We start from the raw sequence: 284,618 nt of genomic DNA, 5'->3' as shown, positions 1-284,618 counted from the left end.
TCACTGTTACAGACCAAAGGTAATTTCAGTCTCCCTGGGGCAGCCATGCTGTTCTTGAAGGGTTCAGTTTGGCTGCCAGTCGAATGAGTTGACACAATCCAATGTTAATATTAAAGTGTTTCTGTGCAAACTCATTTGTAACTTGTCTACTGGATCTTTAAACCTGGCAAATAACTTACATAGAACATAGAACATTACAGCGCAGTACAGGCCCTTCGGCCCTCGATGTTGCGCCGACCTGTGAAACCATCTAAAGCCCATCTACACTATTCCCTTATCGTCCATATGTCTATCCAATGACCATTCGAATGCCCTTAGTGTTGGCGAGTCCACTACTGTTGCAGGCAGGGCATTCCACGCCCTTACTACTCTCTGAGTAAAGAACCTACCTCTCACATCTGTCTTATATCTATCTCCCCTCAATTTAAAGCTATGTCCCCTCGTGCTAGACATCACCATCCGAGGAAAAAGGCTCTCACTGTCCACCCTATCCAATCCTCTGATCATCTTGTCTGCCTCTATTAAGTCACTTCTTAACCTTCTTCTCTCTAACGAAAACAGCTTCAAATCCCTCAGCCTTTCCTCATAAGATCTTCCCTCCATACCAGGCAACAGTCTGGCGAATCTCCTCTGCACCCTTTCCAATGCTTCCACATCCTTCCTATAATGCGGCGACAAGAATTGCACGCAATACTCCAAATGCGGCCGCACCAGAGTTTTGTACAGCTGCAACATGACCTCATGGCTCCGAAACTCAATCCCTCTACCAATAAAAGCTAACACACCGTACGCCTTCTTAACAACCCTCTCAACCTGGGTGGCAACTTTCAGGGATCTATGTACATGGACACCGAGATCCCTCTGCTCATCCACACTGCCAAGAATCTTACCGTTAGCCCAGTACTCTGTCTTCCTGTTATTCCTTCCAAAATGAATCACCTCACACTTTTCTGCATTAAACTCCATTTGCCACCTCTCAGCCCAGCGCTGCAGCTTATCTATGTCCCTCTGTAACTTGTAACATCCTTCCACACTGTCCACAACTCCACCGACTTTAGTGTCATCTGCAAATTTACTCACCCATCCTTCTACACCCTCCTCCAGGTCATTTATAAAAATGACAAACAGCAGTGGCCCCAAAACAGATCCTTGTGGGACACCACTGGTAACTGGACTCCAGTCTGAACATTTCCCATCAACCACCACCCTTTGTCTTCTTCCAGCTAGCCAATATCTGATCCAAACTGCTAAATCACCCTGAATCCCATGCCTCCGTATTTTCTGCAGTAGCCTACCGTGGGGAACCTTATCAAACGCTTTACTGAAATCCATATACATCACATCAACTGCTTTACCCTCATCCACCTGTTTGGTCACCTTCTCAAAGAACTCAATAAGGTTTGTGAGGCACGACCTACCCTTCACAAAACCGTGTTGCTATCTCTAATCAAATTATTCCTTTCCAGATGATTATACATCCGATCTCTTATAAACCTTTCCAAGATTTTGCCCACAACAGAAGTAAGGCTCACTGGTCTATAGTTACCGGGGTTGTCTCTACTCCCCTTCCTGAACAAGGGGACAACATTTGCTATCCTCCAGTCTTCTGGCACTATTCCTGTAGACAAAGATGACTTAAAGATCAAAGCCAAAGGCTCAGCAATCTCCTCCCTAGCTTCCCAGAGAATCCTAGGATAAATCCCATCCGGCCCAGGGGACTTATCTATTTTCACACTTTCCAGAATAGTTAACACCTCCTCCTTATGAACCTCAAGCCCTTCTAGTCTAGTAGCCTGAATCTCAGTATTCTCCTCGACAACATTGTCTTTTTCCTGTGTGAATACTGACGAAAAATATTCATTTAGCACCTCTCCTATCTCCTCGGACTCCAAGCACAACTTCCCACTACTGTCCTTGACTGGCCCTACTCTTACCCTAGTCATTCTTTTATTCCTGACATATCTATAGAAAGCTTTAGGGTTATCCTTGATCCTACCTGCCAAAGACTTCGCATGTCCCCTCCTGGCTCTTCTTAGCTCTCTCTTTAGGTCCTTCCTAGCTAACTTGTAACTCTCGAGCGCCCTAACTGAACCTTCATGTCTCATCTTTACATAAGCCTCCTTCTTCCTCTTGACAAGTGTTTCGACTGCCTTAGTAAATCACGGTTCCCTCACTCGACCACTTCCTCCGTGCCTGACAGGTACATACTTATCAAGGACACGCAGTAGCTGTTCCTTGAACAAGCTCCACATTTCCATTGTTCCCATCCCCTGCAGTTTTCCTCTCCATCTGACACATCCTAAGTCTTGCCTCATCGCATCATAATTGCCTTTCCCCCAGATATAACTCTTGCCCTGCGGTATATACCTATCCCTTTCCATCACTAAAGTAAATGTAATCGAATTAGAACAAGAACAAAGAAATGCACAGCCCGGGAACAGGCCCTTCGGCCCTCCAAGACCGTGCCGACCATGCTGCCCGACTAAACTACAATCTTCTACACTTCCTGGGTCTGTATCCCTCTATTCCCATCCTATTCATGTATTTGTCAAGATGCCCCTTAAATGTCACTATCGTCCCTGCTTCCACCACCTCCTCCGGTAGCGAGTTCCAGGCACCCACTACCCTCTGCGTAAAAAACTTGCCTCGTACATCTACTCTAAACCTTGCCCCTCTCACCTTAAACCTATGCCCCCTAGTGATTGACTCCTCTACCCCGGGGAAAAGCCTCTGACTATCCACTCTGTCTATGCCCCTCATAATTTTGTAGACCTCTATCAGGTCGCCCCTCAACCTCCTTCGTTCCAGTGAGAACAAACCGAGTTTATTCAACCGCTCCTCATAGCTAATGCCCTCCATACCAGGCAACATTCTGGTAAATCTCTTGTGCACCCTCTCTAAAGCCTCCACATCCTTCTGGTAGTGTGGCGACCAGAATTGAACACTATACTCCAAGTGTGGCCTAAGGTTCTATACAGCTGCAACATGACTTGCCAATTCTTATACTCAATGCCCCGGCCAATGAAGGCAAGCATGCCGTATGCCTTCCTGACTACCTTCTCCACCTGTGTTGCCCCTTTCAGTGACCTGTGGACATGTGGTCACTATCACCAAAGTGCTCACCTACCTCCAAATCTAACACCTGTCCTGGTTCATTACCCAGTACCAAATCCAATACGGCCTCGCCTCTCGTTGGCCTATCTACATACTGTGTCAGGAAACCCTCGTGCACACATTGGACAAAAACAGACCCATCTAAAGTACTCAAACTATAGCGTTTCCAGTCAACATTTGGAAAGTTAAAGTCCCCCATAACAACTACCCTGTTGCTTTCGCTCCTATCCAGAATCATCTTTGCAATCCTTTCCTCTACATCTCTGGAACTTTTCGGAGGCCTATAGAAAACCCCTAACAGGGTGACCTCTCCTTTCCTGTTTCTAATCTCAGCCCATACTACCTCAATCGACGAGTCCTCATCAAACGTCCTTTCTGCCACCGTAATACTGTCCTTGACTAACAATGCCACCCCTCCCCCTCTTTTACCACCTGCCCTGAGCTTACTGAAATATCTAAACCCCGGCACCGGCAACAACCATTCCTGTCCCTGCTCTATCCATGTCTCCGAAATGGCCACAACATCGAAGTCCCAGGTACCAACCCATGCCGCAAGTTCACCCACCTTATTCCGGATGCTCCTGGCATTGAAGAAGACATACTTTAAACCACCTTCCTGCCTGCCGGTACACTCCTGCAACTTTAAAACCTTACTCATGACCTCACTACTCTCAATCCCCTGTATACTGGAGCTACAATTCAGGTTCCCAAGCCCCTTCTGAACTAGTTTAAACCCTCCCGAAGAGCATTAGCAAATTTCCCCCCCAGGATATTGGTACCCCTCTGGTCCAGGTGTAGACCATCCCATTTGTAGAGGTCCCACCGACCCCAGAATGAGCCCCAATTATCCAGAAATCTGAAACCCTCCCTCCTGCACCATCCCTGTAGCCACGCGTTCAACTCCTCTCTTTCCCTGTTCCTCGTCTCGCTATCACGTGGCACGGGTAACAACCCAGAAATAATAACTCTGTTTGTCCTAGATCTAAGTTTCCACCCTAGCTCCCTGAATTCCTGCCTTACATCCCTATCCCTTTTCCTACCTATGTTGTTGGTACCTATGTGGACCACGACTTGGGGCTGCTCCCCCTCCCCCTTATGGATCCCGAAAACACAATCCGAGACATCATGCACCCTGGCACCTGGTCAACTTTGTCAATTTCCTTCCTATTCTTGCAAACTCTAAATCAAAATGGTAATTTTACTGAATTCTCACAAGTGGCAAGGACACACAGGATACATGTTACTGTAATAGGACAGGTGTGATGCGCTTTACTGAGTGCAATGACACGTGGGGCGCGATTTCATGAAAAAAAAAGAGTCCGTTCTGGGCAGGTTTCGAGCGGTTATTAAGTTCTGGGACCGACCCTGCTATCGAACGGGACTCTGTTAATTTGCCGGGCCTCAGTAGGGAACACCCCACCAAGGCCACACCCAGTCACAATCCGTGGACTGAGGAACTCCGCTGGTCAGTGCAGGAAGAGATTGGGGAGCCATTTCTCGTGGTCTCTTTACCCCCCCTCCCCCTCCCCCAACATGACCCCGCACCCCTCCAATGTCCCAACTCACCTGTCAGGCCATCCTCAAGCCCCTCCGCACACAACCCCATACAGACAAGGCACCCCCGGACCTGATCCCAAGCAAGTGCAAAATGTCAGTGCTAACTGGGCACCCTGGCAGTGTCAAACTGGCAATCGGATGGTACTGCAAGGGTGCCCTAGTGGCACTGCCAGAGTGACATTGGCAGAGCCAAGGTGCCATCCTGCCCCAAGGCCATCCTGCCAGTGGCCTACAATAGAATGGTCCCTGTTTGCTAAACGGCGCCCGGCTGGAGTCTACTCGTTGGGGAGCTGGTAGATCTGGCGTAGGCATAGTTAAGTGAGCAGGGCGGGGTCCAGATCATGACGTCTGAGGAGATCTTGTTTGATTTTGTGGCCATAAGGACCACAGGGAATCCTGGTAAGAGGCACCTCGCGGGATTTACCAGCTGAATTCAGTCCCGATTCCAGCGGGACACTGTAATGTTCTTGTCAGATGGCCTGATTTATTACAAGAACACTTGTAGCTAAAGCCAGTTCAGATATGATTTCCTCACTCTTTGGTATTTGGTAATGTCCTCTTTTGATAGCCTTGTTAAGATCTTTAGGATCCATGCATATGTGAATATCGCCATTCTTTTTCTTCACACAAACCAGGGAGTTTACCCAGTTGGTAGGTTCTTCTATCTTTCTGATTACTTTTAATTTTGTCACTCTGTCAAGCTGCTATTTGAGGTGCTCCCGAAGAGCTGCAGGTACTTTTCTGGGTGCCTGTGTCATAGGTTTTGCATCCGCTTTGAGTTGTATCTTGTCAGTGAATGGCAGTCTACTAAAATCAGTGAACACATCGCTGAATTTGCTGATAATATTCTCTGAATTGTTGGAGTGTTGATCCAATTCGTTGTGGATGCGAGATACCAACTGCACTAGACGTAATTCTTCACAGGACTGATCACCTAATAATGAATCCAAGCTCTTAGATACAATATAGAATGGGACGGAATAAACTATGTTCTTCACCACGGGCAGCACGGTAGCATTGTGGACAGCACAATTGCTTCACAGCTCCAGGGTCCCAGGTTCGATTCCCGGCTTGGGTCTCTGTCTGTGCGGAGTCTGCACATCCTCCCCGTGTGTGCGTGGGTTTCCTCCGGGTGCTCCGGTTTCCTCCCACAGTCCAAAGATGTGCGGGTTAGGTGGATTGGCCATGATAAATTGCCCTTAGTGTCCAAAATTGCCCTTAGTGTTGGGTGGGGTTGCTGGGTTATGGGGATAGGGTGGAGGTGTTGACCTTGGGTAGGGTGCTCTTTCCAAGAGCCGGTGCAGACTTGATGGGCCGAATGGCCTCCTTCTGCACTGCAAATTCTATGATCACACCCAGGTCACAAGCACCATCACATTTAATGCTCTAATATCTCTCAGAGATATTTTGTGATTTATTCTAATTGGCTGAATTTTTAGATTTTTTAAATCAGTCATGCTAATTAAATTGGCTTTAGCACCAGTGTCTAACTTATTGGACCACTGTACCGTTCACGTCAAGTGGTAGCAGCCATTTGTCCTCATCAACCACATTTATTGTAAATGGAGCATCAGTTTGCATTTTTTTAAGTGCCGGAGAATGTTTTGATGTCTCCAAACATTCTTCTTCTCTGTTAATACTCCAACAAGCAATGATGTTTTACACTGGAGGCTGTGTCTTCCACCGTGCTGACTGATCTGGGGTTGAGCTTAGAGTAACAATTCTGAGAAAAGTGATTTTTTTTCCTTTGCATCTGGAACAAAACTTGCCAAACGCTGGACACGGCCGTAATTTGTGCCTTTGACCACATCTTCTACACAGAGATACTTTGTCCCGATTTTAACCTGTTTGTTGGTGTGCGAGGAGCTGCAGGAACTTTCTCGCCTTTTGAAGCTTCCCGCGTTTTGGAAAAAGGGCAGCAACCAGAGTGCTTTCCTCCAAGAAGACGAATTACTGAGAAACATTTTAGAATGCTGTGCTGCTAGCTCGTGAGCCTGACAAATCTTAACTGTTTGTTCCAAAGACCGCTCTGATTCCCTCTGAAACCGTTCCCTCAGCTTATTTTCATTCATACCAAACACAATTTGGTCCTGAATCAGGGAAGCTTTGCAGAAAAATTACAGGTTTTAGATTTTAACTTTAAATCAGTGATGAACTGATCTGATGACTGTCTTGTCTTCTGTAAATGTGATCTCAACACATAGCGTTCATACATTTCACTCTGTCTGGGGCTGCAATGAGCATCACATCTCCAAATTACTGCATTAAAGTTTTTACTATCTTCATCGTTTGCAAATTTAAACGTATTAAACACAGCAATTGCTTCGGTCCCTGCCGCTGTTAGGAGCATCGCTACCTTACATGGATCTGCTTGATCTCCAAAATTTACTGGAGGAAGAAACAGGTTAAATTGTTGATTAAACACACGCCAGTTGTAGTCCACACTACCATGAAAGCTGAGACTCTTTGGTGGCTTCAATGACTCCATGCTGTTAATTGTGCAGTCTGGAAAATCTTCAGATTTCTACGGCAAGCTGATAGATTTGTTTTTGTGTTTAATGCCATCCAACCCTGGTACCATGTAATGTTCTTGTCGGGTGGCCTGATTTATTACAAGAACACTCAGCCAAAGCTATAAACAAACACTGTATTAACATTAACTGTGGGTAAACTATATTCAAGACAACAGATGAAAAACAGTAAAATCATGGCAAGCAACCTCTCGCTTCAACTCCCTCCAGCCAGTCTGAGGTCATCTCACTTTAACATTGACTTATACTACTGAGACTCCAGGCAGTCAGTCGGTAATTTACAACACAACCATGATATCACTACAGACGCAGCCGGAAAATTGCACCCGCAATGTTCCTTACAGTGTGTCAGCACACATGTGTGTAGTTTACAGGGTGTAAGCACACATGTGTGTAGTTTACAGTGTGTCAGCACACATGTGGTGTAGTTTACAGTGAGTAAGCACACATGTGTGTAGTTTCCAGTGAGTAAGCACACATGTGTGTAGTTTACAGGGTATCAACACACATGTGTGTAGTTTACAGGGTGTAAGCACACATGTGTGTAGTTTACAGGGTGTCAACACACATGTGTGTAGTTTACAGTGAGTAAGCACACATGTGTGTAGTTTACAGGGTATCAACACACATGTGTGTAGTTGACAGGGTGTAAGCATAAATGTGTGTAGTTTACAGGGTGTCAACACTCATGTGTGTAGTTTACAGGGTGTAAGCACACATGTGGTGTAGTTTACAGTGTGTAAGCACACATGTGTGTAGTTTACAGGGTGTAAGCACACATGTGTGTAGTTTACAGGGTGTCAACACACATGTGTGTAGTTTACAGTGAGTAAGCACACATGTGTGTAGTTTACAGGGTATCAACACACATGTGTGTAGTTGACAGGGTGTAAGCATAAATGTGTGTAGTTTACAGGGTGTCAACACTCATGTGTGTAGTTTACAGGGTGTAAGCACACATGTGGTGTAGTTTACAGTGTGTAAGCACACATGTGTGCAGTTTACAGTGTGTAAGCACATGTGTGTAGTTTACAGGGTGTCAACACACGTGTGTAGTTTACAGGGTGTAAGCACACATGTGTGTAGTTTACAGGGTGCCAGCACACATGTGTATAGTTTACAGGGTGTAAGCACACATGTGGTATAGTTTACAGTGTGTAAGCACACATGTGTGCAGTTTACAGTGTGTAAGCACACGTGTGTAGTGTACAGGGCGTCAACACACGTGTGTAGTTTACAGTGTGTAAGCACACATGTGGTGTAGTTTACAGTGTGTAAGCACACATGTGTGCAGTTTACAGTGTGTAAGCACACATGTGTGTAGTTTACAGGGTGTCAACACACATGTGTGTAGTTTACAGGGTGTAAGCACACATGTGTAGTTTACAGTGTGTCAACGCACATGTGCCTAGTTTACAGTGAGTAAGCACACATGTGTGTAGTTTACAGGGTGTCAACACACATGTGTGTAGTTTACAGGGTGTCAACACACGTGTGTAGTTTACAGTGTGTAGCTCGATAGAGTCGATTTCGGCGGGAGAACAGCTGGTGAGTCAGTTTCAGCGGGAGCAGTGCGGAAGTGGTTGCTGGGAGGCAAGTCTGTCCTTTAAAAGCACTTGTCTTTGCAGGGGCAGGCCAGTCGATTTCGGCGTGAGAGCAGCTGGTTAGTCAGTTTCAGCGGGAGCATTGCGGAAGGAGGTTGCTGGGAGGTAAGTCAACCTTTAAAAGCACTTGTCTTTGCAGGGGCAGGCCAGTCGATTTCGGCGGGAGTGGAGCTGGCTGGTTAGTCAATTTCAGCAGGAGCTGAGAATTTTTTTAAAACATTTTTTAAAAAAAAATTAGTGTTTTAGGCGGGAACAGGAAGTCGACCCGCGGACGTCTGGGAAGACCCTCACCAATAAATTCTGGTGGAGAGGAAACCCGAGACACTACACGTGTAGTGTCTCCCACCCACCCTCCTCCTCTAACCTAATAATAAAACCCATTGGTCTGAGGTAAGTACCATATTTTATTACATTATTATTATTTTTTATAAAAATTTAATTTAGTTGTTAGCCAGATCTTGGTAGAAAGTTAGAGGAATGGCAGGGAAGGGAGTGCAATGTTCCTCCTGCAGGATGTTTGAGGTGAGGGATGCCGTTAGTGTCCCTGCTGATTTTACCTGCAGGAAGTGCTGCCATCTCCAGCTCCTCCAAGACCGAGTTAGGGAACTGGAGCTGGAGTTGGAAGAACTTCGGATCATTCGGGAGGCAGAAGGGGTCATAGATAGCAGCTTCAGGGAATTAGTTACACCAAAGATTGGAGATAGATGGGTAACTGTAAGAGGGACTGGGAAAAAGCAGTCAGTGCAGGGATTCCCTGCGGTCGTTCCCCTGAGAAACAAGTATACCGCTTTGGATACTTGTGGGGGGGGGGACTTACCAGGGGTAAGCCATGGGGTACGGGCCTCTGGCACGGAGTCTGTCCCTGTTGCTCAGAAGGGAAGGGGGGAGAGGAGCAGAGCATTAGTAATTGGGGACTCGATAGTCAGAGGCACAGATAGGAGATTTTGTGGGAGCGTGAGAGACTCACGTTTGGTATGTTGCCTCCCAGGTGCAAGGGTACGTGATGTCTCGGATCGTGTTTTCCGGGTCCTTAGGGGGGAGGGGGAGCAGCCCCAAGTCGTGGTCCACATTGGCACTAACGACATAGGTAGGAAAGGGGACAAGGATGTCAGGCAGGCTTTCAGGGAGCTAGGATGGAAGCTCAGAACTAGAACAAACAGAGTTGTTATCTCTGGGTTGTTGCCCGTGCCACGTGATAGTGAGATGAGGAATAGGGAGAGAGAGCATTTAAACACGTGGCTACAGGATGGTGCAGGCGGGAGGGATTCAGATTTCTGGATAACTGGGGCTCTTTCTGGGGAAGGTGGGACCTCTACAGACAGGATGGTCTACATCTGAACCTGAGGGGCACAAATATCCTGGGGGGGAGATTTGTTAGTGCTCTTTGGGGGGGTTTAAACTAATGCAGCAGGGGCATGGGAACCTGGATTGTAGTTTTAGGGTAAGGGAGAATGAGAGTATAGAGGTCAGGAGCACAGATTTGACGTCGCAGGAGGGGGCCAGTGTTCAGGTAGGTGGTTTGAAGTGTGTCTACTTCAATGCCAGGAGTATACGAAACAAGGTAGGGGAACTGGCAGCATGGGTTGGTACCTGGGACTTCGATGTTGTGGCCATTTCGGAGACATGGATAGAGCAGGGACAGGAATGGATGTTGCAGGTTCCGGGGTTTAGGTGTTTTAGTAAGCTCAGAGAAGGGGGCAAAAGAGGGGGAGGTGTGGCGCTGCTAGTCAAAAGCAGTATTACGGTGGCGGAGAGGATGCTAGATGGGGACTCTTCTTCCGAGGTAGTATGGGCTGAAGTTAGAAACAGGAAAGGAGAGGTCACCCTGTTGGGAGTTTTTTTATAGGCCTCCTAATAGTTCTAGGGATGTAGAGGAAAGGATGGCGAAGATGATTCTGGATAAGAGCGAAAGTAACAGGGTAGTTATTATGGGAGACTTTAACTTTCCAAATATTGACTGGAAAAGATATAGTTCGAGTACGATAGATGGGTCATTTTTTGTACAGTGTGTGCAGGAGGGTTTCCTGAAACAATATGTTGACAGGCCAACAAGAGGCGAGGCCACGTTGGATTTGGTCTTGGGTAATGAACCAGGCCAGGTGTTGGATTTGGAGGTAGGAGAGCACTTTGGGGACAGTGACCACAATTCGGTGACGTTTACATTAATGATGGAAAGGGATAAGTATACACCGCAGGGCAAGAGTTATAGCTGGGGGAAGGGCAATTATGATGCCATTAGACATGACTTGGGGGGGATAAGGTGGAGAAGTAGGCTGCAAGTGTTGGGCACACTGGATAAGTGGGGCTTGTTCAAGGATCAGCAACTGCGTGTTCTTGATAAGTATGTACCGGTCAGGCAGGGAGGAAGGCGTCGAGCGAGGGAACCGTGGTTTACCAAGGAAGTGGAATCTCTTGTTAAGAGGAAGAAGGAGGCCTATGTGAAGATGAGGTGTGAAGTTTCAGTTGGGGCGATGGATAGTTACAAGGTAGCGAGGAAAGATCTAAAGAGAGAGCTAAGACGAGCAAGGAGGGGACATGAGAAGTATTTGGCAGGAAGGATCAAGGAAAACCCAAAAGCTTTCTATAGGTATGTCAGGAATAAGCGAATGACTAGGGAAAGAGTAGGACCAGTCAAGGACAGGGATGGGAAATTGTGTGTGGAGTCTGAAGAGATAGGCGAGATACTAAATGAATATTTTTTGTCAGTATTCACTCAGGAAAAAGATAATGTTGTGGAGGAGAATGCTGAGCCCCAGGCTAATAGAATAGATGGCATTGAGGTACGTAGGGAAGAGGTGTTGGCAATTCTGGACAGGCTGAAAATAGATAAGTCCCCGGGACCTGATGGGATTTATCCTAGGATTCTCTGGGAGGCCAGGGAAGAGATTGCTGGACCTTTGGCTTTGATTTTTATGTCATCATTGGCTACAGGAATAGTGCCAGAGGACTGGAAGGTAGCAAATGTGGTCCCTTTGTTCAAAAAGGGGAGCAGAGACAACCCCGACAACTATAGACCGGTGAGCCTCACGTCTGTAGTGGGTAAAGTCTTGGAGGGGATTATAAGAGACAAGATTTATAATCATCTTGATAGGAATAATATGATCAGGGATAGTCAGCATGGCTTTGTGAAGGGTAGGTCATGCCTCACAAACCTTATTGAGTTCTTTGAGAAGGTGACTGAACAGGTAGACGAGGGTAGAGCAGTTGATGTGGTGTATATGGATTTCAGCAAAGCGTTTGATAAGGTTCCCCACGGTAGGCTATTGCAGAAAATACGGAGGCTGGGGATTGAGGGTGATTTAGAGATGTGGATCAGAAATTGGCTAGCTGAAAGAAGACAGAGGGTGGTGGTTGATGGGAAATGTTCAGAATGGAGTACAGTCACAAGTGGAGTACCACAAGGATCTGTTCTGGGGCCGTTGCTGTTTGTCATTTTTATCAATGACCTAGAGGAAGGCGCAGAAGGGTGGGTGAGTAAATTTGCAGACGATACTAAAGTCGGTGGTGTTGCCGATAGTGTGGAAGGATGTAGCAGGTTACAGAGGGATATAGATAAGCTGCAGAGCTGGGCTGAGAGGTGGCAAAGGGAGTTTAATGTAGAGAAGTGTGAGGTGATTCACTTTGGAAGGAATAACAGGAATGCGGAATATTAGGCTAATGGTAAAGTTCTTGAAAGTGTGGATGAGCAGAGGGATCTAGGTGTCCATGTACATAGATCCCTGAAAGTTGCCACCCAGGTTGATAGGGTTGTGAAGAAGGCCTATGGAGTGTTGGCCTTTATTGGTAGAGGGATTGAGTTCCGGAGTCGGGAGGTCATGTTGCAGCTGTACAAAACTCTGGTACGGCCGCATTTGGAGTATTGCGTACAGTTCTGGTCACCGCATTATAGGAAGGACGTGGAGGCTTTGGAACGGGTGCAGAGGAGATTTACCAGGATGTTGCCTGGTATGGAGGGAAAATCTTATGAGGAAAGGCTGATGGACTTGAGGTTGTTTTCGTTGGAGAGAAGAAGGTTAAGAGGAGACTTAATAGAGGCATACAAAATGATCAGGGGGTTGGATAGGGTGGACAGTGAGAGCCTTCTCCCGCGGATGGATATGGCTGGCACGAGGGGACATAACTTTAAACTGAGGGGTAATAGATATAGGACAGAGGGCAGAGGTAGGTTCTTTACGCAAAGAGTAGTGAGGCCGTGGAATGCCCTACCTGCTACAGTAGTGAACTCGCCAACATTGAGGGCATTTAAAAGTTTATTGGATAAACATATGGATGATAATGGCATAGTGTAGGTTAGATGGCTTTTGTTTCGGTGCAACATCGTGGGCCGAAGGGCCTGTACTGCGCTGTATCGTTCTATGTTCTATGTGTGTAGTCTACAGTGAGTAAGCACACATGTGTGTAGTTTACAGGGTGTCAACACACATGTGTGTAGTTTACAGTGTGTAAGCACACATGTGTGCAGTTTACAGTGTGTAAGCACACATGTGTGTAGTTTACAGGGTGTCAACACACATGTGTGTAGTTTACAGTGTGTAAGCACACATGTGTGCAGTTTACAGGGTGTCAACACACGTGTGTAGTTTACAGGGTGTAAGCACACATGTGGTGTAGTTTACAGTGTTTAAGCACACATGTGTGTAGTTTACAGTGTGTAAGCACACATGTGTGCAGTTTACAGTGTGTAAGCACACATGTGTGCAGTTTACAATGTGTAAGCACACACGTGTGTAGTTTACAGGGTGTCAACACACATGTGTGTAGTTTACAGTGTGTAAGCACACGTGTGCAGTTTACAGTGTGCAAGCAGACACATGTGGTTTAGTTTACAGTGAGTAAGCACACATGTTTACAGATGTGTACACAAACAGTGGTTAGCACTGTTGCTTCACAGCTCCAGGGTCCCAGGTTCGATTCCCGGCTTGGGTCACTGTCTGTGCGGAGTCTGCACGTTCTCCCGTGTCTGCGTGGGTTTCCTCCGGGTGCTCCGGTTTCCTCCCACAGTCCAAAGATGTGCAGGTCAGGTGGATTGGTCGTGATAAATTGCCCTTAGTGTCCAAAATTGCCCTTAGTGTTGGGTGGGGTTACTGGGTTATGGGGACAGGGTGGCGGTGTGGACATTGGGTAGGGTGCTCTTTCCAAGAGTCGGTGCAGACTTGATGGGCCAGTAATCCAGAAGGGCAGCATGGTAGCACAGTGGTTAGCATTGTTGCTTCACAGCTCCAGGGTCCCAGGTTCGATTCCCGGCTGGGTCACTGTCTGTGTGGAGTCTGCACGTTCTCCCCGTGTCTGCGTGGGTTTCCTCCGGGTGCTCCGGTTTCCTCCCACAAGTCCCGAAAGACGTGCTGTTGGGTGAATTGGACATTCTGAATTCTCCCTCTGTGACCCGAACAGGTGCCGGAATGTGGCGACGAGGGGATTGTCACAGTAACTTCATTGCAGTGTTAATGTAAACCCACTTGTGACAACAAAGATTATTATAATACCACCCAACCCCCACACACGGGCCACTTGCATCGGGGTGTCCCACTGGGCTCAGGTGCGAGCTGGGTTTTTGCAGGTCTGAAGACATGGTGGGGCCTTTCCTGAGCATTTACGCCAGAAGTGGGGCTACGAACACTCAACTGACAAACAATATGTGAGCAACCGTAGGTTTTGGGACCACTTGTGATGTTGCTGCCGTCCAGGTGGCTTTGTGTGGCTCAGTTGCATGCTGGGAGTCGGCATGGAGGACCAGCCTATGCCTTCCGGAAACATCTTTAAGTAATCAAGCAGAGTGAGGCAGCCCTTCATCACATTCTCTTGCTGTTTCAGGATAGGACCTAATGTCCAATATATTTTACTTGCGTCCAAAAAGGCTTGTGTTAATTTAATGCATGTGGTGATTGGTGAATTGCTCAGAATGTTGAGCCAGCCTTTATCAGTTGTTGACATAAAAACCCTGTCAACAGACGGAAACACGCAGGGCTGTGGCTAAATGATTTGAACCCGACAGGAACTATAACAATGTTCTTTAGCTACAAATTCCTCAGGCTGTGCAGAAAGGCCCAGCTTTGCAAACCGACTTTCATTTGGATGTGGAAAATTTCCGATCAGGAAAGAGGTTGGAGTGATGGAGTTTACAAGGATAGGGAATGTCTGTGGTTTAGACTGTTAGCCAGAGATTTTACAGTAATGTTCCATCTACAAGCTGCAGCGGGCCACCCCCACAGGCACATCTATCAAACAAAAAAACCCACTGATTTTCCGAAAGAGGTGTAACCGGCCATCGATTCCTGATCCTCCTCCCGTCACACTTCGCCCTCCTCCTCTGGTCTGCTGCCGTCTTGAGGGGCTGACAGTTGCCCATGTGCCATTCCAGCCCAACCAGGGCCGCATCTCGGTGCCCTTCTGTGTCTTCGTGAGTGCCTGCCATTTACTGAACCGTGGTGAAGCTGGCATATATATGTGGTAAACCACTGTGTTCTGATATTAGAGGTTGTCCGGTAGAACCTGCACTACAGGTTCACCTGGGCCCCTGCATGCTCGCTCCGCCCAGGAGGCGGGGTATAAATATGCGTGGCCTCCAGCTCGCAGCCATTTTGTCAGCTGCTGTGGGAGGCCACACATCAGATACTAATAAAGCCTCAGTTTGGATTCAGAAGATGGACCTCCGGATTAAACCAGATCGCCTGCAGCTGGATCCACACGCAAGCGACGCCAGAAAGGACTTCCAGCGCTGGCTAGCTTGTTTTGAAGCGTATATCAACGCAGCACCGACCCCTGTTCCAGAGGCTCAGAAGATTCAAATATTGCCCTCCAGACTCAACTCTAAAATCTTCCCGCTGATCCAGGGTGCGCCCGATTACGCTGATGCCATGACTCGACTCAAAGAAAATTAAGAACAGAAGACGAACACGCTCTTCGCCAGACACGCGCTCGCAACGTGTACTCAGCTACCTGGTGAGTCAATCGAGGACTTCTGGAGGCCCTGATCCCACTAGTTCGGGACTGTGACTGCCAGGACGTTACAGCTAAGGAGCACTCAGATCTCCTTATGAGGGACGCTTTTGTAACTGGGATTGCGTCTGATGTTATCAGGCAGCGGCTCCTAGAAGGGACCTCGCAGAGACTAAAACACTAGCATTCTCCATGACGGTCATCCTGCGCAATGTCCAGTCCTACGCCCCCCACCGCGCGGCCCACTCCTCCTATGCTTCATGGGCCCCACAGGCAGCCGCCCCAGCGGGGGCGCTACCCACCCAGTACGCCTGCGCTACGCGCCAGCCGGTGATCTCCGGGGGCCCCCAATGCTATTTTTGTGGCCAGCAAAAACTCCCTCGCCAACGCTGCCCGGCCCGCGCTGCCCTTTGTAAGGCCTGCGGGAAGAAGGGCCACTTCGCTGCGGTGTGCCAGGCCCGCTCAGCAGCAGCGGTCGCCCCCACCCCCCCGCCAGTCACGGACAATGGCGCCGCTATCTTGCCCTCCTCCTCAGGCCATGTGCGACCAATGGGCGCTGCCATCTTCTCCCCCGCACAACACGTGTGTTCCATGGGCACCGCCATTGTGTGACCCCCAGGACCTCCGGGCGCCGCCATCTTCTCCCCCGCACAACACGTGTGTTTCATGGGCGCCGCCATCTTGCTCCACCCCCGCAACGTGCGTTCCATGGGCACCGCCATCTTGTCCACCCCGCAGCACATGGAGCCCAACGGCGTTTCAGGACCCCGACTCAGCAGCCGCCTCACTACCCGACGATCAACCACGACTCGCATCCATGGCAATCGACCAGTCCCGACCACACACTCTGACCAACGCATCCACCAGCGCGAAAGTCAACGGCCACGTGACCTCCTGCTTACTGGACTCCGGGAGAACCGAGAGCTTTGCACATCCAAATACGGTAAGGCGCTGCTCCCTTAAGGTACACCCTACCAATCAAAGTATCTCCCTGGCCTCCGGATCCCATCGCGTAGCGATCCGGGGGTACTGCACGGTCACGCTCACAGTCCAAGGCACAGAGTTGCACGGTTTTCGCCTCTACGGCCTCCCTAACCTCTGCCCTGCACTTATCCTGAGCCTGGACCTCCAGTGCAACCTCCAGAGCCTGACCCTTAAATTCGGCGGACCCTTACCACCCCTCACTGTGTGCGGCCTCGCGACCCTAAAGGTCGATCCTCCTTCCCTCTTTGCCAATCTAACTCCAGATTGCAAACCCGTCGCCACCAGGAGCAGACGGTACAGCACCCAGGATAAGGCCATCATCAGGTCCGAGGTCCAGCGGTTGCTTCGGGAGGGAGTCATCGAGGCCAGCAACAGCCCCTGGAGAGCTCAAGTGGTAGTGGTTAAATCTGGGGAGAAAAATCGAATGGTCGTGGACTACAGCCAGACCATCAACAGGTACACGCAGCTCGATGTGTACCCCCTCCCACGCATATCTGACATGGTTAACCAGATTGCACAGTACCGGGTCTTCTCAACGGTGGACCTGAAATCCGCCTACCACCAGCTCCCCATCCGTAAATCGGACCGGCCATACACCGCCTTCGAGGCAGACGGCCGGCTATATCACTTCCTTAGGGTCCCCTTCGGCGTCACCAATGGGGTTTCGGTCTTCCAAAGGGAGATGGACCGAATGGTCGACCGGTACGGCTTGCGGGCCACGTTTCCGTACCGAGACAATGTGACCATCTGCGGCCATGATCAGCAGGACCATGACGCCAACCTCGCTAAATTTCTCCGCACCGCCACTCTCCTCAACCTCACGTATAACAAGGAGAAGTGTGAGTTCCGCACAAACCGCTTAGCCATCCTCGGCTACGGGGTCCAGAACGGAGTTCTGCGGCCCGATCCCGACCGCATGCGCCCCCTCATGGAGCGCCCCCTCATGGAGCTCCCCCTCCCCCACTGCCCCCAGGCCCTCAAACGCTGCCTGGGGTTCTTCTCGTATTACGCTCAGTGGGTCCCAAACTATGCGGACAAGGCCCGCCCACTCATCCAGTCCACTCGCTTCCCCCTGACGGCAGAGGCCCAACAGGCCTTCGCCCGGATCAGAGCCAATATCGCCAAGGCCGGGATGCAGGCTGCAGACGAAACACTTCCTTTCCAAGTAGAAAGCGACGCATCGGACGTCGCCCTAGCCGCCACCCTCAACCAGGCAGACCCGTGGCATTCTTTTCCCACACCCTCTATGCCTCCGAAATTCGGCACTCATCCGTCGAAAAGGAGGCCCAGGCTATCGTTGAGGCTGTGCGACATTGGAGGCATTACCTGGCCGGCAGGAGATTCACTCTCCTCACTGACCAATGGTCGGTAGCCTTCATGTTCAACAACACACAGCGGGGCAAGATCAAAAATGATAAAATCTTGCGGTGGAGGATCGAGCTCTCCACCTATAACTACGAGATTAAGTATTGCCCTGGCAAACTCAGCGAGCCCCCAGACGCCCTATCCCGAGGTACATGTGCCAGCGCACAGGTAGACCGACTCCGGACCCTGCACGACAGCCTTTGTCACCCAGGGGTCACTCGGTTGTACCACTTCATTCAGGCACGAAATTTGACCCACTCCATCGAGGAAGTAAGGACGATCACCAAGGACTGGCAGGTCTCTGCGGAGTGCAAGCCGCACTTCTACCGGCCGGACCTGGTGAAGGCCTCCCGCCCCTTTGAACGCCTCAGCGTAGATTTCAAAGGCCCCCTCCCCTCCTCCGACCGATACATGTATTTCCTCAGTGTGATCGATGAATACTCCCGGTTCCCCTTCGCCATCCCATGCCCCGACATGACGCCTGCCACCGTCATTAAAGCCCTCGAATCGATCTTCGCTCTGTTCGGTTTCCCCGCCTACATCCACAGTGACAGGGGATCCTCATTCATGAGTGATGAGCTGCGTCAGTTCCTGCTCAGCAGGGGTATCGCCTCCAGCAGAATGACGAGCTTCAACCCCCGGGGAAACGGACAGGAAGAAAGGGACGGTATAGAGGGCCGTCCAGCTGGCCCTACGGTCCAGAGATCTCCCGGCCTCCTGCTGGCAAGAGGCCCTCCCTGCTGCACTACATTCCATTCGTTCATTACTCTGCAGTGCCGCACTGTCAGAGGGTCAGTACTGAGGGAGTGCTGCACTGTCAGAGGGTCAGTACTGAGGGAGTGCTGCACTGTCAGAGGGTCAGTACTGAGGGAGTGCTGCACTGTCAGAGGGTCAGTACTGAGGGAGTGCTGCACTGTCAGAGGGTCAGTACTGAGGGAGTGCTGCACTGTCAGAGGGTCAGTACTGAGGGAGTGCTGCACTGTCAGAGGGTCAGTACTGAGGGAGTGCTGCACTGTCAGAGGGTCAGTACTGAGGGAGTACTGCACTGTCAGAGGGTCAGTACTGAGGGAGTGCTGCACTGTCAGAGGGTCAGTACTGAGGGAGTGCCGCACTGTCAGAGGGTCAGTACTGAGGGAGTGCCGCACTGTCAGAGGGTCAGTACTGAGGGAGTGCTGCACTGTCAGAGGGTCAGTACTGAGGGAGTGCTGCACTGTCAGAGGGTCAGTACTGAGGGAGCGCCGCACTGTCAGAGGGTCAGTACTGAGGGAGTGCTGCACTGTCAGAGGGTCAGTACTGAGGGAGTGCTGTACTGTCAGAGGGTCAGCACTGAGGGAGTGCTGCACTGTCAGAGGGTCAGTACTGAGGGAGTGCTGCACTGTCAGAGGGTCAGTACTGAGGGAGTGCCGCACTGTCAGAGGGTCAGTACTGAGGGAGTGCTGCACTGTCAGAGGGTCAGTACTGAGGGAGCGCCGCACTGTCAGAGGGTCAGTACTGAGGGAGTGCTGCACTGTCAGAGGGTCAGTACTGAGGGAGTGCTGCACTGTCAGAGGGTCGGTACTGAGGGAGTGCTGCACTGTCAGAGGGTCAGTACTGAGGGAGTGCCGCACTGTCAGAGGGTCAGTACTGAGGGAGTGCTGCACTGTCAGAGGGTCAGTACTGAGGGAGCGCCGCACTGTCAGAGGGTCAGTACTGAGGGAGCGCCGCACTGTCAGAGGGTCAGTACTGAGGGAGTGCGGCACTGTCAGAGGGTCAGTACTGAGGGAGTGCTGCACTGTCAGAGGGTCAGTACTTAGGGAGTGCTGCACTGTCAGAGGGTCAGTACTGAGGGAGTGCCGCACTGTCAGAGGGTCAGTACTGAGGGAGTGCTGCACTGTCAGAGGGTCAGTACTGAGGGAGTGCCGCACTGTCAGAGGGTCAGTACTGAGGGAGTGCTGCACTGTCAGAGGGTCAGTACAGAGGGAGTGCTGCACTGTCAGAGGGTCAGTACAGAGGGAGTGCCGCACTGTCAGAGGGTCAGTACTGAGGGAGTGCCGCACTGTCAGAGGGTCAGTACTGAGGGAGCGCCGCACTGTCAGAGGGTCAGTACTGAGGGAGTGCTGCACTGTCAGAGGGTCAGTACTGAGGGAGCGCCGCACTGTCAGAGGGTCAGTACTGAGGGAGTGCTGCACTGTCAGAGGGTCAGTACTGAGGGAGTGCTGCACTGTCAGAGGGTCGGTACTGAGGGAGTGCTGCACTGTCAGAGGGTCAGTACTGAGGGAGTGCCGCACTGTCAGAGGGTCAGTACTGAGGGAGTGCTGCACTGTCAGAGGGTCAGTACTGAGGGAGTGCCGCACTGTCAGAGGGTCAGTACTGAGGGAGTGCTGCACTGTCAGAGGGTCAGTACTGAGGGAGCGCCGCACTGTCAGAGGGTCAGTACTGAGGGAGCGCCGCACTGTCAGAGGGTCAGTACTGAGGGAGTGCCGCACTGTCAGAGGGTCAGTACTGAGGGAGTGCTGCACTGTCAGAGGGTCAGTACTTAGGGAGTGCTGCACTGTCAGAGGGTCAGTACTGAGGGAGTGCCGCACTGTCAGAGGGTCAGTACTGAGGGAGTGCCGCACTGTCAGAGGGTCAGTACTGAGGGAGCGCTGCACTGTCAGAGGGTCAGTACTGAGGGAGTGCCGCACTGTCAGAGGGTCAGTACTGAGGGAGTGCTGCACTGTCAGAGGGTCAGTACAGAGGGAGTGCTGCACTGTCAGAGGGTCAGTACAGAGGGAGTGCCGCACTGTCAGAGGGTCAGTACTGAGGGAGTGCCGCACTGTCAGAGGGTCAGTACTGAGGGAGCGCCGCACTGTCAGAGGGTCAGTACAGAGGGAGTGCTGCACTGTCAGAGGGTCAGTACTGAGGGAGTGCTGCACTGTCAGAGGGTCAGTACTGAGGGAGTGTCGCACTGTCAGAGGGTCAGTACTGAGGGAGTGTCGCACTGTCAGAGGGTCAGTACTGAGGGAGTGCTGCACTGTCAGAGGGTCAGTACTGAGGGAGTGCTGCACTGTCAGAGGGACAGTACTGAGGGAGTGCTGCACTGTCAGAGGGTCAGTACTGAGGGAATGCTGCACTGTCAGAGGGTCAGTACTGAGTGAGTGCTGCACTGTCAGAGGGTCAGTACTGAGGGAGTGCTGCACTGTCAGAGGGTCAGTACTGAGGGAGTGCCGCACTGTCAGAGGGTCAGTACTGAGGGAGTGCCGCACTGTCAGAGGGTCAGTACTGAGGGAGTGCTGCACTGTCAGAGGGTCAGTACTGAGGGAATGCTGCACTGTCAGAGGGTCAGTACTGAGGGAGCGCTGCACTGTCAGAGGGTCAGTACTGAGGGAGTGCTGCACTGTCAGAGGGTCAGTACTGAGGGAGTGCCGCACTGTCAGAGGGTCAGTACTGAGGGAGTGCCGCACTGTCAGAGGGTCAGTACTGAGGGAGTGCTGCACTGTCAGAGGGTCAGTACTGAGGGAATGCTGCACTGTCAGAGGGTCAGTACTGAGGGAGCGCTGCACTGTCAGAGGGTCAGTACTGAGGGAGTGCCGCACTGTCAGAGGGTCAGTACTGAGGGAGTGCCGCACTGTCAGAGGGTCAGTACTGAGGGAGTGCCGCACTGTCAGAGGGTCAGTACTGAGGGAGTGCCGCACTGTCAGAGGGTCAGTACTGAGGGAGTGCTGCACTGTCAGAGGGTCAGTACTGAGGGAGTGCCGCACTGTCAGAGGGTCGGTACTGAGGGAGAGCCGCACTGTCAGATGGTCAGTACTGAGGGAGTGCCGCACTGTCAGAGGGTCAGTACTGAGGGAGTGCCGCACTGTCAGAGGGTCAGTACTGAGGGAGTGCCGCACTGTCAGAGAGTCAGTACTGAGGGAGTGCCGCACTGTCAGAGGGTCAGTACTGAAGGAGTGCTGCACTGTCAGAGGGTCAGTACTGAGGGAGTGCTGCACTGTCAGAGGGTCAGGACTGAGGGAGCGCTGCACTGTCAGAGGGTCAGTACTGAGGGAGTGCCGCACTGTCAGAGGGTCAGTACTGAGGGAGTGCCGCACTGTCAGAGGGTCAGTACTGAGGGAGTGTCGCACTGTCAGAGGGTCAGTACTGAGGGAGTGCTGCACTGTCAGAGGGTCAGTACTGAGGGAGTGCCGCACTGTCAGAGGGTCAGTACTGAGGGAGTGCCGCACTGTCAGAGGGTCAGTACTGTGGGAGTGCTGCACTGTCAGAGGGTCAGTACTGAGGGAGTGTCGCACTGTCAGAGGGTCAGTACTGAGGGAGTGCTGCACTGTCAGAGGATCAGTACTGAGGGAGTGCTGCACTATCAGAGGGTCAGTACTGGGGGAGTGCCGCACTGTCAGAGGGTCAGTACTGAGGGAGTGCCGCACTGTCAGAGGATCAGTACTGAGGGAGTGCTGCACTATCAGAGGGTCAGTACTGGGGGAGTGCCGCACTGTCAGAGGGTCAGTACTGAGGGAGTGCCGCACTGTCAGAGGGTCAGTACTGAGGGAGTGTCGCACTGTCAGAGGGTCAGTACTGAGGGAGTGTCGCACTGTCAGAGGATCAGTACTGAAGGAGCGCTGCACTGTCAGAGGGTTAGTACTGAGGGAGTGCCGCACTGTCAGAGAGTCTGTGCTGAGGGAGTGCTGCACTGTCAGAGGGTTAGTACAGAGGGAGTGCTGCACTGTCAGAGGGTCAGTACTGAGGGAGTGCTGCACTGTCAGAGGGTCAGTACTGAGGGAGTGCTGCACTGTCAGAGGGTCAGTACTGAGGGAGTGCCGCACTGACAGAGGGTCAGTACTGAGGGAGTGCTGCACTGTCAGAGGGTCAGTACTGAGGGAGTGCTGCACTGTCAGAGGGTCAGTACTGAGGGAGTGCCGCACTGTCAGAGGGTCAGTACTGAGGGAGCGCCGCACTGTCAGAGGGTCAGTACTGAGGGAGTGCCGCACTGTCAGAGGGTCAGTACTGAGGGAGTGCTGCACTGTCAGAGGGTCAGTACTGAGAGAGTGCCGCACTGTCAGAGGGTCAGTACTGAGGGAGTGCCGCACTGTCAGAGGATCAGTACTGAAGGAGTGCCGAACTGTCAGAGGGTCAGTACTGAGGGAGTGCCGCACTGTCAGAGGGTCAGTACTGAGGGAGTGCCGCACTGTCAGAGGGTCAGTACTGAGGGAGGGCTGCACTGTCAGAAGGTCAGTACTCAGGGAGTGCCGCACTGTCAGAGTGTCAGTACTGGGAGTGCTGCACTGTCAGAGGGTCAGTCCTGAGGGAGTGCCGCACTGTCAGAGGGTCAGTACTGAGGGAGTGCCGCACTGTCAGAGGGTCAGTACTGAGGGAGTGCCGCACTGTCTGAGGGTCAGTACTGAGGGAGTGCTGCACTGTCAGAGGGTTAGTACTGAGGGAGTGCCGCACTGTCAGAGGGTCAGTACTGAGGGAGTGCCGCACTGTCAGAGGGTCAGTACTGAGGGAGTGCCGCACTGTCAGAGAGTCTGTGCTGAGGGAGTGCTGCACTGTCAGAGGGTCAGTACTGAGGGAGTGCCGCACTGTCTGAGGGTCAGTACTGAGGGAGTGCTGCACTGTCAGAGGGTCAGTACTGAGGGAGTGCTGTACTGTCAGAGGGTCAGTACAGAGGGAGTGCTGCACTGTCAGAGGGTCAGTATTGAGGGAGTGCTGCACTGTCAGAGGGTCAGTACTGAGGGAGTGCCGCACTGTCAGAGGGTCAGTACTGAGGGAGTGCTGCACTGTCAGAGGGTCAGTACTGAGGGAGTGCGGCACTGTCAGAGGGTCAGTACTGAGGGAGTGCTGCACTGTCAGAGGGTCAGTACTGACGGAGTGCCGCACTGTCAGAGGGTCAGTACTGAGGGAGTGTCGCACTGTCAGAGGGTCAGTACTGAGGGAGTGCTGCACTGTCAGAGGGTCAAAACTGAGGGAGTGCCGCACTGTTAGAGGGTCAGTACTGAGGGAGTGCCGCACTGTCAGAGGGTCAGTACTGAGGGAGTGCTGCACTGTCAGAGGGTCAGTACTGAGAGAGTGCCGCACTGTCAGAGGGTCAGTACTGAGGGAGGGATGCAATGTCAGAAGGTCAGTACTCAGGGAGTGCCGCACTGTCAGAGTGTCAGTACTGAGGGAGTGCTGCACTGTCAGAAGGTCAGTACTGAGGGAGCGCCGCACTGTCAGAGGGTCAGTACTGAAGGAGCGCTGCACTGTCAGAGGGTCAGTCCTGAGGGAGTGCCGCACTGTCATAGGGTCAGTACTGAGGGAGTGCCGCACTGTCAGAGGGTCAGTCCTGAGGGAGTGCCGCACTGTCATAGGGTCAGTACTGAGGGAGTGCCGCACTGTCAGAGGGTCAGTACTGAGCGAGCGCTGCACTGTCAGAGGGTCAGTACTGAGGGAGCGCCGCACTGTCAGAGGGTCAGTACTGAAGGAGCGCTGCACTGTCAGAGGGTCAGTACTGAGGGAGTGCCGCACTGTCAGAGGGTCAGTACTGAGGGAGTGCCGCACTGTCAGAGGGTCAGTACTGAGGGAGTGCGCACTGTCAGAGGGTCAGTACTGAGGGAGTGCTGCACTGTCAGAGGGTCAGTACTGAGGGAGTGCCGCACTGTCAGAGGGTCAGTACTGAGGGAGTGCTGCGCTGTCAGAGGGTCAGTACTGAGGGAGTGCTGCACTGTCAGAGGGTCAGTACTGAGGGAGTGCCGCAATGTCAGAGGGTCAGTACTGAGGGAGTGCTGCACTGTCAGTGGGTCAGTACTGAGGGAGTGCCGCACTGTCAGAGGGTCAGTACTGAGAGAGTGCCGCGCTGTCAGAGGGTCAGTACTGAGGGAGGGATGCAATGTCAGAAGGTCAGTACTCAGGGAGTGCCGCACTGTCAGAGTGTCAGTACTGGGAGTGCTGCACTGTCAGAGGGTCAGTCCTGAGGGAGTGCCGCACTGTCATAGGGTCAGTACTGAGGGAGTGTCGCACTGTCAAAGGGTCAGTACTGAGGGAGTGCTGCACTGTCAGAGGGTCAGTACTGAGGGAGTGCTGCACTGTCATAGGGTCAGTACTGAGGGAGTGTCGCACTGTCAGAGGGTCAGTACTGAGGGAGTGCTGCACTGTCAGAGGGTCAGTACTGAGGGAGCGCCGCACTGTCAGAGGGTCTGTACTGAGGGAGTGCTGCACTGTCAGAGTGTCAGTACTGAGGGAGTGCTGCACTGTCAGAGGGTCAGTACTGAGCGAGCGCTGCACTGTCAGAGGGTCAGTACTGAGGGAGCGCCGCACTGTCAGAGGGTCAGTACTGAAGGAGCGCTGCACTGTCAGAGGGTCAGTACTGAGGGAGTGCCGCACTGTCAGAGGGTCAGTACTGAGGGAGTGCTGCACTGTCAGAGGGTCAGTACTGAGGGAGTGCCGCACTGTCAGAGGGTCAGTACTGAGGGAGTGCTGCGCTGTCAGAGGGTCAGTACTGAGGGAGTGCTGCACTGTCATAGCGTCAGTACTGAGGGAGTGCTGCACTGTCAGAGGGTCAGTACTGAGGGAGTGCCGCACTGTCAGAGGGCCAGTACTGAGGGAGTGACGCACTGTCAGCGGGTCAGTACTGAGGGAGTGCCGCAATGTCAGAGGGTCAGTACTGAGGGAGTGCTGCACTGTCAGTGGGTCAGTACTGAGGGAGTGCCGCACTGTCAGAGGGTCAGTACTGAGGGAGTGCCGCACTGACAGAGGGTCAGTACTGAGGCAGTGCCGCACTGTCAGAGGGTCAGTACTGAGGGAGTGCTGCACTGTCAGAGGGTCAGTACTGAGGGAGTGCCGCACTGTCAGAGGGTCAGTACTGAGGGAGTGCCGCACTGTCAGAGGGTCAGTACTGAGGGAGTGCCGCACTGTCAGAGGGCCAGTACTGAGGGAGTGACGCACTGTCAGCGGGTCAGTACTGAGGGAGTGCCGCAATGTCAGAGGGTCAGTACTGAGGGAGTGCTGCACTGTCAGTGGGTCAGTACTGAGGGAGTGCCGCACTGTCAGAGGGTCAGTACTGAGGGAGTGTCGCACTGTCAGAGGGTCAGTACTGAGGGAGTGTCGCACTGTCAGAGGATCAGTACTGAAGGAGCGCTGCACTGTCAGAGGGTTAGTACTGAGGGAGTGCCGCACTGTCAGAGGGTCAGTACTGAGGGAGTGCTGCACTGTCAGAGGGTCAGTACTGAGAGAGTGCCGCACTGTCAGAGGGTCAGTACTGAGGGAGTGCCGCACTGTCAGAGGATCAGTACTGAAGGAGTGCCGAACTGTCAGAGGGTCAGTACTGAGGGAGTGCCGCACTGTCAGAGGGTCAGTACTGAGGGAGTGCCGCACTGTCAGAGGGTCAGTACTGAGGGAGGGCTGCACTGTCAGAAGGTCAGTACTCAGGGAGTGCCGCACTGTCAGAGTGTCAGTACTGGGAGTGCTGCACTGTCAGAGGGTCAGTCCTGAGGGAGTGCCGCACTGTCAGAGGGTCAGTACTGAGGGAGTGCCGCTCTGTCAGAGGGTCAGTACTGAGGGAGTGCCGCACTGTCTGAGGGTCAGTACTGAGGGAGTGCTGCACTGTCAGAGGGTTAGTACTGAGGGAGTGCTGCACTGTCAGAGGGTCAGTACTGAGGGAGTGCCGCACTGTCAGAGGGTCAGTACTGAGTGAGTGCTGCACTGTCAGAGGGTCAGTACTGAGGGAGTGCCGCACTGTCAGAGGGTCAGTACTGAGGGAGTGCCGCACTGTCAGAGGGTCAGTACTGAGGGAGTGCCGCACTGTCAGAGAGTCTGTGCTGAGGGAGTGCTGCACTGTCAGAGGGTCAGTACTGAGGGAGTGCCGCACTGTCTGAGGGTCAGTACTGAGGGAGTGCTGCACTGTCAGAGGGTCAGTACTGAGGGAGTGCTGTACTGTCAGAGGGTCAGTACAGAGGGAGTGCTGCACTGTCAGAGGGTCAGTACTGAGGGAGTGCTGCACTGTCAGAGGGTCAGTACTGAGGGAGTGCCGCACTGTCAGAGGGTCAGTACTGAGGGAGTGCTGCACTGTCAGAGGGTCAGTACTGAGGGAGTGCGGCACTGTCAGAGGGTCAGTACTGAGGGAGTGCTGCACTGTCAGAGGGTCAGTACTGACGGAGTGCCGCACTGTCAGAGGGTCAGTACTGAGGGAGTGTCGCACTGTCAGAGGGTCAGTACTGAGGGAGTGCTGCACTGTCAGAGGGTCAAAACTGAGGGAGTGCCGCACTGTTAGAGGGTCAGTACTGAGGGAGTGCCGCACTGTCAGAGGGTCAGTACTGAGGGAGTGCTGCACTGTCAGAGGGTCAGTACTGAGAGAGTGCCGCACTGTCAGAGGGTCAGTACTGAGGGAGGGATGCAATGTCAGAAGGTCAGTACTCAGGGAGTGCCGCACTGTCAGAGTGTCAGTACTGAGGGAGTGCTGCACTGTCAGAAGGTCAGTACTCAGGGAGTGCTGCACTGTCAGAGGGTCAGTCCTGAGGGAGTGCCGCACTGTCATAGGGTCAGTACTGAGGGAGTGCCGCACTGTCAGAGGGTCAGTACTGAGCGAGCGCTGCACTGTCAGAGGGTCAGTACTGAGGGAGCGCCGCACTGTCAGAGGGTCAGTACTGAAGGAGCGCTGCACTGTCAGAGGGTCAGTACTGAGGGAGTGCCGCACTGTCAGAGGGTCAGTACTGAGGGAGTGCCGCACTGTCAGAGGGTCAGTACTGAGGGAGTGCGCACTGTCAGAGGGTCAGTACTGAGGGAGTGCTGCACTGTCAGAGGGTCAGTACTGAGGGAGTGCCGCACTGTCAGAGGGTCAGTACTGAGGGAGTGCTGCGCTGTCAGAGGGTCAGTACTGAGGGAGTGCTGCACTGTCAGAGGGTCAGTACTGAGGGAGTGCCGCAATGTCAGAGGGTCAGTACTGAGGGAGTGCTGCACTGTCAGTGGGTCAGTACTGAGGGAGTGCCGCACTGTCAGAGGGTCAGTACTGAGAGAGTGCCGCGCTGTCAGAGGGTCAGTACTGAGGGAGGGATGCAATGTCAGAAGGTCAGTACTCAGGGAGTGCCGCACTGTCAGAGTGTCAGTACTGGGAGTGCTGCACTGTCAGAGGGTCAGTCCTGAGGGAGTGCCGCACTGTCATAGGGTCAGTACTGAGGGAGTGTCGCACTGTCAAAGGGTCAGTACTGAGGGAGTGCTGCACTGTCAGAGTGTCAGTACTGAGGGAGTGCTGCACTGTCAGAGGGTCAGTACTGAGCGAGCGCTGCACTGTCAGAGGGTCAGTACTGAGGGAGCGCCGCACTGTCAGAGGGTCAGTACTGAAGGAGCGCTGCACTGTCAGAGGGTCAGTACTGAGGGAGTGCCGCACTGTCAGAGGGTCAGTACTGAGGGAGTGCTGCACTGTCAGAGGGTCAGTACTGAGGGAGTGCCGCACTGTCAGAGGGTCAGTACTGAGGGAGTGCTGCGCTGTCAGAGGGTCAGTACTGAGGGAGTGCTGCACTGTCATAGCGTCAGTACTGAGGGAGTGCTGCACTGTCAGAGGGTCAGTACTGAGGGAGTGCCGCACTGTCAGAGGGTCAGTACTGAGGGAGTGCCGCACTGTCAGAGGGCCAGTACTGAGGGAGTGCCGCACTGTCAGCGGGTCAGTACTGAGGGAGTGCCGCAATGTCAGAGGGTCAGTACTGAGGGAGTGCTGCACTGTCAGTGGGTCAGTACTGAGGGAGTGCCGCACTGTCAGAGGGTCAGTACTGAGGGAGTGTCGCACTGTCAGAGGGTCAGTACTGAGGGAGTGTCGCACTGTCAGAGGATCAGTACTGAAGGAGCGCTGCACTGTCAGAGGGTTAGTACTGAGGGAGTGCCGCACTGTCAGAGAGTCTGTGCTGAGGGAGTGCTGCACTGTCAGAGGGTCAGTACTGAGGGAGTGCTGTACTGTCAGAGGGTCAGTACAGAGGGAGTGCTGCACTGTCAGAGGGTCAGTACTGAGGGAGTGTTGCACTGTCAGAGGGTCAGTACTGAGGAGTTGCTGCACTGTCAGAGGGTCAGTACTGAGGGAGTGCTGCACTGTCAGAGGGTCAGTACTGAGGGAGTGCCGCACTGTCAGAGGGTCAGTACTGAGGGAGTGCCGCACTGTCAGAGGGTCAGTACTGAGGGAGTGCTGCACTGTCAGAGGGTCAGTACTGAGAGAGTGCCGCACTGTCAGAGGGTCAGTACTGAGGGAGTGCCGCACTGTCAGAGGGTCAAAACTGAGGGAGTGCCGCACTGTTAGTGGGTCAGTACTGAGGGAGTGCCGCACTGTCAGAGGGTCAGTACTGAGGGAGTGCTGCACTGTCAGAGGGTCAGTACTGAGAGAGTGCCGCACTGTCAGAGGGTCAGTACTGAGGGAGTGCCGCACTGTCAGAGGGTCAGTACTGAGGGAGGGATGCAATGTCAGAAGGTCAGTACTCAGGGAGTGCCGCACTGTCAGAGTGTCAGTACTGGGAGTGCTGCACTGTCAGAGGGTCAGTGCTGAGGGAGTGCCGCACTGTCAAAGGGTCAGTACTGAGGGAGTGCTGCACTGTCAGAGGGTCAGTACTGAGCGAGCGCTGCACTGTCAGAGGGTCAGTACTGAGGGAGCACCGCACTGTCAGTGGGTCAGTACTGAGGGAGCTCCGCACTGTCAGAGGGTCAGTACTGAGGGAGTGCCGCACTGTCAGAGGGTCAGTACTGAGGGAGTGCTGCACTGTCAGAGGGTCAGTACTGAGGGAGTGCTGCGCTGTCAGAGGGTCAGTACTGAGGGAGTGCCGCACTGTCAGAGGGTCAGTACTGAGGGAGTGCCGCACTGTCAGAGGGTCAGTACTGAGGGAGTGCTGCGCTGTCAGAGGGTCAGTACTGAGGGAGTGCTGCACTGTCATAGCGTCAGTACTGAGGGAGTGCTGCACTGTCAGAGGGTCAGTACTGAGGGAGTGCCGCAATGTCAGAGGGTCAGTACTGAGGGAGTGCTGCACTGTCAGTGGGTCAGTACTGAGGGAGCGCCGCAGTGTCAGAGGGTCAGTGCTGAGGGAGTGCTGCACTGTCAGAGGGTCAGTGCTGAGGGAGTGCCGCACTGTCAGAGGGTCAGTACTGAGGGAGTGCCGCACTGTCAGAGGGTCAGTACTGAGGGAGTGCCGCACTGTCAGAGGGTCAGTACTGAGGGAGTACTGCACTGTCAGAGGGTCAGTACTGAGGGAGCGCCGCACTGTCAGAGGGTCAGTACTGAGGGAGTGCTGCACTGTCAGAGGGTCAGTACGGAGGGAGTGCCGCAATGTCAGAGTACCAGTACTGAGGGAGCGCCGCACTGTCAGAGGGTCAGTGCTGAGGGAGCGCTGTACTGTCAGAGGGTCAGTGCTGAGGGAGTGCTGCACTGTCAGAGGGTCAGTACTGAGGGAGTGCCGCACTGTCAGAGGGTCAGTACTGAGGGAGCACCGCACTGTCAGAGGGTCAGTACTGAGGGACCGCCGCACTGTCAGAGGGTCAGTACTGAGGGAGTGCCGCACTGTCAGAGGGTCAGTACTGAGGGAGTGCAGCACTGTCAGAGGGTCAGTACTGAGGGAGCACCGCACTGTCAGAGGGTCAGTGCTGAGGGAGTGCTGTACTGTCAGAGGGTCAGTGCTGAGGGAGTGCTGCACTGTCAGAGGGTCAGTGCTGAGGGAGAGCAGCACTGTCAGAGGGTCAGTACTGAGGGAGTGCCGCACTGTCAGCGGGTCAGTACTGAGGGAGTGCCGCACTGTCAGAGGGTCAGTACTGAGGGAGTGCAGCACTGTGAGAGGGTCAGTACTGAGGGAGTGCCTCACTGTCAGAGGGTCAGTACTGAGGGAGTGCTGCACTGTCAGAGGGTCAGTACTGAGGGTGCCGCACTGTCAGAGTGTCAGTACTGAGGGAGTGCCGCACTGTTGGAGGGTCAGTACTGAGGGAGTGCCGCACTGTCAGAGGGTCAGTACTGAGGGAGTGCTGCACTGTCAGAGGGTCAGTACTGAGGGAGTGCAGCACTGTCAGAGGGTCAGTACTGAGGGAGTGCCGCACTGTCAGAGGGTCAGTACTGAGGGAGTGCCGCACTGTCAGAGGGTCAGTACTGAGGGAGTGCCGCACTGTCAGAGGGTCAGTACTGAGGGAGTGCCGCACTGTCAGAGGGTCAGTACTGAGGGAGTGCCGCACTGTCAGAGGGTCAGTACTGAGGGAATGCTGCACTGTCAGAGGGTCAGTACTGAGGGAGTGCCGCACTGTCAGAGGGTCAGTACTGAGGGAGTGCTGCACTGTCAGAGGATCAGTACTGAGGGAGTGCTGCACTGTCAGAGGGTTAGTACTGAGGTAGTGCCGCACTGTCAGAGAGTCAGTGCTGAGGGAGTGCTGCACTGTCAGAGGATCAGTACTGAGGGAGTGCTGCACTGTCAGAGGGTCAGTACTGAGGGAGTGCCGCACTGTCAGAGAGTCAGTGCTGAGGGAGTGCTGCACTGTCAGAGGGTCAGTACTGAGGGAGTGCTGTACTGTCAGAGGGTCAGTACAGAGGGAGTGCCGCACTGTCAGAGGGTCAGTACTGAGGGAGTGCCGCACTGTCAGAGGGTCAGCACTGAGGGAGGGCTGCACTGTCAGAGGGTCAGTACTGAGGGAGTGCTGCACTGTCAGAGGGTCAGTACTCAGGGAGTGTCGCACTGTCAGAGGGTCAGTACTGAGGGAGTGCTGCACTGTCAGAGGGTCAGTACTGAGGGAGTGCCGCATTGTCAGAGGGTCAGCACTGAGGGAGTGCTGCACTGTCAGAGGGTCAGTGCTGAGGGAGTGCCGCACTGTCAGAGGGTCAGTAATGAGGGAGTGCTGCACTGTCAGAGGTAGAGTACTGAGGGAGTGCCGCACTGTCAGAGGGTCAGTACTGAGGGAGTGCCGCACTGTCAGTGGGTCAGTACTGAGGGAGTGCCGCACTGTCAGAGGGTCAGTGCTGAGGGAGTGTTGCACTGTCAGAGGGTCAGTACTGAGGGAGTGCCGCACTGTCAGAGGGTCAGTACTGAGGGAGTGCTGCACTGTCAGAGGGTCAGTACTGAGGGAGTGCTGCACTGTCAGAGGGTCAGTACTGAGGGAGTGCCGCACTGTCAGAGGGTCAGTGCTGAGGGAGTGCCGCACTGTCAGAGGGTCAGTACTGAGGGAGTGCCGCACTGTCAGAGGGTCAGTACTGAGGGAGTGCTGCACTGTCAGAGGGTCAGTACTGAGGGAGTTCTGCACTGACAGAGGGTCAGTGCTGAGGGAGTGTTGCACTGTCAGAGGGTCAGTACTGAGGGAGTGCCGCACTGTCAGAGGGTCAGTACTGCGGGAGTGCTGCACTGTCAGAGGGTCAGTACTGAGGGAGTGCTGCACTGTCAGAGGGTCAGTACTGAGGGAGTGCTGCACTGTCAGAGGGTAAGTACTGAGGGAGCTCCGCACTGTCAGAGGGTCAATACTGAGGGAGTGCCGCACTGTCAGAGGGTCAGTGCTGAGGGAGTGCCGCACTGTCAGGAGGTCAGTACTGAGGGAGTGCCACACTGTCAGAGGATCAGTACTGAGGGAGTGCTGCACTGTCAGAGGGTCAGTACTGAGGGAGTGCCGCACTGTCAGAGAGTCAGTGCTGAGGGAGTGCTGCACTGTCAGAGGGTCAGTACTGAGGGAGTGCTGTACTGTCAGAGGGTCAGTACAGAGGGAGTGCTGCACTGTCAGAGGGTCAGTACTGAGGGAGCCCCGCACTGTCAGAGGGTCAGTACTGAGGGAGCGCTGCACTTTCAGAGTGTCAGTACTGAGGGAGTGCTGCACTGTCAGAGGGTCAGTACTGAGGGAGTGCCGCACTGTCAGAGAGTCAGTGCTGAGGGAGTGCTGCACTGTCAGAGGGTCAGTACTGAGGGAGTGCTGTACTGTCAGAGGGTCAGTACAGAGGGAGTGCTGCACTGTCAGAGGGTCAGTACTGAGGGAGCCCCGCACTGTCAGAGGGTCAGTACTGAGGGAGCGCTGCACTTTCAGAGTGTCAGTACTGAGGGAGAGCTGCACTGTCAGAGGGTCAGTACTGAGGGAGTGCCGCACTGTCAGAGGGTCAGTACTGAGGGAGTGCCGCACTGTCAGAGGGTCAGTACTGAGTGAGTGTCGCACTGTCAGAGGGTCAGTACTGAGGGAGTGCCGCAATGTCAGAGGGTCAGTACTGAGGGAGTGCTGCACTGTCAGAGGGTCAGTACTGAGGGAGCACCGCACTGTCAGAGGGTCAGTGCTGAGGGAGTGCTGCACTGTCAGAGGATCAGTACTGAGGGAGTGCTGCACTGTCAGAGGGTCAGTACTGAGGGAGTGCTGCACTGTCAGAGGGTCAGTACTGAGGGAGCGCCGCACTGTCAGAGGGTCAGTACTGAGGGAGTGCTGCACTGTCAGAGGGTCAGTACTGAGGGAGCACCGCACTGTCAGAGGGTCAGTACTGAGGGAGTGCTGCACTGTCAGAGGATCAGTACTGAGGGAGTGCCGCACTGTCAGAGGGTCAGTACTGAGGGAGCACCGCACTGTCAGAGGGTCAGTGCTGAGGGAGCGCTGTACTGTCAGAGGGTCAGTGCTGAGGGAGTGCTGCACTGTCAGAGGGTCAGTGCTGAGGGAGAGCAGCACTGTCAGAGGGTCAGTACTGAGGGAGTGCTGTACTGTCAGAGGGTCAGTACAGAGGGAGTGCCGCACTGTCAGAGGGTCAGTACTGAGGGAGTGCCGCACTGTCAGAGGGTCAGCACTGAGGGAGGGCTGCACTGTCAGAGGGTCAGTACTGAGGGAGTGCTGCACTGTCAGAGAGTCAGTACTGAGGGAGTGCTGCATTGTCAGAAGGTCAGTACTGAGGGAGTGCTGCACTGTCAGAGAGTCAGTACTGAGGGAGTGCTGCACTGTCAGAGGGTCAGTACTGAGGGAGTGCTGCACTGTCAGAGAGTCAGTACAGAGGGAGTGCTGCACTGTCAGAGGGTCAGTACTGAGGGAGTGCCGCACTGTCAGAGGGTCAGTACTGAGGGAGTGCCGCACTGTCAGAGGGTCAGTACTGAGGGAGTGCCGCACTGTCAGAGGGTCAGTACTGAGGGAGTGCTGCACTGTCAGAGGGTCAGTACTGAGGGAGTGCCGCATTGTCAGATGGTCAGTACTGAGGGAGTGCTGCACTGTCAGAGGGTCAGTGCTGAGGGAGTGCTGCACTGTCAGAGGGTCAGTACTCAGGGAGTGCTGCACTGTCAGAGGGTCAGTACTGAGGGAGTGCCGCATTGTCAGATGGTCAGTACTGAGGGAGTGCTGCACTGTCAGAGGGTCAGTAATGAGGGAGTGCTGCACTGTCAGAGGGTCAGTACTGAGGGAGTGCTGCACTGTCAGAGGGTCAGTACTGAGGGAGTGCTGCACTGTCAGAGGGTCAGTACTGAGGGAATGCTGCACTGTCAGAGGGTCAGTACTGAGGGAGTGCTGCACTGTCAGAGGGTCAGTACAGAGGGAGTGCCGCACTGTCAGAGGGTCAGTACTGAGGGAGTGCCGCACTGTGAGAGGGTCAGCACTGAGGGAGGGCTGCACTGTCAGAGGGTCAGTACTGAGGGAGTGCTGCACTGTCAGAGAGTCAGTGCTGAGGGAGTGCCGCACTGTCAGAGGGTCAGTACTGAGGGAATGCTGCACTGTCAGAGGGTCAGTACTGAGGGAGTGCTGCACTGTCAGAGGGTCAGTACTGAGGGAGTGCCGCACTGTCAGAGGGTCAGTACTGAGGGAATGCTGCACTGTCAGAGGGTCAGTACTGAGGGAGTGCTGCACTGTCAGAGGGTCAGTACAGAGGGAGTGCCGCACTGTCAGAGGGTCAGTACTGAGGGAGTGCCGCACTGTCAGAGGGTCAGCACTGAGGGAGGGCTGCACTGTCAGAGGGTCAGTACTGAGGGAGTGCTGCACTGTCAGAGAGTCAGTGCTGAGGGAGTGCCGCACTGTCAGAGGGTCAGTAATGAGGGAGTGCTGCACTGTCAGAGGTAGAGTACGGAGGGAGTGCCGCACTGTCAGAGGGTCAGTACTGAGGGAGTGCCGCACTGTCAGAGGGTCAGTACTGAGGGAGTGCCGCACTGTCAGAGGGTCAGTACTGAGGGAGTGCTGCACTGTCAGAGGGTCAGTGCTGAGGGAGTGCTGCACTGTCAGAGGGTCAGTACTGAGGGAGTGCTGCACTGTCAGAGGGTCAGTACTGAGGGAGTGCCGCACTGTCAGAGGGTCAGTACTGAGGGAGTGCTGCACTGTCAGAGTGTCAGTACTGAGGGAGTGTTGCACTGTCAGAGGGTCAGTACAGAGGGAGTGCTGCACTGTCAGAGGGTCAGTGCTGAGGGAGTGTTGCACTGTCAGAGGGTCAGTACAGAGGGAGTGCTGCACTGTCAGAGGGTCAGTACTGAGGGAGTTCTGCACTGACAGAGGGTCAGTACTGAGGGAGTGCCGCACTGTCAGAGGGTCAGTACTGCGGGAGTGCCGCACTGTCAGAGGGTTAGTACTGAGGGAGTGCTGCACTGTCAGAGGGTCAGTACTGAGGGAGTGCTGCACTGTCAGAGGGTCAGTACTGAGGGAGTGCCGCACTGTCAGAGGGTCAGTACAGAGGGAGTGCTGCACTGTCAGAGGGTCAGTACTGAGGGAGTGCTGCACTGTCAGAGGGTCAGTACTGAGGGAGTGCTGCACTGTCAGAGGGTCAGTACTGAGGGAGTGCTGCACTGTTAGAGGGTAAGTACTGAGGGAGCTCCGCACTGTCAGAGGGTCAATACTGAGGGAGTGCCGCACTGTCAGAGGGTCAGTACTGAGGGAGTGCCGCACTGTTAGAGGGTCAGTACTGAGGGAGTGCCGCACTTTCAGAGGGTCAGTACTGAGGGAGTGCTGCACTGTCAGAGGGTCAGTACTGAGGGAGTGCTGCACTGTCAGAGGATCAGTACTGAGGGAGTGGTGCACTGTCAGAGGGTTAGTACTGAGGTAGTGCCGCACTGTCAGAGAGTCAGTGCTGAGGGAGTGCTGCACTGTCAGAGGGTCAGTACTGAGGGAGTGCTGTACTGTCAGAGGGTCAGTACAGAGGGAGTGCTGCACTGTCAGAGGGTCAGTACTGAGGGAGCGCTGCACTGTCAGAGTGTCAGTACTGAGGGAGTGCTGCACTGTCAGAGGGTCAGTACTGAGGAGATGCTGCACTGTCAGAGGGTCAGTACTGAGGGAGTGTCGCACTGTCAGAGGGTCAGTACTGAGGGAGTGCCGCAATGTCAGAGGGTCAGTACTGAGGGAGTGCTGCACTGTCAGAGGGTCAGTACTGAGGGAGCACCGCACTGTCAGAGGGTCAGTGCTGAGGGAGTGCTGCACTGTCAGAGGGTCAGTACTGAGGGAGTGCTGCACTGTCAGAGGGTCAGTACTGAGGGAGCGCCGCACTGTCAGAGGGTCAGTACTGAGGGAGTGCTGCACTGTCAGAGGGTCAGTACGGAGGGAGTGCCGCAATGTCAGAGTACCAGTACTGAGGGAGCACCGCACTGTCAGAGGGTCAGTGCTGAGGGAGCGCTGTACTGTCAGAGGGTCAGTGCTGAGGGAGTGCTGCACTGTCAGAGGGTCAGTGCTGAGGGAGAGCAGCACTGTCAGAGGGTCAGTACTGAGGGAGTGCCGCACTGTCAGAGGGTCAGAACTGAGGGAGTGCCGCACTGTCAGAGGGTCAGTACTGAGGGAGTGCTGCACTGTCAGAGAGTCAGTACTGAGGGAGTGCCGCACTGTCAGAGGGTCAGTACTGAGGGAGCGCTGCACTGTCAGAGGGTCAGTACTGAGGGAGTGCTGCACTGTCAGAGAGTCAGTACTGAGGGAGTGCCGCACTGTCAGAGGGTCAGTACTGAGGGAGCGCTGCACTGTCAGAGGGTCAGTACTGAGGGTGTGCCGCACTGTCAGAGGGTCAGTACTGAGGGAGTGCCGCACTGTCAGAGGGTCAGTACTGAGGGAGTGCTGCACTGTCAGAGGGTCAGTACTGAGGGAGTGCTGCACTGTCAGAGGGTCAGTACTGAGGGAGTGCCGCACTGTCAGAGGGTCAGTACTGAGGGAGTGCCGCACTGTCAGAGGGTCAGTACTGAGGGAGTGCCGCACTGTCAGAGGGTCAGTACAGAGGGAGTGCCGCACTGTCAGAGGGTCAGTACTGAGGGAGTGCTGCACTGTCAGAGGGTCAGTACTGAGGGTGCCGCACTGTCAGAGGGTCAGTACTGAGGGAGTGCTGCACTGTCAGAGGGTCAGTACTGAGGGAGTGCTGCACTGTCAGAGGGTCAGTACTGAGGGAGTGCTGCACTGTCAGAGGGTCAGTACTGAGGGAGTGCTGCACTGTCAGAGTGTCAGTACTGAGGGAGTGCCGCACTGTTGGAGGGTCAGTACTGAGGGACTGCCGCACTGTCAGAGGGTCAGTACTGAGGGAGTGCTGCACTGTCAGAGGGTCAGTACTGAGGGAGTGCCGCACTGTCAGAGGGTCAGTACTGAGGGAGTGCTGCACTGTCAGAGGGTCAGTACTGAGGGAGTGCTGCACTGTCAGAGGGTCAGTACTGAGGGAGTGCCGCACTGTCAGAGGGTCAGTACTGAGGGAGTGCCCCACTGTCAGTGGGTCAGTACTGAGGGAGTGCCGCACTGTCAGAGGGTCAGTACTGAGGGAGTGCTGCACTGTCAGAGGGTCAGTGCTGAGGGAGTGCTGCACTGTCAGAGGGTCAGTGCTGAGGGAGTGTTGCACTGTCAGAGGGTCAGTACTGTGGGAGTGCTGCACTGTCAGAGGGTCAGTGCTGAGGGAGTGCTGCACTGTCAGAGGGTCAGTACTGAGGGAGTGCCGCACTGTCAGAGGGTCAGTACTGAGGGAGTGCCGCATTGTCAGAGGGTCAGTACTGAGGGAGTGCTGCACTGTCAGAGGGTCAGTGCTGAGGGAGTGTTGCACTGTCAGAGGGTCAGTACTGAGGGAGTGCTGCACTGTCAGAGGGTCAGTACTGAGGGAGTGCCGCACTGTCAGAGGGTCAGTACTGAGGGAATGTTGCACTGTCAGAGGGTCAGTACTGAGGGAGTGCTGCACTGTCAGAGGGTCAGTACTGAGGGAGTGCCGCACTGTCAGAGGGTCAGTACTGAGGGAGCGCTGCACTGTCAGAGGGTCAGTACTGAGGGAGTGTCGCACTGTCAGAGGGTCAGTACTGAGGGAGTGCCGCACTGTCAGAGGGTCAGTACTGAGGGAGTGCTGCACTGTCAGAGGGTCAGTACTGAGGAAGTGCTGCACTGTCAGAGGGTAAGTACTGAGGGAGCTCCGCACTGTCAGAGGGTCAATACTGAGGGAGTGCTGCACTGTCAGAGGGTCAGTGCTGAGGGAGTGCCGCACTGTCAGAGGGTTATTACTGAGGTAGTGCCGCACTGTCAGAGAGTCAGTGCTGAGGGAGTGCTGCACTGTCAGAGGGTCAGTACTGTGGGAGTGCCGCACTGTCAGAGGGTCAGTACTGAGGGAGTGCTGCACTGTCAGAGGGTCAGTACTGAGGTAGTGCCGCACTGTCAGAGAGTCAGTGCTGAGGGAGTGCTGCACTGTCAGAGGGTCAGTACTGAGGGAGTGCCGCACTGTCAGAGGGTCAGTACTGAGGGTGTGCTGCACTGTCAGAGGGTCAGTACTGAGGGAGTGCTGCACTGTCAGAGGGTCAGTACAGAGGGAGTGCTGCACTGTCAGAGGGTCAGTACAGAGGGAGTGCTGCACTGTCAGAGGGTCAGTACTGAGGGAGTGCCGCACTGACAGAGGGTCAGTACTGAGGGAATGCTGCACTGTCAGAGGGTCAGTACTGAGGGAGTGCTGCACTGTCAGAGGGTCAGTACTGAGGGAGTGCTGCACTGTCAGAGGGTCAGTACTGAGGGAGTGCTGCACTGTCAGAGGGTCAGTACTGAGGGAGTGCCGCACTCTCAGAGGGTCAGTACTGAGGGAGTGCCGCACTGTCAGAGGGTCAGTACTGAGGGAGTGCCGCACTGTGAGAGGGTCAGGACTGAGGGAGTGCCGCACTGTCAGAGGGTCAGGACTGAGGGAGTGCCGCACTGTCAGAGGGTCAGTACTGAGGGAGTGCTGCACTGTCAGAGGGTCAGTACTGAGGGAGTGCTGCACTGTCAGAGGGTCAGTACCGAGGGAGTGCCGCACTGTCAGAGAGTCAGTGCTGAGGGAGTGCTGCACTGTCAGAGGGTCAGTACTGAGGGAGTGCTGTACTGTCAGAGGGTCAGTACAGAGGGAGTGCTGCACTGTCAGAGGGTCAGTACTGAGGGAGTGCCGCACTGTCAGAGGGTCAGCACTGAGGGAGTGCCGCACTGTCAGAGGGTCAGTACTGAGGGAGTGCCGCACTGTCAGAGGGTCAGTACTGAGGGAGTGCTGCACTGTCAGAGGGTCAAAACTGAGGGAGTGCTGCACTGTCAGAGGGTCAGTACTGAGGGAGTGCCGCACTGTCAGAAGGTCAGTACTCAGGGAGTGCCGCACTGTCAGAGGGTCAGTACTGAGGGAGTGCTGCACTGTCAGAGGGTCAGTACTCAGGGAGTGCTGCACTGTCAGAGGGTCAGTACTGAGGGAGTGCCGCACTGTCAGAGGGTCGGTACTGAGGGAGTGCCGCACTGTCAGAGTGTCAGTACTGGGAGTGCTGCACTGTCAGAGGGTCAGTCCTGAGGGAGTGCCGCACTGTCAGAGGGTCAGTACTGAGGGAGTGCCGCACTGTCAGAGGGTCAGTACTGAGGGAGTGCTGCACTGTCAGAGGGTCAGTACTGAGGGAGTGCCGCACTGTCAGAGGGTCAGTACTGAGGGAGTGCCGCACTGTCAGAGGGTCAGTACTGAGTGAGTGCTGCACTGTCAGAGGGTCAGTACTGAGGGAGTGCTGCATTGTCAGAGGGTCAGTACTGAGCGAGCGCTGCACTGTCAGAGGGTCAGTACTGAGGGAGCACCGCACTGTCAGAGGGTCAGTACTGAAGGAGCGCTGCACTGTCAGAGGATCAGTACTGAGCGAGCGCTGCACTGTCAGAGGGTCAGTACTGAGGGAGCACCGCACTGTCAGAGGGTCAGTACTGAAGGAGTGCTGCACTGTCAGAGGGTCAGTACTGAGGGAGTGCTGCACTGTCAGAGGATCAGTACTGAGGGAGTGCCGCACTGTCAGAGGGTCAGTACTGAGGGAGTGCTGCACTGTCAGAGGATCAGTACTGAGGGAGTGCAGCACTGTCAGAGGGTCAGTACTGAGGGAATGCCGCACTGTCAGAGGGTCAGTACTGAGGGAGCGCCGCACTGTCAGCGGGTCAGTGCTGAGGGAGTGCCGCACTGTATGAGGATCAGTACTGAGTGAGTGCCGCACTGTCAGAGTACCAGTACTGAGGGAGTGCTGCACTGTCAGATGGTCAGTACTGAGTGAGTGCTGCACTGTCAGAGGGTCAGTACTGAGGGAGCGCCGCACTGTCAGAGGGTCAGTACTGAGGGAGTGCTGCACTGTCAGAGGGTCAGTACTGAGGGAGTGCAGCACTGTCAGAGGGTCAGTACTGAGGGAATGCCGCACTGTCAGAGGGTCAGTACTGAGGGAGCGCCGCACTGTCAGCGGGTCAGTGCTGAGGGAGTGCCGCACTGTATGAGGATCAGTACTGAGGGAGTGCAGCACTGTCAGAGGGTCAGTACTGAGGGAGTGCTGCACTGTCAGATGGTCAGTACTGAGTGAGTGCTGCACTGTCAGAGGGTCAGTACTGAGGGAGCGCCGCACTGTCAGAGGGTCAGTACTGAGGGAGTGCTGCACTGTCAGAGGGTCAGTACGGAAGGAGTGCCGCAATGTCAGAGTACCAGTACTGAGGGAGCACCGCACTGTCGGTGGGTCAGTGCTGAGGGAGCGCTGTACTGTCAGAGGGTCAGTGCTGAGGGAGAGCAGCACTGTCAGAGGGTCAGTACTGAGGGAGTGCCGCACTGTCAGAGGGTCAGAACTGAGGGAGTGCCGCACTGTCAGAGGGTCAGTACTGAGGGAGTGCTGCACTGTCAGAGGGTCAGTACTGAGAGAGTGCCGCACTGTCAGAGGGTCAGTACTGAGGCAGTGGCGCAGTGTCAGAGGGTCAGTGCTGAGGGAGTGCTGCACTGTCAGAGGGTCAGTACTGAGGGAGTGCCGCACTGTCAAAGGGTCAGTACTGAGGGAGTGCTGCATTGTCAGAGGGTCAGTACTGAGAGAGTGCCGCACTGTCAGAGGGTCAGTACTGAGGCAGTGGCGCAGTGTCAGAGGGTCAGTGCTGAGGGAGTGCTGCACTGTCAGAGGGTCAGTACTGAGGGAGTGCCGCACTGTCAAAGGGTCAGTACTGAGGGAGTGCCGCACTGTCAAAGGGTCAGTGCTGAGGGAATGCTGCACTGTCAGAGGGTCAGTACTGAGGGAGTGCCGCACTATCAGAGGGTCAGTACTGAGGGAGTGCTGCACTGTCAGAGGGTCAGTACTGAGGGAGTGCCGCACTGTCAGAGGGTCAGTACTGAGGGAGTGCTGCACTGTCAGAGGGTCAGTACTGAGGGAATGCCGCACTGTCAGAGGGTCAGTACTGAGGGAGTGCCGCACTGTCAGAGGGTCAGTGCTGAGTGAGTGCTGCACTGTCAGAGGGTCAGTGCTGAGGGAGTGCTGCACTGTCAGATGGTCAGTACTGAGGGAGTGCTGCACTGTCAGAGGGTCAGTACTGAGGGAGCGCCGCACTGTCAGAGGGTCAGTACTGAGGGAGTGCTGCACTGTCAGAGGGTCAGTACGGAGGGAGTGCCGCAATGTCAGAGTACCAGTACTGGGGGAGCACCGCACTGTCAGAGGGTCAGTACTGAGGGAGTGCTGCACTGTCAGAGGGTCAGTACTGAGGGAGTGCCGCACTGTCAGAGGGTCAGTACTGAGGGAGTGCCGCACTGTCAGAGGGTCAGTACTGAGTGAGTGCTGCACTGTCAGAGGGTCAGTACTGAGGGAGTGCTGCATTGTCAGAGGGTCAGTACTGAGCGAGCGCTGCACTGTCAGAGGGTCAGTACTGAGGGAGCACCGCACTGTCAGAGGGTCAGTACTGAAGGAGCGCTGCACTGTCAGAGGATCAGTACTGAGCGAGCGCTGCACTGTCAGAGGGTCAGTACTGAGGGAGCACCGCACTGTCAGAGGGTCAGTACTGAAGGAGTGCTGCACTGTCAGAGGGTCAGTACTGAGGGAGTGCTGCACTGTCAGAGGATCAGTACTGAGGGAGTGCCGCACTGTCAGAGGGTCAGTACTGAGGGAGTGCTGCACTGTCAGAGGATCAGTACTGAGGGAGTGCAGCACTGTCAGAGGGTCAGTACTGAGGGAATGCCGCACTGTCAGAGGGTCAGTACTGAGGGAGCGCCGCACTGTCAGCGGGTCAGTGCTGAGGGAGTGCCGCACTGTATGAGGATCAGTACTGAGTGAGTGCCGCACTGTCAGAGTACCAGTACTGAGGGAGCACCGCACTGTCAGAGGGTCAGTGCTGAGGGAGTGCTGCACTGTCAGAGGGTCAGTGCTGAGGGAGTGCTGCACTGTCAGATGGTCAGTACTGAGTGAGTGCTGCACTGTCAGAGGGTCAGTACTGAGGGAGCGCCGCACTGTCAGAGGGTCAGTACTGAGGGAGCACCGCACTGTCAGAGGGTCAGTACGGAAGGAGTGCCGCAATGTCAGAGTACCAGTACTGAGGGAGCACCGCACTGTCGGTGGGTCAGTGCTGAGGGAGCGCTGTACTGTCAGAGGGTCAGTGCTGAGGGAGAGCAGCACTGTCAGAGGGTCAGTACTGAGGGAGTGCCGCACTGTCAGAGGGTCAGAACTGAGGGAGTGCTGCACTGTCAGAGGGTCAGTACTGAGGGAGTGCAGCACTGTCAGAGGGTCAGTACTGAGGGAGTGCCGCACTGTCAGAGGGTCAGTACTGAGGCAGTGGCGCAGTGTCAGAGGGTCAGTGCTGAGGGAGTGCTGCACTGTCAGAGGGTCAGTACTGAGGGAGTGCTGCACTGTCAGAGGGTCAGTACTGAGGGAATGCTGCACTGTCAGAGGGTCAGTACTGAGAGAGTGCCGCACTGTCAGAGGGTCAGTACTGAGGCAGTGGCGCAGTGTCAGAGGGTCAGTGCTGAGGGAGTGCTGCACTGTCAGAGGGTCAGTACTGAGGGAGTGCCGCACTGTCAAAGGGTCAGTACTGAGGGAGTGCTGCATTGTCAGAGGGTCAGTACTGAGAGAGTGCCGCACTGTCGGGGTCAGTACTGAGGGAGTGCTGCACTGTCAGAGGGTCAGTACTGAGGGAGTGCCGCACTGTCAGAGGGTCAGTACTGAGGCAGTGGCGCAGTGTCAGAGGGTCAGTGCTGAGGGAGTGCTGCACTGTCAGAGGGTCAGTACTGAGGGAGTGCCGCACTGTCAAAGGGTCAGTACTGAGGGAGTGCCGCACTGTCAAAGGGTCAGTGCTGAGGGAATGCTGCACTGTCAGAGGGTCAGTACTGAGGGAGTGCCGCACTATCAGAGGGTCAGTACTGAGGGAGTGCTGCACTGTCAGAGGGTCAGTACTGAGGGAGTGCCGCACTGTCAGAGGGTCAGTACTGAGGGAGTGCTGCACTGTCAGAGGGTCAGTACTGAGGGAATGCCGCACTGTCAGAGGGTCAGTACTGAGGGAGTGCCGCACTGTCAGAGGGTCAGTGCTGAGTGAGTGCTGCACTGTCAGAGGGTCAGTGCTGAGGGAGTGCTGCACTGTCAGATGGTCAGTACTGAGGGAGTGCCGCACTGTCAGAGGGTCAGTACTGAGGGAGCGCCGCACTGTCAGAGGGTCAGTACTGAGGGAGTGCTGCACTGTCAGAGGGTCAGTACGGAGGGAGTGCCGCAATGTCAGAGTACCAGTACTGGGGGAGCACCGCACTGTCAGAGGGTCAGTGCTGAGGGAGCGCTGTACTGTCAGAGGGTCAGTGCTGAGGGAGTGCTGCACTGTCAGAGGATCAGTGCTGAGGGAGAGCAGCACTGTCAGAGGGTCAGTACTGAGGGAGTGCCGCACTGTCAGAGGGTCTGAACTGAGGGAGTGCCGCACTGTCAGAGGGTCAGTACTGAGGGAGTGCTGCACTGACAGAGGGTCAGTACTGAGAGAGTGCCGCACTGTCAGAGGGTCAGAACTGAGGCAGTGGCGCAGTGTCAGAGGGTCAGTACTGAGGGAGTGCCGCACTGTCAGAGGGTCAGTACTGAGGGAGCGCCGCACTGTCAGAGTGTCAGTACTGAGGGAGTGCCGCACTGTCAGAGGGTCAGTACTGAGAGAGTGCCGCACTGTCAGAGGGTCAGTACTGAGGGAGTGCTGCATTGTCAGAGAGTCAGTACTGAGGGAGTGCCGCACTATCAGAGGGTCAGTACTGAGGTAGTGCTGCACTGTCAGAGGGGCAGTACTGAGGGAGTGCCGCACTGTCAGAGGGTCAGTACAGAGGGAGTGCCGCACTGTCAGAGGGTCAGTACTGAGGGAGTGCTGCACTGTCAGAGGGCCAGTACTGAGGGAGTGCTGCACTGTCAGAGGGTCAGTACTGAGGGAGTGCTGCACTGTCAGAGGGTCAGTGCTGAGGGAGTGCCGCACTGTCAGAGGGTCAGTACTGAGAGAGTGCTGCACTGTCAGAGGGTCAGTACTGAGGGAGTGCCGCACTGTCAGAGGGTCAGTACTGAGGGAGTGCCGCACTGTCAGAGGGTCAGTACTGAGGGGGTGCCGCACTGTCAGTGGGTCAGTACTGAGGGAGTGCCGCACTGTCAGAGGGTCAGTACTGAGGGAATGCTGCACTGTCAGAGGGTCAGTACTGAGGGAGTGCTGCACTGTCAGAGGGTCAGTACTGAGGGAGTGCCGCACTGTCAGAGGGTCAGTACTGAGGGAGTGCTGCACTGTCAGAGGGTCAGTACTGAGGGAGTGCTGCACTGTCAGAGGGTCAGTACTGAGGGAGATGCCGCACTGTCAGAGGGTCAGTACTGAGGGAGTGCTGCACTGTCAGAGGGTCAGTACTGAGGGAGTGCCGCACTGTCAGAGGGTCAGTACTGAGGGAGTGCTGCACTGTCAGAGGGTCAGTACTGAGGGAGTGCCGCACTGCCAGAGTGTCATACTGAGGGAGTGCTGCACTGTCAGAGTGTCAGTACTGAGGTAGTGCCGCACTGTCAGAGAGTCAGTACTGAGGGAATGCTGCACTGTCAGAGGGTCAGTACTGAGGGAATGCTGCACTGTCAGAGGGTCAGTGCTGAGGGAGTGCCGCACTGTCAGAGGGTCAGTACTGAGGGAGTGCCGCACTGTCAGAGGGTCAGTACTGAGGGAATGCTGCTCTGTCAGAGGGTCAGTACTGAGGGAGTGCCGCACTGTCAGAGGGTCAGTACTGAGGGAGTGCTGCACTGTCAGAGGGTCAGTACTGAGGGAGTGCCGCACTGTCAGAGCGTCAGTACTGAGGGAGTGCTGCACTGTCGGAGGGTCAGTACTGAGGGAGTGCTGCACTGTCAGAGGGTCAGTACTGAGGGAGTGCCGCACTGTCAGAGGGTCAGTACTGAGGGAGTGCCACACTGTCAGAGGGTCAGTACTGAGGGAGTGCCGCACTGTCAGAGGGTCAGTGCTGAGGGAGTGCTGCACTGTCAGAGGGTCAGTACTGAGGGAGCGCCGCACTGTCAGAGGATCAGTACTGAGGGAGTGCCGCACTGTCAGAGGGTCAGTACTGAGGGAGTGCTGCACTGTCAGAGGGTCAGTACTGAGGGAGTGCCGCACTGTCAGAGGGTCAGTACTGAGGGACTGCCACACTGTCAGAGGGTCAGTACTGAGGGAGTGCCGCACTGTCAGAGGGTCAGTGCTGAGGGAGTGTTGCACTGTCAGAGGGTCAGTACTGTGGGAGTGCTGCATTGTCAGAGGGTCAGTGCTGAGGGAGTGTTGCACTGTCAGAGGTTCAGTACTGAGGGAGTGCTACACTGTCAGAGGGTCAGTACTGAGGAGTGTTGCACTGTCAGAGGGTCAGTACTGTGGGAGTGCTGCACTGTCAGAGGGTCAGTACTGAGGGAGTGCTGCACTGTCAGAGGGTCAGTACTGAGGGAGTTTTGCACTGTCAGAGGGTCAGTACTGAGGAGATGCTGCACTGTCAGAGGGTCAGTACTGAGGGAGTGCTGCACTGTCAGAGGGTCAGTACTGAGGGAGTGCCGCACTGTCAGAGGGTCAGTACTGAGGGAGTGCCGCACTATCAGAGGGTCAAAACTGAGGGAGTGTTGCACTGTCAGAGGGTCAGTACTGAGGGAGTGCCGCACTGTCAGAGGGTCAGTACTGAGGGAGTTCCGCACTGTCAGAGGGTCAGTACTGAGGGAGTGCCGCACTGTCAGAGGGTCAGTACTGAGGGAGTTCCGCACTGTCAGAGGGTCAGTACTGAGGGAGTGCTGCACTGTCAGAGGGTCAGTACTGAGGGAGTGCTGCACTGTCAGAGGGTCAGTACTGAGCGAGCGCTGCACTGTCAGAGGGTCAGTACTGAGGGAGCACCGCACTGTCAGAGGGTCAGTACTGAAGGAGCGCTGCACTGTCATAGGATCAGTACTGAGCGAGCGCTGCACTGTCAGAGGGTCAGTACTGAGGGAGCACCGCACTGTCAGAGGGTCAGTACTGAAGGAACGGTGCAGTGTCATAGGATCAGTACTGAGCGAGCGCTGCACTGTCAGAGGGTCAGTACTGAGGGAGCACCGCACTGTCAGAGGGTCAGTACTGAAGGAGTGCTGCACTGTCAGAGGGTCAGTACTGAGGGAGTGCTGCACTGTCAGAGGATCAGTACTGAGGGAGTGCCGCACTGTCAGAGGGTCAGTACTGAGGGAGTGCTGCACTGTCAGAGGATCAGTACTGAGAGAGTGCCGCACTGTCAGAGGGTCAGTACTGAGGGAATGCCGCACTGTCAGAGGGTCAGTACTGAGGGAGCGCCGCACTGTCAGCGGGTCAGTGCTGAGGGAGTGCCGCACTGTATGAGGATCAGTACTGAGTGAGTGCCGCACTGTCAGAGTACCAGTACAGAGGGAGCAACGCACTGTCAGAGGGTCAGTACTGAGGGAGTGCAGCACTGTCAGAGGGTCAGTACTGAGGGAGTGCCGCACTGTCAGAGGGTCAGTACTGAGGGAGCGCCGCACTGTCAGAGGGTCAGTGCTGAGGGAGTGCTGCACTGTCAGATGGTCAGTACTGAGGGAGTGCTGCACGGTCAGAGGGTCAGTACTGAGGGAGCGCCGCACTGTCAGAGGGTCAGTACTGAGGGAGTGCTGCACTGTCAGAGGGTCAGTACGGAAGGAGTGCCGCAATGTCAGAGTACCAGTACTGAGGGAGCACCGCACTGTCGGTGGGTCAGTGCTGAGGGAGCGCTGTACTGTCAGAGGGTCAGTGCTGAGGGAGAGCAGCACTGTCAGAGGGTCAGTACTGAGGGAGTGCCGCACTGTCAGAGGGTCAGAACTGAGGGAGTGCCGCACTGTCAGAGGGTCAGTACTGAGGGAGTGCTGCACTGTCAGAGGGTCAGTACTGAGAGAGTGCCGCACTGTCAGAGGGTCAGTACTGAGGCAGTGGCGCAGTGTCAGAGGGTCAGTACTGAGGGAGTGCCGCACTGTCAGAGGGTCAGTACTGAGGGAGTGCCGCACTGTCAGAGGGTCAGTACTGAGGGAGTGCTGCACTGTCAGAGGGTCAGTACTGAGGGAGTGCTGCACTGTCAGAGGGTCAGTACTGAGGGAGTGCCGCACTGTCAGAGGGTCAGTACTGAGGGAGTGCTGCACTGTCAGAGGGTCAGTACTGAGGGAATGCCGCACTGTCAGAGGGTCAGTACTGAGGGAGTGCCGCACTGTCAGAGGGTCAGTGCTGAGGGAGTGCTGCACTGTCAGAGGGTCAGTGCTGAGGGAGTGCTGCACTGTCAGATGGTCAGTACTGAGGGAGTGCTGCACTGTCAGAGGGTCAGTACTGAGGGAGCGCCGCACTATCAGAGGGTCAGTACTGAGGGAGTGCTGCACTGTCAGAGGGTCAGTGCTGAGGGAGTGCTGCACTGTCAGAGGATCAGTGCTGAGGGAGAGCAGCACTGTCAGAGGGTCAGTACTGAGGGAGTGCCGCACTGTCAGAGGATCAGTACTGAGGGAGTGCTGCACTGTCAGAGGGTCAGTACTGAGGGAATGCTGCACTGTCAGAGGGTCAGTACTGAGGGAGTGCCGCACTGTCAGAGGGTCAGTACTGAGGGAGTGCTGCACTGTCAGAGGGTCAGTACGGAGGGAGTGCCGCAATGTCAGAGTACCAGTACTGGGGGAGCACCGCACTGTCAGAGGGTCAGTACAGAGGGAGTGCTGCACTGTCAGAGGGTCAGTACAGAGGGAGTGCTGCACTGTCAGAGGGTCAGTACTGAGGGAGTGCCGCACTGACAGAGGGTCAGTACTGAGGGAATGCTGCACTGTCAGAGGGTTATTACTGAGGTAGTGCCGCACTGTCAGAGAGTCAGTGCTGAGGGAGTGCTGCACTGTCAGAGGGTCAGTACTGAGGGAGTGCTGCACTGTCAGAGGGTCAGTACTGAGGGAGTGCTGTACTGTCAGAGGGTCAGTACAGAGGGAGTGCTGCACTGTCAGAGGGTCAGTACTGAGGGAGTGCCGCACTGTCAGAGGGTCAGCACTGAGGGAGTGCTGCACTGTCAGAGGGTCAGTACTGAGGGAGTGCCGCACTGTCAGAGAGTCAGTGCTGAGGGAGTGCTGCACTGTCAGAGGGTCAGTACTGAGGGAGTGCTGTACTGTCAGAGGGTCAGTACAGAGGGAGTGCTGCACTGTCAGAGGGTCAGTACTGAGGGAGTGCCGCACTGTCAGAGGGTCAGCACTGAGGGAGTGCGGCACTGTCAGAGGGTCAGTACTGAGGGAGTGCCGCACTGTCAGAGGGTCAGTACTGAGGGAGTGCTGCACTGTCAGAGGGTCAGTACTGAGGGAGTGCCGCACTGTCAGAGGGTCGGTACTGAGGGAGTGCCGCACTGTCAGAGTGTCAGTACTGGGAGTGCTGCACTGTCCGAGGGTCAGTCCTGAGGGAGTGCCGCACTGTCAGAGGGTCAGTACTGAGGGAGTGCCGCACTGTCAGAGGGTCAGTACTGAGGGAGTGCTGCACTGTCAGAGGGTCAGTACTGAGGGAGTGCCGCACTGTCAGAGGGTCAGTACTGAGGGAGTGCCGCACTGTCAGAGGGTCAGTACTGAGTGAGTGCTGCACTGTCAGAGGGTCAGTACTGAGGGAGTGCTGCATTGTCAGAGGGTCAGTACTGAGCGAGCGCTGCACTGTCAGAGGGTCAGTACTGAGGGAGCACCGCACTGTCAGAGGGTCAGTACTGAAGGAGCGCTGCACTGTCAGAGGATCAGTACTGAGCGAGCGCTGCACTGTCAGAGGGTCAGTACTGAGGGAGCACCGCACTGTCAGAGGGTCAGTACTGAAGGAGTGCTGCACTGTCAGAGGGTCAGTACTGAGGGAGTGCTGCACTGTCAGAGGATCAGTACTGAGGGAGTGCCGCACTGTCAGAGGGTCAGTACTGAGGGAGTGCTGCACTGTCAGAGGATCAGTACTGAGGGAGTGCAGCACTGTCAGAGGGTCAGTACTGAGGGAATGCCGCACTGTCAGAGGGTCAGTACTGAGGGAGCGCCGCACTGTCAGCGGGTCAGTGCTGAGGGAGTGCCGCACTGTATGAGGATCAGTACTGAGTGAGTGCCGCACTGTCAGAGTACCAGTACTGAGGGAGCACCGCACTGTCAGAGGGTCAGTGCTGAGGGAGTGCTGCACTGTCAGAGGGTCAGTGCTGAGGGAGTGCTGCACTGTCAGATGGTCAGTACTGAGTGAGTGCTGCACTGTCAGAGGGTCAGTACTGAGGGAGCGCCGCACTGTCAGAGGGTCAGTACTGAGGGAGTGCTGCACTGTCAGAGGGTCAGTACGGAAGGAGTGCCGCAATGTCAGAGTACCAGTACTGAGGGAGCACCGCACTGTCGGTGGGTCAGTGCTGAGGGAGCGCTGTACTGTCAGAGGGTCAGTGCTGAGGGAGAGCAGCACTGTCAGAGGGTCAGTACTGAGGGAGTGCCGCACTGTCAGAGGGTCAGAACTGAGGGAGTGCCGCACTGTCAGAGGGTCAGTACTGAGGGAGTGCTGCACTGTCAGAGGGTCAGTACTGAGAGAGTGCCGCACTGTCAGAGGGTCAGTACTGAGGCAGTGGCGCAGTGTCAGAGGGTCAGTGCTGAGGGAGTGCTGCACTGTCAGATGGTCAGTACTGAGGGAGTGCTGCACTGTCAGAGGATCAGTGCTGAGGGAGAGCAGCACTGTCAGACGGTCAGTACTGAGGGAGTGCCGCACTGTCAGAGGCTCAGTACTGAGGGAGTGCCGCACTGTCAGAGGGTCAGTACTGAGGGAGTGCCGCACTGTCAGAGGGTCAGAACTGAGGCAGTGGCGCAGTGTCAGAGGGTCAGTACTGAGGGAGTGCCGCACTGTCAGATGGTCAGTACTGAGGGAGCGCCGCACTGTCAGAGGGTCAGTACTGAGCGAGTGCTGCACTGTCAGAGGGTCAGTACTGAGGGAGTGCTGCACTGTCAGAGGGTCAGTACTAAGGGAGTGCTGCACTGTCAGAGGGTCAGTACAGAGGGAGTGCCGCACTGTCAGAGGGTCAGTACTGAGGGAGTGCTGCACTGTCAGAGGGTCAGTACTGAGGGAGTGCTGCACTGTCAGAGGGTCAGTACTGAGGGAGAGCTGCACTGTCAGAGGGTCAGTACTGAGGGAGTGCCGCACTGTCAGAGGGTCAGTACTGAGGGAGTGCTGCACTGTCAGAGGGCCAGTACTGAGGGAGTGCTGCACTGTCAGAGGGTCAGTACTGAGGGAGTGCTGCACTGTCAGAGGGTCAGTGCTGAGGGAGTGCCGCACTGTCAGAGGGTCAGTACTGAGGGAGTGCTGCACTGTCAGAGGGTCAGTACTGAGGGAGTGCTGCACTGTCAGAGGGTCAGTTCTGAGGGAGTGCTGCACTGTCAGAGGGTCAGTACTGAGGGAGTGCCGCACTGTCAGAGGGTCAGTACTGAGGGAGTGCCGCACTGTCAGAGGGTCAGTACTGAGGGGGTGCCGCACTGTCAGTGGGTCAGTACTGAGGGAGTGCCGCACTGTCAGAGGGTCAGTACTGAGGGAATGCTGCACTGTCAGAGGGTCAGTACTGAGGGAGTGCCGCACTGTCAGAGGGTCAGTACTGAGGGAGTGCCGCACTGTCAGAGGGTCAGTACTGAGGGAGCACTGCACTGTCAGAGGGTCAGTACTGAGGGAGTGCTGCACTGTCAGAGGGTCAGTACTGAGGGAGTGCCGCACTGTCAGAGGGTCAGTACTGAGGGAGTGCTGCACTGTCAGAGGGTCAGTACTGAGGGAGTGCCACACTGTCAGAGGGTCAGTACTGAGGGAATGCTGCACTGTCAGAGGGTCAGTACTGAGGGAGTGCCGCACTGTCAGAGGGTCAGTACTGAGGGAGTGCCGCACTGTCAGAGGGTCAGTACTGAGGGAGTGCTGCACTGTCAGAGGGTCAGTACTGAGGGTGCCGCACTGTCAGAGGGTCAGTGCTGAGGGAGTGTTGCACTGTCAGAGGGTCAGTACTGTGGGAGTGCTGCACTGTCAGAGGGTCAGTGCTGAGGGAGTGTTGCACTGTCAGAGGTTCAGTACTGAGGGAGTGCTGCACTGTCAGAGGGTCAGTACTGAGGGAGTTTTGCACTGTCAGAGGGTCAGTATTGAGGAGATGCTGCACTGTCAGAGGGTCAGTACTGAGGGAGTGCCGCACTGTCAGAGGGTCAGTACTGAGGGAGTGCTGCACTGTCAGAGGGTCAGTACTGAGGGAGTGCCGCACTGTCAGAGGGTCAGTACTGAGGGAGTGCCGCACTGTCAGAGGGTCAGTACTGAGGGAGTGCTGCACTGTCAGAGGGTCAGTACTGAGGGAGTGCCGCACTGTCAGAGGGTCAGTACTGAGGGAGTGCCGCACTGTCAGAGGGTCAGCACTGAGGGAGTGCTGCACTGTCAGAGGGTCAAAACTGAGGGAGTGTTGCACTGTCAGAGGGTCAGTACTGAGGGAGTGCCGCACTGTCAGAGGGTCAGTACTGAGGGAGTGCCGCACTGTCAGAGGGTCAGTACTGAGGGAGTGCCGCACTTTCAGAGGGTCAGTACTGAGGGAGGGCTGCACTGTCAGAGGGTCAGTACTGAGGGAGTGCTGCACTGTCAGAGGGTCAGTACTGAGGGAGTGCCACACTGTCAGAGGGTCAGTACTGAGGGAGTGCTGCACTGTCAGAGGGTCAGTACTGAGGGAGTACCGCACTGTCAGAGGGTCAGTACTGAGGGAGTGCCGCACTGTCAGCGGGTCAGTACTGAGGGAGTGCCGCACTGTCAGAGGGTCAGTACTGAGGGAGCGCCGCACTATCAGAGGGTCAGTACTGAGGGAGTGCTGCACTGTCAGAGGGTCAGTACTGAGGGAGTGCCGCACTGTCAGAGGGTCAGTACTGAGGGAGTGCTGCACTGTCAGAGGGTCAGTACTGAGGGAATGCCGCACTGTCTGAGGGTCAGTACTGAGGGAGTGCCGCACTGTCAGAGGGTCAGTGCTGAGGGAGTGCTGCACTGTCAGAGGGTCAGTGCTGAGGGAGTGCTGCACTGTCAGATGGTCAGTACTGAGGGAGTGCTGCACTGTCAGAGGGTCAGTACTGAGGGAGCGCCGCACTGTCAGAGGGTCAGTTCTGAGGGAGTGCCGCATTGTCAGAGGGTCAGTACTGAGGGAGTGCCGCACTGCCAGAGGGTCAGTACTGAGGGAGTGCTGCACTGTCAGAGGGTCAGTACTGAGGGAGTGCTGCACTGTCAGAGGGTCAGTACTGAGGGAGTGCTGCACTGTCAGAGCTTCAGTACGGAGGGAGTGCCGCAATGTCAGAGTACCAGTACTGAGGGAGCACCGCACTGTCAGAGGGTCAGTGCTGAGGGAGCGCTGTACTGTCAGAGGGTCAGTGCTGAGGGAGTGCTGCACTGTCAGAGGATCAGTGCTGAGCGAGAGCAGCACTGTCAGAGGGTCAGTACTGAGGGAGTGCCGCACTGTCAGAGGGTCTGAACTGAGGGAGTGCCGCACTGTCAGAGGGTCAGTACTGAGGGAGTGCTGCACTGTCAGAGGGTCAGTACTGAGAGAGTGCCGCAATGTCAGAGGGTCAGTACTGAGGGAGTGCTGCACTGTCAGAGGGTCAGTACTGAGGGAGTGCCGCACTGTCAGAGGGTCAGAACTGAGGCAGTGGCGCACTGTCAGAGGGTCAGTACTGAGGGAGTGCTGCACTGTCAGAGGGTCAGTACTGAGGGAGTGCCGCACTGTCAGATGGTCAGTACTGAGGGAGTGCCGCACAGTCAGAGGGTCAGTACTGAGGGAATGCCGCACTGTCAGAGGGTCAGTACTGAGGGAGCGCCGCACTGTCAGAGGGTCAGTGCTGAGGGAGCGCTGTACTGTCAGAGGGTCAATGCTGAGGGAGTGCTGCACTGTCAGAGGATCAGTGCTGAGGGAGAGCAGCACTGTCAGAGGGTCAGTACTGAGGGAGTGCCGCACTGTCAGAGGGTCTGAACTGAGGGAGTGCCGCACTGTCAGAGGGTCAGTACTGAGGGAGTGCTGCACTGTCAGAGGGTCAGTACTGAGAGAGTGCCGCACTGTCAGAGGGTCAGAACTGAGGCAGTGGCGCAGTGTCAGAGGGTCAGTACTGAGGGAGTGCCGCACTGTCAGAGGGTCAGTGCTGAGGGAGTGCTGCATTGTCAGAGGGTCAGTACTGAGGGAGTGCCGCACTATCAGAGGGTCAGTACTGAGGTAGTGCTGCACTGTCAGAGGGGCAGTACTGAGGGAGTGCCGCACTGTCAGAGGGTGAGTACAGAGGGAGTGCCGCACTGTCAGAGGGTCAGTACTGAGGGAGTGCTGCACTGTCAGTGGGTCAGTACTGAGGGAGTGCTGCACTGTCAGAGGGTCTGTGCTGAGGGAGGGCCGCACTGTCAGAGGGTCAGTACTGAGGGAGTGCCGCACTGTCAGAGGGTCTGTGCTGAGGGAGTGCCGCACTGTCAGAGGGTCAGTACTGAGGGAGTGCTGCACTGTCAGAGGGTCAGTACTGAGGGAGTGCCGCACTGTCAGAGGGTCAGTACTGAGGGAGTGCCGCACTGTCAGAGGGTCAGTACTGAGGGGGTGCCGCACTGTCAGTGGGTCAGTACTGAGGGAGTGTCGCACTGTCAGTGGGTCAGTACTGAGGGAGTGCCGCACTGTCAGAGGGTCAGTACTGAGGGAGTGCTGCACTGTCAGAGGTTCAGTACTGAGGGAGTGCTGCACTGTCAGAGGGTCAGGACTGAGGGAGTGCTGCACTGTCAGAGGGTCAGTACTGAGGGAGTGCTGCACTGTCAGAGGGTAAGTACTGAGGGAGCTCCGCACTGTCAGAGGGTCAATACTGAGGGAGTGCCGCACTGTCAGAGGGTCAGTGCTGAGGGAGTGCCGCACTGTCAGGAGGTCAGTACTGAGGGAGTGCCTCACTGTCAGAGGATCAGTACTGAGGGAGTGCTGCACTGTCAGAGGGTTAGTACTGAGGGAGTGCCGCACTGTCAGAGGGTCAGTACTGAGGGAGTGCCGCACTGTCAGAGGGTCAGTACTGAGGGAGTGCCGCACTGTCAGAGGGTCAGTACTGAGGGAGTGCGGCACTGTCAGAGGGTCAGTACTGAGGGAGTGCCGCACTGTCAGAGAGTCAGTGCTGAGGGAGTGCTGCACTGTCAGAGGGTCAGTACTGAGGGAGTGCTGTACTGTCAGAGGGTCAGTACTGAGGGAGTGCCGCACTGTCGGTGTGTCAGTACTGAGGGAGTGCCGCACTGTCAGAGGATCAGTACTGAGGGAGTGCTGCACTGTCAGAGGGTCAGTACTGAGGGAGTGCCGCACTGTCAGAGGGTCAGTACTGAGGGAGTGCTGCACTGTCAGAGGGTCAGTACTGAGGGAGTGCTGCACTGTCAGAGGGTCAGTACTGAGGGAGTGCCGCACTGTCAGAGGGTCAGTGCTGAGGGAGTGCCGCACTGTCAGAGGGTCAGCACTGAGGGAGTGCTGCACTGTCAGAGGGTCAAAACTGAGGGAATGTCGCACTGTCAGAGGGTCAGTACTGAGGGAGTGCCGCACTGTCAGAGGATCAGTACTGAGGGAGTGCCGCACTGTCAGAGGGTCAGTACTGAGGGAGTGTCGCACTGTCAGAGGGTCAGTACTGAGGGAGTGCCGCACTGTCAGAGGGTCAGTACTGAGGGAGGGCTGCACTGTCAGAGGGTCAGTACTGAGGGAGTGCTGCACTGTCAGAGGGTCAGTACTGAGGGAGTGCTGCACTGTCAGAGGGTCAGTACTGAGGGAGTGCTGCACTGTCAGAGGGTCAGCACTGAGGGAGCGCCGCACTGTCAGAAGGTCAGTACTGAGGGAGTGCCGCACTGTCAGAGGGTCAGTACTGAGGGAGTGCCGCACTGTCAGAGGGTCAGTACTGAGCGAGCGCTGCACTGTCAGAGGGTCAGTACTGAGGGAGTGCTGCACTGTCAGAGGGTCAGTACTGAGGGAGCCCCGCACTGTCAGAGGGTCAGTACTGAGGGAGTGCCGCACTGTCAGAGGGTCAGTACTGAGGGAGTGCCGCACTGTCAGAGGGTCAGTACTGAGGGAGTGCTGCACTGTCAGAGGGTCAGTTTGAGGGAGCGCTGCACTGTCAGAGGGTCAGTACAGAGGGATTGCTGCACTGTCAGAGGGTCAGTACTGAGGGAGTGCTGCACTGTCAGAGGGTCAGTACTGAGGGAGTGGTGCACTGTCAGAGGGTCAGTACAGAGGGAGCTCCGCACAGTCAGAGGGTCAGTACTGAGGGAGTGCTGCACTGTCAGATGGTCAGTACTGTGGGGTGCTGCACTGTCAGAGGGGGAGTGCTGAGGGAGTGTTGCACTGTCAGAGGTTCAGTACTGAGGGAGTGCCGCACTGTCAGAGGGTCAGTACTGAGGAGATGCTGCACTGTCAGAGGGTCAGTACTGAGGGAGTGCTGCACTGTCAGAGGGTCAGTACAGAGGGAGCTCCGCACTGTCAGAGGGTCAGTACAGAGGGAGCTCCGCACTGTCAGAGGGTCAGTACTGTGGGAGTCCTGCACTGTCAGAGGGGGAGTGCTGAGGGAGTGCTGCACTGTCAGAGGTTCAGTACTGAGGGAGTGCCGCACTGTCAGAGGGTCAGTACTGAGGGAGTGCTGCACTGTCAGAGGGTCAGTACTGAGGGAGTGCTGCACTGTCAGAGGGTCAGTACTGAGGGAGTGCCGCACTGTCAGAGGGTCAGTACTGAGGAGATGCTGCACTGTCAGAGGGTCAGTACTGAGGGAGTGCTGCACTGTCAGAGGGTCAGTACTGGGGGAGTGCTGCACTGTCAGAGGGTCAGTACTGAGGGAGTGCCGCACTGTCAGAGGGTCAGTATTGAGGGAGTGCCGCACTGTCAGAGGATCAGTACTGAGAGAGTGCCGCACTGTCAGAGGATCAGTACTGAGGGGGTGCTGCACTGTCAGAGGGTCAGTACTGAGAGAGTGCCGCACTGTCAGAGGGTCAGTACTGAGGGGGTGCTGCACTGTCAGAGGATCAGTACTGAGGGAGTGCCGCACTGTCAGTGGGTCAGTACTGAGGGAGTGCCGCACTGTCAGATGGGCAGTACTGAGGGAGTGCCGCACTGTCAGAGGGGCAGTACTGAGGGAGCGCCGCACTGTCAGAGCGTCAGCACTAAGGGAGTGCCGCACTGTCAGAGGGTCCGTACTGAGGGAGTGCCGCACTGTCAGAGAGTCAGCACTGAGGGAGTGCTGCACTGTCAGAGGGTCAGTACTGAGGGAGTGCTGTACTCTCAGAGGGTCAGTACTGAGGGAGTGCCGCACTGTCAGAGGGTCAGTACTGAGAGAGTGCAGCACTGTCACTGGGTCAGTACTGAGGGAGTGCTGCACTGTCAGAGGGTCAGTACTGAGGGAGTGCTGCGCTGTCAGTGGGTCAGTACTGAGGGAGTGCTGCACTGTCAGAGGGTCAGTACTGAGGGAGTGCTGCACTGTCAGAGCGTCAGTACTGAGGGAGTGCTGCACTGTCAGAGGGTCAGTACTGAGGGAGTGCTGCACTGTCAGAGCTTCAGTACGGAGGGAGTGCCGCAATGTCAGAGTACCAGTACTGAGGGAGCACCGCACTGTCAGAGGGTCAGTGCTGAGGGAGCGCTGTACTGTCAGAGGGTCAGTGCTGAGGGAGTGCTGCACTGTCAGAGGATCAGTGCTGAGCGAGAGCAGCACTGTCAGAGGGTCAGTACTGAGGGAGTGCCGCACTGTCAGAGGGTCTGAACTGAGGGAGTGCCGCACTGTCAGAGGGTCAGTACTGAGGGAGTGCTGCACTGTCAGAGGGTCAGTACTGAGAGAGTGCCGCAATGTCAGAGGGTCAGTACTGAGGGAGTGCTGCACTGTCAGAGGGTCAGTACTGAGGGAGTGCCGCACTGTCAGAGGGTCAGAACTGAGGCAGTGGCGCACTGTCAGAGGGTCAGTACTGAGGGAGTGCTGCACTGTCAGAGGGTCAGTACTGAGGGAGTGCCGCACTGTCAGATGGTCAGTACTGAGGGAGTGCCGCACAGTCAGAGGGTCAGTACTGAGGGAGTGCCGCACTGTCAGAGGGTCAGTACTGAGGGAGCGCCGCACTGTCAGAGGGTCAGTGCTGAGGGAGCGCTGTACTGTCAGAGGGTCAATGCTGAGGGAGTGCTGCACTGTCAGAGGATCAGTGCTGAGGGAGAGCAGCACTGTCAGAGGGTCAGTACTGAGGGAGTGCCGCACTGTCAGAGGGTCTGAACTGAGGGAGTGCCGCACTGTCAGAGGGTCAGTACTGAGGGAGTGCTGCACTGTCAGAGGGTCAGTACTGAGAGAGTGCCGCACTGTCAGAGGGTCAGAACTGAGGCAGTGGCGCACTGTCAGAGGGTCAGTACTGAGGGAGTGCCGCACTGTCAGAGGGTCAGTACTGAGGGAGTGCCGCACTGTCAGAGGGTCAGTACTGAGGGAGCGCCGCACTGTCAGAGGGTCAGTACTGAGGGAGTGCTGCATTGTCAGAGGGTCAGTACTGAGGGAGTGCCGCACTATCAGAGGGTCAGTACTGAGGTAGTGCTGCACTGTCAGAGGGGCTGTACTGAGGGAGTGCCGCACTGTCAGAGGGTGAGTACAGAGGGAGTGCCGCACTGTCAGAGGGTCAGTACTGAGGGAGTGCTGCACTGTCAGAGGGTCAGTACTGAGGGAGTGCTGCACTGTCAGAGGGTCTGTGCTGAGGGAGGGCCGCACTGTCAGAGGGTCAGTACTGAGGGAGTGCTGCACTGTCAGAGGGTCTGTGCTGAGGGAGTGCCGCACTGTCAGAGGGTCAGTACTGAGGGAGTGCTGCACTGTCAGAGGGTCAGTACTGAGGGAGTGCCGCACTGTCAGAGGGTCAGTACTGAGGGAGTGCCGCACTGTCAGAGGGTCAGTACTGAGGGGGTGCCGCACTGTCAGTGGGTCAGTACTGAGGGAGTGTCGCACTGTCAGTGGGTCAGTACTGAGGGAGTGCCGCACTGTCAGAGGGTCAGTACTGAGGGAGTGCTGCACTGTCAGAGGTTCAGTACTGAGGGAGTGCTGCACTGTCAGAGGGTCAGGACTGAGGGAGTGCTGCACTGTCAGAGGGTCAGTACTGAGGGAGTGCTGCACTGTCAGAGGGTAAGTACTGAGGGAGCTCCGCACTGTCAGAGGGTCAATACTGAGGGAGTGCCGCACTGTCAGAGGGTCAGTGCTGAGGGAGTGCCGCACTGTCAGGAGGTCAGTACTGAGGGAGTGCCTCACTGTCAGAGGATCAGTACTGAGGGAGTGCTGCACTGTCAGAGGGTTAGTACTGAGGGAGTGCCGCACTGTCAGAGAGTCAGTGCTGAGGGAGTGCTGCACTGTCAGAGGGTCAGTACTGAGGGAGTGCTGTACTGTCAGAGGGTCAGTACTGAGGGAGTGCCGCACTGTCGGTGTGTCAGTACTGAGGGAGTGCCGCACTGTCAGAGGATCAGTACTGAGGGAGTGCTAAACTGTCAGAGGGTCAGTACTGAGGGAGTGCCGCACTGTCAGAGGGTCAGTACTGAGGGAGTGCTGCACTGTCAGAGGGTCAGTACTGAGGGAGTGCTGCACTGTCAGAGGGTCAGTACTGAGGGAGTGCTGCACTGTCAGAGGGTCAAAACTGAGGGAATGTCGCACTGTCAGAGGGTCAGTACTGAGGGAGTGCCGCACTGTCAGAGGGTCAGTACTGAGGGAGCGCTGCACTGTCAGAGGGTCAGTACTGAGGGAGTGGGGCACTGTCAGAGGGTCAGTACTGAGGGAGTGCAGCACTGTCAGAGGGTCAGTACTGAGGGAGTGCTGCACTGTCAGAGGGTCAGTACTGAGGGAGTGCCGCACTGTCAGAGGGTCAGTACTGAGGGAGTGCCGCACTGTCAGAGGGTCAGTACTGAGGGAGTGTCGCACTGTCAGAGGGTCAGTACTGAGGGAGTGCCGCACTGTCAGAGGGTCAGTACTGAGGGAGGGCTGCACTGTCAGAGGGTCAGTACTGAGGGAGTGCTGCACTGTCAGAGGGTCAGTACTGAGGGAGTGCTGCACAGTCAGAGGGTCAGTACTGAGGGAGTGCTGCACTGTCAGAGGGTCAGCACTGAGGGAGCGCCGCACTGTCAGAAGGTCACTACTGAGGGAGTGCCGCACTGTCAGAGGGTCAGTACTGAGGGAGTGCCGCACTGTCAGAGGGTCAGTACTGAGCGAGCGCTGCACTGTCAGAGGGTCAGTACTGAGGGAGTGCTGCACTGTCAGAGGGTCAGTACTGAGGGAGCCCCGCACTGTCAGAGGGTCAGTACTGAGGGAGTGCTGCACTGTCAGAGGGTCAGTACTGAGGGAGCGCTGCACTGTCAGAGGGTCAGTACTGAGGGAGTGCCGCACTGTCAGAGGGTCAGTACTGAGGGAGTGCTGCACTGTCAGAGGGTCAGTACTGAGGGAGCGCTGCACTGTCAGAGGGTCAGTACAGAGGGATTGCTGCACTGTCAGAGGGTCAGTACTGAGGGAGTGCTGCACTGTCAGAGGGTCAGTACTGAGGGAGTGGTGCACTGTCAGAGGGTCAGTACAGAGGGAGCTCCGCACAGTCAGAGGGTCAGTACTGAGGGAGTGCTGCACTGTCAGATGGTCAGTACTGTGGGGTGCTGCACTGTCAGAGGATCAGTACTGAGGGAGTGCTAAACTGTCAGAGGGTCAGTACTGAGGGAGTGCCGCACTGTCAGAGGGTCAGTACTGAGGGAGTGCTGCACTGTCAGAGGGTCAGTACTGAGGGAGTGCTGCACTGTCAGAGGGTCAGTACTGAGGGAGTGCTGCACTGTCAGAGGGTCAAAACTGAGGGAATGTCGCACTGTCAGAGGGTCAGTACTGAGGGAGTGCCGCACTGTCAGAGGGTCAGTACTGAGGGAGTGCCGCACTGTCAGAGGGTCAGTACTGAGGGAGTGTCGCACTGTCAGAGGGTCAGTACTGAGGGAGTGCCGCACTGTCAGAGGGTCAGTACTGAGGGAGGGCTGCACTGTCAGAGGGTCAGTACTGAGGGAGTGCTGCACTGTCAGAGGGTCAGTACTGAGGGAGTGCTGCACAGTCAGAGGGTCAGTACTGAGGGAGTGCTGCACTGTCAGAGGGTCAGCACTGAGGGAGCGCCGCACTGTCAGAAGGTCACTACTGAGGGAGTGCCGCACTGTCAGAGGGTCAGTACTGAGGGAGTGCCGCACTGTCAGAGGGTCAGTACTGAGCGAGCGCTGCACTGTCAGAGGGTCAGTACTGAGGGAGTGCTGCACTGTCAGAGGGTCAGTACTGAGGGAGCCCCGCACTGTCAGAGGGTCAGTACTGAGGGAGTGCTGCACTGTCAGAGGGTCAGTACTGAGGGAGCGCTGCACTGTCAGAGGGTCAGTACTGAGGGAGTGCCGCACTGTCAGAGGGTCAGTACTGAGGGAGGGCTGCACTGTCAGAGGGTCAGTACTGAGGGAGCGCTGCACTGTCAGAGGGTCAGTACAGAGGGATTGCTGCACTGTCAGAGGGTCAGTACTGAGGGAGTGCTGCACTGTCAGAGGGTCAGTACTGAGGGAGTGGTGCACTGTCAGAGGGTCAGTACAGAGGGAGCTCCGCACAGTCAGAGGGTCAGTACTGAGGGAGTGCTGCACTGTCAGATGGTCAGTACTGTGGGGTGCTGCACTGTCAGAGGGGGAGTGCTGAGGGAGTGTTGCACTGTCAGAGGTTCAGTACTGAGGGAGTGCCGCACTGTCAGAGGGTCAGTACTGAGGGAGTGCTGCACTGTCAGAGGGTCAGTACAGAGGGAGCTCCGCACTGTCAGAGGGTCAGTACAGAGGGAGCTCCGCACTGTCAGAGGGTCAGTACTGTGGGAGTCCTGCACTGTCAGAGGGGGAGTGCTGAGGGAGTGCTGCACTGTCAGAGGTTCAGTACTGAGGGAGTGCCGCACTGTCAGAGGGTCAGTACTGAGGGAGTGCCGCACTGTCAGAGGGTCAGTACTGAGGAGATGCTGCACTGTCAGAGGGTCAGTACTGAGGGAGTGCTGCACTTTCAGAGGGTCAGTACTGAGGGAGTGCTGCACTGTCAGAGGGTCAGTACTGAGGGAGTGCTGCACTGTCAGAGAGTCAGTACTGAGGGAGTGCCGCACTGTCAGAGGAACAGTACTGAGGGAGTGCCGCACTGTCAGAGGGTCAGTACTGAGGGAGTGCTGCACTGTCAGAGGGTCAGTACTGAGGGAGTGCCGCACTGTCAGAGGATCAGTACTGAGAGAGTGCCGCACTGTCAGAGGATCAGTACTGAGGGAGTGCCGCACTGTCAGAGGGTCAGTACTGAGGGGGTGCTGCACTGTCAGAGGATCAGTACTGAGGGAGTGCCGCACTGTCAGTGGGTCAGTACTGAGGGAGTGCCGCACTGTCAGATGGGCAGTACTGAGGGAGTGCCGCACTGTCAGAGGGGCAGTACTGAGGGAGCGCCGCACTGTCAGAGCGTCAGCACTAAGGGAGTGCCGCACTGTCAGAGGGTCCGTACTGAGGGAGTGCCGCACTGTCAGAGAGTCAGCACTGAGGGAGCTCCGCACTGTCAGAGGGTCAGTACTGAGGGAGTGCTGCACTGTCAGAGGGTCAGTACTGAGGGAGTGCTGTACTCTCAGAGGGTCAGTACTGAGGGAGTGCCGCACTGTCAGAGGGTCAGTACTGAGAGAGTGCAGCACTGTCACTGGGTCAGTACTGAGGGAGTGCTGCACTGTCAGAGGGTCAGTACTGAGGGAGTGCTGCGCTGTCAGTGGGTCAGTACTGAGGGAGTGCTGCACTGTCAGAGGGTCAGTACTGAGGGAGTGCTGCACTGTCAGAGCGTCAGTACTGAGGGAGTGCCGCACTGTCAGAGGGTCAGTGCTGAGGGAGTGCAGCACTGTCAGGAGGTCAGTACTGAAGGAGTGCCACACTGTCAGAGGATCAGTACTGAGGGAGTGCTGCACTGTCAGAGGGTTAGTACTGAGGGAGTGCCGCACTGTCAGAGAGTCAGTGCTGAGGGAGTGCTGCACAGTCAGAGGGTCAGTACTGAGGGAGTGCCGCACTGTCAGAGAGTCAGTGCTGAGGGAGTGCTGCACTGACAGAGGGTCAGTACTGAGGGAGTGCCGCACTGTCAGAGGGTCAGTACTGAGGGAGTGCCGCACTGTCAGAGGGTCAGTACTGAGGCAGTGGCGCAGTGTCAGAGGGTCAGTACTGAGGGAGTGCCGCACTGTCAGAGGGTCAGTACTGAGGGAGTGCCGCACTGTCAGAGGGTCAGTACTGAGGGAGTGCCGCACTGTCAGAGGGTCAGTACTGAGGGAGTGCCGCACTGTCAGAGGGTCAGTACTGAGGGAGTGCCGCACTGTCAGAGGGTCAGTACTGAGGGAGTGCTGCACTGTCAGAGGGTCAGTACTGAGGGAGTGCTGCACTGTCAGATGGTCAGTACTGAGGGAGTGCCGCACTGTCAGAGGGTCAGTACTGAGGGAGTGCCGCACTGTCAGAGGGTCAGTACTGTGGGAGTGCCGCACTGTCAGAGGGTCAGTACTGAGTGAGTGCTGCACTGTCAGAGGGTCAGTACTGAGGGAGTGCCGCACTGTCAGAGGGTCAGTGCTGAGGGAGTGCCGCACTGTCGGAGGGTCAGTGCTGAGGGAGTGCCGCACTGTCAGAGGGTCAGTACTGAGGGAGTGCCGCACTGTCAGAGGGTCAGTACTGAGGGAGTGCCGCACTGTCAGAGGGTCAGTACTGAGGGAGTGCCGCACTGTCAGAGGATCAGTACTGAGGGAGTGCTGCACTGTCAGAGGGTCAGTACTGAGGGAGTGCTGCACTGTCAGAGGGTCAGTACTGAGGGAATGCTGCACTGTCAGAGGGTCAGTACTGAGGGAGTGCTGCACTGTCAGAGGGTCAGTACTGAGGGAGTGCCGCACTGTCAGAGGGTCAGTACTGAGGGAGTGCTGCACTGTCAGAGGGTCAGTACTGAGGGAGTGCTGCACTGTCAGAGGGTCAGTACTGAGGGAGTGCTGCACTGTCAGAGGGTCAGTGCTGAGGGAGTGCCGCACTGTCAGAGTGTCAGTACTGGGAGTGCTGCACTGTCAGAGGGTCAGTCCTGAGGGAGTGCCGCACTGTCAGAGGGTCAGTACTGAGCGAGCGCTGCACTGTCAGAGGGTCAGTACTGAGGGAGTGCTGCACTGTCAGAGGGTCAGTACTGAGGGAGGCCCGCACTGTCAGAGGGTCAGTACTGATGGAGTGCCGCACTGTCAGAGGGTCAGTACTGAGGGAGTGCCGCACTGTCAGAGGGTCAGTACTGAGGGAGTGCTGCACTGTCAGAGGGTCAGTACTGAGGGAGTGCTGCACTGTCAGAGGGTCAGTACTGAGGGAGCGCTGCACTGTCAGAGGGTCAGTACTGAGGGAGCGCTGCACTGTCAGAGGGTCAGTACTGAGGGAGTGCTGCACTGTCAGAGGGTCAGTACTGAGGGAGCACCGCACTGTCAGAGGGTCAGTACTGAGGGAGTGCTGCACTGTCAGAGGGTCAGTACTGAGGGAGTGCTGCACTGTCAGAGGGTCAGTACTGTGGGGTGCTGCACTGTCAGAGGGGGATTGCTGAGGGAGTGTTGCACTGTCAGAGGTTCAGTACTGAGGGAGTGCCGCACTGTCAGAGGGTCAGTACTGAGAGAGTACCGCACTGTCAGAGGGTCAGTACTGAGGGAGTGCCGCACTGTCAGAGGGTCAGTACTGAGGAGATGCTGCACTGTCAGAGGGTCAGTACTGAGGGAGTGCTGCACTGTCAGAGGGGCAGTACTGAGGGAGTGCTGCACTGTCAGAGGGTCAGTGCTGAGGGTGTGCTGCACTGTCAGAGGGTCAGTACTGAGGGAGTGCCGCACTGTCAGAGGGTCAGTACTGAGGGAGTGCTGCACTGTCAGAGGGTCAGTACTGAGGGAGTGCTGCACTGTCAGAGGGTCAGTACTGAGGGAGTGCTGCACTGTCAGAGGGTCAGTACAGAGGGCGTGCCGCACAGTCAGAGGGTCAGTACTGTGGGAGTCCTGCACTGTCAGAGGGGGAGTGCTGAGGGAGTGCTGCACTGTCAGAGGTTCAATACTGAGGGAGTGCTGCACTGTCAGAGGGTCAGTACTGAGGGAGTGCCGCACTGTCAGAGGGTCAGTACTGAGGGAGTGCCGCACTGTCAGAGGGTCAGTACTGAGGAGATGCTGCACTGTCAGAGGGTCAGTACTGAGGGAGTGCTGCACTTTCAGAGGGTCAGTACTGAGGGAGTGCTGCACTGTCAGAGGGTCAGTACTGAGGGAGTGCCGCAGTGTCAGAGGGTCAGTACTGAGGGAGGGCTGCACTGTCAGAGGGTCAGTAATGAGGGAGTGCTGCACTGTCAGAGGGTCAGTACTGAGGGAGTGCTGCACTGTCAGAGGGTCAGTACTGAGGGAGTGCTGCACTGTCAGAGGGTCAGCACTGAGGGAGCGCCGCACTGTCAGAAGGTCAGTACTGAGGGAGTGCCGCACTGTCAGAGGGTCAGTACTGAGGGAGTGCCGCACTGTCAGAGGGTCAGTACTGAGGGAGTGCCGCACAGTCAGAGGGTCAGTACTGAGGGAGCGCCGCACTGTCAGAGGGTCAGTACTGAGGGAGTGCCGCACTGTCAGAGGGTCAGTACTGAGGGAGTGCCGCACTGTCAGAGGGTCAGTACTGAGGGAGTGCCGCACAGTCAGAGGGTCAGTACTGAGGGAGCGCCGCACTGTCAGAGGGTCAGTACTGAGGGAGCGCCGCACTGTCAGAGGGTCAGTACTGAGGGAGTGCCGCACTGTCAGAGGGTCAGTACTGAGGGAGTGCCGCACTGTCAGAGGGTCAGTACTGAGGGAGCGCCGCACTGTCAGAGAATCAGTACTGAGGGAGTGCCGCACTGTCAGAGGGTCAGTACTGAGGGAGTGCCGCACTGTCAGAGGGTCAGTACTGAGGGAGTGCCGCACTGTCAGAGGGTCAGTACTGAGGGAGTGCCGCACTGTCAGAGGGTCAGTACTGAGGGAGTGCCGCACTGTCAGAGGGTCAGTACTGAGGGAGTGCTGCACTGTCAGAGGGTCAGTACTGAGGGATGCTGCACTGTCAGAGGGTCAGTACTGAGGGAGTGCCGCACTGTCAGAGGGTCAGTACTGAGCGAGCGCTGCACTGTCAGAGGGTCAGTACTGAGGGAGTGCTGCACTGTCAGAGGGTCAGTACTGAGGGAGCCCCGCACTGTCAGAGGGTCAGTACTGAGGGAGTGCCGCACTGTCAGAGGGTCAGTACTGAGGGAGTGCCGCACTGTCAGAGGGTCAGTACTGAGGGAGTGCTGCACTGTCAGAGGGTCAGTACTGAGGGAGCGCTGCACTGTCAGAGGGTCAGTACAGAGGGAGTGCCGCACTGTCAGAGGGTCAGTACTGAGGGAGTGCCGCACTGTCAGAGTGTCAGTACTGAGGGAGTGCTGCACTGTCAGAGGGTCAGTACTGAGGGAGCCCCGCACTGTCAGAGGGTCAGTACTGAGGGAGTGCCGCACTGTCAGAGGGTCAGTGCTGAGGGAGTGCTGCACTGTCAGAGGGTCAGTACTGAGGGAGCCCCGCACTGTCAGAGGGTCAGTACTGAGGGAGTGCTGCACTGTCAGAGGGTCAGTACAGAGGGAGCTCCGCACAGTCAGAGGGTCAGTACTGAGGGAGTGCTGCACTGTCAGATGGTCAGTACTGTGGGGTGCTGCACTGTCAGAGGGGGAGTGCTGAGGGAGTGTTGCACTGTCAGAGGTTCAGTACTGAGGGAGTGCCGCACTGTCAGAGGGTCAGTACTGAGGAGATGCTGCACTGTCAGAGGGTCAGTACTGAGGGAGTGCTGCACTGTCAGAGGGTCAGTACTGAGGGAGTGCTGCACTGTCAGAGGGTCAGTACAGAGGGAGCTCCGCACTGTCAGAGGGTCAGTACTGTGGGAGTCCTGCACTGTCAGAGGGTCAGTACAGAGGGAGCTCCGCACTGTCAGAGGGTCAGTACTGTGGGAGTCCTGCACTGTCAGAGGGGGAGTGCTGAGGGAGTGCTGCACTGTCAGAGGTTCAGTACTGAGGGAGTGCCGCACTGTCAGAGGGTCAGTACTGAGGGAGTGCCGCACTGTCAGAGGGTCAGTACTGAGGAGATGCTGCACTGTCAGAGGGTCAGTACTGAGGGAGTGCTGCACTTTCAGAGGGTCAGTACTGAGGGAGTGCTGCACTGTCAGAGGGTCAGTACTGAGGGAGTGCTGCACTGTCAGAGAGTCAGTACTGAGGGATTGCCGCACTGTCAGAGGAACAGTACTGAGGGAGTGCCGCACTGTCAGAGGGTCAGTACTGAGGGAGTGCTGCACTGTCAGAGGGTCAGTACTGAGGGAGTGCCGCACTGTCAGAGGATCAGTACTGAGAGAGTGCCGCACTGTCAGAGGATCAGTACTGAGGGAGTGCCGCACTGTCAGAGGGTCAGTACTGAGGGGGTGCTGCACTGTCAGAGGATCAGTACTGAGGGAGTGCCGCACTGTCAGTGGGTCAGTACTGAGGGAGTGCCGCACTGTCAGATGGGCAGTACTGAGGGAGTGCCGCACTGTCAGAGGGGCAGTACTGAGGGAGCGCCGCACTGTCAGAGCGTCAGCACTAAGGGAGTGCCGCACTGTCAGAGGGTCCGTACTGAGGGAGTGCCGCACTGTCAGAGAGTCAGCACTGAGGGAGCTCCGCACTGTCAGAGGGTCAGTACTGAGGGAGTGCTGCACTGTCAGAGGGTCAGTACTGAGGGAGTGCTGCACTGTCAGAGGGTCAGTACTGAGGGAGTATTGCACTGTCAGAGGGTCAGTACTGAGGGAGTGCCGCACTGTCAGAGGGTCAGTACTGAGAGAGTGCAGCACTGTCACTGGGTCAGTACTGAGGGAGTGCTGCACTGTCAGAGGGTCAGTACTGAGGGAGTGCTGCGCTGTCAGTGGGTCAGTACTGACGGAGTGCTGCACTGTCAGAGGGTCAGTACTGAGGGAGTGCTGCACTGTCAGAGGGTCAGTACTGAGGGAGTGCAGCACTGTCAGGAGGTCAGTACTGAAGGAGTGCCACACTGTCAGAGGATCAGTACTGAGGGAGTGCTGCACTGTCAGACGGTTAGTACTGAGGGAGTGCCGCACTGTCAGAGAGTCAGTGCTGAGGGAGTGCTGCACTGTCAGAGGGTCAGTACTGAGGGAGTGCCGCACTGTCAGAGGGTCAGTACTGAGGGAGTGCCGCACTGTCAGAGGGTCAGTACTGAGGGAGTGCCGCACTGTCAGAGGGTCAGTACTGAGGGAGTGCCGCACTGTCAGAGGGTCAGTACTGAGGGAGTGCCGCACTGTCAGAGGGTCAGTACTGAGGAGATGCTGCACTGTCAGAGGGTCAGTACTGAGGGAGTGCTGCACTGTCAGAGGGTCAGTACTGAGGGAGTGCTGCACTGTCAGAGGGTCAGTACAGAGGGAGCTCCGCACTGTCAGAGGGTCAGTACTGTGGGAGTCCTGCACTGTCAGAGGGTCAGTACAGAGGGAGCTCCGCACTGTCAGAGGGTCAGTACTGTGGGAGTCCTGCACTGTCAGAGGGGGAGTGCTGAGGGAGTGCTGCACTGTCAGAGGTTCAGTACTGAGGGAGTGCCGCACTGTCAGAGGGTCAGTACTGAGGGAGTGCCGCACTGTCAGAGGGTCAGTACTGAGGAGATGCTGCACTGTCAGAGGGTCAGTACTGAGGGAGTGCTGCACTTTCAGAGGGTCAGTACTGAGGGAGTGCTGCACTGTCAGAGGGTCAGTACTGAGGGAGTGCTGCACTGTCAGAGAGTCAGTACTGAGGGATTGCCGCACTGTCAGAGGAACAGTACTGAGGGAGTGCCGCACTGTCAGAGGGTCAGTACTGAGGGAGTGCTGCACTGTCAGAGGGTCAGTACTGAGGGAGTGCCGCACTGTCAGAGGATCAGTACTGAGAGAGTGCCGCACTGTCAGAGGATCAGTACTGAGGGAGTGCCGCACTGTCAGAGGGTCAGTACTGAGGGGGTGCTGCACTGTCAGAGGATCAGTACTGAGGGAGTGCCGCACTGTCAGTGGGTCAGTACTGAGGGAGTGCCGCACTGTCAGATGGGCAGTACTGAGGGAGTGCCGCACTGTCAGAGGGGCAGTACTGAGGGAGCGCCGCACTGTCAGAGCGTCAGCACTAAGGGAGTGCCGCACTGTCAGAGGGTCCGTACTGAGGGAGTGCCGCACTGTCAGAGAGTCAGCACTGAGGGAGCTCCGCACTGTCAGAGGGTCAGTACTGAGGGAGTGCTGCACTGTCAGAGGGTCAGTACTGAGGGAGTGCTGCACTGTCAGAGGGTCAGTACTGAGGGAGTATTGCACTGTCAGAGGGTCAGTACTGAGGGAGTGCCGCACTGTCAGAGGGTCAGTACTGAGAGAGTGCAGCACTGTCACTGGGTCAGTACTGAGGGAGTGCTGCACTGTCAGAGGGTCAGTACTGAGGGAGTGCTGCGCTGTCAGTGGGTCAGTACTGACGGAGTGCTGCACTGTCAGAGGGTCAGTACTGAGGGAGTGCTGCACTGTCAGAGGGTCAGTACTGAGGGAGTGCAGCACTGTCAGGAGGTCAGTACTGAAGGAGTGCCACACTGTCAGAGGATCAGTACTGAGGGAGTGCTGCACTGTCAGACGGTTAGTACTGAGGGAGTGCCGCACTGTCAGAGAGTCAGTGCTGAGGGAGTGCTGCACTGTCAGAGGGTCAGTACTGAGGGAGTGCCGCACTGTCAGAGGGTCAGTACTGAGGGAGTGCCGCACTGTCAGAGGGTCAGTACTGAGGGAGTGCCGCACTGTCAGAGGGTCAGTACTGAGGGAGTGCCGCACTGTCAGAGGGTCAGTACTGAGGGAGTGCCGCACTGTCAGAGGGTCAGTACTGAGGGAGTGCTGCACTGTCAGAGGGTCAGTACTGAGGGAGTGCTGCACTGTCAGATGGTCAGTACTGAGGGAGTGCCGCACTGTCAGAGGGTCAGTACTGAGGGAGTGCCGCACTGTCAGAGGATCAGTACTGAGGGAGTGCTGCACTGTCAGAGGGTCAGTACTGAGGGAGTGCTGCACTGTCAGAGGGTCAGTACTGAGGGAGTGCTGCACTGTCAGAGGGTCAGTACTGAGGGAGTGCCGCACTGTCAGAGGGTCAGTACTGAGGGAGTGCTGCACTGTCAGAGGGTCAGTACTGAGGGAGTGCTGCACTGTCAGAGGGTCAGTACTGAGGGAGTGCTGCACTGTCAGAGGGTCAGTGCTGAGGGAGTGCCGCACTGTCAGAGTGTCAGTACTGGGAGTGCTGCACTGTCAGAGGGTCAGTCCTGAGGGAGTGCCGCACTGTCAGAGGGTCAGTGCTGAGGGAGTGCCGCACTGTCAGAGGGTCAGTACTGAGGGAGTGCCGCACTGTCAGAGGGTCAGTGCTGAGGGAGTCCTGCACTGTCAGAGGGTCAGTACTGAGGGAGTGCCGCACTGTCAGAGGGTCAGTACTGAGGGAGTGCCGCACTGTCAGAGGGTCAGTCCTGAGGGAGTGCCGCACTGTCAGAGGGTCAGTACTGAGCGAGCGCTGCACTGTCAGAGGGTCAGTACTGAGGGAGTGCTGCACTGTCAGAGGGTCAGTACTGAGGGAGGCCCGCACTGTCAGAGGGTCAGTACTGATGGAGTGCCGCACTGTCAGAGGGTCAGTACTGAGGGAGTGCCGCACTGTCAGAGGGTCAGTACTGAGGGAGTGCTGCACTGTCAGAGGGTCAGTACTGAGGGAGTGCTGCACTGTCAGAGGGTCAGTACTGAGGGAGCGCTGCACTGTCAGAGGGTCAGTACTGAGGGAGCGCTGCACTGTCAGAGGGTCAGTACTGAGGGAGTGCTGCACTGTCAGAGGGTCAGTACTGTGGGGTGCTGCACTGTCAGAGGGGGATTGCTGAGGGAGTGTTGCACTGTCAGAGGTTCAGTACTGAGGGAGTGCCGCACTGTCAGAGGGTCAGTACTGAGGGAGTACCGCACTGTCAGAGGGTCAGTACTGAGGGAGTGCCGCACTGTCAGAGGGTCAGTACTGAGGAGATGCTGCACTGTCAGAGGGTCAGTACTGAGGGAGTGCTGCACTGTCAGAGGGTCAGTACTGAGGGAGTGCTGCACTGTCAGAGGGTCAGTACAGAGGGAGCTCCGCACAGTCAGAGGGTCAGTACTGTGGGAGTCCTGCACTGTCAGAGGGGGAGTGCTGAGGGAGTGCTGCACTGTCAGAGGTTCAGTACTGAGGGAGTGCTGCACTGTCAGAGGGTCAGTACTGAGGGAGTGCCGCACTGTCAGAGGGTCAGTACTGAGGGAGTGCCGCACTGTCAGAGGGTCAGTACTGAGGAGATGCTGCACTGTCAGAGGGTCAGTACTGAGGGAGTGCTGCACTTTCAGGGGGTCAGTACTGAGGGAGTGCTGCACTGTCAGAGGGTCAGTACTGAGGGAGTGCTGCACTGTCAGAGGGTCAGTACTGAGGGAGTGCTGCACTGTCAGAGGGTCAGTACTGAGGGAGTGCTGCACTGTCAGAGGGTCAGTACTGAGGGAGTGCTGCACTGTCAGAGGGTCAGTACTGAGGGAGTGCTGCACTGTCAGAGAGTCAGTACTGAGGGAGTGCCGCACTGTCATAGGATCAGTACTGAGAGAGTGCCGCACTGTCAGAGGATCAGTACTGAGGGAGTGCCGCACTGTCAGAGGGTCAGTACTGAGGGAGTGCTGCACTGTCAGAGGGTCAGTACTGAGGGAGTGCTGCACTGTCAGAGGGTCAGTACTGAGGGAGTGCTGCACTGTCAGAGGGTCAGTGCTGAGGGAGTGCCGCACTGTCAGAGTGTCAGTACTGGGAGTGCTGCACTGTCAGAGGGTCAGTCCTGAGGGAGTGCCGCACTGTCAGAGGGTCAGTACTGAGCGAGCGCTGCACTGTCAGAGGGTCAGTACTGAGGGAGTGCCGCACTGTCAGAGGGTCAGTACTGAGGGAGGCCCGCACTGTCAGAGGGTCAGTACTGATGGAGTGCCGCACTGTCAGAGGGTCACTACTGAGGGAGTGCTGCACTGTCAGAGGGTCAGTACTGAGGGAGTGCTGCACTGTCAGAGGGTCAGTACTGAGGGAGCGCTGCACTGTCAGAGGGTCAGTACTGAGGGAGCGCTGCACTGTCAGAGGGTCAGTACTGAGGGAGTGCTGCACTGTCAGAGGGTCAGTACTGTGGGGTGCTGCACTGTCAGAGGGGGAGTGCTGAGGGAGTGTTGCACTGTCAGAGGTTCAGTACTGAGGGAGTGCCGCACTGTCAGAGGGTCAGTACTGAGGGAGTGCCGCACTGTCAGAGGGTCAGTACTGAGGGAGTGCCGCACTGTCAGAGGGTCAGTACTGAGGAGATGCTGCACTGTCAGAGGGTCAGTACTGAGGGAGAACCGCACTGTCAGAGGGTCAGTACTGAGGGAGTGCTGCACTGTCAGAGGGTCAGTACTGAGGGAGTGCCGCACTGTCAGAGGGTCAGTACTGAGGGAGTGCCGCACTGTCAGAGGGTCAGTACTGAGGGAGTGCTGCACTGTCAGAGGGTCAGTACTGAGGGAGTGCTGCACTGTCAGAGGGTCAGTACAGAGGGAGCTCCGCACAGTCAGAGGGTCAGTACTGTGGGAGTCCTGCACTGTCAGAGGGGGAGTGCTGAGGGAGTGCTGCACTGTCAGAGGTTCAGTACTGAGGGAGTGCCGCACTGTCAGAGGGTCAGTACTGAGGGAGTGCCGCACTGTCAGAGGGTCAGTACTGAGGAGATGCTGCACTGTCAGAGGGTCAGTACTGAGGGAGTGCTGCACTTTCAGAGGGTCAGTACTGAGGGAGTGCTGCACTGTCAGAGGGTCAGTACTGAGGGAGTGCTGCACTGTCAGAGAGTCAGTACTGAGGGAGTGCCGCACTGTCAGAGGAACAGTACTGAGGGAGTGCCGCACTGTCAGAGGGTCAGTACTGAGGGAGTGCCGCACTGTCAGAGGGTCAGCACTGAGGGAGTGCCGCACTGTCAGCGGGTCAGTACTGAGGGAGTGCCGCACTGTCAGAGGGTCAGTACTGAGGGAGCGCTGCACTGTCAGAGGGTCAGTACTGAGGGAGTGCTGCACTGTCAGAGGGTCAGTACTGAGGGAGTGCCGCACTGTCAGAGGGTCAGTACTGAGGGAGTGCCGCACTGTCAGAGGGTCAGTACTGAGGGAGTGCTGCACTGTCAGAGGGTCAGTACTGAGGGAGTGCCGCACTGTCAGAGGATCAGTACTGAGAGAGTGCCGCACTGTCAGAGGATCAGTACTGAGGGAGTGCCGCACTGTCAGAGGGTCAGTACTGAGGGGGTGCTGCACTGTCAGAGGGTCAGTACTGAGGGAGTGCCGCACTGTCAGTGGGTCAGTACTGAGGGAGTGCCGCACTGTCAGATGGGCAGTACTGAGGGAGTGCCGCACTGTCAGAGGGTCAGTACTGAGGGAGCGCCGCACTGTCAGAGCGTCAGCACTAAGGGAGTGCCGCACTGTCAGAGGGTCCGTACTGAGGGAGTGCCGCACTGTCAGAGGGTCAGTACTGAGGGAGTGCTGCACTGTCAGAGGGTCAGTACTGAGGGAGTATTGCACTGTCAGAGGGTCAGTACTGAGGGAGTGCCGCACTGTCAGAGGGTCAGTACTGAGGGAGTGCAGCACTGTCACTGGGTCAGTACTGAGGGAGTGCTGCACTGTCAGAGGGTCAGTACTGAGGGAGTGCTGCGCTGTCAGTGGGTCAGTACTGAGGGAGTGCCGAACTGTCAGAGGGTCAGTACTGAGGGAGTGCTGCACTGTCAGAGGGTCAGTACTGAGGGAGTGCCGCACTGTCAGAGGGTCAGTGCTGAGGGAGTGCCGCACTGTCAGAGGGTCAGTCCTGAGGGAGTGCCGCACTGTCAGAGGGTCAGTACTGAGGGAGTGCCGCACTGTCAGAGGGTCAGTACTGAGGGAGTGCCGCACTGTCAGAGGATTAGTACTGAGGGAGTGCTGCACTGTCAGAGGGTCAGTACAGAGGGAGTGTTGCACTGTCAGAGGGTCAGCACTGAGGAGATGCCGCACTGTCAGAGGGTCAGCACTGAGGGAGTGCTGCACTGTCAGAGGGTCAAAACTGAGGGAGTGTCGCACTGTCTGAGGGTCAGTACTGAGGGAGCGCCGCACTGTTAGAGGGTCAGTACTGAGGGAGTGCCGCATTGTCAGAGGGTCAGTACTGAGCGAGTGCTGCACTGTCAGAGGGTCAGTACTGAGAGAGTGCCGCACTGTCAGAGGGTCAGTACTGAGGGAGTGCCGCACTGTCAGAGGGTCAGTACTGAGGAAGGGCTGCACTGTCAGAGGGTCAGTACTGAGGGAGTGCCACGCTGTCAGAGGGTCAGTACTGAGGGAGCACCGCACTGTGAGAGGGTCAGTACTGAGGGAGTGCTGCACTGTCAGAGGGTCAGTACTGAGGGAGTGCCGCACTGTCAGAGGGTCAGTACTGAGGGAGTGCTGCACTGTCAGAGGGTCAGTACTGAGGGAGTGCTGCACTGTCAGAGGGTCAGTACTGAGGGAGTGCTGCACTGTCAGAGGGTCAGTACTGAGGGAGTGCCGCACTTTCAGAGGGTCAGTACTGAGGGAGTGCCGCACTGTCAGAGGGTCAGTACTGAGGGAGTGCCGCAATGTCAGAGGGTCAGTACTGAGGGAGTGCTGCACTGTCAGAGGGTCAGTACTGAGGGAGTGCTACACTGTCAGAGGGTCAGTACTGAGCGAGTGCTGCACTGTCAGAGGGTCAGTACTGAGGGAGTGCTGCACTGTCAGAGGGTCAGTACACAGGGAGCTCCGCACAGTCAGAGGGTCAGTACTGAGGGAGTGCTGCACTGTCAGAGGGTCAGTACTGAGGGAGTGCCGCACTGTCAGAGGGTCAGTACTGAGGGGTGCTGCACTGTCAGAGGGTCAGTACTGAGGGAGTGCCGCACTGTCAGAGGGTCAGTACTGAGGGAGTGCTGCACTGTCAGAGGTTCAGTACTGAGGGAGTGCCGCACTGTCAGAGGGTCAGTACTGAGGGAGTGCCGCTCTGTCAGAGGGTCATGACTGAGGAGATGTTGCACTGTCAGAGGGTCAGTACTGAGGGAGTGCCGCACTGTCAGAGGATCAGTACTGAGGGAGTGCTGCACTGTCAGAGGGTCAGTACAGAGGGAGTGTTGCACTGTCAGAGGGTCAGCACTGAGGAGATGCCGCACTGTCAGAGGGTCAGCACTGAGGGAGTGTCGCACTGTCTGAGGGTCAGTACTGAGGGAGCGCCGCACTGTTAGAGGGTCAGTACTGAGGGAGTGCCGCATTGTCAGAGGGTCAGTACTGAGCGAGTGCTGCACTGTCAGAGGGTCAGTACTGAGGGAGTGCCACGCTGTCAGAGGGTCAGTACTGAGGGAGTGCCGCACTGTCAGAGGGTCAGTACTGAGGGAGTGCTGCACTGTCAGAGGGTCAAAACTGAGGGAGTGTCGCACTGTCTGAGGGTCAGTACTGAGGGAGCGCCGCACTGTTAGAGGGTCAGTACTGAGGGAGTGCCGCATTGTCAGAGGGTCAGTACTGAGCGAGTGCTGCACTGTCAGAGGGTCAGTACTGAGGGAGTGCCACGCTGTCAGAGGGTCAGTACTGAGGGAGTGCCGCACTGTCAGAGGGTCAGTACTGAGGGAGTGCCGCACTGTCAGAGGGTCAGTACTGAGGGAGTGCTGCACTGTCAGAGGGTCAGTACTGAGGGAGTGCCGCACTGTCAGAGGGTCAGTACTGAGGGAGCGCTGCACTGTCAGAGGGTCAGTACTGAGGGAGTGCTGCACTGACAGAGGGTCAGTACTGAGGGAGTGCCGCACTGTCAGAGGGTCAGTACTGAGGGAGTGCCGCACTGTCAGAGGGTCAGTACTGAGGGAGTGCTGCACTGTCAGAGGGTCAGTACTGAGGGAGTGCCGCACTGTCAGAGGATCAGTACTGAGAGAGTGCCGCACTGTCAGAGGATCAGTACTGAGGGAGTGCCGCACTGTCAGAGGGTCAGTACTGAGGGGGTGCTGCACTGTCAGAGGGTCAGTACTGAGGGAGTGCCGCACTGTCAGTGGGTCAGTACTGAGGGAGTGCCGCACTGTCAGATGGGCAGTACTGAGGGAGTGCCGCACTGTCAGAGGGTCAGTACTGAGGGAGCGCCGCACTGTCAGAGCGTCAGCACTAAGGGAGTGCCGCACTGTCAGAGGGTCCGTACTGAGGGAGTGCCGCACTGTCAGAGGGTCAGTACTGAGGGAGTGCTGCACTGTCAGAGGGTCAGTACTGAGGGAGTATTGCACTGTCAGAGGGTCAGTACTGAGGGAGTGCCGCACTGTCAGAAGGTCAGTACTGAGGGAGTGCAGCACTGTCACTGGGTCAGTACTGAGGGAGTGCTGCACTGTCAGAGGGTCAGTACTGAGGGAGTGCTGCGCTGTCAGTGGGTCAGTACTGAGGGAGTGCCGCACTGTCAGAGGGTCAGTACTGAGGGAGTGCTGCACTGTCAGAGGGTCAGTACTGAGGGAGTGCTGCATTGTCAGAGGGTCAGTACTGAGGGAGTGCTGCACTGTCAGAGGGTCAGTGCTGAGGGAGTGCCGCACTGTCAGAGGGTCAGTGCTGAGGGAGTGCCGCACTGTCAGAGGGTCAGTCCTGAGGGAGTGCCGCACTGTCAGAGGGTCAGTACTGAGGGAGTGCCGCACTGTCAGAGGGTCAGTACTGAGGGAGTGCCGCACTGTCAGAGGATTAGTACTGAGGGAGTGCTGCACTGTCAGAGGGTCAGTACAGAGGGAGTGTTGCACTGTCAGAGGGTCAGCACTGAGGAGATGCCGCACTGTCAGAGGGTCAGCACTGAGGGAGTGCTGCACTGTCAGAGGGTCAAAACTGAGGGAGTGTCGCACTGTCTGAGGGTCAGTACTGAGGGAGCGCCGCACTGTTAGAGGGTCAGTACTGAGGGAGTGCCGCATTGTCAGAGGGTCAGTACTGAGCGAGTGCTGCACTGTCAGAGGGTCAGTACTGAGAGAGTGCCGCACTGTCAGAGGGTCAGTACTGAGGGAGTGCCGCACTGTCAGAGGGTCAGTACTGAGGAAGGGCTGCACTGTCAGAGGGTCAGTACTGAGGGAGTGCTGCACTGTCAGAGGGTCAGTACTGAGGGAGTGCCACGCTGTCAGAGGGTCAGTACTGAGGGAGCACCGCACTGTGAGAGGGTCAGTACTGAGGGAGTGCTGCACTGTCAGAGGGTCAGTACTGAGGGAGTGCCGCACTGTCAGAGGGTCAGTACTGAGGGAGTGCTGCACTGTCAGAGGGTCAGTACTGAGGGAGTGCTGCACTGTCAGAGAGTCAGTACTGAGGGAGTGCTGCACTGTCAGAGGGTCAGTACTGAGGGAGTGCCGCACTTTCAGAGGGTCAGTACTGAGGGAGTGCCGCACTGTCAGAGGGTCAGTACTGAGGGAGTGCCGCAATGTCAGAGGGTCAGTACTGAGGGAGTGCTGCACTGTCAGAGGGTCAGTACTGAGGGAGTGCTACACTGTCAGAGGGTCAGTACTGAGCGAGTGCTGCACTGTCAGAGGGTCAGTACTGAGGGAGTGCTGCACTGTCAGAGGGTCAGTACACAGGGAGCTCCGCACAGTCAGAGGGTCAGTACTGAGGGAGAGCTGCACTGTCAGAGGGTCAGTACTGAGGGGTGCTGCACTGTCAGAGGGTCAGTACTGAGGGAGTGCCGCACTGTCAGAGGGTCAGTACTGAGGGAGTGCTGCACTGTCAGAGGTTCAGTACTGAGGGAGTGCCGCACTGTCAGAGGGTCAGTACTGAGGGAGTGCCGCTCTGTCAGAGGGTCATTACTGAGGAGATGCTGCACTGTCAGAGGGTCAGTACTGAGGGAGCGCTGCACTGTCAGAGGGTCAGTACTGAGGGAGTGCCGCATTGTCAGAGGGTCAGTAGTGTGGGAGTCCTGCACTGTCAGAGGGTCAGTACAGAGGGAGCTCCGCACAGTCAGAGGGTCAGTAGTGTGGGAGTCCTGCACTGTCAGAGGGGGAGTGCTGAGGGAGTGCTGCACTGTCAGAGGATCAGTACTGAGGGAGTGCCGCACTGTCAGAGGGTCAGTACTGAGGGAGTGCCGCACTGTCAGAGGGTCAGTACTGAGGAGATGCTGCACTGTCAGAGGGTCAGTACTGAGGGAGTGCCGCACTGTCAGAGGATCAGTACTGAGGGAGTGCTGCACTGTCAGAGGGTCAGTACAGAGGGAGTGTTGCACTGTCAGAGGGTCAGCACTGAGGAGATGCCGCACTGTCAGAGGGTCAGCACTGAGGGAGTGCTGCACTGTCAGAGGGTCAAAACTGAGGGAGTGTCGCACTGTCTGAGGGTCAGTACTGAGGGAGCGCCGCACTGTTAGAGGGTCAGTACTGAGGGAGTGCCGCATTGTCAGAGGGTCAGTACTGAGCGAGTGCTGCACTGTCAGAGGGTCAGTACTGAGAGAGTGCCGCACTGTCAGAGGGTCAGTACTGAGGGAGTGCCGCACTGTCAGAGGGTCAGTACTGAGGAAGGGCTGCACTGTCAGAGGGTCAGTACTGAGGGAGTGCTGCACTGTCCGAGGGTCAGTACTGAGGGAGTGCCACGCTGTCAGAGGGTCAGTACTGAGGGAGCACCGCACTGTGAGAGGGTCAGTACTGAGGGAGTGCTGCACTGTCAGAGGGTCAGTACTGAGGGAGGCCCGCACTGTCAGAGGGTCAGTACTGATGGAGTGCCGCACTGTCAGAGGGTCAGTGCTGAGGGAGTGCTGCACTGTCAGAGGGTCAGTACTGAGGGAGTGCTGCACTGTCAGAGGGTCAGTACTGAGGGAGTGCCGCACTTTCAGAGGGTCAGTACTGAGGGAGTGCCGCACTGTCAGAGGGTCAGTACTGAGGGAGTGCTGCACTGTCAGAGGGTCAGTATTGAGGGAGTGCTGCACTGTCAGAGGGTCAGTTCTGAGGGAGTGCTGCACTGTCAGAGGGTCAGGACTGAGGGAGCGCTGCACTTTCAGAGGGTCAGTACAGAGGGAGTGCTGCACAGTCAGAGGGTCAGTACTGAGGGATAACCGCACTGTCAGAGGGTCAGTACTGAGGGAGTGCTGCACTGTCAGAGGGTCAGTACTGAGGGAGTGCTGCACTGTCAGAGGGTCAGTACTGAGGGAGTGCTGCACTGTCAGAGGGTCAGTACTGAGGGATAACCGCACTGTCAGAGGGTCAGTACTGAGGGAGTGCTGCACTGTCAGAGGGTCAGTACTGAGGGAGTGCTACACTGTCAGAGGGTCAGTACTGAGCGAGTGCTGCACTGTCAGAGGGTCAGTACTGAGGGAGTGCTGCACTGTCAGAGGGTCAGTACTGAGGGAGTGCCGCACTGTCAGAGGGTCAGTACTGAGGGAGTGCTGCACTGTCAGAGGGTAAGTACTGAGGGAGCGCCGCACTGTCAGAGGGTCAGTACTGAGGGAGTGTCGCACTGTCAGAGGGTCAGTGCTGAGGGAGTGCCGCACTGTCAGAGTGTCAGTACTGAGGGAGTGCCGCACTGTCAGAGGGTCAGTACTGAGGGAGTGCCGCACTGTCAGAGGGTCAGTACACAGGGAGCTCCGCACAGTCAGAGGGTCAGTACTGAGGGAGAGCTGCACTGTCAGAGGGTCAGTACTGAGGGGTGCTGCACTGTCAGAGGGTCAGTACTGAGGGAGTGCCGCACTGTCAGAGGGTCAGTACTGAGGGAGTGCCGCACTGTCAGAGGGTCAGTGCTGAGGGAGTGCTGCACTGTCAGAGGTTCAGTACTGAGGGAGTGCCGCACTGTCAGAGGGTCAGTACTGAGGGAGTGCCGCACAGTCAGAGGGTCAGTACTGAGGGAGTGCTGCACTGTCAGAGGGTCAGTACTGAGGGAGTGCCGCTCTGTCAGAGGGTCATTACTGAGGAGATGCTGCACTGTCAGAGGGTCAGTACTGAGGGAGCGCTGCACTGTCAGAGGGTCAGTACTGAGGGAGTGCTGCACTGTCAGAGGGTCAGTACAGAGGGAGCTCCGCACAGTCAGAGGGTCAGTACTGAGGGAGTGCCGCGCTGTCAGAGGGTCAGTACTGAGGGAGTGTTGCACTGTCAGAGGTTCAGTACTGAGGGAGTGCCGCACTGTCAGAGGGTCAGTACTGAGGGAGTGCTGCACTGCCAGAGGGTCAGTACTGAGGGAGATGCTGCACTGTCAGAGGGTCAGTACTGAGGGAGCGCCGCACTGTCAGAGGGTCAGTACTGAGGGAGTGCTGCACTATCAGAGGGTCAGTACTGAGGGAGTGCTGCACTGTCAGAGGGTCAGTACTGAGGGAGCGCCGCACTGTCAGAGGGTCAGTACTGAGGGAGTGCTGCACTATCAGAGGGTCAGTACTGAGGGAGTGCTGCACTGTCAGAGGGTCAGTACTGAGGGAGTGCTGCACTGTCAGAGGGTCAGTACTGAGGGAGTGCTGCACTGTCAGAGGGTCAGTACTGAGGGAGTGCCGCACTGTCAGGGGGTTAGTACTGAGGGAGTGCCGCACTGTCAGAGGATCAGTACTGAGGGAGTGCCGCACTGTCAGAGGGTCAGTACTGAGAGAGTGCCGCACTGTCAGAGGGTCAGTACTGAGGGAGTGCCGCACTGTCAGAGGGTCAGTACTGAGGGAGTGCTGCACTGTCAGAGGGCCAGTACTGAGGGAGTGCCGCACTGTCAGAGGGTCAGTACTGAGGGAGCGCCGCACTGTCAGAGCGTCAGCACTGAGGGAGTGCCGCACTGTCAGAGGGTCAGTACTGAGGGAGTGCCACACTGTCAGAGAGTCAGCACTGAGGGAGTGCTGCACTGTCAGAGGGTCAAAACTGAGGGAGTGTCGCACTGTCAGAGGGTCAGTACTGAGGGAGTGCTGCACTGTCAGAGGGTCAGTACTGACGGAGTGCCGCACTGTCAGAGAGTCAGCACTGAGGGAGTGCTGCACTGTCAGAGGGTCAAAACTGAGGGAGTGTCGCACTGTCAGAGGGTCAGCACTGAGGGAGCGCCGCAATGTCAGAGGGTCAGTACTGAGGAAGTGCTGCACTGTCAGAGGGTCAGTACTGAGGGAGTGCTGCACTGTCAGAGGGTCAGTACTGAGGGAGTGCTGCACTGTCAGAGGGCCAGTACTGAGGGAGTGCCGCACTGTCAGAGGGTCAGTACTGAGGGAGCGCCGCACTGTCAGAGCGTCAGCACTGAGGGAGTGCCGCACTGTCAGAGGGTCAGTACTGAGGGAGTGCCGCACTGTCAGAGGGTCAGTACTGAGGGAGTGCTGCACTGTCAGAGTGTCAGTACTGAGAGAGTGCAGCACTGTCAGAGGGTCAGTACTGAGGGAGTGCCGCACTGTCAGAGGGTCAGTACTGAGGGAGTGCCGCACTGTCAGAGAGTCAGTACTGAGGGAGTGCTGCACTTTCAGAGGGTCAGTACTGAGGGAGTGCTGCACTGTCAGAGGGTCAGTACTGAGGGAGTGCTGCACTGTCAGAGGGTCAGTACTGAGGGAGTGCTGCACTGTCAGAGGGTCAGTACTGAGGGAGTGCCGCACTGTCAGGGGGTTAGTACTGAGGGAGTGCCGCACTGTCAGAGGGTCAGTACTGAGGGAGTGCCGCACTGTCAGAGGGTCAGTACTGAGAGAGTGCCGCACTGTCAGAGGGTCAGTACTGAGGGAGTGCCGCACTGTCAGAGGGTCAGTACTGAGGGAGTGCTGCACTGTCAGAGGGCCAGTACTGAGGGAGTGCCGCACTGTCAGAGGGTCAGTACTGAGGGAGCGCCGCACTGTCAGAGCGTCAGCACAGAGGGAGTGCCGCACTGTCAGAGGGTCAGTACTGAGGGAGTGCCACACTGTCAGAGAGTCAGCACTGAGGGAGTGCTGCACTGTCAGAGGGTCAAAACTGAGGGAGTGTCGCACTGTCAGAGTGTCAGTACTGAGGGAGTGCCGCACTGTCAGAGGGTCAGTACTGACGGAGTGCTGCACTGTCAGAGGGTCAGTACTGAGGGAGCGCCGCACTGTCAGAGAGTCAGCACTGAGGGAGTGCTGCACTGTCAGAGGGTCAGTACTGAGGGAGTGCTGCACTGTCAGAGGGTCAGTACTGAGGGAGTGCCGCACTGTCAGAGGGTCAGTACTGAGGGAGTGCCGCACTGTCAGAGGGTCAGTACTGAGGGAGTGCCGCACTGTCAGAGGGTCAGTACTGAGGGAGCGCCGCACTGTCAGAGAGTCAGCACTGAGGGAGTGCTGCACTGTCAGAGGGTCAAAACTGAGGGAGTGTCGCACTGTCAGAGGGTCAGCACTGAGGGAGCGCCGCAATGTCAGAGGGTCAGTACTGAGGAAGTGCTGCACTGTCAGAGGGTCAGTACTGAGGGAGTGCTGCACTGTCAGAGGGTCAGTACTGAGGGAGTGCCGCACTGTCAGAGGGTCAGTACTGAGGGAGTGCTGCACTGTCAGAGGGTCAGTACTGAGGGAGTGCTGCACTGTCAGAGGATCAGTACTGAGGGAGTGCTGCACTGTCAGAGGGTCAGTACTGAGGGAGCGCCGCACTGTCAGAGGGTCAGTACTGAGGGAGTGCCGCACTGTCAGAGGGTCAGTACTGAGGGAGTGCCGCACTGTCAGAGGGTCAGTATTGAGGGAGTGCTGCACTGTCAGAGGGTCAGTACTGAGGGAGCGCCGCACTGTCAGAGCGTCAGCACTGAGGGTGTGCCGCACTGTCAGAGGGTCAGTACTGAGGGAGTGCCGCACTGTCAGAGGGTCAGTACTGAGGGAGTGCCGCACTGTCAGAGGGTCAGTACTGAGGGAGTGCTGCACTGTCAGAGGGTCAGTACTGAGGGAGTGCCGCACTGTCAGAGGGTCAGTACTGAGGGAGTGCTGCACTGTCAGAGGGTCAGTACTGAGGGAGTGCCGCACAGTCAGAGGGTCAGTACTGAGGGAGAGCTGCACTGTCAGAGGGTCAGCAGTGAGGGAGTGCTGAACTCTCAGAGGGTCAGTACTGAGGGAGCGCCGCACTGTCAGAGCGTCAGTACTGAGGGTGTGCCGCACTGTCAGAGGGTCAGTACTGAGGGAGTGCCGCACTGTCAGAGGGTCAGTACTGAGGGAGTGCCGCACTGTCAGAGGGTCAGTACTGAGGGAGTGCTGCACTGTCAGAGGGTCAGCACTGAGGGAGTGCTGCACTCTCAGAGGGTCAAAACTGAGGGAGTGTCGCACTGTCAGAGGGTTAGTACTGAGGGAGTGCTGCACTGTCAGAGGGTCAGTACTGAGGGAGTGCCGCACTGTCAGAGCGTCAGTACTGAGGGTGTGCCGCACTGTCAGAGGGTCAGTACTGAGGGAGTGCCGCACTGTCAGAGGGTCAGTACTGAGGGAGTGCCGCACTGTCAGAGGGTCAGTACTGAGGGAGTGCTGCACTGTCAGAGGGTCAGCACTGAGGGAGTGCTGCACTCTCAGAGGGTCAAAACTGAGGGAGTGTCGCACTGTCAGAGGGTTAGTACTGAGGGAGTGCTGCACTGTCAGAGGGTCAGTACTGAGGGAGTGCTGCACTGTCAGAGGGTCAGTATTGAGGGAGTGCCGCACTGTCAGAGGGTGAGTACTGAGGGAGTGCTGCACTGTCAGAGGGTCAGTACAGAGGGAGCTCCGCACAGTCAGAGGGTCAGTACTGTGGGAGTCCTGCACTGTCAGAGGGGGAGTGCTGAGGGAGTGCTGCACTGTCAGAGGATCAGTACTGAGGGAGTGCCGCACTGTCAGAGGGTCAGTACTGAGGGAGTGCCGCACTGTCAGACGGTCAGTACTGAGGAGATGCTGCACTGTCAGAGGGTCAGTACTGAGGGAGTGCTGCACTTTCAGACGGTCAGTACTGAGGGAGTGCTGCACTGTCAGAGGGTCAGTACTGAGGGAGTGTCGCACTGTCAGAGGGTTAGTACTGAGGGAGTGCTGCACTGTCAGAGGGTCAGTACTGAGGGAGTGCTGCACTGTCAGAGAGTCAGTACTGAGGGAGTGCCGCACTGTCAGGGGGTTAGTACTGAGGGAGTGCCGCACTGTCAGAGGATCAGTACTGAGGGAGTGCCGCACTGTCAGAGGGTCAGTACTGAGAGAGTGCCGCACTGTCAGAGGGTCAGTACTGAGGGAGTGCCGCACTGTCAGAGGGTCAGTACTGAGGGAGTGCCGCACTGTCAGAGGGTCAGTACTGAGGGAGTGCCGCACTGTCAGAGGGTCAGTACTGAGGGAGTGCCGCACTGTCAGAGGGTCAGTACTGAGGGAGCGCCGCACTGTCAGAGGGTCAGTACTGAGGGAATGCCGCACTGTCAGAGGGTCAGTATTGAGGGATTGCTGCACTGTCAGAGGGTCAGTACTGAGGGAGTGCCGCACTGTCAGAGGGTCAGTACTGAGGGAGTGCCGCACTGTCAGAGGGTCAGTACTGAGGGAGTGCTGCACTGTCAGAGGGCCAGTACTGAGGGAGTGCCGCACTGTCAGAGGGTCAGTACTGAGGGAGCGCCGCACTGTCAGAGCGTCAGCACTGAGGGAGTGCCGCACTGTCAGAGGGTCAGTACTGAGGGAGTGCCACACTGTCAGAGAGTCAGCACTGAGGGAGTGCTGCACTGTCAGAGGGTCAAAACTGAGGGAGTGTCGCACTGTCAGAGGGTCAGTACTGAGGGAGTGCTGCACTGTCAGAGGGTCAGCACTGAGGGAGTGCTGCACTGTCAGAGGGTCAGTACTGAGGGAGTGCTGCACTGTCAGAGGGTCAGTACTGAGGGAGTGCTGCACTGTCAGAGGGTCAGTACTGAGGGAGTGCTGCACTGTCAGAGGGTCAGTACTGAGGGAGAGCTGCACTGTCAGAGGGTCAGTACTGAGGGAGTGCTGCCCTGTCAGAGGGTCAGTACTGAGGGAGTGCTGCACTGTCAGAGGGTCAGTACTGAGGGAGCGCCGGACTGTCAGAGCGTCAGCACTGAGGGTGTGCCGCACTGTCAGAGGGTCAGTACTGAGGGAGTGCTGCACTGTCAGAGGGTCAGCAGTGAGGGAGTGCTGAACTCTCAGAGGGTCAGTGCTGAGGGAGCGCCGCACTGTCAGAGCGTCAGCACTGAGGGTGTGCCGCACTGTCAGAGGGTCAGTACTGAGGGAGTGCCGCACTGTCAGAGGGTCAGCACTGAGGGAGTGCTGCACTCTCAGAGGGTCAAAACTGAGGGAGTGTCGCACTGTCAGAGGGTCAGAACTGAGGGAGTGCCGCACTGTCAGAGGGTCAGTACTGAGGGAGTGCTGCACTGTCAGAGGGTCAGTATTGAGGGAGTGCCGCACTGTCAGAGGGTCAGAACTGAGGGAGTGCCGCACTGTCAGAGGGTCAGCACTGAGGGAGAGCCGCACTTTCAGAGGGTCAGCAATGAGGGAGCGCCGCACTGTCAGAGGGTCAGTACTGAGGAAATGCTGCACTGTCAGAGGGTCAGTAGTGAGGGAGTGCCGCACTGTCAGAGGGTCAGTATTGAGGGAGTGCCGCACTGTCAGAGGGTCAGTACTGAGGGAGTGCCGCACTGTCAGAGGGTCAGTACTGAGGGAGTGCCGCACTGACAGAGGGTCAGTACTGAGAGAGTGCCGCACTGTCAGAGGGTCAGTACTGAGGGAGTGCTGCACTGTCAGAGGGTCAGTACTGAGGGAGTGCCGCACTGTCAGAGGGTCAGTACTGAGGGAGTGCTGCACTGTCAGAGGGTCAGTGCTGAGGGAGTGCTGCACTGTCAGAGGGTCAGTCCTGAAGGAGTGCCGCACTGTCAGAGGGTCAGTACTGAGGGAGCGCCGCACTGTCAGAGGGTCAGTGCTGAGGGAGTGCTGCACTGTCAGAGGGTCAGTACTGAGGGAGTGCCGCACTGTCAGAGGGTCAGTACTGCGGGAGTGCCGCACTGTCAGAGGGTCAGTACTGAGGGAATGCTGCATTGTCAGAGGGTCAGTAGTGAGGGAGCGCCGCACTGTCAGAGGGTCAGTACTGAGGGAGCACCGCACTGTGAGAGGGTCAGTACTGAGGGAGTGCTGCACTGTCAGAGGGTCAGTACTGAGGGAGTGCCGCACTGTCAGAGGGTCAGTACTGAGGGAGTGCTGCACTGTCAGAGGGTCAGTACTGAGGGAGTGCTGCACTGTCAGAGGGTCAGTACTGAGGGAGTGCTGCACTGTCAGAGGGTCAGTACTGAGGGAGTGCCGCACTTTCAGAGGGTCAGTACTGAGGGAGTGCCACACTGTCAGAGGGTCAGTACTGAGGGAGTGCCGCAATGTCAGAGGGTCAGTACTGAGGGAGTGCTGCACTGTCAGAGGGTCAGTACTGAGGGAGTGCTACACTGTCAGAGGGTCAGTACTGAGCGAGTGCTGCACTGTCAGAGGGTCAGTACTGAGGGAGTGCTGCACTGTCAGAGGGTCAGTACACAGGGAGCTCCGCACAGTCAGAGGGTCAGTACTGAGGGAGAGCTGCACTGTCAGAGGGTCAGTACTGAGGGGTGCTGCACTGTCAGAGGGTCAGTACTGAGGGAGTGCCGCACTGTCAGAGGGTCAGTACTGAGGGAGTGCTGCACTGTCAGAGGTTCAGTACTGAGGGAGTGCCGCACTGTCAGAGGGTCAGTACTGAGGGAGTGCCGCTCTGTCAGAGGGTCATTACTGAGGAGATGCTGCACTGTCAGAGGGTCAGTACTGAGGGAGCGCTGCACTGTCAGAGGGTCAGTACTGAGGGAGTGCCGCATTGTCAGAGGGTCAGTAGTGTGGGAGTCCTGCACTGTCAGAGGGTCAGTACAGAGGGAGCTCCGCACAGTCAGAGGGTCAGTAGTGTGGGAGTCCTGCACTGTCAGAGGGGGAGTGCTGAGGGAGTGCTGCACTGTCAGAGGATCAGTACTGAGGGAGTGCCGCACTGTCAGAGGGTCAGTACTGAGGGAGTGCCGCACTGTCAGAGGGTCAGTACTGAGGAGATGCTGCACTGTCAGAGGGTCAGTACTGAGGGAGTGCTGCACTGTCAGAGGGTCAAAACTGAGGGAGTGTCGCACTGTCTGAGGGTCAGTACTGAGGGAGCGCCGCACTGTTAGAGGGTCAGTACTGAGGGAGTGCCGCATTGTCAGAGGGTCAGTACTGAGCGAGTGCTGCACTGTCAGAGGGTCAGTACTGAGAGAGTGCCGCACTGTCAGAGGGTCAGTACTGAGGGAGTGCCGCACTGTCAGAGGGTCAGTACTGAGGAAGGGCTGCACTGTCAGAGGGTCAGTACTGAGGGAGTGCTGCACTGTCAGAGGGTCAGTACTGAGGGAGTGCCACGCTGTCAGAGGGTCAGTACTGAGGGAGCACCGCACTGTGAGAGGGTCAGTACTGAGGGAGTGCTGCACTGTCAGAGGGTCAGTACTGAGGGAGGCCCGCACTGTCAGAGGGTCAGTACTGATGGAGTGCCGCACTGTCAGAGGGTCAGTGCTGAGGGAGTGCTGCACTGTCAGAGGGTCAGTACTGAGGGAGTGCTGCACTGTCAGAGGGTCAGTACTGAGGGAGTGCCGCACTTTCAGAGGGTCAGTACTGAGGGAGTGCGGCACTGTCAGAGGGTCAGTACTGAGGGAGTGCTGCACTGTCAGAGGGTCAGTACTGAGGGAGTGCCGCACTGTCAGAGGGTCAGTACTGAGGGAGTGCTGCACTGTCAGAGGGTCAGTATTGAGGGAGTGCTGCACTGTCAGAGGGTCAGTTCTGAGGGAGTGCTGCACTGTCAGAGGGTCAGGACTGAGGGAGCGCTGCACTTTCAGAGGGTCAGTACAGAGGGAGTGCTGCACAGTCAGAGGGTCAGTACTGAGGGATAACCGCACTGTCAGAGGGTCAGTACTGAGGGAGTGCTGCACTGTCAGAGGGTCAGTACTGAGGGAGTGCTGCACTGTCAGAGGGTCAGTACTGAGGGAGTGCTGCACTGTCAGAGGGTCAGTACTGAGGGATAACCGCACTGTCAGAGGGTCAGTACTGAGGGAGTGCTGCACTGTCAGAGGGTCAGTACTGAGGGAGTGCTACACTGTCAGAGGGTCAGTACTGAGCGAGTGCTGCACTGTCAGAGGGTCAGTACTGAGGGAGTGCTGCACTGTCAGAGTGTCAGTACACAGGGAGCTCCGCACAGTCAGAGGGTCAGTACTGAGGGAGAGCTGCACTGTCAGAGGGTCAGTACTGAGGGGTGCTGCACTGTCAGAGGGTCAGTACTGAGGGAGTGCCGCACTGTCAGAGGGTCAGTACTGAGGGAGTGCCGCACTGTCAGAGGGTCAGTGCTGAGGGAGTGCTGCACTGTCAGAGGTTCAGTACTGAGGGAGTGCCGCACTGTCAGAGGGTCAGTACTGAGGGAGTGCCGCACAGTCAGAGGGTCAGTACTGAGGGAGTGCTGCACTGTCAGAGGGTCAGTACTGAGGGAGTGCCGCTCTGTCAGAGGGTCATTACTGAGGAGATGCTGCACTGTCAGAGGGTCAGTACTGAGGGAGCGCTGCACTGTCAGAGGGTCAGTACTGAGGGAGTGCTGCACTGTCAGAGGGTCAGTACAGAGGGAGCTCCGCACAGTCAGAGGGTCAGTAGTGTGGGAGTCCTGCACTGTCAGAGGGGGAGTGCTGAGGGAGTGCTGCACTGTCAGAGGATCAGTACTGAGGGAGTGCCGCACTGTCAGAGGGTCAGTACTGAGGGAGTGCCGCACTGTCAGAGGGTCAGTACTGAGGGAGTGCCGCACTGTCAGAGGGTCAGTACTGAGGGAGTGCTGCTCTGTCAGAGGGTCAGTACTGAGGGAGTGCTGCACTGTCAGAGGGTCAGTACTGAGGGAATGCTGCACTGTCAGAGGGTCAGTACTGAGGGAGATGCTGCACTGTCAGAGGGTCAGTACTGAGGGAGTGCTGCACTTTCAGACGGTCAGTACTGAGGGAGTGCTGCACTGTCAGAGGGTCAGTACTGAGGGAGTGCCGCACTGTCAGAGGGTCAGTACTGAGGGAGTGTCGCACTGTCAGAGGGTCAGTACTGAGGGAGTGCTGCACTGTCAGAGGGTCAGTACTGAGGGAGCGCCGCACTGTCAGAGGGTCAGTACTGAGGGAGTGCTGCACTATCAGAGGGTCAGTACTGAGGGAGTGCTGCACTGTCAGAGGGTCAGTACTGAGGGAGTGCTGCACTGTCAGAGGGTCAGTACTGAGGGAGTGCTGCACTGTCAGAGGGTCAGTACTGAGGGAGTGCCGCACTGTCAGGGGGTTAGTACTGAGGGAGTGCCGCACTGTCAGAGGATCAGTACTGAGGGAGTGCCGCACTGTCAGAGGGTCAGTACTGAGAGAGTGCCGCACTGTCAGAGGGTCAGTACTGAGGGAGTGCCGCACTGTCAGAGGGTCAGTACTGAGGGAGTGCTGCACTGTCAGAGGGCCAGTACTGAGGGAGTGCCGCACTGTCAGAGGGTCAGTACTGAGGGAGCGCCGCACTGTCAGAGCGTCAGCACTGAGGGAGTGCCGCACTGTCAGAGGGTCAGTACTGAGGGAGTGCCACACTGTCAGAGAGTCAGCACTGAGGGAGTGCTGCACTGTCAGAGGGTCAAAACTGAGGGAGTGTCGCACTGTCAGAGGGTCAGTACTGAGGGAGTGCTGCACTGTCAGAGGGTCAGTACTGACGGAGTGCCGCACTGTCAGAGAGTCAGCACTGAGGGAGTGCTGCACTGTCAGAGGGTCAAAACTGAGGGAGTGTCGCACTGTCAGAGGGTCAGTACTGAGGAAGTGCTGCACTGTCAGAGGGTCAGTACTGAGGGAGTGCTGCACTGTCAGAGGGTCAGTACTGAGGGAGTGCCGCACTGTCAGAGGGTCAGTACTGAGGGAGCGCCGCAATGTCAGAGGGTCAGTACTGAGGAAGTGCTGCACTGTCAGAGGGTCAGTACTGAGGGAGTGCTGCACTGTCAGAGAGTCAGTACTGAGGGAGTGCTGCACTTTCAGAGGGTCAGTACTGAGGGAGTGCTGCACTGTCAGAGGGTCAGTACTGAGGGAGTGCTGCACTGTCAGAGGGTCAGTACTGAGGGAGTGCTGCACTGTCAGAGGGTCAGTACTGAGGGAGTGCCGCACTGTCAGGGGGTTAGTACTGAGGGAGTGCCGCACTGTCAGAGGATCAGTACTGACGGAGTGCCGCACTGTCAGAGGGTCAGTACTGAGAGAGTGCCGCACTATCAGAGGGTCAGTACTGAGGGAGTGCCGCACTGTCAGAGGGTCAGTACTGAGGGAGTGCTGCACTGTCAGAGGGCCAGTACTGAGGGAGTGCCGCACTGTCAGAGGGTCAGTACTGAGGGAGCGCCGCACTGTCAGAGCGTCAGCACTGAGGGAGTGCCGCACTGTCAGATGGTCAGTACTGAGGGAGTGCCACACTGTCAGAGAGTCAGCACTGAGGGAGTGCTGCACTGTCAGAGGGTCAAAACTGAGGGAGTGTCGCACTGTCAGAGGGTCAGTACTGAGGGAGTGCTGCACTGTCAGAGGGTCAGTACTGACGGAGTGCTGCACTGTCAGAGGGTCAGTACTGAGGGAGTGCCGCACTGTCAGAGTGTCAGTACTGAGGGAGTGCTGCACTGTCAGAGGGTCAAAACTGGGGAGTGTCGCACTGTCAGAGGGTCAGCACTGAGGGAGCGCCGCAATGTCAGAGGGTCAGTACTGAGGAAGTGCTGCACTGTCAGAGGGTCAGTACTGAGGGAGTGCTGCACTGTCAGAGGGTCAGTATTGAGGGAGTGCTGCACTGTCAGAGGGTCAGTACTGAGGGAGTGCTGCACTGTCAGAGGGTCAGTACTGAGGGAGCGCCGCACTGTCAGAGCGTCAGCACTGAGGGTGTGCCGCACTGTCAGAGGGTCAGTACTGAGGGAGTGCCGCACTGTCAGAGGGTCAGTACTGAGGGAGTGCCGCACTGTCAGAGGGTCAGTACTGAGGGAGTGCTGCACTGTCAGAGGGTCAGTACTGAGGGAGTGCCGCACAGTCAGAGGGTCAGTACTGAGGGAGAGCTGCACTGTCAGAGGGTCAGCAGTGAGGGAGTGCTGAACTCTCAGAGGGTCAGTACTGAGGGAGCGCCGCACTGTCAGAGCGTCAGTACTGAGGGTGTGCCGCACTGTCAGAGGGTCAGTACTGAGGGAGTGCCGCACTGTCAGAGGGTCAGTACTGAGGGAGTGCCGCACTGTCAGAGGGTCAGTACTGAGGGAGTGCTGCACTGTCAGAGGGTCAGCACTGAGGGAGTGCTGCACTCTCAGAGGGTCAAAACTGAGGGAGTGTCGCACTGTCAGAGGGTTAGTACTGAGGGAGTGCTGCACTGTCAGAGGGTCAGTACTGAGGGAGTGCTGCACTGTCAGAGGGTCAGTATTGAGGGAGTGCCGCACTGTCAGAGGGTGAGTACTGAGGGAGTGCTGCACTGTCAGAGGGTCAGTACAGAGGGAGCTCCGCACAGTCAGAGGGTCAGTACTGTGGGAGTCCTGCACTGTCAGAGGGGGAGTGCTGAGGGAGTGCTGCACTGTCAGAGGATCAGTACTGAGGGAGTGCCGCACTGTCAGAGGGTCAGTACTGAGGGAGTGCCGCACTGTCAGAGGGTCAGTACTGAGGAGATGCTGCACTGTCAGAGGGTCAGTATTGAGGGAGTGCTGCACTTTCAGACGGTCAGTACTGAGGGAGTGCTGCACTGTCAGAGGGTCAGTACTGGGGGAGCGCCGCACTGTCAGAGGGTCAGTACTGAGGGAGTGCCGCACTGTCAGAGGGTCAGTACTGAGGGAGTGCCGCACTGTCAGAGGATCAGTACTGAGGGAGTGCCGCACTGTCAGAGGGTCAGTACTGAGAGAGTGCCGCACTGTCAGAGGGTCAGTACTGAGGGAGTGCCGCACTGTCAGAGGGTCAGTACTGAGGGAGTGCCGCACTGTCAGAGGGTCAGTACTGAGGGAGTGCCGCACTGTCAGAGGGTCAGTACTGAGGGAGTGCCGCACTGTCAGAGGGTCAGTACTGAGGGAGCGCCGCACTGTCAGAGGGTCAGTACTGAGGGAATGCCGCACTGTCAGAGGGTCAGTATTGAGGGATTGCTGCACTGTCAGAGGGTCAGTACTGAGGGAGTGCCGCACTGTCAGAGGGTCAGTACTGAGGGAGTGCCGCACTGTCAGAGGGTCAGTACTGAGGGAGTGCTGCACTGTCAGAGGGCCAGTACTGAGGGAGTGCCGCACTGTCAGAGGGTCAGTACTGAGGGAGCGCCGCACTGTCAGAGCGTCAGCACTGAGGGAGTGCCGCACTGTCAGAGGGTCAGTACTGAGGGAGTGCCACACTGTCAGAGAGTCAGCACTGAGGGAGTGCTGCACTGTCAGAGGGTCAAAACTGAGGGAGTGTCGCACTGTCAGAGGGTCAGTACTGAGGGAGTGCTGCACTGTCAGAGGGTCAGCACTGAGGGAGCGCCGCACTGTCAGAGGGTCAGTACTGAGGGAGTGCTGCACTGTCAGAGGGTCAGTACTGAGGGAGTGCTGCACTGTCAGAGGGTCAGTACTGAGGGAGTGCTGCCCTGTCAGAGGGTCAGTACTGAGGGAGTGCTGCACTGTCAGAGGGTCAGTACTGAGGGAGCGCCGGACTGTCAGAGCGTCAGCACTGAGGGTGTGCCGCACTGTCAGAGGGTCAGTACTGAGGGAGTGCTGCACTGTCAGAGGGTCAGCAGTGAGGGAGTGCTGAACTCTCAGAGGGTCAGTGCTGAGGGAGCGCCGCACTGTCAGAGCGTCAGCACTGAGGGTGTGCCGCACTGTCAGAGGGTCAGTACTGAGGGAGTGCCGCACTGTCAGAGGGTCAGCACTGAGGGAGTGCTGCACTCTCAGAGGGTCAAAACTGAGGGAGTGTCGCACTGTCAGAGGGTCAGAACTGAGGGAGTGCCGCACTGTCAGAGGGTCAGTACTGAGGGAGTGCTGCACTGTCAGAGGGTCAGTATTGAGGGAGTGCCGCACTGTCAGAGTGTCAGAACTGAGGGAGTGCCGCACTGTCAGAGGGTCAGCACTGAGGGAGAGCCGCACTTTCAGAGGGTCAGCAATGAGGGAGCGCCGCACTGTCAGAGGGTCAGTACTGAGGAAATGCTGCACTGTCAGAGGGTCAGTAGTGAGGGAGTGCCGCACTGTCAGAGGGTCAGTATTGAGGGAGTGCCGCACTGTCAGAGGGTCAGTACTGAGGGAGTGCCGCACTGTCAGAGGGTCAGTACTGAGGGAGTGCCGCACTGACAGAGGGTCAGTACTGAGAGAGTGCCGCACTGTCAGAGGGTCAGTACTGAGGGAGTGCTGCACTGTCAGAGGGTCAGTACTGAGGGAGTGCCGCACTGTCAGAGGGTCAGTACTGAGGGAGTGCTGCACTGTCAGAGGGTCAGTACTGAGGGAGTGCCACACTGTCAGAGAGTCAGCACTGAGGGAGTGCTGCACTGTCAGAGGGTCAAAACTGAGGGAGTGTCGCACTGTCAGAGGGTCAGTACTGAGGGAGTGCTGCACTGTCAGAGGGTCAGCACTGAGGGAGCGCCGCACTGTCAGAGGGTCAGTACTGAGGGAGTGCTGCACTGTCAGAGGGTCAGTACTGAGGGAGTGCTGCACTGTCAGAGGGTCAGTACTGAGGGAGTGCTGCCCTGTCAGAGGGTCAGTACTGAGGGAGTGCTGCACTGTCAGAGGGTCAGTACTGAGGGAGCGCCGGACTGTCAGAGCGTCAGCACTGAGGGTGTGCCGCACTGTCAGAGGGTCAGTACTGAGGGAGTGCTGCACTGTCAGAGGGTCAGCAGTGAGGGAGTGCTGAACTCTCAGAGGGTCAGTGCTGAGGGAGCGCCGCACTGTCAGAGCGTCAGCACTGAGGGTGTGCCGCACTGTCAGAGGGTCAGTACTGAGGGAGTGCCGCACTGTCAGAGGGTCAGCACTGAGGGAGTGCTGCACTCTCAGAGGGTCAAAACTGAGGGAGTGTCGCACTGTCAGAGGGTCAGAACTGAGGGAGTGCCGCACTGTCAGAGGGTCAGTACTGAGGGAGTGCTGCACTGTCAGAGGGTCAGTATTGAGGGAGTGCCGCACTGTCAGAGTGTCAGAACTGAGGGAGTGCCGCACTGTCAGAGGGTCAGCACTGAGGGAGAGCCGCACTTTCAGAGGGTCAGCAATGAGGGAGCGCCGCACTGTCAGAGGGTCAGTACTGAGGAAATGCTGCACTGTCAGAGGGTCAGTAGTGAGGGAGTGCCGCACTGTCAGAGGGTCAGTATTGAGGGAGTGCCGCACTGTCAGAGGGTCAGTACTGAGGGAGTGCCGCACTGTCAGAGGGTCAGTACTGAGGGAGTGCCGCACTGACAGAGGGTCAGTACTGAGAGAGTGCCGCACTGTCAGAGGGTCAGTACTGAGGGAGTGCTGCACTGTCAGAGGGTCAGTACTGAGGGAGTGCCGCACTGTCAGAGGGTCAGTACTGAGGGAGTGCTGCACTGTCAGAGGGTCAGTGCTGAGGGAGTGCTGCACTGTCAGAGGGTCAGTCCTGAAGGAGTGCCGCACTGTCAGAGGGTCAGTACTGAGGGAGCGCCGCACTGTCAGAGGGTCAGTGCTGAGGGAGTGCTGCACTGTCAGAGGGTCAGTACTGAGGGAGTGCCGCACTGTCAGAGGGTCAGTACTGCGGGAGTGCCGCACTGTCAGAGGGTCAGTACTGAGGGAATGCTGCATTGTCAGAGGGTCAGTAGTGAGGGAGCGCCGCACTGTCAGAGGGTCAGTACTGAGGGAGTGCTGCACTGTCAGAGGGTCAGTACTGAGGGAGTGCTGCACTGTCACAGGGTCAGTACTGAGGGAGTGCCGCACTGTCAGAGGGTCAGTACTGAGGGAGTGCTGCACTGTCAGAGGGTCAGTACTGAGGAAGTGCTGCACTGTCAGAGGGTCAGTACTGAGGGAGCGCTGCACTGTCAGAGGGTCTGTACTGAGGGAGTGCCGCACTGTCAGAGGGTCAGTACTGAGGGAGTGCTGCACTGTCAGAGGGTCAGTACTGAGGGAGTGCTACACTGTCAGAGGGTCAGTACTGAGCGAGTGCTGCACTGTCAGAGGGTCAGTACTGAGGGAGTGCTGCACTGTCAGAGGGTCAGTACTGAGGGAGTGCTGCACTGTCACAGGGTCAGTACTGAGGGAGTGCCGCACTGTCAGAGGGTCAGTACTGAGGGAGTGCTGCACTGTCAGAGGGTCAGTACTGAGGAAGTGCTGCACTGTCAGAGGGTCAGTACTGAGGGAGCGCTGCACTGTCAGAGGGTCTGTACTGAGGGAGTGCCGCACTGTCAGAGGGTCAGTACTGAGGGAGTGCTGCACTGTCAGAGGGTCAGTACTGAGGGAGTGCTACACTGTCAGAGGGTCAGTACTGAGCGAGTGCTGCACTGTCAGAGGGTCAGTACTGAGGGAGTGCTGCACTGTCAGAGGGTCAGTACACAGGGAGCTCCGCACAGTCAGAGGGTCAGTACTGAGGGAGAGCTGCACTGTCAGAGGGTCAGTACTGAGGGAGTGCTGCACTGTCAGAGGGTCAGTACTGAGGGAGTGCCGCACTGTCAGAGGGTCAGTACTGAGGGAGTGCTGCACTGTCAGAGGGTCAGTACTGAGGGAGTGCCGCACTGTCAGAGGGTCAGTACTGAGGGAGTGCCGCTCTGTCAGAGGGTCATTACTGAGGAGATGCTGCACTGTCAGAGGGTCAGTACTGAGGGAGCGCTGCACTGTCAGAGGGTCAGTACTGAGGGAGTGCTGCACTGTCAGAGGGTCAGTACAGAGGGAGCTCCGCACAGTCAGAGGGTCAGTACTGTGGGAGTCCTGCACTGTCAGAGGGGGAGTGCTGAGGGAGTGCTGCACTGTCAGAGGGTCAGTACAGAGGGAGCTCCGCACAGTCAGAGGGTCAGTACTGTGGGAGTCCTGCACTGTCAGAGGGGGAGTGCTGAGGGAGTGCTGCACTGTCAGAGGGTCAGTACTGAGGGAGTGCCGCACTGTCAGAGGATCAGTACTGAGAGAGTGCCGCACTGTCAGAGGATCAGTACTGAGGTAGTGCCGCACTGTCAGAGGGTCAGTACTGAGGGAGTGCTGCACTGTCAGAGGGTCAGTACTGAGGGAGTGCTGCACTGTCAGAGGGTCAGTACTGAGGGAGTGCTGCACTGTCAGAGGGTCAGTGCTGAGGGAGTGCCGCACTGTCAGAGTGTCAGTACTGGGAGTGCTGCACTGTCAGAGGGTCAGTCCTGAGGGAGTGCCGCACTGTCAGAGGGTCAGTACTGAGCGAGCGCTGCACTGTCAGAGGGTCAGTACTGAGGGAGTGCCGCACTGTCAGAGGGTCAGTACTGAGGGAGGCCCGCACTGTCAGAGGGTCAGTACTGATGGAGTGCCGCACTGTCAGAGGGTCAGTACTGAGGGAGTGCTGCACTGTCAGAGGGTCAGTACTGAGGGAGTGCTGCACTGTCAGAGGGTCAGTACTGAGGGAGTGCTGCACTGTCAGAGGGTCAGTACTGAGGGAGCGCTGCACTGTCAGAGGGTCAGTACTGAGGGAGCGCTGCACTGTCAGAGGGTCAGTACTGAGGGAGTGCTGCACTGTCAGAGGGTCAGTACTGAGGGAGTGCCGCACTGTCAGAGCGTCAGTACTGAGGGAGTGCTGCACTGTCAGAGGGGGAGTGCTGAGGGAGTGTTGCACTGTCAGAGGTTCAGTACTGAGGGAGTGCCGCACTGTCAGAGGGTCAGTACTGAGGGAGTGCCGCACTGTCAGAGGGTCAGTACTGAGGGAGTGCCGCACTGTCAGAGGGTCAGTACTGAGGAGATGCTGCACTGTCAGAGGGTCAGTACTGAGGGAGTGCTGCACTGTCAGAGGGTCAGTACTGAGGGAGTGCTGCACTGTCAGAGGGTCAGTACTGAGGGAGTGCCGCACTGTCAGAGGATCAGTACTGAGAGAGTGCCGCACTGTCAGAGGATCAGTACTGAGGGAGTGCCGCACTGTCAGAGGGTCAGTACTGAGGGGGTGCTGCACTGTCAGAGGGTCAGTACTGAGGGAGTGCCGCACTGTCAGTGGGTCAGTACTGAGGGAGTGCCGCACTGTCAGATGGGCAGTACTGAGGGAGTGCCGCACTGTCAGAGGGTCAGTACTGAGGGAGCGCCGCACTGTCAGAGCGTCAGCACTAAGGGAGTGCCGCACTGTCAGAGGGTCCGTACTGAGGGAGTGCCGCACTGTCAGAGGGTCAGTACTGAGGGAGTGCTGCACTGTCAGAGGGTCAGTACTGAGGGAGTATTGCACTGTCAGAGGGTCAGTACTGAGGGAGTGCCGCACTGTCAGAGGGTCAGTACTGAGAGAGTGCAGCACTGTCACTGGGTCAGTACTGAGGGAGTGCTGCACTGTCAGAGGGTCAGTACTGAGGGAGTGCTGCGCTGTCAGTGGGTCAGTACTGAGGGAGTGCCGCACTGTCAGAGGGTCAGTACTGAGGGAGTGCTGCACTGTCAGAGGGTCAGTCCTGAGGGAGTGCTGCACTGTCAGAGTACCAGTACTGAGGGAGTGCTGCACTGTCAGAGGGTCAGTACTGAGGGAGTGCTGCACTGTCAGAGGGTCAGCACTGAGGGAGTGCTGCACTGTCAGAGCGTCAGTACTGAGGGAGTGCCGCACTGTCAGAGTGTCAGTACTGGGAGTGCTGCACTGTCAGAGGGTCAGTCCTGAGGGAGTGCCGCACTGTCAGAGGGTCAGTACTGAGGGAGTGCTGCACTGTCAGAGGGTCAGTACTGAGGGAGTGCCTCACTGTCAGAGGGTCAGTACTGAGGGAGTGCTGCACTGTCAGAGGGTCAGTACAGAGGGAGTGTTGCACTGTCAGAGGGTCAGCACTGAGGAGATGCCGCACTGTCAGAGGGTCAGTACTGAGGGAGTGCTGCACTGTCAGAGGGTCAGTACTGAGGGAGTGCCGCACTGTCAGAGGGTCAGTACTGAGGGAGTGCTGCACTGTCAGAGGGTCAGCACTGAGGGAGTGCTGCACTGTCAGAGGGTCAAAACTGAGGGAGTGTCGCACTGTCTGAGGGTCAGTACTGAGGGAGCGCCGCACTGTTAGAGGGTCAGTACTGAGGGAGTGCCGCATTGTCAGAGGGTCAGTACTGAGCGAGTGCTGCACTGTCAGAGGGTCAGTACTGAGAGAGTGCCGCACTGTCAGAGGGTCAGTACTGAGGGAGTGCCGCACTGTCAGAGGGTCAGTACTGAGGAAGGGCTGCACTGTCAGAGGGTCAGTACTGAGGAAGGGCTGCACTGTCAGAGGGTCAGTACTGAGGGAGTGCTGCACTGTCAGAGGGTCAGTACTGAGGGAGCACCGCACTGTGAGAGGGTCAGTACTGAGGGAGTGCTGCACTGTCAGAGGGTCAGTACTGAGGGAGTGCCGCACTGTCAGAGGGTCAGTACTGAGGGAGTGCTGCACTGTCAGAGGGTCAGTACTGAGGGAGTGCTGCACTGTCAGAGGGTCAGTACTGAGGGAGTGCTGCACTGTCAGAGGGTCAGTACTGAGGGAGTGCCGCACTTTCAGAGGGCCAGTACTGAGGGAGTGCCGCACTGTCAGAGGGTCAGTACTGAGGGAGTGCTGCACTGTCAGAGGGTCAGGACTGAGGGAGCGCTGCACTTTCAGAGGGTCAGTACAGAGGGAGTGCTGCACTGTCAGAGGGTCAGTACTGAGGGATAACCGCACTGTCAGAGGGTCAGTACTGAGGGAGTGCTGCACTGTCAGAGGGTCAGTACTGAGGGAGTGCTACACTGTCAGAGGGTCAGTACTGAGCGAGTGCTGCACTGTCAGAGGGTCAGTACTGAGGGAGTGCTGCACTGTCAGAGGGTCAGTACACAGGGAGCTCCGCACAGTCAGAGGGTCAGTACTGAGGGAGAGCTGCACTGTCAGAGGGTCAGGACTGAGGGGTGCTGCACTGTCAGAGGGTCCGTACTGAGGGAGTGCCGCACTGTCAGAGGGTCAGTACTGAGGGAGTGCTGCACTGTCAGAGGTTCAGTACTGAGGGAGTGCCGCACTCTCAGAGGGTCAGCACTGAGGGAGCGCCGCAATGTCAGAGGGTCAGTACTGAGGAAGTGCTGCTCTGTCAGAGGGTCAGTACTGAGGGAGTGCTGCACTGTCAGAGGGTCAGTACTGAGGGAGTGCTGCACTGTCAGAGGGTCAGTACTGAGGGAGTGCTGCACTGTCAGAGGGTCAGTACTGAGGGAGAGCTGCACTGTCAGAGGGTCAGTACTGAGGGAGCACCGGACTGTCAGAGCGTCAGCACTGAGGGTGTGCCGCACTGTCAGAGAGTCAGTACTGAGGGAGTGCTGCACTGTCAGAGGGTCAGCAGTGAGGGAGTGCTGAACTCTCAGAGGGTCAGTACTGAGGGAGCGCCGCACTGTCAGAGCGTCAGCACTGAGGGTGTGCCGCACTGTCAGAGGGTCAGTACTGAGGGAGTGCCGCACTGTCAGAGGGTCAGCACTGAGGGAGTGCTGCACTCTCAGAGGGTCAAAACTGAGGGAGTGTCGCACTGTCAGAGGGTCAGAACTGAGGGAGTGCCGCACTGTCAGAGGGTCAGTACTGAGGGAGTGCTGCACTGTCAGAGGGTCAGTATTGAGGGAGTGCCGCACTGTCAGAGGGTCAGAACTGAGGGAGTGCCGCACTGTCAGAGGGTCAGCACTGAGGGAGAGCCGCACTTTCAGAGGGTCAGCAATGAGGGAGCGCCGCACTGTCAGAGGGTCAGTACTGAGGAAATGCTGCACTGTCAGAGGGTCAGTAGTGAGGGAGTGCCGCACTGTCAGAGGGTCAGTAGTGAGGGAGTGCCGCACTGTCAGAGGGTCAGTACTGAGGGAGTGCCGCACTGTCAGACGGTCAGTACTGAGGGAGAGCCGCACTGTCAGAGGGTCAGTACTGAGGGAGTGCCGCACTGTCAGAGGGTCAGTACTGAGGGAGTGCCGCACTGACAGAGGGTCAGTACTGAGAGAGTGCCGCACTGTCAGAGGGTCAGTACTGAGGGAGTGCTGCACTGTCAGAGGGTCAGTGCTGAGGGAGTGCCGCACTGTCAGAGGGTCAGTACTGAGGGAGCGCCGCACTGCCAGAGGGTCAGTGCTGAGGGAGTGCTGCACTGTCAGAGGGTCAGTACTGAGGGAGTGCCGCACTGTCAGAGGGTCAGTACTGAGGGAATGCCGCACTGTCAGAGGGTCAGTACTGAGGGAGTGCTGCACTGTCAGAGGGTCAGTACTGAGGGAGTGCCGCACTGTCAGAGGGTCAGTACTGAGGGAGTGCCGCACTGTCAGAGGGTCAGTACTGCGGGAGTGCCGCACTGTCAGAGGGTCAGTACTGAGGGAATGCTGCATTGTCAGAGGGTCAGTAGTGAGGGAGCGCCGCACTGTCAGAGGGTCAGTACTGAGGGAGTGCTGCACTGTCAGAGGGTCAGTACTGAGGGAGTGCTGCACTGTCACAGGGTCAGTACTGAGGGAGTGCCGCACTGTCAGAGGGTCAGTACTGAGGGAGTGCTGCACTGTCAGAGGGTCAGTACTGAGGAAGTGCTGCACTGTCAGAGGGTCAGTACTGAGGGAGCGCTGCACTGTCAGAGGGTCTGTACTGAGGGAGTGCTGCACTGTCAGAGGGTCAGTACTGAGGGAGTGCCGCACTGTCAGAGGGTCAGTACTGAGGGAGTGCTGCACTGTCAGAGGGTCAGTACTGAGGGAGTGCCGCACTGTCAGAGGGTCAGTGCTGAGGGAGTGCTGCACTGTCACAGGGTCAGTACTGAGGGAGTGCTGCACTGTCAGAGGGTCAGTATTGAGGGAGTGCCGCATTGTCAGAAGGTCAGTACTGAGGGAGTGCTGCACTGTCAGAGGGTCAGTACTGAGGGAGTGCCGCACTTTCAGAGGGTCAGTACTGAGGGAGTGCCGCACTGTCAGAGGGTCAGTACTGAGGGAGTGTCGCACTGTCAGAGGGTCAGTACTGAGGGAGTGCTGCACTGTCAGAGGGTCAGCACTGAGGGATAACCGCACTGTCAGAGGGTCAGTACTGAGGGAGTGCTGCACTGTCAGAGGGTCAGTACTGAGGGAGTGCTACACTGTCAGATGGTCAGTACTGAGCGAGTGCTGCACTGTCAGAGGGTCAGTACTGAGGGAGTGCTGCACTGTCAGAGGGTCAGTACACAGGGAGCTCCGCACAGTCAGAGGGTCAGTACTGAGGGAGAGCTGCACTGTCAGAGGGTCAGTACTGAGGGAGTGCTGCACTGTCGGAGGTTCAGTACTGAGGGAGTGCCGCACTGTCAGAGGGTCAGTACTGAGGGAGTGCTGCACTGTCAGAGGTTCAGTACTGAGGGAGTGCCGCACTGTCAGAGGGTCAGTACTGAGGGAGTGCCGCTCTGTCAGAGGGTCATTACTGAGGAGATGCTGCACTGTCAGAGGGTCAGTACTGAGGGAGCGCTGCACTGTCAGAGGGTCAGTACTGAGGGAGTGCTGCACTGTCAGAGGGTCAGTACAGAGGGAGCTCCGCACAGTCAGAGGGTCAGTACTGTGGGAGTCCTGCACTGTCAGAGGGGGAGTGCTGAGGGAGTGCTGCACTGTCAGAGGATCAGTACTGAGGGAGTGCTGCACTGTCAGAGGGTCAGTACTGAGGGAGTGCTGCACTGTCAGAGGGTCAGTACTGAGGGAGTGCCGCACTGTCAGAGGGTCAGTGCTGAGGGAGTGCCGCACTGTCAGAGGAACAGTACTGAGGGAGTGCCGCACTGTCAGAGGGTCAGTACTGAGGGAGTGCTGCACTGTCAGAGGGTCAGTACTGAGGGAGTGCTGCACTGTCAGAGGGTCAGTACTGAGGGAGTGCTGCACTGTCAGAGGATCAGTACTGAGGGAGTGCCGCACTGTCAGAGGATCAGTACTGAGAGAGTGCCGCACTGTCAGAGGATCAGTACTGAGGGAGTGCCGCACTGTCAGAGGGTCAGTACTGAGGGAGTGCCGCACTGTCAGAGGATCAGTACTGAGAGAGTGCCGCACTGTCAGAGGATCAGTACTGAGGGAGTGCCGCACTGTCAGAGGGTCAGTACTGAGGGAGTGCTGCACTGTCAGAGGGTCAGTACTGAGGGAGTGCTGCACTGTCAGAGGGTCAGTACTGAGGGAGTGCTGCACTGTCAGAGGGTCAGTGCTGAGGGAGTGCCGCACTGTCAGAGTGTCAGTACTGGGAGTGCTGCACTGTCAGAGGGTCAGTCCTGAGGGAGTGCCGCACTGTCAGAGGGTCAGTACTGAGGGAGTGCCGCACTGTCAGAGGGTCAGTACTGAGGGAGGCCCGCACTGTCAGAGGGTCAGTACTGATGGCGTGCCGCACTGTCAGAGGGTCAGTACTGAGGGAGTGCTGCACTGTCAGAGGGTCAGTACTGAGGGAGTGCTGCACTGTCAGAGGGTCAGTACTGAGGGAGCGCTGCACTGTCAGAGGGTCAGTACTGAGGGAGCGCTGCACTGTCAGAGGGTCAGTACTGAGGGAGTGCTGCACTGTCAGAGGGTCAGTACTGTGGGGTGCTGCACTGTCAGAGGGGGAGTGCTGAGGGAGTGTTGCACTGTCAGAGGTTCAGTACTGAGGGAGTGCCGCACTGTCAGAGGGTCAGTACTGAGGGAGTGCCGCACTGTCAGAGGGTCAGTACTGAGGGAGTGCCGCACTGTCAGAGGGTCAGTACTGAGGAGATGCTGCACTGTCAGAGGGTCAGTACTGAGGAAGTGCTGCACTGTCAGAGGGTCAGTACTGAGGGAGCGCTGCACTGTCAGAGGGTCTGTACTGAGGGAGTGCTGCACTGTCAGAGGGTAGGTACTGAGGGAGTGCCGCACTGTCAGAGGGTCAGTACTGAGGGAGTGCTGCACTGTCAGAGGGTCAGTACTGAGGGAGTGCCGCACTGTCAGAGGGTCAGTACTGAGGGAGTGCTGCACTGTCAGAGGGTCAGTACTGAGGGAGTGCCGCACTGTCAGAGGGTCAGTGCTGAGGGAGTGCTGCACTGTCACAGGGTCAGTACTGAGGGAGTGCTGCACTGTCAGAGGGTCAGTATTGAGGGAGTTCCGCACTGTCAGGGTCAGTACTGAGGGAGTGCCGCACTGTCAGAGGGTCAGTACTGAGGGAGTGCCGCATTGTCAGAAGGTCAGTACTGAGGGAGTGCTGCACTGTCAGAGGGTCAGTACTGAGGGAGTGCCGCACTTTCAGAGGGTCAGTACTGAGGGAGTGCCGCACTGTCAGAGGGTCAGTACTGAGGGAGTGTCGCACTGTCAGAGGGTCAGTACTGAGGGAGTGCTGCACTGTCAGAGGGTCAGGACTGAGGGAGCGCTGCACTTTCAGAGGGTCAGTACAGAGGGAGTGCTGCACTGTCAGAGGGTCAGTACTGAGGGATAACCGCACTGTCAGAGGGTCAGTACTGAGGGAGTGCTGCACTGTCAGAGGGTCAGTACTGAGGGAGTGCTACACTGTCAGAGGGTCAGTACTGAGCGAGTGCTGCACTGTCAGAGGGTCAGTACTGAGGGAGTGCTGCACTGTCAGAGGGTCAGTACACAGGGAGCTCCGCACAGTCAGAGGGTCAGTACTGAGGGAGAGCTGCACTGTCAGAGGGTCAGTACTGAGGGAGTGCTGCACTGTCGGAGGGTCAGTACTGAGGGAGTGCCGCACTGTCAGAGGGTCAGTACTGAGGGAGTGCTGCACTGTCAGAGGTTCAGTACTGAGGGAGTGCCGCTCTGTCAGAGGGTCATTACTGAGGAGATGCTGCACTGTCAGAGGGTCAGTACTGAGGGAGCGCTGCACTGTCAGAGGGTCAGTACTGAGGGAGTGCTGCACTGTCAGAGGGTCAGTACAGAGGGAGCTCCGCACAGTCAGAGGGTCAGTACTGTGGGAGTCCTGCACTGTCAGAGGGGGAGTGCTGAGGGAGTGCTGCACTGTCAGAGGATCAGTACTGAGGGAGTGCCGCACTGTCAGAGGAACAGTACTGAGGGAGTGCCGCACTGTCAGAGGGTCAGTACTGAGGGAGTGCTGCACTGTCAGAGGGTCAGTACTGAGGGAGTGCCGCACTGTCAGAGGATCAGTACTGAGAGAGTGCCGCACTGTCAGAGGATCAGTACTGAGGGAGTGCCGCACTGTCAGAGGGTCAGTACTGAGGGAGTGCTGCACTGTCAGAGGGTCAGTACTGAGGGAGTGCTGCACTGTCAGAGGGTCAGTACTGAGGGAGTACCGCACTGTCAGAGTGTCAGTACTGGGAGTGCTGCACTGTCAGAGGGTCAGTCCTGAGGGAGTGCCGCACTGTCAGAGGGTCAGTACTGAGGGAGTGCTGCACTGTCAGAGGGTCAGTACTGAGGGAGTGCCTCACTGTCAGAGGGTCAGTACTGAGGGAGTGCTGCACTGTCAGAGGGTCAGTGCTGAGGGAGTGCCGCACTGTCAGAGTGTCAGTACTGGGAGTGCTGCACTGTCAGAGGGTCAGTCCTGAGGGAGTGCCGCACTGTCAGAGGGTCAGTACTGAGCGAGCGCTGCACTGTCAGAGGGTCAGTACTGAGGGAGTGCCGCACTGTCAGAGGGTCAGTACTGAGGGAGGCCCGCACTGTCAGAGGGTCAGTACTGATTGCGTGCCGCACTGTCAGAGGGTCAGTACTGAGGGAGTGCTGCACTGTCAGAGGGTCAGTACTGAGGGAGTGCTGCACAGTCAGAGGGTCAGTACTGAGGGAGTGCTGCACTGTCAGAGGGTCAGTACTGAGGGAGCGCTGCACTGTCAGAGGGTCAGTACTGAGGGAGCGCTGCACTGTCAGAGGGTCAGTACTGAGGGAGTGCTGCACTGTCAGAGGGTCAGTACTGTGGGGTGCTGCACTGTCAGAGGGGGAGTGCTGAGGGAGTGTTGCACTGTCAGAGGTTCAGTACTGAGGGAGTGCCGCACTGTCAGAGGGTCAGTACTGAGGGAGTGCCGCACTGTCAGAGGGTCAGTACTGAGGGAGTGCCGCACTGTCAGAGGGTCAGTACTGAGGGAGTGCTGCACTGTCAGAGGGTCAGTACTGAGGGAGTGACGCACTGTCAGAGGGTCAGTACTGAGGGAGTGCCGCACTGTCAGAGGGTCAGTACTGAGGAGATGCTGCACTGTCAGAGGGTCAGTACTGAGGGAGTGCTGCACTGTCAGAGGGTCAGTACTGAGGGAGTGCTGCACTGTCAGAGGGTCAGTACAGAGGGAGCTCCGCACAGTCAGAGGGTCAGTACTGTGGGAGTCCTGCACTGTCAGAGGGGGAGTGCTGAGGGAGTGCTGCACTGTCAGAGGTTCAGTACTGAGGGAGTGCCGCACTGTCAGAGGGTCAGTACTGAGGGAGTGCCGCACTGTCAGAGGGTCAGTACTGAGGAGATGCTGCACTGTCAGAGGGTCAGTACTGAGGGAGTGCTGCACTTTCAGAGGGTCAGTACTGAGGGAGTGCTGCACTGTCAGAGGGTCAGTACTGAGGGAGTGCTGCACTGTCAGAGAGTCAGTACTGAGGGAGTGCCGCACTGTCAGAGGAACAGTACTGAGGGAGTGCCGCACTGTCAGAGGGTCAGTACTGAGGGAGTGCCGCACTGTCAGAGGGTCAGTACTGAGGGGGTGCTGCACTGTCAGAGGGTCAGTACTGAGGGAGTGCCGCACTGTCAGTGGGTCAGTACTGAGGGAGTGCCGCACTGTCAGATGGGCAGTACTGAGGGAGTGCCGCACTGTCAGAGGGTCAGTACTGAGGGAGCGCCGCACTGTCAGAGCGTCAGCACTAAGGGAGTGCCGCACTGTCAGAGGGTCCGTACTGAGGGAGTGCCGCACTGTCAGAGGGTCAGTACTGAGGGAGTGCTGCACTGTCAGAGGGTCAGTACTGAGGGAGTATTGCACTGTCAGAGGGTCAGTACTGAGGGAGTGCCGCACTGTCAGAGGGTCAGTACTGAGAGAGTGCAGCACTGTCACTGGGTCAGTACTGAGGGAGTGCTGCACTGTCAGAGGGTCAGTACTGAGGGAGTGCTGCGCTGTCAGTGGGTCAGTACTGAGGGAGTGCCGCACTGTCAGAGGGTCAGTACTGAGGGAGTGCCGCACTGTCAGAGGGTCAGTACTGAGGGAGTGCCGCACTGTCACTGGGTCAGTACTGAGGGAGTGCTGCACTGTCAGAGGGTCAGTACTGAGGGAGTGCTGCGCTGTCAGTGGGTCAGTACTGAGGGAGTGCCGCACTGTCAGAGGGTCAGTACTGAGGGAGCGCTGCACTGTCAGAGGGTCAGTACTGAGGGAGTGCTGCATTGTCAGAGGGTCAGCACTGAGGGAGTGCTGCACTGTCAGAGCGTCAGTACTGAGGGAGTGCCGCACTGTCAGAGGGTCAGTGCTGAGGGAGTGCCGCACTGTCAGAGGGTCAGTACTGAGGGAGTGCCGCACTGTCAGAGGGTCAGTACTGAGGGAGTGCTGCACTGTCAGAGGGTCAGTACTGAGGGAGTGCCGCACTGTCAGAGGGTCAGTACTGAGGGAGTGCTGCACTGTCAGAGGGTCAGCACTGAGGGAGTGCTGCACTGTCAGAGGGTCAAAACTGAGGGAGTGTCGCACTGTCTGAAGGTCAGTACTGAGGGAGCGCCGCACTGTTAGAGGGTCAGTACTGAGGGAGTGCCGCATTGTCAGAGGGTCAGTACTGAGGGAGTGCCGCACTGTCAGAGGGTCAGTACTGAGAGAGTGCCGCACTGTCAGAGGGTCAGTACTGAGGGAGTGCCGCACTGTCAGAGGGTCAGTACTGAGGAAGGGCTGCACTGTCAGAGGGTCAGTACTGAGGGAGTGCTGCACTGTCAGAGGGTCAGTACTGAGGGAGTGCCACGCTGTCAGAGGGTCAGTACTGAGGGAGCGCCGCACTGTTAGAGGGTCAGTACTGAGGGAGTGCCGCATTGTCAGAGGGTCAGTACTGAGGGAGTGCCGCACTGTCAGAGGGTCAGTACTGAGGGAGTGCCGCACTGCCAGAGGGTCAGTACTGAGGGAGTGCCGCTCTGTCAGAGGGTCATTACTGAGGAGATGCTGCACTGTCAGAGGGTCAGTACTGAGGGAGCGCTGCACTGTCAGAGGGTCAGTACTGAGGGAGTGCTGCATTGTCAGAGGGTCAGTACAGAGGGAGCTCCGCACAGTCAGAGGGTCAGTAGTGTGGGAGTCCTGCACTGTCAGAGGGGGAGTGCTGAGGGAGTGCTGCACTGTCAGAGGATCAGTACTGAGGGAGTGCCGCACTGTCAGAGGGTCAGTACTGAGGGAGTGCCGCACTGTCAGAGGGTCAGTACTGAGGAGATGCTGCACTGTCAGAGGGTCAGTACTGAGGGAGTGCCGCACTGTCAGAGGGTCAGCACTGAGGGAGTGCCGCACTGTCAGAGGATCAGTACTGAGGGAGTGCTGCACTGTCAGAGGGTCAGTACAGAGGGAGTGTTGCACTGTCAGAGGGTCAGCACTGAGGAGATGCCGCACTGTCAGAGGGTCAGCACTGAGGGAGTGCTGCACTGTCAGAGGGTCAAAACTGAGGGAGTGTCGCACTGTCTGAGGGTCAGTACTGAGGGAGCGCCGCACTGTTAGAGGGTCAGTACTGAGGGAGTGCCGCACTGTCAGAGGGTCAGTACTGAGGGAGTGCTGCACTGTCAGAGGGTCAGTACTGAGGGAGTGTTGCACTGTCAGAGGGTCAGTGCTGAGAGAGTGCCGCACTGTCAGAGGGTCAGTACTGAGGGAGTGCCGCACTGTCAGAGGGTCAGTACTGAGGAAGGGCTGCACTGTCAGAGGGTCAGTACTGAGGAGGGCTGCACTGTCAGAGGGTCAGTACTGAGGGAGTGCCACGCTGTCAGAGGGTCAGTACTGAGGGAGCACCGCACTGTGAGAGGGTCAGTACTGAGGGAGTGCTGCACTGTCAGAGGGTCAGTACTGAGGGAGGCCCGCACTGTCAGAGGGTCAGTACTGATGGAGTGCCGCACTATCAGAGGGTCAGTACTGAGGGAGGGCTGCACTGTCAGTGGGTCAGTACTGAGGGAGTGCTGCACTGTCAGAGGGTCAGTACTGAGGGAGTGCTGCACTGTCAGAGGGTCAGTACTGAGGGAGTGCCGCACTTTCAGAGGGTCAGTACTGAGGGAGTGCCGCACTGTCAGAGGGTCAGTACTGAGGGAGTGCTGCACTGTCAGAGGGTCAGGACTGAGGGAGCGCTGCACTTTCAGAGGGTCAGTACAGAGGGAGTGCTGCACTGTCAGAGGGTCAGTACTGAGGGATAACCGCACTGTCAGAGGGTCAGTACTGAGGGAGTGCTGCACTGTCAGAGGGTCAGTACTGAGGGAGTGCTACACTGTCAGAGGGTCAGTACTGAGCGAGTGCTGCACTGTCAGAGGGTCAGTACTGAGGGAGTGCTGCACTGTCAGAGGGTCAGTACACAGGGAGCTCCGCACAGTCAGAGGGTCAGTACTGAGGGAGAGCTGCACTGTCAGAGGGTCAGTACTGAGGGAATGCTGCACTGTCAGAGGGTCAGTACTGAGGGGTGCTGCACTGTCAGAGGGTCAGTACTGAGGGAGTGCTGCACTGTCAGAGGGTCAGTACTGAGGGAGTGCCGCACTGTCAGAGGGTCAGTACTGAGGGGTGCTGCACTGTCAGAGGGTCAGTACTGAGGGAGTGCCGCACTGTCAGAGGGTCAGTACTGAGGGAGTGCTGCACTGTCAGAGGTTCAGTACTGAGGGAGTGCCGCACTGTCAGAGGGTCAGTACTGAGGGAGTGCCGCACAGTCAGAGGGTCAGTACTGAGGGAGTGCTGCACTGTCAGAGGGTCAGTACTGAGGGAGTGCTGCACTGTCAGAGAGTCAGTACTGAGGGAGTGCCGCACTGTCAGAGGGTCAGTACTGAGGGAGTGCCGCACTGTCAGAGGGTCAGTACTGAGGGCGTGCTGCATTGTCAGAGGGTCAGTACAGAGGGAGCTCCGCACAGTCAGAGGGTCAGTAGTGTGGGAGTCCTGCACTGTCAGAGGGGGAGTGGTGAGGGAGTGCTGCACTGTCAGAGGATCAGTACTGAGGGAGTGCCGCACTGTCAGAGGGTCAGTACTGAGGGAGTGCCGCACTGTCAGAGGGTCAGTACTGAGGAGATGCTGCACTGTCAGAGGGTCAGTACTGAGGGAGTGCTGCACTTTCAGACGGTCAGTACTGAGGGAGTGCTGCACTGTCAGAGGGTCAGTACTGAGGGAGTGCTGCACTGTCAGAGAGTCAGTACTGAGGGAGTGCTGCACTATCAGAGGGTCAGTACTGAGGGAGTGCTGCACTGTCAGAGGGTCAGTACTGAGGGAGTGCTGCACTGTCAGAGGGTCAGTACTGAGGGAGTGCCGCACTGTCAGAGGGTCAGTACTGAGGGAGTGCTGCACTGTCAGAGGGTCAGTACTGAGGGAGTGCCGCACTGTCAGGGGGTCAGTACTGAGGGAGTGCCGCACTGTCAGAGGATCAGTACTGAGGGAGTGCCGCACTGTCAGAGGGTCAGTACTGAGAGAGTGCCGCACTGTCAGAGGGTCAGTACTGAGGGAGTGCCGCACTGTCAGAGGGTCAGTACTGAGGGAGTGCTGCACTGTCAGAGGGCCAGTACTGAGGGAGTGCCGCACTGTCAGAGGGTCAGTACTGAGGGAGCGCCGCACTGTCAGAGCGTCAGCACTGAGGGAGTGCCGCACTGTCAGAGGGTCAGTACTGAGGGAGTGCCACACTGTCAGAGAGTCAGCACTGAGGGAGTGCTGCACTGTCAGAGGGTCAAAACTGAGGGAGTGTCGCACTGTCAGAGGGTCAGTACTGAGGGAGTGCTGCACTGTCAGAGGGTCAGTACTGACGGAGTGCCGCACTGTCAGAGAGTCAGCACTGAGGGAGTGCTGCACTGTCAGAGGGTCAAAACTGAGGGAGTGTCGCACTGTCAGAGGGTCAGCACTGAGGGAGCGCCGCAATGTCAGAGGGTCAGTACTGAGGAAGTGCTGCACTGTCAGAGGGTCAGTACTGAGGGAGTGCTGCACTGTCAGAGGGTCAGTACTGAGGGAGTGCCGCACTGTCAGAGGGTCAGTACTGAGGGAGTGCTGCACTGTCAGAGGGTCAGTACTGAGTGAGTACCGCACTGTCAGAGTGTCAGTACTGAGGGAGTGCCGCACTGTCAGAGGGTCAGTACTGAGGGAGTGCTGCACTGTCAGAGGGTCAGTACTGAGGGAGCGCCGCACTGTCAGAGCGTCAGCACTGAGGGTGTGCCGCACTGTCAGAGGGTCAGTACTGAGGGAGTGCTGCACTGTCAGAGGGTCAGTACTGAGGAAGTGCTGCTCTGTCAGAGGGTCAGTACTGAGGGAGTGCTGCACTGTCAGAGGGTCAGTACTGAGGGAGTGCTGCACTGTCAGAGGTTCAGTACTGAGGGAGTGCTGCACTGTCAGAGGGTCAGTACTGAGGGAGTGCTGCACTGTCAGAGGGTCAGTACTGAGGGAGTGCTGCACTGTCAGAGGGTCAGTACTGAGGGAGTGCTGCACTGTCAGAGGGTCAGTACTGAGGGAGCGCCGGACTGTCAGAGCGTCAGCACTGAGGGTGTGCCGCACTGTCAGAGAGTCAGTACTGAGGGAGTGCTGCACTGTCAGAGGGTCAGCAGTGAGGGAGTGCTGAACTCTCAGAGGGTCAGTACTGAGGGAGCGCCGCACTGTCAGAGCGTCAGCACTGAGGGTGTGCCGCACTGTCAGAGGGTCAGTACTGAGGGAGTGCTGCACTGTCAGAGGGTCAGCACTGAGGGAGTGCTGCACTCTCAGAGGGTCAAAACTGAGGGAGTGTCGCACTGTCAGAGGGTCAGAACTGAGGGAGTGCCGCACTGTCAGAGGGTCAGTACTGAGGGAGTGCTGCACTGTCAGAGGGTCAGTATTGAGGGAGTGCCGCACTGTCAGAGGGTCAGAACTGAGGGAGTGCCGCACTGTCAGAGGGTCAGCACTGAGGGAGAGCCGCACTTTCAGAGGGTCAGCAATGAGGGAGCGCCGCACTGTCAGAGGGTCAGTACTGAGGAAATGCTGCACTGTCAGAGGGTCAGTAGTGAGGGAGTGCCGCACTGTCAGAGGGTCAGTATTGAGGGAGTGCCGCACTGTCAGAGGGTCAGTACTGAGGGAGTGCCGCACTGTCAGAGGGTCAGTACTGAGGGAGTGCCGCACTGACAGAGGGTCAGTACTGAGAGAGTGCCGCACTGTCAGAGGGTCAGTACTGAGGGAGTGCTGCACTGTCAGAGGGTCAGTGCTGAGGGAGTGCTGCACTGTCAGAGGGTCAGTCCTGAAGGAGTGCCGCACTGTCAGAGGGTCAGTACTGAGGGAGCGCCGCACTGTCAGAGGGTCAGTGCTGAGGGAGTGCTGCACTGTCAGAGGGTCAGTACTGAGGGAGTGCTGCACTGTCAGAGGGTCAGTACTGAGGGAGTGCTGCACTGTCAGAGGGTCAGTGCTGAGGGAGTGCTGCACTGTCAGAGGGTCAGTCCTGAAGGAGTGCCGCACTGTCAGAGGGTCAGTACTGAGGGAGCGCCGCACTGTCAGAGGGTCAGTGCTGAGGGAGTGCTGCACTGTCAGAGGGTCAGTACTGAGGGAGTGCCGCACTGTCAGAGGGTCAGTACTGAGGGAGCGCCGCACTGTCAGAGGGTCAGTACTGCGGGAGTGCCGCACTGTCAGAGGGTCAGTACTGAGGGAATGCTGCATTGTCAGAGGGTCAGTAGTGAGGGAGCGCCGCACTGTCAGAGGGTCAGTACTGAGGGAGTGCTGCACTGTCAGAGGGTCAGTATTGAGGGAGTGCTGCACTGTCACAGGGTCAGTACTGAGGGAGTGCCGCACTGTCAGAGGGTCAGTACTGAGGGAGTGCTGCACTGTCAGAGGGTCAGTACTGAGGAAGTGCTGCACTGTCAGAGGGTCAGTACTGAGGGAGCGCTGCACTGTCAGAGGGTCTGTACTGAGGGAGTGCTGCACTGTCAGAGGGTCAGTACTGAGGGAGTGCCGCACTGTCAGAGGGTCAGTACTGAGGGAGTGCTGCACTGTCAGAGGGTCAGTACTGAGGGAGTGCCGCACTGTCAGAGGGTCAGTGCTGAGGGAGTGCTGCACTGTCACAGGGTCAGTACTGAGGGAGTGCTGCACTGTCAGAGGGTCAGTATTGAGGGAGTGCCGCATTGTCAGAAGGTCAGTACTGAGGGAGTGCTGCACTGTCAGAGGGTCAGTACTGAGGGAGTGCCGCACTTTCAGAGGGTCAGTACTGAGGGAGTGCCGCACTGTCAGAGGGTCATTACTGAGGGAGTGCCGCACTGTCAGAGGGTCAGTACTGAGGGAGTGCTGCACTGTCAGAGGGTCAGGACTGAGGGAGCGCTGCACTTTCAGAGGGTCAGTACAGAGGGAGTGCTGCACTGTCAGAGGGTCAGTACTGAGGGAGTGCTGCACTGTCAGAGGGTCAGTACTGAGGGAGCGCTGCACTTTCAGAGGGTCAGTACAGAGGGAGTGCTGCACTGTCAGAGGGTCAGTACTGAGGGATAACCGCACTGTCAGAGGGTCAGTACTGAGGGAGTGCTGCACTGTCAGAGGGTCAGTACTGAGGGAGTGCTACACTGTCAGAGGGTCAGTACTGAGCGAGTGCTGCACTGTCAGAGGGTCAGTACTGAGGGAGTGCTGCACTGTCAGAGGGTCAGTACTGAGGGAGTGCCGCACTGTCAGAGGGTCAGTACTGAGGGAGTGCTGCACTGTCAGAGGTTCAGTACTGAGGGAGTGCCGCACTGTCAGAGGGTCAGTACTGAGGGAGTGCTGCACTGTCAGAGGGTCAGTACTGAGGGAGTGCCGCTCTGTCAGAGGGTCATTACTGAGGAGATGCTGCACTGTCAGAGGGTCAGTACTGAGGGAGTGCCGCACTGTCAGAGGGTCAGTACTGAGGGAGTGCTGCACTGTCAGAGGGTCAGTACTGAGGGAGTGCCGCACTGTCAGAGGGTCAGTACTGAGGGAGTGCTGCACTGTCAGAGGGTCAGTACTGAGGGAGTGCCGCACTGTCAGAGGGTCAGTACTGAGGGAGTGCCGCACTGTCAGAGGGTCAGTGATGAGGGAGTGCCGCACTGTCAGAGGGTCAGTACTGAGGGAGTGCCGCACTGTCAGAGGGTCAGTACTGAGGGAGCGCTGCACTGTCAGAGGGTCAGTACTGAGGGAGTGCTGCACTGTCAGAGGGTCAGTACAGAGGGAGCTCCGCACAGTCAGAGGGTCAGTACTGTGGGAGTCCTGCACTGTCAGAGGGGGAGTGCTGAGGGAGTGCTGCACTGTCAGAGGATCAGTACTGAGGGAGTGCCGCACTGTCAGAGGGTCAGTACTGGGGGAGTGCCGCACTGTCAGAGGGTCAGTACTGAGGAGAGGCTGCACTGTCAGAGGGTCAGTACTGAGGGAGTGCTGCACTTTCAGACGGTCAGTACTGAGGGAGTGCTGCACTGTCAGAGGGTCAGTACTGAGGGAGTGCTGCACTGTCAGAGAGTCAGTACTGAGGGAGTGCTGCACTGTCAGAGGGTCAGTACTGAGGGAGTGCCGCACTGTCAGGGGGTTAGTACTGAGGGAGTGCCGCACTGTCAGAGGATCAGTACTGAGGGAGTGCCGCACTGTCAGAGGGTCAGTACTGAGAGAGTGCCGCACTGTCAGAGGGTCAGTACTGAGGGAGTGCCGCACTGTCAGAGGGTCAGTACTGAGCGAGTGCCGCACTGTCAGAGGGTCAGTTCTGAGGGAGTGCCGCACTGTCAGAGGGTCAGTACTGAGGGAGTGCCGCACTGTCAGAGGGTCAGTACTGAGGGAGTGCCGCACTGTCAGAGGGTCAGTACTGAGGGAGTGCTGCACTGTCAGAGGGTCAGTACTGAGGGAGTGCCGCACTGTCAGAGGGTCAGTACTGAGGGAGCGCCGCACTGTCAGAGCGTCAGCACTGAGGGAGTGCCGCACTGTCAGAGGGTCAGTACTGAGGGAGCGCTGCACTGTCAGAGGGTCAGTACTGAGGGAGTGCCGCACTGTCAGAGGGTCAAAACTGAGGGAGTGTCGCACTATCAGAGGGTCAGTACTGAGGGAGTGCTGCACTGTCAGAGGGTCAGCACTGAGGGAGTGCTGCACTGTCAGAGGGTCAGTACTGAGGGAGTGCTGCACTGTCAGAGGGTCAAAACTGAGGGAGTGTCGCACTGTCAGAGGGTCAGTACTGAGGGAGTGCTGCACTGTCAGAGGGTCAGCACTGAGGGAGTGCTGCACTGTCAGAGGGTCAGTACTGAGGGAGTGCCGCACTGTCAGAGGGTCAGTACTGAGGGAGTGCTGCACTGTCAGAGGGTCAGTACTGAGGAAATGCTGCACTGTCAGAGGGTCAGTACTGAGGGAGTGCTGCACTGTCAGAGGGTCAGCACTGAGGGAGCGCCGCAATGTCAGAGGGTCAGTACTGAGGAAGTGCTGCACTGTCAGAGGGTCAGTACTGAGGGAGTGCTGCACTGTCAGAGGGTCAGTACTGAGGGAGTGCTGCACTGTCAGAGGGTCAGTACTGAGGGAGTGCTGCACTGTCAGAGGGTCAGTACTGAGGGAGCGCCGCACTGTCAGAGCGTCAGCACTGAGGGTGTGCCGCACTGTCAGAGGGTCAGTACTGAGGGAGTGCTGCACTGTCAGAGGGTCAGCAGTGAGGGAGTGCTGAACTCTCAGAGGGTCAGTACTGAGGGAGCGCCGCACTGTCAGAGCGTCAGCACTGAGGGTGTGCCGCACTGTCAGAGGGTCAGTACTGAGGGAGTGCCGCACTGTCAGAGGGTCAGCACTGAGGGAGTGCTGCACTCTCAGAGGGTCAAAACTGAGGGAGTGTCGCACTGTCAGAGGGTTAGTACTGAGGGAGTGCTGCACTGTCAGAGGGTCAGTACTGAGGGAGTGCTGCACTGTCAGAGGGTCAGTATTGAGGGAGTGCCGCACTGTCAGAGGGTCAGAACTGAGGGAGTGCCGCACTGTCAGAGGGTCAGCACTGAGGGAGAGCCGCACTTTCAGAGGGTCAGCAATGAGGGAGCGCCGCACTGTCAGAGGGTCAGTACTGAGGAAATGCTGCACTGTCAGAGGGTCAGTATTGAGGGAGTGCCGCACTGTCAGAGGGTCAGTACTGAGGGAGTGCCGCACTGTCAGAGGGTCAGTACTGAGGGAGTGCTGCACTGTCAGAGGGTCAGTACTGAGGGAGTGCTGCACTGTCAGAGGGTCAGTACTGAGGGAGTGCCGCACAGTCAGAGGGTCAGTACTGAGGGAGTGCTGCACTGTCACAGGGTCAGTACTGAGGGAGTGCCGCACTGTCAGAGGGTCAGTACTGAGGGAGTGCTGCACTGTCAGAGGGTCAGTACTGAGGGAGTGCTGCACTGTCAGAGGGTCAGTACTGAGGGAGTGCTGCACTGTCAGAGGGTCAGTACTGAGGGAGTGCCGCGCTGTCAGAGGGTCGGTACTGAGGGAGTGCCGCACTGTCAGAGGGTCAGCACTGAGGGAGTGCTGCACTGTCAGAGGGTCAGTACTGAGGAAGTGCTGCACTGTCAGAGGGTCAGTACTGAGGGAGCGCTGCACTGTCAGAGGGTCTCTACTGAGGGAGTGCTGCACTGTCAGAGGGTCAGTACTGAGGGAGTGCCGCACTGTCAGAGGGTCAGTACTGAGGGAGTGCTGCACTGTCAGAGGGTCAGTACTGAGGGAGTGCCGCACTGTCAGAGGGTCAGTGCTGAGGGAGTGCTGCACTGTCACAGGGTCAGTACTGAGGGAGTGCTGCACTGTCAGACGGTCAGTATTGAGGGAGTGCCGCATTGTCAGAAGGTCAGTACATAGGGAGGGCTGCTCTGTCAGAGGGTCTCTACTGAGGGAGTGCTGCACTGTCAGAGGGTCAGTACTGAGGGAGTGCCGCACTGTCAGAGGGTCAGTACTGAGGGAGTGCTGCACTGTCAGAGGGTCAGTACTGAGGGAGTGCCGCACTGTCAGAGGGTCAGTGCTGAGGGAGTGCTGCACTGTCACAGGGTCAGTACTGAGGGAGTGCTGCACTGTCAGAGGGTCAGTACTGAGGGAGCGCCGCACTGTCAGAGGTTCAATACTGAAGGAGTGCCGCACTGTCTGAGGGTCAGTGCTGAGGGAGTGTTGCACTGTCACAGGGTCAGTACTGAGGGAGCGCTGCACTGTCAGAGGGTCAGTATTGAGGTAGTGCCGCATTGTCAGAAGGTCAGTACTGAGGGAGGGCTGCTCTGTCAGAGGGTCAGTACTGAGGGAGCCCCGCACTGTCAGAGGGTCAGTACTGAGGGAATGCCGCACTGTCAGAGGGTCAGTACTGAGGGAGTGCTACACTGTCAGAGAGTCAGTACTGAGGGAGCGCCGCACTGTCAGAGGGTCAGTACTGAAGGAGTGCCGCACTGTCAGAGGGTCAGTACTGAGGGAGTGCCGCACTGTCAGAGGGTCAGTACTGGGGGAGTGCCGCACTTTCAGAGGGTCAGTACTGAGGGAGTGCTGCACTGTCAGAGGGTCAGTACTGGGGGAGTGCCGCACTTTCAGAGGGTCAGTACTGAGGGAGTGCCGCATTGTCAGAGGGTCAGTACTGAGGGAGTGCTGCACTGCCAGAGGGTCAGTACTGAGGGAGTGCCGCACTATCAGAGTGTCAGTACTGAGGGAGTGCCGCACTGTCAGAGGGTCAGTACTGAGGGAGTGCCGCACTGTCAGAGGGTCAGTACTGAGGGAGTGCTGCACTGTCAGAGGGTCAGTACTGAGGGAGCGCTGCACAGTCAGAGGGTCAGTACTGAGGGAGCCCCGCACTGTCAGAGGGTCAGTGCTGAGGGAGTGCTGCACTGCAGTTGGTCAGTACTGAAGGAGAGCCGCACTGTCAGAGGGTCAGTACTGAGGGAGTGCCGCACTGTGAGAGGGTCAGTACTCAGGGAGTGCTGCACTGTCAGAGGGTCAGTACTGAGGGAGTGCTGCACTGTCAGAGGGTCAGTACTGAGGGAGTGCTGCACTGTCATAGCGTCAGTACTGAGGGAGTGCTGAACTGTCAGATGGTCAGTACTGAGGGAGTGCTGCACTGTCAGAGGGTCAGTATTGAGGGAGTGCTGCACTGTCAGAGGGTCAGTACGGAGGGAGTGCTGCACTGTCTGAGGGTCAGTACTGAGGGAGTGCTGCACTGTCAGAGGGTCAGTACTGAGGGAGTGCCGCACTGTCAGAGGGTCAGTACTGAGGGAGTGCTGCACTGTCAGAGGGTCAGTACTGAGGGAGTGCCGCACTGTCAGAGGGTCAGTACTGAGGGAGTGCCGCACTGTCAGAGGGTCAGTACTGAGGGAATGCTGCACTGTCAGAGGGTCAGTACTGAGGGAGTGCCGCACTGTCAGAGGGTCAGTACTGAGGGAGTGCTGCACTGTCAGAGGGTCAGTACTGAGGGAGTGCTGCACTGTCAGAGGGTCAGTACTGAGGGAGTGCTGCACTGTCAGAGGGTCAGTACTGAGAGAGTGCCGCACTGTCAGAGGGTCAGTACTGAGGGAGTGCCGCACTGTCAGAGGGTCAGTACTGAGGGAGGGCTGCACTGTCAGAGGGTCAGTACTGAGGGAGTGCTGCACTGTCAGAGGGTCAGTACTGAGGGAGTGCCGCACTGTCAGAGGGTCAGTACTGAGGGAGCACCGCACTGTGAGAGGGTCAGTACTGAGGGAGTGCTGCACTGTCAGAGGGTCAGTACTGAGGGAGTGCTGCACTGTCAGAGGGTCAGTAATGAGGGAGTGCTGCACTGTCAGAGGGTCAGTATTGAGGGAGCGCCGCACTGTCAGAGGGTCAGTACTGAGGGAGTGCTGCACTGTCAGAGGGTCAGTACTGAGGGAGTGCTGCACTGTCAGAGGGTCAATACTGAGGGAGTGCTGCACTGTCAGAGGGTCAGTACTGAGGGAGTGCTGCACTGTCAGAGGGTCAGTGCTGAGGGAGTGCCTCACTGTCAGAGGGTCAGTACTGAGGGAGTGCCACACTGTCAGAGGGTCAGTACTGAGGGAGTGCTGCACTGTCAGAGGGTCAGTGCTGAGGGAGTGCCTCACTGTCAGAGGGTCAGTACTGAGGGAGTGCCGCACTGTCAGAGGGTCAGTACTGAGGGAGTGCCGCACTGTCAGAGGGTCAGTACTGAGGGAGTGCCACACTGTCAGAGGGTCAGTACTGAGGGAGCGCCGCACTGTCAGAGGGTCAGTACTGAGGGAGTGCCACACTGTCAGAGTGTCAGTACTGGGAGTGCTGCACTGCCAGAGGGTCAGTACTGAGGGAGTGCCGCACTGCCAGAGGGTCAGTCCTGAGGGAGTGCTGCACTGTCAGAGGGTCAGTGCTGAGGGAGTGCCGCACTGTCAGAGTGTCAGTACTGGGAGTGCTGCACTGTCAGAGGGTCAGTACTGAGGGAGTGCTGCACTGTCAGAGGGTCAGCACTGAGGGAGTGCTGCACTGTCAGAGGGTCAGTACTGAGGGAGTGCCGCACGGTCAGTGGGTCAGTACTGGGAGTGCCGCACTGTCAGAGGGTCAGTACTGAGGGAGTGCTGCACTGTCAGAGGGTCAGTACAGGGAGTGCTGCACTGTCAGAGGGTCAGTACTGAGGGAGTGCTGCACTGTCAGAGGGTCAGTACTGAGGGAGCGCTGCACTGTCAGAGGGTCAGTACTGAGGGAGTGCTGCACTGTCAGAGGGTCAGTACTGAGGGAGCGCTGCACTGTCAGAGGGTCAGTACAGAGGGAGTGCTGCACTGTCAGAGGGTCAGTACTGAGGGAGAACCGCACTGTCAGAGGGTCAGTACTGAGGGAGTGCGACACTGTCAGAGGGTCAGTACTGAGCGAGTGCTGCACTGTCAGAGGGTCAGTACTGAGGGAGTGCTGCACTGTCAGAGGGTCAGTACAGAGGGAGCTCCGCACAGTCAGAGGGTCAGTAGTGAGGGAGAGCTGCACTGTCAGAGGGTCAGTACTGAGGGGTGCTGCACTGTCAAAGGGGGAGTGCTGAGGGAGTGCTGCACTGTCAGAGGTTCAGTACTGAGGGAGTGCCGCACTGTCAGAGGGTCAGTACTGAGGGAGTGCCGCACTGTCAGAGGGTCATTACTGAGGAGATGCTGCACTGTCAGAGGGTCAGTACTGAGGGAGTGCCGCACTGTCAGAGGGTCAGTACTGAGGGAGTGCCGCACTGTCAGAGGGTCAGTACTGAGGGAGTGACGCACTGTCAGAGGGTCAGTACTGAGGGAGTGCTGCACTGTCAGAGGGTCAGTACTGAGGGAGTGCCGCACTGTCAGAGGGTCAGTACAGAGGGAGCTCCGCACAGTCAGAGGGTCAGTACTGTGGGAGTCCTGCACTGTCAGAGGGGGAGTGCTGAGGGAGTGCTGCACTGTCAGAGGATCAGTACTGAGGGAGTGCCGCACTGTCAGAGGGTCAGTACTGAGGGAGTGCCGCACTGTCAGAGGGTCAGTACTGAGGGAGTGCCGCACTGTCAGAGGTTCAGTACTGAGGAGATGCTGCACTGTCAGAGGGTCAGTACTGAGGGAGTGCTGCACTTTCAGAGGGTCAGTACTGAGGGAGTGCTGCACTGTCAGAGGGTCAGTACTGAGGGAGTGCTGCACTGTCAGAGAGTCAGTACTGAGGGAGTGCTGCACTGTCAGAGGGTCAGTACTGAGGGAGTGCCGCACTGTCAGGGGGTTAGTACTGAGGGAGTGCCGCACTGTCAGAGGATCAGTACTGAGGGAGTGCCGCACTGTCAGAGGGTCAGTACTGAGAGAGTGCCGCACTGTCAGAGGGTCAGTACTGAGGGATTGCTGCACTGTCAGAGGGCCAGTACTGAGGGAGTGCCGCACTGTCAGAGGGTCAGTACTGAGGGAGCGCCGCGCTGTCAGAGGGTCAGCACTGAGGGAGTGCCACACTGTCAGAGGGTCAGTACTGAGGGAGTGCCGCACTGTCAGAGAGTCAGCACTGAGGGAGTGCTGCACTGTCAGAGGGTCAGCACTGAGGGAGCGCCGCAATGTCAGAGGGTCAGTACTGAGGAAGTGCTGCACTGTCAGAGGGTCAGTACTGAGGGAGTGCTGCACTGTCAGAGGGTCAGTGCTGAGGGAGCGCTGCACTGTCAGAGGGTCAGTACTGAGGGAGCGCCGCACTGTCAGAGGTTCAATACTGAAGGAGTGCCGCACTGTCTGAGGGTCAGTGCTGAGGGAGTGTTGCACTGTCACAGGGTCAGTACTGAGGGAGTGCTGCACTGTCAGAGGGTCAGTATTGAGGTAGTGCCGCATTGTCAGAAGGTCAGTACTGAGGGAGGGCTGCTCTGTCAGAGGGTCAGTACTGAGGGAGCCCCGCACTGTCAGAGGGTCAGTACTGAGGGAGTGCTACACTGTCAGAGAGTCAGTACTGAGGGAGCGCCGCACTGTCAGAGGGTCAGTACTGAAGGAGTGCCGCACTGTCAGAGGGTCAGTACTGAGGGAGTGCCGCACTGTCAGAGGGTCAGTACTGAGGGAGTGCTGCACTGCCAGAGGGTCAGTACTGGGGGAGTCCCGCACTTTCAGAGAGTCAGTACTGAGGGAGTGCCGCATTGTCAGAGGGTCAGTACTGAGGGAGTGCTGCACTGCCAGAGGGTCAGTACTGAGGGAGTGCCGCACTATCAGAGTGTCAGTACTGAGGGAGCGCTGCACTGTCAGAGGGTCAGTACTGAGGGAGCGCTGCACAGTCAGAGGGTCAGTACTGAGGGAGCCCCGCACTGTCAGAGGGTCAGTGCTGAGGGAGTGCTGCACTGCAGTTGGTCAGTACTGAAGGAGAGCCGCACTGTCAGAGGGTCAGTACTGAGGGAGTGCCGCACTGTGAGAGGGTCAGTACTCAGGGAGTGCTGCACTGTCAGAGGGTCAGTACTGAGGGAGTGCTGCACTGTCAGAGGGTCAGTACTGAGGGAGTGCTGCACTGTCATAGCGTCAGTACTGAGGGAGTGCTGAACTGTCAGATGGTCAGTACTGAGGGAGTGCTGCACTGTCAGAGGGTCAGTATTGAGGGAGTGCTGCACTGTCAGAGGGTCAGTACGGAGGGAGTGCTGCACTGTCTGAGGGTCAGTACTGAGGGAGTGCTGCACTGTCAGAGGGTCAGTACTGAGGGAGTGCCGCACTGTCAGAGGGTCAGTACTGAGGGAGTGCTGCACTGTCAGAGGGTCAGTACTGAGGGAGTGCCGCACTGTGAGAGGGTCAGTACTGAGGGAGTGCCGCACTGTCAGAGGGTCAGTACTGAGGGAATGCTGCACTGTCAGAGGGTCAGTACTGAGGGAGTGCCGCACTGTCAGAGGGTCAGTACTGAGGGAGTGCTGCACTGTCAGAGGGTCAGTACTGAGGGAGTGCTGCACTGTCAGAGGGTCAGTACTGAGGGAGTGCTGCACTGTCAGAGGGTCAGTACTGAGAGAGTGCCGCACTGTCAGAGGGTCAGTACTGAGGGAGTGCCGCACTGTCAGAGGGTCAGTACTGAGGGAGGGCTGCACTGTCAGAGGGTCAGTACTGAGGGAGTGCTGCACTGTCAGAGGGTCAGTACTGAGGGAGTGCCGCACTGTCAGAGGGTCAGTACTGAGGGAGCACCGCACTGTGAGAGGGTCAGTACTGAGGGAGTGCTGCACTGTCAGAGGGTCAGTACTGAGGGAGTGCTGCACTGTCAGTGGGTCAGTACTGAGGGAGTGCTGCACTGTCAGAGGGTCAGTATTGAGGGAGCGCCGCACTGTCAGAGGGTCAGTACTGAGGGAGTGCTGCACTGTCAGAGGGTCAGTACTGAGGGAGTGCTGCACTGTCAGAGGGTCAATACTGAGGGAGTGCTGCACTGTCAGAGGGTCAGTACTGAGGGAGTGCTGCACTGTCAGAGGGTCAGTGCTGAGGGAGTGCCACACTGTCAGAGTGTCAGTACTGGGAGTGCTGCACTGCCAGAGGGTCAGTACTGAGGGAGTGCCGCACTGCCAGAGGGTCAGTCCTGAGGGAGTGCTGCACTGTCAGAGGGTCAGTGCTGAGGGAGTGCCGCACTGTCAGAGTGTCAGTACTGGGAGTGCTGCACTGTCAGAGGGTCAGTACTGAGGGAGTGCTGCACTGTCAGAGGGTCAGCACTGAGGGAGTGCTGCACTGTCAGAGGGTCAGTACTGAGGGAGTGCCGCACGGTCAGTGGGTCAGTACTGGGAGTGCCGCACTGTCAGAGGGTCAGTACTGAGGGAGTTCTGCACTGTCAGAGGGTCAGTACAGGGAGTGCTGCACTGTCAGAGGGTCAGTACTGAGGGAGTGCTGCACTGTCAGAGGGTCAGTACTGAGGGAGCGCTGCACTGTCAGAGGGTCAGTACTGAGGGAGGCCCGCACTGTCAGAGGGTCAGTACTGATGGAGTGCCGCACTGTCAGAGGGTCAGTACTGAGGGAGTGCCGCACTGTCAGAGGGTCAGTACTGAGGGAGTGCTGCACTGTCAGAGGGTCAGTACTGAGGGAGCGCTGCACTGTCAGAGGGTCAGTACAGAGGGAGTGCTGCACTGTCAGAGGGTCAGTACTGAGGGAGAACCGCACTGTCAGAGGGTCAGTACTGAGGGAGTGCTGCACTGTCAGAGGGTCAGTACTGAGGGAGTGCGACACTGTCAGAGGGTCAGTACTGAGCGAGTGCTGCACTGTCAGAGGGTCAGTACTGAGGGAGTGCTGCACTGTCAGAGGGTCAGTACAGAGGGAGCTCCGCACAGTCAGAGGGTCAGTAGTGAGGGAGAGCTGCACTGTCAGAGGGTCAGTACTGAGGGGTGCTGCACTGTCAAAGGGGGAGTGCTGAGGGAGTGCTGCACTGTCAGAGGTTCAGTACTGAGGGAGTGCCGCACTGTCAGAGGGTCAGTACTGAGGGAGTGCCGCACTGTCAGAGGGTCATTACTGAGGAGATGCTGCACTGTCAGAGGGTCAGTACTGAGGGAGCGCTGCACTGTCAGAGGGTCAGTACTGAGGGAGTGCTGCACTGTCAGAGGGTCAGTACTGAGGGAGTGCCGCACTGTCAGAGGGTCAGTACAGAGGGAGCTCCGCACAGTCAGAGGGTCAGTACTGTGGGAGTCCTGCACTGTCAGAGGGGGAGTGCTGAGGGAGTGCTGCACTGTCAGAGGATCAGTACTGAGGGAGTGCCGCACTGTCAGAGGGTCAGTACTGAGGGAGTGCCGCACTGTCAGAGGTTCAGTACTGAGGAGATGCTGCACTGTCAGAGGGTCAGTACTGAGGGAGTGCCGCACTGTCAGAGGGTCAGTACTGAGGAGATGCTGCACTGTCAGAGGGTCAGTACTGAGGGAGTGCTGCACTGTCAGAGGGTCAGTACTGAGGGAGTGCCGCACTGTCAGAGGGTCAGTACTGAGGGAGTGCCGCACTGTCAGAGGGTCAGTACTGAGGGAGTGCTGCACTTTCAGAGGGTCAGTACTGAGGGAGTGCTGCACTGTCAGAGAGTCAGTACTGAGGGAGTGCTGCACTGTCAGAGGGTCAGTACTGAGGGAGTGCTGCACTGTCAGAGGGTCAGTACTGAGGGAGTGCCGCTCTGTCAGAGGGTTAGTACTGAGGGAGTGCCGCACTGTCAGAGGATCAGTACTGAGGGAGTGCCGCACTGTCAGAGGGTCAGTACTGAGAGAGTGCCGCACTGTCAGAGGGTCAGTACTGAGGGATTGCTGCACTGTCAGAGGGCCAGTACTGAGGGAGTGCCGCACTGTCAGAGGGTCAGTACTGAGGGAGCGCCGCGCTGTCAGAGGGTCAGCACTGAGGGAGTGCCACACTGTCAGAGGGTCAGTACTGAGGGAGTGCCGCACTGTCAGAGAGTCAGCACTGAGGGAGTGCTGCACTGTCAGAGGGTCAGCACTGAGGGAGCGCCGCAATGTCAGAGGGTCAGTACTGAGGAAGTGCTGCACTGTCAGAGGGTCAGTACTGAGGGAGTGCTGCACTGTCAGAGGGTCAGTGCTGAGGGAGCGCTGCACTGTCAGAAGGTCAGTACTGAGGGAGTGCTGCACTGTCAGAGGGTCAGTGCTGAGGGAGCGCTGCACTGCCAGAAGGTCTGTACTGAGGGAGTGCCGCACTGTCAGAGGGTCAGTACTGAGGGAGTGCTGCACTGTCAGAGGGTCAGTACTGAGGGAGTGCTGCACTGTCAGAGGGTCAGTACTGAGGGAGCGCTGAACTGTCAGAGCGTCAGCACTGAGGGAGTGCCGCACTGTCAGAGGGTCAGTACTGAGGGAGTGCCGCACTGTCAGAGGGTCAGCACTGAGGGAGTGCTGCACTCTCAGAGGGTCAAAACTGAGTGAGTGTCGCACTGTCAGAGGGTTAGTACTGAGGGAGTGCTGCACTGTCAGAGGGTCAGTACTGAGGGAGTGCTGCACTGTCAGAGGGTCAGTATTGAGGGAGTGCCGCACTGTCAGAGGGTCAGAACTGAGGGAGTGCCGCACTGTCAGAGGGTCAGCACTGAGGGAGAGCCGCACTGTCAGAGGGTCAGCAATGAGGGAGCGCCGCACTGTCAGAGGGTCAGTATTGAGGAAATGCTGCACTGTCAGAGGGTCAGTATTGAGGGAGTGCCGCACTGTCAGAGGGTCAGTGCTGAGGGAGTGCTGCACTGTCAGAGGGTCAGTACTGAGGGAGTGCCGCACTGTCAGAGGGTCAGTACTGAGGGAGTGCCGCACTGTCAGAGGGTCAGTACTGAGGGAATGCTGCACTGTCAGAGGGTCAGTACTGAGGGAGTGCTGCACTGTCAGAGGGTCAGTACTGAGGGAGTGCCGCACTGTCAGAGGGTCAGTGCTGAGGGAGTGCTGCACTGTCACAGGGTCAGTACTGAGGGAGTGCTGCACCGTCAGAGGGTCAGTATTGAGGGAGTGCCGCATTGTCAGAAGGTCAGTACTGAGGGAGGGCTGCTCTGTCAGAGGGTCAGTACTGAAGGAGTGCCGCACTGTCAGAGGGTCAGTACTGAGGGAGCCCCGCACTTTCAGAGGGTCAGTACTGAGGGAGTGCTGCACTGTCAGAGGGTCAGTACTGAGGGAGTGCTGCACTGTCAGAGGGTCAGTACTGAGGGAGTGCCACACTGTCAGAGGGTCAGTGCTGAGGGAGTGCTGCCCTGTCAGAGGGTTAGTACTGAGGGAGTGCCGCATTGTCAGAAGGTCAGTACTGAGGGAGGGCTGCTCTGTCAGAGGGTCAGTACTGAGGGAGCCCCGCACTGTCAGAGGGTCAGTACTGAGGGAATGCCGCACTGTCAGAGGGTCAGTACTGAGGGAGTGCTACACTGTCAGAGAGTCAGTACTGAGGGAGCGCCGCACTGTCAGAGGGTCAGTACTGAAGGAGTGCCGCACTGTCAGAGGGTCAGTACTGAGGGAGTGCCGCACTGTCAGAGGGTCAGTACTGGGGGAGTCCCGCACTTTCAGAGGGTCAGTACTGAGGGAGTGCTGCATTGTCAGAGGGTCAGTACTGAGGGAGTGCTGCACTGCCAGAGGGTCAGTACTGAGGGAGTGCCGCACTATCAGAGTGTCAGTACTGAGGGAGCGCTGCACTGTCAGAGGGTCAGTACTGAGGGAGCGCTGCACAGTCAGAGGGTCAGTACTGAGGGAGCCCCGCACTGTCAGAGGGTCAGTGCTGAGGGAGTGCTGCACTGCAGTTGGTCAGTACTGAAGGAGAGCCGCACTGTCAGAGGGTCAGTACTGAGGGAGTGCCGCACTGTGAGAGGGTCAGTACTCAGGGAGTGCTGCACTGTCAGAGGGTCAGTACTGAGGGAGTGCTGCACTGTCAGAGGGTCAGTACTGAGGGAGTGCTGCACTGTCATAGCGTCAGTACTGAGGGAGTGCTGAACTGTCAGATGGTCAGTACTGAGGGAGTGCTGCACTGTCAGAGGGTCAGTATTGAGGGAGTGCTGCACTGTCAGAGGGTCAGTACGGAGGGAGTGCTGCACTGTCTGAGGGTCAGTACTGAGGGAGTGCTGCACTGTCAGAGGGTCAGTACTGAGGGAGTGCCGCACTGTCAGAGGGTCAGTACTGAGGGAGTGCTGCACTGTCAGAGGGTCAGTACTGAGGGAGTGCCGCACTGTCAGAGGGTCAGTACTGAGGGAGTGCCGCACTGTCAGAGGGTCAGTACTGAGGGAATGCTGCACTGTCAGAGGGTCAGTACTGAGGGAGTGCCGCACTGTCAGAGGGTCAGTACTGAGGGAGTGCTGCACTGTCAGAGGGTCAGTACTGAGGGAGTGCTGCACTGTCAGAGGGTCAGTACTGAGGGAGTGCTGCACTGTCAGAGGGTCAGTACTGAGAGAGTGCCGCACTGTCAGAGGGTCAGTACTGAGGGAGTGCCGCACTGTCAGAGGGTCAGTACTGAGGGAGGGCTGCACTGTCAGAGGGTCAGTACTGAGGGAGTGCTGCACTGTCAGAGGGTCAGTACTGAGGGAGTGCCGCACTGTCAGAGGGTCAGTACTGAGGGAGCACCGCACTGTGAGAGGGTCAGTACTGAGGGAGTGCTGCACTGTCAGAGGGTCAGTACTGAGGGAGTGCTGCACTGTCAGTGGGTCAGTACTGAGGGAGTGCTGCACTGTCAGAGGGTCAGTATTGAGGGAGCGCCGCACTGTCAGAGGGTCAGTACTGAGGGAGTGCTGCACTGTCAGAGGGTCAGTACTGAGGGAGTGCTGCACTGTCAGAGGGTCAATACTGAGGGAGTGCTGCACTGTCAGAGGGTCAGTACTGAGGGAGTGCTGCACTGTCAGAGGGTCAGTGCTGAGGGAGTGCCACACTGTCAGAGTGTCAGTACTGGGAGTGCTGCACTGCCAGAGGGTCAGTACTGAGGGAGTGCCGCACTGCCAGAGGGTCAGTCCTGAGGGAGTGCTGCACTGTCAGAGGGTCAGTGCTGAGGGAGTGCCGCACTGTCAGAGTGTCAGTACTGGGAGTGCTGCACTGTCAGAGGGTCAGTACTGAGGGAGTGCTGCACTGTCAGAGGGTCAGTACTGAGGGAGCGCTGCACTGTCAGAGGGTCAGTACTGAGGGAGGCCCGCACTGTCAGAGGGTCAGTACTGATGGAGTGCCGCACTGTCAGAGGGTCAGTACTGAGGGAGTGCCGCACTGTCAGAGGGTCAGTACTGAGGGAGTGCTGCACTGTCAGAGGGTCAGTACTGAGGGAGCGCTGCACTGTCAGAGGGTCAGTACAGAGGGAGTGCTGCACTGTCAGAGGGTCAGTACTGAGGGAGAACCGCACTGTCAGAGGGTCAGTACTGAGGGAGTGCTGCACTGTCAGAGGGTCAGTACTGAGGGAGTGCGACACTGTCAGAGGGTCAGTACTGAGCGAGTGCTGCACTGTCAGAGGGTCAGTACTGAGGGAGTGCTGCACTGTCAGAGGGTCAGTACAGAGGGAGCTCCGCACAGTCAGAGGGTCAGTAGTGAGGGAGAGCTGCACTGTCAGAGGGTCAGTACTGAGGGGTGCTGCACTGTCAAAGGGGGAGTGCTGAGGGAGTGCTGCACTGTCAGAGGTTCAGTACTGAGGGAGTGCCGCACTGTCAGAGGGTCAGTACTGAGGGAGTGCCGCACTGTCAGAGGGTCATTACTGAGGAGATGCTGCACTGTCAGAGGGTCAGTACTGAGGGAGCGCTGCACTGTCAGAGGGTCAGTACTGAGGGAGTGCTGCACTGTCAGAGGGTCAGTACTGAGGGAGTGCCGCACTGTCAGAGGGTCAGTACAGAGGGAGCTCCGCACAGTCAGAGGGTCAGTACTGTGGGAGTCCTGCACTGTCAGAGGGGGAGTGCTGAGGGAGTGCTGCACTGTCAGAGGATCAGTACTGAGGGAGTGCCGCACTGTCAGAGGGTCAGTACTGAGGGAGTGCCGCACTGTCAGAGGTTCAGTACTGAGGAGATGCTGCACTGTCAGAGGGTCAGTACTGAGGGAGTGCCGCACTGTCAGAGGGTCAGTACTGAGGAGATGCTGCACTGTCAGAGGGTCAGTACTGAGGGAGTGCTGCACTGTCAGAGGGTCAGTACTGAGGGAGTGCCGCACTGTCAGAGGGTCAGTACTGAGGGAGTGCCGCACTGTCAGAGGGTCAGTACTGAGGGAGTGCTGCACTTTCAGAGGGTCAGTACTGAGGGAGTGCTGCACTGTCAGAGGGTCAGTACTGAGGGAGTGCTGCACTGTCAGAGGGTCAGTACTGAGGGAGTGCTGCACTGTCAGAGGGTCAGTACTGAGGGAGTGCCGCTCTGTCAGAGGGTTAGTACTGAGGGAGTGCCGCACTGTCAGAGGATCAGTACTGAGGGAGTGCCGCACTGTCAGAGGGTCAGTACTGAGAGAGTGCCGCACTGTCAGAGGGTCAGTACTGAGGGATTGCTGCACTGTCAGAGGGCCAGTACTGAGGGAGTGCCGCACTGTCAGAGGGTCAGTACTGAGGGAGCGCCGCGCTGTCAGAGGGTCAGCACTGAGGGAGTGCCACACTGTCAGAGGGTCAGTACTGAGGGAGTGCCTCACTGTCAGAGAGTCAGCACTGAGGGAGTGCTGCACTGTCAGAGGGTCAGCACTGAGGGAGCGCCGCAATGTCAGAGGGTCAGTACTGAGGAAGTGCTGCACTGTCAGAGGGTCAGTACTGAGGGAGTGCTGCACTGTCAGAGGGTCAGTGCTGAGGGAGCGCTGCACTGTCAGAAGGTCAGTACTGAGGGAGTGCTGCACTGTCAGAGGGTCAGTGCTGAGGGAGCGCTGCACTGCCAGAAGGTCTGTACTGAGGGAGTGCCGCACTGTCAGAGGGTCAGTACTGAGGGAGTGCTGCACTGTCAGAGGGTCAGTACTGAGGGAGTGCTGCACTGTCAGAGGGTCAGTACTGAGGGAGCGCTGAACTGTCAGAGCGTCAGCACTGAGGGAGTGCCGCACTGTCAGAGGGTCAGTACTGAGGGAGTGCCGCACTCTCAGAGGGTCAGCACTGAGGGAGTGCTGCACTCTCAGAGGGTCAAAACTGAGTGAGTGTCGCACTGTCAGAGGGTTAGTACTGAGGGAGTGCTGCACTGTCAGAGGGTCAGTACTGAGGGAGTGCTGCACTGTCAGAGGGTCAGTATTGAGGGAGTGCCGCACTGTCAGAGGGTCAGAACTGAGGGAGTGCCGCACTGTCAGAGGGTCAGCACTGAGGGAGAGCCGCACTGTCAGAGGGTCAGCAATGAGGGAGCGCCGCACTGTCAGAGGGTCAGTATTGAGGAAATGCTGCACTGTCAGAGGGTCAGTATTGAGGGAGTGCCGCACTGTCAGAGGGTCAGTGCTGAGGGAGTGCTGCACTGTCAGAGGGTCAGTACTGAGGGAGTGCCGCACTGTCAGAGGGTCAGTACTGAGGGAGTGCCGCACTGTCAGAGGGTCAGTACTGAGGGAATGCTGCACTGTCAGAGGGTCAGTACTGAGGGAGTGCTGCACTGTCAGAGGGTCAGTACTGAGGGAGTGCCGCACTGTCAGAGGGTCAGTGCTGAGGGAGTGCTGCACTGTCACAGGGTCAGTACTGAGGGAGTGCTGCACCGTCAGAGGGTCAGTATTGAGGGAGTGCTGCTCTGTCAGAGGGTCAGTACTGAAGGAGTGCCGCACTGTCAGAGGGTCAGTACTGAGGGAGCCCCGCACTTTCAGAGGGTCAGTACTGAGGGAGTGCTGCACTGTCAGAGGGTCAGTACTGAGGGAGTGCTGCACTGTCAGAGGGTCAGTACTGAGGGAGTGCCGCACTGTCAGAGGGTCAGTGCTGAGGGAGTGCTGCCCTGTCAGAGGGTTAGTACTGAGGGAGTGCCGCATTGTCAGAAGGTCAGTACTGAGGGAGGGCTGCTCTGTCAGAGGGTCAGTACTGAGGGAGTGCCGCACTGTCAGAGGGTCAGTACTGAGGGAGTGCCGCACTGTCAGAGGGTCAGTACTGAGGGAGTGCCGCACTGTCAGAGGGTCAGTACTGAGGGAGTGCCGCACTGTCAGAGGGTCAGTACTGAGGGAGTGCCGCACTGTCAGAGGGTCAGTACTGAGGGAATGCTGCACTGTCAGAGGGTCAGTAATGAGGGAGTGCTGCACTGTCAGGGGGTCAGTGCTGAGGGAGTGCCGCACTGTCAGAGGGTCAGTGCTGAGGGAGTGCTGCACTGTCAGAGGGTCCGTACTGAGGGAGTGCTGCACTGTCAGAGGATCAGTACTGAGGGAGTGCTGCACTGTCAGAGGGTCAGTACTGAGGGAGTGCTGCACTGTCAGAGGGTCAGTACTGAGGGAGTGCCGCACTGTCAGAGGGTCAGTACTGAGGGAGTGCTGCACTGTCAGAGTGTCAGTACTGAGGGAGTGCTGCACTGTCAGAGGGTCAGTACTGAGGGTGTGCTGCACTGTCAGAGGGTCAGTACTGAGGGAGTGCTGCACTGTCAGAGGGTCAGTACTGAGGGAGTGCTGCACTGTCAGAGGGTCAGTACTGAGGGAGTGCTGCACTGTCAGAGGGTCAGTACTGAGGTAGTGCCGCACTGTCAGAGGGTCAGTACTGAGGTAGTGCCGCACTGTCAGAGGGTCAGTGCTGAGGGAATGCTGCACTGTCAGAGGGTCAGTACTGAGGGAGTGCCGCACTGTCAGAGGGTCAGTACTGAGGGAGTGCTGCACTGTCAGAGGGTCAGTACTGAGGGAGTGCCGCACTGTCAGAGGGTCAGTACTGAGGGAGTGCTGCACTGTCAGAGAGTCAGTACTGAGGGAGAGCTGCACTGTCACAGGGTCAGTACTGAGGGAGTGCTGCACTGTCAGAGGGTCAGTACTGAGGGAGTGCCGCACTGTCAGAGGGTCAGTACTGAGGGAGTGCTGCACTGTCAGAGGGTCAGTACTGAGGGAGTGCTGCACTGTCAGTTGGTCAGTACTGAAGGAGTACCGCACTGTCAGAGGGTCAGTACTGAGGGAGTGCTGCACTGTCAGAGGGTCAGTACTGAGGGAGTGCCGCACTGTCAGAGGGTCAGTACTGAGGGAGTGCTGCACTGTCAGTTGGTCAGTACTGAAGGAGTACCGCACTGTCAGAGGGTCAGTACTGAGGGAGTGCCGCACTGTCAGAGGATCAGTACTGAGGGAGTGCCGCACTGTCAGAGGATCAGTACTGAGGGAGTGCCGCACTGTCAGAGGGGCAGTACTGAGGGAGTGCCGCACTGTCAGAGGGCCAGTACTGAGGGAGTGCTGCACTGTCAGAGGGCCAGTACTGAGGGAGTGCCGCACTGTCAGAGGGTCAGTACTGAGGGAGTGCCACACTGCCAGAGGATGAGTACTGAGGGAGTGCCGCACTGTCAGAGGGGCAGTACTGAGGGAGTGCCGCACTGTCAGAGGGGCAGTACTGAGGGAGTGCCGCACTGTCAGAGGGTCAGTACTGAGGGAGTGCCACACTGCCAGAGGATGAGTACTGAGGGAGTGCCGCACTGTCAGAGGGGCAGTACTGAGGGAGTGCCGCACTGTCAGAGGGTCAGTACTGAGGGAGTGCCGCACTGTCAGAGTGCCAGTTCTGAGGGAGTGCCGCACTGTCAGAGGGTCAGTACTGAGGGAGCCCCGCACTGTCAGAGGGTCAGTACTGAGGGAGTGCTGCACTGTCAGAGGGTCAGTACTGAGGGAGTGCCGCACTGTCAGAGGGTCAGTACCTAGGGAGTGCCGCACTATCAGAGGGTCAGTACTGAGGGAGTGCCGCACTGTCCGAGGGTCAGTACTGAGGGAGTGCCGCACTGTCAGAGGGTCAGTACTGAGGGAGTGCCGCACTGTCAGAGGGTCAGTACTGAGGGAGTGCCGCACTGTCAGAGGGTCAGTACTGAGGGAGTGCTGCACTGTCAGAGGGTCAGTACTGAGGGAGTGCTGCACTGTCAGAGGATCAGTAGTAAGGGAGTGCCGCCCTGTCAGAGGGGCAGTACTGAGGGAGTGCTGCACTGTCAGAGGGTCAGTACTGAGGGAGTGCCGCACTGTCAGAGGGTCAGTACAGAGGGAGTGCTGCACTGTCAGAGGGCCAGTACGGAGGGTGTGCCGCACTGTCAGAGGGTCAGTACTGAGGGAATGCTGCACTGTCAGAGGGTCAGTACTGAGGGAGCGCCGCACTGTCAGAGGGTCAGTACTGAGGGAGTGCTGCACTGTCAGAGGGTCAGTACTGAGGGAGTGCTGCACTGTCAGAGGGTCAGTACTGAGGGAGTGCCGCACTGTCAGAGGATCAGTACTGAGGGAGTGCCGCACTGTCAGAGGGTCAGTACTGAGGGAGCGCTGCACTGTCAGAGGGTCAGTACTGATGGAGTGCTGCACTGTCAGAGGGTCAGTACTGAGGGAGTGCTGCACTGTCAGAGGGTCAGTACTGAGGGAGTGCTGCACTGTCAGAGGGTCAGTACTGAGGGAGTGCCGCTCTGTCAGAGGGTCAGTACTGAGGGAGTGCCGCACTGTCAGAGCGTCAGTACTGAGGGAGTGCTGCACTGTCAGAGGGTCAGTACTGAGGGAGTGCTGCACTCTCAGAGGGTCAGTACTGAGGGAGTGCTGCACTGTCAGTTGGTCAGTACTGAGGGAGTGCGGCACTGTCAGAGGATCAGTACTGAGGGAGTGCCGCACTGTCAGAGGGTCAGTACTGAGGGAGTGCTGCACTGTCAGAGGGTCAGTACTGAGGGAATGTCGCACTGTCAGAGGGTCAGTACTGAGGGAGTGCTGCACTGTCAGAGGATCAGTACTGAGGGAGTGCTGCACTGTCAGAGGGTCAGTACTGAGGGAGTGCCGCACTGTCAGTTGGTCAGTATTGGGTAATCCACACTTTGTGAGGTGATGTGGTTTGATGGGAATGTGAAGCAATGCACCAGCTGCTTGCTGAGGTTCAAGTAAAGAATCCCAAGGCCCTATTTTGAAGAGCTGGGGAGATCTCCTTGTTCTCTTATCCAATACCAATCCCATAAGCAATATCACGAAGAGGCAGACAGTGGTCTTCCTGGCATTGCTGTTGTGGGATATTTCTGTGCACACATGTCCTGCACTCCAGCAGCGACTGCGCTGGGGGACTCCGTGCAGCAGAGAAATGCATATTTTAAAATCGAATCACCTTCAAAATCTGCCAAAGCCTGGGGGGGCGGGGGGGGGGGGGTTGCTTTGTCAGTTCCTGGTGTAATCCTGGATGCTCCAGGAAGCGCCATATCGACGCGGATGTACGGTACATTACTCCAGAACATATGGCTCTTGTCAAAGGAGGTTGCACAGCAGAGTGCCGCGGCCAGACTGATGCTGGCTGCTTGAACTGTGTGTGTGTGTGATTCACCTCTTCTCTTGGAGCAATCAAGTTGTTCAGATCCCTTATTCCCAGCTCCGCAGGAGGACTCGTCAGCATTAAAAAGGGGGCAATCGCACCTCCGACTTGGGACTTGAACAGAGCCTTTCTGCTGGTCTTTCTGGACTTGTTGCAATACTTTGGTGGATGTTGGTATGTGTTTGGAGCCTGGGAAGAGCTTTGAAGGGATTTGACTGTCTTAAAGAGCCAACAGTTTCAAACCAGGAGTTCCTGCTCCCCCTCCCAATAACCCTCCCTCTCCCCCCCCCCCCCCCCCCCTGCTCATGAAAGCCCCCCAGCGGAGCCCTGGCCGAGCAGAGCAGATGCTCGGGGCAATGGCTGATATCTTGACCTCTTTTGCTCTGCCCGGCAGCCAGCAATGGGTAGGTGACAATCCATTTAAACTCTCCCTCTCTTTCTCTTTTCTCTCTCTCTCTGGACCTGTAAAGACTTAATTACCCGCAAGTGCTCGCATTCAAAGTATCGTCTTGCATCTTTGAATTTGTCTATATATGTGTTTCTGGAACAAACCTCTTCATTCACCTGAGGAAGGAGCAGCGCTCCGAAAGCTAGTGACATCAAAACAAACCTGTTGGACTTTAACCTGGTGTTGTAAGACTTCGTACTGTGCTCACCCCAGTCCAACGCCGGCATCTCCACATCATCTCTCTCTCTTGGCAGCCGAACCTCCCGGCTGCAGTTTCCTCAGTTGCCAATTCCTAGTCAGTTCCGAGGGTTAAGAAAGGGTTGCCAACCCTCCCGGATTGCCCTGGAGGTCTCCCGGAATTAAAGGGACTTCCTCCCAGGTGTTGTGCAGCAGCAGGAGAGTGTTGAAGCTAACCCCCCGCCCTTTTATTTATTGTGAGAAAAGATTGGGAGGGGGAAGGGATAGACTGGTTTGACCAGGTGGGGTGGTGGTGGAATGGGAGGCCATATGACAAGTCCTCCAGGAATATGTCTGTCAGAGTTGGCAACTCTTGGGGTTAACGGGTGTTCCCCATTCAGTGGGTGAATGCGCTCAGTGATGCATGAACCGCTGCCAGGTTTTACTACCACTGGCTTGCGTCAAGGTTTGGTGATCTCAGCCTGGGCAGTAAGGGATGATGCAGTTGCTCTCAGGACAACCTAGAGAGGTTGGGAGGTGGGGAATAAATCACCCGGAATTTCCTTTCCTGATTATTATGCAGACACTCATTGCTGTATGTGTGCACGTGTAGATCGGGAGAGGCACGAGACCCAGCTGTGAAGCCCTCCATGATCAAATAACCCACAGACCCTCACTCTCCAGGCTCACTTGTGACCAGTGGCCTTTTGGGTGAGGCACCAGATGGACTATAGTCCTGGCAAGAGATAGGAGGAGAGCAGGGTACAAAGAACAAAGAACAAAGAAATGTACAGCACAGGAACAGGCCCTTCGGCCCTCCAAGCCCGTGCCGACCATGCTGCCCGACTAAACTACAATCTTCTACACTTCCTGGGTCCGTATCCTTCTATTCCCATCCTATTCATATATTTGTCAAGATGCCCCTTAAATGTCCCTATCGTCCCTGCTTCCACTACCTCCTCCGGTAGCGAGTTCCAGGCACCCACTACCCTCTGCGTAAAAAACTTGCCTCGTACATCTACTCTAAACCTTGCCCCTCTCACCTTAAAACTATGCCCCCTAGTAATTGACCCCTCTACCCTGGGGAAAAGCCTCTGACTATCCACTCTGTATATGCCCCTCATAATTTTGTATACCTCTATCAGGTCTCCCCTCAACCTTCTTCGTTCCAGTGAGAACAAACCGAGTTTATTCAACCGCTCCTCATAGCTAATGCCCTCCATACCAGGCAACATTCTGGTAAATCTCTTCTGCACCCTCTCTAAAACCTCCACATACTTCTGGTAGTGTGGCGACCAGAATTGAACACTATACTCCAAGTGTGGCCTAACTAAGGTTCTATACAGCTGCAACATGACTTGCCAATTCTTATACTCAATGCCCCGGCCAATGAAGGCAAGCATGCCGTATGCCTTCTTGACTACCTTCTCCACCTGCGTTGCCCCTTTCAATGACCTGTGGACCTGTACTCCTAGATCTCTTTGACTTTCAATACTCTTGAGGGTTCTACCATTCACTGTATATTCCCTACCTGCATTAGACCTTCCAAAATGCATTACCTCACATTTGTCCGGATTAAACTCCATCTGCCATCTCTCCGCCCAAGTCTCCAGACAATCTAAATCCTGCTGTATCCTCTGACAGTCCTCATCGCTATCCGCAATTCCACCAACCTTTGTGTCGTCTGCAAACTTACTAATCAGACCAGTTACATTTTCCTCCAAATCATTTATATATACTACAAAGAGCAAAGGTCCCAGCACTGATCCCTGTGGAACACCACTGGTCACAGCCCTCCAATTAGAAAAGCATCCCTCCATTGCTACTCTCTGCCTTCTATGGCCTAGCCAGTTCTGTATCCACCTTGCCAGCTCACCCCTGATCCCGTGTGACTTCACCTTTTGTACTAGTCTACCATGAGGGACCTTGTCAAAGGCCTTACTGAAGTCCATATAGACAACATCTACTGCCCTACCTGCATCAATCATCTTAGTGACCTCCTCGAAAAACTCTATCAAGTTAGTGAGACACGACCTCCCCTTCACAAAACCATGCTGCCTCTCGCTAATACATCCATTTGCTTCCAAATGGGAGTAGATCCTGTCTCGAAGAATTCTCTCCAGTAATTTCCCTACCACTGAAGTAAGGCTCACCAGCCTGTAGTTCCCGGGATTATCCTTGCTACCCTTCTTAAACAGAGGAACAACATTGGCTATTCTCCAGTCCTCCGGGACATCCCCTGAAGACAGCGAGGATCCAAAGATTTCTGTCAAGGCCTCAGCAATTTCCTCTCCAGCCTCCTTCAGTATTCTGGGGTAGTTCCCATCAGGCCCTGGGGACTTATCTACCTTAATATTTTTTAAGACACCCAACACCTCGTCTTTTTGGATCACAATGTGACCCAGGCTATCTACACCCCCTTCTCCAGACTCAACATCTACCAATTCCTTCTCTTTGGTGAATACTGATGCAAAGTATTCATTTCGTACCTCACCCATTTCCTCTGGCTCCACACATAGATTGAAAGCTCACAGGCTGGTGCATCTTATTGAAGCTTACTCTAATATAAAACTGTACAACCCTGTCAAATCTGCTCTCGGAGTTTAATGCAGGAAGGAATGCCGCTTGCTTGCATGGGAATTGTGTCAGCATTTGGGAATTTGGAATATTGTGGGCAAACCAATTCCGGAAAACCAGCTTTGTTGCTGTCAATATATCGAAAAATCTTTTTGTTTTTAACAAATTCACTGGGTGATGGGCGTGGGATAGTGGGGCTTTTCAATTTACCGCTCGAGATCAGAATCCAATGGCGCATCGCACAGACCACCAAACACAATGGACGGGACTCTCCGCTGGCAGGATGCTCCGTTTTCCTGGCGCCCGGTGGTTTCCCGACGGCATGAGACTGCCCCACAATGGGAAACCCCATTGCCCGGCCGGCGTAATGGAGAATCCCGCCGGTGGGTCGGGGCAGGAATGTGGCACGGCGGGTGGAGAATCCCCCCGGTGGGTCGGGGCAGGAATGTGGCACGGCGGGAGGAGAATCCCGCTGGTGATTCGGGGCAGGAATGTGGCACGGCGGGAGGAGAATCCCGCTGGTGATTCGGGGCAGGAATGTGGCACGGCGGGAGGAGAATCCCGCTGGCGAGTCAGGGCAGGAATGTGGCACGGCGGGAGGAGAATCCCGCCGGTGGGTCGGGGCAGGAATGTGGCACGGCGGGAGGAGAATCCCCCCGGTGGGTCGGGGCAGGAATGTGGCACGGCGGGAGGAGAATCCCGCTGGTGATTCGGGGCAGGAATGTGGCACGGCGGGAGGAGAATCCCGCCGGTGGGTCAGGGCAGGAATGTGGCACGGCGGGAGGAGAATCCCCCCGGTGGGTCGGGGCAGGAATGTGGCACGGCGGGAGGAGAATCCCGCTGGCGAGTCAGGGCAGGAATGTGGCACGGCGGGAGGAGAATCCCGGCCAACAAATCCCATTTGCACATCCCCGAGACATGACAGGGAACATTCATCATACTGATCTTCCGGGTTTGTGTAAATAATCATAATAATCTATACGACGGTCACAAGTAGGTTCACATTAACACTGCAATGAAGTTACTGTGAAAAGCCCCTAGTCGCCACATTCCGGCGCCTGTTCGGGTCACAGAGGGAGAATTCAGAATGTCCAATTCACCCAACAGCACGTCTTTCGGGACTTGTGGGAGGAAACCGGAGCACCCGGAGGAAACCCACGCAGACACGGGGAGAACGTGCAGACTCCGCACAGACAGCGACCCAAGGCCGGGAATCGAACCTGGGACCCTGGCGCTGTGAAGCACACGGTGGCCATTATTTGACAAATTTGTTGACCGAACCCATCTCTGACTCCACACTGGCTGTCAAACCATCGGCTCTGATTAACAGCCTGCACGGTGATGTTATCAAATTTGGAGGGGAGGGGCTGGACAAATGGCTTTACCTGGTTGAACAGAGGGATATAGGTGGCATTGGTGCAGAGATAGTGTTTGACATGTTGGCACTGTGGCACACTGGACCTGCTGAAACGCCACCTGTTGCCATGCATTTTGGTTTTGGCCACACATTGGTATGGCATCCTGGGAAAGAATCTCGAAGGAATGAGGCTGGGTGGGTAGAGTGAGGTAGCACTGTACCACTGGACCCTGGATTTCAAACCAGGCACAAAATATCGGGATCAAAATTTCCCCTCTCCACTGCCTGTAAGGGCGTTCCAACAACTACCATGACTTGAATTTCTGTAGCGCCTTCAGGCTTTTGACGAGTGATTATAAATGGAAATTTGAGAGTGTGATAACCTTCATGAGGCCCACAGGGCAACACTGATAGATTGCACCATGGGTCTCCTAGAATGTTTCTCCGACCAAAATACATTACCTCACACTTCAATGCAGCGAAATGTGAGGTAATGCGTTTGGGGAGAAGAAACATTGGGAGACAATTAGAGGCTCAATGGTCCAACTTTGAGGGGAGTACAGGACATAAATAGAGGCATAGAGTATAAATGCAGGGAAATGATGCTACATCTCTACAAATCATTGGTCAGACCACATTTGCAGTATTATGTTCAGTTCTGGGCACCTTATTTAAAGAACAAAGAACAAAGAAAGATACAGCACAGGAACAGGCCCTTCGGCCCTCCAAGCCCGTGCCGACCATGCTGCCCGACTAAACTACAATCTTCTACACGTCCGGGGTCCGTATCCCTCTATTCCCATCCTATTCCTGTATTTGTCAAGATGCCCCTTAAATGTCCCTATCGTCCCTGCTTCCACCACCTCCTCCGATAGCGAGTTCCAGGCACCCACTACCCTCTGTGTAAAAAACTTGCCTCGTACATCTCCTCTAAACCTTGCCCCTCTCACCTTAAACCTATGCCCCCTAGTAATTGACCCCTCTACCCCGGGGAAAAGCCTCTGACTATCCACTCTGTCTCTGCCCCTCATAATTTTGTAGACCTCGATCAGGTCTCCCCACAACCTCCGTCGTTCCAGTGAGAACAAACCGAGTTTATTCAACCGCTCCTCATAGCTAATGCCCTCCATACCAGGCAACATTCTGGTAAATCTCTTCTGCACCCTCTCTAAAGCCTCCACATCCTTCTGGTAGTGTGGCGACCAGAATTGAACAATATACTCCAAGTGTGGCCTAACTAAGGTTCTATACAGCTGCAACATGACTTGCCAATTCTTATATTCAATGCCCCGGCCAATGAAGGCAAGCATGCCGTATGCCTTCTTGACTACCTTCTCCACCTGTGTTGCCCCTTTCAATGATCTGTGGACCTGTACTCCTAGATCTCTTTGACTTTCAATACTCTTGAGTGTTCTACCATTCACTGTATATTCCCTACCTGCATTAGACCTTCCAAAATGCATTACCTCACATTTGTCCGGATTAAACTCCATCTGCCATCTCTCCGCCCAAGTCTCCAAACAATCTAAATCCTGCTGTATCCTCTGACAGTCCTCATCGCTATCCGCAATTCCACCAACCTTTGTGTCGTCTGCAAACTTACTAATCAGAGAGTGGATTAAGGAAGGATGTTAAAGCCCTGGAGAGAGTGCAGAGGAGATTTACTAGAATGATACCAGGAATGAGAAATTTTAGGTACAAGGAAAGATTGGCGAAATTGGGCTTGTCCCCCTGGAGCAGCGAAGATTAAGAGGCGGCCTGATTGAGATGATCAAAATTCGGAAAAATTTTGACAGGGTAAAGAAGGATATTCTGTTTCCACGAGTTAGTAAGTCAGTGACTAGGGGTCACAATTTCAAGATGTTCAGCAAGAGAGCTCGGAGTGAGATGAGGAGAAAGTTCTTTACTCAGAGAGTTGTTGGGGTTTGGAATGTGCTGCCTGGGAGAGCGGTGGAGGCGGATTCCATTGGTTTCGAAAGAGAGCTGGATACATATTTGAAAGTGATGAATTTAGAGGGTTACGGTGATAGGGCTGGGGAATGGGACTAGCTCGGTTGCTCTTTTGTGAGCTGGAGCAGCCACGATGGGCCGAATGGCCTCCTTCTGTGCTTTAAATAACAATAATACGAGCTTCCTCGCTAGCGGGTGAGGGTCCTTTAAATAAAGGAACCCTTTAAATACCGTCTCGTTAATCCCCAACTAGGATCCTATTTTTTCTGCCAGTTGCGGCCTTAACCTTGAAGTTTACAATAGACTTAAGTGAATCTTCTTTCTCGGCCTCCTGGATCATTGTAGAAACCAAGTTAGCTCAGGAGATATTTAGGTAGATGACAAAAAGCTTGGACAAAGAGGTAGATTTTAAGGAGTATTTTACAGTGGAGAGAGGCGGGGAGGTTTAGGGCGGGAATTCCAGAGCTTGGGGCCCTAGCAGCTGAGGCAACTGATCTCAATCATCCCTGTCAATGGATGCCACAAGATTGTGCAGTTGTGCAGGTTTCTCACAGGCAACGGGGTTGACGCCCTGCTGTGGTTGGGGCCCTGAGGTACATCGTTGGGGCGGAGAGTAGAGGGATCACCTGACCGGGGAGGGCCCAATGCCTGATGTCAGGATGTGCCCGACTCATCAGCTACAAACGAACATGATTCAATGCCAATGTTAACCAGTCGATTTGGAGGACGTGACACCTCACCCAGGACTGCAGCCCAGACAATACGGAGGTGGTGGCGGAGTTGTGAGTGGAGCTGGGTATTGTCAGTGTACATTCTTGTGATCTAGGAACCACAGCAAGCTCTCCATAGAATCCCTACAGTGCAGAAGGAGACCATTCGGCCCATGAGGTTGGCACCTCAAAAAAAGCAGCCCTCCCAGGCCCACTCCCATGCCCCACCCCCGTAACTCCACCTAACCTGCACATCTTTGGACACGAAGGGAAATTTAGCATGGCCAATCCACCTAACCTGCACATCTTTGGAACTAAGGGACAATTTAACATGGCCAATCCACCTAACCTGTACATCTTTGGACACTAAGGGACAATTTAACACGGCCAATCCACCTAACCTGCACATCTTTGGACACTAAGGGACAATTTAACATGGCCAATCCACCTAACCTGCACATCTTTGGACACTAAGGGACAATTTAACATGGCCAATCCACCTAACCTGCACATCTTTGGACACTAAGGGACAATTTATCATGGCCAATCCACCTAACCTGTACATCTTTGGACACTAAGGGACAATTTATCATGGCCAATCCACCTAACCTGGACATCTTTGGACACTAATGGACAATTTAACACGGCCAATCCACCTAACCTGTACATCTTTGGACACTAAGGAACAATTTAACATGGCCAATCCACCTAACCTGCACATCTTTGGACACTAAGGGACAATTTAACATGGCCAATCCACCCAACCTGCACATCTTTGGACACTAAGGGACAATTTATCATGGCCAATCCACCTAACCTGCACATCTTTGGACACTAAGGGACAATTTAACATGGCCAATCCACCTAACCTGCACATCTTTGGACACTAAGGGACAATTTAACATGGCCAATCCACCCAACCTGTACATCTTTGGACACTAAGGGATAATTTATCATGGCCAATCCACCTAACCTGCACATCTTTGGACACTAAGGGACAATTTAACATGGCCAATCCACCCAACCTGCACATCTTTGGACACTAAGGGACAATTTATCATGGCCAATCCACCTAACCTGCACATCTTTGGACACTAAGGGGCAATTTAACATGGCCAATCCACCTAACCTGCACATCTTTGGACACCAAGGAACAATTTAACATGGCCAATCCACCCAACCTGCACATCTTTGGACACTAAGGGACAATTTATCATGGCCAATCCACCTAACCTGCACATCTTTGGACACTAAGGGACAATTTAACATGGCCAATCCACCCAACCTGCACATCTTTGGACACTAAGGGACAATTTATCATGGCCAATCCACCTAACCTGCACATCTTTGGACACTAAGGGGCAATTTAACATGGCCAATCCACCTAACCTGTACATCTTTGGACACTAAGGGACAATTTAACACGGCCAATCCACCTAACCTGTACATCTTTGGACACTAAGGGACAATTTAACATGGCCAATCCACCTAACCTGCACATCTTTGGACACTAAGGGACAATTTAACATGGCCAATCCACCCAACCTGCACATCTTTGGACACTAAGGGACAATTTATCATGACCAATCCACCTAACCTGCACACCTTTGGACTGTTGGAGGAAACCGGAGCACCCGGAGGAAACCCACGCTGTCACGGGGAGAACGTGCAAACTCCACACAGACAGTCACCCAAGGCCAGAATTGAACCCGGGTCCCTGGTGCTGTGAGGCAGCAGTGCTAACCACTGTGCTACTGTGCCACCCAGCAAGCTCCCATAAGCATCAATAAGTTCATAGCTGCATGATCCGTTTGCCATAATGTTGGTTGAGGGATAAATATTAGCCTGGGAACACAAGCGCTTTTTGGAAACGCGCAGCTGGGAGGGTGTCAGTTTAGCGTCCCACTCGAGGGACAGCACCTGAGACAGTGCAGCACTCCAGTTGCACCGGCAGTGCCAACCTAAGTCCCTGGAGTGGGACCCACAACCTTTGAACTCGGAGGCGAGAGTGGATCGTTGAGGTATGGCTGATGCAAAGTGACCCGGCAATGATGAAGGGCAGGCGGGTTAAGAGAGGAACTTGGAGGTGATGCTGTTTCTTGCTTTGGGCCTGTCCCCTGATCTGTGCCTCCAGTTGAGAGGGAGGGAGGGTATGGAGGAGGGGGGGGTGGGGGGTGGTTACAATCACAGCGAGTGCATTGTGAGAAATCATCGGCAAATGGCCCAATCATTTCTGGCCATTCCAAGTAATTTTGATTCTCCACATTACATTCTCTGAGAATGCAACTCCCTTCAGGCAGAGTGTGGCCCCGCAAAATGGTTCTTGTGTGTAATCAGTGTGTCGTTCACAATGATTGCTTCCAAAACAAAACTAAAAGGGCCTTGGATGGTGCAGTTGTTTTAGCACATTGCTGTCGCCTCTTGAAGGGAAGGGAACTAACAGTCGGAAGAACAGGGGGAGGAAAAAAGTATTGCATTTCGATAGCCAATTTCACGACCACCGGATGTCCCAAAGTGCTTTCCAGCCACTGAAATGTTTTGGAAGCACAGTCCCTGGGAAACATGGCCCCTACTCTCTGCACAGCAAGCTCCCACAAGCAGCAAGGTAATAACGATCAGGTAAAACAGCAACGCATGTCGATGTTACGCCTTTCGGCCGGAAACCGTCACCAGACACTTCACAGGGGTGCGGCTGAAAATTGACATTGAGCCAAATTCACAGCAGGTAAGGAAGAATCTACCAACCAAATGTTTCAGAGCTTGGTGGGGCGGGGGAGGATTCACGGTGAGGGGTGCGGGGGGCATGGGGTGTGTGATGATCAGGTATCTCTTTAGTGGAATTGAAGACCAAAGGACAGATGTGAATTTGAGGAAGGTTAGAAGAATAGAGACACAGGAGTTAGAGGGATGGGGCATGGTGGGAGAGACACAGGAGTTAGAGGGATGGGGCATGGTGGGAGAGACACAGGAGTGAGGAAGATGCAAATAACTTTGAAAGAAGAGACAAAGTAGATAAGAGCTGGGAAACGACTGACTGACTGGACAATCTCATATTCAGGGATGGTGTTTGCCTTTAATGGCCTAACTCTGTAAAACATAACTTGTAGCGTTCGTAGGCCACAATATACACAGCCTTAAAACATGCAGGACTGCAAAACAATACCACAATGTAACTGAGTAAAGATAACTGAGGCAGTACTCTGCCACAAGACAGTCATCTCAAAATGCGGGACGTGGAGAGAGGAATTAATTTAAATCGGGCGGGGGGGGGGGGGGGGTTGTGTGGTAGTCACCACTGTTGTATTATATTGTATATATGGGTTTTACGGTAAGGCCCCTCTACTACAGGTACGGGGGTAGATCCCTGCCTGCTGGCTCCGCCCAGTAGACGGAGTATAAATGTGTGTGCTCACCGAACAGCAGCCATTTCGTCAGCAGCTGTAGGAGGCCACACATCTCTGCGTAATAAAGCCTCGATTACATTCTATTCTCGTCTCGTTGTAATTGATAGTGCATCAATTTATTACACAGAGATGGATCTCCGCATCAAGCCGGATCGCCTGCAGCTGCATCCTCAAGCAAACAACGGCAAAAAGGTCTTCGCACATTGGCTAGCTCGCTTTGAAGCTTACATCGGATCTGCGACAGACCCAATCCCAGAAGCTCCAGATTCTGTACACGTGGCTGAGCTCCAACATTTTTCCCCTTGTCAAGGACGCGCCGACCTACGCAGAGTCCATGGCGCTACTGAAGGAGAATTACACTCAGCAGACCAACAAGATCTACGCCAGGCACCTCCTGTCCACGCGGCATCAACTTCCCGGTGAGTGTGTGGAAGATTTCCGGCGCGCCCTGCTCGCCCTGGTGAGAGATTGTGATTGCCAGGCCGTTTCGGCTGCTGAACATTCTAACCTGCTAATGAGAGACGCGTTCATTACGGACATAGGGTCTGACTACATCCGCTAGCGCCTCTTAGAAGGGGCCACGCTTGACCTCGCGGCGACCAAGAAACTAGCGCACTCGCTCACGGTCGCCTCACGCAACGTACAGGCTTATGCCCCCGACCGCACGGCCCACCCCTCCTGGGCATCGTGGACCCCGTCAGCGGCCACCCCATCGTGGACCCCATCAGCGACCGCCCCCAGCCAACCCCACACCTGCGCCGCGCGGCAGCCAACCAACCCCGGGGGACCCAAGTGCAACTTCTGCGGACAGACAAAACACCCCCGGCAGCGCTGCCCGGCGCGGAGCGCGCTCTGCAAGGCCTGTGGCAAGAAAGGACATTTCGCTGCAGTGTGCCAGGCCCGCTCGATCACCGCTATTGTCTCTGCAACCCCCACGTGCGGCCAGTGGGCGCCGCCATCTTCCCCTTCTCGGACCACGTGCGGCCCGTGGGTGCTGCCATCTTGCCTGCCCCAGGACACGTGCGGCCCGTGGGCGTCGCCAGCTTACCCACCGCAGGACCCCTGCCCGCCGGGCACCTCATCAGGCCGCTCATCGCCTGCAACCGCCGACGACCAGTCTCAACCGCACAACCTCGCGACCGCTTCGACAAAGGTGAAGGTCGACGGGCACAAGACACCCTGCCTTCTGGACTCCGGGAGCACTGAGAGCTTCATCCACCCCGATACGGTCAGGCGCTGCTCCCTCGCGGTACACCCCGCTAGCCAGAGAATCTCCCTGGCCTCCGGATCCCACTCCGTGGCGATCCGGGTGTACTGCATCACCACCCTCGCTGTCCAGGGCGTAGAGTTCAGTGGCTTCCGCCTCTACGTCCTCCCCAACCTCTGCTCTGCCTTGTTACTCGGCCTGGACTTCCAGTGTAACCTCCAGAGCCTAACCCTGAAATTTGGCGGGCCCCTACCACCCCTTACTGTTTGTGGCCTCGCGACCCTAAAGGTCTTCCCTTTTTGCAAATCTAACCCCGGATTGCAAACCCGTCGCCACCAGGAGCAGACGGTACAGCGCCCAGGACCGGACCTTCACCAGGTCCGAGGTCCAGCGGCTGCTGCGGGAAGGTATTATCGAGGCCAGCGACAGCCCCTGGAGAGCCCAAGTGGTAGTGGTGAAAACCGGGGAGAAAAACAGGATGGTCGTTGACTACAGTCAGACCATCAATCGGTACACGCAGCTCGACACGTACCCCCGCCCACGCATATCTGATATGGTCAATCAGATTGCATAGACCTGAAATCTGCCGACCACCAGCTCCCCATCCGCAATGCGGACCGCCCGTACACAGCGTTCGAAGCAGACGGCCGTCTTTACCAATTCCTTCGGGTTCCCTTCGGCGTCACTAACGGGGTCTCGGTTTTCCAACGGGAGATGGACCGAATGGGTGACCAATAGGGACTGCGGGCCACTTTCCCATACCTGGATAATGTCCCCATCTGCGGCCACGATCAGCAGGACCACGATGCCAACCTTTCCAAATTTCTCCACACCACCAAACTCCTCAACCTAACGTATAACAAGAAGTGTGTGTTCAGCACCAACCGCTTAGCCATCCTCGGCTATGTGGTGCAAAATGGAGTTCTAGGGCCCGACCCCGATCGCATGCGCCCCCTCATGGAACTCCCCCTCCCCACTGCCCCAAGGCCCTCAAACGATGCCTGGGGTTCTTCTCATACTACGCCCAGTGGGTCTCTAACTATGCGGACAAGGCCCGCCCACTCATTCACTCCACCGTTTTCCCCCTGACGGCCGAGACTCACCAGGCCTTCAACCGTATCAAGGCCGACATCGCCAAGGCCGCGATGCACGCGGTCGACGAGACGCTCCCCTTCCAAGTCGAGAGCGATGCATCAGACGTCGCTCTGGCCGCCACCCTCAACCAGGCAGGCAGACCCGTGGCATTCTTTTCCCGCACCCTCCATGCCTCCGAAATTCAGCACTCCTCCATCGAAAAGGAGGCCCAGGCTACCGTTGAAGCTGTGCTGCACTGGAGGCGTTACCTGGCCGGCAGGAGATTCACTCTCCTCACGGACCAATGGTCGGTAGCCTTCATGTTCAACAACACACAGCGGTGTGGGCAGCACGGCTGCATTATGGATAGCACAATTGCTTCACAGCGGCAGGGTCCCAGGTTCGATTCCCGGCTTGGGTCACTGTCTGTGTGGAGTCTGCACGTTCTCCCCGTGTGTGCGTGGGTTTCCTCCGGGTGCTCTGGTTTCCTCCCACAGTCCAAAGATGTGCAGGTTAGGTGGATTGGCCGTGATAAATTGCCCTCAGTGTCCAAAATTTCCCTAAGTGTTGGGTGGGGTTACTGGGTTATGGGGATGGGTGGAGGTGTTGACCTTGGGTAGGGTGCTCTTTCCAAGAGCCCGTGCAGACTCGATGGGCCGAATGGCCTCCTTCTGCACTGTAAATTCTATGAAGCGGGGCAAGATCAAAAATGATAAAATCTTGAGGTGGCGGATCGAGCTCTCCACCTACGAAATGTTGTATCACCCCGGCAAACTCAACAAGCCCCAGACGCCCTATCCCGAGGTACATGTGCCAGCGCACAGGTAGACTGACACCGGACCCTGCACGACGATCTCTGTCACCCGGGAGTCACCCGTTTTTACCACTTCATTAAGGCCCGCAATCTGTACCTACTCCATCGAGGAAGTCAGGGCAATCCCCAGAGACTGCCAGGTCTGCGCGGAGTGTAAACCGCACTTCTACCAGCCAGACCGTGCGCGCCTGGTGAAGGCCTCCCGCCCCTTTGAACGCCTCAGCGTGGACTTCAGAGGGCCCCCCCCCCTCCACCGACCGAAACATGTACTTCCTCAGTGTGGTAGACGAATATTCCCGATTTCCCTTTACCGTCCCATGCCCCGACATGACGTCTGCCACCGTCATTAGAGGCCTCAACACCATCTTCGCCCTGTTTGGTTTCCTCGCCTACGTCCTCAGCAACCAGGGATCCTCCTTTATGAGCGATGAGCTGCGCCAGTTCCTGCTCAACAAGGGCATTGTCTCGAGCTACGACCAGCTACAACCCCCGGGGAAACGGGCAGGTGGAGCGGGAGAATGGGACGGTCTGGAGGGCCATCCTGCTGGCCCTACGGTCCAGAAATCTCCCGGTCTCCCACTGGCAGGAGATCCTCCCCGACGCACTTCACTCCATTCGGTCACTCCTGTGCACGGCGACTAACGAAACTCCCCATGAACGTCTCTTTGCCGTCCCCAGGAAGTCCACCTCCGGGGTTTCGCTCCCAACGTGGATGGCAGCTCCAGGACTCGTTCCCTTCCGCAAGCACGTGAGGCTCCACAAGGCGGACCCGTTGGTTGAGAGAGTACAGCTACTCCACGCAAATCCGCAGTACGCTTACGTAGCGTACCCCGACGGCCACCAAGACACAGGCTCCCTCAGGGACCTGCCGCCAGCTGGTTCCACCCCCCCTCCCCTGCCCCGGCGCCATCCTCCGCTCCCCAGCGCACACCACCGCAGCCCCCGCTCCAGGACAACCCGTCCTCCCCTTGCTCCCACCCGGGGATGAAGAGGATTTTGACATGCTCCCAGAGTCACCGATGACCAAGCCGCCGCCTAAGTCGCCACCAGCACTGCGGCGCTCTCACCGACTGAGCAAGGCGCCCAATCGTCTAAATTTGTAACCTTCTCTGTAATTTTAAAACCAATCTGTATGTATACAGTTTTCCACCCACCCCGCTGGACTCATTTTTAACAGGGGGTGAATGTGGTAGTCATCACTGTTGTATTATATTGTATATATGGATATTACGGTAAGGCCCCTGTACTACAGGTACGGGGGTAGGTCCCTGGCTCCGCCCAGGAGGCGGAGTATAAATGTGTGTGCTCTCCGAACAGCAGCCATTTCGTAAGCTGCTGTAGGAGGCCACACATCTCTGTGTAATAAAGCCTCGATTACATTCTACTCTCGTCTTGTCGTAATTGATAGTGCATCAGGGGGGCAAGGAGAGAGTGTTGAAAGAGTGCAGGTCGATCACTTCCGGTGGCGGCCATGGAAGACTAGATCGCGCATTTGATAGCTCCCGTCTGTAATGGGCTTTTGGATCTTTTTCCCCTGTTTTTTTCCGGGTTTTATGGGATAAAGCAGTGAAGAGTGAGACACAAGGAAAAAAAACCTCCAGTGTATGGAGAATTGGACCAGAAGTGTCCGTGTGAGAAGACAAAGTCCTATAAGGGAGACGCAAGCAGAGCTGGTAACACGGGACAGCATGGCGGAGGGCAAGGGCCCTGGGGAGACGGCACAGTGGTCGACGGAGCAGCTGGTGAAGATTTTCGCGGATTGCTTCGCCAAGCTGAAGAAGGACACGCTGGACCCGATCAAGGCTTCGATTGATCAAGTGGTTCAGAATCAGAAAACCCACGGGAGAGCGATCCAGGAGGTGGGACAAAAGTTGTCCGAGCACGAGGAGCATATAATCGTGTTGGAAAGCAAGATGGGGATGATGAACGACCGCCAGAAGAGGATGCAGGAGAAGCTGGAGGACCTGGAGAATAGGTCCAGGAGGCAGAATCTCAGAATTGTTGGCCTCCCTGAAGGCAGTGAGGGATCGGATTCCAGGGCATATGTGACGGACATGCTGGAAAAGTTGATGGGGCCTGGGGTGTTCCCTTGTTCCCTGGAATTGAACAGAGCGCACAGAGCCCTCACGAGGAAGCCCAGAGCGAACGAGCCACCGAGGGCCATGGTGGTACGTTTTCACCGTTTCATGGACAGGGAACACGTTCTGCAGTGGGCCAAGAAGGGACGGAGCAGCAAGTGGGAGAATTGTGAGCTGCACATTTATCAGGACCTGGGCCCGGTTTTGGCCAAGAGGCGAGCTGTGTTCAATCAGGCAAAAACGGCCCTCTTTAAGAAGGGGGTGAAGTTTGCGATTCTGTACCCAGCCCGTCTGTGGGTCACACATGAGGAACATATGAACATAAGAACTAGGAGCAGGAGTAGGCCATCTGGCTCCTCGAGCCTGTCCACCATTCAATGAGATCATGGCTGATCTTTTGTGGACTCAGCTCCACTTTCCGGCCCGAACACCATAACCCTTAATCCCTTTATTCTTCAAAAAACTATCTTTATCTTAAAAACATTTAATGAAGGAGCCTCTACTGCTTCACTGGGCAAGGAATTCCATAGATTCACAACCCTTTGGGTGAAGAAGTTCCTCCTAAACTCAGTCCTAAATCTACTTCCCCTTATTTTGAGGCTATGCCCCCTAGTTCTGCTTTCACCCGCCAGTGGAAACAACCTGCCCGCATCTATCCTATCTATTCCCTTCATAATTTATATGTTTCTATAAGATCCCCCCTCATCCTTCTAAATTCCAACGAGTACAGTCCCAGTCTACTCAACCTCTCCTCGTAATCCAACCCCTTCAGCCCTGGGATTAACCTAGTGAATCTCCTCTGCACACCCTCCAGTGCCAGTACGTCGTTTCTTAGGTAAGGAGACCAAAACTGAACACAATACTCCAGGTGTGGCCTCACTAACACCTTATACAACTGCAGCAGAACCTCCCTAGTCTTAAACTCCATCCCTCTAGCAATGAAGGACAAAATTCCATTTGCCTTCTTAATCACCTGTTGCACCTGTAAACCAACTTTTTGCGACTCATGCACTAGCACACCCAGGTCTCTCTGCACAGCAGCATGTTTTAATATTTTATCATTTAAATAATAATCCCTTTTGCTGTTATTCCTACCAAAATGGATAACCTCACATTTGTCAACATTGTATTCCATCTGCCAGACACCAGCCCATTCACTTAGCTTATCCAAATCCCTCTGCAGACTTCCAGTATCCTCTGCACATTTTGCTTTACCACTCATCTTAGTGTCATCTGCAAATTTGGACACATTGCCCTTGGTCCCCAACTCCAAATCATCTATGTAAATTGTGAACAGTTGTGGGCCCAACACTGATCCCTGAGGGACACCACTAGCTACTGATTGCCAACCAGAGAAACACCCATTAATCCCCACTCTTTGCTTTCTATTAATTAACCAATCCTCTATCCATGCTACTACTTTCCCCTTAATGCCATGCATCTTTAACTTATGCAGCAACCTTTTGTCTGGCACCTTGTCAAAGGCTTTCTGGAAATCCAGATATACCACATCCATTGGCTCCCCGTTATCTACCGCACTGTTAATGTCCTCAAAAAATTCCACTAAATTAGTTAGGCACGACCTGCCCTTTATGAACCCATGCTGCGTCTGCCCAATGGGACAATTTCCATCCAGATGCCTCGCTATTTCTTCCTTGATGATAGATTCCAGCATCTTCCCTACTACCGAAGTTAAGCTCACAGGTCTATAATTACCCGCTTTCTGCCTACCTCCTTTTTTAAACTGTGGTGTCATGTTTGCTAATTTCCAATCCGCCGGGACCACCCCAGAGTCTAGTGAATTTTGGTAAATTATCACTAGTGCATTTGCAATTTCCCTAGCCATCTCTTTTACCACTCTGGGATGCATTCCATCAGGGCCAGGAGACTTGTCTACCTTTAGCCCCATTAGCTTGCCCATCTCTACCTCCTTGGTGATAACAATCCTCTCAAGGTCCTCACCTGTCATAGCCTCATTTCCATCAGTCACTGGCATGTTATTTGTGTCTTCCACTGTGAAGACCGACCCAAAAAACCTGTTCAGTTCCTCAGCCATTTCCTCATCTCCCATTATTAAATCTCCCTTCTCATCCTCTAAAGGACCAATATTTACCTTAGCCACTCTTTTTTGTTGTATATATTTGTAGAAACTTTTACTATCTGTTTTTATATTCTGAGTAGGTTTACTCTCATAATCTATCTTACTCTTCTTTATACCTTTTTTAGTAGCTTTCTGTTGCTCCCTAAAGATTTCTCAGTCCTCGAGTCTCCCACTAATCTTTGCCACTTTGTATGCTTTTTCCTTCAATTTGATACTCTCCCTTATTTTCTTAGATATCCACGGTCGATTTTCCCTCTTTCTACCCTCCTTCATTTTTTTCCTTTTTGGTGGTATAAACAGGACTTCTACTTTGAAGCACCAGACAAAGTTAGAGGCTGGAGGTGAACTAAAAGACACTGAAACCTTGGAGGAGTAGTGTGGCGGCGATTCGTTGTGCTAGGCTGCATAAGTATAAGTAGTGCTATGTGTAATAAGGGGCTGTTTGGATGGCTAAAGGTAACTTTGTCTTGCAGGGAGCTGGTTAGAGGGGGGATGGGCTTTGGGGCTGGTTCTGTCTTATGGGTGTTTCTTTTTCTAAAGTGACTGGTTCTTCACTGTTTTTTCTGATGTTTGTTTACTGGGGAATGTGATGCTTTTAAAATGTTTATTCATGTGGGGAGGGAGAGAACAATAGGGAGACAGACTGCTTGGCACCAGGGGCGGGCGCTATCGGGTCAGCATGGGTCAGCTGACTCTCGGAAGCGCAGTGGGGGGTGAGCAGGTGTTAAGCTGGAGCTTGATTTGGGGGATTGCTTTTCTAGTGTTGTTGCTGGGGGGGGGGGGCGGGGAGGAGGGGGGGAGCTGTTTTGCTGACAGGGGAGTAACTGTTCCTAGGCGACAAATGGGAGATCGGGAATGGCGACTGCCCGAGTGGGGACTCGAGGAAGCGGAGGGCGCGAGCTCGAGGCTGGCCTAAAAAGGTGATGGCTAGTCAGCAGGCGAGGGAGGGGGGGTGGAAGCCCCCTGTCCAGGCTGCTCACATGGAACGTTAATGGGCTGAATGGGCCGGTCAAGAGGGCTCGCGTGTTTGCGCATTTGAGGGAACTGAAGGCGGACGTGGCAATGCTACAACAGACACACCTAAAGGTTACAGACCAGACGAGATTGAGGAAGGGGTGGGTCAGCCAAGTGTTCCACTCAGGACTGGACTCAAGACCAGGGGGGTAGTGATCTTGATCAGCAAACGAGTGGCATTCGAGGCAGGGAGAATCGTGTCAGACACGGGGGCAGGTACATAATGGTGAGTGGGAAGCTGGAGGGGGTGTGGGTGGTACTTGTGAACATATATGCTCCGAATTGGGACGATGTGGAATTTATGAGGCGGGTGTTAGGTAAGATCCCAGACTTCGAGTCACAAAACCTGATCATGGGAGGGGACTTCAACACAATCATTGATCCGGAATTGGACCGGTCAAAATCCAGGACAGGGAGGAGGCCGGCTGCGGCAAAGGAATTGAAGGGTTTATGGAACAGATGGGGAGAGTAGACCCTTGGAGGTTTGCACGGCCGAGGACGAAGGAGTTTTCCTTTTTTTCACATGTCCACAAGGTATACTCTCGCATCGACTTTTTTGTTCTGAGCAGGGTGCTAATACCGACGGTGATGGATACTGAGTATTCGGCAATCGCAGTGTCGGATCATGCCCCGCACTGGGTGGATCTACGGGTTAGTGTGGAGAGTGGGCAACGCCCGCTGTGGAGACTGGATGTGGGGTTGCTAGCGGACAAGGCGATCTGTGGGCGGGTTAACAAGTCCATCCAGAACTACCTGGAAACAAATGATACGGGGGAGATCCTGCAGCGACGGTCTGGGAAGCTTTGAAGGCAGTGGTCAGAGGGGAATTAATCGCGATACGGGCCCACAGAGAAAAGGTGGAACGGGCTGAGAGGGATAGGTTAGTGGAGGAGATACTCCAGGTGGACAGGAGATACTCGGAGGCCCCGGACGCGGGGCTACTGAGGGAGCGACGGAGGTTACAGGTGGAGTTTGGGCTGTTGAGCACAGGGAAAGCAGTGGAACAGTTGAGGAACCAAGCGGGGTGATTTATGAGTACGGGGAAAAGGCAAGCAGAATGTTGGTGCACCAGCTCAGGGAAAGAGAGGCGGCCAGGGAGATAGGTAAAGTGAAGAGTAGAGACAGTAATACTGTCCTGGACCCAGCGGGGTTGAACAAAGTGTTGAAGGACTTCTATAGTAAATTATATGAGTCGGAGCCCCCGGCTGGGGTGGAGGGGATGAAGCAGTTTTTGGATCAGTTGAGGTTCCCGAGGGTGGAGGAGGGCCTGGTGGAGGGGCTGGGAGCCTCAATTGAGATTGAGGAAATAATCTAGGGGCTGGAGGGCATGCAGTCGGGCAAGGCCCCGGGGCCTGACGGCTACCCGGTGGGAGTTTTCAGAGATATTGAGCCCACTGCTGGTGAGGACGTTTAACGAAGCAAGAGAGAAGGGAGTCCTCCCCCCAACAATGTCGCAGGCCTCGATTTCATTGATCCTGAAACGGGAGAAAGATCCGGAGCAATCCGGGTCATACAGGCCAATGTCTCTACTGAATGTGGACGCCAAACTGCTGGCTAGGATACTGGCCACAAGGATAGAGGACTGTGTCCCGGGGGTGATAGGGGAAGACCAGACGGGATTTGTTAAGGGCAGGCAACTCGAGGCCAATGTTCGAAGGCTTTTAAATGTTATTATGATGGCCTCAGAAGGAGAGGAGGTGGTGGTAGCGATGGATGCGGAGAAGGCTTTTGATCGGGTGGAGTGGATTTACCTGTGGGAGGCGCTGGGAAGGTTTGGGCTTGGTGAGGGCTTTATTAACTGGGTGCGGTTGCTCTATCAGGCACCAGTAGCGAGTGTGCGTATGAACCGGCTGAGGTCGGGGTATTTTAAACTACACAGAGGGACGAGGCAAGGGTGCCCCTCTCCCCGTTACTGTTTGCTCTGGCCATAGAGCCATTGGCCATGGCGTTAAGAGCCTCTAGGAACTGGAAAGGGCTGGTTCGGAGGAGGGGGGGGGTGGAGCACTGGGTCTCACTCTACGCAGATGACCTGCTCTGGTACATTTCGGACCCGTTGGAGGGGATGGGGGAGGTAATGCAAATCCTGGGGGAATTTGGCAATTTTTCGGGGTATAAGTTGAACATGGGGAAAAGCGAGATGTTTGCGATCCAGGCAAGAGGACAGGAGAAGAGACTGGGAGAGCTGCCGCTTAGAATGGTAGGGAAGAGCTTTCGGTATCTGGGAATCCAGGTGGCCCGGGAATAGGAGGTACTACACAAGTTAAACCTATCCCGGTTGGTAGAACAAATGGAAAGGGACTTTAAGAGATGGGGCATGCTCCCGCTATCGCTGGCGGGGAGGGTACAGACTGTGAAAATGACGGTCCTCCCCAGATTTCGGTTTGTCTTTCGGTGCCTCCCCATCTTCATCCCGAGGGCTTTTTTCAAGCGGGTGAATAAGATTATTTTGGGCTTTGTGTGGGCGGGTAAAACCCCGCGAGTGAAGAAAGTGTTGCTGGAGCGCAGTCGGGGGGAGGGTGGGCTGGCGCTGCCGAACTTCTGCAATTACTACTGGGCGGCTAATATAGCCATGATCAGGAAGTGGGTAGTGGGGGAGGAGTCGGCATGGGAGCGGATGGAGGCGGTGTCATGTAAAGACACCAGTCTGGGAGCACTGATATCGGCACCTCTTCCGTCCTCGCCGGCCCGATACTCCACAAGTCCGGTGGTGGTGGCGGCTCTGAGGATCTGGGGTAATAGAGGAGATATAAGAGACTGGAGGGAGCATCGATTTGGACCCCGATTTATAATAACCACAGGTTTGTACCGGGTAGGCTAGATGGTGGGTTCCGGAGTTGGCGGAGGGCAGGAATTAGAAGGATGGGGGATCTATTTATAGACGGGAGCATTCCCAGCTTGAAAGCCTTGGAGGATAAATATAAAATTCCAGCAGGGATTGGTTTTAGGTATTTGCAGGTGCGAGACTTCCTGAGAAAACAGATGCCGGCCTTTCCGCTTCAGCCGCCACGGGGCACACAGGATAGAGTAGTTTCCGGTACCTGGGTGGGAGAGGGGAAGGTTTCAGATATTTACCAGGAGCTTTCGGAGGCGATGGAGGAGCTCAAGGGCAAGTGGGAGGACGAGCTAGGAGGAGAGATAGAGGCGGGTCTATGGGCAGATACCCTAAGCAGGGTTAATATCTCCTCATCGTGCGCCAGGCTTAGCCTGATACAATTTAAGGTAGTCCACCGGGCACACATAACAGCGGCGAGGCTGAGCAGGTTTTTTGGGGTAGAGGACAGGTGTGCGAGCTGCGCGGGAAGCCCAGCAAATCATGTCCACATGTTTTGGGCATTCCTGAAGCTTAGAGGGTTTTGGCAGAGTTTCGCTCAGGCAATGTCCACGGTGCTAAAAACACGGGAGGTGCCGAGTCCGGTGGTGGCGATCTTTGGAGTGTCGGAAGATCCGGGAGTTCAGGGGGCGAAAGAGGCTGACGTCGTGGCCTTTGCCTCCCTGGTAGCCCAGAGACGGATCTTGTTAATGGGGAGGGACTCGAAGCCCCCGAGTGTAGAGACCTGGGTTAGTGACATGGCTGGGATTCTCAGTCTCGAGAAAACAAAGTTCTACCATGTTGATGTCATTGTTTATGTTATTTTAATTAAAATTTCAAATACCTGAATAAAATATTTTGTCGTCTGGAAGATCCCTCAAGTGCTAAACGGCGCCCGCTCGAGGTCTCCGAGGCCTGGCGGTCAGGTCCCAGGCACTGGGTAGATCCTGTGTCGCTAAGTAAGACTAACTGCTCATTTGAATATGCAAATCTGGGTCCTGAGTTCAATGGGCGGGGTCCAGATCACGATGCCTCGTGAGATCTCGTTACATCATGCGCGGCGTGACAAGGTAAATATCTCCCGCGTCGGGCACAGCCAATAGATCACGCCCCTTATCAAAAGGTGGAGCACTCTCGATGGGCCAAATGGCCAGCTCCTGCTCCTAATTCTTATGTTCATATGTGCGTATTACTGGCAGCTTCTGAGGGTGGTGGTTAGTGGTGGTGCTGAGGTTTTCGGGGAGGTTAGGGTTAGGGTTAGGGTTCCCCTTCCAATGGGAAGGGCTGTAATGACATCTTGGAGAGTTGCAGTTTCGACACCTTGCGGAGATCAGGATTAATGATAGAACTTCCTTGTGTCTTTCGACTACAGACTTTCCAAGATAAACAAGACAGCTTCACGGTGCCGCAGGACTAAACATGGCACGTCTCCGCTTTTAAAGTCTGTGTATTATCGACAAGAAATGCTTGTGCAAGAAATTAATTCATTGGGAAGGTATCAAGCACGAATGATGGAAATATCTGTTTGGTGGTCGGTGTAATAAATATAGTCAGAGGAATTCATTAACTATGCTGTAGGAGGGTAACATTAGTAATCCAGTAATCCAGAAGGGCAGCACGGTAGCACAGTGGTTAGCATTGTTGCTTCACAGCTCCAGGGTCCCAGGTTCGATTCCCGGCTTGGGTCACTCTCTGTGCGGAGTCTGCACGTTCTCCCCGTGTCTGCGTGGGTTTCCTCCGGGTGCTCCGGTTTCCTCCCACAAGTCCCGAAAGACGTGCTGTTAGGTGAATTGGACATTCTGAATTCTCCCTCTGTGACCCGAACAGGCGCCGGAATGTGGCGACTAGGGGCTTTTCACAGTAACTTCATTGCAGTCTTAATGTAACCCTACTGGTGACCGTCGTAAAGATTATCATTATTAACCCGATGCTTCTAAGGATTCGAAAACAGGAATCAGGAACAATTGTTTGAGAAGCATCCTAAGATAAATGTTATTCTTTTATGGGACGTGGGCGTCGCTGGCCAGGCCCAGCATTAATTTCCCATCCCTAATTGCCCCTTGAGAAGGTGGTGGTGAGCTGCCTTCTTGAACCGCTGCAGTCTGTGCGGTGTAGGTACACCACTGTGCTGTCAGGGAGGGAGTTCCAGGATGTTGCCCCAGCGACAGTGAAGGAACGACGATATATTTCCCAGTCAGGATGGTGAGTGACTCGGAGGGGAACCTCCAGGTGGTGGGGTTCCCAGGTATCTGCTGCTCTTGTCCTTCTAGATGGTAGTGGTCGTGGGTTTGGAAGGTGCTGCCTAAGGAGCCTTGGTGAGTTGCTGCAGTGCATCTTGTAGACGGTACACACGGCTGCCACTGTGCGTCGGTGGTGGAGGGAGTGAATGTTTGTGGAAGGGGAGCAATCAAGTGGGGCTGCTTTGTCCTGGATGATGTTGAGCTTCTTGAGTGTTGTTGGAGCTGCACTCATCCAGGCAAGTGGAGAGTATTCCATCACACTCCTGACTTGTGCCTTGTAGATGGTGGACAGGCTTTGGGGGGTCAGGAGGTGGGTTACTCTCCGCAGGATTCGCAGCCTCTGACCTGGTCTGGTAGCCACAGTATTTATATGGCTGGGTCCAGTTCAGTTTCTGATCAATGTTAACCCCCAGGATGGTGATTGTGGGGGATCCAGCAATGGTAATGCCTGGCACTTGAGTGGCATGTTAATTGCCTTTTATGTTGTCCAGGTCTTGCTGAGTAAACAACTGCAACTGTTTATGTGAATAGACTGTTTGTATCAGATGTTACCTGTGACATATCCTTGTGGCATTAGTCAAATAAAGTGAATAAAGAGGTATGGGTTTCAATAGCTACAGATAGAAACAAAAACCAAAAGGCACTCTCGTGTGTGCAGTCTCGCTGGATCACCTGTCCTGCTCACCAATTAAATCTGGAACCGACGAGGATTTTCTGCTCACTCGGAGTCCGCCATTGCGAAGCAGAGAAGGAGGGAGTTTGATTAACGGATGAATTTTCACAATGACCAGACGACGAGCCTGTGACAGAGAGACAGGTTCGGGGGCCGGGGAAAGCAATTCATCTGGTGCGGAACCAGGGCGTGACGGAAGAGTAAAGATCTTGAAGTTGGGTTGCTGTGAGACCAATCATTCATTGTCGAGCTTCTTGAGTGTTGTTGGAGTTGCACTCGCCCAGGCAGGTGGAGAATATTTCGCTGCACTCCTGACATTTCCAAAATCTATGCTGAATATAATGTTTGAACAATCCAGTGCTGTTTTTCCCCCGATTGGATTAGGAAAGTTGTCCATTCTTTGACAAGGTGGTCAGATCTCTCTCAGTCATTCTCTTTGTTACAGGCAGGAGACAAGGTTAATTTCTGGGCATCAAAACGTTGACATTTTCTCAGTGTTAGGGCAAAGGAATTTGCTGTGCTTTAAAATTCGGTTCAGCCACCGATCATGTCTTTTCGGTTTCCAATTAACTTTCTTATCAGATTTTCTTGCAAAGCATTTGGTCAAATTCAAATGAGTGATTCCCGGACGAGCCCCCAATATCTGTTCTGTACAGGAGTGGGAGTTTGTTCAAACAAATTAATTTCTCCTCTCCCCACCCATCCATAAACAGAAAAGTGTTTTGATTTGTTTCCTTCTTTATACGCGGTGCCATATTTACCAACCCCTCGAGTGAGGGATGAGCAGTTGTGAGAGGGGGGTGAGTTTGTGTGTGAGAGAGAGGGGGGTGAGTGTGTGTGTGTGAGAGAGGGGTGAGTATGTGTGTGAGAGAGGGGGTGAGTGTGGGAGAGGGGAGTGTGTGTGTGAGAGAGGGGAGTGTGTGTGAGAGAGGGGAGTGTGTGTGAGAGAGGGGAGTGTGTGTGTGTGAGAGGGGAGTGTGTGTGTGAGAGAGGGGAGTGTGTGTGTGAGAGAGGGGAGTGTGTGTGAGAGAGGGGTGAGTGTGTGTGTGAGAGAGAGGGGGGTGAGTGTGTGTGTGTGTGAGAAAGGGGAGTGTGTGTGTGAGAGAGCGGTGAGTGTGTGTGAGAGAGGGGTTTGAGTTTGCGTGTGAGAGGGGGTGAGTGTGTGTGTGAGAGAGAGGGGGGTGAGTGTGTGTGTGTGAGAGGGGAGTGTGTGTGTGTGAGAGAGGGGTGAGTGTGTGTGAGAGAGGGGATGGAGTTTGAGTGTGAGAGGGGGTGAGTGTGTGTGTGAGAGAGAGGGGGTGAGTGTGTGTGTGTGAGAGGGGAGTGTGTGTGTGTGAGAGAGGGGTGAGTGTGTGTGAGAGAGGGGGTGAGTGTGTGTGTGTGAGGGGTGAGTGTGTGTGAGAGAGGGATGAGTGTGTGTGAGAGAGGGGTGTGTGTGAGAGAGGGGTGAGTGTGAGAGAGAGGGGGGTGAGTGTGTGTGTGTGTGAGAGAGGGGTGAGTGTGTGTGTGTGTGAGAGAGAGGGCGAAGTGTGTGTGTGAGAGAGAGGGGTAGTGTGTGTGTGTGTGTGTGAGAGAGGGGTGAGTGTGTGTGAGAGAGAGGTGACTGTGTGTGTGAGAGAGAGGAGTGTGTGTGTGAGAGAGGAGTGTGTGTGAGAGAGGGGAGCGTGTGTGTGTGAGAGGGGAGTGTGTGTGTGAGAGAGGGGAGTGTGTGTGTGAGAGAGGGGAGTGTGTGTGAGAGAGGGGTGAGTGTGTGTGTGAGAGAGAGGGGGGTGAGTGTGTGTGTGTGTGAGAAAGGGGAGTGTGTGTGTGAGAGAGCGGTGAGTGTGTGTGAGAGAGGGGTTTGAGTTTGAGTGTGAGAGGGGGTGAGTGTGTGTGTGAGAGAGAGGGGGGTGAGTGTGTGTGTGTGAGAGGGGAGTGTGTGTGTGTGAGAGAGGGGTGAGTGTGTGTGAGAGAGGGGATGGAGTTTGAGTGTGAGAGGGGGTGAGTGTGTGTGTGAGAGAGAGGGGGTGAGTGTGTGTGTGTGAGAGGGGAGTGTGTGTGTGTGAGAGAGGGGTGAGTGTGTGTGAGAGAGGGGGGTGAGTGTGTGTGTGTGAGGGGTGAGTGTGTGTGAGAGAGGGATGAGTGTGTGTGTGAGAGAGGGGTGAGTGTGTGTGAGAGAGGGGTGTGTGTGAGAGAGAGGGGGGTCGGTGTGTGTGAGAGAGGGGTGAGTGTGTGTGTGTGTGAGAGAGAGGGCGAAGTGTGTGTGTGAGAGAGAGGGGTAGTGTGTGTGTGTGTGTGTGTGAGAGAGGGGTGAGTGTGTGTGAGAGAGAGGTGACTGTGTGTGTGAGAGAGAGGAGTGTGTGTGTGAGAGAGGAGTGTGTGTGAGAGAGGGGTGTGTGTGTGAGAGAGGGGAGTGTGTGTGAGAGAGAGGGGAGTGTGAGAGAGAGGGGAGTGTGAGAGAGAGGGGAGTGTGTGTGAGAGAGGGGAGTGTGTGTGTGAGAGAGGGGAGTGTGTGTGAGAGAGAGGGGAGTGTGAGAGAGAGGGGAGTGTGAGAGAGAGGGGAGTGTGAGAGAGAGGGGAGTGTGAGAGAGAGGGGAGTGTGAGAGAGAGGGGAGTGTGTGTGAGAGAGGGGAGTGTGTGTGAGAGAGGGGAGTGTGTGTGAGAGAGAGGGGAGTGTGTGTGAGAGAGGGGTGAGTGTGTGTGAGAGAGGGGAGTGTGTGTGAGAGAGGGGAGTGTGTGTGAGAGAGGGGTGAGTGTGTGTGAGAGAGGGGAGTGTGTGTGAGAGAGGGATGAGTGTGTGTGAGAGAGGGGTGAGTGTGTGTGTGAGAGAGGGGTGTGTGTGAGAGAGAGGGGGGTGAGTGTGTGTGTGTGTGTGAGAGAGGGGTGAGTGTGTGTGTGTGTGAGAGAGAGGGCGAAGTGTGTGTGTGAGAGAGAGGGGTGAGTGTGTGTGTGTGTGTGTGTGTGTGTGTGTGTGAGAGAGGGGTGAGTGTGTGTGAGAGAGAGGTGACTGTGTGTGTGAGAGAGAGGAGTGTGTGTGTGAGAGAGGAGTGTGTGTGAGAGAGGGGTGTGTGTGTGAGAGAGGGGGGTGAGTGTGTGTGTGTGTGAGAGAGAGGAGTGTGTGTGTGAGAGAGGGGAGTGTGTGTGAGAGAGGGGTGTGTGTGTGAGAGAGGGGAGTGAGTGTGTGTGTGTGAGAGAGGGGTGAATGTGTGTGTGTGTGTGAGAGAGTGGTGAGTGTGTGTGAGAGAGAGGTGAGTGTGTGTGAGAGAGAGAGGAGTGTGTGTGTGAGAGAGGGGAGTGTGTGTGAGAGAGGGGTGTGTGTGTGAGGGGGGGTGTGTGTGAGAGAGGGGAGTGTGTGAGAGAGATGTGAATGTGTGTGAAATAGAGGGCTGTGTGTGTGAGAGAGGGTTAGTGTGTGAGGGAGAGAGGTGTGAGTGTGTGTGAGAGAGGGGTTAGTGTGTGAGAGAGGGGTTCGTGTGTGTGAGAGAGAGGGGAGTGTGTGTGAGAGAGAGGGGCGAGTGTGTGTGAGAGAGGGGTTAATGTGTGTGAGAGAGAGAGGGATGAGTGTGTCCGATGTGCGATTCAACTTTCCAGATTATTCCTCCCTTCAGTGGTTAGCACTGCTGCCTCACGCCGCCGGGGTCCCAGGTTCGATCCCGGCTCTGGGTCCCCAGGTTTGATCCCGGCTCTGGGTCACTGTCCGTGTGGAGTTTGCACATTCTCCCCGTGTCTGTGTGGGTTTCACCCCCACAACCCAAAGATGTGCAGGGTGGGTGGATTGGCCATGCTAAATTGCCCCTTAATTGGGAAAAATGAATTGGATACTCCAAATTTATAAGAAAAAAAAATGACCAAAAAAAGACTGATGTATCTTTTCCACAAGAGAACCTTTTAATTATTACCAGTTCGCCATTTCTAAAGTGGGGACTACTTCCTGGGTTGAATGTTAACGGGCCATGTGGGGGTGGTGTGGCCAGGGGTTAATGTGAGGGGACCAGGTAGCTGACTAACGTATTCGTGACTGAGGCATCTTCCTAATTCCTAATATATTCATAGATATTGCTGGAGAATATTTGTTTACATTTGATTTTTGTGTTCATGGCGAAAAAGGGGCTTCGACATTTTGAGAATGTCTGGGATTCTCCGATGCTCTTGGGAGGCCACTAAACATTCCACGGTTCGGGAAACATTGTCTCAGATTATCCATCTCCTTCTGGCCAGACTGGGTTCTCAAATGCAGATGGCCTTTGTCTCGCTCTCTTTGAAGTTGGGCTGTCGAGTTCACAGGAGGTGGTTAGTGGCTCCTCAGAGGTAACGAGATGTGGGTTTTCCAAAAACTGCCAAGTTGTCGCTGTTGTTTCGCGGTCACAGACAGTTTCAGCTATTTTAAAGGTCTTTGTTCGGTTTTTTAAGATTGTAGAGATAGCGTTGGACATATCCATGTATATTTTATTGAAGGTCCCTCTTTGCCCCTCACATCTTTCTCAGTCAACTCTATCAACTCCATCATTCTCCTTTGTTCCCTGTAGTTCCAATCTTGTTACAACTGTGTGCTTTCCCCCCTTTATCAACCTGAGAGTAGAATTTTTTTTGTTTGGGTACTTAACACCACATAAAAATAGAAGGCGGTGTAAGAATGATACAGGTTCCTCCCTGAACGTCACAGATTAAAAATAAAATGTGAGGACAGGATGTGCTGGGTCGGTGCTGGGTCCACTGTTATTTGTGATTTATATTAATGATTTGGATGAGAATTTAGGAGGCATGGTTAGTAAGTTTGCAGATGACACCAAGATTGGTGGCACAGTGGATAGTGAAGAAGGTTATCTAGGATTGCAACGGGATCTTGATCAATTAGGCCAGTGGGCCGACGAATGGCAGATGGAGTTTAATTTGGATAAATGTGAGGTGATGCATTTTGGCAGATCGAATCAGGCCAGGACCTACTCAGTTAATGGTATGGCGTTGGGGAGAGTTATAGAACAAAGAGATCTAGGAGTACAGGTTCATAGCTCCTTGAAGGTGGAGTCGCAGGTGGACAGGGTGGTGAAGAAGGCATTCGGCATGCTTGGTTTCATTGGTCAGAACATTGAATACAGGAGTTGGGACGTCTTGTTGAAGTTGTACAAGACATTGGTACGGCCACACTTGGAATACGGTGTGCAGTTCTGGTCACCCTATTATAGAAAGGATATTATTAAACTAGAAAGAGTGCAGGAGAGATTTACTAGGATGTTACCGGGACTTGATGGGCTGAGTTATAAGGAGAGGCTGGATAGACTGGGACTTTTTTCCCTGGAGCGTAGGAGGCTTAGGGGTGATCTTATAGAGGTCTATAAAATAATGAGGGGCATAGATAAGGTAGATAGTCAACATCTTTTCCCAAAGATAGGGGAGTCTAAAACTAGAGGGCATAGGTTTAAGGTGAGAGGGGAGAGATTCAGAAGGGCCCAGAGGGGCAATTTCTTCACTCAGAGGGTAGTGAGTGTCTGGAATGTGCTGCCAGAGGTAGTAGTAGAGGCGGGTACAATTGTGTCTTTTAAAAAGCATTTAGATAGTTACATGGGTAAGATGGGTATAGAGGGTTATGGGCCACGTGCGGGCAACTGGGACTAACTTAATGGTAAAAACTGGGCGGCATGGACTGGTTGGGCCGAAGGGCCTGTTTCCATGCTGTAAACTTCTATGATTCTATGATTCTATGTGTCGACTAGGCCCGCATTTCCTTGAGTATAGAAAATGAACAGGTGAACTAAAGGGGTTGTTTAAGATGATTAGGTAGGATAGAAAGAGGAACTATTCTCTCAGGGCGGGAAGGGGAGGCAGAACCTTAATATTCAAGCCAGGCTCGATCCACTCTTCCCTCTGGAAGTGAACCCCCGCCCGAGGGTTTCCTGGCGATGTGGGCTGGTTTCAATGGGAAGTCCCATTGAGAAAGCAGCGAGAGTAGAGAATCCCGTCGCCGGTGATCGGCACAGCCGAAATCTCCGTCCTCGCTAGCAGCAGTAGCGAGGCGACTCGTAACACAGAATCCCGGCCCAAGGTCTCATTGAATGGTGGAATGGCCCTCCCTATGCTCTGCAAAGATTTATCCTTTGATGTCAAGCTTGTTTTTTAGGTGTCAAAATGATCTTTCTGTTACATCATCAGGTGGCTGACCACACAGGGAAATATATATAAGTTTTAAGACTGTGATGGGCCATTTTAACCCGTGTTCATAGGGTGTGAGCCTCACTGTCTGGGCCCAGCATTTGTTGCTCATCCCTAATTTCCCCCTGAGAGGTTGGTGGTGAGCTGTATTCTTGCAGTCCAAGTTCCAAGGGGGAAGGGGATGGGATAGTGGGGCTGTCACTGGAAATATGCCGTCCTTACCCGATCTGGCTTACATGTGATTCCAGACCCACAGCAATGTGGTTGACTCTTAACTGGCCCCTCAAGGGCAATTAGGGATGGGCAATAAATGCTGGCACAGCCTGCGACGCCCATGTCTTATTAATGAGCATTTAAAGAAATTAACTTTGTATTTATGGCCTCCTCATTGTAGACACTTCAACGACTGGAGCCAGTCTGCTTCCTTGGTCATTTACAAAACATCGTGGGCAAGATCTTCCAACTGTTCAGGGCAGTGGGATCTTCCAGCCCCGCCCATGGCGCACCCCCACCGCGGGTTTCCTGCGGCATGGGATGGATTCGATGGGAAACACCATTGACCAGAAGGAACATGGCGCGGGAAGGCCACAGAATCTCACCTGTTGCCGAATAATAAAACTCCCCAATTTGTCAAGTCTAATTTTTCCACAATCTGCCCCTCAATGCCTGGCATTGGTGAGACGTTGCATCCACCATCACGGCAGTACTGCCGCATGTACAACGGATACATTGCTCTTTATCTGTAATCCAGGAATAACATTCTCGAATAAATGGCCATCACAGAGTGGAGGTTTCGTATTTTCCTTCCCAGGGAAACGTGAAGCAAGTCAGCCTGGTTTGCTGTCGCTCACCAGCTATTCAACAATCACAGGGAAACAATTGGAAAGGATCTGAATGGAGGGTGGGTCATTACTCTTTCAGCTGTGGAAGGGTGGGGTACACGAGGGCAGGAAAGGAGATTGTTAAAAGAGGGAGAGAAGTTTCGATAAGTTGGAAGCCTTCCCAAAAAAAAAAATCAGCCTGGGGTAATTTTTTAAGCAGATTCAAATATAAATCTCTTTCAGCACAGACAAGGACTGACACAAGGGTCAGCACTCTGAGGACATGGGTCAAAGATAATTGGCAACAGAGCCAGAGGGGAATTGAGGAGAAATTATTTTACGCAACAATGTGCTGTGAGCTGGAAAGCCGGAAAAAGCGGTGGCAGGAGATTGGTTAATAACCTTCAAAATACTTGAAACGGAGAAATTTAGATTCAGATTTTATTGTCACGTGTACCGAGGGACAGTGAAAAGTATTGTTCTGTGTACAGTCCAGGCAGATCGTTCCATACATGAAAAACATGGACATACGATAGATACACAATGTAAATACACAGGCATCGGGTGAAGCATACAGAGTGTAGTACTGCTCGGTAAAGAAGATGTGTGGAGTCTGGTGACAGTGGGGAAGAGGCTGTTTTTGAGTCTGTTCGTGCGTGTTCTCAGAATTCTGTATCTCCTGCCCGATGGAAGAAGTTGGAAGAGTGAGTAAGCCGGGTGGGAGGGATCTTTGATTATACTGCCCGCTTTCCCCAGGCAGCGGGAGGTGTAGATGGAGTCAATGGATGGGAGGTAGGTTTGTGTGATGGACTGGGCGGTGTTCACGACTCTCTGAAGTTTCTTGCGGTCCTGGGCCGAGCAGTTGCCATACCAGGCTGTGATGCAGCCCGATAGGATGCTTTCTATGGTACATCTGTAAAAGTTGGTAAGAGTCAATGTGGACATGCCGAATTTCCTTAGTTTCCTGAGGAAGTATAGGCGCCGTTGTGCTTTCTTGGTGGTAGCGTCGACGTGGGTGGACCAGGACAGATTTTTGGAGATGTGCACCCCTAGGAATTTGAAACTGCTAACCATCTCCACCTCGGCCCCGTTGATGCTGACAGGGGTGTGTACAGTACTTTGCTTCCTGAAGTCAATTACCAGCTCTTTAGTTTTGCTGGCATTGAGGGAGAGATTGTTGTCGCTACACCACTCCACTAGGTTCTCTATCTCCCTCCTGTATTCGGACTCATCGTTATTTGAAATCCGACCCATTACGGTCGTGTCAACAGCAACTTCGAGATGGAGTTGGAGCCAAATGTGTCCTCACAGTTGTATGTGTACAGGGAGTATCATAGGGGGCTAAGTACACAGCCTTACGGGGCACCCGGTGATAGGAGCTGGGAATAAGCAGGGGGAATTGGAGACAAAATGCCAACATAGACATGATGGGCCAAATGGCCTCTTTCTCTGTGTGACATGTTCCTGTGAGCCAGCTCTCCACTCTGTGTGATATGTGCTTCTGCCAGGTCTGGTTATTCTATTCGCTGTGGTCGCCTCCACAATAGAGAGTATGGTGATCCACTGTAATAGGAGATGTAAGGTAGGACCTGCCCTCCAGGTTCGCCGGTAGCTCCTGCCGGCTGGCTCCGCCCACGGAGAACTGTATAAATATGAATGACCTCCAGTGCCCTGCCATTTCGCCAGCTGCAGCAGGAGGCCACGCATCTGACTGTAATAAAGCCACAGTTGTACCCAACTTTAGTCTTTGTGCAATTGATCGCGCCTCAGAGAGATGAAACGGGGATTGGTTTTGCCTCCATTCAGTCCCTCAGCTTCTGGTCAGCCGGCATTTTAATTCACCACCCCACCCCCATTCTGACCTCTCTGTCGGCCCCCAACCCTGTTCTACTGAAGCTCAAACTAAACTGAGGAACAGCCCCTGATCCTTGAATGAGGCACTTTACAACCCTCCAGTGTAACCAGGAGTTCAACCATTTCAGACCCCAACCTCAGCTCCCACATATTTTGGATGGTGATGATTCCAATTTGACTCATTTTCACCCTCTCCAGACGCACCCTTTGTCTCTTTACTGGTCCCATTACCTCTTCCTTTTGTCATTTACCTTCTCCTGCCCTCCACCCTATCACAGACCATCCCCTCCCTCCCCCCAACCCGCCCCCCCCCTTTCTCTGCCTCTGTACCTGCTCAACACTTGTTCCATCTCGAAATTGTCTCAGTTCTGACAAAAGGGTCTTTGAACTGAAACATCAGGCGGGATTCTCCAGCTCTGTCATCCCGTTGAAGGTTTCCACAATCCGCGGAATTTTACGGTTGTCGTAATGCAGTTGGGACCATCGCCAATCTACAGCCCTCCGATCCCGTGTGGGACTCTGATTCTTTATTGCACTGAAGGAGGAAAGACAAATAGTGTTTTGATCAGGGCAGTATTCTGTGTGAATAGTGGAGCATATTTTAATGGCGTAACAATACATTTTGATACCAATCGTGGTCAATACCAATGGACACCAAAGATGTAGGTATGGGAGTCTGGGAGGGGGAATACGATGTCCTTGAATAAATTTAAATTTGTCACTATCGTCCCTGCTTCCACCACCTCCTCCGGTAGCGAGTTCCAGGCACCCACTACCCTCTGCGTAAAAAACTTGCCTCGTACATCTCCTCTAAACCTTGCCACTCTCACGTTAAACCTATGCCCCCTAGTAATTGACCCCTCTACCCCAGGGAAAAGCCTCTGACTATCCACTCTGTCTATGCCCCTCATAATTTTGTAGACCTCTATCAGGTCTCCCCTCAACCTCCTTCGTTCCAGTGAGAACAAACCGAGTTTATTCAACCGCTCCTCATAGCTTATGCCCTCCATACCAGGCAACATTCTGGTAAATCTCTTCTGCACCCTCTCCAAAGCCTCCACATCCTTCTGGTAGTGTGGCGACCAGAATTGAACACTATACTCCAAGTGTGGCCTAACTAAGGTTCTATACAGCTGCAACATGACTTGCCAATTCTTATACTCAATGCCCCGGCCAATGAAGGCAAGCATGCCGTATGCCTTCTTGACTACCTTCTCCACCTGTGTTGCCCCTTTCAGTGACCTGTGGACCTGTACTCCCAGATCTCTTTGACTTTCAATAATCTTGAGGGTTCTACCATTCACTGTATATTCCCTACCTGCATTAGACCTTCCAAAATGCAATACCTCACATTTGTCCGGATTAAACTCCATCTGCCATCTCTCCGCCCAAGTCTCCAAACAATCTAAATCCTGCTGTATCCTCTGACAGTCCTCATCGCTATCCACAATTCCACCAACCTTTGTGTCGTCTGCAAACTTACTAATCAGACCAGTTACATTTTCCTCCAAATCATTTATATATACTACAAACAGCAAAGGTCCCAGCACTGATCCCTGTGGAACACCACTGGTCACAGCCCTCCAATTAGAAAAGCATCCCTCCATTGCTACCCTCTGCCTTCTATGGCCTAGCCAGTTCTGTATCCACCTTGCCAGCTCACCCCTGATCCCGTGTGACTTCACCTTTTGTACTAGTCTACCATGAGGGACCTTGTCAAAGGCCTTACTGAAGTCCATATAGACAACATCCACTGCCCTACCTGCATGAATCATCTTAGTGACCTCGAAAAACTCTATCAAGTTAGTGAGACACGACCTCCCCTCAACAAAACCATGCTGCCTCTCACTAATACGTCCATTTGCTTCCAAATGGGAGTAGATCCTGTCTCGAAGAATTCTCTCCAGTAATTTCCCTACCACTGAAGTAAGGCTCACCGGCCTGTAGTTCCCTGGATTATCCTTGCTACCCTTCTTAAACAGAGGAACAACATTGGCTATTCTCCAGTCCTCCGGGACATCCCCTGAAGACAGCGAGGATCCAAAGATTTCTGTCAAGGCCTCAGCAATTTCCTCTCCAGCCTCCTTCAGTATTCTGGGGTAGATCCCATCAGGCCCTGGGGACTTATCTACCTTAATATTTTTTAAGACACCCAACACCTCGTCTTTTTGGATCTCAATGTGAACCAGGCTATCTACACACCCTTCTCCAGACTCAACATCTACCAATTTCTTCTCTTTGGTGAATACTGATGCAAAGTATTCATTTAGTACCTCACCCATTTCCTCTGGCTCCACACATAGATTCCCTTGCCTATCCTTCAGTGGGCCAACCCTTTCCCTGACTACACTCTTGCTTTTTATGTACGTGTAAAAAGCCTTGGGATTTTCCTTAACCCTATTTGCCAATGACTTTTCGTGACCCCTTCTAGCCCTCCTGACTCCTTGCTTAAGTTCCTTCCTACTTTCCTTATATTCCACGCAGGCTTCGTCTGTTCCCAGCCTTTTAGCCCTGACAAATGCCTCCTTTTTATTTTTGACGAGGCCTACAATATCTCTCGTTATCCAAGGTTCCCGAAAATTACCGTATTTATCCTTCTTCCTCACAGGAACATGCCGGTCCTGAATTCCTTTCAACTGACACTTGAAAGTCTCCCACATGTCAGATGTTGATTTGCCCTCAAACATCCGCCCCCAATCTATGTTCTTCAGTTCCCGCCTAATATTGTTATAATTAGCCTTCCCCCAATTTAGCGCATTCATCCTAGGACCACTCTTATCCTTGTCCACCAGTACTTCAAAACTTACTGAATTGTGGTCACTGTTACCGAAATGCTCCCCTACTGAAACATCTACCACCTGGCCGGGCTCATTCCCCAATACCAGGTCCAGTACCGCCCCTACCCTAGTTGGACTGTCTACATATTGTTTTAAAAAGCCCTCCTGGATGCTCCTTACAAACGCCGCCCCGTCTAAGCCCCTGGCACTAAGTGAGTCCCAGTCAATATTGGGGAAGTTGAAGTCTCCCATCACCACAACCCTGTTGTTTTTACTCTTTTCCAAAATCTGTCTACCTATCTGCTCCTCTATCTCCCGCTGGCTGTTGGGAGGCCTGTAGTAAACCCCCAACATTGTGACTGCACCCTTCTTATTCCTGATCTCTACCCATATAGCCTCACTGCCCTCTGAGGTGTCCTCCCGCAGTACAGCTGTGATATTCTCCCTAACCAGTAGCGCAACTCCGCCTCCCCTTTTACATCCCTCTCTATCCCGCCTGAAACATCTAAATCCTGGAACGTTTAGCTGCCAATCCTGCCCTTCCCTCAACCAGGTCTCTGAAATGGCAACAACATCATAGTTCCAAGTACTAATCCAAGCTCTAAGTTCATCTGCCATACCCGTAATACTTCTTGCATTAAAACATATGCACTTCAGGCCACCAGACCCGCTGTGTTCAGCAACTTCTCCCTGTCTGCTCTGCCTCAGAGCCCCACTGTCCCTATTCCCTAGTTCTCCCTCAATGCTCTCACCTTCTGACCTATTGCTCCCGTGCCCACCCCCCTGCCATACTAGTTTAAATCCTCCCGTGTGACACTAGCAAACCTCGCGGCCAGGATATTTATGCCTCTCCGGTTTAGATGCAACCCGTCCTTCTTATATAGGTCACACCTGCCCCGGAAGAGCTCCCAGTGGTCCAGATAACGGAAACCCTCCCTCCTACACCAGCTGTTTAGCCACGTGTTTAGCTGCTCTCTCTTCCTATTTCTAGCCTCACTGGCACGTGGCACAGGGAGTAATCCCGAGATTACAACCCTAGAGGTCCTGTCTTTTAACTTTCTGCCTAGCTCGCTGAACTCCTGCTGCAGGACCTCATGCCCCTTCCTGCCTATGTCGTTAGTACCAATATGTACAACGACCTCTGCCTGTTTGCCCTCCCCCTTCAGGATGCCCTCTACCCGTTCGGAGACATCCTGGACCCTGGCACCAGGGAGGCAACATACCATCCTGGAGTCTCTTTCACGTCCACAGAAGCGCCTATCTGTGCCCCTGACTATAGAGTCCCCTATTACTATTACTCTTCTGCGCTTTGACCCTCCATTCTGAACATCAGAGCCAGCCGTGGTGCCACTGCTCTGGCTGCTGCTGTTTCCCCTGATAGGCTATCCCCCCCGACAGTATCCAAAGGGGTATACCTGTTCGAGAGGGGGACAACCACAGGGGATTCCTGCACTGACTGCCTGCCCTTTCTGGTGGTCACCCATTTCTCTGCCTGCACCTTGGGTGTGACCACATTTACATAACTGCGATCTATGACACTTTCCGCCACCTGCATGCCCCTAAGTGCATCCAATTGCTGCTCCAACCGAACCATGCGGTCTGTGAGGAGCTCCAGTTGGGTGCACTTTCTGCAGATGAAGCCATCCGGGACGCTGGAAGCCTCCCGGACCTGCCACATCTCACAGTCAGAGCACTGCACCCCTCTAACTGACATTGTGTCAATTAATTAAAATTAAAAGTTAAAAAAAAAAAATTTTTTAATATATTTTTTTTAATTTTCAAAGTTACTGTTAACTATCTGTTTCCTAGCACTAGATTTCTAATAGAAATGCGAAAGCTAAGTATAGTACTCTCCGATCTCTGGCTTAGATACCCCTCTAAATTATAATTAAGTAATTATGTTTAATTAGTTACCAATGCTTAATTTTTTTAATTTAGTGTAGATTCCCAACCAGCCACTCGGGTAACAGCTTTTCTGTGATGTCACTTCAGTTTCCCCCCGACACACACAATTTGAAAAAGGTATAAAAGTAAAAATGAGTAAAAATCACTTACTTACCTTCTTACCTTCTGAGTGTCTTAGATGTTCTCAGGTTCTCTCCCTGACAGAGACTGCTCCTCCTCCTCCGAACGGCTCCCGAAACTAGGCCGCGATCTTTTTAAATCTCCGCTCCGACTCGCAGCTCCTGCGCTTTTTAAATCTCCCGCGCTGTTTTCACCGTCCCAGCTCACTCACCTCCCGCGCTGTTTTCAGAGTCCTGGCTCCCTCAGCTCCCGCGCTGTTTTCAATGTCCCGGCTCACTCAGCTCTCGCGCTGTTTTCACTGTCCCGGCTCACTCACCTCCCGCGCTGTTTTCACTGTCCCGGCTCACTCACCTCCCGCGCTGTTTTCAATGTCCCGGCTCACTCAGCTCTCGCGCTGTTTTCAGAGTCCTGGCTCCCTCAGCTCCCGCGCTGTTTTCAGAGTCCTGGCTCACTCACCTCCCGCGCTGTTTTCACTGTCCCGGCTCACTCAGCTCTCGCGCTGTTTTCAGAGTCCTGGCTCCCTCAGCTCCCGCGCTGTTTTCAATGTCTCCTGTGACCAGAGAAGATTTTCAAATCTTCTCTGGTCACAGGAGAGGTGCTTGAGGACTAATGTGGTTACATTACTCAAACCAGGAAATTACAGGCCAGTGAGTCCAACTTCAGTGTGAGGGACAGAGTTAACTTCCACTTGGGGAGGCAAAGATTAATGAAGGATAGTCAGCATGATTTTGTCAAAGGGAGATCATGTCTAACAAATTTGATTGAATTTTTCGAGGAGGTGATTAGGTGTGTAGATGAGGGTAGAGTAGTTGATGTAGTCCACATGGACGGCAATAAGGTTTTTGACAAGGTCTCGCATGGGAGACTGGTCAAGGAGGTAAGAGCCCAGGAGATCCAGGGCAATTTGGCAAATTGGATCCAAAATCGGCTGAGTGACAGGAGGCAGAGGGAGATGGTTGAAGGTTGTTTTTGTGAAGCCTGCATCCAGTGGTGTTCCGCAGGGATCAGTGCTGGGGCCTCTGTTGTTTGCAGTGTACATCAATGATCTGGGCATGAATGTGGGAGGTATGATCAGTAAGTTCACAGATGACACAAAAGCCAGTGGCGAGGTAAATAGTGAGGAGCAAGGCCTGAGATTACAGGACGATATGGACTGGCTGGTTCCCGGGCTGGCAGAACAGTGGCAAATGGAATTTAACTCTGAAAAGTGGGAGGACGAACAAGGCAAGGGAATAGACAATGAATGGGAGGAGCCTGGGAAATAGAGGATCAGAGGGACCTTTGGGTGCACATCCATGGGCAGCAGGACAGGTAGATATGGTAGCTAAGAAGGCACTTGGATACTTGCCTTTATTAACTGAGGCGAGCAGGGAGGTTATGATGGAGCTGTATAAAACACTGGGTGGAACATAAGAACTAGGAGCAGGAGTAGGCCATCTGGCCCCTCGAGCCTGCTCCGCCATTCAGTGAGATCATGGCTGATCTTTTGTGGACTCAGCTCCACTCTCCGGCCCATACACCATAAACCTTAATACCTTTATTCTTCAAAAAACTATCTATCTTTATCTTAAAAACATTTAATGAAGGAGCCTCTACTGCTTCACTGGGCAAGGAATTCCATAGATTCACAACCCTTTCGGTGAAGAAGTTCCTCCTAAACTCAGTCCTAAATCTACTTCCCCTTATTTTGAGGCTATGTCCCCTAGTTCTGCTTTCACCCGCCAGTGGAAACAACCTGCCCGCATCTATCCTATCTGTTCCCTTCATAATCTTATATGTTTCTATAAGATCCCCCCTCATCCTTCTAAATTCCAACGAGTACAGTCCCAGTCTACTCAACCTCTCCTCGTAATCCAACCCCTTCAGCTCTGGGATTAACTGAGTGAATCTCCTCTGCACACCCTCCAGTGCCAGTAGGTCCTTTCTCAGGTAAGGAGACCAAAACTGAACACAATACTCCAGATGTGGCCTCACTAACACCTTATACAATTGCAGCAGAACCTCCCTAGTTTTAAACTCCATCCCTCTAGCAATGAAGGACAAAATTCCATTTGCCTTCTTAATCACCTGTTGCACCTGAAAACCAACTTTTTGTGACTCATGCACTAGCAAACCCAGGTCTCTCTGCACAGCAGCATGTTTTAATATTTTATCATTTAAATAATAATCCCTTTTGCTGTTATTCCTACCAAAATGGATAACCTCCCATTTGTCAACATTGTATTCCATCTGCCAGACCCTAGGCCACAGTTGGAGGACTGTGTGCAGTTCTAGTCGCCACACTATTATTAAGTAAGTAAATGTAAAGTCGCCATAGTCCCAGATGTCCGTGGGCTGCTTTCCCCTTTGAGGGGGAGAGCTGGCTGGTGGTGGTTTAACCTGAGGGTCACCACACCTCAGGGTGAGGGTCAAGGTTGAGAAGGCTTCAATAATAACCTCAGCCGGTACGGGGAACTGAACCCACGCTGCTGGCCTCGCTCTGCATCACAAACCAGCTGTCCAGCCAACTGAGCTAAACCGGGTGCCGCATATAGGATGTGATTGCAATCGAGAGGGTGCAGGTCACCAGGATGTTGCTTGGGCTGGAGCGTTTCAGCTTTTAAGAGAGGCTGGTTAGGCTGGGGTTGTTTTCGACATCTGGAGGCAGCAGGACGGGTAGATGGTTAAGTAGGCATATGGGATGCTTGTCTTGATTAGCCAAGGCCTAGGGAGGTTACGATGGAGCTGTATAAAACACTCGTAGGCCACAGCTAGAGGACTGTGTGCAGCTCTAATCGCCACACTATAGGAAGGAACAGTACACCCCAGTCCAACGCCGGCATCACCACATTATAGGAAGGAAGTGATTGGATTAGAGAGGGTGCAGAGGAGATTCACAGAATGATGCCCAGGATGGAGCGTTTCAGCTTTTGAGAGAGGCTGGGGTTGTTTTCCTCAGAGTAGAGAAGACTGAGGGGCAACCCGATTGAGATGTATAAAATTATGAGGGGCATGGACAGGGAGGAGTTTTTCCCCTTAGCGGAGGGGGTCAATGACCAGGGGGCATAGATTTTAAGGTAAGGGGCAGGAGGTTTCGAGGGGATGTATAGGACTTTGGTTAGGCCACATTTGGAATACTGCATGCAGTTCTGGTCGCCACATTACCAGAAGGATGTGGATGCTTTAGAGAGGGTGCAGAGGAGGTTCACCAGGATGTTGCCTGGTATGGAGGGTGCTAGCTATGAAGAAAGGTTGAGTAGATTAGGATTGTTTTCGTTGGAAAGACGGAGGTTGATGGGGGACCTGATTGAGGTCAACAAAATTATGAGAGGTCTGGACAGGGTGGATAGCAACAAGCTTTTTCCAAGAGTGGGGGTGTCAATTACAAGGGGTCACGATTTCAAGGTGAGAGGGGGAAAGTTTAAGGGAGCTGTGCGTGGAAAGTTTTTTACGCAGAGGGTGGTGGGTGCCTGGAACGCTTTGCCAGCGGAGGTGGTAGAGGCGGGCACAATAGCATCATTTAAGATGCATCTAGACAGATATATGAACGGGCGGGGAACAGAGGGAAGTAGATCCTTGGAAAATAGGCGACAGGTTTAGATAAAGGATCTGGATCGGCGCAGGCTGGGAGGGCCGAAGGGCCTGTTCCTGTGCTGTACTTTCCTTTGTTCTTTGATGGGAGGAAAAACCTTTTCACCCAGAACTGCCTGAAAGGGTGATAGAGGCGGGATCCCTCACAACATTTAAGAAGTATTTAGATGAGCACTTGAAATGCCACAGCACACAAACTACGGAGCAAGTGCTGCAAGAAGGGATTAGAGTAGATCGATGCTCGATGGCCAACACAGACACAATGGGCTGCAGGGCCTCTTTCAATGCTGTAAAACTCTATGACGGGCAGCACGGTAGCATTGTGGATAGCACAATTGCTTCACAGCGCCAGGGTCCCAGGTTCGATTCCGGCTTGGGTCACTGTCTGTGCGGAGTCTGCACGTTCTCCCCGTGTGTGCGTGGGTTTCCTCCAGGTGCTCCGGTTTCCTCCCACTGTCCAAAGATGTGCAGGTTAGGTGGATTGGCCATGATAAATTGCCCTTAGTGTTCAAAATTGCCCTTAGTGTTGGGTGGGGTTACTGGGTTATGGGGATAGGGTGGAGGTGTTGACCTTGGGTTGGGCGCTCTTTCCAAGAGCCGGTGCAGACTCGATGGGCCGAATGGCCTCCTTCTGCACTGTAAATTCTATGAAATCTATGACTCTATGTCTGCCAGAAGCATTTTAAATTTGTTTGCCAAATTCAGTAAGGACAAAGGATAACGATACCACATTAGTCCTGAAATGCAACTGCTTGCTGCTGTTCCAGGGAGCTTCACAGACAGATGAACAGGAGCAGCTTAATACTTAAGCTTAGAAATTCCGCTTGACATTAGGGGCATGGCGCCTGACATTCCATTGTCCGCTATTTTAATAGAAGCGTTAACCCCTTTCATGTCAACGTACTTAGGCCTCTTCTAGTGCAAGAATGTTAAATGAATGAATGGGAATGGATTCAATCGTTAAGGGAAATGGATATTGAATTGAAAAGGAGAACATTTGTCAGGTTACAAGGAGCAGGCACAGGGGTGGCACGTATTGCATAGCTCTTTTCGAGGCGTTGCCGCAGAGAGGACGGGCTGTCTGATTCTATGTACAAAACTTTGGTGAGGCCACATTTGGAGTACTGTGTACAGTTCTGGTCGCCTCATTTTAGGAAGGATGTGGAAGCTTTGGAAAAGGTGCAAAGAAGATTTACCAGGATGTTGCCTGGAATGGAGAGTAGGTCTTACGAGGAAAGGTTGAGGGTGCTAGGCCTTTTCTCATTAGAACGGAGAAGGATGAGGGGCAACTTGAGAAAGGTTTATAAGATGATCAGGGGAATAGATAGAGTAGACAGTCAGAGACTTTTTCCCCGGGTGGAACAAACCATTACAAGGGGACATAAATTTAAGGTGAATGGTGGAAGATATAGGAGGGATATCAGAGGTAGATTCTTTACCCAGAGAGTAGTGGGGGGCATGGAATGCACTGCTTGTGGAAGTAGTTGAGTCGGAAACATTAGGGACCTTCAAGCAGCTATTGGATAGGTACATGGATTACGGTAGAATGATATAGTGTAGATTAATTTATTCTTAAGGGCAGCATGGTAGCATTGTGGATAGCACAATTGCTTCACAGCTCCAGGGTCCCAGGTTCGATTCCGGCTTGGGTCACTGTCTGTGCGGAGTCTGCACATCCTCCCCGTAGTTTCCTCCGGGTGCTCCGGTTTCCTCCCACAGTCCAAAGATGTGCAGGTTAGGTGGATTGGCCATGATAAATTGCCCTTCGTGTCCAAAATTGCCCTTAGTGTTGGGTTGGGTAGGGTTACTGGGTTATGGGGATAGGGTGGAGGTGTTGAGTTTGGGTAGGGTGTTCTTTCCAAGAGCCGGTGCAGACTCGATGGGCCGAATGGCCTCCTTCTGCACTGTAAATTCAATGATAATCTATGATTAATCTAGGACAAAGGTTCGGTGCGGCGTCGTGGGCCGAAGGGCCTGTTCTGTGCTGTATTTTTCTGTGTTCTATGTTCATACTATGCCCCATTTTAGCTAGACTGAACTACTTGTCAGCATACAAGGTAATTGTCAGCTATGGCACTGACGTATGATGATTCAATTTGTAGCTCATTAAATATCAAAATTGAAAAAAACAAATGAAAAGAAATGTGATGGAAGTCCTTGCGTTTCCAGTTAGATAACCCCTCTCCTTTCCCTGTCAATAGTAATGTTAACTCCTTGCTGGAAATCACTTCTCAGCTTAATCCATGGAGATTCTGCTCCCTTAACAACCCCGTTTTACAACTTTTGACTATTTACTAAGCTATACGCTTCAAAAGCTTTCCCCCCAATCAGCGCCATTCTACATTGGTACTCCATCGAAGGGGCAGTGCTGAAGTCCAGGAATACAAAATATAGTGCATGAGACATAGGGGCAGAATTAGGCCATTCAGCCCATCGAGTCTGCTCCGTCATCTATCATGGCTGATAGACAGGGGCAGCATGGTAGCACAGTGGTTAGCACTGTGGCTTCACAGCTCCAGGGTCCCAGGTCTGATTCCCCGCTGGGTCACTGTCTGTGCGGAGTCTGCACGTTCTCCCCATGTCTGCGTGGGTTTCCTCCGGGTGCTCCGGTTTCCTCCCACAAGTCCCGAAAGACGTGCTGTTGGGTGAATTGGACATTCTGAATTCTCCCTCCGTGTACCCGAACAGGTGCCGGAATGTGGCGACTAGGGGATTCTCACAGTAACTTCATCGCAGTGTTAATGTAAGCCTACTTGTGACAATAAAGATTATTATCAGTGCCATTTTTCAAGTGGCACATTAAAACTGAAGCAGTCTTCCATCTGCAGTGGATTGAACAGATCCCACGGCACTATTTCGAGGAGAATGCTGGGGAGTTCTCCTTGGGATACCTTGTGCTCACGAAAGATGTTTCTGCCGAAACCTGACTTATGACCTGGTCTTGAGCTTCAAGTGCTCGATGGAGCTGCTTCAGAGGCTAGTTGGTGCACACTCTGTCTCACAGAGCATAGAATCCAGCCTGTAGAGATGAGCGTGTGGCCCTTTTAAATGCACAGCAATGAGCAACCTGAGTTGATTAAAAGCCATTTAATTTTGCAAAGCTAAACTGGGAAGCTTCCAGAATGATTTTGACATTGATGGGCTGTTTTGGTCTTGGAGCTGTGCAAAATGCCATCTGTCCCATTCGATGTCAATTCTCTCAGGAATGCCGGCCAAGTTCCCGTCTCTGATGAATTGTTTTTCTTTCAAAAATTGAAGCCGAATTGATATCAGGTACCCGACATATCTCAGGGTGTGACTCAGTGGCTTGAGTTGGAACTTCCAAAACAGGAACAAATGAATAGATTGCTGCTGAAAATTAGCTATGTTCTCTTTCCCCAGTCTTATCTGGTCAAAGTCAGGACACAAATATGAGAAAAGGGGGGCGGGATTGTCTCATCCGACGGCGGGTCGGAGAATCGGCGGGCGGGGCGCGAATCGCACGACGCTGGTCCGCCGATTCTCCGGTGAGCGGTTGGCGCGGCGCCAGTCGGGGGCCGCTCTACGCGGCACCCCGGCGATTCTCCGCCCGGGATGGGCCGAGTGGCCAGCCAAAAACGCCCGAGGCCCGCCGGCAGGAGCTTGCCGTCCATCCTGCGGTGGGCAGCCTGGTGGGGGGGCCGACGCCAGAGGGGGGGGAGGGGCTCCACCTGGCCTGCCCCGCGATCGGGGCCTACCAATCGGCGGGCCGGCTTCTCGGGCTGGGGGCCACTTTTGCTCCGCGCCGGCCCCTGTAGCCCTACGCCGTGTTGCGTCAGGGAGAAGGAATCCACCGCGCATGCACGCAATCTCGCCTGTCGCACCGCGCATGCGCAGACCCGCGGCGCACATTTCAGGGCGGTATCGGCAGCTGGAGCGCCGTGGGTCACTCCAGCGCCGTGCTGGCCTCCTGAAGGGCTCAGAATCGCTGCTCCTGGGGGCCTGTTGATGCCGTCGTGAAACGCGATGCTGTTTACGACGGTGTCAACACATAGCCCCAGGATCAGAGAATCCTCCCAGGTTATTGGGAAGTTGTAGCATTCACCTTATTTTTACTTATTCTTTCTTGTGAATGAATCCTGGGGTGCAGTTTACCAACCTCGTCCCGCCCAATTTGAAATGAAATGAAAATCGCTTATTGTCACAAGTAGGCTTCAAATGAAGTTACTGTGAAAAGCCCCTAGTCGCCACATTCCGGCGCCTGTTCGGGGAGGCTGGTACGGGAATTGAACCGTGCTGCTGGCCTGCCTTGGTCTGCTTTCAAAGCCAGCGAGTTAGCCCTGTGCTAAACAGACATTTGGTGATGTCTCGAGATTCCTGAAGCTCGGGAGGCCTCGTGAGATTTATCCGAACCTCAAGAGACATCACGATCGGGATGTTGCCCTCACTGGGTGACATCTGGGCTCATTTAAACATCACCCGGGAAGAACAGCCTCGCCAGCAAGGCCTGGACCAGTTGCTGTTTAATACTGGTCCATACAAAGTGGACCTGGCATAATGGTACTTGGGGGGGGGGGGGGGGAGGGGTCTCCTGGAGACCCATGGGTGGTTGGGGACAGGGAAGGGTGGCCTCCTGTCTCTTCCTCTGCCACCTGGGCACTGCTAGCCTGGTTGAGCCAGTTCCAGGGTGCCCAGGTGCCATGATGGCACTGCCAAGGGTCTGGGCTTCAAGGGGGAATGAGGGGGGAGTATGAAGGGTGTGTGTGGGGGTGGGGGGGGGGGGGTAAAGGGCGGATATGAAGGGGCCTCATAAAGGTTGGGGAGGTTAAGGATAGGGGCCCTGAACAAGGGGGGAGCCCTCAACGTCCCCAGAATGGGATGTTCTCACTGAGAGGGTGTGGGGTAATGGCCATGTGTGTGTGTGTGTGTGTGGGGGGGGGGGGGTGATATTACCTGTGGGTGAGGGATGAGAGGTGCCCTGAGGCTCGCCCTAGAGATCGGGGCACCCTTTCAAATTGGCGGCCCGATCTCTGAGCAGCCGGTCTGGCCGACGAACTCAGCTCCTCAGTGCTGAAAACATTTCTAAGTGAGGGCTGGATGGGGGGGGGGGGTAACTCCCCTAGGCCAAAAAATAGACTTAGGGCCCAATCTCAGCAAATTGCAACAGAGTCTTGTGTCGAGCATGTTTCACCGGGTGTTTCCCGTCACTCACAGCGGCTAGAAAGACCGCGCTATCTGACGGGAATGCCCGTTTCCACCACTCAGGAGGACCGCTCGCCGGAACAGCTCAGAGCAGAAGGAGATCAGCACGCCATTTTTGAATGGCTGCCGTTCAGGTGGCACTGCCAGGGCGCCAGAGGGCTACCACCTGGGGGCCTCTGATCCCCTTGCAGATCAACTCCCCAAATGCCGTTCTGTCTGGCTGAAGCCTCTGAGGTAAAGGGCTTTGATCCCAGGGCCTCAGCGAGTGTATGTTAGAGTTTATTTGCTGTCCCGCTCTAACATCCAGATAATGATCCCATCCACCATAGGCGGTATTCTGATTGCGACGCCCATGAGATCCATGATAAATTGCCCTTAGTGACCAAAAAAGTTGGGAGGGGTTATTGGGTTACGGAGATAGGGTGGAAGTGAGGGCTTAAATGGGTCGATGGGCTGAATGGCCTCCTTCTGCACTGTATGTTCTATGTTCTAAAGAGGTCCATGGTGGGAGTAATGTATAGATCCCCAAACACTAGTTCTGCAGTGGGGCACCAGGAAATACTGGGGGCTTGTAATCATGGGTGACTTTATTTTGCAAATCGACTAGATTAATCAAATTGGTCAGGGTAACCTTAAGGGAGAGTTTGTTGAATGTATAAGAGATCGTTTCTTGGAGCAATAAGTTGTGGAACCAACCAGGGAGCAGGCTATTCTGGATTTGGTATGGTGTACTGAGGAGGGAATAATTAATGACTTCATGGTTGAAGATCCTCCAGGAAAGAGTGATCAAAGCATGATAGAATTTCAAATTCCGTTTGAGGGCGATAAACTGGAGTCCTTGTGTTCTCGAGTTAAACAAAGGTAATTACATGGGCATGAGGACAAATTTGGCCCCAGGAGACTGGGCAGGAAGACTAGGCAGGACAGATGATAGGCAGTAGCAGATATTTAAAGAAATATCCAATTCCACAGAACCATAGAATCCCTACAGTGCAGAAAGAGGCCATTCGGCCCATCGAGTCTGTACTGATCCCTGGAAGGAGCAACCTACCTGTACCCCACTCCACTGCCCTATCGCCACCTAACCAGCACATCTTTGGACACTAAGGAACAATTTAGCATGGCCAATCCACCTAACCTGTACATCTTTAGACACTAAGGGACAATTTAACATGGCCAATCCACCTAACCTGCACATCTTTGGACACGAAGGGACAATTTATCATGGCCAATCCACCTAACCTGCACATCTTTGGACACTAAGGACAATTTAGCATGGCCAATCCACCTAACCTGCACATCTTTGGACACTAAGGGACAATTTAACACAGCCAATCCACCTAACCTGCACATCTTTGGACACTAAGGGACAATTTAACACGGCCAATCCACCGAACCTGCACATATTTGGACACTAAGGGACAATTTAGCATGGCCAATCCACCTAACCTGCACATCTTTGGACACTAAGGGACAATTTATCACGGCCAATCCACCTAACCTGCACATCTTTGGACACTAAGGGACAATTTATCACGGCCAATCCACCTAACCTGCACATCTTTGGACACTATGGGACAATTTAACATGGCCAATCCACCCAACCTGCACATCTTTGGACACTAAGGGGCAATTTATCACGGCCAATCCACCTAACCTGCACATCTTTGGCCTGTGGGCGGAAACCGCAGCACCCGGAGGAAACCCACGCAGACACTGGGAGAACGTGCAGACTCCACACAGATAGTGACCCGAGGCTGGAATTGAACCCTGGACCCTGGCGCTGTGAGGCAGCAGTGCTAACCACTGTGTCACCGTGCCGCCCAAAAGTCTGATGCTCTGCTGACTTAGCTATCTGAGCTCACGCACTAAATTACACTATTTCCTCCCAATGAAAATATATTCCAGAGAGGAACAAAGATTGTAAGAGGGGAACAAACATCCAACGCTGAACAAGGAAGTTAAAGATAATACAAAGACAAAAACGAAGGTATACCAGACGGGATTCTCTGATCCTGAGGCTAAGTGTTGACGCCGTCATAAACAGCGTTGCGTTTTACGACGGCGTCAACAGGGCCCTAGGAGCAGCGATCCTGCGACGCATAGGGGGCCAGCATGGCATTGGAGTGACTCACGCAGCTCCAGCTGCCGACCCGGGCGTCAGAACGGATGCCGAGGGTCTACGCATGCGCGCTACGGCTAGCGCGAATTCGCACATGCGCATGAGTTGCCTTCTCCGCTCCGGCCCTGACGCAAAATAGCGGAGAGTTGCAGGGGCCCGGTGGGGAGGAACACAGGCCCCCACCAGCATAAGCTGGCCCGCCAATCGGTAGGCCCCAATCGCAGGCCTGGCCACCGTGGAGGCTCCCCCCCGAGATCGGAACACCCCTCCCCCCCACCACGCTGCCCCCCGCAGCCAGAACGCCAAGGTCTTGCAAGGTAAGACCACACATGAACAGCGCCTATCTCGGCGGACACTTGGCCCATCGTGCGCGGAGAATCGCCGAGGGGGCCAACCGCGGCGGTGCCAATGGCGGCAATTCTCCAATCACCAGAGTTACTCGAAAAGTAATAAAAAGAGCAATGGATAATTATGAAGGAAAACTAGCGCAAAATATAAAGGAAAGCAAAAGCTTCCATCAGTATATAAAAGGGAAGAGAGTAGCTAAAGTAAATGTTGGTCCCTTGGCAGATGAGACCGAGGAGCTAATAGTGGGGAACACAGAAATAGGGGAGATGCTAAATCAATATTATGCCTCACTTTTCACGGTGGAGGACATTAGTACCATTTCCATGGTAACAGGTAATGGAAAGGGAGGCACTTAGAACAATCATTATCGAAAGGGAAAAAGCACTGAACAAACTATTGGGATTGAGGGAAGACAAGTCCCCTGGGCTCGATGGCCTATATCCTGGGGTCTTAAAGGAAGTGGCAGTGGTTATAATATTCCAAAATTCCCTGGATACGGTAAAGGTCCCAGTGGATTGGAAAAATGCTAATGAAATGAAATGAAATGAAAATCGCTTATTGCTACAAGTAGGCTTCAAATGAAGTTACTGTGAAAAGCCCCTAGTCGCCACATTCTGGCACCTGTTCAGCGCCCTTATTCAAAACACCCTTATTCAAAAAGGAAAGGAGGCAGAAAGTAGAAAACTACAGACCAGTTAGTTTAACGTCTGTCATTGGGAAATTGTTAGAATCCATTATTAAGGAAGTAATAACAGGACATCTGGAAAGTCATAACACTATCCATCAGGGTCAGCATGGTTTTGTGAAGGATAAATCCTGTTTGACTAATTTGCTAGAGTTCTTTGAATATGTAACAAGCAGAGTGGATAATGGACACCCTGTAGATGTAATATACCTGGACTTCCAGGAGACATTTGATAAGGTGAAGCACAAAAGGTTAATACACAAGGTAAGATCACATGGGATTAGAGGTAATTTATTATCTTGGATAGAAGTCTGGCTAACCGACAGAAGACAGAGAGTCGGGATAAATGGGTCTTTTTCTGCTTGACCAGATGTAACGAGTGGGGTGCCACAATGTTCAGTCCTCGGTCTCCAACTGTTTATAATACATACCGATGACTTGGATGTCGGGATTGAAGGTTCTGGAGCCAAATTTGCAGGAAACACTAAAATAGGTGGGATAGTAAGTTGCAATCAGGAAATAAGAAATTTACAAATGGATACAGATAGGTTTGGACAGTGGGCCAAACTGTGGCAGATGGAGTTTAACGTGAATAAGGGTGAGATTATCCATTTTGGTCAGAAAACTATAAAGACAACTTCTGATCGAAATGGAGAAAAACTTCAGAATGTTTCAGTGCAGAGGGACCTGGGTGTCCGAGTGCATGAATCGCAGAAAGTTAGTCTGCAGGTACAGCAGGTAACAAGGAAAGCAAATGGAATGTTGTCCTTTATAGCTAAAGGAATAGAGTGTAAAGGTGAGGAAGTGTTGCTGTAACTGTACAAGGTATTGGTGAGACCTGGAGTACTGGATACAGTTTTGGTCCCGTTATTTGAGGAGGGATGTAGTTACATTGGAGGCAGTTCAGAGCAGGTTCACCAGATTGATTCCAGTGATGAGGGGTTTGTCGTATGAGGAGAGATTGAACAGTTTAGGCCGATACTCTCTCGAGTTATGAAGAATGAGGGGAGATCTAATTGAGGTTTACAAGATAATAATAGATATTGACAAAGTAGATATAGAGCAGATGCTTCCTCTTGTGGGGCAGTCTAAAACGAGAGGTCACAGTTTGAGGGTAAGGGGGTGGCATATTTCAAACCGAGATGAGGAGAAATTACTTCTCGTAAAGGGTGGTGAATCTGTGGAATTCACTACCCCAGAGTGCAGTGCATGCTGGGACAGTGAGTCAATTTAAGGAGGAGATGGACAGAGTTTAATTAGTAACGGGTTGAAGGGTTATGGAGAATGGGCAGGACAGTGGAGTTAGGGCGGCACGAAGCGCAGTGGATAGCACTGGGACTGCGGCGCTGAGGACATGGGTTTGAATCCCGGCCTTGGGTCACTGTCCGTGTGGAATTTGCACAGGTCCGTGTCTGCGTGAGTTTCGCCCCCACAACCTAACGATGTGCAGGTTAGGTGGATTGGCCACGCTAAATTGCCCCTTAATTGGAAAACGGAAAGTGGAGTTGAGGACGAGTGGAGATCGGCCATCATCATATCGAATGGAGGGGCTGAATGGCCTAATCCTGCTCCTAGTTCTTATGTTCTTATGATAGGCAACCCCAGCCAGTGAGTGGGCCACGAGTGACCCTCCTTCATCTCAATGGGCCACAAGATTGAAATCAGGATTGTTCACTAACCGTCACCCCATGAATAAGATTAAATACATTTAATACATGGCGGATATTTCATAACGAGTTATAGAAAATGCTCCATCATTTATATATTAATAGAACTCTCAGCAAATTCCAATTGTATTTAGGGATTGTATTTAGTCCCAGCTAAACAGGTGATGAGATATCTTAATGCGAGACAGATGATGTAATTAATGGGGTGAACCAGGTCTGTCTGTAGTTTGCAGTTTTGCCAAATGCTGTTAAGTTGAGCAGAAGAGTCTGATGTCATGTGAGAGTACCTTTAAGAACTGGATGTTTAAGCAATGTACCTTTAAGAAAACAGTGATGTCATAGAGTGGGTGGAGCTCAGCTCAGTTCAGCCATTTTGAAGTTTCAGTTTGGAAAAGTGCCTGGCTGGTTTTGCTGAGAACAGCTTCAAAGTGCCTGGCTGGTTTTGCTGAGAGCAGCTTCAAAGTGCCTGTCTGGTTTAGCTGAGAGCAGCTTCAAAGTGCCTGGCTGGTTTTGCTGAGAGCAGCTTCAAAGTGCCTGGCTGTTTTGCTGTGAGCTGATTAAAAGGGAGAAAGCCAGTTTGACACAGCAGCTTGAGAAGTTCTGGTTTGCTGTGATCTGCTTGAAGGGAGAAAGCCAGATTTGAGAAAGCAGCTTGGGTGTGTCTGTGTGTGTCCAGAGAGCTGCAGGAAGAAAGCAAGGTGCTGGAGCTGAAGTCAACCAAGCTGATATATCTCTGCCATAAAACAGAAAATATATATTAACTGTAACTGGTGTGTTACTGTTTTGAAGGTTTGAAGCCTTTTGGAAGTTTGAAGGAACATTTTAAGGAATTATTTACTGTTGCAATATTTTCTGAGTTATCTTTGAAGTAAGGGGTGTTAAGAGATCCAATGTTTATTTAAGATGTTTAGTTGAGTTCCTGGAATAAACAGTGTTTTGTGTTTAAAAACCCACGTGTCCATAATTGTAATCCCACACCGAGGGAACAAGCCGTGTGCTCGGAAAAGCAACAAATCCATTAAAGGGAGAGGTTGGTTGAACTCCATGATACATTTTGGGGTTCTGAAAACCCCTCACCCATAACACTGACAAGACAGAAGGATTTTCAGGTTGTTCCTGAAAAGGGTCTCTCTCACCAAAGCTCTGCACTAAGCGAGTAACCTGTTTTGCTAACTTTATTTATAAGTGGCATTTGAACTGTATTGGGTTGCTTAATCGGAATTAGTAGCAGATGTAGATAGTAAGTTAAAGATTTTCTATCATTTAAGTACTGTTTAACTAACTATTGAAAAGCTATTTATTTGATGTTAATGTAGTTAATGCTGTGTTTAAATTAAAGTTTGTTTTGACATAAAAGATATTCGGCAGACTCATCACTCCTGGGGTGAAGTTTCCTTCTCTCAGTTTTACAAATTGAAAAATTGTTGAGATTTCCTGACCCGTTTGATAATGTAAATTGAGGTCTGATCCAGCATTCTAACCACACTTTGGACACAGAGCACGGCTCTCACACTCAATGTTGTGAGCAATCAGCACACACCTCACTTCACTTGTCCTCGCTTTACGTGTGAATCACTTCAGTCACACCGGCAGGAAAAACACTACCCGGACGGAAATCAGCGGAATGTGGCGACCCTGCGCGGGGGCAACGGTCAACAAAATGTCTCGTGGGCCCCACTCAGAACACAGATGGGCCGCATGGGGCCCCTGGGGTGGGACAAAAGCAATCTGACGGAGACCACAGGCAGGATTCTCCCCTACCCGGCGGGGCAGGGGGTCCCGGCAGCGGGGGTCGGAGAATCCCACCCCACCAAACTGCGAATATACCATGTCTGCACCCTCAGTGTACTCCTCCAGAGCGGTGGGGGTGTGGGGGGGGGGGGGGGGGGAGCCTAATCTGAGAGGGCCTCCATGGTTGCCGGGCCCGCGATTGGGTCAACCGATCGGCGGGTGTGCTAATGCCGGGGAAGGCCTCTGTTCCGCCGCGCCGGGCCCCTGTAGGGTTCCGCCAAGTTGCTCAGGGGCCGGCACTGAGACGGCCGTGGCGCGCAACTCCGGCACCGTGCTAGCCCCCGAGGAAGGGGAGAATGACTGGGCCTGGAGGCCCGTTGACACCGGAGTTGCTTGCACCGGTTATGACGCCGGCATCAACACTTGGCCGGCATTTCGGGCAATCCCGGTCTTGCTGTTGGGTGAATTGGACATTCTGAATTCTCCCTCTGTGACCCGAACAGGCGCCGGAATGTGGCGACGAGGGGATTTTCCCAGTAACTTCATTGCAGTGTTAATGTGAACCGACTTGTGACACTAATTAAGATTATTATTATTATTCAATACATGTTACAGTTACTTCATAATGGGGCTTCCTGTTTGTTGCTGTGAAGGAGGAACTGGTGATATTTGTTTGTTTGCCTTGTGTCTCGGTGGAGTATGCTGTTCAACAATCCACAAATCCACACCACACCCATTATTGTATCCGTAGACTGGTAGCTTTATGCTGTGCAGTATTCTTGGCGCTACTTAATTTGCTCTGCTCCAAAGGTTTATTTGTGTGTCTGCCCATGCCACTCACCTCGCACCTAGCCCACAAATGGTGCCTCGCTCAGCATCTGTACCATATTGAGGAACCTGGTTGCGTTGGCGCACTTAATGCTGCCAACCTAAACACTGAAAACCAACTTTGGCTAAAAGAATCCTGCGACAAATTTCTGACAGGGTTCGACTGAAAGCTGGGAAGTCCTTGATCATGAGATCCGATTAATTAACCTGCAACTTTTCTGCCCATGTGACAAACTGATTTTGGCGTGATTTTTGTTCCCACAGCCATCAGATCCGTGTGAAGCGACAGCAGAGGCGAGGGAACGTGAGGCCACCAGTAACGAGGGAGTGCAGGCAGGTCAGAACAAGGAGGCCAAGAATGAGCCAGATCAGCCCAGGACTGGCTGGGCCCTGTCAGAGGCTACTGCTGGTGCTGGCCAGGGCCCGCCTGAGGAGACAAGTTTCACAAATGCTGCTCGTCTCTCTGAATTCTCCAGGCCGGTTGCGATGGAATGCTCATTCCCAGCAGGCAAAGGTAAGGTTCTGCTCTGTTTATATGTTTCACAGCCCTGCCATGAGCAACCAGCCCCCTTGGTTCCAGCCGATGTTTGTGTTGGCATTGAGAGCCAAATAGGATTGTAGAACAGGACCAAAATTAGCATTCAAAAAATAAACGCCCCGCAGGAAGCAAAACTGGTCTTCAGTTGAGGATAAGCCGGTGCCAACCTTCCTGGCTGCGGTCCATCTCGGTGGTGAGCCAGGGATCCTGTGATGGGAACGTTTTTGCACAACAGAACCCATAACAAGCTATGCGCAATGCAAAGGCATCAATCAAATCTCGGCTCTAGCTCTTGCAATGGAAGTTGAGCTGACCCGGGGGGGGGGGGGGGGGGGGCGGGGGGGGGGGGGGAGAGTTAGGTTTGGAGCTGAGCAGTAATTTTAATACACTGAATAGTGTCTGTGTTTTATATATCTGTGAACACATTCATACCCGTGTGACGGACTGTGCAATCCTCGTGTTTATTACTCGGCTGTTCGCTGGATGAGGGCTGCAGTCTTTACTTCCTGCTGACACCACGTCAAATCAACTGAACAAATTTGGAGGTCAACTTCAACCGAATTTAGTTGGTCCAAATCCAGCTTCCAATTAGCGAACCCAGGGCTGAAGTACACCTCGGGACACTCAGCACGTTTGCTGTCTGCCCATGTTTGTGTAGCCGAGAGTTTAAGTGCGTATTATAAACACATGCAGGTTTATGGGCCTACCTGTCAGTTGCCTTGGTGAATGAACATGTTTTCACTTTACAATGGCGACCATAGTCCCAGCAGAAATTCATAGAGAACAAAGCCTTACGCACGTCAGTCTCACCTCTTCCACATGCTGCCTCCCACCCCCACCGCGGACTCAACTTTTGATCTTTCTCCACTTAAACCACAAGACCACAAACATAGGAGCAGAATTAGGCCACTCGGCCCATCGAGTCTGCTCCGCCATTCAATCATGGCTGATATTTTCTCATCCCCATTCTCCTGCCTTCTCCCCATAACCCCCGATCCCCTTATTAATCAAGAACCTATCTATCTCTGTCTTAAAGACACTCAGTGATTTGGCCTCCACAGTCTTCTGCGGCAAAGAGTTCCACAGATTCACCACCCTCTGGCTGAAGAAATTCCTCCTCATCTCAGTTTTTCTAATACATTTAGAGTACTAATTCATTTTTTCCAATTAAGGGGCAATTTAGCGTGGCCAATCCACCTATTCTGCACTTTGGGTTGTGGGGGCGAAACCCACGCAAACACGGGGAGAAAGTGCAAACTCTACAGTGACCCAGAGCCGGGATCGAACCTGAGACCTCGGCGGCATGAGGCAGCAGTGCTAACCACTGCACCACCGTGCTGCCCCTCTCATCTCTGTTTTAAAGGATCGTCCCTTTAGTCTGAGATGGTGTCCTCTGCTTCTAGTTTCTCCTACAAGTGGAAACATCCTCTCCACGTCCACTCTATCCAGGCCTCGCAGTATCCTGCAAGTTTCAATAAGATCCCCACTCATCCTCTAAACTCCAACGAGTACAGACCCAGAGTCCTCAACGATGGCGTAAGTGCCCAATAAGATTCCCCCTGGATCCGGGGTTATGGGGAGAAGGCAGGTTTTGTAAGGGCCACGAAGAATCCAGCACGAGTTTTAAGGATACAAAGTAATAACATTTATTTACTACAACAAATATACATAACAGTAGCAGTAACTTCCCTTGCTGCACACTCCTTCCTGCTGGTTCCTGAACTGGCCAGCTTTATTTATACTCTGAGTTTACTAATGGTTTCTCCGCCCCCCTCATTGGGGAAGCTCATACTCCCACAGGATTGTGGGATTGTCATTAGTCCCCAGCCAATGGTAAGTAGGCAGGTTATAACATTCCCCCCCCCAAAGTACAAGGAATCCACCGAAGACCCTGACGAAGGAGGGCGTCGGACTCGTTTGGCCGCAGGCCGGACGCCATTTGCACGCGACGCTGGATCAGGCGGCGTGTAACGAGACGGAGACCGGCGCTTCCGTGATGAACGGCGCGGTTGTACATCCACGGCCCGTGGACCCGAGGATTCCCCCTCTGATTCATCCTGTGTCTCCATCTCGGAGTCAGAGTCTGCTGCCTCCGTCATGTCAGCGTCTCTATCTCCATTCGGTTCTGTAACGACCTGCGCAGGCTTCGAGTGAGGCACCAGTGGAAGATTGTGAGGACTACCTTCCCTTGTCTCTGGTCTCTGCGGCTGTAGAAATGAGCTCCGGGGGCGGGGAATCTTTTGCGGGGATGATTTTCTGGACCGGACGTGGTCTACATGTTTGCGCTAGAGACGACCCTGGGCTTGCACTTGGTACGATATAGGGCCCGTTTGGCGAAAGATTACACCAGGAACCCATTGGGCACCACCAGCAAAATTCCGCACGAATACTGGGTCACCGGGCGCAAACTTCCGAATCGGCCGATGCCGAGAAAATCCCTGTCCCTGCCGTTCTTGTGTGCGGCGTACTTTTGCGCCAATGTCCGGGAAGACCATACTAAGGCGGGTGCGAAGTCTCCGGCCCATTAGGAGTTCTGCGGGAGCTACCCCAGTCACCGCATGGGGGGTGGTCCTGTACGTAAACAAAAAAGCGAGCCAGTCTCGTGTCCATTGATCCGGAAGACTGCTTCTTTAGGCCTCTTTTGAATGTCTGCACTGCGCGCTCTGCCAACCCATTTGAAGCCGGGTGGTAAGGGGCAGTGCGGATATGGCGGATACTGTTCATCTTCGTGAACCTTGCAAACTCCTCACTCGTGAATGGAGTGCCGTTATCCGTGACCAGCACCTCGGGGAGGCCATGCATACTAAATCTCAGGATTGCTACCAGTGCCACGAGCTAGTCAGAGTAGGAATGTCAGGATAGAAAGGATGAATACGTGGCTCGAGAGATGGTGCAAGAGGGAGAGATTCAAATTCCTGGGACATTTGAACCGGTTCTGGGGGAGGTGGGACCAGTACAAACCGGACGGTCTGCACCTGGGCAGGACTGGAACCGATGTCCTCGGGTTTGCTAGAGCTGTTGGGGAGAGTTTAAACTAATGTGGCAGGGGGATGGGAACCGATGCAGGAAGTTGGAAGGTAGTAAAACAGGGACAGAAATAAAAGGCAGTAAGGGGGAAAGTGTAAGGCAGAGAAGCCATAGTCAAAAATCAAAAAAAGGGCGACAGTACAAGGTACAGTGACTGAGGGGAGCTCAGTGAATAGGACCAGGAATACTAAAAGGAATAAAACGGGAAGTGAAAACATTAATGGTAAGCGACGCGGCAGGTTGTTACAGGAAGATATGGGTTCGACGACAAGGAAAATTAGGAGAAAGGTTAAGAGGAAATATAACTTAGGAGAGGTTACTTACTGATCAAGGTGTTAAGATTCAGAACAGAGGTAAAAAAGCCAACATAAGTGTACTTTACCTGAATGCTCGTAGTATTCGGAATAAGGTAAATGAGTTGATGGCGCAAATCATCGTGAATGACTATGATTTAGTGGCCATTACTGAAACATGGTTAAAGGATGGTCACGACTGGGAGTTAAATATCCGAGGGTATCAAACCTTTCGGAAGGACAGAGTGGATGGTAAGGGAGGTGGTGTAGCTCTGTTAGTTAAGGATGACATCCGGGCAACAGTCAGGGATGACATCGGTACTATGGAGGATAAGGTTGAATCCATTTGGGTGGAAATCAGGAATAGTAAGGCGAAAAAGTCACTGATAGGAGTAATCTATAGGCCACCAAATAGTAACATTATGGTGGGGCAGGCAATAAACAAAGAAATAACAGATGCATGTAGAAATGGTACAGCAGTTATCATGGGGGATTTTAATCTACATGTTGATTGGTTGAACCAGGTCGGTCAAGTCAGCATTGAGGAAGAGTTTATAGAACGTATCCGCGATAGTTTCCTAGAACAGTATGTAATGGAACCTACGAGGGAACAAGCGGTCCTAGATCTGGTCCTGTGTAATGAGACAGGATTGATTCAGGACATCACAGTTAGGGATCCTCTCGGAAGGAGCGATCACAATATGGTGGAATTTAAAATACAGATGGAGGGTGAGAAGGTAAAATCAAGCACTAGGGTTTTGTGCTTAAACAAAGGAGATTACAATGGGATGAGAGAAGAACTAGCTAAGGTAGACTGGGAGCAAAGACTTTATAGTGAAACAGTTGAGAAACAGTGGAGAACCTTCCAAGTGATTTTTCACAGTGCTCAGCAAAGGTTTATACCAACAAAAAGGAAGGACGGTAAAAAGAGGGAAAATCGACCGTGGATATCTAAGGAAATAAGGGAGAGTATCAAATTGAAGGAAAAAACATACAAAGTAGCAAAGATCAGTGGGAGACTAGAGGACTGGGAAATCTTTAGGGGGCAACAGAAAGCTACTAAAAAAGCTATAAAGAAGAGTAAGATAGATTATGAGAGTAAACTTGCTCAGAATATAAAAACAGAGAGTAAAAGTTTCTACAAATACATAAAACAAAAAAGAGTGGCTAAGGTAAATCTTGGTCCTTTAGAGGATGAGAAGGGAGATTCAATAATGGGAGATGAGGAAATGGCTGAGGAACTGAACAGGTTTTTTGGGTCGGTCTTCACAGTGGAAGACACAAATAACATGCCAGTGACTGATGGAAATGAGGCTATGACAGGTGAGGACCTTGAGATGATTGTTATCACCAAGGAGGTAGTGATGGGCAAGCTAATGGGGCTAAAGGTAGACAAGTCTCCTGGACCTGATGGAATGCATCCCAGAGTGCTAAAAGAGATGGCTAGGGAAATTGCAAACGCACTAGTGATAATTTACCAAAATTCACTAGACTCTGGGGTGGTCCCGGCGGATTGGAAATTAGCAAACGTGACACCACTGTTTAAAAAAGGAGGTAGGCAGAAAGCGGGTAATTATAGGCCAGTGAGCTTAACTTCGGTAGTAGGGAAGATGCTGGAATCTATCATCAAGGAAGAAATAGCAAGGCATCTGGATGGAAATTGTCCCATTGGACAGACGCAGCATGGGTTCATAAAGGGCAGGTCGTGCCTAACTAATTTAGTGGAATATTTTGAGGACATTAACAGTGCGGTAGATAACGGGGAGCCAATGGATGTGGTATATCTGGATTTCCAGAAAGCCTTTGACAAGGTGCCACACAAAAGGTTGTTGTATAAGATAAAGATGCATGGCATTAAGGGGAAAGTAGTAGCATGGATAGAGGATTGGTTAATTAATAGAAAGCAAAGAGTGGGGATTAATGGGTGTTTCTCTGGTTGGCAATCAGTAGCTAGTGGTGTCCCTCAGGGATCAGTGTTGGGCCCACAACTTTTCACAATTTACATAGATGATTTGGAGTTGGGGACCAAGGGCAATGTGTCCAAGTTTGCAGACGACACTAAGATGAGTGGCAAAGCAAAAAGTGCAGAGGATACTGGAAGTCTGCAGAGGGATTTGGATAGGCTAAGTGAATGGGCTAGGGTCTGGCAGATGGAATACAATGTTGACAAATGTGAGGTTATCCATTTTGGTAGGAATAACAGCAAAAGGGATTATTATTTAAATGATAAAATATTAAAACATGCTGCTGTGCAGAGAGACCTGGGTGTGCTAGTGCATGAGTCGCAAAAAGTTGGTTTACAGGTGCAACAGGTGATTAAAAAGGCAAATGGAATTTTGTCCTTCATTGCTAGAGGGATGGAGTTTAAGACTAGGGAGGTTCTGCTGCAATTGTATAAGGTGTAGTGAGGCCACACCTGGACTATTGTGTTCAGTTTTGGTCTCCTTACTTGAGAAAGGACGTAACATGTTGCTGTGCAGAGAGACCTGGGTGTGCTAGTGCATGAGTCACAAAAAGTTGGTTTACAGGTGCAACAGGTGATTAAAAAGGCAAATGGAATTTTGTCCTTCATTGCTAGAGGGATGGAGTTTAAGACTAGGGAGGTTCTGCTGCAATTGTATAAGGTGTAGTGAGGCCACACCTGGACTATTGTGTTCAGTTTTGGTCTCCTTACTTGAGAAAGGATGTAACATGCTGCTGTGCAGAGAGACCTGGGTGTGCTAGTGCATGAGTCACAAAAAGTTGGTTTACAGGTGCAACAGGTGATTAAGAAGGCAAATGGAATTTTGTCCTTCATTGCTAGAGGGATGGAGTTTAAGACTAGGGAGGTTCTGCTGCAATTGTATAAGGTGTTAGTGAGGCCACACCTGGAGTATTGTGTTCAGTTTTGGTCTCCTTACTTGAGAAAGGACGTACTGGCACTGGAGGGTGTGCAGAGGAGATTCACTAGGTTAATCCCAGAGCTGAAGGGGTTGGATTACGAGGAGAGGTTGAGTAGACTGGGACTGTACTCGTTGGAATTTAGAAGGATGAGGGGGGATCTTATAGAAACATAAGATTATGAAGGGAATAAATAGGATCGATGCGGGCAGGTTGTTTCCACTGGCGGGTGAAAGCAGAACTAGGGGGCATAGCCTCAAAATAAGGGGAAGTAGATTTAGGACTGAGTTTAGGAGGAACTTCTTCACCCAAAGGGTTGTGAATCTATGGAATTCCTTGCCCAGTGAAGCAGTAGAGGCTCCTTCATTAAATGTTTTTAAGATAAAGATAGTTTTTTGAAGAATAAAGGGATTAAGGGTTATGGTGTTCGGGCCGGAAAGTGGAGTTGAGTCCACAAAAGATCAGCCATGATCTCATTGAATGGTGGAGCAGGCTCGAGGGGCCAGATGGCCTACTCCTGCTCTTAGTTCTTATGTTCTTATAAACGATAAACGCATCTTTTCAATTGTTGCGCAGGACGTTGTCCCCTGCATCTTATGCACCTCTAGCCATTTAGACTGGGCGTCAATTAGTAGAAGGAACATGGATCCTTGAAAAGGGCCTGCGAAATCTGCATGCAAGCGTGCCCAAGGCCGCCCTGGCCATTCCCAGTGATGTAGGGGCGCGGCCGGCGGAAGCTTCTGATGCTCCTGACAAATGGAGCAGTTTTGGGCCACCTTCTCAATGTCGGTGTCGAGGCCTGGCCACCAGACATAACTCCGGGCCAACATTTTCATTTTGGTCACACCTGGATGCCCATTGTGCAAGTCTGTTAGTATCAGCTCCTGGCCTTTTCCCGGGACAATCACACGCGTCCCCCACAAGAGGATGCCGTCTTCCACGCTGAATTCTGACAGCTTGGAGGAAAATGCCCGCAACTCGCCTGGGAGCTGTCTATGCTGCCCACCATACAGGACTATGTGCCGAACCTTTGACAGGACTGGCTCCGTCTGGGTCCACTCACGGATCTGTGATGCCGTGACAGGCAAGGTGTCCATAAAATTTAGGGTTGCGACCACCTCACAGGTCGTGGGGGTCGACATGGGGCCGGTCGACAAAGGCAATCGGCTCAGTGCGTCGGCATTTGCTATCTGGGTTCCTGGTTTGTGCTCCAGAGAATACTCGTATGCAGCGAGCAACAAAGCCCAGCGCTGGATCCGTGCGGAAGCAATGGGCGGTATTGGCTTATCCTCTCTGAAAAGTCCCAGCAGGGGCTTATGATCAGTCACGATAGTGAAATGGCGGCCATACGCGTACTGGTGGAAGCGTCTCACCGCGAAACCCACTGCCAGGCCCTCCTTCTCGATCTGCGCGTACTTTTTCTCCGCTGCAGTCAATGTGCGGGAGGCGAAAGCTATCGGTCGTTCGGCCCCGTTCTCCATCTTGTGGGACAGGTCGGCTCAAATACCATACGGGGATGCATCACATGTGACGAGCAAAGGCTTTCCAGGATCATAGTGGGTTAGTAACCCAGATGACGACAATTGTTGCTTTACCCGCCGGAAAGCGGTTTCTTGCGGCTGACCCCAAACCCAGGTGTGATTTTTCTTTAGCAGAAGGTGCAACGGGGGAGGAACTTCCCGTAATAGTTTACGAGACCGAGAAAAGAACGAAGATGCGAAGTGTCAGTCGGGGCGGGGGCATGTTGAATTGCACGCACCTTCTCTGCAACGGGGTGCAGACCTTCGCGGTCCACCCGATAACCTAGGTAGACTACTTCCTTTGCCTGAAATACGCACTTTGTGCGACGTAAACGGACTCCAGCCTCCGAAAGGCGTCTAAGGACAGCCTCCAGATTTTCCAAATGTTCCTGCTCCGACGTCCCTGTAATCAAAACGTTATCTAGGTAGACAGCGACACGTGGTAAACCTCTCAAAATGCCCTCCGTAACGCATTGAAAAATAGCGCAGGCAGAGGATACTCCAAAGGGCAACCGTGTATATTCATACAGGCCCCGGTGTGTATTAATCGTTACATATGGTCGGGAGGCAGGGTCCAGCTCCAACTGCAGGTAGGCGTGACTCATATCTAATTTTGTGACCGAGAGTCCGCCTGCAAGCTTTGCGGTATTAAACTGATAACGCTGGACTATCGTGGACGGGGTTGGGTTAAAATGTTGCCCCACTATATTCACAAGTTCATCAAATGTTTTGGTGTCCGGCGCAGCTGGGTACGTAAGGCTCCTAATCACCCCAAACATATGCGGGCCGCAGGCGGTGAGCAATATGACCACCTGGCGCTCGTTTTCGCTGATATTGTTTGCCCGGAAATAGTAACGCATCCGTTGTCTGTACTGGTTCCAGCTTTCCAGCGCAGCATCAAAAACATCCAAACGTCCGTACAGAGGCATGGTATAATAGAAAACAACTTCCAACCTGTATCCAACAAAAATCCAGGGAGGTGGCTTCAGCAGTGTAGACAGCTATTCACTTTAACCCTCGTCGCCAGTTTGGTGAGGGCCACGAAGAATCCAGCACGAGTTTTAAGGATACAAAGTAATAACATTTATTTACTATAACAATATATACATAACAGTAGCAGTAACTTCCCTTGCTACATACTCCTTCCTGCTGGTTCCTGAACTGGCCAACTTTATTTATACTAGGAGTTTACTCGTGGTTTCTCTGCCCCCCCACATGGGGAAGCTCATACTCCCACAGGATTGTGGGATAGTCATTAGTCCCCAGCCAATGGTAAGTAGGCAGGTTATAACAGCAGGAGAATGGGGATGAGAAACATATCAGCCATGATTGAATGGCGGAGCAGGCTCGATGGGCCAAGTGGCCTAATTCTGCTCCTGTGTCTTATGGTCTTATGACTTTCCCTTGCCCTCCAGCCATTAGTCGGCCAACGGCAGTGGACTCGCCAACACTAAGGGTATTCGAATGGTCATTGGATAGACATATGGACGATAAGGGAATAGTGTAGATGGGCTTTAGAGTGGTTTCACAGGTCGGCGCAACATCGAGGGCCGAAGGGCCTGTACTGCGCTGTGACGTTCTATGTTCTATTGTCCATCCTTGTGGCCCAATGACCTTCCTACACCAATTGGAAAGCAAAAAGACTCATTAACCAATTGATTGATGCCCGACTCCCCACCCCAACCCCCCAATCCCCACTCCCCCAACCCCCAATTTTCAATATTCTCCTGATGATATTTCTCCTGCACGCACAAACCTGTGTCTCCCATTGCTGAAGACTCCAGGTCAATCCTGGAGAGTTGGCAACCCGAATAATAACTACTATGCAGCTGGAAGTCTGCTACCTACAGCCTATCCCGCACGGAATTCCACTCATCGACTTCACCTATCCCAACTTCCCAAACTTCACCCACTGACCGATTTCAAAATCCTCATCCATAATTTTGACTCAACCCCTCCTTGGTCTTCCCTCTCTCTCCCTGTGCAGGCACCTCCGGACCCGGTTTAACATTCTGCACACGTTCCAACTCTGATCCATCCAATATTCTCACATCGTCCTTTCCCATTGGAGCTCTGGTGGCCGAGCTTTCAGTCACTCTGCCCCTGCCTTCTTAAACCATCCTGTCTTGGTTCACCTCTCCGCACCGTTTGACAAACCTCCTTGAAACTGATCCCTTTAACAATGACCTTTAGCTACCTCTGACCTGGCAGGTAAGGCCCTGAAATGTCAATAAGATCCCAGCCAGTTGGTGATGATGAAACCATCAGTACACGGAGCTTTTCCTTATTGAGAGTTTATTGCCTTGTTCAGTCTCACAGCTCTCCTCCCTCTCAACCCAATATCCCAGCTGTCCCTTATTTATATACTATTTGTGAAACCAATAAAACAAAATCAGCAAAACAAATTAAGTTGATAGCCCCTTAAAGGGGCTGTAACAACCAGCAAAAATGTGAAGGAAACCTATCAAATCAAATCAAAATGGTGTTCCCTGAGCTGCCGATGCACTCCAGCCTCTGCGGTGGCCATTGACCATGGAAGGCCTCAAGCCTATCGGCGGTCATCCAGGCGCGAACATAACCGCGAAAGAGGGGCAGACAGTCGAGTGTAATGAGCCGCTCCACAGCCCACTGCCTGGATCTGTTAATGGCCACTCAGAAACAGTCCCGTGAGAGATCCTCCAAACAGCCCTGGTCCACCTGGTCAAGGGGGGGAATCCCGCGAAGAGAGTCCTCCACTGGGAGACCTCTCCCTCTCCAGGCGACAGGATGGAAGGCCACAGCATGTCTGCAGAGTTGACAAGGGTGTGCAGCAGCAGCAGCCTGCGCACGTAACCCCTCAGTATAGAATCGAAAAATATGTGGTCAAATGTAATTCATACCCATCACCTGATTCTCTCAACCGTAACAAAACTCCGGTGCGGCCGCATTTGGAGTATTGCGCGCAATTCTGGTCGCCACATTATAGGAAGGATGTGGAAGCATTGGAAGGGTGCAGAGGAGATTTACCAGGATGTTGCCGGGTATGGAGGGAAGATCTTATGGGGAAAGGCTTGAGGCTGTTTTCGTTAGAGAGAAGAAGGTTAAGAGGTGACTTAATTGAGACATACAAGATGATCAGAGGATTGGATAGGGTGGACAGTAAGAGCCTTTTTCCTCGGATGGTGATGTCTAGCACGAGGGGACATAGCTTTAAATTGAGGGGAGATAGATATAAGACAGATGTCAGAGGTAGGTTCTTTACTCAGAGAGTAGTAAGGGCGTGGAATGCCCTGCCTGCAACAGTAGTGGACTCGCCAACACTAAGGGCATTCAAATGGTCATTGGATAGACATATGGACGATAAGGGAATAGTGTAGATGGGCTTTAGAGTGGTTTCACAGGTCGGCGCAACATCGAGGGCTGAAGGGCCTGTACTGCGCTGTAATGTTCTATGTTGTATGTTCTATGTAACCATGTAATTGACATTAACAAACCTGCAATGTAATTGACATGATATTAATAAACCACGGCAATGTAATTGATATTAGGGCAGCGCGGTAGCATTGTGGATAGCACAATTGCTTCACAGCTCCAGGGTCCCAGGTTCGATTCCGGCTTGGGTCACTGTCTGTGCGGAGTCTGCACGTTCTCCCCGTGTGTGCGTGGGTTTCCTCCGGGTGCTCCGGTTTCCTCCCACAGTCCAAAGATGTGCGGGTTAGGTGGATTGGCCATGATAAATTGCCCTTAGTGTCCAAAATTGCCCTTAGTGTTGGGTGGGGGTACTGGGTTATGGGGATAGGGTGGAGATGTTGACCTTGGGTAGGGTGCTCTTTCCAAGAGCTGGTGCAGACTCGATGGGCCGAATGGCCTCCTTCTGCACTGGAAATTCTATGATATTGATAGGAAACATCTTAGGACCATGCACTGCAATGGAAGCACTGTAAACATGTATGTAACTGGTACGAGAAGGCATCCCTGGATCTCAACAAATATTGACAGATTCGGTGGTGTGGGCTAGGGGGGGGGGTGAGGATTGAAGGCTGAAACAAACGATTGACGGAAAAATAGAAGCCACGCCAGACGTGGACGTATTTCCTGTGTGCTTGATGAAAAGGGGATTAGGATAAAAAGAGAACATTTTCATCCCGTCTGCAGTCTGGGATTAAAATATTGGGGGGAGCAGAGGATTGCTTGAACTCAGTCCTCCTGCATGGCTTCGTAGCTTTGGCATTAAAGCTGGCACATAGTTGGCTCCCATTAACGCAAGGGATACAAGCAATGTTTATGGTGGCATAAGATCAAAGTTGGGCATTGAGCAAAGGCTGCAAAGTCAATGTCAGGGGGAAGATAGAAGACAATTTCATACCCTCTCCCAAGGTGTTTGGAGGCAGCGAGGTATTTAATCAGGTGGGACCACACTGCTTTCCCACCTCTACCCCGATTAAGTCTGTGGTGGGAAGGCTGTCCCTTCACAGACAGAAGGCTTCCCCCACCCCCCCCCGCCAATGCAAATTGAGGCCCTCAGGTGGGCAATGCACACTAAAGGGCTTCACACAGCCCCCACCGGCATTTAACCAATGGTTGTTGGGGAACTTGCTATGCGGGGAGTGTCATAGAATTATAGAAGCAAAACCCAGTCAGGGTTACTCGTGGGCACTTGGGGAGTGCGTCACTCATTCAAAGACACCCACTGCCTGATCGAGGATTACAGCATCTGCAATTTGGTGGGAGGGGGTTTCTGAGTGTCCCCCGCCCTCCCCCTCCCCTTCTCCATGACCCCTATCCCGCCCTCCTTCGCCTGCGACCTGGGTCCCTCACTTATTCTGGGCCTGATGGTACCATTGCCGAGAACTGCCACCGCTCCCCCAGACTGGCGTTTAATGAGGCGGGTCTTCACAAAGGAGATGGCGTGGTGTCCGTCCAGCTGCCGGATGAGAATCCCACTGCCTGGATTAAATTCTGCCCGCAGTGTGTGACTGTGGAGCAATTCCCATCACCAGGAATCCTTTCAAAGTTGAAATCTTGGCACCAGAATCCCTATTGCAAGGAACGCCTTTTGGAGGGGCGATTTTAAGCATCGATACTCCTTTTATAGAATATCTCCAATCATCAAGTGTATTTTTCAAGACTGGTTTATCTCCAGCAATTCCAAGTTGAAATAATAAATGTTGGCATCAGTGTGCCTTAATTTCTGAATTAATACTTTTGCTTGGAGTAAAGACTTCATTGAAGCAACATGGGAGGGTCTGACAGTGGCACTGTCTTCAAATGAGTACTAATAGCCAAACTCATTCTTTAATGAATTCAAGATGGTTGCTACGCAGAGATGAGCAAAGGGGACATCAAAGGGGCTGCCTCGTCGACTGCCGGCGCAAGTTAATGTATGCACATGAGTTCCGAGATCTTCGAAACGCCCCTGAATGGAGCAAATGCAATTCGAGAAAGGAGGGAGAGTGAAAGCCTGTGCCTGCAGGCCAGTTAGCCTGACATAAGCAATAAGGAAATTGCTGGATTCTATTACTAAAGATGGCACAGTGGTTAGCACTGTTGCCTCACAGCGCCAGGGACCCCGGTTTGATTCCGGCCTTGGGTCACTGTCTGTGCGGAGTCTGCACGTTCTCCCCGTGTCTGCATGGGTTTCCTCCGGGTGCTCCGGTTTCCTCCCACAGTCCAAAGATGTGCAGGTTAGGTGGATTGGCCATGATAAATTGTCCCTTAGTGTCCAAAGATGTACAGGTTAGGTGGATTGGCCGTGATAAATTGTCCCTTAGTGTCCAAAGATGTGCAGGTTAGGTGGATTGGCCATGTTAAATTGCCCCTTAGTGTCCAAAGATGTGCAGGTTAGGTGGATTGGCCACGCTAAATTGCCCCTTAGTGTCCAAAGATGTGCAGGTTAGGTGGATTGGCCATGTTAAATTGTCCCTTAGTGTCCAAAGATGTGCAGGTTAGGTGGATTGGCCGTGATAAATTATCCCTTAGTGTCCAAAGATGTGCAGGTTAGGTGGATTGGCCGTGATAAATTGTCCCTTAGTGTCCAAAGATGTACAGGTTAGGTGGATTGGCCATGCTAAATTGTCCCTTAGTGTCCAAAGATGTACAGGTTAGGTGGACTGGCCATGCTAAATTGTCCCTTAGTGTCCAAAGATGTACAGCTTAGGTGGATTGGCCGTGATAAATTGTCCCTTAGTGTCCAAAGATGTGCAGCTTAGGTGGATTGGCCGTGATAAATTGTCCCTTAGTGTCCAAAGTTGTGCAGGTTAGGTGGATTGGCCGTGTTAAATTGTCCTTCGTGTCCAAAGATATGCAGGTTAGGTGGATTGGCCATGATAAATTGTCCCTTAGTGTCCAAAGATGTGCAGGTTAGGTGGATTGGTCATGTTAAATTGTCCTTCGTGTCCAAAGATGTGCAGGTTCGGTGGATTGGCCATGATAAATTGTCCCTTAGTGTCCAAAGATGTGCAGGTTCGGTGGATTGGCCATGATAAATTGTCCCTTAGTGTCCAAAGATGTGCAGGTTAGGTGGATTGGCCATGTTAAATTGTCCCTTAGTGTCCAAAGATGTACAGGTTAGGTGGATTGGCCATGTTAAATTGTCCCTCAGTGTCCAAAGATGTGCAGGTTAGGTGGATTGGCCATGATAAATTGTCCCTTAGTGTCCAAAGATGTACAGGTTAGGTGGATTGGCCGTGTTAAATTGTCCCTTAGTGTCCAAAGAGGTGCAGGTTAGGTGGATTGGCCATGTTAAATTGTCCCTTAGTGTCCAAAGATGTGCAGGTTAGGTGGATTGGCCGTGTTAAATTGTCCCATAGTGTCCAAAGATGTACAGGTTAGGTGGATAGGCCATGATAAATTGTCCCTTAGTGTCCAAAGATGTGCAGGTTAGGTGGATTGGCCGTGTTAAATTGTCCCTTAGTGTCCAAAGATGTACAGGTTAGGTGGATTGACCGTGATAAATTGTCCCTTAGTGTCCAAAGATGTGCAGGTTAGGTGTATTGGCCATGCTAAATTGTCCCTTAGTGTCCAAAGATGTGCAGGTTAGGTGGATTGGCCATGTTAAATTGCCCCTTAGTGTCCAAAGATGTGCAGGTTAGGTGGATTGGCCATGATAAATTGTCCCTTAGTGTCCAAAGATGTACAGCTTAGGTGGATTAGCCGTGATAAATTGTCCCTTAGTGTCCAAAGATGTGCAGGTTAGGTGGATTGGCCATGATAAATTGTCCTTTAGTGTCCAAAGTTGTGCAGGTTAGGTGGATTGGCCGTGTTAAATTGTCCTTCGTGTCCAAAGATGTGCAGGTTAGGTGGATTGGCCATGATAAATTGTCCCTTAGTGTCCAAAGATGTCCAGGTTAGGTGGATTGGCCATGCTAAATTGTCCCTTAGTGTCCAAAGATGTCCACGTTAGGTGGATTGGCCATGCTAAATTGTCCCTTAGTGTCCAAAGATGTGCAGGTTAGGTGGATTGGTCATGTTAAATTGTGCCTTAGTGTCCAAAGATGTGCAGGTTCGGTGGATTGGCCATGATAAATTGTCCCTTAGTGTCCAAAGATGTGCAGGTTCGGTGGATTGGCCATGATAAATTGTCCCTTAGTGTCCAAAGATGTGCAGGTTAGGTGGATTGGCCATGTTAAATTGTCCCTCAGTGTCCAAAGATGTACAGGTTAGGTGGATTGGCCATGTTAAATTGTCCCTCAGTGTCCAAAGATGTGCAGGTTAGGTGGATTGGCCATGATAAATTGTCCCTTAGTGTCCAAAGATGTACAGGTTAGGTGGATTGGCCGTGTTAAATTGTCCCTTAGTGTCCAAAGATGTGCAGGTTAGGTGGATTGGCCATGTTAAATTGTCCCTTAGTGTCCAAAGATGTGCAGGTTAGGTGGATTGGCCGTGTTAAATTGTCCCTTAGTGTCCAAAGATGTACAGGTTAGGTGGATTGGCCATGATAAATTGTCCCTTAGTGTCCAAAGATGTGCAGGTTCGGTGGATTGGCCGTGTTAAATTGTCCCTTAGTGTCCAAAGATGTACAGGTTAGGTGGATTGGCCATGATAAATTGTCCCTTAATGTCCAAAGATGTACAGGTTAGGTGGATTGGCCGTGTTAAATTGTCCCTTAGTGTCCAAAGATGTGCAGGTTAGGTGGGGTCACAGTGAAAGGGTGGGTGGGGCAATTGGCCTGGGTGGAATACTCTTTCAGAAGGTCGGTGCAGACTTGATGGGTCGAATGGCCTCCTTCTGCACTGTAGGAATTCTATTCTAAGTATATTCCGGTAATGGAAAGAGTGGAACTTATCCGAAGCCAAGGCTCCATGAGTCAGTGGGAAGATGTTGGAAACTTTAAAATTTTAGTGCTTGCTGAGTTATTTAAAGACACTGGAATGCAGAGAATGTGAGCTCAAATTCCAATTTGAGATTTGTTTTATTGAGTTTGAGTTTAAAAGTTAGTATCAGTAAAAGTGACCATGAGTTCTTGGAAAAACGAACTGGTTCACAAATGTCTTTGCGGTTTATTTGTGACTTCAGTCTGAGGAAATGTGTTTTTCCTCATTCTCGGGGTGTGAAAATTGCTGGCCAAGCCAGTTTGTTTTTCTCATCTCCAATTGCCCTTGTGGGGGGGAAGCTGAATTGGCCAGATGATTGCAGGATAACAGCAATGGCAATGGTTCAACCCCCATGCTGGCTGAGGTAGTTCTTTTGACCTAATTTCTCACATTGTCCCATAGTGGTATTCAGGGGCTGGTTTAGCACAGGGCTAAATCGCTGGCTTTTAAAGCAGACCAAAGCAGGCCAGCAGCACGGTTCAATTCCCGTACCAGCCTCCCTGAACAGGCGCCGGAATGTGGCGACTAGGGGCTTTTCACAGTAACTTCATTTGAAGCCTACTTGTGACAATAAGCGATTTTCATTTCATTTTTCAGTCATTTCCATGGCGTAAGATCAGGGTTAGGAACCCTGGGGGTGACCCGGATACTATCTGAAGAGACAAAGAGAATTGCCCCTCGAGAAGGTGGTGGTGAGCTGCCTTCTTGAACCACTGCAGTCCCTGTGGTGTAGGTGCACCCACTGTGCTGTTAGGGAGGGAGTTCCAGGATGTCGCCCCAGCGACTGTGAAGGAACGGCCGATATATTTCCCAGTCAGGATGGTGAGTGACTGGGAGAATTTGGAATCAGCATGAAGTATCACAGTAGGTAGAAAGTACTGAACATAGGTTTATTAACAATACAACACGTCTGCACTCCCCTCAGAGTCTCCTTCCCCGATCTGCACTCAGATCGGGGTTTTTAATACAAGTGAGGGCTCTGCTTGTTAAAGGGTGTTGTATCTGTCCAATTCAGATACTTCAACCAGCTCCTTAATCAAAGTTTACCCAGGTGTCTTTACTTATGAGTAGAACAAAGTGCAGACATGGATATAATGCAACACACTTTATTAAATATAGTTAACCCGTAAATTACCCACTATACATACAAGAAACACCCAGGATTAGATACTCTCAGTGACGGAAAGTCTGGCTCGATCTGGGCTACGGACAACAGCCTTCGTCAGGTTTGACTGCAGTATGATTTTAAAATGACCACAAGGGGAAGCTCTGCCCATTACGGGGGACGTTTGCACTGTGTGGAGGTCACAGGAAACTGGATGGTCTTTATCCCTTGACCTCCATGGGGGTGATAACATCCACCCGCCCCCCCCCCCCCCCCCCCCCCCCCCCCCCCAAATGCAGAGCAATATTTATGTCCATGGACTGATGCACAGGGCCTCTCGATTTCTTTGCCCGGAGACACCGCTCGGGCATTGTCCACACGGTATCTGGCTGCGTATATCGGACCGGGGCCCACCAGTGTTTACACGAAGATCGACTGGTCGGCACGGCTGCCTCCGGTGGTGGCAAGGTGTCCATACCTGACTCGGAACCGGAACTGGCCGATAATTGTGGGTCTGGCTGGGTCCATCCCCAGATGCAGAATGCCGTGACCGGTAAGGGGTCCATAAAATAGAGCGCGACGATGACCTCATTGGCCGATGTTGATGTGGGCGGCCTGATGAGGAGGGCAAGGCAGCTCAACTACGTGGGGAATCTATGAGAGCTGCTGTTCACCGCGGTGAAAGCCATTTGCCGCGATTGGGCCCGTTCCCAGAGTTGACCCTTCTTCACCAAACGGTGAAGAGGTGCTGAAGGGTATGGCCAGATTCGGGATAAACTCCCCGTAATAGTTCACTGGACCAAAAAATGAGCCAGCCTGGTACAGAAGCATGTCGGATTGCCTATACGTTCTCTTCCATGGGTAGCAACGCAATGGCACTCGACGAGGGAACCCAGACTTCAGCCGTGTTGAAAACACACGTTTCCCGACTGAGGAAAACGGCCACCTCCTCAAACGGCCGGAGTACCTCGGCAGGACGTGTAAGTGCTCTTGGTCGGATGTGCCCGTAATTAGCATGTCAACCAGATATACTGCCACACCCGGGGCATGGCGACCTCCACCGCGCGCTGCCAATCCAGGTGAGCCTCAGCTAATAATTTTTATTGCGCGACTGTGCCGCGGATTCCCCCATGCCAAACCGGCTTGTAGTGTTTTGGCCAAATTTCACAGTCGGCCCAGGAAATCGCGAGTGGATTTGACTTGGGCCTAGGCAACCGGAACCAGCGAACGATTAACGGCGGTTTCGGGTCAAAGTGCTCCCCTACCAGGGCCAATAAGGCGGCAAAATAGGGCCGAGTATCTGGTGCATCCTGGGTGAGTGAAACTTTTGATAACACTATAGGTGGGCCCCACACAAGCTGTCAGCAGTATTACCGCTTGCCTTTCATCCCTGATGATCATGTTCGTGGGAACATTGGCAGCTTTAGGAATCCAATGTCGAAGAAGAAAGTTTCTAAACTTTATTCATTAAAGGTGCAGCCAGGTTTCTGGCATTCGATCTGGGGGAACTGCCTAAGGCAAAAGTGGGGGGGCCAATCTAATGTTGGGCGTGGGGCCTGCAAAGCCTTCAGTGAGGCGAGGAGGAAGGACTGGCTAATGGCCTTCGAGGGGAGCAGTGGGGCGACTCTCGAACTCCAGGCTATTGCTGAGGAGGCTGGGCAATCTGCCAAAGAGAACAGAGGCCGGGCCAGATCGCCACAGCAGGGCTCCGGCAGCCAGGCAGGAGTGAGAGCCGAGAGGTGAGAGGGTGGCCATTGGGGGCGGGGCTCCATGTCAGTGGAGGCAGGCTGCCACATCCCCAGGGGGTGGGGCATGACGTGGGGATGGTATGGGGCCCCCCAAAAGTGAAGTCTGCCTCTGGCAAAGAGAAGAGTTTAAAATCATGAAGGGCTTCGATAGAGCAATAAGGAGAAATGGTTTTGAACAAGGGCACAGATTTGCAAAAAGCACCAGAAAAACATGTTTCTCGCTATGAGTGGTTAGGATTGGAATGCACTGCCTGATTGGCTGACGCATATTAAATGCCATAACAGCCTTCAGAAGGAAATTGTTTGAAAAATAGGGAAAGTGCTCCAACAGGAAAAATGGGAGGGGGGGAGGGAAAGAGTGGGTCCAACTGGATTGGCCAGGAGTCTCCACGAATTAAGGCCAACACTAGACTGCAGCGGCTCAAGAAGGCGGCTCACTCCCACCTTCTCAAGGGGCAATTAGGGATGGGTAACAAACTCTGGGCCTAGCCAGCGACGCCCACAAGCCATGAATGAACAAAAGTATATATTTTTTAAAGCTGATTGAAGAGATAAACGATAGCGGCCTTTGAATTGACCCAACAAACTTCATAGAATTTACAGTGCCGAAGGAGGCCATTCGGCCCATCGAGTCTGCACCTGCTCTTGTAAAGAGCACCCTACCCAACGTCAACACCTCCACCCCATCCCCATAACCCAGTAACCCCACCCAACACTAAGGGCAATTTTGGACACTAAGGGCAATTTAACATGGCCAATCCACCTAACCCGCACATCTTTGGACTGTGGGAGGAAACCGGAGCACCCGGAGGAAACCCACGCAGACACGGGGAGGATGTGCAGACTCCGCACAGACAGTGACCCAAGCCGGAATCGAACCTGGGATCCTGGAGCTGTGAAGCAATTGTGCTATCCACAATGCTACCGTGCTGCCTAACTTGCAGGCTAGTTGCTTAGTGCTGGCTCATGGAGAGTTTGTTAGGGGTACGGGGTTGTTTACAGAATTCGGTAAGGTTAATAAAGTGTGCAGGGAGTGACGCTGGACATGGCAAAAGGGACTGGTTGTTACTGGAAGAGTTCTGAGTGAAGTACTTGTTCCGATCCCGGGCGACAGTAACGGTCCCCTTGGGCTTCAGCACGGGAGCTGGGCAGCAAAGATGCCAGGCCACTCACCGAGAGGGGAGGAGCAGATGGCCTTATCCTCCTCGTGTTTTCAGGGAGCATTCTTCCTGCCTACAACTAGGCCGGAAGTAGTGTGTGTCGCCACTGCAGCCACTGACCTTGACCACGCATGTTACATTTCTTGCACCCTTGCTACTGGTCCTCATCGACTGCCATGGCCACCAATTAGTTCCTCATCCTCACTGTGCCATTCAACTGTCCAGGTCGAGCGTTCCAAATCCCGATAACTCTCAGTTGAGCAAAAACAATTCTCATTTCCCCCCTCAATCTTTTCCCCATGATTTTGAACCTCTGATTCTTGACTGTGTGCACTCTCCTGAAATCCCTAACCATCTTGAAAACCTCTATTCAGTCACCTTTTACACTGCTCCATTCAAAGGAGGCTGGGCAATCTGCCAAAGAGAACAGAGGCCGGGCCAGGTCGCCACAGCAGGGCTCCGGCAGCCAGGCAAGAGAGAGAGCCGAGAGGTGAGAGGGCGGCCATTGGGGGCCCAATTATTGTCCACCCCCTCATAACCCAAGTCCCACAACCCACGCAAACCATCTCTGTCCCCTTTCTAAGACCCAGAGTTCTCCACCGTTCTCCAGTTGAGGCCATGACTCGTGATTTATGATATTCCAAAAGTGTTGATGTATTAAAAGGGCGCACAGAGCTTGAGGCAGGCTTCGTCCTGTAACAAGGATAGAGTGCTGGAACCTTCTAGCCGTTCAGGCCGGTGGGATATTCTGGTCCCACCGGTAGCCCACGCTCACCATAAAGATCCCACCGCCGGCCAAGAGCAGGCCACCTTCCATCGCCATGAAACACGCAGCGGGGTGCTCGGTGAATCCCGCCTAGGAGTAGCCAACTGTAATTAAGTGTATTCCTGGAGATTTCATTCCAAGACACTCCAACCATTAGAACACAGAACATAGAGCATGACGGCGCAGTACAGGCCCTTTGGCCCTCGATGTTGCGCTGATCTGTGAAACCACTCTAAAGCCCATCTACACTATTCCCTTATCGTCCATATGTCTATCCAATGACCATTCGAATGCCCTTAGTGTTGGCGAGTCCACTACTGTTGCAGGCAGGGCATTCCACGCCCTTACTACTCTCTGAGTAAAGAACCTGCCTCTGACATCTGTCCTATATCTATCTCCCCTCAATTTAAAGCTATGTCCCCTCGTGCTGGCCATCACCATCCGAGGAAAAAGGCTCTCACTGTCCACCCTATCCAATCCTCTGATCATCTTGTATGCCTCAATTAAGTCACCTCTTAACCTTCTTCTCTCTAACGAAAACAGCCTCAGGTCCCTCAGCCTTTCCTCATTAGATCTTCCCTCCATACCAGGCAACATTCTGGTAAATCTCCTCTGCACCCTTTCCAATGCTTCCACGTCCTTCCTATAATGCGGCGACCAGGATTGCATGCAATACTCCAAATGTGGCCGCACCAGAATGTTGTACAGCTGCAACGTGACCTCATGGCTCCGAAACTCAATCCCTCTACCAATAAAAGCTAACACACCGTACGCCTTCTTAACAACCCTCTCAACCTGGGTGGCAACTTTCAGGGATCTATGTACATGGACACCTAGATCTCTCTGCTCATCCACATTGCCAAGAATCTTACCATTAATCGGCCAATGCCTCTATCCTCGTGACATACTGCTCTCCTACGGCAATTGGAAAGCAAAGAGATTGATTACCCAATTGGATGATGCTGACTGTCAGCAAACAACCTCCCCCCCTGACCCCACTCAACATTTTCAATATTTTTCTATCTGGTAAAGGCAAATGTTCAAAAGTAATGAAAACTCTCTCTTTAATGTCCTGATGATTTTTCACCATAGCCGCAGTGTCCTGGAGATTGATTTTCAATTGCTGGGGTTTCCAGACCAATCCTGGAGGGTCGGTAACCCTCGACAGAGACGATGGGCGGGATTCTCCCATCGCCGAAGCCAGAAGCACGGATTTGCCATTTTTACACTGGAATCGGGGGCGGTGCTGTTTTTTGGATGCTCCGCCCCCTCAACAACGGCGTACTCAAGGACATCACCTGAGGCCCTCCCCCGATGGACCGAAATCCCGGAGGCCTCGGTCGCATGTGCTCACACCTTCTGGGGGCCTCGCATGGCGGCTGTTGGCTGTGTCCAGCGTCGCCACAGTCGGGGGGGGAGCCGTTCTGCTGGCAGGGGGGGGGCTTCGGCGAGGGCGGGGGGGGACTAGTGGGGGGTGGTCCGGGGGTGGCGAAGGGGGTTACAGGGGGGGCAGTTTTCGGCAGGCCGGGACCGCGCCCGGCCGACACCATGTTGTACGGCGCGGCTGCCGCAGGTCACCACCGTGCGGATGCGCGGCCACGGACCCGGCCACTCTGCGGTTGTATCGGCAGGTACGCTGCATGGCTACTAGCCCCCCACCAGGCGGAGAATCGGTGCGGGGGCGGTGCCGACTTTCTGGTCATAAGACCAGACGCAAACTGCAGACATAGCCGCAGAATCGGAGAATCCAGCCCTATACACTTCAAAAGTAAAGGCTGCAAAATGCTTTGGCAGGTCATAGAATTTACAGTGCAGAAGGAGGCCATTCGGCCCATCGAGTCAGCACCGGCCCTTGGAAAGAGCACCCTACCCAAACTCAACACCTCCACCCTATCCCCAAAATCCAGTAACCCCACCCAACACTAAGGGCAATTTTGGACACTAAGGGACAATTTATCATGGCCAATCCACCTAACCCGCACATCTTTGGACACTAAGGGACAATTTATCATGGCCAAACCACCTAACCTGCACATCTTTGGACACTAAGGGACAATTTAACACGGCCAATCCACCTAACCTGCACATCTTTGGACACTAAGGGACAATTTATCATGGCCAAACCACCTAACCTGCACATCTTTGGACACTAAGGGACAATTTAACACGGCCAATCCACCTAACCTGCACATCTTTGGACACTAAGGGACAATTTAACATGGCCAATCCACCTAACCTGCACATCTTTGGACACAAGGGGCAATTTATCATGGCCAATCCACCTAACCTGCACATCTTTGGTCTGTGGGAGGAAACCGGAGCACCCGGAGGAAACCCACGCAGACACGGGGAGGACGTGCAGACTCCGCACAGACAATGACCCAGCGGGGAATCGAACCTGGGACCCTGGAGCTGTGAAGCAACAGTGCTAACCACTGTGCTACCGTGCTGCCCAATTTAAAGTGCCCCATTCTTTTATTTTTCCAATTAAGGGGCAATTTATTCTGGCCAATTCACCTACCCTGCGCATCTTTGGGTTGTGGGGAGTACGACCCACGCATGACCTCCCCACAGTTGCCTTGAGGTCGGACAGTCAGCTGTTATCGGGAGACCCTTTTGCTATCAGGAGCCTTCGTCATCCGTCTTTGACCTCCAAGTTGGGATTGCAAGTATGTTTTTCCTGGTTCAGCTTTAAGACCAGGTATCCCCTTCCTGTCAAGGCGACCAAATCGCAAGATTGACTCCTCCCCATCTTTCCCCCAGCCCTGCCAAGAAAGACAAACCGCTGGGTCTGTCGATGGACCTTTGATGCTCACACTTCCCCTTCGTATCTCTCTTCCACCACCACCCCTCACTACCACCCTCGCATCTCTCACGTCTCTTTCTCTTTTCTTTGTAAACTGGAACCCTGTGGAAAGTTCCAGATAAATTTCTTCAAAAAGACACTTGCAAACCTTGGCAGCTACACTGAGCTTTCTCAAGAGATCAGAGACGGTCTCTGGATCTGAGAAGTAATTAAGGTAAATATTTTATTCTGTACCAAACTCCTCTGTGTTAATGTGAAGTTGCACTTGAAGCCCCAAGTACCTCAGCACTTATTCCAGCAAATATTTTTCTTGCAGGAAGACATCTCGATTTTTACTAAGTGTCAGCTTTGTTCCGTTGGTAAAACCTGCTCCTCTGAGGTCAGGTGGCTGTGGGTTTAAGCCCACGGACGTGAACACCTATTGGAGGCTGAGACAGTGCTGAATTGTCATGGCTACTGTCCTTTGAAAGAGTCAATAAACTGAGGCCCAGAGTGCTCATTCAGGCATTGGTTAAAGACTCAAAGATGTGTTGCTGGAAAAAAAGAGACAGACCATTGAAACTTTTCATGTTGCACTCATCAGTTTTGATGAAAGAATGCCAACTTCCAAAGGGAGAAACCATTTATACTGCCTGAGAAAAGGTGCTGATTGTTACGATCTTTGCTGATGTTATCACTGGACAGTCAGAGTGAAACCCTGGCTCGATAGACTAACTTTTAAGTTTGTTTAGAGATGTGAATGGAGAGTCACATGACTGCCGATTAAATTTCAACAAATTAATAAAACATTTATTAAACAAGAAACGATTAGCTATAATCCACCCCTTCTTTTTTTTTAATGTATTTTATTTCAAACATGTATCAAAACAGGTTACAAAACATAAACACCCCGGGAAACATACTTCCCAACAACCAACTATACAGTCTGTACAGACTTTTCCCCTTTCCCCAATTGATCTCCCCTTCCAACTCCGCTTCCCATTTCTCTTTGATCTTCACCACCCGCTCGCCTCCCTGTTCCCCCAGCTACTTGTATATAGCCCCAATTCGTCCCTCCCCTTCCACATCCGGAAGCAGCAGTCGCTCCAGCGGGGTGTATCCCGGCAATCTAGGGAACCTCTTCCAGACCTTTCGTGCAAAGTCCCTAACCTGTAGATACCTGAACTCACTCCCCCTCGGCAGCTCTACCCTCTCCCTTAGCTCCTCCAGACTGGCGAACCCTTCCTCCAAATACAAATCCCTCACCTTGTCCAGCCCCACTTCCCCCCACCTCCTGTATACTCTATCCATCCCCCCCGGCTCAAACCCATGATTCTCGCACAGCAGCGTTAGCACCGACATCCCTTCCACCCTAAAATGCCTCCTCAGCTGATTCCATATCTTCACCGTGGACTGCACCACTGGGCTCTCTGAATACCTACTCGGAGCCATTGGCAATGCTGCCGTCACCATAGCCCTCAAACTAGACCCCTTACAAGATTCCTCCTCCATCTTAACCCACTCTACCCCTTCTCCTTCCCACCACCGCCGCACCTTGTCCACATTCACTGACCAATAATAATGAAGCAGGTTTGGCAACGCCAACCCCCCCTGCTGCCTCCTCCTCTGTAGCAGGGTCCTCCCCACCCTCGGCACCTTCCCCGCCCATACAAAGTCAGAGATGACCGTGTCTACTTTCCAAAAAAAGGCCTTTGGTATAAAGATCGGGAGAGCCTGAAAGATAAACAAGAACCTCGGCAGAATGTTCATTTTCACCACTTGGACCCTCCCCGCCAACGTTAAGTGCAGTGTATCCCACCTCTTAAGATCCTCCCTGGCCTCCTCCACCAGCTTTGTTAAGTTCCACTTATGGAGCCCCGTCCATTCCCTCGCTACCTGAATCCCCAAGTACCTAAACCTATCCCTCGCTACCGTAAATGGCATCCCCCCTAAATTAGCCTGCTGTGCCAGCTCATTCACTGGGAATACCTCGCTTTTCCCTACATTCAGCTTGTATCCCGAGAACCCTCCAAACCTCTCCAGCAGGCCCATAATCCTTCCCATATTCTCCAATGGATCCGAAACATACAGCAAGAGGTCATCGGCAGAGAGCGACACCCGATGCTCCCTCTGTCCCCTCATTATCCCCTGCCACCCTGCTGACCCCCTGAGAGCCATCGCCATTGGCTCTATGGCCAGCGCAACCGGCAGCGGCGACAGCGGGCACCCCTGCCTCGTACCCCTGTGTAAGTTAAAGCTTCATGAGCTACTCCACTCCATCTATACCTTTAGAAGTACATATAGAATTACAAGGATTATGCAAATTACAAAATATACCTTAGTTCTCAGTAAGTACACAGTCCATGTAAACCCATAGTGTGATCAGACACACCACACTCTGAAACCAAGTGGCAGATTCTGCCCAATACAATTTCCGGGAATTTCTCAAACAAATCTCCCCAGATGTTTGTGACATTGTGAGGCACCTGATCTCACTGGAACTCTGACTTTCACACGAGTCTTTACAAACTCCACTCCTGAAGAACACACTTTGAAGTCTTTACCCACACAATGCTTTCCCTCAGGTGCCTTCACCAAGGATTCACATCCAGGATTTTACCCTCTCCTTTCGTGTCCGGATTGTCACACGTATTGCAGCTTCCACGCAATCTCTCAAGGGCAGCATGGTAGCACTGTGGATAGCACAATTGCTTCACAGCTCCAGGGTCCCAGGTTCGATTCCGGCTTGGGTCACTGTCTGTGCGGAGTCTGCACGTTCTCCCCGTGTCTGCGTGGGTTTCCTCCGGGTGCTCTGGTTTCCTCCCTCAGTCCAAAGACGTGCAGGTTAGGTGGATTGGCCATGATAAATTGCCCTTAGTGGCCAAAAGGGGTTATTGGGTTACGGGGATAGGGTGGAAGTGAGGGCTTAAGTGGATCGGTGTACTATGTATTTTTCTGGAGGTCTTTGTATAATGAGCTTCAGAGGGACTGCGTTAATTCACTGTTTTAATACCTTGGGAATGGTAAAGATAAGGATTCCCGGAGGTGGTTAAATGTTAAGAAAGTCATCGTAACGGATTCATAGACCATACAGTGCAGAAGGAGGCCATTCAGCCCATCGAGTCTGCACCGACCCACTGAAGCCCTCACTTCCACCCTATCCCCGTAACCACTCCTAACCTTTTTTTGGACACTAGGGGCAATTTATCGTGGCCAATCCACCTAACCTGCACATCTTTGGACTGTGGGAGAAAACCGGAGCACCCGGAGGAAACCCACAATATCGGATTTGTATTCGTATTCGTATGGATTCGTAAGTCTCATTTGTATCAAACAGAGTAGATGACAAGATTTGAAGTAAATTGGAGGGAGTTTGAAGGGATGGAGAGAGTGGAACCGTTTCTACTTTTGCAGGCACGTCACTCACCGGCGATCGAAGATTTCAGGCCATTGGCGCAAGCTGCCAAGGGGAGAAACAAGGTTTGTTTTGCTGTGAAGTGAGTCCTGGCATTCTGCAGTGCGCTGCGTTCGAGGGCGGTGGAAGGAGATGTGATAATAACTTGCAGACGGGAGCTGGATGCACACACACGAGAAAGAAAGATGTGAAGGGCTATTGAGAAAGAGCAGGATAGTGGGATTAATTTCAAGGAGCCAGCACATGTGGGCTAATTAGTCTCCCTATGTGCTGTCCAATTCCGTGAAATATACTGGGCGGAATTCTCCAATCCCAAGTCGCGTGTTTCTCGGCGGCGTGCCATTCGCTGGGATTCTATCTTCCCGCCACTTGTCAATGGGCTTTCTCATTGAAACCACCCAACGCCACCGGGAAACTCAACGACCAGGGAATTTTATCCATTGTTTCTGTCTGTCAGGCACATTAGGTTATGCACCGTTGTGTGCCCAATCCCAGGGGTGGTGGGAGTGGGGTCGGAGGAGGGACTACCTGTCGGTGCCGACAATCCGGTCTGGAGGATTTGTCAGTGTTCCCTCAGGGACCAGAGATCTGACAATGCGGTTTATCTGAGTGTTGTTTCCTGGCCCTTGTTGTGCACAAGTTGACTGCTAACACAACAGCAGTAATTACATTTCAAAAGTAATTAATTGGGCGTGATGTGCTTTGGGACATCTTGTGGCTGTTAAAAGGCAATTGCGTAGAAAGACAGAGCCACATCATCAGCGACTTCTTAAAGAGAAACTTGAGCCTCATCATTAATTCCTTGCAAACCTCTCGATCAGCTCTCTTTTTTTAGAGAACCTTACCATTATTAACCCTTTGAAAGACACCTCACCATCAGTATCCCTTCAGGGGGAGTTTCACCATCCCTGTAATAATAATTAGTAACGATCTTTATCAGTGTCACAAGCAGGTTTACATTAACACTGCAATGAAGTTACTGTGAAAAGCCCCTAGTCGCCACATTCCGGCACCTGTTCGGGTCACAGAGGGAGAATTCAGAATGTCCAATTCACCCAACAGCACGTCTTTCGGGACTTGTGGGAGGAAACCGGAGCACCCGGAGGAAACCCACGCAAACACGGGGAGAACGTGCAGACTCCGCACAGACAGTGACCCAAGCCGGGAATCGAACCCGGGACCCTGGAGCTGTGAAGAAACAGTGCTAACCACTGTGCTACCGTGCCGCCCATAGAAAGGCTTGTTCGTGGTGTGCCTTTTCAGGAGCCATAACCGTCATCCTTTCAGCAGGAATCCCCTGAGAGATTTTCTTCGATAAGTGTTCTCCTTGACAATGAATAGGAAAGAATTGAGGTTAGTAATTCACACGTGTTGGGCTACACCTGTCGACTGCTGTGTTCTTTCAGTGGGACGAATCTTAGTGAAAGAGCTCGATAACAACACTGGACTTGTAAGAGTTATTGCGAGTAACATTGTGAGGGAAGGACATGGCCGCTGAAAGACCCAGGAGTGCATGAGTGCCTCTCTGTTGAGGTTAATTCACATGGATTTCTACCATCAGTGACTGCATCAAATTATTCAAATTTTTAAAAGCTTAGCAGAGAGAGGTCTCTTTTGTACAAGTGAGAGCTTGGGCTCACAGGGACGATAAATTTGGCCTACGATAGCGGTCAATGAGCCTTACGTCCAACTTTACGGCACATTGTTGCCCTAGAATCTCCAGAAATAGGAACAAGTATAAGCAGAAGGAGGCCATTCAGCCCCCCCCCCCCCCCACCAGCCTGTTAAGCCATTCAGTGATCTCCATCGACCCACGTTGGTTTCATACCCCTAAATAACGGGCTGGATTCTCCTGTCCCGCGTGTTTCTCCGCGGCGCGCCATTCGCTGGCAGAGGGATTCTATCCTCCCGCCACTTGTCAATTTCCCATTGTAACCATCCCACCACAATGCCGGAAACCCGCTGGCGGAGGTGCACTGCAGCGGGAAAAGTGAATCCCAACAATCGCGGAATTGCGGCCAATGTTTCCATCTATCAGTTTCAGTTTTGATATTTTCTACATTAACTAAAGGGAATAAACGTCACCTTACAAAAGAAACAGGCCAAAATGTTTCCGGCCCTTCCCACTGGCGGGATTTTCCAGGCCCCCCGATGGCCAACCACCACGGCCGGTGGGGCACCCAAAAATCCCATAGGCATCAGCGGGACGGAATGATCCCGCTAGATGGCAGACTGCCTCCGCCACGGGGGGGGGAATCTCATCCATAAACTCAATGATGGACCACATCCTTAAAAGGAGTCCTAATATTGGGATTGATAGGAAAAATCCTCTTTAAAGTGCCCAATAGTGAAGGCTCTCTCATATTGAGGTGCCAACCCTTCGTAGTTTGTGTTTTTATCTGTATAGCTGGCAGTTGTTCATGTCTGAAAGGGCCTAGATGAATTGAAGTAGGTTATGGGCCAGGGTTTACAGAACCCCAAAGTGTATCATGGAGTTCACCTGACCCACAACCTTTAATAGATTGTGGTATGGGGAGTACATGGGCTTACCTGACAGGTGTGATGCAACAGAGATCTAAAGTACTTTTAAATTAAAGCAATGTTTATTTATGAAACCAGTTAACACTTTATAAACCCACAGTAAACATCTTAACAACTTTAACACCAATAAATCCCCTTAAAGGTGTTAAGTCTTTTGGAAGTTTGAAGGAACATTTTAAGGAATTATTTACTGTTGCAATATTTTCTGAGTTATCTTTGAAGTAAGGGGTGTTAAGAGATCCAATGTTATTTAAGATGTTAAGTTGAGTTCATGGAATAAACAGTGTTTTGTGTTTAAAAACCCACGTGTCCATAATTGTACTCCCACACCTAGGGAACAAGCCGTGTGCTCGGAAAAGCAACAAATCCATTAAAGGGAGAGGTTGGTTGAACTCCATGATGCATTTTGGGGTTCTGAAAACGCCTCGCCCATAACAAAGGAACAGATGGCAAGGCTCCTCTTTTAAGTTCCAGCTGCCGAATTTGCGATAGCAACTGATGTCCAGCTCAGCTAATGAAGCCTCTGTCAGTCAAGAGGCCATTCTATCTATTAACGAACCCTTTGCCTCGTCAAGAAGCCAACCTGACGTTCAGAGTTAACCGTGCATTCCTGCAAAATGCCCAGCTGCAGTGTTAGTCACTTGCTCATGCTGATTTGCTTGTCAGTATATCATTAAAGAGGAAGTGTATTTGGTCGAATTGCTGCAGAATCCCAACTCTTACAAATGGATGTACCTGACAGTCTGTACTCTCTCTCGCCCAATTTCCTCTGTCTTGTAAACGGAGGTTGATGGTGAGTGGTGGAATTTTGAAGGGATTATTTTGCCCAGTATCCCCAGTATTGCCCAGTGGTGGCCCGACTGAGCGAACAACAATGCGGGCAACCTTCATCATCGCAGAATTGCTACGCCTTTGAAGGAGGCCATTCGGCACACCTTGTCTGCACCCAGCTGTGGGCAGCACGATAGCACAGTGGTTAGCACTGTTGTTTCATAGCTCCAGGGTCCCGGGTTCAATTCCCGGCTTGGGTCACTGTCTGTGTGGAATGTGGTAGTATCAGGTATTGCGGTACCCGAGAGGCTGTAGACCATTGGGTAAGCCTAGCAGCTTACCCTTGTCTGTTTGGTATGTGGCTCCGCCCTGACAGGCGGTGTATAAGAACAGGTGCCGTCCCAGCAGCCCTCATTCTGTACCGAAGCTGCTGGGGAACGGTTCTAGTCTATTAAAGCCTTCAGTTATGGTACAACCTCATCTTCGAGTCTAATTGATCGTGCATTATGGGGTTTGCACGTTCTCCCCGTGTCTGCGTGGGTTTCCTCCAGGTGCTCCGGTTTCCTCCCACAAGTCCTGAAAGACGTGCTGTTAGGTGGATTGGCCGTGATAAATTGCCCGTAGTGTCTAAAAAGGTTAGGCGGGGTTATTGGGTTACAGGGATAGGGTGGAGATGTGGGCTTGAGTAGGGTTCTCTTTCCAAGGGACGGTGCAGACACGATGGGCTGAATGGCCTCCTTCTGCACTGTAAATTCTATGATAATCTATGATTTTATTTTTTCTTTTATAACTTTAGAGTATCCAATTCATTTTTTCCAATTAAGGGGCAATTTACCGTGGCCAATCCACCTAGCCTGCACATCTTTGGGTTGTGGGGGTGAAACCCACACAGACACGGGGAGAATGTGCAAACTCCACACGGACAGTGACCCAGAGCCGGGATCGAACCTGGGGCTCGGCGCCTTGAGGCAGCAGTGCTAACCACTACGCCACTGTGCTGCCCTAATGATAATCTATGATAATCTATGAAAGCTCTCCAAACAAGTATTGTGTCTTAATGCCATACTCCTACCTTTTTCCCGTACGTCTGGCACCAAATCTTTAAATGTGTGCCTTCTTGTTCTCGATTCTTTCATGTACCTCAAGAAGAGATTGGATTTTGTTTATTGTCACGTGTACCGAGGTACAGCGAAAAGTACATGAAAAGAAAAGAAAATGCATAATAGGGCAACACAACATATTCAATGTAACTACATAAACACCGGCATCGGATGAAGCATACAGGGTGTAGTGTTAATGAGGTCAGTCCATAAGAGGGTCATTTAGGAGTCTGGTAACAGCGGGGAAGAAGCTGTTTTTGAGTCTGTTCTTGCGTGTTCTCAGACTTCTGTATCTCCTGCCTGATGGAAGAAGTTGGAAGAGTGAGTAAGCCGGGTGGGAGGGATCTTTGATTATACTGCCCGCTTTCCCCAGGCAGCGGGAGGTGTAGATGGAGTCAATGGATGGGAGGCAGGTTTGTGTGATGGACTGGGCGGTGTTCACGACTCTCTGAAGTTTCTTGCGGTCCTGGGCCGAGCAGTTGCCATACCAGGCTGTGATGCAGCCGGATAGGATGCTTTCTATGGTGCATCTGTAAAGGTTAGTAAGAGTTAATGTGGACATGCCGAATTTCCTTAGTTTCCTGAGGAAGTATAGGCGCTGTTGTGCTTTCTTGGTGGTAGCGTCGACGTGGGTGGACCAGGACAGATTTTTGGAGATGTGTACCCCTCGGAATTTGAAACTGCTAACCATCTCCACCTCGGCCCCATTGATGCTGACAGGGGTGTGTACAGTACTTTGCTTCCTGAAGTCAATGACCAGCTCTTTAGTTTTGCTGGCATTGAGGGATAGATTGTTGTCGCTGCACCACTCCACTAGGTTCTCTATCTCCCTCCTGTAATCTGACTCATCGTTATTCGAGATCTGACCCACTACGGTCATTTCGTCAGCAGATTTGCAATGTTAGCATTCATGTCGAGAGGGCTAGAATACAAGACCAGGGATGTACTTCTGAGGCTGTATAAGGCTCTGGTCAGACCCCATTTGGAGTATTGTGAGCAGTTTTGGGGCCCGTATACAAGGAAGGATGTGCTGGCCTTGGAAAGGGTCCAGAGGAGGTTCACAAGAATGATCCCTGGAATGAAGAACTTGTCGTACGAGGAACGGTTGAGGACTCTGGGTCTGTACTCGGAGTTTAGAAGGATGAGTGGGGATCTTATTGAAACTTACAGGATACTGTGAGGCCTGGATAGAGTGGAAGTCGAGAGGATGTTTCCACTTGTAGGAAAAACTAGAAGCAGAGGACACCATCTCAGACTGAAGGGACGATCCTTTAAAACAGAGATGAGGAGGAATTTCTTCAGCCAGAGGGTGGTGAATCTGTGGAACTCTTTGCCGCAGAAGACTGTGGAGGCCAAATCACTGAGTGTCTTTAAGACAGAGATAGACAGGTTCTTGATTAATAAGGGGATCAGGGGTTAAGGGGAGAAGGCAGGAGAATGGGGATGAGAAAATATCAGCCATGATTGAATGGCGGAGCAGACTCGATGGGCCAAGTGGCCTAATTCTGCTCCTATGTCTCATGGTCTTCACTCTTCATGTTGCCTTCCAGGCAGTGATGTTCCTGTGGTCACAACAGTCGAGCAACCCTTTGAGTCACGTTGCACCTGATCATGACTATCTCTATTTATAACACTCATTCCTGCTGCTATCCACATTCTCATCCAGCTTCCTTCCAATCAGTGTCAATCAACACATTAACTGATTTCACTTATCATAGAATCATCATAGATCATAGAATTAACAGTGCAGAAGGAGACCATTCGGCCCATCGAGTCTGCACCGGCTCTTGGAAAGAGCACCCTACCCAAGGTCAACACCTCCACCCTATCCCCATAACCCAGTAACCCCACCCAACACTAAGGGCAATTTTGGACACTAAGGGCAATTTATCATGGCCAATCCACCTAACCTGCACATCTTTGGACTAGTGGTGGGAAACCGGAGCACCCGGAGGAAACCCATGCACACACGGGGAGGATGTACAGACTCCACACAGATAGTGACCCAAGCCGGGAATCGAACCTGGGACCCTGGAGCTGTGAAGCAACAGTGCTAACCACTGTGCCACCGTGCTGCCCACTTGAGGCTCTGTTCCACACACCCACTTCCTTTTGAGGAATAGATTCTTGGGATTACTGGCTTAGCTTTGAACATGTTAAATTGAGATTTGCAATCTCTGGCTCTGTGCTCACAATCTAAGATTAATCAACTGCCTCCCTGTACATTAACTAGGCTCCTCATAACTTAAAAATCTTGGATTATCCCCCCTTCTAACCTGTTCTCCAATAGCGAAACATTCCAGCGTTTTCCACATCCATGTTCCCTGAAAATTGTCTTTCTGCAGTTTGGGCTTTCCATGTGCTTTTCCAAAGGTACCTCACCAATCATATCCAAGGTTGTCTTGCAATCTGTTGCTGACAGATGTGTTGCATACTTTGTTAGCCTTGTTGAATGCAGCTTTGGGCGTGATTCTCCAATCCCCCGGTCTCGTTTTTTCTCGGCGGCGCCCCGTTCGCTGGCGCCATGATACTACCTTCCCACCGCTTGTCCATGGGATTTCCCATTGGAATTACCCCACCGGTGATTTTCTCCGAGAAAGTCGACGATCGGCTGCCACCTCCGGACGAACCCGAACATTGACCCTCTCAGGGCAAACTTTATTTTCTCAAGACTGAGGAACCCAGCCATGTCACTAACCCAGGTCTCTGATTACGGGGGCTTCGAGACCCTCCAGTATCCATCTCCGGGCTACCTGGGAGACAAAGGCCAAAACGTCAGCCTCTCTATGCATAACATAGTTGAAATGAAACTGAAAATCGCTTATTGTCACAAGTCGGCTTCAAATGAAGTTACTGTGAAAAGCCCCTAGTCGCCACATTCCGGCGCCTGTTCAGGGAGGCTGGTACGGGAATTGAACCGTGCTGCTGGCCTGCCTTGGTCTGCTTTCAAAGCCAGCGATTTAGCCCTGTGCTAAACCAGCCCCTGTTGACTATGGATTGAGAAACTGGAAGCGGCACGGTGGTACAGTGGTTAGCACACCTGGCTCACAGGACCAGGTCCCTGGGTTCAATTCTGACTTCGGGTGATTGTCTGTGTGGCGTCTGCACGTTCTCCTCGTGTCTGCGTGGGTTTCCTCCGGTTTCCTCCCACAGTCCAAAGATGTACAGGTTAGGTGGATTACCATGCTAAATTGTCCCTTAGTGTCCAAAGATGTACAGGTTAGGTGGATTGGCCATGTTAAATTGTCCCTTAGTGTCCAAAGATGTACAGGTTAGGTGGATTGGCCATGTTAAATTGTCCCTCAGTGTCCAAAGATGTGCAGGTTAGGTGGATTGGCCGTGTTAAATTGTCCCTTAGTGTCCAAAGATGTGCAGGTTAGGTGGATTGGCCATGATAAATGTCCCTTAGTGTCCAAAGATGTGCAGGTTAGGTGGATTGTCCATGATAAATTGTCCCTTAGTGTCCAAAGATGTACAGGTTAGGTGGATTGGCCATGATAAATTGTCCCTTACTGTCCAAAGATGTACAGGTTAGGTGGATTGGCCATGCTAAATTGTCCCTTAGTGTCCAAAGATGTGCAGGTTAGGTGGATTGGCCATGTTAAATTGTCCCTTACTGTCCAAAGATGTACAGGTTAGGTGGATTGGCCATGATAAATTGTCCCTTAGTGTCCAAAGATGTGCAGGTTAGGTGGATTGGCCATGATAAATTGCCCCTCAGTGTCCAAAGACGTACAGGTTAGGTGGATTGGCCATGCTAAATTGTCCCTTAGTGTCCAAAGATGTGCAGGTTAGGTGGATTGACCATGTTAAATTGTCCCTTAGTGTCCAAAGATGTACAGGTTAGGTGGATTGGTCATGTTAAATTGTCCCTTAGTGTCCAAAGATGTACAGGTTAGGTGGATTGACCATGTTAAATTGTCCCTTAGTGTCCAAAGATGTGCAGGTTAGGTGGATTGTCCATGATAAATTGTCCATTAGTGTCCAAAGATGTACAGGTTAGGTGGATTGGCCATGATAAATTGTCCCTTACTGTCCAAAGATGTACAGGTTAGGTGGATTGGCCATGATAAATTGTCCCTTACTGTCCAAAGATGTGCAGGTTAGGTGGATTGGCCATGATAAATTGTCCCTTAGTGTCCAAAGATGTACAGGTTAGGTGGATTGGCCATGATAAATTGTCCCTTAGTGTCCAAAGATGTGCAGGTTAGGTGGATTGACCATGTTAAATTGTCCCTTAGTGTTCAAAGATGTACAGGTTAGGTGGATTGGCCATGTTAAATTGCCCCTTAGTGTCCAAAGATGTGCAGGTTAGGTGGATTGGCCATGATAAATTGCCCCTTACTGTCCAAAGATGTACAGGTTAGGTGGATTGGCCTTGTTAAATTGTCCCTTAGTGTCCAAAGATGTGCAGGTTAGGTGGATTGGCCATGCTAAATTGTCCCTTAGTGTCCAAAGATTTGTAGGTAGATTAAGGGCTTCTTGTGATAGGACGTGGGAGTGAGCTTGAGTGGAATACTCTTTCAGAGGGTCAGTGCAGACTCGATGGGCCAAATGGCCTCCTTCTGCACTGTAGGAATTCTATGATGCTATGAAGATTACTTCCACCCCATGGCTTCTCCTGTGTGTGAAATCACAGAGAACATAATTCCCAAGTCTATATTTTAAAAAAATTCCAAGTGTTTTGGTTTCCTCTGAGGGAAATAAGTCCCTTTAATCCATATTTGCGCGGCTGTCTGTATTCCTGCCTGAAATTATAACCAGAAATAGCGCATCTGACAGAGAGCTATTTTGTTGTACTTTGTAACCTCACTCCTCAGATCACATTACATTGCTAGTTTTTAATGAATGAATGATGGTGAGTGCCGTGAATTCACCATTACATTACCGGCAATATCTGGCCCATTGTTTGTGACAGAGGACACAGCAGCGAAGCGGGAAATTGCCATTCGCATGATGAAAAGAGCAAATTGATCCAAGCATATTCTGGAGATAACGGAGTATCAAATCCCCTTGAGCTAGTGTGCGGTCAATTCCAGCCCCAGATGCCCCGGAGTCACAACATAGATGAAATTAGATTTTATTTAAAACACCAAGGTCCTTGGTTGAGCCAAAAAAATACAGTCACCAGGTTTGTAACTTTAAAACACAGTGTCATGCAAGAGTGCCTTTAAGAAGTGGATGTTTAAGCAATGTACCTTTAAGAAAACAGTGATGTCATAGAGTGGGTGGAACTCAGCTCAGGTCAGCCATTTTGCAGGTTTTTAGTTTCAGTTTAAAAGCAGTGTCTGTGTGTTTCCAGAGAGCTGCAAGTTTTGCAGTTTGGTTTTGCTGAGAGCAGCTAAAAAGTGCCTGGCTGGTTTTGCAGAGAGCAATTTAAAAGTAGAAAGCCAGTTTGCGACAGTCTCTGTCATTTTACAGAAAATATATAAATCCTTTAACCTGATGTAATTTTGTTTAAAGGTGTTAAGTCTCTTGGAAGTTTGAAGAAACATTTTAAGGAATTATTTACTGTTGCAATATTTTCTGAGTTATCTTTGAAGTAAGAGGTGTTAAGAGATCCAATGTTTATTTAAGATGTTAAGTTGAGTTCATGGAATAAACAGTGTTTTGTGTTTAAAAACCCACGTGTCCATAATTGTAATCCCACACCTAGGGAACAAGCCGTGTGCTAGGAAAAGCAACAAATACATTAAAGGGAGAGGTTGGTTGAACTCCATGATACATTTTGGGGTTCTCAAAACGCCTCGCCCATAACAACAGTATTATAATTAAACGGACAGAAGATGTAACTGACTACCCCTTTCCCTCACTCGCCCCATTCTCTATACACACACACACACTCGCAAACAACACAGAAGAGAAAGGGTTGTGGAAAGGGAAAGAAATATAAATGAAAATAAAAGGATAAGGATCTTTGATGCACTGGGATGGCTTCCAGTTAATGGGCTGGTTTAGCACACTGGGCTAAACCGCTGGCTTTGAAAGCAGACCAAGGCAGGCCAGCAGCACAGTTCAATTCCCGTACCAGCCTCCCCGAACAGGCGCCGGAATGTGGCGACTAGGGGCTTTTCACAGTAACTTCATTGAAGCCTACTCGTGACAATAAGCAATTTCCATTTTCATTTCATTTCATTTTCATTTTCTTTCTGAAGTTCGGGCTTTCGTTTTGGTACTTGTTCCTTCTAAGCGTGAGATGGTTTCTCTGAGAGGGTTGTCTGCCTTCTCGACAGGCTCAGCATCATTTCAGGTTCACAGTAAAGATGTGCTAGTCACTCACTGCTTTCAGAATGATCGAGCGATTCTTTCACCTCAGCAAGCAGGAGAGAGAGAGACAAATCCCTCCACTTCCAAGGTCTAAACACTTCTTCTAGTTTCCTCCCACAGTCCAAAGACGTGCAGGTTAGGTGGATTGGCCATGATAAATTGTCCCTTAGTGTCCAAAAAGGTTAGGAGGGGTTATTGGGTTATGGGGACAGGGTGGAAGCGAGGGCTTAAATGGGTCGGTGCAGACTCGATGGGCCGAATGGCCTCCTTCTGCACTGTATGTTCTATGTTCTATGTTCTCTGAGAAAGCATCACACAGGAACCAATCACGGACTGATATCTCTCAATAACTCAATTCATCCATTCTGCTCGTCGCTGGTGAGCCCAGGAAATCCCGACCCATTTATTTGTTGGACTGTTTGACCATTTCCTCCCATAGAGGTGGAAAGATGAGGCCTAAGAGTTTTTAGCGGATCTGATTTTTACCTCCGAACTTGAATGTTCACCTTGGTCGAAGGAGGCCCTGGTTCCAACATGAGAGGAGAAAATTGGAAAGAAAAAATTGACTGAGCACTTAATTCGGAATATAATTAGCTAATTTCTATGTGACAAAGGTTTGGGTGCATGCTTGAGCTGAGCAATAGCAATGCCCGTTTGGCTCATTCGACAGCACTCTTGCCTGGGTTCAGAGGTCAAAGCCTCATTCCTGAAACTCCATGGACACAACAGTGCAGTGCAGTGGGTACCAGTGGTTAAAACAAAGCTTCCTGTAGCTGTAGGTGCCCATTAATGATCTCAAGCCAATAATTAAGGAAGGGTGTAAATGGGTTGGAGGCGGCTCAGAGGAGGTTTTACTGGATTGATGTCTGGAAAGAGCCCCCTACCCAAGGTCAACACCTCCACCCTATTCCCATAACCCAGTAACCCCACCCAACACTAAGGGCAATTTTGGACACTAAGGGCAATTTATCATGGCCAATCCACCTAACCGGCACATCTTTGGACTGTGGGAGGAAACCGGAGCACCCGGAGGAAACCCACGCAGACACGGGGAGGACGTGCAGACTCCACACAGGCAGTGACCCAAGCTGGGAATCGAACCTGGGACCCTGGAGCTGTGAAGCAATTGTGCTATCCACAATGCCACCGTGCTGCCTCCTCCTGCTCCTATTTCATATGTTTCTATTTGAAGAAAGATAGAATTCCTCTGATTTCCTTCACAAGGCCATAAAAAGTGCAAATCAGGCACGGAGGTTCATTTCGAGAGGAACAGAATTCGAAAGCAGAGTAGTTTCCTGAAATTTGTATAGAACCTTGGTTAGACCACACTTCAAGTACAGTGGACAGTTCTGATCTCAATATTACAAAGGGGATATGTAATAATTGAAAAATGAGAGTTACAAGAAACATAGACATAGAAACATAGAAAGTGGGAGCAGGAGGCCATTCGGCCCTTCGAGCCTGCTCCACCATTCAGTATGATCATAGCTGATCATCCAACTCAATAGCCTAATCCCGCTTTCCCCCATATCCGTTGATCCCCTTCTCCTTCGGTGCTTTATCATTTTTGAAAAAAAATTTACAGTACCCAATTCATTTTTTCCAATTAAGGGGCAATTTAGCGCGGCCAATCCACCTACCCTGCACATCTTTGTGTTGTGGGGGTGAAACCCACGCAGACACGGGGAGAATGTGCAAACTCCACACGGGCCGGGATCGAACCCGGGACCTCGACGCTGTGGAACAGCAGTGCTAACCACTGCGCCACCGTGCCGCCCAGAAGTGCTATATCTAACTGCTTCTTGAAAACATCTGTTTTGACCTCAACGGCTTCCTGCGGTAATGAATTCCACAGGCCGACCACTCTCTGGGTGAAGAAATTTCTCCTCATCTCTGTCCTAAATGGTCTCCCCGTATCCTCAGACTGTGACCCCTGGTTCTGGACACCCCCACCATCAGGAACATCCTTACTGCATCTACCCTGTCTAATCCTGAAAGATTGTGCACATCAGGAAAGGCAGAAGAGAGTGAGACTTTCTCGAGAAAAAGACTGGAAGGTCTTTAAATTATGAACAGGTTCGATAGGGTGGACATCGCTGTTGAATGGATCCATGCCAGGTGATGAAGTATAAAATAGGACGTGATAGTAGGTTTATTCACAGTGTACAGCCTTTTCAGATTTCTGCCACCTAATTGCTACCCCCAGTGTCCCAGCTCTGAATAAATCAACAGAACAAAAATGAAGTCATCCACAAAGTAACAGCTCCGTCGAGGGGCTGACTCTCTTTAGAGACTTTGACACAAACTAATCAGCCAATAAAGAAAAGCCAATTCAACCAAGTGATAGCTCTTGAATTAAAAAGAGCATTTAATGGAACCTTCGATAATTAAATGAGAAGGCCAATTTGGGCAACTGGAGTTTCGCCCCAGCTCCCCCAGTGCCGACTGGTTATGAGAAAGGAATTCAGGACAAATTTTGTTACCAAGTGAGTTATGTACAACGCCTCTCGCAGGAAGTGGTCAAAGTGAATAGCATAGATGGATTGAAGGTGAAATTGGATAAGCATTCGAGGGGAAAAGAATGGAAGGATATGCTGATGGGCTGAGATTAAGTAGAATGGGATGAGGCCCAGGTGGAGGATTAACACTGCCATGGACCAGATGGACGAGCTGGTTTCTAGGCAGTAAATACTGTCATTCTATATAAAACAGCATCAAAGGTCATGTGCTGTGGAAAATGATTACCATATCTGCCACTTAGCAACAGTTGCTGCACTCCAATTGCGTTTGAGACACTTGCTCGGACTTCCTATCTGACCCATAAATCTGAATGTCCTTAGCATTGATGCTGAGTGATTTCTGTCATATTTAAAGGTTCCTAAAAGGACAAACAATTTGCCCCTCAACAGGAGCTCTGCCAGCGCATCAAAAGTACACTTGAAAGATGGAAATGATGCTTTCTTCCACAAGATGGAGCCCTACACTGGGAGTGTTTGAGGGGGACAGTGTAGAGGGAGCTTTACTCTGTATCTAACCCCGTGTTGTACCTGTCCTGGGAGTGTTTGATGGGGACAGTGTAGAGGGAGCTTTACTCTGTATCTAACCCCGTGCTGTACCTGTCCTGGGAGTGTTTGATGGGGACAGTGTAGAGGGAGCTTTACTCTGTATCTAATCCCATGCTGTACCTGTCCTGGGAGTGTTTGATGGGGACAGTGTAGAGGGAGCTTTACTCTGTATCTAACCCCGTGTGTACCTGTCCTGGGAGTGTTTGATGGGGACAGTGTAGGGGGAGCTTTACTCTGTATCTAACCCCGTGCTGTACCTGTCCTGGGAGTGTTTGATGGGGACAGTGTAGAGGGAGCTTTACTCTGTATCTAACCCCGTGCTGTACCTGCCCTGGGAGTGTTTGATGGGGACAGTGTCGAGGGAGCTTTACTCTGTATCTAACCCCGTGCCGTACCTGTCCTGGGAGTGTTTGATGGGGACAGTGTAGATGGAGCTTTACTCTGTATCTAACCCCGTGCTGTACCTGTCCTGGGAGTGTTTGATGGGGACAGTGTAGAGGGAGCTTTACTCTGTATCTAACCCCGAGCTGTACCTGTCCTGGGAGTGTTTGATGGGGACAGTGTAGATGGAGCTTTACTCTGTATCTAACCCCGTGCTGTACCTGTCCTGGGAGTGTTTGATGGGGACAGTGTAGATGGAGCTTTACTCTGTATCTAACCCCGTGCTGTACCTGTCCAGGGGGTGTTTGATGGGGACAGTGTAGAGGGAGCTTTCCCCTGTATCTAACCCCGTGCTGTACCTGTCCTGGGAGTGTTTGATGGGGACAGTGTAGATGGAGCTTTACTCTGTATCTAACCCCGTGCTGTACCTGTCCTGGGAGTGTTTGATGGGGACAGTGTAGAGGGAGCTTTACTCTGCATCTAACCCCGTGCTGTACCTGTCCTGGGAGTGTTTGATGGGGACAGTGAAGAGGGAGCTTTACTCTGTATCTAACCCCGTGCTGTACCTGTCCTGGGAGTGTTTGATGGGGACAGTGTAGAGTGAGCTTTACTCTGTATCTAACCCCGAGCTGTACCTGTCCTGGGAGTGTTTGATGGGGACAGTGTAGAGGGAGCTTTACTCTGTATCTAACCCAGTGCTGTACCTGTCCAGGGAGTGTTTGATGGGGACAGTGTAGAGGGAGCTTTACTCTGTATCTAACCCCGTGCTGTACCTGTCCTGGGAGTGTTTGATGGGGACAGTGTAGAGTGAGCTTTACTCTGTATCTAACCCTGTGCAGTACCTGTCCTGGGGAGTGTTTGATGGGGACAGTGTAGGGGGAGCTTTACTCTGTATCTAACACCGTGCTGTACCTGTCCTGGGAGTGTTTGATGGGGACAGTGTAGATGGAGCTTTACTCTGTATCTAACCCCGTGCTGTACCTGTCCTGGGAGTGTTTGATGGGGACAGTGTAGAGTGAGCTTTACTCTGTATCTAACCCTGTGCAGTACCTGTCCTGGGGAGTGTTTGATGGGGACAGTGTAGGGGGAGCTGTACTCTGTATCTAACACCGTGCTGTACCTGTCCTGGGAGTGTTTGATGGGGACAGTGTAGAGGGAGCTTTACTCTGTATCTAACCCCGTGCTTTACCTGTCCTGGGAGTGTTTGATGGGGACAGTGTAGAGGGAGCTTTACTCTGTATCTAATCCCGTGCTGTACCTGTCCTGGGTGTGTTTGATGGGGACAGTGTAGAGTGAGCTTTACTCTGTATCTAACCCCGTGCTGTACCTGTCCTGGGAGTGTTTGATGGGGACAGTGTAGAGGGAGCATTACTCTGTATCTAACCCCGTGCTGTGACTGTCCTGGGAGTGTTTGATGGGGACAGTGTAGAGGGAGCTTTACTCTGTATCTAACCCCGTGCTGTACCTGTCCTGGGAGTGTTTGATGGGGACAGTGTAGAGGGAGCTTTACTCGGTATCTAACCCCGTGCTGTACCTGTCCTGGGAGTGTTTGATGGGGACAGTGTAGAGAGAGCTTTACTCTGTATCTAACCCCGTGCTGTACCTGTCCTGGGAGTGTTTGATGGGGACACTGTAGAGGGAGCTTTACTCTGTATCTAACCCCGTGTTGTACCTGTCCTGGGAGTGTTTGATGGGGACAGTGTAGAGGGAGCTTTACTCTGTATCTAACCCCGCGCTGTACCTGTCCTGGGAGTGTTTAATGGGGACAGTGCAGAGGGAGCTTTACTCTGTATCTAACCCCGTGCTGTACCTGTCCCGGGGGTCCCCAATGGCCGGGGAAACCTCCAGGTGTCATCCCGCTTGGTCCATGTTTGTGTGGCCCAGTACTAAACGGTGCCTGATCGAGACCCCGCAGGGGAGGCCGTTAGTTCCCGGGCGGCGGGAGAATCCAGCACAGGTATGTTTAAATGTCAGAGGTTTGGAGCAAAGGAAAGTGGGGATGATGGGATGAAAATGAAAAACACAACATTGCACACAAACATACAAATTGAAGCAGGAGTAGATCATTCGGTCCTTCGAGCCTGCTCCACCATTCACTATGTCACAGTGGTTAGCACTGTGGCTTCACAGCTCCAGGGTCCTGGGTTCGATTCCCGGCTTGGGTCACTGTCTGTGCGGAGTCTGCACGTTCTCCCCGTGTCTGCGTGGGTTTCCTCCCACAAGTCCCGAAAGACGTGCAGGTTTGACCATAAGACCATAAGACATAGGAGCAGAATCTGGCCACTCGGCCCATCGAGTCTGCTCCGCCATTCAATCATGGCTGATATTTTCTCATCCCCATTCTCCTGCCTTCTCCCCGTAACCCCGGATCCCCTTATTAATCAAGAACCTGTCTATCTCTGTCTTAAAGACACTCAGTAATTTGGCCTCCACAGCCTTCTGCGGCAAAGCGTTCCACAGATTCACCACCCTCTGGCTGAGGAAATTCCTCCTCATCTCAGTTTTAAAGGATCGTCCCTTCAGTCTGAGATGGTGTCCTCTGGTTCTAGTTTTTCCTACAAGTGGAAACATCCTCTCGACGTCCACTCTATCCAGGCCTCGCAGTATACTGTAAGTTTCAATAAGATCCCCCCTCATCCTTCTAAACTCCGAGTACAGACCCAGAGTCCTCAACCATTCCTCATACGACAAGCTCCTCATTCCAGGGATCATTCTTGTGAACCTCCTCTGGACCCTTTCCAAGGCCAGCACATCCTTCCTTAGATACGGGGCCCAAAACTGCTCACAATACTCCAAATGGGGTCTGACCAGAGCCTTATACAGCCTCAGAAGTACATCCCTGGTCTTGTATTCTAGCCCTCTCGACATGAATGGCAACATTGCATTTTCCTTCCGAACTGCCGACTGAACCTGCACATTAACCTTAAGAGAATCGTGACAAGGACTCCCAAGTCCCTTTGTGCTTCTGATTTTCACCTGGTTAGGTGGATTGGCCATTCTAAATTGCCCTTAGTGTCGAAAAAGTCTCGGTGGGGTTACAGGGATAGGGTGGAGGTGTGGGGCTTGAGTGAGGATGCTCTTTCCAAGGGCCGGTGCAGACTCGATGGGCTGAATGGCCTCCTTCTGCACTGTAAATTCTATGATTATGATCATGGGTGATCTGATTGTCGCCTGAACTCCACATATCCGCCTGGCCCCGATAACCTTTCACCTCCTTATTGGTCAAGAATCTAGATACCCATGCTAGGGGCTGTTTAGCACAGGGCTAAATAGCTGGCTTTTAAAGCAGACCCAGGCAGGCCAGCAGCACGGTTCAATTCCCGTACCAGCCTCCCTGAACAGGCGCCGGAATGTGGTGACTAGGGGCTTTTCACAGTAACTTCATTTGAAGCCTACTTATGACGATACGCAATTTTCATTTCATTGTAAAATATTCACTGACTCTGCCCCCCAGCTCTCGGAGGGGGGACTGAGTTCCAAAGACTCACGGTGCTCAGAGGATTCTTTTTTCCAATCTCCGTCTAAAATAGGAGAGCCCTTATTTTTAATCAGTGCCCGGGTTCTGGCCTCTGTCACAGCATTTCAGGATCCATTCTGACAAATTGCCTCAGGATCTGATATTATCATAGCATTTTTACAGTGCAGAAGGAGGTCATTCGGCCCATCGAGTCTGCACCAGCTCTTGGAAAGAGCACACTACCAGGGCAGCACGGTAGCATTGTGGATAGCACAATTGCTTCACAGTTCCTGGGTCCCAGGTTCGATTCCGGCTTGGGTCACTGTCTGTGCGGAGTCTGCACGTTCTCCCCGTGTGTGCGTGGGTTTCCTCCGGGTGCCCAGGTTTCCTCCCACTGTCCAAAGATGTGCGGGTTAGGTGGATTGGCCATGATAAATTGCCCTTAGTGTCCAAAATTGCCCTTAGTGTTGGGTGGGGTTACTGGGTTATGGGGATAGAGTGAAGGTGTGGGCTTGGGTAGGGTGCTCTTTCCAAGAGCCGGTGCAGACTCGATGGGCCGAATGGCCTCCTTCTGCACTGTAAATTCTATGAAATACCCAGGGTCAACACCTCCACCCTGTCCCCATAACCCAGTAACCCCACACAACACGAAGGGCAATTTGGACACGAAGGGCAATTTAGCATGGCCAATCCACCTAACCTGCACATCTTTGGACTGTGGGAGGAAACCGGAGCACCCGGAGGAAACCCACGCACACACGGGGAGGATGTGCAGACTCCGCACAGGCAGTGACCCAAGCTGGAATCGAACCTGGGAGCCTGGAGCTGTGAAGCAATTGTGCTATCCACAATGCTACCGTGCTGCCCCTTTTGTTTCAATGAGATTACCTCTCATTCTTTTAAACTCCAATGAGTACAGGCCCAACCTACCCAACCTTTCCTCACAAGATAACAGCCCCATCCCAGGAATCAGTCAAGTGAACATTCTCTGTACTGTTTCTAACACAAGTATTTCTTATAGAAGGAGACCAAAGCTGTACACAGATGTGGGTTCACCAACATCCTGTATAACTTGAACAACACATCCCGACTTCGATATTCAATTCCTCTCGCAATAAACCCAACATTTTTACATTCCGAATCGCTTCTGTATCTGCAGACTGGCATTTTGTGATTCATGTACCAGGACACCCTCTGTACTTCAAAGTTCTGCAATCTCTCACCGTTTCGATAATTTGCTGTTTTTCTATCCTTCCTGCCAAAGTGGGCTTATCTATATCCCTCTGCAGCCTCCTCATCGAACATTACAGCGCAGTACAGGCCCTTCGGCCCTCCATGTTGCGCCGACCTGTGAAACCACTCTAAAGCCCATCTACACTATTCCCTTATCGTCCATATGTCTATCCAATGACCATTTGAATGTCCTTAGTGTTGGCGAGTCCACTACTGTTGCAGGCAGGGAATTCCACGCCCTTACTACTCTCTGAGTAAAGAACCTACCTCTGACATCTGTCTTATATCTATCTCCCCACAATTTAAAGCTATGTCCCCTCGTGCTAGACATCACCATCCGAGGAAAAAGGCTCTCACTGTCCACCCTATCCAATCCTCTGATCATCTTGTATGCCTCAATTAAGTCACCTCTTAACCTTCTTCTCTCTAACGAAAACAACCTCAAGTCCCTCAGCCTTTCCTCATAAGATCTTCCCTCCAAACCAGGCAATATTCTGTTAAATCACCTCTCCTGCCTTTCCAATGCTTCCACATCCTTCCTATAATGCGGCGACCCGAATTGCACGCAATACTCCAAATGCGGCCGCACCAGAGTTTTGTACAGCTGCAACATGACCTCATAGCTCCGAAACTCAATGCCTCTACACTGTTCCCATCAATCACTCCCAGGACAGGTACAGCAAGGGGTTAGATACAGAGTAAAGCTCCCTCTACACTGTTCCCATCAATCACTCCCAGGACAGGTACAGCACGGGATTAGATACAGAGTAAAGCTTCCTCTACACCGTCCCCGTCAAACATTCCCAGGACAGGTACAGCACGGGGTTAGATACAGAGTAAAGCTCCCTCTACACTGTCCCCATCTAACACTCCCAGGACAGGTACAGCACGGGGTTAGATACAGAGTAAAGCTCCCTCTACACTGTCCCCATCTAACACTCCCAGGACAGGTACAGCATGGGGTTAGATACAGAGTAAAGCTCCCTCTGCACCGTCCCCATCAAACACTCCCAGGTCAGGTACAGCACAGGGTTAGATACAGAGTAAAGCTCCCTCTACACTGTCCCCATCAAACACTCCCAGGACAGGTACAGCACGGAGTTAGATACAGAGTAAAGCTCCCTCTACACTGTCCCCATCAAACACTCCCAGGACAGGTACAGCCCGGGGTTAGATACAGAGTAAAGCTCCCTCTACACTGTCCCCATCAAACACTCCCAGGACAGTTACAACACGGGATTAGAGACAGAGTAAAGCTCCCTCTACACTGTCCCCATCAAACACTCCCAGGACAGATACAACACGGGGTTAGATACAGAGTAAAGCTCCCTCTACACTGTCACCAACAAACACTCCCAGGACAGGTACAGCACGGGGTTAGATACAGTGTAAAGCTCCCTCTACACTGTCCCCATCAAACACTCCCAGGACAGGTACAACACGGGGTTAGATACAGAGTAAAGCTCCCTCTATACTATCCCCATCAAACACTCCCAGGACAGGTAAAGCATGGGGTTAGATACAGAGTAAAGCTCCCCCTACACTGTCCCCATCAAACACTCCCCGGACAGGTACAGCACGGGGTTAGATACAGAGTAAAGCTCCCTCTACACTGTCCCCATCAAACACTCCCAGGACAGGTACAGCACGGGGTTAGATACAGAGTAAAGCTCCCTCTACACTGTCACCATCAAACACTCCCAGGACAGGTACAGCACGGGGTTAGATACAGAGTAAAGCTCCCTCTACACTGTCCCCATCAAACACTCCCAGGACAGGTACAGCACGCGGTTAGATACAGAGTAAAGCTCCCTCGACACTGTCCCCATCAAACACTCTCAGGACAGGTACAGCACGGGGTTAGATACAGAGTAAAGCTCCCTCTACACTGTCCCTATCAAACACTCCCAGGACAGGTACAACACGGGGTTAGATACAGAGTAAAGCTCCCTCTACACTATCCCCATCAAACACTCCCAGGACAGGTAAAGCATGGGGTTAGATACAGAGGAAAGCTCCCTCTACACTGTCCCCATCAAACACTCCCCGGACAGGTACAGCACGGGGTTAGATACAGAGTAAAGCTCCCTCTACACTGTCCCCATCAAACACTCCCAGGACAGGTACAGCACGGGGTTAGATACAGAGTAAAGCTCCCTCTACACTGTCACCATCAAACACTCCCAGGACAGGTACTGCACGGGGTTAGATACAGAGTAAAGCTCCCTCTACACTGTCCCCATCAAACACTCCCAGGACAGGTACAGCACGGGGTTAGATACAGAGTAAAGCTCCCTCTACACTGTCCCCATCAAACACTCCCAGGACAGGTACAGCACGGGGTTAGATACAGAGTAAAGCTCCCTCTACACTGTCACCATCAAACACTCCCAAGACAGGTACAGCACGGGGTTAGATACAGAGTAAAGCTCCCTCTACACTGTCCCCATCAAACACTCCCAGGACAGGTACAGCACGCGGTTAGATACAGAGTAAAGCTCCCTCTACACTGTCACCATCAAACACTCCCAGGACAGGTACAGCACGGGGTTAGATACAGAGTAAAGCTCCCGCTACACTGTCCCCATCAAACACTCCCAGGACAGGTACAGCACGAGGTTAGATACAGAGTAAAGCTCCCTCTAAACTGTCCCCATCAAACACTCCCAGGACAGGTACAGCACGGGGTTAGATACAGAGTAAAGCACCCTCTACACTGTTCGTCCAAGATGCCGACAGCTAATAGGCAGAGCTCTTGAAGCAAATGGTTTGCAGTGGGTTTGAACACAAGACTTCCGAAGTGATTGTTGGCTTCACATAAATCATGATGGTTGTGATTGGTTTGGACTGACTTTGTCTGACCTTAACAGGCACAAAATTGGGCCTCTCACTGGGTGTCGATTTCGGCCTCCTATTTCAGACAATGAGGGTCCTCACATGTAAATTGAACTCTGATTGTGAATTTTAGGCAGTGCACCGTTCCTTGGGGCTACTGAAATAAAGAATCCACCGCAAGTAAATGTTTTTTGACCTTCGTACAGCACGGACATCAACCGGCCCCAAACTCGAAGGCCGGGATTTTACGTTCCAGTTTTCAATCGGGCGGGATTGGCAACGGGAATGGAAAATCTCACGACACGTGACACGATTGTCCGCTCCCACTGTCAGTGATGAAGCGCTGAAGGCCAAGAAGATAATTTGAATACATTATCATATGGTTATCACGCCTCTGCACCAGAACCATTCCCCCTCAAAAGAAAGTCCATTCACGTCAGCGAGAGGACAGATCAGTGTAAAACCCGACTGGTTCCAGAGGCGTGCCTCTGGCAAGACTTCCCAAAGGAGCTCAGGTGAGCGCATCAGTGGGGAGAGGGTCATACCCAGGTACTACCCAAGCCCTGCTCCCTAATGCTACCGTTGACAGTGCCACGGGGGTGGGGCGTTTCCTGATGAACATCCCTTTTAAACAGTTTTCCTATTAAGGGGCAATTTAGTGTGGCCAATCCACCCACCCTGCACATCTTTGGGTTGTGGAGGTGAAACCCACGCAGACACGGGGAGAATGTGCAAACTCCACACGGACAGTGACCCAGGGCCGGGATCGAACCCGGGTCCTGAACGCCACGAGGCAGCAGTGCTAAGCCCTGCATCACCATGCTGCCTTGCTCTACCTTTTAAAGTGGTGCCCAATCTTCAAGTGACTATATTGCTGGCGGGCGGGTTTAATCAGAGCCTGCCCCGCCAAATTTATGTCACAGGATCCGCCCTTTTATGTTTCCTGCTTATGTCTTGAACGATACGGCGGAGATTGTTGCTGGCGGCTTCAATACCATTTTTCCCACCCACTGTCAGCCTTTGCCCAATTGTGCATTGAGTATCTATGATTTGTGTTTAGGACAATGCTCAGTAATATTGCCAACTGCTTATGGTCAGCACATCGCACCTTAAATTGTTCCTCTTTGATGACGAGTGCACACATCGTTGAATCTACGCCGAACACTTTAATGTCAATGTCCCAACTCAGCCCCAGGCAAACTGAGGAAAGAGTATTCGAGGATAGGATGGAAGAAGGAAGGAGTAACAAAGACAAGGCAACTCAGGGGAACAGAGAGATCCTCGGGTGCTTAGCCACAGATCCCTGAAAGAGGTAGGACAGGATAACAGGGTGGTAAAGAAGGCATACGGCACACTTGACTTCATCAGTCATGGCACAGATTATAAGGTTATGTTGGAGCTGTACAAAACCATGGTTAGGCCACAGCTGGAGTACCGTGTTCAGTTCTGGTCACCACACTGCAGGAGGGATGTGATTGCACTGGAGAAGGTGCAGAGGACATTCACCACCGTGTTGCCTGGTCAGACCCCTTTTGGAGTATTGTGAGCAGTTTTGGGCCCCGTATCTCAGGAAGGATGTGCTGGCCTTGGAAAGGGTCCAGAGGAGGTTCACAAGAATGATCCCTGGAATGAAGAGCTTGTAGTATGAGGAGCGGTTGAGGACTCTGGGTCTGTACTCGTTGGAGTTTAGAAGGATGAGGGGGGGATCTTATTGAAACTTACAGGATACTGCGAGGCCTGGATAGAGTGGACGTGGAGAGGATGTTTCCACTTGTAGGAAAAACTAGAACCAGAGGACACCATCTCAGACTGAAGGGACGATCCTTTAAATCAGAGATGAGGAGGAATTTCTTCAGCCAGAGGGTGGTGAATCTGTGGAGCTCTTTGCCGCAGAAGGCTGTGGAGGCCAAATCACTGAGTGTCTTTAAGACAGAGATGGATAGGTTCTTGATTAATAAGGGGATCAGGGGTTATGGGGAGAAGGCAGGAGAATGGGGATGAGAAAATATCAGCCATGATTGAATGGCGGGGCAGACTCGATGGGCCGAGTGGCCTAATTCTGCTCCTATGTTTTATGGCCTTATTATGGAGCATTTGAGCTGTGAAGAGAGGCTGGATCTTTTTAGCGGAGAAGGTTGAGGGGGGACCTGATTGAGGTGTCTCGGATTATGAGGGGTATGGACAGGGGGTATAGGAAGCAGCTGTTCCCCTTAGTTGAAGGGTCAATAATGAGGGGACGTAATTTTAAGGTGAGGGGCAGGAGGTTTAGAGGGGATTTGAAGAAAATGTTTTCACCCAGAGGGTGGCGGGAATCTGGAATGGACTGCCCGGGAGGGGAGTAGAGGCGGGAAACTCCACAATCTTTAAAAAGTATTTGGATGAGCACCTGAAATGTTGTAACATTCAGGGTAATGGGCCAAGTACCGGAAAGTGGGGTTAGTGTAGATTTAGTGTAGCTTTGTCAGTGCAGAATTGATGGGCCGAATTGCCTCTTCTGTACGATATGACTCTGAACCCAGCACTATGATCACGGTTTACTAGGCAGTCAACTCGTACTATGTGCATCAGAGGCTTGGACAGCCTAACAGCACAGTGGGTGTACCTACATCTCATGGACTGCAGCGGTTCAAGAGGCAGCTCACCTTCTCAAGGGGCAATTAGGGATGGGTAATAAATCCTGGCTTAGCCAACAATCCGCACTGCCCTGTGAAAGAACCAGAGAAATACCACCAGCAGTGCCTTCGCAAGATCCTCCGAATCCGATGGGAAGAACGGTGACCCAACCACGGCGGCCTCTCCCCAGTCAACTTGCCCAGCATCAAGACGCTGATTGCTCCAAACCAGCAGACCTGGGCGGACATGTTGTTTGTGTGCCTGACACCTCGGAACTCAGTCACAGTAAGGAGACTCCCGGGAACACAGCGAAAACGCTGTGGAGCGTCTTCAAAGCATTCTGAAAGTGATCAAACATCCCCACCAACTCATGGGGCACCCTAGCTTGTGACTGACTGAAATGGAGAAGGTTCATTCAGCAGGGCACTGGACACATCAAGACAGCACAGTGGGCAAAATCAGAGCGAGTGCTAAAAAGACCTCCAGGTGACCCACTTACCCAACCCTTCAAGCACCTCCTACCTACCCCGTGTCGCAGCATCTGCAGATGGCCGTGTTGCTAACTTTGGCTGTTGTTTCTTAATTTGGCTGTTTAATCACGTTTGCTCAAGAGTCGCCAGGTATCTTTCGACACAGCCACAAGGTTCAGAACCGAATACTGATCAATGACTCGATACACCAGTTAGTAAGTTCAAAAGCAACGCTCATCTATTTACACAGTCAAATCTACTCATGCATAAACTCTACAAACTAAACTACCACTATTACTAAAGCCTATACTTAGCTTCGGGCGCCCACTCAGTCAGAGGAACAATGGCCGTTGCTCGGTTCTGAGGCTGCTGGGTTGAGCTGTTTACAGGATAGCAACTAGGAGCGTCTATCTCGTAGCGTGCGTTGACTTGGAACTTACTTGGTCTGCTGTAGCTGCGAGGCTGGTCTCTCTCTTCACTGAGAGCCAAAGCCAAAGGAGGAAGATTCTCCCTTGGGTTATACCTCTTATACGGCAAAGGGCTTTGCGCTCTTTTGGGCGAGCCTTGAACTTGGCCTCAACTAATTGGGCCTTTCCCAATCATCGGTATCGATTTTCCTCCAATAGAGGGGTGGTTCCCTGATTGCTGGGCGTGTCCTGGTGACTGTCAGCCTGCTTTGTCTTAGCTTCTTCTGGCGCCGGGGAGTCTGTCCTAACATTGTGTATCTAAATGTTTCCCTTTTGTCCCCGGTGATGGCTCATTAGTATGTAGATTGTTTGGTTGTTTCTGTCCTGTCTGAGAGTTTAAGGTTCTAATCAACAGACAGAACTTGCACCTGCTTGTTTCTTAGCATTGTCCAATTTTCCCTGCAGTCTTTGCAAGTGTCCATTTTGTAATCGGGACGTGGCCATCCCAGATGGCTACAGGCCATTGGACGTATCAGCCACCTCAGAACTCATTGAACTGAAGTGGAAGCAAGTCAGCCTCGATCCAGTGGGACTGCCTGAGAAAAACGGGATAGATTCACAATCCCGGCACACTTTCTTTCTTCAAAAATAGTTTTAAAATCAAATTTAGAGCACAGAAACAGACCATTCTGCCCAACTGGTCTAACATACGATGAACGTCTGAGGATCCCGGGATTATATTCATTGGAGTTTAGGAGGTTGAGGGGAGATCTAATAGAAACTTACAAGATAATGAATGGCTTAGATAGGGTGGATGTAGGGAAGTTGTTTCCATTAGCAGGGGAGACTAGGACCCGGGGGCACAGCCTTAGAATAAAAGGGAGTCACTTTAGAACAGAGATGAGGAGAAATTTCTTCAGCCAGAGAGTGGTGGGTCTGTGGAATTCATTGCCACAGAGGGCGGTGGAGGCCGGGACGTTGAGTGTCTTTAAGACAGAAGTTGATAAATTCTTGATTTCTCGAGGAATTAAGGGCTATGGAGAGAGAGCGGGTAAATGGAGTTGAAATCAGCCATGATTGAATGGTGGAGTGGACTCGATGGGCCGAATGGCCTTACTTCCACTCCTAGGTCTTATGGTCTTATGGTCTTATGGTATTTATTTATATTCATTCAAGGGTATGGGTGTCACTGACGAAGCCAGCATTTAAAAAAATATATTATTATTGCAAAAGGTTTTATTACAAGATAAACCCACACTAAATAACAAATACATAAAGGTGCAATACATGAATAACTCAATCATTGATTCATAGATATTTTTCTAATTCATAGAATTTACAGTGCAGAAGGAGGCCATTCGGCCCATCGAGTCTGCACCGGCTCTTGGAAAGAGCAGCCTACCCAAGGTCAACACCTCCACCCTTTCCCCATAACCCAGTAACCCCACCCAACACCAAGGGCAATTTATCATTGGCCAATCCACCTAACCTGCACATCTTTGGACTGTGGGAGGAAACCGGAGCACCCGGAGGAAACCCACGCAGACACGGGGAGGACGTGCAGACTCCGCACAGACAGTGACCCAGCGGGGAATCGTACCTGGGACCCTGGAGCTGTGAAGCAATTGTGCTATCCACAATGCTATCGTGCTGCGGTAATTAATAATCAAGAATTATTAGCCCCACCCACCCCAACCCTTCAAGATATAACGAAAAAGACTAATATCCCCCCCCTCGCCCCCCCCCCCACCCCCCACCACAGCTGATGTTGACTAACTCTCTGAAAAAGGAAATGAATGACTGCCATCTCGAGTAGAACCCATCCACTGACCCTCTAATGGTGCACTTGACCTTCTGTAGATAAAGGAATCAAACCTCCCCTTGACATTCAATGACATTCCCATCGCTGAATCCCCCACTATCAACATCCTGGGGGTTACCATTGATCAGAAACTGAACTGGACCCAGACATATTAATACTGTGGCTACCAGAGCAGGTCAGAGGCTGGGAATCCTGCGGAGAGTAACTCACCTCCTGACCCCCCAAAGCCTGTCCACCATCTACAAGGCACAAGTCAGGAGTGTGATGGATGAGTATACTTTTTTTAAAAATAAATTTCAAGTATCCAATTCATTTTGTTTTCCAATTAAGGGGCAATTTAGCGTGGCCAATCCACCTAACCTGCACATTGTGGGGGTGAAACCCACGCAGACACGGGGAGAATGTGCAAACTCCACACGGACAGTGACCCAGAGCCGTGATCAAACCTGGGACCTCGGCACCGTGAGGCAGCAGTGCTAACCACTGCACCACCGTGCTGATGGATAGATAGATTTATAGATAATCTATATGCAGATAGATTTAACTGGGAGACTAAGGGCAGGATTTTCTGACTCTTCCCGCTGGAATTTTGGGATGGGCGAGCTACACAAAATGTCGTTGTTATGGGCAGACACTGAAGTCTCCGCTGGCAGCCAATGGCGAGTCTCCGCTGACAGCCAATGGCGAGTCTCCGCTGGCAGCCAATGGCCAGTCTCCGCTGGCAGCCAATGGCGAGTCTCCGCTGGCAGCCAATGGCCAGTCTCCGCTGGCAGCCAATGGCCAGTCTCCGCTGGCAGCCAATGGCAAGTCTCCGCTGGCAGCCAATGGCCAGTCTCCGCTGGCAGCCAATGGCCAGTCTCCGCTGGCAGCCAATGGGCAGTCTCCGCTGGCAGCCAATGGCCAGTCTCCGCTGACAGCCAATGGGCAGTCTCCGCTGGCAGCCAATGGCGAGTCTCCGCTGGCAGCCAATGGCCAGTCTCCGCTGGCAGCCAATGGCGAGTCTCCGCTGACAGCCAACGGCCAGTCTCCGCTGGCAGCCAATGGCCAGTCTCCGCTGGCAGCCAATGGCCAGTCTCCGCTGACAGCCAATGGCCAGTCTCCGCTGGCAGCCAATGGCGAGTCTCCGCTGGCAGCCAATGGCCAGTCTCCGCTGGCAGCCAATGGCCAGTCTCCGCTGACAGCCAATGGCGCATCTCCGCTGGCAGCCAATGGCGAGTCTCCGCTGGCAGCCAATGGCCAGTCTCCGCTGGCAGCCAATGGCCAGTCTCCGCTGGCAGCCAATGGCCAGTCTCCGCTGGCAGCCAATGGCCAGTCTCCGCTGGCAGCCAATGGCCAGTCTCCGCTGGCAGCCAATGGCCAGTCTCCGCTGGCAGCCAATGGCCAGTCTCCGCTGGCAGCCAATGGGCAGTCTCCGCTGGCAGCCAATGGCCAGTCTCCGCTGACAGCCAATGGGCAGTCTCCGCTGGCAGCCAATGGCGAGTCTCCGCTGGCAGCCAATGGCCAGTCTCCGCTGGCAGCCAATGGCGAGTCTCCGCTGACAGCCAATGGCCAGTCTCCGCTGGCAGCCAATGGCCAGTCTCCGCTGGCAGCCAATGGCCAGTCTCCGCTGACAGCCAATGGCCAGTCTCCGCTGGCAGCCAATGGCGAGTCTCCGCTGGCAGCCAATGGCCAGTCTCCGCTGGCAGCCAATGGCCAGTCTCCGCTGACAGCCAATGGCGCGTCTCCGCTGGCAGCCAATGGCGAGTCTCCGCTGGCAGCCAATGGCCAGTCTCCGCTGGCAGCCAATGGCCAGTCTCCGCTGGCAGCCAATGGCCAGTCTCCGCTGGCAGCCATAGGCCAGTCTCCGCTGGCAGCCAATGGCGAGTCTCCGCTGGCAGCCAATGGTGAGTCTCCGCTGACAGCCAATGGCCAGTCTCCGCTGACAGCCAATGGCCAGTCTCCGCTGGCAGCCAATGGCCAGTCTCCGCTGGCAGCCAATGGCCAGTCTCCGCTGGCAGCCAATGGCCAGTCTCCGCTGGCAGCCAATGGCGAGTCTCCGCTGGCAGCCAATGGCCAGTCTCCGCTGGCAGCCAATGGCCAGTCTCCGCTGGCAGCCAATGGCCAGTCTCAGCTGGCAGCCAATGGCGAGTCTCCGCTGGCAGCCAATGGCCAGTCTCCGCTGGCAGCCAATGGCGAGTCTCCGCTGACAGCCAATGGGCAGTCTCCGCTGGCAGCCAATGGGCAGTCTCCGCTGGCAGCCAATGGGCAGTCTCCGCTGGCAGCCAATGGCCAGTCTCCGCTGACAGCCAATGGCCAGTCTCCGCTGGCAGCCAATGGCCAGTCTCCGCTGGCAGCCAATGGCCAGTCTCCGCTGGCAGCCAATGGCCAGTCTCCGCTGGCAGCCAATGGCCAGTCTCCGCTGGCAGCCAATGGCCAGTCTCCACTGGCAGCCAATGGCCAGTCTCCGCTGGCAGCCAATGGCCAGTCTCCGCTGACAGCCAATGGCCAGTCTCCGCTGGCAGCCAATGGCGAGTCTCCGCTGGCAGCCAATGGCCAGTCTCCGCTGACAGCCAATGGCCAGTCTCCGCTGGCAGCCAATGGCCAGTCTCCGCTGGCAGCCAATGGGCAGTCTCCGCTGGCAGCCAATGGCCAGTCTCCGCTGACAGCCAATGGCCAGTCTCCGCTGGCAGCCAATGGCCAGTCTCCGCTGACAGCCAATGGCGAGTCTCCGCTGGCAGCCAATGGCCAGTCTCCGCTGGCAGCCAATGGGCAGTCTCCGCTGGCAGCCAATGGCCAGTCTCCGCTGGCAGCCAATGGCCAGTCTCCGCTGACAGCCAATGGCGAGTCTCCGCTGGCAGCCAATGGCCAGTCTCCGCTGGCAGCCAATGGCCAGTCTCCGCTGGCAGCCAATGGCCAGTCTCCGCTGGCAGCCAATGGCCAGTCTCCGCTGGCAGCCAATGGCCAGTCCCCGCTGGCAGCCAATGGGCAGTCTCCGCTGACAGCCAATGGCCAGTCTCCGCTGGCAGCCAATGGCGAGTCTCCGCTGGCAGCCAATGGCCAGTCTCCGCTGACAGCCAATGGCGAGTCTCCGCTGGCAGCCAATGGCCAGTCTCCGCTGACAGCCAATGGTGAGTCTCCGCTGACAGCCAATGGCCAGTCTCCGCTGGCAGCCAATGGCCAGTCTCCGCTGACAGCCAATGGTGAGTCTCCGCTGACAGCCAATGGCCAGTCTCCGCTGGCAGCCAATGGCCAGTCTCCGCTGACAGCCAATGGCCAATCTCCGCTGGCAGCCAATGGCCAGTCTCCGCTGGCAGCCAATGGGCAGTCTCCGCTGGCAGCCAATGGCCAGTCTCCGCTGGCAGCCAATGGCCAGTCTCCGCTGACAGCCAATGGCCAGTCTCCGCTGGCAGCCAATGGCCAGTCTCCGCTGACAGCCAATGGCCAGTCTCCGCTGACAGCCAATGGCCAGTCTCCGCTGGCAGCCAATGGCGAGTCTCCGCTGGCAGCCAATGGCCAGTCTCCGCTGACAGCCAATGGCCAGTCTCCGCTGGCAGCCAATGGCCAGTCTCCGCTGGCAGCCAATGGCCAGTCTCCGCTGGCAGCCAATGGCGAGTCTCCGCTGGCAGCCAATGGCCAGTCTCCGCTGGCAGCCAATGGCGAGTCTCCGCTGGCAGCCAATGGCCAGTCTCCGCTGGCAGCCAATGGCCAGTCTCCGCTGACAGCCAATGGCCAGTCTCCGCTGGCAGCCAATGGCCAGTCTCCGCTGACAGCCAATGGCGAGTCTCCGCTGACAGCCAATGACCAGTCTCCGCTGACAGCCAATGACCAGTCTCCGCTGGCAGCCAATGGCCAGTCTCCGCTGGCAGCCAATGGCCAGTCTCCGCTGGCAGCCAATGGCCAGTCTCCGCTGGCAGCCAATGGCCAGTCTCCGCTGGCAGCCAATGGCCAGTCTCCGCTGACAGCCAATGGCCAGTCTCCGCTGACAGCCAATGGCCAGTCTCCGCTGGCAGCCAATGGCCAGTCTCCGCTGACAGCCAATGGCCAGTCTCCGCTGGCAGCCAATGGCCAGTCTCCGCTGGCAGCCAATGGCCAGTCTCCGCTGGCAGCCAATGGCCAGTCTCCGCTGGCAGCCAATGGCCAGTCTCCGCTGACAGCCAATGGCCAGTCTCCGCTGACAGCCAATGGCGAGTCTCCGCTGGCAGCCAATGGCCAGTCTCCGCTGGCAGCCAATGGCCAGTCTCCGCTGGCAGCCAATGGCGAGCCTCCTCTGCCAGCAGAAAACAGGCGGTGAGGGGGCCTGATAATCCCGCCCTAATATTGTACATTGAAGGCGGGATTCTCCACTCCCCCAGCTTCCCAGTGTTGCTCCGTTCCCTGGCAGTGGGATTCTCTCATCCTGCCGCTTGTCAATGGGAGTTCCCATTGAAGCCACCCCCATGCCGCCTGGATACATGTGAGGGGGATGCACTGCCGCCAGAAGAGAAACCCCCAACAGTTGGAAGGATGCTTTTCTAATTGGAGGGCTGTGACCAGTGGTGTTCCACAGGGATCAGTGCTGGGACCTTTGCTCTTTGTAGTATATATAAATGATTTGGAGGAAAATGTAACTGGTCTGATTAGTAAGTTTGCAGACGACACAAAGGTTGGTGGAATTGCGGATAGCGATGAGGACTGTCAGAGGATACAGCAGGATTTAGATTGTCTGGAGACTTGGGCGGAGAGATGGCAGATGGAGTTTAATCCGGACAAATGTTAGGTAATGCATTTTGGAAGGTCTAATGCAGGTAGGGAATATACAGTGAATGGTAGAACCCTCAAGAGTATTGACAGTCAGAGAGATCTAGGAGTACAGGTCCACAGGTCATTGAAAGGGGCAACACAGGTGGAGAAGGTAGTCAAGAAGGCATACGGCATGCTTGCCTTCATTGGACGGGGCATTGAGTATAAGAATTGGCAAGTCATGTTGCAGCTAAGGCCTAACCTTAGTTAGGCCACACTTGGAGTATAGTGTTCAATTCTGGTCGCCACACTACCAGAAGGATGTGGAGGCTTTAGAGAGGGTGCAGAAGAGATTTACCAGAATGTTGCCTGGTATGGAGGGCATTAGCTATGAGGAGCGGTTGAATAAACCCGGTTTGTTCTCACTGGAACGACGGAGGTTGAGGGGCGACCTGATAGAGGTATACAAAATTATGAGGGGCATAGACAGAGTGGATAGTCAGAGGCTTTTCCCCGGGGTAGAGGGGTCAATTACTAGGGGGCATAGGTTTAAGGTGCGAGGGGCAAGGTTTAGAGTGGATGTACGAGGCAAGTTTTTTACGCAGAGGGTAGTGGGTGCCTGGAACTCGCTACCGGAGGAGGTGGTGGAAGCAGGGACGATAGGGACATTTAAGGGGCATCTTGACAAATACATGAATAGGATGGGAATAGAGGGATACGGACCCAGGAAGTGTAGAAGATTGTAGTTTAGTCGGGCAGCATGGTCGGCACGGGCTTGGAGGGCCAAAGGGCCTGTTCCTGTGCTGTACATTTCTTTGTTCTTTGTTCTCTACTCTGGCTGTTTGCTGACTAGCCACAAGTCATGGGCCGAAAACATCATATCCTGTGTCAGCGTCAGTCGTGATTGATGGCCGTTTAATCAATGCTTCCTGAAAGTTGCATGCATATCACATCACCACGTTAAATTGCCCCTTAATTGGAAAAAAAGAATTGGGTACTCTAAATTTATAGAAAAAGAAGTACTGCAATTGGTTGCTGGAATCAGATGCATAAGCAGATATGTATATAGTGACAGACAAGGCCTCTGACCAGCAGGTGGCGATAGAGAACAACCATGTGGCACTGCTACCTCAGGGAGTGGATAGAGAGTCTTTGTAGTGGATCGCCATAGTTTGAAGTAGCTCGTAATCAATTTATTATAGTTTGCAGTTTTTGATGATATTTTATAATTATCTTTACCACGCATTTGTTAGACTAGTTAAAGTTTTATTATTTAAGAACTAGACGTTCTGCAGTGCATTTATTCGAACCAAGCCATGTACCAGAACGTAACAGTCCCCGCTCCAGATTGCTATCATTATTGCGAAGGGTGCCTGGCTACATTCTGGGTGAGGGCAAGCTCAGTTGAGATGCTCGGCAGAGACGTGCATTTCTATAACGCCTTTCATGATTTCAGGACGTCCCATTGCAGCCCAATGAAAGTACCTGTTGTCACGTAGGAAACACGGCAGCCAATTATGTGCACAGCAAGCTCCCACAAACAACAATGTGATGATGACGCAGCTAATCTGTTTTTTTGCGATGTGAGGGGTGAATATTGGTCAAGACACCAAGTCAGGGGCAAACCCTCTTGAGTGCTGACAGTCCTCCACAGCTTAATGAAATGCAAGCAGGTTATACCAATGCAGCCATGATAAATGAATAACCAATTTGCCATGAATGATAAGTGGACTCAGTTTGTTGTACACAGCTTGCTCCTTATTATACCTGTTCAGCTTATATGGGATGGCTGATGACTGGCAGTAACTCAAAGCAGTAAGTAAAGGCAAGAACACAAATTCAGGGATTCTGTTGACCTCATAAACTATAAAAGTGAAGCGTTAACGATTTGTGAGGCATAAGTGGAGCTGTGTGATTTGACCATCGTGCTGACCTTTCTGTCAAGGATTTATTACAAGAACACAAAAATCAGAAGGAAATATGGTTTGAGTAAAGGTATCCTTCCCACAAGATTTACAATTTGGACTATTTCTGTGAACTTATTTAATCACCCAAGAGAAATAAAGAGCCAGCAAAATATCTTCCAGGACAACTGTTGACTCACAAGTTCCTTTATGGCAGTTCGGCCAAGCCAGCAAGGGAAACACAAACGATCCCAAGGCACTATTTTGGACAAAAGTAGGGGAGTTCTCCCGGGCGAACTGCATGGCCGGCCCAGATCAGGGTCTGGACATCTTCGATCTCACTCTGTCTCCGCAAGGAAAATAGACCAGGAATGCCCATGTGGTAGGTGACCTCGGTTAGGGCGGGTCTGGTACTTTCCACACCTCGTTGTCCTGCACTTCCCTCTTCAGCTGCACCTAAAGGCCTCCCATTTTCAACTTCAATGGTCAACATGAATAGAGATAAGAATACATGAGGTGGTTTCTCGTTGCCTTCCTCTTCTGTGACTAAAGGAAACGCGAGTTCTTTTCCCAAAGGAGTCCCGCCTGGGAGCCAGTGTTCTACAAGGTTCCATCTCTTCCACCACCACCATTGAAAATTTATTAGCTCTGCCATTGCCCAAGGCCTGTAACTCTGAGCATGGAACCCTTACGAAGGCCTGGGGAGACCATAAGACATGGGAGTAGAAGGAGGCCATTCGGCCCATCGAATCTGCTCCGCCTATTCAATGTGATAATGACCGATCTGATATAATCCTCAACTCCACTTTCCTGCCTTTTCCCCATAACCCTCGATCCCCTCACTCTTATCCCCATAACCCTCGATCCCCTCACTCTTATCCCCATAAGCCTCGATCCCCTCACTCTTATCCCCATAACCCTCGATCCCCTCACTCTTATCCCCATAACCCTCGATCCCCTCACTCTTATCCTCATAACCCTCGATTCCCTCACTCTTATCCCCATAACCCTCGATCCCCTCACTCTTATCCCCATAACCCTCGATCCCCTCACTCTTATCCCCATAACCCTCGATCCCCTCACTCTTATCCCCATAACCCTCGATCCCCTCACTCTTATCCCCATAACCCTCGATCCCCTCACTCTTATCCCCATAACCCTCGATCCCCTCACTCTTATCCCCATAACCCTCGATCCCCTCACTCTTATCCTCATAACCCTCGATCCCCTCACTCTTATCCTCATAACCCTCGATCCCCTCACTCTTATCCCCATAACCCTCGATTCCCTCACTCTTATCCCCATAACCCTCGATTCCCTCACTCTTATCCCCATCACCCTCGATCCCCTCACTCTTATTCCCATAACCCTCGATCCCCTCACTCTTATCCTCATAACCCTCGATCCCCTCACTCTTATCCCCATAACCCTCGATTCCCTCACTCTTATCCCCATAACCCTCGATTCCCTCACTCTTATTCCCATAACCCTCGATCCCCTCACTCTTATCCCCATAACCCTCGATCCCCTCACTCTTATCCCCATAACCCTCGATCCCCTCACTCTTATCCCCATAACCCTCGATCCCCTCACTCTTATCCTCATAACCCTCGATCCCCTCACTCTTATCCCCATAACCCTCGATCCCCTCACTCTTATCCCCATAACCCTGGATCCCCTCACTCTTATCCCCATAACCCTCGATCCCCTCACTCTTATCCCCATAACCCTCGATCCCCTCACTCTTATCCCCATAACCCTCGATCCCCTCACTCTTATCCCCATAACCCTGGATCCCCTCACTCTTATCCCCATAACCCTCGATCCCCTCACTCTTATCCCCATAACCCTCGATCCCCTCACTCTTATCCCCATAACCCTCGATCCCCTCACTGTTATCCCCACAACCCTCGATCCCCTCACTCTTATCCCCATAACCCTCGATCCCCTCACTCTTATCCCCATAACCCTCGATCCCCTCACTCTTATCCCCATAACCCTCGATCCCCTCACTCTTATCCCCATCACCCTCGATTCCCTCACTCTTATCCCCATAACCCTCGATTCCCTCACTCTTATCCCCATAACCCTCGATCCCCTTACTCTTATCCCCATAACCCTCGATCCCCTCACTCTTATCCCCATAACCCTCGATTCCCTCACTCTTATCCCCATAACCCTCGATCCCCTCACTCTTATCCCCATAACCCTCGATCCCCTCACTCTTATCCCCATAACCCTCGATCCCCTCACTCTTATCCCCATAACCCTCGATCCCCTCACTCTTATCCCCATCACCCTCGATTCCCTCACTCTTATCCCCATAACCCTCGATTCCCTCACTCTTATCCCCATAACCCTCGATTCCCTCACTCTTATCCCCATAACCCTCGATCCCCTCACTCTTATCCCCATAACCCTCGATCCCCTCACTCTTATCCCCATAACCCTCGATCCCCTCACTCTTATCCTCATAACCCTCGATCCCCTCACTCTTATCCCCATAACCCTCGATCCCCTCACTCTTATCCCCATAACCCTGGATCCCCTCACTCTTATCCCCATAACCCTCGATCCCCTCACTCTTATCCCCATAACCCTCGATCCCCTCACTCTTATCCCCATAACCCTCGATCCCCTCACTCTTATCCCCATAACCCTGGATCCCCTCACTCTTATCCCCATAACCCTCGATCCCCTCACTCTTATCCCCATAACCCTGGATCCCCTCACTCTTATCCCCATAACCCTCGATCCCCTCACTGTTATCCCCACAACCCTCGATCCCCTCACTCTTATCCCCATAACCCTCGATCCCCTCACTCTTATCCCCATAACCCTCGATCCCCTCACTCTTATCCCCATAACCCTCGATCCCCTCACTCTTATCCCCATAACCCTCGATCCCCTCACTCTTATCCCCATCACCCTCGATCCTCTCACTCTTATTCCCATAACCCTCGATCCCCTCACTCTTATCCCCATAACCCTCGCTTTCCCTCACACTTATCCCCATAACCCTCGATCCCCTCACTCTTATCCCCAACCCTCGATCCCCTCACTCTTATCCCCAACCTTCGGTCCCCTCACTCTTATCCCCATAACCCTCAATCCCCTCACTCTTATCCCCATAACCCTCGATCCCCTCACTCTTATCCCATAACCCTCGATCCCCTCACTCTTATCCCCATAACCCTCAATCCCCTCACTCTTATCCCCATAACCCTCGATCCCCTCACTCTTATCCCCATAACCCTCGATCCCCTCACTCTTATCCCATAACCCTCGATCCCCTCACTCTTATTCCCATAACCCTCGATCCCCTCACTCTTATCCCCATAACCCTCGATCCCCTCACTCTTATCCCCATAACCCTCGATCCCCTCACTCTTATCCCCATAACCCTCGATCCCCTCACTCTTATCCCCATAACCCTCGATCCCCTCACTCTTATCCCCATAACCCTCGATCCCCTCACTCTTATCCCCATAACCCTCGATCCCCTCACTCTTATCCCCATAACCCTCGATCTCACTCTTATCCCCATTACCCTCGATCCCCTCACTCTTATCCCCATAACCCTCGATCCCCTCACTCTTATCCCCATAACCCTCGATCTCCTCACTCTTATCCCCATAACCCTCGATCCCTTCACTCTTATCCCCATAACCCTCGATCCCCTCACTCTTATCCCCATAACCCTCGATCCCCTCACTCTTATCCCCATAACCCTCGATCCCCTCACTCTTATCCCCATAACCCTCGATCCCCTCACTCTTATCCCCATAACCCTCGATTCCCTCACTCTTATCCCCATAACCCTCGATCCCCTCACTCTTATCCCCATAACCCTCGATCCCCTCACTCTTATCCCCATAACCCTCGATCCCCTCACTCTTATCCCCATAACCCTTGATTCCCTCACTCTTATCCCCATAACCCTCGATTCCCTCACTCTTACCCCCATCACCCTCGATCCCCTCACTCTTATCCCCATAACCCTCGATCCCCTCACTCTTATCCCCATAACCCTTGATCTCCTCACTCTTATCCCCATAACCCTCGATCCCCTCACTCTTATCCCCATAACCCTTGATTCCCTCACTCTTATCCCCATAACCCTCGATTCCCTCACTCTTACCCCCATCACCCTCGATCCCCTCACTCTTATCCCCATAACCCTCGATCCCCTCACTCTTATCCCCATAACCCTCGATCTCCTCACTCTTATCCCCATAACCCTCGATCCCCTCACTCTTATCCCCATAACCATCGATTCCCTCACTCTTATCCCCATAACCCACGATTTCAAAGCAGAGGAGCGGGCGAGAGGTGGCTTCTCCCTGGTGAATACCCTGTAGCTCGGCCAAGATCACAAAGATCTTGGTCATTGTCACACAGCTATTTGTGGGATCCTGCTGTGCGCAAATTGGCGACCGCATTTCCTCACCTTCCGGCAGTGAGTGCATTTGGGATACCCTGAGGCTGTGTCTGATGCTAAAAAAAACTATAAATCAGACAGCATCTGAAATAAATAGGAATCTATATCCGTCTGGACCGAACATGACCCCAGTCCCCGAAATGTTGGGTTTTGTCGGTAAGCGTCTCATGACCATGGCTGAAATCCACTTTGCCACACACACAGATGTTAACAGGCCAGCCTGGCTCCAGCATGTGTTTTATCAAACAGCGGAGCTGGTCAGACCCCATCAACAATTTACTCTGCAGGCCACATTGTCAAAGTGTTGTCATTCTGAGCCTTATCTGTTTACTGATTGTGGTTAGCAGCTTTTAATCTGTCTGTATATTTTGCTAACCTCAACGGTTTACTTTCAGATAGGAATCCGTGTGCACACTGAGCTAGTCAGGCTTTTTATTGCTCACTTGTTGGATGGTCTCCCTCGCCTCTGCACAGTATCCCGCAGCTTTGCTTTGTTTGCAATGTGGCAGGTACGGTTGAGGGAGAAAGTGCTGTTGAAAGGCTCCATTTTTATGCAGCGGATGGAGCTAGGCCCAGGAGAGGAGGGGGGATGGGGCGGAGTGGGGGAGGGGCCTGCTGAGGGATGTTCTGCCCCTCTTGGTTAGTGGGAGGATTGCTGTGAGGACTTGGGGAAGGTGGGCAAGGGTTTAAGCAGAGTGGGTCTACGAGGACGGACACCCTAGACATTCCATACGGGGCCAAGACGAGCTACCTCAACCTTTACTTCTCCCAGAGCACAGTGTTCAGAGACCCAGATGTGTGAAGATACAAACTCAATATATGAATGAACACTGTGAGATTAAAAATTCAGCTATTAAACGAAAGATTTTCATTTACATCGAGCCCTTTCAGTTATCCCAGAGCTTTTACAGAAAGTTAAGTGTAAGTAAAGTCCCCACAGTCCCAGATGACCGTGGGCTGCTTTCCCCTTTTGAAGGGGAGAGCTGGCTGGTGGTGGTTTAACCTGAGAGTCACCACACCTCAGGGCAAGGGTCAAGGTCGAGAAGGCGGGGCCTTCAATAATAACCTCAGCCGGTGCGGGGTTTGAACCCACGCTGCTGGCCTCTCTCTGCATCAGGAACCAGCTGTCCAGCCAACTGAGCTAAACACACCCGCTTATGCTTTTTTGAAGTGTAGTGATGTAGGAACGTATGTGGAACAGCAAGCTCTCACAACCAGCAATCTGCTAAAGACGATCATTTGACACTAGGGCAGCACGGTAGCACAGTAGTTAGCACTGCTGCTTCACAGTGTCAGGGTCCCGGGTTCGATTCCCCGCTGGGTCACTCTCTGTGCGGAGTCTGCACGTTGTCCCGTGTCTGCGTGGGTTTCCTCCGGGTGCTGCGATTTCCTCCCACAAGTCCCGAAAGACGTGCTGTTGGGTGAATTGGACATTCTGAATTCTCCCTCTGTGACCCGAACAGGCGCCGGAATGTGGCGACGAGGGAATTCTCACAGTAACTTCATCGCAGTGTTAATGTAAGCCTACTTGTGACACTAATAAAGATTATTATTACTGATTATGGGATAAGTATTGGCTGGGAAATCAGGGCGAAATCCCCAGCTGGTCTTCAAACCCCAGGGCCTTTTTTGTCAATCTGGCCCCTCAGATGACACCTCCCATAATGCAACTCTCCCTCAGTGCCCCGCCAGACTGTCGACCGGGATTTTGTGACCAAGTCTCTGACGTGAGACTCGAACCCACAACTTTCTGACTTAGAGGCTAGAGCGCTACCCACTTTAGTTTTATAAAACTGGTCCCTGATATCGTGTGTGGGACGTTCCTGCCAAATACTTTGGTGGGACGGGAAGATGCCAACGGCATCCGGCCGCTGGAAAACACGCCACAGTGGGCGGTTGGAAAATCCCATCCATGTCTTTTCTTTCAGTGACTTGGATGAGGGAGTTGAAGGGTGGGTCAGTAAATTTGCAGACGATACGAAGATTGGTGGAGTTGTGGACAGTAAGGAGGGCTGTTGTCGGCTGCAAAGAGACATAGATAGGATGCAGAGCTGGGCTGAGAAGTGGCAGATGGAGTTTAACCCTGAAAAGTGTGAGGTTGTCCATTTTGGAAGGACAAATATGAATGCGGAATACAGGGTTAACGGTAGAGTTCTTGGCAATGTGGAGGAGCAGAGAGATCTTGGGGTCTGCGTTCATACATCTTTGAAAGTTGCCACTCAAGTGGATAGAGCTGTGAAGAAGGCCTATGGTGTGCTCGTGTTCATTAACAGAGGGATTGAATTTAAGAGCCGTGAGGTGATGATGCAGCTGTACAAAACTTTGGTAAGGCCACATTTGGAGTACTGTGTACAGTTCTGGTCGCCTCATTTTAGGAAGGATGTGGAAGCTTTGGAAAAGGTGCAAAGAAGATTTACCAGGATGTTGCCTGGAATGGAGAGTAGGTCTTACGAGGAAAGGTTGAGGGTGGTAGGCCTTTTCTCATTAGAACGGAGAAGGATGAGGGGCGACTTGATAGAGGTTTATAAGATGATCAGGGGAATAGATAGAGTAGACAGTCAGAGACTTTTTCCCCGGGTGGAACAAACCATTACAAGGGGACATAAATTTAAGGTGAAAGGTGGAAGATATAGGAGGGATATCAGAGGTAGGTTCTTTACCCAGAGAGTAGTGGGGGCATGGAATGCACTGCCTGTGGAAGTAGTTGAGTCGGAAACATTAGGGATCTTCAAGCAGCTGTTGGATAGGTACATGGATTACGGGAAAATGATATAGTGTAGATTTATTTGTTCTTAAGGGCAGCACGGTAGCATTGTGGATAGCACAATTGCTTCACAGCTCCATGGTCCCAGGTTCGATTCCGGATTGGGTCATTGTCTGTGCGGAGTCTGCACGTTCTCCCCGTGTCTGCGTGGGTTTTCTCCGGGTGCTCCGGTTTCCTCCCACAGTCCAAAGGTGTGCGGGTTAGGTGAATTGGCCAATGATAAATTGCCCTTAATGTCCAAATTGCCCTTGGTGTTGGGTGGAGGTGTTGAGTTTGGGTAGGGTGCTCTTTCCAAGAGCCGGTGCAGACTCAATGGGCCAAATGGCCTCCTTCTGCACTGTAAATTCAATGATAATCTATGATTAATCCAGGACAAAGGTTCGGCACAACATCGTGGGCCGAAGGGCCTGTTCTGTGCTGTATTTTTCTATGTTCTATGTTCTATGTTCAGGTTAAGGTGAAAATCGGGTTTGTATTGCTGACTCAGTGGTCCACTTCTGTGTGGATTCTGGTGAGGCCAAGACTGTCTAAGGTCACACAGGAAGAACTTGGGTAATACTAATAATAGTCTTTATTATTGTCACAAGCAGGTTCACATTAACACTGCAATGAAGTTACTGTGAAAATCCCCTAGTCGCCACACTCTGGCACCTGTTCGGGTCACAGAGGGAGAATTCAGAATGTCCAATTCACCCAACAGCACGTCTTTCGGGACTTGTGGGAGGAAACCGGAGCACCCGGAGGAAACCCACGCAGACACGGGGAGAACGTGCAGACTCCGCACAGACAGCTTTACTCTGTATCTAACCCCGTGCTGTACCTGTCCTGGGAGTGTTTGATGGAGACAGTGTGGAGGGAGCTTTACTCTGTATCAAACCCCGTGCTGTACCTGTCCTGGGAGTGTTTGATGGGGACAGTGTAGAGGGAGCTTTACTCTGTAACTAACCCCGTGCTGTACCTGTCCTGGGAGTATTTAATGGGGACAGTGTAGAGGGAGCTTTACTCTGTATCTAACCCCGTTCTCTACCTGCCCTGGGAGGGTTTGATGGGGACAGTGTAGAGGGAGCTTTTCTCTGTATCTAACCCCGTGCTGTACCTGTCCTGGGAGTGTTTGATGGGGACAGTGTAGAGGGAGCTTTACTCTGTATCTAACCCCGTGCTGTACCTGTCCTGGGCGTGTTTGATGGGGACAGTGTAGAGGGAGCTTTACTCTGTATCTAACCCCGTGCTGTACCTGTCCTGGGAGTGTTTGATGGGGACAGTGCAGAGGGAGCTTTAGTCTGTATCTAACCCCGTGCTGTACCTGTCCTGGGTCTGTTTGATGGGGACAGTGTAGAGGGTGCTTTACTCTGTATCTAACACCGTGCTGTACCTGTCCTGGGAGTGTTTGATGGGGACTGTGTAGAGGGAGCATTACTCTGTATCTAACCCCGTGCTGTACCTGTCCTGGGAGAGTTTGATGGGGACAGTGTCGAGGGAGATTTACTCTGCATCTAACCCCGTGCTGTACCTGTCCTGGGAGTGTTTGATGTTGACAGTGGAGAGGGAGCTTTACTCTGTATCTAACCCCGTGCTGTACCTGTCCTGGGAGTATTTGATGGGGACAGTGGAGAGGGAGCTTTACTCTGTATCTAACCCCGTGCTGTAACTGTCCTGGGAGAGTTTGATGGGGACAGTGTAGAGGGAGCATTACTCTGTATCTAACCCCGTGGTGTACCTGTCCTGGGAGGGTTTGATGGGGACAGTGTAGAGGGAGATTTACTCTGTATCTAACCCCGTGCTGTACCTGTCCTGGGAGTGTTTGATGGGGACAGTGGAGAGGGAGCTTAACTCTGTATCTAACCCCGTGCTGTACCTGTCCTGGGAGTATTTGGTGGGGTCAGTGGAGAGGGAGCTTTAATCTATATCTAATCCCGTGCTGTACATGTCCTGTGAGTGTTTGATGGGGGCAGAGTAGTGGGTGCTTTAATCTCTATCTGACCTGTGCTGCACCTGTCCTGGGAGTGTTTGATGGGGACAGTGTAGAGGGAGCTTTACTCTGTATCTAACCCCGTGCTGTAACTGTCCTGGGAGAGTTTGATGGGGACAGTGTAGTGGGAGCTTTACTCTGTATCTAACCCCGTGCTGTACCTGTCCTGGGAATGTTTGATGGGGACAGTGTAGTGGGTGCTTTACTCTGTATCTAATCCCGTGCTGTACCTGTCCTGAGAGTGTTTGATGGGGACAGTGTAGAGGGAGCTTTACTCTGTATCTAACCCTGTGCTGTCCCTGTCCTGGGAGTGTTTGATGGGGACAGTGAAGAGGGAGCTTTATTCTGTATCTAACCCCGTGCTGCACCTGTCCTGGGAGTGTTTGATGGGGTCTGTGTAGAGGGAAATTTACTCTGTATCTAACCCTGTGCTGTACCTGTACTGGGCGTTTTTGATGGGGACAGTGTAGAGGGAGCTTTAGTCTGTATCTAACCCCGTGCTGTACCTGTCCTGGGAGTGTTTGATGGGGACAGTGGAGAGGGAGCTTTACTCTGTATCTAACTCCGCGCTGTACCTGTCCTGGGAGTGTTTGATGGGGACAGTGTAGAGGGCGCTTTACTCTGTATCTAACACTGTGCTGTACCTGTCCTGGGAGTGTTTGATGGAGACTGTGTAGAGGGAGCATTACTCTGTATCTAACCCCGTGCTGTACCTGTCCTGGGAGGGTTTGATGGGGACAGTGTAGAGGGAGATTTACTCTGTATCTAAACCCGTGCTGTACCTGTCCTGGGAGTGTTTGATGGCGACAGTGTAGAGGGAGCTTTACCCTGTATCTAAATCCGTGCTGTACCTGTCCTGGGAGTGTTTGATGGGGACAGTGTAGAGGGAGCTTTACTCTGTATCTAACCCCGTGCTGTGCTTGTCCTGGATGTTGATGGGGACAGTGTAGAGGGAGCTTTACTCTGTATCTAACTCCGCGCTGTACCTTTCCTGGGAGTGTTTGATGGGGACAGTGTAGAGGGAGCTTTACTCTGTATCTAAATCCGTGCTGCACCTGTCCTGGGAGTGTTTGATGGGGACAGTGTAGAGGGAGCTTTACTCTGTATCTAACCCCGTGCTATCCCTCTCCTGGCAGTGTTTGATGGGGAGAGTGTAGAGGGAGCTTTACTCTGTATCTAACCCCGTACTGTACCTGTCCTGGGAGTGTTTGATGGGGACAGTGTAGAGGGAGCATTACTCTGTATTTAACCCCGTGCTGTACCTGTCCTGGGAGTGTTTGATGGGAACAGTGTAGAGGGAGCTTTACTCTGTATGAAACCCCGTGCTGTACCTGTCCTGGGAGTATTTAATGGGGACAGTGTAGAGGGAGCTTTACTCTGTATCTAACCCCGTTCTCTACCTGTCCTGGGAGTGTTTGATGGGGACAGTGTAGAGGGAGCTTTTCTCTGTATCTAACCCCATGCTGTACCTGTCCTGGGAGTGTTTGATGGGGACAGTGTAGAGGGAGCTTTACTCTGTATCTAACCCCGTGCAGTACCTGTCCTGGGCGTGTTTGATGGGGACAGTGTAGAGGGAGCTTTACTCTGTATCTAACCCCGTGCTGTACCTGTCCTGGGAGTGTCTGATGGGGACAGTGTAGAGGGAGCTTTACTCTGTATCTAACCCTATGCTGTACCTGCCCTGGGAGTGTCTGATGGGGACAGTGTAGAGGGCGCTTTACTCTGTATCTAACCCCGTGCTGTACCTGTCCTGGGACTGTTTGATGGGGACAGTGGAGAGGGAGCTTTACTCTGTATCTAACCCCGTGCTGTCCCTCTCCTGGGAGTGTTTGATGGGGACAGTGTAGAGGGAGCATTACTCTGTATCTTACCCCGTGCTGTACCTGTCCTGGGAGTGTTTGATGGGAACAGTGTAGAGGGAGCTTTACTCTGTATGTAACCCCGTGCTGTACCTGTCCTGGGAGTATTTAATGGGGACAGTGTAGAGGGAGCTTTACTCTGTATCTAACCCCGTTCTCTAACTGTCCTGGGAGTGTTTGATGGGGACAGTGTAGAGGGAGCTTTTCTCTGTATCTAACCCCATGCTGTACCTGTCCTGGGAGTGTTTGATGGGGACAGTGTAGAGGGAGCTTTACTCTGTATCTAACCCCGTGCATACCTGTCCTGTGCGTGGTTTATGGGGACAGTGTAGAGGGAGCTTTACTCTGTATCTAACCCTATGCTGTACCTGCCCTGGGAGTGTCTGATGGGGACAGTGTAGAGGGCGCTTTACTCTGGATCTCACCCCGTGCTGTACCTGTCCTGGGACTGTTTGATGGGGACAGTGGAGAGGGAGCTTTACTCTGTATCTAAACCCGTGCTGTACCTGTCCTGGGAGTGTTTGATGGGAACAGTGTAGAGGGAGCTTTACTCTGTATGTAACCCCGTGCTGTACCTGTCCTGGGAGTATTTAATGGGGACAGTGTATAGGGAGCTTTACTCTGTATCTAACCCCGTTCTCTACCTGTCCTGGGAGTGTTTGATGGGGACAGTGTAGAGGGAGATTTTCTCTGTATCTAACCCCATGCTGTACCTGTCCTGGGAGTGTTTGATGGGGACAGTGTAGAGGGAGCTTTACTCTGTATCTAACCCCGTGCATACCTGTCCTGTGCGTGGTTGATGGGGACAGTGTAGAGGGAGCTTTACTCTGTATCTAACCCTATGCTGTCCCTGCCCTGGGAGTGTCTCATGGGAACAGTGTAGAGGGAGCTTTACTCTGTATCTAACCCCGTGCTGTACCTCTCCTGGGAGTGTTTGATGGGGACAGTGCAGAGGGAGCTTTACTCTGTATCTAACCCCGTGCTGTACCTGTCCTGGGTCTGTTTGATGGGGACAGTGTCGAGGGAGATTTACTCTGCATCTAACCCCGTGCTGTACCTGTCCTGGGAGTGTTTGATGCGGACAGTGTAGAGAGAACTTTACTCTGTATCTAACCCCGTGCTGTACCTGTCCTGGGAGTGTTTGATGGAGACAGTGTAGAGGGAGCATTACTCTGTATCTAACCCCGTGCTGTATCTGTCCTGGGAGAGTTTGATGGGGACAGTGTCGAGGGAGATTTACTCTGCATCTAACCCCGTGCTGTACCTGTCCTGGCAGTGTTTGATGTGGACAGTGGAGAGGGAGCTTTACTCTGTATCTAACCCCGTGCTGTACCTGTCCTGGGAGTATTTGATGGGGACAGTGGAGAGGGAGATTTACTCTGTATCTAACCCCGTGCTGTACCTGTCCTGGGAGTGTTTGATGGGGACAGTGTAGTGGGAGCTTTACTCTGTATCTAACTCTGTGCTGTACCTGTCCTGGGAGTGTTTGATGGCGACAGTGTAGAGGGAGCTTTGCTCTGTAGCTAAATCCGTGCTGTACCTGTCCTGGGAGTGTTTGATGGGGACAGTGTAGAGGGAGCTTTGCTCTGTATCTAACCCCGTGCTGTACTTGTCCTGGGAGTGTTTGATGGGGACAGTGTAGAGGGAGCTTTACTCTGTATCGAACTCCGCGCTGTACATGTCCTGGGAGCGTTTGATGGGGACAGTGTAGAGGGCGCTTTACTCTGTATCTAACACCGCGCTGTTCCTGTCATGGGAGTGTTTGATGGGGACAGTGTAGGGGGCGCTTTACTCTGTATCTAACCCCGTGGTGTACCTGTCCTGGGAGGGTTTGATGGGGACAGTGTAGAGGGAGATTTACTCTGTATCTAACCCCGTGCTGTACCTGTCCTGGGAGTGTTTGATGGGGACAGTGGAGAGGGAGCTTAACTCTGTATCTAACCCCGTGCTGTACCTGTCCTGGGAGTATTTGGTGGGGTCAGTGGAGAGGGAGCTTTAATCTATATCTAATCCCGTGCTGTACATGTCCTGTGAGTGTTTGATGGGGACAGAGTAGTGGGTGCTTTAATCTCTATCTGACCTGTGCTGCACCTGTCCTGGGAGTGTTTGATGGGGACAGTGTAGAGGGAGCTTTACTCTGTATCTAACCCCGTGCTGTAACTATCCTGGGAGAGTTTGATGGGGACAGTGTAGTGGGAGCTTTACTCTGTATCTAACCCCGTGCTGTACCTGTCCTGGGAATGTTTGATGGGGACAGTGTAGTGGGTGCTTTACTCTGTATCTAATCCCGTGCTGTACCTGTCCTGAGAGTGTTTGATGGGGACAGTGTAGAGGGAGCTTGACTCTGTATCTAACCCTGTGCTGTCCCTGTCCTGGGAGTGTTTGATGGGGACAGTGAAGAGGGAGCTTTATTCTGTATCTAACCCCGTGCTGCACCTGTCCTGGGAGTGTTTGATGGGGTCTGTGTAGAGGGAAATTTACTCTGTATCTAACCCTGTGCTGTACCTGTACTGGGCGTTTTTGATGGGGACAGTGTAGAGGGAGCTTTAGTCTGTATCTAACCCCGTGCTGTACCTGTCCTGGGAGTGTTTGATGGGGACAGTGGAGAGGGAGCTTTACTCTGTATCTAACTCCGCGCTGTACCTGTCCTGGGAGTGTTTGATGGGGACAGTGTAGAGGGCGCTTTACTCTGTATCTAACACTGTGCTGTACCTGTCCTGGGAGTGTTTGATGGAGACTGTGTAGAGGGAGCATTACTCTGTATCTCACCCCGTGCTGTACCTGTCCTGGGAGGGTTTGATGGGGACAGTGTAGAGGGAGCTTTACTCTGTATCTAAACCCGTGCTGTACCTGTCCTGGGAGTGTTTGATGGCGACAGTGTAGAGGGAGCTTTACCCTGTATCTAAATCCGTGCTGTACCTGTCCTGGGAGTGTTTGATGGGGACAGTGTAGAGGGAGCTTTACTCTGTATCTAACCCCGTGCTGTGCTTGTCCTGGGTGTTGATGGGGACAGTGTAGAGGGAGCTTTACTCTGTATCTAACTCCGCGCTGTACCTTTCCTGGGAGTGTTTGATGGGGACAGTGTAGAGGGAGCTTTACTCTGTATCTAAATCCGTGCTGCACCTGTCCTGGGAGTGTTTGATGGGGACAGTGTAGAGGGAGCTTTACTCTGTATCTAACCCCGTGCTATCCCTCTCCTGGCAGTGTTTGATGGGGAGAGTGTAGAGGGAGCTTTTCTCTGTATCTAACCCCGTACTGTACCTGTCCTGGGAGTGTTTGATGGGGACAGTGTAGAGGGAGCATTACTCTGTATCTAACCCCGTGCTGTACCTGTCCTGGGAGTGTTTGATGGGAACAGTGTAGAGGGAGCTTTACTCTGTATGAAACCCCGTGCTGTACCTGTCCTGGGAGTATTTAATGGGGACAGTGTAGAGGGAGCTTTACTCTGAATCTAACCCCGTTCTCTACCTGTCCTGGGAGTGTTTGATGGGGACAGTGTAGAGGGAGCTTTTCTCTGTATCTAACCCCATGCTGTACCTGTCCTGGGAGTGTTTGATGGGGACAGTGTAGAGGGAGCTTTACTCTGTATCTAACCCCGTGCAGTACCTGTCCTGGGCGTGTTTGATGGGGACAGTGTAGAGGGAGCTTTACTCTGTATCTAACCCCGTGCTGTACCTGTCCTGGGAGTGTCTGATGGGGACAGTGTAGAGGGAGCTTTACTCTGTATCTAACCCTATGCTGTACCTGCCCTGGGAGTGTCTGATGGGGACAGTGTAGAGGGCGCTTTACTCTGTATCTAACCCCGTGCTGTACCTGTCCTGGGACTGTTTGATGGGGACAGTGGAGAGGGAGCTTTACTCTGTATCTAACCCCGTGCTGTCCCTCTCCTGGGAGTGTTTGATGGGGACAGTGCAGTGGGAGCTTTACTCTGTATCTAACCCCGTGCTGTACCTGTCCTGGGTCTGTTTGATGGGGACAGTGTCGAGGGAGATTTACTCTGCATCTAACCCCGTGCTGTACCTGTCCTGGGAGTGTTTGATGTGGACAGTGGAGAGGGAGCTTTACTCTGTATCTAACCCCGTGCTGTACCTGTCCTGGGAGAGTTTGATGGGGACAGTGTCGAGGGAGATTTACTCTGCATCTAACCCCATGCTGTACCTGTCCTGGGAGTGTTTGATGTGTACAGTGGAGAGGGAGCTTTACTCTGTATCTCACCCCGTGCTGTACCTGTCCTGGGAGTGTTTGATGGGGACAGTGTAGAGGGAGCTTTACTCTGTATCTAACCCCGTGCTGTACCTGTCCTGGGAGTATTTGATGTGTACAGTGGAGAGGGAGCTTTACTCTGTATCTCACCCCGTGCTGTACCTGTCCTGGGAGTGTTTGATGGGGACAGTGTAGAGGGAGCTTTACTCTGTATCTAACCGCGTGCTATGCTTGTCCTGGGTGTTGATGGGGACAGTGCAGAGGGAGCTTTACTCTGTATCTAACTCCGCGCTGTACCTGTCCTGGGAGTGTTTGATGGAGACTGTGTAGAGGGAGCATTACTCTGTATCTAACCCCGTGCTGTACCTGTCCTGGGAGTGTTTGATGGGGACAGTGTAGAAGGGAGATTTACTCTGTATCTAAACCAGTGCTGTACCTGTCCTGGGAGTGTTTGATGGCGACAGTGGAGAGGGAGCTTTACCCTGTATCTAAATCCGTGCTGTACCTGTCCTGGGAGTGTTTGATGGGGACAGTGTAGAGGGAGCTTTACTCTGTATCTAACCCCATGCTGTGCTTGTCCTGGGTGTTGATGGGGACAGTGTAGAGGGAGCTTTACTCTGTATCTAACTCCGCGCTGTACCTTTCCTGGGAGTGTTTGATGGCGACAGTGTAGAGGGAGCTTTACTCTGTATCTAAATCCGTGCTGCACCTGTCCTGGGAGTGTTTGATGGGGACAGTGTAGAGGGAGCTTTTCTCTGTATCTAACCCCATGCTGTACCTGTCCTGGGAGTGTTTGATGGGGACAGTGTAGAGGGAGCTTTACTCTGTATATAACCCCATGCTATACCTGTCCTGGGAGTGTTTGATGGGGACAGTGTAGAGGGAGCTTTTCTCTGTATCTAACCCCATGCTGTACCTGTCCTGGGAGTGTTTGATGGGGACAGTGTAGAGGGAGCTTTCCTCTGTATCTAACCCCGTGCTGTACCTGTCCTGGGAGTGTTTGATGGGGACAGTGTAGAGGGAGCTTTACTCTGTATCTAACCCCGTGCTGTACCTGTCCTGTGCGTGGTTGATGGGGACAATGTAGAGGGAGCTTTACTCTGTATCTAACCCCGTGCTGTACCTGTCCTGTGCGTGGTTGATGGGGACAGTGTAGAGGGAGCTTTACTCTGTATCTAACCCTATGCTGTACCTGCCCTGGGAGTGTCTGATGGGGACAGTGTAGAGGGAGCTTTACTCTGTATTTAACCCCGTGCTGTACCTCTCCTGGGAGTGTTTGATGGGGACAGTGCAGAGGGAGCTTTACTCTGTATCTAACCCCGTGCTGTACCGGTGCTGGGAGTGTTTGATGGGGACAGTGTCGAGGGAGATTTACTCTGTATCTAACCCCGTGCTGTACCTGTCCTGGGAGTGTTTGATGGGGACAGTGTAGAGGGAGCTTTACTCTGCATCTAACCCCGTGCTGTACCTGTCCTGGGAGTGTTTGATGGGGACAGTGTAGAGAGAACTTTACTCTGTATCTAACCCCGTGCTGTACCTGTCCTGGGAGTGTTTGATGGGGACAGTGTAGAGGGAGCTTTACTCTGTATCTAACCCCGTGCTGTATCTGTCCTGGGAGAGTTTGATGGGGACAGTGTCGAGGGAGATTTACTCTGCATCTAACCCCGTGCTGTACCTGTCCTGGGAGTGTTTGATGTGGACAGTGGAGAGGGAGCTTTACTCTGTATCTAACCCCGTGCTGTACCTGTCCTGGGAGTATTTGATGGGGACAGTGGAGAGGGAGATTTACTCTGTATCTAACCCCGTGCTGTACCTGTCCTGGGAGTGTTTGATGGGGACAGTGTAGTGGGAGCTTTACTCTGTATCTAACTCTGTGCTGTACCTGTCCTGGGAGTGTTTGATGGCGACAGTGTAGAGGGAGCTTTGCTCTGTAGCTAAATCCGTGCTGTACCTGTCCTGGGAGTGTTTGATGGGGACAGTGTAGAGGGAGCTTTGCTCTGTATCTAACCCCGTGCTGTACTTGTCCTGGGAGTGTTTGATGGGGACAGTGTAGAGGGAGCTTTACTCTGTATCTAACTCCGCGCTGTACATGTCCTGGGAGCGTTTGATGGAGACAGTGTAGAGGGCGCTTTACTCTGTATCTAACACCGTGCTGTACCTGTCCTGGGAGTGTTTGATGGGGACAGTGAAGAGGGAGCTTTACTCTGTATCTAACTCCGTGCTGTTCCTGTCCTGGGAGTGTTTGATGGGGACAGTGGAGAGGGAGCTTAACTCTGTATCTAACCCCGTGCTGTACCTGTCCTGGGAGTATTTGGTGGGGTCAGTGGAGAGGGAGCTTTAATCTATATCTAATCCCGTGCTGTACATGTCCTGTGAGTGTTTGATGGGGACAGAGTAGTGGGTGCTTTAATCTCTATCTGACCTGTGCTGTACCTGTCCTGGGAGTGTTTGATGGCGACAGTGTAGAGGGAGCTTTACTCTGTATCTAACCCTATGCTGTACCTGCCCTGGGAGTGTCTGATGGGGACAGTGTAGAGGGCGCTTTACTCTGTATCGAACCCCGTGCTGTACCTGTCCTGGGACTGTTTGATGGGGACAGTGGAGAGGGAGCTTTACTCTGTATCTAACCCCGTGCTGTCCCTCTCCTGGGAGTGTTTGATGGGGACAGTGCAGTGGGAGCTTTACTCTGTATCTAACCCCGTGCTGTACCTGTCCTGGGTCTGTTTGATGGGGACAGTGTCGAGGGAGATTTACTCTGCATCTAACCCCGTGCTGTACCTGTCCTGGGAGTGTTTGATGTGGACAGTGGAGAGGGAGCTTTACTCTGTATCTAACCCCGTGCTGTACCTGTCCTGGGAGAGTTTGATGGGGACAGTGTCGAGGGAGATTTACTCTGCATCTAACCCCATGCTGTACCTGTCCTGGGAGTGTTTGATGTGTACAGTGGAGAGGGAGCTTTACTCTGTATCTCACCCCGTGCTGTACCTGTCCTGGGAGTTTTTGATGGGGACAGTGTAGAGGGAGCTTTACTCTGTATCTAACCCCGTGCTGTACCTGTCCTGGGAGTGTTTGATGTGTACAGTGGAGAGGGAGCTTTACTCTGTATCTCACCCCGTGCTGTACCTGTCCTGGGAGTGTTTGATGGGGACAGTGTAGAGGGAGCTTTACTCTGTATCTAACCGCGTGCTATGCTTGTCCTGGGTGTTGATGGGGACAGTGCAGAGGGAGCTTTACTCTGTATCTAACTCCGCGCTGTACCTGTCCTGGGAGTGTTTGATGGAGACTGTGTAGAGGGAGCATTACTCTGTATCTAACCCCGTGCTGTACCTGTCCTGGGAGTGTTTGATGGGGACAGTGTAGAAGGGAGATTTACTCTGTATCTAAACCAGTGCTGTACCTGTCCTGGGAGTGTTTGATGGCGACAGTGGAGAGGGAGCTTTACCCTGTATCTAAATCCGTGCTGTACCTGTCCTGGGAGTGTTTGATGGGGACAGTGTAGAGGGAGCTTTACTCTGTATCTAACCCCATGCTGTGCTTGTCCTGGGTGTTGATGGGGACAGTGTAGAGGGAGCTTTACTCTGTATCTAACTCCGCGCTGTACCTTTCCTGGGAGTGTTTGATGGCGACAGTGTAGAGGGAGCTTTACTCTGTATCTAAATCCGTGCTGCACCTGTCCTGGGAGTGTTTGATGGGGACAGTGTAGAGGGAGCTTTTCTCTGTATCTAACCCCATGCTGTACCTGTCCTGGGAGTGTTTGATGGGGACAGTGTAGAGGGAGCTTTACTCTGTATATAACCCCATGCTATACCTGTCCTGGGAGTGTTTGATGGGGACAGTGTAGAGGGAGCTTTTCTCTGTATCTAACCCCATGCTGTACCTGTCCTGGGAGTGTTTGATGGGGACAGTGTAGCGGAGCTTTCCTCTGTATCTAACCCCGTGCTGTACCTGTCCTGGGAGTGTTTGATGGGGACAGTGTAGAGGGAGCTTTACTCTGTATCTAACCCCGTGCTGTACCTGTCCTGTGCGTGGTTGATGGGGACAGTGTAGAGGGAGCTTTACTCTGTATCTAACCCCGTGCTGTACCTGTCCTGTGCGTGGTTGATGGGGACAGTGTAGAGGGAGCTTTACTCTGTATCTAACCCTATGCTGTACCTGCCCTGGGAGTGTCTGATGGGGACAGTGTAGAGGGAGCTTTACTCTGTATTTAACCCCGTGCTGTACCTCTCCTGGGAGTGTTTGATGGGGACAGTGCAGAGGGAGCTTTACTCTGTATCTAACCCCGTGCTGTACCGGTGCTGGGAGTGTTTGATGGGGACAGTGTCGAGGGAGATTTACTCTGTATCTAACCCCGTGCTGTACCTGTCCTGGGAGTGTTTGATGGGGACAGTGTAGAGGGAGCTTTACTCTGCATCTAACCCCGTGCTGTACCTGTCCTGGGAGTGTTTGATGGGGACAGTGTAGAGAGAACTTTACTCTGTATCTAACCCCGTGCTGTACCTGTCCTGGGAGTGTTTGATGGGGACAGTGTAGAGGGAGCTTTACTCTGTATCTAACCCCGTGCTGTATCTGTCCTGGGAGAGTTTGATGGGGACAGTGTCGAGGGAGATTTACTCTGCATCTAACCCCGTGCTGTACCTGTCCTGGGAGTGTTTGATGTGGACAGTGGAGAGGGAGCTTTACTCTGTATCTAACCCCGTGCTGTACCTGCCCTGGGAGTATTTGATGGGGACAGTGGAGAGGGAGATTTACTCTGTATCTAACCCCGTGCTGTACCTGTCCTGGGAGTGTTTGATGGGGACAGTGTAGTGGGAGCTTTACTCTGTATCTAACTCTGTGCTGTACCTGTCCTGGGAGTGTTTGATGGCGACAGTGTAGAGGGAGCTTTGCTCTGTAGCTAAATCCGTGCTGTACCTGTCCTGGGAGTGTTTGATGGGGACAGTGTAGAGGGAGCTTTGCTCTGTATCTAACCCCGTGCTGTACTTGTCCTGGGAGTGTTTGATGGGGACAGTGTAGAGGGAGCTTTACTCTGTATCTAACTCCGCGCTGTACATGTCCTGGGAGCGTTTGATGGAGACAGTGTAGAGGGCGCTTTACTCTGTATCTAACACCGTGCTGTACCTGTCCTGGGAGTGTTTGATGGGGACAGTGAAGAGGGAGCTTTACTCTGTATCTAACTCCGCGCTGTTCCTGTCCTGGGAGTGTTTGATGGGGACAGTGGAGAGGGAGCTTAACTCTGTATCTAACCCCGTGCTGTACCTGTCCTGGGAGTATTTGGTGGGGTCAGTGGAGAGGGAGCTTTAATCTATATCTAATCCCGTGCTGTACATGTCCTGTGAGTGTTTGATGGGGACAGAGTAGTGGGTGCTTTAATCTCTATCTGACCTGTGCTGTACCTGTCCTGGGAGTGTTTGATGGCGACAGTGTAGAGGGAGCTTTACTCTGTATCTAAATCCGTGCTGCACCTGTCCTGGGAGAGTTTGATGGGGACAGTGTAGTGGGAGCTTTACTCTGTATCTAACCCCGTGCTGTACCTGTCCTGGGAATGTTTGATGGGGACAGTGTAGTGGGTGCTTTACTCTGTATCTAATCCCGTGCTGTACCTGTCCTGAGAGTGTTTGATGAGGACAGTGTAGAGGGAGCTTTATTCTGTATCTAACCCTGTGCTGTCCCTGTCCTGGGAGTGTTTGATGGGGACAGTGAAGAGGGAGCTTTATTCTGTATCTAACCCCGTGCTGTACCTGTCCTGGGAGTGTTTGATGGGGTCTGTGTAGAGGGAACTTTACTCTGTATCTAACCCTGTGCTGTACCTGTACTGGGCGTTTTTGATGGGGACAGTGGAGAGGGAGCTTTACTCTGTATCTAACCCCGTGCTGTACCTGTCCTGGGAGTGTTGATGGGGACAGTGGAGAGGGAGCTTTACTCTGTATCTAACCCCGTGCTGTGCTTGTCCTGGGTGTTGATGGGGACAGTGTAGAGGGAGCTTTACTCTGTATCTAACTCCGCGCTGTACCTTTCCTGGGAGTGTTTGATGGCGACAGTGTAGAGGGAGCTTTACTCTGTATCTAAATCCGTGCTGCACCTGTCCTGGGAGTGTTTGATGGGTACAGTGTAGAGGGAGCTTTACTCTGTATCTAACCCCGTGCTATCCCTCTCCTGGCAGTGTTTGATGGGGAGAGTGTAGAGGGAGCTTTACTCTGTATCTAACCCCGTACTGTACCTGTCCTGGGAGTGTTTGATGGGGACAGTGTAGAGGGAGCATTACTCTGTTTCTAACCCCGTGCTGTACCTGTCCTGGGAGTGTTTGATGGGAACAGTGTAGAGGGAGCTTTACTCTGTATGTAACCCCGTGCTGTACCTGTCCTGGGAGTATTTAATGGGGACAGTGTAGAGGGAGCTTTACTCTGTATCTAACCCCGTTCTCTACCTGTCCTGGGAGTGTTTGATGGGGACAGTGTAGAGGGAGCTTTTCTCTGTATCTAACCCCATGCTGTACCTGTCCTGGGAGTGTTTGATGGGGACAGTGTAGAGGGAGCTTTACTCTGTATCTAACCCCGTGCAGTACCTGTCCTGGGCGTGTTTGATGGGGACAGTTTAGAGGGAGCTTTACTCTGTATCTAACCCTATGCTGTACCTGCCCTGGGAGTGTCTGATGGGGACAGTGGAGAGGGATCTTTACTCTGTATCTAACTCCGCGCTGTACCTGCCCTGCGAGTGTTTGACGGGGACAGTGCAGAGGGAGCTTTACTCTGTATCTAACTCCGCGCTGTACCTGTCCTGGGAGTGTTTGATGGAGACTGTGTAGAGGGAGCATTACTCTGTATCTAACCCCGTGCTGTACCTGTCCTGGGAGGGTTTGATGGGGACAGTGTAGAAGGGAGATTTACTCTGTATCTAAACCAGTGCTGTACCTGTCCTGGGAGTGTTTGATGGCGACAGTGGAGAGGGAGCTTTACCCTGTATCTAAATCCGTGCTGTACCTGTCCTGGGAGTGTTTGATGGGGACAGTGTAGAGGTAGCTTTACTCTGTATCTAACCCCATGCTGTGCTTGTCCTGGGTGTTGATGGGGACAGTGTAGAGGGAGCTTTACTCGGTATCTAACTCCGCGCTGTACCTTTCCTGGGAGTGTTTGATGGCGACAGTGTAGAGGGAGCTTTACTCTGTATCTAAATCCGTGCTGCACCTGTCCTGGGAGTGTTTGATGGGGACAATGTAGAGGGAGCTTTTCTCTGTATCTAACCCCATGCTGTACCTGTCCTGGGAGTGTTTGATGGGGACAGTGTAGAGGGAGCTTTACTCTGTATCTAACCCCATGCTGTACCTGTCCTGGGAGTGTTTGATGGGGACAGTGTAGAGGGAGCTTTTCTCTGTATCTAACCCCATGCTGTACCTGTCCTGGGAGTGTTTGATGGGGACAGTGTAGAGGGAGCTTTACTCTGTATCTAACCCCGTGCTGTACCTGTCCTGGGAGTGTTTGATGGGGACAGTGTAGAGGGAGCTTTACTCTGTATCTAACCCCGTGCTGTACCTGTCCTGTGCGTGGTTGATGGGGACAGTGTAGAGGGAGCTTTACTCTGTATCTAACCCCGTGCTGTACCTGTCCTGTGCGTGGTTGATGGGGACAGTGTAGAGGGAGCTTTACTCTGTATCTAACCCTATGCTGTACCTGCCCTGGGAGTGTCTGATGGGGACAGATTAGAGGGAGCTTTACTCTGTATCTAACCCCGTGCTGTACCTCTCCTGGGAGTGTTTGATGGGGACAGTGCAGAGGGAGCTTTACTCTGTATCTAACCCCGTGCTGTACCGGTGCTGGGAGTGTTTGATGGGGACAGTGTCGAGGGAGATTTACTCTGCATCTAACCCCGTGCTGTACCTGTCCTGGGAGTGTTTGATGGGGACAGTGTAGAGAGAACTTTACTCTGTATCTAACCCCGTGCTGTACCTGTCCTGGGAGTGTTTGATGGGGACAGTGTAGAGGGAGCTTTACTCTGTATCTAACCCCGTGCTGTACCTGTCCTGGGAGAGTTTGATGGGGACAGTGTCGAGGGAGATTTACTCTGCATCTAACCCCGTGCTGTACCTGTCCTGGGAGTGTTTGATGTGGACAGTGGAGTGGGAGCTTTACTCTGTATCTAACCCCGTGCTGTACCTGTCCTGGGAGTATTTGATGGGGACAGTGGAGAGGGAGATTTACTCTGTATCTAACACCGTGCTGTACCTGTCCTGGGAGTGTTTGATGGGGACAGTGTAGTGGGAGCTTTACTCTGTATCTAACTCTGTGCTGTACCTGTCCTGGGAGTGTTTGATGGCGACAGTGTAGAGGGAGCTTTGCTCTGTAGCTAAATCCGTGCTGTACCTGTCCTGGGAGTGTTTGATGGGGACAGTGTAGAGGGAGCTTTGCTCTGTATCTAACCCCGTGCTGTACTTGTCCTGGGAGTGTTTGATGGGGACAGTGTAGAGGGAGCTTTACTCTGTATCTAACTCCGCGCTGTACATGTCCTGGGAGCTTTTGATGGGGACAGTGTAGAGGGCGCTTTACTCTGTATCTAACACCGTGCTGTACCTGTCCTGGGAGTGTTTGATGGAGACAGTGTAGAGGGAGCTTTACTCTGTATCTAACTCCGCGCTGTTCCTGTCCTGGGAGTGTTTGATGGGGACAGTGTAGAGGGCGCTTTACTCTGTATCTAACCCCGTTCTGTACCTGTCCTGGGAGTGTTTGATGGGGACAGTGGAGAGGGAGCTTAACTCTGTATCTAACCCCGTGCTGTACCTGTCCTGGGAGTATTTGGTGGGGTCAGTGGAGAGGGAGCTTTAATCTATATCTAATCCCGTGCTGTACATGTCCTGTGAGTGTTTGATGGGGACAGTGTAGAGGGAGCTTTACTCTGTATCTAACCCCGTGCTGTAACTGTCCTGGGAGAGTTTGATGGGGACAGTGTAGTGGGAGCTTTACTCTGTATCTAACCCCGTGCTGTACCTGTCCTGGGAATGTTTGATGGGGACAGTGTAGTGGGTGCTTTACTCTGTATCTAATCCCGTGCTGTACCTGTCCTGAGAGTGTTTGATGGGGACAGTGTAGAGGGAGCTTTACTCTGTATCTAAATCCGTGCTGCACCTGTCCTGGGAGTGTTTGATGGGGACAGTGTAGAGGGAGCTTTACTCTGTATCTAACCCCGTGCTGTAACTGTCCTGGGAGAGTTTGATGGGGACAGTGTAGTGGGAGCTTTACTCTGTATCGAACCCCGTGCTGTACCTGTCCTGGGAATGTTTGATGGGGACAGTGTAGTGGGTGCTTTACTCTGTATCTAATCCCGTGCTGTACCTGTCCTGAGAGTGTTTGATGGGGACAGTGTAGAGGGAGCTTTACTCTGTATCTAACCCTGTGCTGTCCCTGTCCTGGGAGTGTTTGATGGGGACAGTGAAGAGGGAGCTTTATTCTGTATCTAACCCCGTGCTGTACCTGTCCTGGGAGTGTTTGATGGGGTCTGTGTAGAGGGAACTTTACTCTGTATCTAACCCTGTGCTGTACCTGTACTGGGCGTTTTTGATGGGGACAGTGTAGAGGGAGCTTTACTCTGTATCTAACCCCGTGCTGTACCTATCCTGGGAGTGTTTGATGGGGACAGTGTAGAGGGAGCTTTACTCTGTATCTAACCCCGTGCTGTACCTGTCCTGGGAGTGTTTGATGGGGACAGTGTAGAGGGAGCTTTACTCTGTATCTAACCCCGTGCTGTACCTGTCCTGGGAGTGTTTGATGGAGACTGTGTAGAGGGAGCATTACTCTGTATCTAACCCCGTGCTATGCTTGTCCCGGGTGTTGATGGGGACAGTGGAGAGGGAGCTTTACTCTGTATCTAACTCCGCGCTGTACCTGTCCTGGGAGTGTTTGATGGGGACAGTGTAGAGGGAGCTTTACTCTGTATCTAACACCGTGCTGTACCTGTCCTGGGAGTGTTTGATGGAGACTGTGTCGAGGGAGCATTACTCTGTATCTAACCCCGTGCTGTACCTGTCCTGGGAGGGTTTGATGGGGACAGTGTAGAGGGAGATTTACTCTGTATCTAAACCCGTACTGTTCCTGTCCGGGGAGTGTTTGATGGCGACAGTGTAGAGGGAGCTTTACCCTGTATCTAAATCCGTGCTGTACCTGTCCTGGGAGTGTTTGATGGGGACAGTGTAGAGGTAGCTTTACTCTGTATCTAACCCCGTGCTGTGCTTGTCCTGGGTGTTGATGGGGACAGTGTAGAGGGAGCTTTACTCTGTATCTAACTCCGCGCTGTACCTTTCCTGGGAGTGTTTGATGGCGACAGTGTAGAGGGTGCTTTACTCTGTATCTAAATCCGTGCTGCACCTGTCCTGGGAGTGTTTGATGGGGACAGTGTAGAGGGAGCTTTACTCTGTATCTAACCCCGTGCTATCCCTCTCCTGGCAGTGTTTGATGGGGAGAGTGTAGAGGGAGCTTTACTCTGTATCTAACCCCGTGCTGTACCTGTCCTGGGAGTGTTTGATGGGGACAGTGTAGAGGGAGCATTACTCTGTATCTAACCCCGTGCTGTACCTGTCCTGGGAGTGTTTGATGGGAACAGTGTAGAGGGAGCTTTACTCTGTATGTAACCCCGTGCTGTACCTGTCCTGGGAGTATTTAATGGGGACAGTGTAGAGGGAGCTTTACTCTGTATCTAACCCCGTTCTCTACCTGTCCTGGGAGTGTTTGATGGGGACAGTGTAGAGGGAGCTTTTCTCTGTATCTAACCCCATGCTGTACCTGTCCTGGGAGTGTTTGATGGGGACAGTGTAGAGGGAGCTTTACTCTGTATCTAACCCCGTGCTGTACCTGTCCTGGGCGTGTTTGATGGGGACAGTGTAGAGGGAGCTTTACTCTGTATCTAACCCTATGCTGTACCTGCCCTGGGAGTGTCTGATGGGGACAGTGTAGAGGGAGCTTTACTCTGTATCTAACCCTATGCTGTAACTGTCCTGGGAGTGTTTGATGGGGACAGTGTAGAGGGAGCTTTACTCTGGATCTCACCCCGTGCTGTACCTGTCCTGGGACTGTTTGATGGGGACAGTGGAGAGGGAGCTTTACTCTGTATCTAACCCCGTGCTGTCCCTCTCCTGGGAGTGTTTGATGGGGACAGGGCAGAGGGAGCTTTACTCTGTATCTAACCCCGGCTGTACCTGTCCTGGGTCTGTTTGATGGGGATAGTGTCGAGGGAGATTTACTCTGCATCTAACCCCGTGCTGTACCTGTCCTGGGAGTGTTTGATGTGGACAGTGGAGAGGGAGCTTTACTCTGTATCTAACCCCGTGCTGTACCTGTCCTGGGAGAGTTTGATGGGGACAGTGTCGAGGGAGATTTACTCTGCATCTAACCCCATGCTGTACCTGTCCTGGGCGTTTTTGATGGGGACAGTGTAGAGGGAGCTTTACTCTGTATCTAACTCCGCGCTGTACCTGTCCTGGGAGTGTTTGATGGGGACAGTGTAGAGGGCGCTTTACTCTCTATCTAACACCGTGCTGTACCTGTCCTGGGAGTGTTTGATGGAGACTGTGTAGAGGGAGCATTACTCTGTATCTAACCCCGTGCTGTACCTGTCCTGGGAGGGTTTGATGGGGACAGTGTAGAGGGAGATTTACTCTGTATCTAAACCCGTGCTGTACCTGTCCTGGGAGTGTTTGATGGCGACAGTGTAGAGGGAGCTTTACCCTGTATCTAAATCCGTGCTGTACCTGTCCTGGGAGTGTTTGATGGGGACAGTGTAGAGGTAGCTTTACTCTGTATCTAACCCCGTGCTGTGCTTGTCCTGGGTGTTGATGGGGACAGTGTAGAGGGAGCTTTACTCTGTATCTAACTCCGCGCTGTACCTTTCCTGGGAGTGTTTGATGGCGACAGTGTAGAGGGAGCTTTACTCTGTATCTAAATCCGTGCTGCACCTGTCCTGGGAGTGTTTGATGGGGACAGTGTAGAGGGAGCTTTACTCTGTATCTAACCCCGTTCTATCCCTCTCCTGGCAGTGTTTGATGGGGAGAGTGTAGAGGGAGCTTTACTCTGTATCTAACCCCGTGCTGTACCTGTCCTGGGAGTGTTTGATGGGGACAGTGTAGAGGGAGCATTACTCTGTATCTAACCCCGTGCTGTACCTGTCCTGGGAGTGTTTGATGGGAACAGTGTAGAGGGAGCTTTACTCTGTATGTAACCCCGTGCTGTACCTGTCCTGGGAGTATTTAATGGGGACAGTGTAGAGGGAGCTTTACTCTGTATCTAACCCTGTTCTCTACCTGTCCTGGGAGTGTTTGATGGGGACAGTGTAGAGGGAGCTTTTCTCTGTATGTAACCCCATGCTGTACCTGTCCTGGGAGTGTTTGATGGGGACAGTGTAGAGGGAGCTTTACTCTATATCTAACCCCGTGCTGTACCTGTCCTGGGCGTGTTTGATGGGGACAGTGTAGAGGGAGCTTTACTCTGTATCTAACCCTATGCTGTACCTGCCCTGGGAGTGTCTGTTGGGGACAGTGTAGAGGGAGATTTACTCTGTATCTAACCCTATGCTGTAACTGTCCTGGGAGTGTTTGATGGGGACAGTGTAGAGGGAGCTTTACTCTGGATCTCACCCCGTGCTGTACCTGTCCTGGGACTGTTTGATGGGGACAGTGGAGAGGGAGCTTTACTCTGTATCTAACCCCGTGCTGTCCCTCTCCTGGGAGTGTTTGATGGGGACAGTGCAGAGGGAGCTTTACTCTGTATCTAACCCCGGCTGTACCTGTCCTGGGTCTGTTTGATGGGGATAGTGTCGAGGGAGATTTACTCTGCATCGAACCCCGTGCTGTACCTGTCCTGGGAGTGTTTGATGTGGACAGTGGAGAGGGAGCTTTACTCTGTATCTAACCCCGTGCTGTACCTGTCCTGGGAGAGTTTGATGGGGACAGTGTCGAGGGAGATTTACTCTGCATCTAACCCCATGCTGTACCTGTCCTGGGAGTGTTTGATGTGGACAGTGGAGAGGAAGTTTTACTCTGTATCTAACCCCGTGCTGTACCTGTCCTGGGAGTGTTTGATGGGGACAGTGTAGAGGGAGCTTTACTCTGTATCTAACCCCGTGCTACGCTTGTCCTGGGTGTTGATGGGGACAGTGCAGAGGGAGCTTTACTCTGTATCTAACTCCGCGCTGTACCTGTCCTGGGAGTTTTTGATGGGGACAGTGTAGAGGGCGCTTTACTCTGTATCTAACTCCGCGCTGTACCTGTCCTGGGAGTTTTTGATGGAGACTGTGTAGAGGGAGCATTACTCTGTATCTAACCCCGTGCTGTACTTGTCCTGGGAGGGTTTGATGGGGACAGTGTAGAAGGGAGATTTACTCTGTATCTAAACCCGTGCTGTACCTGTCCTGGGAGTGTTTGATGGCGACAGTGTAGAGGGAGCTTTACCCTGTATCTAAATCCGTGCTGTACCTGTCCTGGGAGTGTTTGATGGGGACAGTGTAGAGGGAGCTTTACTCTGTATCTAACCCCGTGCTGTGCTTGTCCTGGGTGTTGATGGGGAAAGTGTAGAGGGATCTTTACTCTGTATCTAACTCCACGCTGTACCTTTCCTGGGAGTGTTTGATGGGGACAGTGTAGAGGGCGCTTTACTCTGTATCTAACACCGTGCTGTACCAGTCCTGGGAGTGTTTGATGGGGACAGTGTAGAGGGAGCTTTACTCTGTATCTAACCCCGTGCTGCACCCGTCCTGGGAGTGTTTGATGGGGACAGTGTAGAGGAAGCTTTACTCTGTATCTAACCCCGTGCTGTACCTGTCCTGGGAGTGTTTGATGGGGACAGTGTAGAGGGAGATTTACTCTGTATCTAAACCCGTGCTGTACCTGTCCTGGGAGTGTTTGATGGCGACAGTGTAGAGGGAGCTTGACCCTGTATCTCAATCCGTGCTGTACCTCCTGGGAGTGTTTGATGGGGACAGTGTAGAGGGAGCTTTACTCTGTATCTAACCCCGTGCTGTGCTTGTCCTGGGTGTTGATGGGGACAGTGTAGAGGGAGCTTTACTCTGTATCTAACTCCGCGCTGTACCTTTCCTGGGAGTGTTTGATGGCGACAGTGTAGAGGGAGCTTTACTCTGTATCTAAATCCGTGCTGCACCTGCCCTGGGAGTGTTTGATGGGGACAGTGTAGAGGGAACTTTACTCTGTATCTAACCCCGTGCTGTACCTGTCCTGGGAGAGTTTGATGGGGACAGTGTAGTGGGAGCTTTACTCTGTATCTAACCCCGTGCTGTACCTGTCCTGGGAGTGTTTGATGGGGACAGTGTAGAGGCAGCTTTACTCTGTATCTAACCCTGTGCTGTCCCTGTCCTGGGAGTGTTTGATGGGGACAGTGTAGAGGGAACTTTACTCTGTATCTAACCCTGTGCTGTACCTGTCCTGGGCGTTTTTGATGGGGACAGTGTAGAGGGAGCTTTACTCTGTATCTAACCCCGTGCTGTACCTGTCCTGGGAGTGTTTGATGGGGACAGTGTAGAGGGAGCTTTACTCTGTATCTAACCCCGTGCTATGCTTGTCCCGGATGTTGATGGGGACAGTGGAGAGGGAGCTTTACTCTGTATCTAACCCCGTGCTGTACCTGTCCTGGGAGTGTTTGATGGGGACAGTGTAGAGGGCGCTTTACTCTCTATCTAACACCGTGCTGTACCTGTCCTGGGAGTGTTTGATGGAGACAGTGTAGAGGGAGCATTACTCTGTATCTAACCCCGTGCTGTACCTGTCCTGGGAGGGTTTGATGGGGACAGTGTAGAGGGAGATTTACTCTGTATCTAAACCCGTGCTGTGCTTGTCCTGGGTGTTGATGGGGACAGTGTAGAGGGAGCTTTACTCTGTATCTAACTCCGCGCTGTACCTTTCCTGGGAGTGTTTGATGGCGACAGTGTAGAGGGAGCTTTACTCTGTATCTAAATCCGTGCTGCACCTGTCCTGGGAGTGTTTGATGGGGACAGTGTAGAGGGAGCTTTACTCTGTATCTAACCCCGTGCTATCCCTCTCCTGGCAGTGTTTGATGGGGAGAGTGTAGAGGGAGCTTTACTCTGTATCTAACCCCGTGCTGTACCTGTCCTGGGAGTGTTTGATGGGGACAGTGTAGAGGGAGCATTACTCTGTATCTAACCCCGTGCTGTACCTGTCCTGGGAGTGTTTGATGGGAACAGTGTAGAGGGAGCTTTACTCTGTATGTAACCCCGTGCTGTACCTGTCCTGGGAGTATTTAATGGGGACAGTGTAGAGGGAGCTTTACTCTGTATCTAACCCTGTTCTCTACCTGTCCTGGGAGTGTTTGATGGGGACAGTGTAGAGGGAGCTTTTCTCTGTATCTAACCCCATGCTGTACCTGTCCTGGGAGTGTTTGATGGGGACAGTGTAGAGGGAGCTTTACTCTATATCTAACCCCGTGCTGTACCTGTCCTGGGCGTGTTTGATGGGGACAGTGTAGAGGGAGCTTTACTCTGTATCTAACCCTATGCTGTACCTGCCCTGTGAGTGTCTGTTGGGGACAGTGTAGAGGGAGATTTACTCTGTATCTAACCCTATGCTGTAACTGTCCTGGGAGTGTTTGATGGGGACAGTGTAGAGGGAGCTTTACTCTGGATCTCACCCCGTGCTGTACCTGTCCTGGGACTGTTTGATGGGGACAGTGGAGAGGGAGCTTTACTCTGTATCTAACCCCGTGCTGTCCCTCTCCTGGGAGTGTTTGATGGGGACAGTGCAGAGGGAGCTTTACTCTGTATCTAACCCCGGCTGTACCTGTCCTGGGTCTGTTTGATGGGGATAGTGTCGAGGGAGATTTACTCTGCATCTAACCCCGTGCTGTACCTGTCCTGGGAGTGTTTGATGTGGACAGTGGAGAGGGAGCTTTACTCTGTATCTAACCCCGTGCTGTACCTGTCCTGGGAGAGTTTGATGGGGACAGTGTCGAGGGAGATTTACTCTGCATCTAACCCCATGCTGTACCTGTCCTGGGAGTGTTTGATGTGGACAGTGGAGAGGAAGTTTTACTCTGTATCTAACCCCGTGCTGTACCTGTCCTGGGAGTGTTTGATGGGGACAGTGTAGAGGGAGCTTTACTCTGTATCTAACCCCGTGCTACGCTTGTCCTGGGTGTTGATGGGGACAGTGCAGAGGGAGCTTTACTCTGTATCTAACTCCGCGCTGTACCTGTCCTGGGAGTTTTTGATGGGGACAGTGTAGAGGGCGCTTTACTCTGTATCTAACACCGTGATGTACCTGTCCTGGGAGTGTTTGATGGAGACTGTGTAGAGGGAGCATTACTCTGTATCTAACCCCGTGCTGTACTTGTCCTGGGAGGGTTTGATGGGGACAGTGTAGAAGGGAGATTTACTCTGTATCTAAACCCGTGCTGTACCTGTCCTGGGAGTGTTTGATGGCGACAGTGTAGAGGGAGCTTTACCCTGTATCTAAATCCGTGCTGTACCTGTCCTGGGAGTGTTTGATGGGGACAGTGTAGAGGGAGCTTTACTCTGTATCTAACCCCGTGCTGTGCTTGTCCTGGGTGTTGATGGGGAAAGTGTAGAGGGAGCTTTACTCTGTATCTAACTCCACGCTGTACCTTTCCTGGGAGGGTTTGATGGGGACAGTGTAGAGGGCGCTTTACTCTGTATCTAACACCGTGCTGTACCAGTCCTGGGAGTGTTTGATGGGGACAGTGTAGAGGGAGCTTTACTCTGTATCTAACCCCGTGCTGTGCTTGTCCTGGGTGTTGATGGGGACAGTGTAGAGGGAGCTTTACTCTGTATCTAACTCCGCGCTGTACCTTTCCTGGGAGTGTTTGATGGCGACAGTGTAGAGGGAGCTTTACTCTGTATCTAAATCCGTGCTGCACCTGCCCTGGGAGTGTTTGATGGGGACAGTGTAGAGGGAACTTTACTCTGTATCTAACCCCGTGCTGTACCTGTCCTGGGAGAGTTTGATGGGGACAGTGTAGTGGGAGCTTTACTCTGTATCTAACCCCGTGCTGTACCTGTCCTGGGAGTGTTTGATGGGGACAGTGTAGAGGCAGCTTTACTCTGTATCTAACCCTGTGCTGTCCCTGTCCTGGGAGTGTTTGATGGGGACAGTGTAGAGGGAACTTTACTCTGTATCTAACCCTGTGCTGTACCTGTACTGGGCGTGTTTGATGGGGACAGTGTAGAGGGAGCTTTATTCTGTATCTAACCCCATGCTGTACCTGTCCTGGGAGTGTTTGATGGCACAGTGTAGAGGGAGCTTTACTCTGTATCTAACCCCGTGCTAGCCCTCTCCTGGCAGTGTTTGATGGGGAGAGTGTAGAGGGAGCTTTACTCTGTATCTAACCCCGTGCTGTACCTGTCCTGGGAGTGTTTGATGGGGACAGTGTAGAGGGAGCATTACTCTGTATCTAACCCCGTGCTGTACCTGTCCTGGGAGTGTTTGATGGGAACAGTGTAGAGGGAGCTTTACTCTGTATGTAACCCCGTGCTGTACCTGTCCTGGGAGTATTTAATGGGGACAGTGTAGAGGGAGCTTTACTCTGTATCTAACCCCGTTCTCTACCTGTCCTGGGAGTGTTTGATGGGGACAGTGTAGAGGGAGCTTTACTCTGTATCTAACTCCGCGCTGTACCTGTCCTGGGAGTGTTTGATGGGGACAGTGTAGAGGGCGCTTTACTCTGTATCTAACACCGTGCTGTAGCTGTCCTGGGAGTGTTTGATGGAGACTGTGTAGAGGGAGCATTACTCTGTATCTAACCCCGTGCTGTACCTGTCCTGGGAGGGTTTGATGGGGACAGTGTAGAGGGAGATTTACTCTGTATCTAAACCCGTGCTGTACCTGTCCTGGGAGTGTTTGATGGCGACAGTGTAGAGGGAGCTTTACCCTGTATCTCAATCCGTGCTGTACCTCCTGGGAGTGTTTGATGGGGACAGTGTAGAGGGAGCTTTACTCTGTATCTAACCCCGTGCTGTGCTTGTCCTGGGTGTTGATGGGGACAGTGTAGAGGGAGCTTTACTCTGTATCTAACTCCGCGCAGTACCTTTCCTGGGAGTGTTTGATGGCGACAGTGTAGAGGGAGCTTTACTCTGTATCTAAATCCGTGCTGCACCTGTCCTGGGAGTGTTTGATGGGGACAGTGTAGAGGGAGCTTTACTCTGTATCTAACCCCGTGCTGTACCTGTCCTGGGAGAGTTTGAAGGGGACAGTGTAGTGGGAGCTTTACTCTGTATCTAACCCTGTGCTGTACCTGTCCTGGGAGTGTTTGATGGGGACAGTGTAGAGGGAGCTTTACTCTGTATCTAACCCTGTGCTGTCCCTGTCCTGGGAGTGTTTGATGGGGACAGTGTAGAGGGAACTTTACTCTGTATCTAACCCTGTGCTGTACCTGTACTGGGCGTGTTTGATGGGTACGGTGTAGAGGGAGCTTTACTCTGTATCTAACCCCGTGCTGTACCTGTCCTGGGAGAGTTTGATGGGGACAGTGTAGTGGGAGCTTTACTCTGTATCTAACCCCGTGCTGTACCTGTCCTGGGAGTGTTTGATGGGGACAGTGTAGAGGGAGCTTTACTCTGTATCTAACCCTGTGCTGTCCCTGTCCTGGGAGTGTTTGATGGGGACAGTGTAGAGGGAACTTTACTCTGTATCTAACCCTGTGCTGTACCTGTACTGGGCGTGTTTGATGGGGACAGTGTAGAGGGAGCTTTATTCTGTATCTAACCCCGTGCTGTACCTGTCCTGGGAGTGTTTGATGGGGACAGTGTAGAGGGAGCTTTACTCTGTATCTAACCCCGTGCTATCCCTCTCCTGGCAGTGTTTGATGGGGAGAGTGTAGAGGGAGCTTTACTCTGTATCTAACCCCGTGCTGTACCTGTCCTGGGAGTGTTTGATGGGGACAGTGTAGAGGGAGCATTACTCTGTATCTAACCCCGTGCTGTACCTGTCCTGGGAGTGTTTGATGGGAACAGTGTAGAGGGAGCTTTACTCTGTATGTAACCCCGTGCTGTACCTGTCCTGGGAGTATTTAATGGGGACAGTGTAGAGGGAGCTTTACTCTGTATCTAACTCCGCGCTGTACCTGTCCTGGGAGTGTTTGATGGGGACAGTGTAGAGGGCGCTTTACTCTGTATCTAACACTGTGCTGTAGCTGTCCTGGGAGTGTTTGATGGAGACTGTGTAGAGGGAGCTTTACTCTGTATCTAACCCCGTGCTGTACCTGTCCTGGGAGGGTTTGATGGGGACAGTGTAGAGGGAGATTTACTCTGTATCTAAACCCGTGCTGTACCTGTCCTGGGAGTGTTTGATGGCGACAGTGTAGAGGGAGCTTTACCCTGTATCTCAATCCGTGCTGTACCTCCTGGGAGTGTTTGATGGGGACAGTGTAGAGGGAGCTTTACTCTGTATCTAACCCCGTGCTGTGCTTGTCCTGGGTGTTGATGGGGACAGTGTAGAGGGAGCTTTACTCTGTATCTAACTCCGCGCTGTACCTTTCCTGGGAGTGTTTGATGGCGACAGTGTAGAGGGAGCTTTACTCTGTATCTAAATCCGTGCTGCACCTGTCCTGGGAGTGTTTGATGGGGACAGTGTAGAGGGAGCTTTACTCTGTATCTAACCCCGTGCTGTACCTGTCCTGGGAGAGTTTGATGGGGACAGTGTAGTGGGAGCTTTACTCTGTATCTAACCCCGTGCTGTACCTGTCCTGGGAGTGTTTGATGGGGACAGTGTAGAGGGAGCTTTACTCTGTGTCTAACCCTGTGCTGTCCCTGTCCTGGGAGTGTTTGATGGGGACAGTGTAGAGGGAACTTTACTCTGTATCTAACCCTGTGCTGTACCTGTACTGGGCGTGTTTGATGGGGACAGTGTAGAGGGAGCTTTACTCTGTATCTAACCCCGTGCTGTACCTGTCCTGGGAGTGTTTGATGGGGACAGTGTAGAGGGAGCTTTACTCTGTATCTAACCCCGTGCTATCCCTCTCCTGGCAGTGTTTGATGGGGAGAGTGTAGAGGGAGCTTTACTCTGTATCTAACCCCGTGCTGTACCTGTCCTGGGAGTGTTTGATGGGGACAGTGTAGAGGGAGCATTACTCTGTATCTAACCCCGTGCTGTACCTGTCCTGGGAGTGTTTGATGGGAACAGTGTAGAGGGAGCTTTACTCTGTATGTAACACCGTGCTGTACCTGTCCTGGGAGTATTTAATGGGGACAGTGTAGAGGGAGCTTTACTCTGTATCTAACCCCGTTCTCCACCTGTCCTGGGAGTGTTTGATGGGGACAGTGTAGAGGGAGCTTTTCTCTGTATCTAACCCCATGCTGTACCTGTCCTGGGAGTGTTTGAAGGGGACAGTGTAGAGGGAGCTTTACTCTGTATCTAACCCCGTGCTGCACCTGTCCTGGGCGTGTTTGATGGGGACAGTGTAGAGGGAGCTTTACTCTGTATCTAACCCCGTGCTGTGCTTGTCCTGGGTGTTGATGGGGACAGTGTAGAGGGAGCTTTACTCTGTATCTAACTCCGCGCTGTACCTTTCCTGGGAGTGTTTGATGGCGACAGTGTAGAGGGAGCTTTACTCTGTATCTAAATCCGTGCTGCACCTGTCCTGGGAGTGTTTGATGGGGACAGTGTAGAGGGAGCTTTACTCTGTATCTAACCCCGTGCTGTACCTGTCCTGGGAGAGTTTGATGGGGACAGTGTAGTGGGAGCTTTACTCTGTATCTAACCCCGTGCTGTACCTGTCCTGGGAGTGTTTGATGGGGACAGTGTAGAGGGAGCTTTACTCTGTATCTAACCCTGTGCTGTCCCTGTCCTGGGAGGGTTTGATGGGGACAGTGTAGAGGGAACTTTACTCTGTATCTAACCCTGTGCTGTACCTGTACTGGGCGTGTTTGATGGGGACAGTGTAGAGGGAGCTTTACTCTGTATCTAACCCCGTGCTGTACCTGTCCTGGGAGTGTTTGATGGGGACAGTGTAGAGGGAGCTTTACTCTGTATCTAACCCCGTGCTATCCCTCTCCTGGCAGTGTTTGATGGGGAGAGTGTAGAGGGAGCTTTACTCTGTATCTAACCCCGTGCTGTACCTGTCCTGGGAGTGTTTGATGGGGACAGTGTAGAGGGAGCATTACTCTGTATCTAACCCCGTGCTGTACCTGTCCTGGGAGTGTTTGATGGGAACAGTGTAGAGGGAGCTTTACTCTGTATCTAACCCCGTGCTGTACCTGTCCTGGGCGTGTTCGATGGGGACAGTGTAGAGGGAGCTTTACTCTGTATCTAACCCGATGCTGTACCTGTCCTGGGTCTGTTTGATGGGGACAGTGTCGAGGGAGATTTACTCTGCATCTAACCCCGTGCTGTACCTGTCCTGGGAGTGTTTGATGGGGACAGTGTAGAGGGAGCTTT

This window comes from Scyliorhinus torazame, chromosome X (assembly GCF_047496885.1).
Source record: "Scyliorhinus torazame isolate Kashiwa2021f chromosome X, sScyTor2.1, whole genome shotgun sequence".
Lineage (NCBI taxonomy): Eukaryota > Metazoa > Chordata > Chondrichthyes > Carcharhiniformes > Scyliorhinidae > Scyliorhinus > Scyliorhinus torazame.
The sequence above is the reverse complement of the archived record's forward strand: the minus strand, read 5'-3'. Positions refer to the sequence as shown.